The 284350-nt window shown below is 39.2% G+C and overlaps 21 protein-coding genes, 2 long non-coding RNA genes, 2 other non-coding genes and 2 pseudogenes across 48 annotated transcripts in view; 19 read left to right on the top strand and 8 right to left on the bottom strand.

The window, feature by feature from the left end:
• LOC110045284 (3',5'-cyclic-AMP phosphodiesterase 4C-like) overlaps positions 1-4523 on the top strand; it is a 49885-nt gene extending 45362 nt beyond the window's left edge. For all 9 annotated transcript variants that reach the window (XM_020750915.2, XM_020750923.2, XM_089286460.1 and 6 more), the window contains 5 exons: positions 308-430; positions 754-858; positions 1412-1492; positions 2074-2314; positions 2851-4523. In XM_020750915.2, coding sequence (XP_020606574.2) covers positions 308-430; positions 754-858; positions 1412-1492; positions 2074-2314; positions 2851-3068 — 768 coding nt within the window. In that variant the 3' untranslated portion in view covers positions 3069-4523. The remainder of the gene's footprint in view (positions 1-307; positions 431-753; positions 859-1411; positions 1493-2073; positions 2315-2850) is intronic.
• Positions 4524-5750: 1227 nt separating this feature from the next.
• On the top strand, positions 5751-6725 carry LOC149113805 (adenosine receptor A2b-like). The gene has a single exon (XM_089287394.1). It carries the CDS (start codon positions 5751-5753, stop codon positions 6723-6725), a length of 975 nt encoding a protein of 324 aa, XP_089143520.1.
• A 2003-nt stretch (positions 6726-8728) lies between these two features.
• On the bottom strand, positions 8729-11814 carry LOC149113806 (uncharacterized). The gene is made up of 2 exons (XR_016206351.1): positions 11286-11814; positions 8729-8924 (listed from the first exon to the last, which is right to left on the bottom strand). It is a non-coding gene; the product is annotated as an uncharacterized LOC149113806 (long non-coding RNA).
• Positions 11815-13700: 1886 nt separating this feature from the next.
• On the top strand, positions 13701-15101 carry LOC149113807 (melanocyte-stimulating hormone receptor-like). The gene has a single exon (XM_089286462.1). The coding sequence runs from the start codon at positions 13846-13848 to the stop codon at positions 14743-14745; it is 900 nt and encodes a 299-aa protein (XP_089142588.1). The 5' UTR covers positions 13701-13845; the 3' UTR covers positions 14746-15101.
• Positions 15102-18546: 3445 nt separating this feature from the next.
• LOC110045393 (ATPase ASNA1 homolog) lies at positions 18547-33439 on the bottom strand. The gene is made up of 9 exons (XM_089286461.1): positions 33281-33439; positions 32802-32949; positions 31809-31866; positions 30531-30621; positions 29158-29308; positions 28273-28380; positions 27158-27302; positions 20894-20952; positions 18547-18742 (listed from the first exon to the last, which is right to left on the bottom strand). Exons 1-9 carry the CDS (start codon positions 33406-33408, stop codon positions 18623-18625), a joined length of 1008 nt encoding a protein of 335 aa, XP_089142587.1. The 5' UTR covers positions 33409-33439; the 3' UTR covers positions 18547-18622.
• On the top strand, positions 23088-24527 carry LOC149113808 (melanocyte-stimulating hormone receptor-like). Its single transcript, XM_089286463.1, has one exon. It carries the CDS (start codon positions 23349-23351, stop codon positions 24246-24248), a length of 900 nt encoding a protein of 299 aa, XP_089142589.1. The 5' UTR covers positions 23088-23348; the 3' UTR covers positions 24249-24527.
• A 50-nt stretch (positions 33440-33489) lies between the features above and the next one.
• Positions 33490-46685, top strand: LOC110045381 (asparagine synthetase domain-containing protein 1-like). Its single transcript, XM_020750988.2, has 12 exons — positions 33490-33635; positions 33891-34103; positions 34937-35071; positions 35868-36008; positions 37261-38270; positions 39635-39860; positions 40131-40165; positions 40648-40828; positions 41278-41345; positions 41796-41879; positions 42486-42576; positions 46467-46685. Exons 1-12 carry the CDS (start codon positions 33576-33578, stop codon positions 46647-46649), a joined length of 2427 nt encoding a protein of 808 aa, XP_020606647.2. The 5' UTR covers positions 33490-33575; the 3' UTR covers positions 46650-46685.
• Positions 46686-54663: 7978 nt separating this feature from the next.
• On the top strand, positions 54664-69003 carry LOC110045254 (putative histone-lysine N-methyltransferase PRDM6). 3 transcript variants are annotated; one of them, XM_089286464.1, is made up of 7 exons: positions 54664-54757; positions 62317-62492; positions 63601-63809; positions 64657-64906; positions 65400-65467; positions 65911-66051; positions 66384-69003. In XM_089286464.1, exons 1-7 carry the CDS (start codon positions 54696-54698, stop codon positions 66669-66671), a joined length of 1194 nt encoding a protein of 397 aa, XP_089142590.1. In that variant the 5' UTR covers positions 54664-54695; the 3' UTR covers positions 66672-69003. The 3 variants fall into 3 exon arrangements, with proteins under 3 accessions (XP_089142590.1, XP_020606513.1, XP_089142591.1); XM_020750854.2 differs by lacking the exon at positions 54664-54757 and adding an exon at positions 57548-57877; XM_089286465.1 differs by lacking the exon at positions 54664-54757 and adding an exon at positions 58633-58799.
• A 3667-nt stretch (positions 69004-72670) lies between these two features.
• LOC110045370 (uncharacterized) lies at positions 72671-82792 on the top strand. Its single transcript, XM_020750977.2, has 9 exons — positions 72671-73021; positions 73138-73265; positions 73385-73433; positions 73620-73769; positions 73901-73974; positions 75392-75464; positions 77400-77483; positions 78526-78612; positions 79497-82792. Exons 1-9 carry the CDS (start codon positions 72812-72814, stop codon positions 80529-80531), a joined length of 1890 nt encoding a protein of 629 aa, XP_020606636.2. The 5' UTR covers positions 72671-72811; the 3' UTR covers positions 80532-82792.
• A 4370-nt stretch (positions 82793-87162) lies between these two features.
• On the bottom strand, positions 87163-99473 carry LOC110045402 (uncharacterized). 8 transcript variants are annotated; one of them, XM_089286472.1, is made up of 10 exons: positions 98626-99473; positions 97999-98030; positions 95337-95427; positions 94958-95053; positions 94570-94739; positions 93452-93821; positions 91691-91763; positions 90883-90971; positions 90143-90216; positions 87163-88136 (listed from the first exon to the last, which is right to left on the bottom strand). In XM_089286472.1, the coding sequence occupies exons 1-4, from the start codon at positions 98655-98657 to the stop codon at positions 95032-95034; spliced, it is 177 nt and encodes a 58-aa protein (XP_089142598.1). In that variant the 5' UTR covers positions 98658-99473; the 3' UTR covers positions 87163-88136; positions 90143-90216; positions 90883-90971; positions 91691-91763; positions 93452-93821; positions 94570-94739; positions 94958-95031. The 8 variants fall into 8 exon arrangements, 7 of the variants coding, with proteins under 7 accessions (XP_089142598.1, XP_089142596.1, XP_089142599.1 ...); XM_089286470.1 differs by having other exon boundaries at positions 98626-99441; XM_089286473.1 differs by lacking the exon at positions 94570-94739 and having other exon boundaries at positions 93452-93736.
• A 6262-nt stretch (positions 99474-105735) lies between these two features.
• LOC149113809 (uncharacterized) lies at positions 105736-106773 on the bottom strand (annotated as a pseudogene).
• Positions 106774-109504: 2731 nt separating this feature from the next.
• Positions 109505-110934, top strand: LOC110045233 (alpha-1A adrenergic receptor-like). Its single transcript, XM_020750832.2, has one exon. The coding sequence runs from the start codon at positions 109505-109507 to the stop codon at positions 110669-110671; it is 1167 nt and encodes a 388-aa protein (XP_020606491.2). The 3' UTR covers positions 110672-110934.
• Positions 110935-112414: 1480 nt separating this feature from the next.
• On the bottom strand, positions 112415-128393 carry LOC110045221 (transmembrane prolyl 4-hydroxylase-like). Of its 3 annotated transcripts, none has more exons than XM_089286477.1 (13): positions 126748-128383; positions 125953-126009; positions 124967-125088; positions 123346-123436; positions 120158-120239; positions 119128-119342; positions 118466-118527; positions 117678-117712; positions 116463-116646; positions 115945-116002; positions 114836-114987; positions 114044-114137; positions 112415-113304 (listed from the first exon to the last, which is right to left on the bottom strand). In XM_089286477.1, the coding sequence occupies exons 1-13, from the start codon at positions 126898-126900 to the stop codon at positions 112918-112920; spliced, it is 1692 nt and encodes a 563-aa protein (XP_089142603.1). In that variant the 5' UTR covers positions 126901-128383; the 3' UTR covers positions 112415-112917. The 3 variants fall into 3 exon arrangements, with proteins under 3 accessions (XP_089142603.1, XP_089142604.1, XP_089142605.1); XM_089286479.1 differs by lacking the exon at positions 112415-113304 and adding an exon at positions 113311-113758 and having other exon boundaries at positions 126748-128393; XM_089286478.1 differs by lacking the exon at positions 125953-126009 and having other exon boundaries at positions 126748-128382.
• A 1931-nt stretch (positions 128394-130324) lies between these two features.
• On the top strand, positions 130325-141785 carry LOC110045265 (transmembrane prolyl 4-hydroxylase-like). The gene is made up of 10 exons (XM_089286483.1): positions 130325-130773; positions 132704-132785; positions 133928-134115; positions 134497-134558; positions 134991-135025; positions 136019-136187; positions 137668-137725; positions 137838-137956; positions 138431-138521; positions 140748-141785. Exons 1-10 carry the CDS (start codon positions 130525-130527, stop codon positions 141084-141086), a joined length of 1392 nt encoding a protein of 463 aa, XP_089142609.1. The 5' UTR covers positions 130325-130524; the 3' UTR covers positions 141087-141785.
• Positions 141658-156117, bottom strand: LOC110045359 (prolyl 3-hydroxylase OGFOD1-like). 2 transcript variants are annotated; one of them, XM_089286480.1, is made up of 15 exons: positions 155850-156117; positions 155671-155690; positions 154106-154254; positions 153908-153954; positions 153016-153119; positions 152526-152618; positions 151696-151722; positions 150294-150385; positions 149351-149479; positions 148438-148551; positions 147136-147215; positions 146182-146362; positions 145887-146043; positions 144973-145031; positions 141658-143102 (listed from the first exon to the last, which is right to left on the bottom strand). In XM_089286480.1, exons 1-15 carry the CDS (start codon positions 156092-156094, stop codon positions 142941-142943), a joined length of 1659 nt encoding a protein of 552 aa, XP_089142606.1. In that variant the 5' UTR covers positions 156095-156117; the 3' UTR covers positions 141658-142940. The 2 variants fall into 2 exon arrangements, with proteins under 2 accessions (XP_089142606.1, XP_089142607.1); XM_089286481.1 differs by having other exon boundaries at positions 151696-151718; positions 152522-152618; positions 155850-155992.
• LOC149113810 (uncharacterized) lies at positions 151650-153430 on the top strand. Its single transcript, XR_016206353.1, has 2 exons — positions 151650-152014; positions 153252-153430. It is a non-coding gene; the product is annotated as an uncharacterized LOC149113810 (long non-coding RNA).
• On the top strand, positions 155980-159555 carry LOC110045203 (U6 snRNA-associated Sm-like protein LSm4). Its single transcript, XM_089286485.1, has 6 exons — positions 155980-156118; positions 156209-156250; positions 157168-157266; positions 157611-157688; positions 157819-157882; positions 158463-159555. The coding sequence occupies exons 1-6, from the start codon at positions 156113-156115 to the stop codon at positions 158618-158620; spliced, it is 447 nt and encodes a 148-aa protein (XP_089142611.1). The 5' UTR covers positions 155980-156112; the 3' UTR covers positions 158621-159555.
• Positions 159556-165033: 5478 nt separating this feature from the next.
• On the top strand, positions 165034-175426 carry LOC149113811 (uncharacterized). Of its 2 annotated transcripts, XM_089286475.1 has the most exons (7): positions 165034-166324; positions 166847-166930; positions 167359-167423; positions 167798-167851; positions 168837-168897; positions 169782-173829; positions 174427-175426. In XM_089286475.1, the coding sequence occupies exons 6-7, from the start codon at positions 169797-169799 to the stop codon at positions 174459-174461; spliced, it is 4068 nt and encodes a 1355-aa protein (XP_089142601.1). In that variant the 5' UTR covers positions 165034-166324; positions 166847-166930; positions 167359-167423; positions 167798-167851; positions 168837-168897; positions 169782-169796; the 3' UTR covers positions 174462-175426. The 2 variants fall into 2 exon arrangements, with proteins under 2 accessions (XP_089142601.1, XP_089142600.1); XM_089286474.1 differs by having other exon boundaries at positions 165034-166930.
• Positions 175427-177809: 2383 nt separating this feature from the next.
• Trnal-uaa (transfer RNA leucine (anticodon UAA)) lies at positions 177810-177893 on the top strand. Its single transcript has one exon. It is a non-coding gene; the product is annotated as a tRNA-Leu (tRNA).
• A 5670-nt stretch (positions 177894-183563) lies between these two features.
• Positions 183564-206997, top strand: LOC149113812 (U6 snRNA-associated Sm-like protein LSm4). Of its 3 annotated transcripts, none has more exons than XM_089286487.1 (8): positions 183564-183781; positions 188516-188600; positions 194473-194535; positions 203342-203399; positions 204856-204954; positions 205498-205575; positions 205707-205770; positions 206612-206997. In XM_089286487.1, exons 5-8 carry the CDS (start codon positions 204916-204918, stop codon positions 206767-206769), a joined length of 339 nt encoding a protein of 112 aa, XP_089142613.1. In that variant the 5' UTR covers positions 183564-183781; positions 188516-188600; positions 194473-194535; positions 203342-203399; positions 204856-204915; the 3' UTR covers positions 206770-206997. The 3 variants fall into 3 exon arrangements, with proteins under 3 accessions (XP_089142613.1, XP_089142615.1, XP_089142614.1); XM_089286489.1 differs by lacking the exon at positions 183564-183781 and adding an exon at positions 185752-185774; XM_089286488.1 differs by lacking the exon at positions 183564-183781 and adding an exon at positions 186019-186174.
• On the top strand, positions 199112-203312 carry LOC149113813 (uncharacterized; annotated as a pseudogene).
• A 1877-nt stretch (positions 206998-208874) lies between the features above and the next one.
• On the bottom strand, positions 208875-209750 carry LOC149113814 (uncharacterized). Its single transcript, XM_089287395.1, has 2 exons — positions 209349-209750; positions 208875-209207 (listed from the first exon to the last, which is right to left on the bottom strand). The coding sequence occupies exons 1-2, from the start codon at positions 209748-209750 to the stop codon at positions 208875-208877; spliced, it is 735 nt and encodes a 244-aa protein (XP_089143521.1).
• Positions 209751-218252: 8502 nt separating this feature from the next.
• Positions 218253-223022, top strand: LOC149113815 (uncharacterized). The gene has a single exon (XM_089287396.1). It carries the CDS (start codon positions 218253-218255, stop codon positions 223020-223022), a length of 4770 nt encoding a protein of 1589 aa, XP_089143522.1.
• A 3730-nt stretch (positions 223023-226752) lies between these two features.
• Trnal-uaa (transfer RNA leucine (anticodon UAA)) lies at positions 226753-226836 on the top strand. Its single transcript has one exon. It is a non-coding gene; the product is annotated as a tRNA-Leu (tRNA).
• Positions 226837-241167: 14331 nt separating this feature from the next.
• Positions 241168-262684, top strand: LOC149113816 (U6 snRNA-associated Sm-like protein LSm4). Its single transcript, XM_089286486.1, has 8 exons — positions 241168-241353; positions 243287-243375; positions 249946-250008; positions 253827-253884; positions 259974-260072; positions 260616-260693; positions 260825-260888; positions 261624-262684. The coding sequence occupies exons 5-8, from the start codon at positions 260034-260036 to the stop codon at positions 261779-261781; spliced, it is 339 nt and encodes a 112-aa protein (XP_089142612.1). The 5' UTR covers positions 241168-241353; positions 243287-243375; positions 249946-250008; positions 253827-253884; positions 259974-260033; the 3' UTR covers positions 261782-262684.
• Positions 262685-268229: 5545 nt separating this feature from the next.
• LOC149113817 (uncharacterized) lies at positions 268230-280619 on the top strand. Its single transcript, XM_089286476.1, has 7 exons — positions 268230-269502; positions 270024-270107; positions 270536-270600; positions 273000-273053; positions 274030-274090; positions 274975-279022; positions 279620-280619. Exons 6-7 carry the CDS (start codon positions 274990-274992, stop codon positions 279652-279654), a joined length of 4068 nt encoding a protein of 1355 aa, XP_089142602.1. The 5' UTR covers positions 268230-269502; positions 270024-270107; positions 270536-270600; positions 273000-273053; positions 274030-274090; positions 274975-274989; the 3' UTR covers positions 279655-280619.
• LOC149113818 (uncharacterized) lies at positions 271213-272664 on the bottom strand. Its single transcript, XM_089286484.1, has one exon. It carries the CDS (start codon positions 272510-272512, stop codon positions 271325-271327), a length of 1188 nt encoding a protein of 395 aa, XP_089142610.1. The 5' UTR covers positions 272513-272664; the 3' UTR covers positions 271213-271324.
• Positions 280620-284350: the final 3731 nt, after the last annotated feature.

Here is a 284350-nt window from a genome sequence, read left to right on the forward strand (position 1 = left end):
GGCAAGACACTTGATTCTCACAGTGCCTCTCTCCACCCAGGTGTATAAATGGGTACCGGCGAATTTAAAGCTGGGAAGGGGGAGGGGGGAGGGATAACCCCATGATGGACTAACTAACCATCCGGGGGAGTGAAAATTCTCCTAGTCGCTTTTTGGTACGTCAATCGGGATTAAGCGCCGACCTTGCAGACTGGCAAAATCTCCTAGTTGATGGTTTTCTCAATTCTCTTTACCTGTCTCCCTGGCATCGTATGGACATCGTAAGGAGAAACATAATATCCATCTCTGGTTTCAATGATTTTTTCAGGTACTCGCAACTGATAACGCAAAGCATATGAGTCTTCTGGCGTCTCTCAAGACCATGGTTGAAAGTAAGAAAGTAGCCGGCAGCGGAGTACTGTGTTTAGACAATGGTACCGATAGAATGCAGGTTGGTAATGCTTTTTGTAACTGGATTAGAATGGTTTAGAATCGTTTTGGGGGCACTCGCCTCTCACCAATGTGGCCCGGTTTCGATTTCTTCCCGGTGCCGTATGTGGGTTGAGTTTGTTGTTGGTTCTCGCCTTGCTCCGAGGGTTTTTCTATGGGTTCTCCGGTTTTCTTCCCTCCACAAAAATCAACACTCCAAATTCCAGTTTGACCAGGACAAAGAACCCGCATGAAAAACCAGCTGAGGCTTATGTGGCTTCCTCTCTAGATATTGTGATTGTTTTTATTTGATTTATTTATTTACTATATTCATTTGCCCATTAGGTTCTTAAGTGTCTGGTGCACTGCGCTGATCTTAGTAATCCCGCCAAGCCTCTCCCGATGTACAGAAAGTGGGTGGACAGGTTAATGGAGGAATTCTTTAGACAGGTCAGTACTGCTGCATTGAGTCCACTTCTGAGTCTACAAAACTAAACAGTCCTCCACTTTTAACTCGGAAAATACCAGAACTGTTTTTCAAGTTGCAGTTGTTGGGGTGAAAATGTCACTCTTTCACTTCTTCGCTTTCTGTTTTCCCCCGATCTGATCGTGGAGGCATTTTCTTCATCACTAGCAGCGAGTTAGTACAGGTCTGGTCACTAAATCAACCAACATGATCTGTTATTAGCGTTAAAGGGTGGCTAGAGAGGTTTTGCTCGTAGAAATCAGGAGGAAACGCTTTATTCCTCTGCCACCTACCTTTCTCTCACTCCTCCTCTCAAAAAAATTCCCTTATAATTTCGCTTCCATCTTGACATTATCTCCTTCCGTCTTTCATCCATTGCCTTTCTCGCCTTCTACCCTCCGACATTCTATCGCTATACGTCAGTTCCGATACTGAGCTATTAGCTTAAAGTGAGGCAAGCACGTAACCGATCTGTTTCTATGAACATTAACTTTAACTACGATTTAACTCATGAACTGTCTTCTGTGAAACAATCAGGGTGACAGAGAGCGTGACATCGAGGGCATGGAAATCAGTCCCATGATGGACAGACATAATGCCTCTATAGAGAAGTCACAGGTATGAACCACTATTTGAATTCAGTTAAGATGATTTCTTTTCTGAAGATTTCTTGGGATCCAAAACTATAACCACCCTCGATCATCTACTGCTATTCGGAAAAACAGACCGCGCTTCCTTCCTCGAATTCACTAGGGAGTTTAAAGTAACCACAACGGCCACGCCGAGGACAACGTCGATTAAAAAATGAATTTGCATTTTGCCTACGAATCACGCGATACTCGAAAGTCGTTTACTTTGTTTATCACTGTCAACTGAAACTATCACGAAAGTAAATCTGGGACAGAGCGACAAATTTGAAATAAGAATTTAAAAAATTAGCCGTCGTGGTTCACGTTCTCCAGACAACGTACAACTTGGTCATTTCATGTTGTTGTTTTGCAGAGGACGGCAAAGAAATGTACCAAGAATTATAACGCACGTGCACAGCCATTGTATTGCTCATTAAGCCTTTACTTAGTGACGCTATCGTTGCCGATGTCCAATAAAGCGCTAGTCAGTGAATTCGTGTCGACAAAACAAAATTCTCTTTACAGTGAACCCTTTGAACAGTTTGGTTCTTCCTTTCCCTCCCCTCCCAGGTGGTGTTCATCGACTTCGTTATTCAGCCGCTCTGGGAGACCTGGGGCGACTTGGTTCATCCAGACGCCACGGAGATCCTGGAGCGGATCGAGGACAATAGGTATTGGTACAACGCGCAGGTCCCGAAACACGAACAGGAGAGAAAGCCTGGGGAACACAGCTCCTCAGGCAGAGAAAAGCGAGTCAGCTGGCAGGGTACAAGGAAAGAAGCTATTGATCAGTCGGAACCTGAAACGTCAGGTGAGGGTGTGATCAATGTTGTGTTTCTCCTAACAGGATCAGTGTTAAATCAGGCCAAAGATGAGGAGAATATCAAAGTCGATCCAACTTTATTACTGTTTCTTTGTTATCGATTCACTACATGGTATGTTTTAAGCTACATATATACATGTTCAGGAAGAGTGCGTTCTCTTTCAAGATGAGTTTTCTTTCTTTTTGTAATACAAAAAGTTTAAGAGAAAACAACAGATCTGTTAAATGGTATGGGTAAAAACTGTGAAATGTCAAGCTCAATTAAGGCTTGAATGCAATAATTCAATAAAAAAAATCGAAGCAAAAACGTTAATGATGGCGGGCGCGCGAAAACATTATTGATCCGGCCTCAGCAAGGGGGGAAGGCAGGGAACCCGCGTCGGCAAACGCGGGAAAACGTGCGTTTGGTTATGTTCGTCACCTAATTGGCCGAGAACAAATATATCTCTGCTCTGATCGGCTAGGGCACGCATCTCGTGTTTTAATGAGCCAATCAGCAATAACTTTTGTTCTTTCACGTACAGATGATGACTGTGAGCGGAGATTGCAAAGACTGAGAGAAGTGGCCGCTATTAAGTCGGGCGATCTTGCCAAGTACGCGAGCAGTAGTCGCAGCTGCGAAGCGGACGACGAGTTTGATGACGACGAGGAAAAAGGCGGAGAGGAAGAAACGGACCCTACAGCTCAAGAAGACAATGAAGATGATGAAAACGAAGACACGGAAGATGCTAATAAGGATTAGAATCATCTAATGCAAGAAAAACAAGTGCTAGCGGGAATTTCATCTGAAGCGATTGAATTTCTTACAGATTTTCGGTGTGGAATTTGTTCCAAGAAGTTTGAAGTCCTCCAGTTGCTTATCAGAAGACCTAGAGAAATGAAAAGCAATGGCAAGTGGGACTGTAGACTCCAAGCTTTTGCCAGGCGATTCCGAGTTGCATAGTAATGGCCTTAAATAGACGCGCTCTTGTTATTCACGTGGTGAACACTGTTTGGACGTTCTTCGGTGTCGTCTGATCTCTGTGTAAAAGGAAACAGTCATTTGCTGCGAGCGAGGTTTACCAAGAGCTTTAACAAGAATTTTCGCTGTGGTACATTCGAACGCAATTGTAGAAGAACGTTTTTAATTTTTGTCTTTAAGTAAAATTGCGTCTTGATTTCTGTTTTCGGCTTCGCTGCACGGCCGGGTTGGACTTGCGATACAAGACTTCAATCGACTGGGAAGGATTAAGTTATTTGCTTATAGAAGGAGAGTTTGGTGGCTGGCATGTTGGTTGCTGTAAAAAATGTCATCTGTGAAAATGAATCAAAGCGATTTGCCTTTCGTCTTAGAAAGGGTATTTTTTTCCACTGATGTCTTCTTTTCAATCCTCATTTTACACAAATGAATGCGAAGGAGAGAAGTCATGCAATCCATAGTGCTATCAACAGAGGACTTCAACTCGGAACCTCGATTCTGCTTTGATAAATAGTTGTAATGTGTATTTCAGTTTGCGGTGTCTTTGGTAAACCACTGTAATTTTATTTCTGCCCGTCTCTGAAGTGAACATCTTGGAACTCATCGTACTGTGAAATACTGGCATAAGCCTGTGAAAGGATTTGGTAAAAAAAAAAAAACCAAGAGCCAACAACCACAAGAGATGTGCAAGTTCTTTTCTCCAGATAATTTCCTTGCTCTTGAAGAAGTTGAAGCCCTTGTGTATAAACGCGAGTTCTAAACAGCGAGATCATGTTCAACTCAAGTGCAGCCCAGACTCCTGTCCTCGAAAGCCTGGAAACGCTCGGTTTGAATTTTAACTTAATATTGTATTTATTTTACTTGTACAGAAACAAATGTTAATATCGGTTTTGTATTTAATCGTATCACGGACCTTGAACAGGACTGTAAGCCCCAGGGAACTGAATCGCGGGGAAAATACCGATCTAAAATTGTATTATAGTGCTGTACAAATTGTGAATAGGTATTCTGTGCGCCGAATTGCAAGCCTGAAAAGAAACCCAATAGATTATTATTATTATTACTATTATTATTATTATTATTATTATTATTATTATTATTATTATTGTTATTGTGTACAAGTGTACAATGTCTTTCGAACGTCGATTACATTAATTATGGTGGAGATTTATTGGAGAAATTAAATAGAATTATGCAATGCAAGTCTCAGTTCATAATAAAAGATACATTAATACTGTGTTTTTGTGTGGTTAGACGTTTAATGATTTTGAGTTACGTAATCGATTGTCACGCAACGCTTTGTGTCACGCAACGCTTTGCCCCGCTTAAGAGGCTTGCGTGACTACCAAAATAAAAGCTGTGATTCAACAAGGTCGAAAGCGTACCAGTAGATCATTGGAAACCCAATAATGACAGGAGTCCGGTAATGGACTCAAACCATGCCTCGACATCGCATAGAAAATCATGAACTTGGCATAGCGATTTAGAGGTCGTTAAGTTGGAAAATTTAATGGTCATTGAGAAAATTTAGAGTGAAAAATAGAAAAGAGTGCCTTTGCAATTTTCTCATCCTTTCAGGAGGAGAAAAACCAGGACGCCCTTTCCGATCAGCCGATTTGGCGTGAAATTCAAACGTTCTTTTGCCGCCGTCAAGAACCCGTCAATTTGTTCTCAAGCTCATTTGTGTGCATTGGGCTCCACAGTCGTTTCTTGTTTTTCTTAGCAGAAAGATCGTTCGGGAGACTGGGAACGAGCAAGAAAGTGCGACCGAGAACTGGTAGTGAGTGAGTGGCGCTAGCTGTCCTCCCGATGATACCCTGCGCCCCTCCTCATAAGTTAATTACAGTATTATAGTTCGTAGTATCGTGCGGGCGACTGGGGACGAGGCAGGTGTGCACACTACACGTGTAAAGACACCTGTCTCCGCTATGTTTTAATTTAATCTGGAATTTGTTTCGACAATATCGACTTACTAACCATCAATGTATCCTAAGCTTGTGGTAACTGGTATCGGCTGTTTGCAATGCAGCGAAGGGAATTCCCTAACTATTGGGCAAAGATCTTTTACTGTTTTCTATAGATCTTTCGCATCAGGTCTGCAATGACTGGAGAAGGCTGTTTAAGAGCTTTTTTAACGCCGGACTTTTTATAGCAAACTGACGTCTTCGTTTTATTTCGATCAGTCATTAAGAAAATTAAACGTTACTCCTGTCATCTTCCTTTTGACAGAAAACTTCTTTCAATTTTCATTCCGGCCGAAAAAGTGAAGTATGTCATGTCATAAATATATTCAAAAAAGACATCTGCCTTCTTTTGAAGAACGTAAACAGATTAGTAGCTGCCGGAGTAATCATATTGGGCAGGTGATCCAGTTGGTCGCGAGCAAACAAACTAACTAGTACCTCAGGTTCGTGTCAAACACACACTAATTTGCTACAGCACCTTACTGAAGTTTCACTCGATATCATGAAGAAATCACCTTGCGAATTGTTGCTGCAGTACTACCCCAAAATCTCCGAAGTTGACGACCTTCGTTCGACGTTCATCGCTAATTGTGTCCTCAACGTATTCTTAAGCTCCACTGCTATCTTGTTTAACACTGTAACACTACTTGCAATACGGAAAGCCTCGTCGCTGCCAAAGACCTTGCGAACATTGCTTGTGAGTCTTGCGGTTTCCGATATTTGTGTTGGACTATTGGGTCAGACTTTATACACCTCACTTCTGGTCAAGTCGCTGCAACTAAAGATTATCAACTGCGGCATCTACATGGCTTTTGACGCATTGATGGGTGTATTTTCTATAACTTCGTTCGTAGGCGTTGTGGCTGTCGGCGTAGACAGGTTCTTGGCAATTCACCTTCATCTGAGATATCACGAACTTGTGACTTACAAGCGTGTTGTTGCTGTGGTGATCTCAATCTGGCTGCTTAGTGCAACGCTGCCTTTCATAGTGATGCTGGGGCTCAATGTTTTCTCTGTGGTTATTTCCATTTTTGGGGTTCTTTGTTTCGTCCTTACATTAGCAATTTACACCAAAATATATTCAGCCGTACGGCGACACAAGACGCAGATCCAGACCCTGCGGGTAGGTCAAGTTGCACAAATCGGCGAAACTGCAAATTTCGCTGGCGTCGTTAAATCTGTCGTAGGTACATTTTACGTATATCTGGTTCTTTTGGTTTGTTATGTGCCTTATCTCATCTCCTTGGCCATTATCGAATTCAAGGGCCCGAACATCGGTTTGAAGGGATTTTTTCTCTACTCATTTACCCTGGCATTCCTCAATTCATCTCTGAACCCTGTTATTTACTGCTGGAGATTGAGACACATCCGACAAGCCATCATGGACGTACTGCGTGACATGTCTGGCCATGAAAATCGTCCACACCCATTCACTATTCCCAGATCTTCGCGGGAAAATGATGATTGTATCCATTAGCCAATCAAATTAAATCAATCAATCGGTTTGTTGGTTGGTTGGTTGGTTGGTTCGGTCGATCGTTCGGTCGATCGTTCGGTCGATCGTTCGGTCGATCGTTCGGTCGATCGTTCGGTCTGTCTGTTTGTCTATCGTCTATTTATCCCTTTATTAGTGTCAAAATGTGGAATGACTTTGCCCTAACAAAAATTAAAAGTAACTGATGTAATTTGTTAGAGCGCTACCGACTTCCCTCAAAGGGAATATCCGGACACGAGATTTAACTCATTTTAGGGTCAGCTATGCTATGCCACGATTTTGATCTACCGCATGTAGTATTTGCGGGACTAGGAACAACATATAGACTGAATGAACACAAACGCAAAAGAACGAAGTAAAACTGAGTTAAAACACTGACTATGCTCATAAATACGTACGGGAAAGAACAAGGACACATATAGCAAAGAAAAAAAAAAAAATGGCTGTTCTTGTTCCTAATAGGCTTCGTTAGGTTTGCGAGGTATTGTGGTTAAGTTTACAGCCGCCATCTTTTTTTTTCTGTAAAGGATTACAGGCGTCTAATTGTAGAAGATTGTAAATTTGTTCACCCAATAGGCGCACGGAAAACCAATCAATTTCTTTGCTTTAAACTAACACGGCCGTCCAATTAACTTAAAAGACTCAGCAATGTTTCTTTTGTTAGTTTGGTTCCGCCAAAATATAAATGAGGTTTGGCTCATAAAATGTTCCGCGTCTGAAGAAGTCACATATCTAAGAACATGAATCCCATTCGCAAAGCAATGCTTTGGAAAAGAGTTGACTAGAATCTAGCTCTAATTGCATTGCTTAGTTTGAAAAATTCAAACTGCGATTGGATATACGCGTTAGCAGACTGCGAGTAGTTCGTCTTTCGCTTAGTCCATCGTGCGTGACGCGAAAGGAAACCGCGAGAAAAAAAAATGGCCGCGCGATTCTTGCCCCCAGTTTTTCCTCGTGCTTTCGTTCGACGGACTAAGCGAAAGAGGGACTAGTCTAAGTCTACGTGTTACAGTCGCTATTTACATTTTGTGATCATCACACTGTGGTTTCGCAATGCCGGGAAAAGTCAGTTCCTTTCGTGAAGACTCCATAGAAAATATTAAATTTACTATGGATAGAAATTTGAAGCCGTAAACAACGCAAGGTCTCTGCCACACCTCCCACGAAATAAAAAAAGGCGCTCTCTATAAAAGTTCGGACAACCAATTCATCAGTTTTGAAAAACTTTAATTAATTCTAAACAAGCAAAGGACAAGGTACGAATATCTAAAATCGATTAATTTGAAAAACTGAGCCTGGTACCTAAAGCCTGGTTTTCACTAGCGACGCAAGCACAAGCGCACAAGCACAAGCGCAAGCAATAGGGATGACCCGAGTAAAAACGAAATTCGACGCAAACACAAGCACAAGCAAAATCATCCGAACCTTCCAAACTGTTTAGGCGCGAGGTAATCTGGATCCAGTGTTTTCATTGGCCAAACATAACCACGTGTGGTAAATATCCTTGTGCTTGTGTTATGCCTGAGCGGTATTTCGTTTTCACTTGTTGCAGCGCAAACACAAGCATAAGCGCGAGCATAAGCGAGGGCATAAGAAAAAGGAAATAATTTGATCCTTGTGCTTGCGCTTGTACTTATGCCTTCGTCAAGGCCGTTTTCACACTGAAATAAGAATGGTGCTTGCGCTTGTGCTTGCGTCGCTAGTGAAAAGAGCATCTAAAAGTTAGTAAGTTTAGCTAATTTCAGGGTTTTTGGTCCAAACACAAACATGTAATACACCTTTAAAACGCTGTGATTTAGGAGAGCTTTGTATGGTTTGGTACCCAGTCCCTTTCTCGTTTAAAACATGGCTAATTGCGTTCCAACGTATTATAGTGACATCTTGAAGAGACAGTCTATATGATATATGCCATGCAAGAGATTGCGGACCTATATCTTTGCAAGTGATGTTGTCAGCGGGGAGTTCCAAAACACTGCAGCCGAATATACACTTGTTTCCCCTAAATATTTTATTACGATTGTATTTTTTTACATTGTATACCGGGTATTTCCGTTATACATTTTATTGCGAGTAAGGAGTCATAAGATATTTGGAAAACTGTTCAATTTTCGGTTGGCCCCGCACCTCGTGTGCTAAAAGTGGTAAGCAGATAACGTGAAAGTCTTCGTACAAATCTTGAATCTGAAAACAATAAAATATCAATAAGAATAAAGGAAACAAGATTCCCATTCAAAAGGTGTCTAAAACAAAACAGAAAAGGTTAGATATACAGCTGTCATCAACTATGAAAAAATGCCCACAAAATGATTTCAAATTTAAGATTGCATGTCTCCAACACGGAAGTTCTCTTGGTGCGTCACGCAATACTCCCCAACGAACACCGTTCGCTGAGCACGAGTGCGTGACCAGCCAAATTCTAATCCCAAAGCTTGCAACTCAAAGGAGCTACGTCACGGTTTGCGCATCTTGAATAGGTTAGCCTAAATTTCTCAAGTTCGTCGTTTGTAATCCATGTCAATCTTCTCCATCCTTAGCCATCTTTGTTCGTTTTTGACTTATTATCTCTTTGGTGTTTTTTCACCTCAGTAATCTACTATTTTCAGGTTTCCTTCAATTTGAGGTAATTTTGTGCGTGGCAAAAATACTCAAAATACCGTGACTGAGCTCCGTTAAGGTCATTCGTCGACACAGAAGTTACAGTACTTTTCATTCAAACTTTGCTCATTGCTTGTTGAGCTTACGGGAACTTAAACTTTGAAATAAAAAGAGAAAAGAAATATAGAAAGAGAGGGGGAATGTTACATTTACTCCAAAATGCATTACAATTTAAGCAATAGCGCACTCTTTTCCGTGTTTACATAGCCTCATGTAAACACGAGGGGGGTTTGGAGAATTCGAGACAGTTCTGCAAACCCGAGACACAGTCAAGGGTTTGCGTAACTTTCCAGAATTCTCCCAACCCCCCAAGGGTTTAGATGAGGCTTTGTAAACACGGAAAAAGTGTTCTATTGCGTTTAGAAAATGTGCGAATCTAAAACGTCACAACCGTGTTTACATACTCCCATCTAAACGTACCTATCGACCAATGAGAGCGTGCGTAGTATCTCAGCTATTTTGTAAATCAGACTTCGTTTCGTGGGAACAGAAAACATAAGGGGAATTAGAAAGCGAAATACAACGATAGATATACTGCATCGACTTCAACGAACAATTCAAGGTATGTTTTTATGATGAAAGCACCCATTTTGGATATAAATCGACATTGACTCGGTTTGCTACCGGCATGCAGCGCTCTTAAGGCCACAAATTTATAAGTTTACCTTCCGGTTATATCAATTGTTCTGCTGAAATCATTGCATATTCATTTCATGGAAAGGTGATTGCTAAACCCAAAGTAAGAGAAATCCTGACAGGTCACCTTACTCGTTCATCAGAAAAACCACAGTTTTTCTGTCTGGCAAATAAGCTGTATAAGGAAAAGCGCGCCATTTTTTTCTACGCGTGGATAGAGCACAATGCAACACTTAGGAATTTCTGGTTCGCAAACACTCCAAACGACACTTCATTTGTTTCGAAAGTCCGGAAAAGCGCCGGAGCTTATTCAGATTGCCCAGGTATGAAACGAAAAGTTGCATTTCTACCCTTCATTTCCCGAAACAGCGGCTGGTAATCGAATCCACTGAATGTGACGCTACAAGCCTCGTAATAATTGTTGAAACACTTCAATTTTCACACATTTTGTCCCTCCCCACCCCAGAGCAATGTTGAAAAAACACTTTGAAATGACACATGAATGCATTTCGCCATTTTCCAACATTAAAAGGGGGGAAGGGGTTTTGACACGTCCTTACTAGCTGGTATGATCGAAATTCGAAACATTTGCATGTATTTCATTTCAGTCTATCTTTTCGCACGTCTTCCGACGCCCGCGCTACTTGCGGCTCGCGGCTTCCCATATCACGCTTGCGCTATTGCGTTGCGTTCTTTGCGTTCTTCCCCACGTTTTTTTTTTTTTTTTTTAGCAAAGGAGAGATTGCTCGCAGTCTACTTGTAGACCACTGTTGTACCCCAGCCCCCGTCTTGCAAGCATTAGGGAACTTAAGCACGCACGTTTTTGAGACGCGGACGGTAACCGGAAGTGAGCTTTTTTCACTTTAAACTTGTCCTCACACAACCATATTCACATTGCTAAGTATCTTTTATTCATTAGAGATGAGTAGTATAAAAATCTGGGGGACAATACGGTCTAAGCATGCGAAATCTTCTCTTCCGGTTGCCGTCCGCGTCTCAAAAACGCGCGTGCTTAAGCTCCCTATTAAATTTCCGAGAGACGCAGAGAAGTTAAGTGGCTTGTCCAAGAATATAACGCAAAAAAAAAAAAAACCACCGCTTCCGACTAGACTAGGCTTAAAACCAGGCGCACTAACTACGAGGCAACTGCACCATCGTGCAAACCAGTGCTAACCACCTGGGAAATCCCTTATCGATTCTGCCAATAGAAAAATATATATGAAGTTAGTGATGATGTTTAAGTCTCTTTACCTGCTCAAGATATTTGCTTTGTAGTTTGTGTCTAGATTCACATAAGCCACACTTCGCATCTAAAAAAGACAGAAAACAAAACACCGTGTTCTCAGTAAGTTACATTACAACTATCTTTCCAGGCCGGAATATTTGTCGGACAGGTTACCATGACCCTGTCACGCAAAACAAAGTTTAGTAAGTAAGTAGGTGAGTCAGTAAGTAAGTAAGCTCTCTACCTATAGAGGATAGCACGAACTCCGTTAATCCGGTCACCAACGTGCCGCGAAAATCTGGCCGTATTAACGGGGTGGCGGTATTGAAGGGGTTCTTTAAATAAGAAAATGACTGACTGAGCTTTTTTTCGGGCTAGAATAAAGTGGCCGTAATAACAAGGTGACCGTAAGGCGGGATTCAACTGTGGTGAAAAACACTAACGAACTTGTGGCCCTATATATCATCTGATTAAAAATAAAGGATGAATAGTACAGAGGATTAAGAACTATGCATAATAATACAATCGAACCTCTATTAAGCGGCCACTCTCGGGGACGAGACAACTGGCCGCTTAATAGAGGTGGCATTCACCCGAAAACAACGTTGGGCGTGGTCCAGTTTTCAGTTTATCAAATATAAGTAGAAACAAATGCAAGTGGAGAAAAAGTAGAACAAAGATGGTTATAATACGGTTCATAAAGTTAGCAAAAGTCAAAGAAACAATTAAGTTTCCACATTGTCATTTTTTTATCTTCACCTGGCTCAAAACGTCCAACTTCAAATCTTCCTGGCCGTTTAATAGAGGTATAAAACAAAACAAAATCACCCTTGGGACGGCAAGAAGCTGGCCGCGGCCGCTTAATAGAGGTGGCCGTTGCATAGAGGTTTTTATTACAGTGTATAGCTGACAATTTTTCCTCCCAGAGTTTGGCTGCTTAATAGGGGGCCGCTTAATAGAGGTTCGACTGTATAAACGAGATAAAAATACATTCAGAACTTCCAAAATTCAAAATTTGAAAATAATACTACACGGAATATGGGAGGTTGTTTACCATTAACTTACTCAAAAATTCCGGAAATTTCGGTAGAGGGTAGAGCTAAATAGTGAAAACCACTAACAATATTGTGGCCCAGTATAAAAATAGTACCGAGGATTGAAAAAATGGAAGACAATTAAAAGCGAAGTGCAGTGGTGCTACAATTCTGGTGAACGCACAGACGAACAACTTGTTGCTTGAATTTCATTTTCATAGACAGCTTAAACCATCGCTTTTCTTACCATGCGACTCTTGAATGCGGTTTTTCAAATTGCAAACCAGCTGATGTTTCAAGTTTCAACCAGGTCAATTCCTTGCACTCGAAAACTTTGCCGAAAACCACGTTGCTGCCATGTACTCGTTAACAACAAAAGACCTATAAGCATTTCTTGTAGGTTTAAATTAAACCCTTGAGTTAAAAGAAAAGACAAATTAAATAGGAAACTACCAAAAACTCTCTTCCGTTGCAAAGGCCTCACTATATTTTACTGTCGAACAATCGCATTTGTTTATTTGGAATTGAACGCTGACGTTACATATTTAGCTTAAGCAAGTTCGGAGGCAAATAGGCGCACTGAACAGATCTAGACAATTCGAAGGTAAAATATAAATCCATGTTTTACCAGGAGTTGCCCTCGGGGTCGCGGTCGTCATTGCTTAAGTTCATTATTCAAAACTTCATAAAGCGCTTGTTTATTAACTATTCCCTGGAAGTATATTAAATAGACAGGATGTCAAAAAACATAAAAAAAAATGTAAATCAATAGTTAAGGTAGAAAAACTTACAAGTCAGATGATCTTAACATTCAAAACAAAGCCATTTATTACCCTTGTTCATTTGAGTTAATGTAGCGGCAATGCCGTTAAATAGATCAAAACAAAACCCTCCCTTGATGATTTGCAACACCTAATAAAAACATTGCGAATCTTGCATTATATGAATGCAATTAAATTTAGAGATGTTATTCATCTGAGACATAACAATTCGTCTTTCTTAAATAAACACGCCTCTTTACATTTGGCACAGCACAATAGACGAAGTTGAATGCATCTTGGAAATACGTTTCCATTGTGATCATTTTTACAAAATGTGTACCTCATTTAATACAAGTATTTCTGTTTGAGAAAAAAAATGTTTACGTTTGGAACTAAAATCGATTAGACTGCACCCTAAAACAGCTGCTTTCTTTCTGTAAATGTGTTTTAATTTCCACCACACCGGTTTGTTTTCAATCCTTAACCGCAGTATCTATTTTGAGTAAATTTACAGCTGTTTTCTTTTCCTTTCACCCTTTTGAGCTTTCCTGCCTGACCCGGAGGTGTGTGTGTGTATTTTTTTCCCCGGAAAATGAATATTTATTAGGGAAACTTCACGCTAAACGTCAGCAAAGATTAATTAAGATAGAAACCGATATATACGTCAATGCATCAGTTTTAGCGCGCCGTCTCAACCCAGCTCAAGAAGTCAAGGGCAATTAATTCGTCGTTTTAGATGAAAAAAAGAAAAAACACCGCCGAGCTGGGTTCATAGTTTTAAAAGTTAAACTATGATCAACTTCGAAAACGACAACAACGCCTCAGGAAACGAAGACTACGATTCTTCTGAACCTATTGTCATCATAAACTGTCTTCTAAACGCCGCCCTGATGCCCGTAGTCATTCTGGGCAACGCTTTGGTCCTGGTCGCCATTATAAGAACGCCTTCCATTCGTTCCACATCCATGCTGCTGCTTTGCAGCCTAGCCGTGTCGGACCTCCTTGTAGGTATAATGGTGCAACCGTTTTATATCGCGCACCAGCTGACGAGAGGACAGCTTCTTTATCTCCTGGAGGGAAGCATTGGCCATTCTGTATGTGGAGTTTCGTTTATGACAATCACAGCAATAACTGTGGACCGCTTCATAGCGCTTCATTACCACTTACGCTATGCAACACTGGTCACCAAGTCCCGCGTCAAACACACTTTAGTATCAATATGGTTTTTCAACTTCGCTTTATTGGGTTTCTACTTTTGGAACAGGCGGGTTTATCGTACTCTGTTAGGAGTCATAATTGTAATTTGCTTCATAGTTTCCACATTTTGCTACATCAGAATTTATCAAATTCTCCGTCATCATCTGGCAGAGATCGAGTCTCAGCAACGCGCGGTGCAAAGTCTCAATGCTAGAAACCATCATACGCACACTGAACGCTTCGAAAAAAGCGTAATGAGTACTTTTATATTCTACATCGCTTTATTAATATGTTATATTCCAATGTATATTTTTTTGACCCTTAGTGGACCTCTGTCCATGAACTGGCACCAAGAATGGAGTTTCTCTGCCACTTTAGTGTTCAGCAACTCCGCAATTAATCCATTTTTGTATCGCTGGCGTATTCGCGAACTTCGAGTGGCCGTTGATAAGACAGCGAGGCTGGTGCTATGTAAAAACCCCGAGGACGGCTAAAGATTTTCCTTCTGAAGGAAGATAAATATGCGCATTGAGAAGAAATATTTTCGCTTTCGGGTGATAGTTTGAAGTTATGACTATGGCTTGGTTGAAAACTGAGAATCATGTAAATATACGAAAGAAAAATACGACATTCGTGGAGCCTCAAACGACTAGAAGTAATAGTAGTTAAAAAGACTCATTTCCAAAGGTACTCGTTTAGGAAATAACAGGTGCTTTTAATATTTTTTTGTATGCTGTTATGTTTTCCTGGTAGTCTGTGTAAATTTCTCGGAGAAAAGCAAGATTAAAAAAAGCAACCAAGATTTTAAAAAAAATCTCTTCTGATATAGTGTTTCAATTGCAGTGAAGTTGTTGATTATTGGAAGGTAACACTATGGAAATTCTATAAATATCAGTAGTGATAATGCAAAGGGTTCAGATTATTTTCCGCTAAAAAAGGAAAATTAGTACTTGACTTAAGAATAGAAACTGCCACCTCAAATACCGCAAAGTTTCGAAGGTGTAAATAGGATTCGACCCCGCCTCAAGGTAAAGGGAGGCCTTGGGATTTTCGGTTTTGCGGATTTGGCCAATTTTTTGTTCGGTTTTGGTGTCTTGTGCGGTTTGCGGGTTTTCTCCAATTTAGTCTTTGGTTTTCGGTTTTTGTCAACAATGATGGCGGTTTTTCGGATTTTTCTGCCCAATGCATTTTACGGTTTTTCCGGTTTTGATAAGGAAGTTACACCCCGCAGTCCTGCTAAAACTGTAATTCCAAGGTTAGAGGATTGCATGATAAGCCTACTAGTCTCTTTAGCAGCCGTTATTTGGGTCGTAACAGCTGTCAAGCGGACTATGAAAAGCTAAAGATAACATCAAGCAAAAAGGCTTTTTCTCAAATATCACACGGCTTGGATAATATCTTGAGGACTTTGACCTTAGACTATGGACCATCGAGTTTCTATTGCTCAATTGCTAGTTGTCTCCCCTTTTCGTCGCGGGAATAACATTGCCCTTACTCGCTCCGTTCAAAAAGGAGAGACTGTTAGGTTGTAAAGTGGGGCTGCCATGGTGCCTACACATGTGAAAATTCTGACAATAGCAATCAAAAAGTAACTTCAGAATGTGGTGTTTCTTTTAAACAAAAATCGCCTAGAATCATTTTATCGTGCAATTCTTCCTAGTTTCACATTGCTATAGGTCTGTGGAGCCGATTTACACAAAAAAGAGCTTTTTAGACTACGATGTGTTCTGCACTAACGAGGAAATACGCAGAAAGAACTTCGGAAAGTAAAACAAGTTTAGACGTGTAAAATTAAATAACAAAGAGACATTCTGAAGACTACCAAAGCTTGTTAGTGAGGGCTTTTATTTCGGTTATCGGTTTTGAACGAAATTTCCCGCTGTTTGGCGGTTTTCGACGATTTTTTGCGCGGTTTTTCGGTTTCTAATAGAGGGTGGTAAAGGGGGGGGGGGGTATAGATCACGTTTCACGGAAATAAAGCAGCCCTTTCACAATTCACGAAAAATACGACATTGGCATTTCACGCTTCACGGAAAATAAAAGAGAACATTTTGGAAAATCACGGTTCACGGCGACTATGGAAACCACGATTCACGAGGAAAAAATTAGCCATTTCACATTTCACGGGAAAAAAAAAGGGCCGATCACGAGTCACAAAAATACCCTTTACCACCCTCCTAATAGGCCCCCACGCCCCCCTCAAGGTAGAGACCTCAACGCAACTTGTTACGAGAAACAGCGGAACTAACAGATGCAACGAGCTACCCCAAAATAATCCAATGTGCGTTTTAAATCATCCCTATTCCAAAGGCAACATCCTATGTTTTTTTTTGTTTTAATGTAATGAAAGGAAATCGAGCAATTTTATTTTTTGTGGACAAAAACTTTGTACCAGAATAACTTTAAGTATCTTGCAGTTCTTTTTGCATTTTATAAAAGCTTAAGATATAAATAGCTGCCTAAAATAACACCAAAAACAATTTCCCATGAGAACTTGAGAAAATACATGTTAAAGTTCAGAGAAATTGTGCAAACACAGGTAAAATTTCGTCATTAATTTCATTTCACAAGTACTTTCAAGTGTTTCATTTGAACTTCAAAATTTGTTTTCGACTTTTCTTGTTGTTAGAAATAAGGGTTTTTTTTGAGAAGATATTTAAAACATTCGCACAGAAGTTTGTAATACGAATATTCCCGGTACAAAGTTTTTGTCCACTTGTAACTCGAACTTCTGCTGGCTCCTTGTTAACCTGAACTGCTTTCTGTAATTCAAAACCAAATATTTATGAGAGTAACTTCATACGGAAGGTTCGATACACATAAAAGCACGTTTTAGCTACTTGGAACTCGCTACGCGCGCCAGAAGTCGACCTAGGGAAATTTAAAACACGTGCCACATGGTAACTAAGCTCGATCGTGCTGCGCACTCACTAGGGCTAGTCTAAAAAAAAAACCCGAGTTATCACAATTTTTTATTAAGAAATAGAAAGCATATTCTGTGTTTCTATCAAGTTGTAGAAACACGAGTGGAAGTTTGGGAAAACGAGAAATCAGATCAGATTGCAGTAAATGTATTTGCATTAGTATAACATTATAGAATTCCACTAAAACTAGTTAGAAACAAGGGAGAGATTACGAAAATGTTTTCCACTTCCTTTACAAAATTGAGGAGCAAAGAGACGACCGTCACTCGTTTGTTGTGATTCTGTTTACACACTCGTTCAGTTCGCAAACGCATCGCGATAGTTAGAAGTGTGTTCGCGATTCTTGCCCCCAGTTTTTCCTCGTGCTTTCGTTCGACGGACTAAGCGAAAGAGGGACTAGTCTAAGTCTACGTGTTACAGTCGCTATTTACATTTTGTGATCATCACACTGTGGTTTCGCAATGCCGGGAAAACTCAGAGTTCCTTTCGTGAAGACTCCATAGAAAATATTAAATTTACTATGGATAGAAATTTGAAGCCGTAAACAACGCAAGGTCTCTGCCACACCTCCCACGAAATAAAAAAAGGCGCTCTCTGTAAAAGTTCGGACAACCAATTCATCAGTTTTGAAAAACTTTTATTTCTGTCGTAAGAATTAGCCATGTTCTAAACAAGCAAAGGACAAGGTACGAATATTTAAAACCGATTAATTTGAAAAACTGAGGCTGGTACCTGAAGCCTGGTTTTCACTAGCGACGCAAGCACAAGCGCACAAGCACAAGCGCACAAGCACAAGCGCACAAGCACAAGCGCACAAGCACAAGCGCAAGCGATAGGGATGACCCGAGTGAAAACGAAATTCGACGCAAACACAAGTACAAGCAAAATCATCCGAACATTCCAAACTGTTTAGGCGCGAGGTAATCTGGATCCAGTGTTTTCATTGGCCAAACATAAGAGCATAAGCGAGGGCATAAGAAAAAGGAAATAATTTGATCCTTGTGCTTGCGCTTGTACTTATGCCTTCGTCAAGGCCGTTTTCACACTGAAATAAGAATAATGGTGCTTGCGCTTGTGCTTGCGTCGCTAGTGAAAGAGCATCTAAAAGTTAGTAAGTTTAGCTAATTTCAGGGTTTTTGGTTCAAACACAAACATGTAATACACCTTTAAAACGCTGTGATTTAGGAGAGCTTTGTATGGTTTGGTACCCAGTCCCTTTCTCGTTTAAAACATGGTTAATTGCGTTCCAACGTATTATAGTGACATCTTAAAGAGACAGTCTATATGATATATGCCATGCAAGAGATTGCGGACCTATATTTTTGCAAGTGATGTTGTCAGCGGGGAGTTCCAAAACACTGCAGCTGAATATACACTTGTTTCCCCTAAATATTTTATTACGATTGTATTTTTTTACATTGTATACCGGGTATTTCCGTTATACATTTTATTGCGAGTAAGGAGTCATAAGATATTTGGAAAACTGTTCAATTTTCGGTTGGCCCCGCACCTCGTGTGCTAAAAGTGGTAAGCAGATAACGTGAAAGTCTTCGTACAAATCTTGAATCTGAAAACAATAAAATATCAATAAGAATAAAGGAAACAAGATTCCCATTCAAAAGGTGTCTAAAACAAAACAGAAAAGGTTAGATATACTGCTGTCATCAACTATGAAAAAATGCCCACAAAATGATTTCAAATTTAAGATTGCATGTCTCCAACACGGAAGTTCTCTTGGTGCGTCACGCAATAGTCCCCAACGAACACCGTTCGTTGAGCACGAGTGCGTGACCAGCCAAATTCTAATCCCAAAGCTTGCAACTCAAAGGAGCTACGTCACGGTTTGCGCATCTTGAATAGGTTAGCCTAAATTTCTCAAGTTCGTCGTTTGTAATCCATGTCAATCTTCTCCATCCTTTGCCATCTTTGTTCGTTTTTGACTTATTATCTCTTTGGTGTTTTTTCATCTCAGTAATCTACTATTTTCAAGTTTCCTTCAATTTGAGGTAATTTTGTGCGTGGCAAAAATACTCAAAATACCGTGACTGAGCTCCGTTAAGGTCATTCGTCGACACAGAAGTTACAGTAGTTTTCATTCAAACTTTGCTCATTGCTTGTTGAGCTTATGGGAACTTAAACTTTGAAATAAAAAGAGAAAAGAAATATAAAAAGAAAGGGGGAATGTTACATTTACTCCAAAATGCATTACAATTTAAGCAATAGCGCACTCTTTTCCCTGTTTACACAGCCTCATGTAAACACCAGGGAGATTTGGAGAATTCGAGACAGTTCTGCAAACCCGAGACACAGTCAAGGGTTTGCGTAACTTTCATAATTCTCCCAACCCCCCAAGGGTTTAGATGAGGCTTTGTAAACACGGAAAAAGTGTTCTATTGCGTTTAGAAAATGTGCGAATCTAAAACGTCACAACCGTGTTTACATACTCCCATCTAAACATACCTATCGACCAATGAGAGCGTGCGTAGTATCTCAGCTATTTTGTAAATCAGACTTCGTTTCGTGGGAACAGAAAACATAAGGGGAATTAGAAAGCGAAATACAACGATAGATATACTGCATCGACTTCAACGAACAATTGTATGTATGTTTTTATGATGAAAGCACCCATTTTAGATCTAAATCGACATTGACTCGGTTTGCCACCGGCATGCAGCGCTCTTAAGGCCACAAATTTATATTTCACGAACACTGGCTAAGTTTACCTTCCGGTTATATCAATTGTTCTGCTGAAATCATTGCATATTCATTTCATGGAAAGGTGATTGCTAAACCCAAAGTAAGAGAAATCCTGACAGGTCACCTTACTCGTTCATCAGAAAAACCACAGTTTTTCTGTCTGGCGAATAAGCTGTATAAGGAAAAGCGCGCCATTTTTTTCTACGCGTGGAGAGAGCACAATGCAACACTTAGGAATTTCTGGTTCGCAAACACTCCAAACGACACTTCATTTGTTTCGAAAGTCCGGAAAAGCGCCGGAGCTTATTCAGATTGCCCAGGTATGAAACGAAAAGTAGCATTTCTACCCCTCATTTCCCGAAACAGCGGCTGGTAATCGAATCCACTGAATGTGACGCTACAAGCCTCGTAATAATTGTTGAAACACTTCAATTTTCACACATTTTGTCCCTCCCCACCCCAGAGCAATGTTGAAAAAACACTTCGAAATGACACATGAATGCATTTCGCCATTTTCCAACATTAAAAGGGGGAAAGGGGTTTTGACACGTCCTTACTAGCTGCTATGATCGAAATTCGAAACATTTGCATGTATTTCATTTCAGTCTATCTTTTCGCACGTCTTCCGACGCCCGCGCTACTTGCGGCTCGCGGCTTCCCATATCACGCTTGCGCTATTGCGTTGCGTTCTTTGCGTTCTTCCCCACGTTTTTTTTTTTTTTGTGCAAAGGAGAGACTGCTCGCAGTCTACTTGTAGACCACTGTTGTACCCCACCCCCCGTCTTGCAAGCATTAAATTTCCGAGAGACGCAGAGAAGTTAAGTGGCTTGTCCAAGAATATAACGCAAAAAAAAAAAAAAAAACACCGCTTCCGACTAGACTAGGCTTAAAACCAGGCGCACTAACTACGAGGCAACTGCACCATCGTGCAAACCAGTGCTAACCACCTGGGAAATCCCTTATCGATTCTGCCAATAGAAAAATATATATGAAGTTAGTGATGATGTTGAAGTCTCTTTACCTGCTCAAGATATTTGCTTTGTAGTTTGTGTCTAGATTCACATAAGCCACACTTCGCATCTAAAAAAGACAGAAAACAAAACACCGTGTTCTCAGTAAGTTACATTACAACTATCTTTCCAGGCCGGAATATTTGTCGGACAGGTTACCATGACCCTGTCACGCAAAACAAAGTTTAGTAAGTAAGTAGGTGAGTCAGTAAGTAAGTAAGCTCTCTACCTATAGAGGATAGCACGAACTCCGTTAATCCGGTCACCAACGTGCCGCGAAAATTATTGGGCATTATTTAATGCTTATTATAAGAACGCATTCCCAGTAATTGTAACATCTTTGTGAGCCCGGGCTCATAAGAACGCGCATTTAACTACAGTCAATACATTGTGCTGGACACATATAAACGTTTTAAGTTTGATTCAGACAGAAAGCTAAATCCTTGGTTAAAAATTTGAACCAAATTTCTTGACGTGGTTACCGACTGCCAAGTAGAAAAGACCACCGTGTATCTGCTATTTTTCTTATTTATTCAATTTTCAGCAATAGAAATTAGATCAGTCTTTTCTCACGCAAAGCTTATGATTAGTTGACTACAATGAGTGGAAAAAAAATTGGGGTGCCCGTGCTCGTTGGTGAGCTAGAGCCATTTTTCAACTGACAGAGCTCAATATCAAGGCAAATCCGTCATGTTTTCAATATGCGCGTGCACGAGCGCGCGCTAATGACGCCATAAATTATGCGCAGTAAGGATGCGCAATGCAAATGTGAGGAATGACCTTAATAGGGGGCCGCTTAATTGAGGTTCCACTGTATAAACGAGAAAAAAATACATTCAGAACTTCCAAAATTCAAAATTTGAAAATAATACTACACGGAATATGGGAGGTTGTTTACCATTAACTTACACAAAAATTCCGGAAATTTCGGTAGAGGGTAGAGCTAAATAGTGAAAACCACTAACAATATTGTGGCCCAGTATAAAAATAGTACCGAGGATTGAAAAAATGGAAGACAACTAAAAGCGAAGTGGTGGTACAATTCTGATGAACGCACAGACGAACAACTTGTTGCTTGAATTTCATTTTCATAGACAGCTTAAACCATCGCTTTTCTTACCATGCGACTCTTGAATGCGGTTTTTCAAATTGCAAACCAGCTGATGTTTCAAGTTTCAACTGGGTCAAGTCTTTGCACTCGAAAACTTTGCCGAAAACCGCGTTGCTGCCATGTACTCGTTAACAACAAAAGACCTATAAGCATTTCTTGTAGGTTTAAATTAAACCCTTGAGTTAAAAGAAAAGACAAATTAAATAGGAAACTACCAAAAACTCTCTTCCGTTGCAAAGGCCTCACTATATTTTACTGTCGAACAATCGCATTTGTTTATTTGGAATTGAACGCTGACGTTACATATTTAGCTTAAGCAAGTTCGGAGGCAAATAGGCGCACTGAACAGATCTAGACAATTCGAAGGTAAAATATAAATCCATGTTTTACCAGGAGTTGCCCTCGGGGTCGCGGTCGTCATTGCTTAAGTTCGTTATTCAAAACTTCATAAAGCGCTTGTTTATTAACTATTCCCTGGAAGTATATTAAATAGACAGGATGTCAAAAAACATAAAAAAAATATAAATCAATAGTTAAGGTAGAAAAACTTACAAGTCAGATGACCTTAACATTCAAAACAAAGCCATTTATTACCCTTGTTCATTTGAGTTAATGTAGCGGCAATGCCGTTAAATAGATCAAAACAGAACCCTCCCTTGATGATTTGCAACACCTAATAAAAACATTGCGAATCTTACATTACATGAATGCAACTAAATTTAGAGATGTTATTCATCTGAGACATAACAATTCGTCTTTCTTACATAAACACGCCTCTTTACATTTGGCACAGCACAATAGACGAAGTTGAATGCATCTTGGAAATACGTTTCCATTGTGATCATTTTTACAAAATGTGTACCTCATTTAATACAAGCATTTCTGTTTGAGAAAAAAAAATGTTTACGTTTGGAGCTAAAATCGATTAGACTGCACCCTAAAACAGCTGCTCTCTTTCTGTAAATGTGTTTTAATTTCCACCACACCGGTTTGTTTTCAATCCTTAACCGCAGTATCTATTTTGAGTAAATTTACAGCTGTTTTCTTTCCTTTCACCCTTTTGAGCTTTCCTGCCTGACCTGCAGGTTTGTATGTGTGTGTGTGTGTGTGTGTGTGTGTGTGTGTGTGTGTGTGTGTTTGTGTTTTTTCCCGGAAAATGAATATTTAATAGCGAAACTTCACGCTAAACGTCAGCAAAGATTAATTAAGATAGAAACCGATATATACGTCAATGCATCAGTTTTAGCGCGCCGTCTCAACCCAGCTCAAGAAGTCAAGGGCAATTAATTCGTCGTTTTAGATGAAAAAAAGAAAAAACACCGCCGAGCTGGGTTCATAGTTTTAAAAGTTAAACTATGATCAACTTCGAAAACGACAACAACGCCTCAGGAAACGAAGACTACGATTCTTCTGAACCTATTGTCATCATAAACTGTCTTCTAAACGCCACCCTGATGCCCGTAGTCATTCTGGGCAACGCTTTGGTCCTGGTCGCCATTATAAGAACGCCTTCCATTCGTTCCACATCCATGCTGCTGCTTTGCAGCCTAGCCGTGTCGGACCTCCTTGTAGGTATAATGGTGCAACCGTTTTATATCGCGCACCAGCTGACGAGAGGACAGCTTCTTTATCTCCTGGAGGGAAGCACTGGCCATTCTGTATGTGGAGTTTCGTTTATGACAATCACAGCAATAACTGTGGACCGCTTCATCGCGCTTCATTACCATCTACGCTATGCAACACTGGTCACCAAGTCCCGCGTCAAACACACTTTAGTATCAATATGGTTTTTCAACTTCGCTTTATTGGGTTTCTACTTTTGGAACAGGCGGGTTTATCAAACTCTGTTGGGAGTCATATTTGTAATTTGCTTCATAGTTTCCACATTTTGCTACATCAGAATTTATCAAATTCTCCGTCATCATCTGGCAGAGATCGAGTCTCAGCAACGCGCGGTGCAAAGTCTCAATGCTAGAAACCATCATACGCACACTGAACGCTTCGAAAAAAGCGTAATGAGTACTTTTGTATTCTACATCGCTTTATTAATATGTTATATTCCAATGTATATTTTTTTGACCCTTAGTGGACCTCTGTCCATGAACTGGCACCAAGAATGGAGTTTCTCTGCCACTTTAGTGTTCAGCAACTCCGCAATTAATCCATTTTTGTACCGCTGGCGTATTCGCGAACTTCGAGTGGCCGTTGATAAGACAGCGAGGCTGGTGCTATGTAAAAACCCCGAGGACGGCTAAAGATTTTCCTTCTGAAGGAAGATAAATATGCGCATTGAGAAATATTTTCGCTTTCGGGTGATAGTTTGAAGTTATGACTATGGCTTGGTTGAAAACTGAGAATCATGTAAATATACGAAAGAAAAATACGACATTCGTGGAGCCTCAAACGACTAGAAGTAATAGTAGTTAAAAAGACTCATTTCCAAAGGTACTCGTTTAGGAAATAACAGGTGCTTTTAATATTTTTTTGTACGCTGTTATGTTTTCCTGGTAGTCTGTGTAAATATCTCGGAGAAAAGCAAGATTAAAAAAAGCAACCAAGATTTTAAAAAAATCTCTATATAGTGTTTCAATTGCAGTGAAGCTGTTGATTATTGGAAGGTAACACTATGGAAATTCTATAAATATCAGTAGTGATAATGCAAAGGGTTCAAATTATTTCCGCTAAAAAAGGAAAATTAGTACTTGACTTAAGAATAGAAACTGCTACCTCAAATACCGCAAGTTTCGAAGGTGTAAATAGGATTCGACCCCGCCTCAAGGTAAAGGGAGGCCTTGGGATTTTCGGTTTTGCGGATTTGGCCAATTTTTTGTTCGGTTTTCGTGTCGTGTGCGGGTTTTCTCCAATTTAGTCTTTGGTTTTCGGTTTTTGTCAACAATGATGGCGGTTTTTCGGATTTTTCTGCCCAATGCATTTTACGGTTTTTCTGGTTTTGATAAGGAAGTTACACCCCGCAGTCCCGCTAAAACTGTAATTCCAAGGTTAGAGGATTGCATGACAAGCCTACTAGTCTCTTTAGCAGCCGTTATTTGGGTCGTAACAGCTGTCAAGCGGACTATGAAAAGCTAAAGATAACATCAAGCAAAATGGCTTTTTCTCAAATATCACACGGCTTGGATAATATCTTGAGGACTTTGACCTTAGACTGTGGACCATCGAGTTTCTATTGCTCAATTGCGAGTTGTCTCCCCTTTTCGTCGCGGGAATAACATTGCCCTTACTCGCTCCGTTCAAAAAGGAGAGACTGGTTGGTTGTAAAATAAAGTAGTTAGGTTGTAAAATGGGGCTGCCATTGTGCCTACACAAGTGAAAATTCTGACAATAGCAATCAAAAAGTAACTTCCGAATGTGTTGTTTCTTTTAAACAAAAATCGTCTAAAATCATTTTATCGTGCAATTCTTTCTAGTTTCACATTGCTATAGGTATGTGGAGCCGATTTACACAAAAAAGAGCTTTTTAGACTACGATGTGTTCTGCACTAACGAGGAAATACGCAGAAAGAACTTCGGAAAGTAAAACAAGTTTAGACGTGTAAAATTAAATAACAAAGAGACATTCTGAAGACTACCAAAGCTTGTTAGTGAGGGCTTTTATTTCGGTTCTCGGTTTTGGACGAAATTTCTCGCGGTTTGGCGGTTTTCGACGATTTTTTGCGCGGTTTTTCGGTTTCTAATAGAGGGTGGTAAAGGGGGGGTATAGATCACGTTTCACGGAAAATAAAGCAGCCCTTTCACAATTCACGAAAAATACAACATTGGCATTTCACGCTCCACGGAAAATAAAAGAGAACATTTTGGAAAATCACGGTTCACGGCGACTATGGAAATCACGATTCACGAGGAAAAAATTAGCCATTTCACATTTCACGGGAAAAAAAAGGGCCGATCGCGAGTCACGAAAATACCCTTTACCACCTTCCTAATAGGCCCCCACGCCCCCCTCAAGGTAGAGACCTCAACGCAACTTGTTACGAGAAACAGCGGAAATAACAGATGCAACGAGCTACCCCAAAATAATCCAATGTGCGTTTTAAATCATCCCTATTCCAAAGGCAACATCCTATGTTTTTTTTTTGTTTTAATGTAATGAAAGGAAATCGAGCAATTTTATTTTTTGTGGACAAAAACTTTGTACCAGAATAACTTTAAGTATCTTGCAGTTCTTTTTGCATTTTATAAAAGCTTAAGATATAAATAGCTGCCTAAAATAACACCAAAAACAATTTCCCATGAGAACTTGAGAAAATACATGTTAAAGTTCAGAGAAATTGTGCAAACACAGGTAAAATTTCGTCATTAATTTCATTTCACAAGTACTTTCAAGTGTTTCATTTGAACTTCAAAATTTGTTTTCGACTTTTCTTGTTGTTAGAAATAAGGGTTTTTTTTGAGAAGATATTTAAAACAGTCGCACAGTTTGTAATACGAATATTCCCGGTACAAAGTTTTTGTCCACTTGTAACTCGAACTTCTGCTGGCTCCTTGTTAACCTGAACTGCTTTCTGTAATTCAAAACCAAATATTTATGAGAGTAACTTCATACGGAAGGTTCGATACACATAAAAGCACGTTTTAGCTACTTGGAACTCGCTACGCGCGCCAGAAGTCGACCTAGGGAAATTTAAAACACGTGCCACATGGTAACTAAGCTCGATCGTGCTGCGCACTCACTAGGGCTAGTCTAAAAAAAAAAACCCGAGTTATCACAATTTTTTATTAAGAAATAGAAAGCATATTCCGTGTTTCTATCAAGTTGTAGAAACACGAGTGGAAGTTTGGGAAAACGAGAAATCAGATCAGATTGCAGTAAATGTATTTGCATTAGTATAACATTATAGAATTCCACTAAAACTAGTTAGAAACAAGGGAGAGATTACGAAAATGTTTTCCACTTCCTTTACAAAATTGAGGAGCAAAGAGACGACCGTCACTCGTTTGTTGTGATTCTATTTTCACACATCGCGATAGTTAGAAGTGTGTTACTATAGAGTTATCGAAACACAGCTTTTACACGCAGCTCTTCAGTTAGTCAATTCTAAGACAAGTGATTCACTTCCAAATTCTCCAAGTTTATACTGAAGAAAAGAACGATACAGCAACTATTGAGAAGAATCTATATGTTAAGCGTAGCACAACTCGTACTCACCTTTTTTCTTGCTGGGGTAAACCAGTTGATTCACAATTATGTTATGCGTATCGATTTCGGCCTTTGCAAGTTCTTGTACTAATCTCTCTGTCTCGAAAAGCGACAAAAACTCCGCTATGCACACACATACAAACGTTGTGTGATCCTGAAAACAAGCAAACACAAAACAAAGTTATCTATTTTAAATAGCTCGGTGAAAACTAATGCTGTTCAATAGAGGAGATGAACAAAAAAAACGGAAGAACGACCAAACGACGAAAGAACGAACAAAACGAATGGACGAGCGTACGAACGAACGAAAAAACGAAAAAACGCACAAACGAACGAACGAAACGAAATAACTAAGCAAACAAATGAACAGACGAATGAACGAAACGAAAGAACGGACAAATGAACGAAACAACGAATGTAAGAACCAACAAATAATGAACGAGCAATTAAGTGAGACAAACAAGTTTGACCATGTGTATAAAACGTAGTCAGCGTATTGAATATCACAACAGCGTAAAATTAGTGTGGGTAATCGAATGAATGCGAGTGCATATCCACCGTAGGAAAAAAGATGGCGGCTGTACATTTTACCACAATACCTTGCGAACCTAACACAGCCTATAAGGCACGAAGGAAGCCAAATTTTTACAATACTTGTTCCTATGCTGAGGACATTGTGTAGCCTAGGTATGAAGATTTTATAACTTTTCTGCACGTTTTTATGAGCGTTGTTAAGGTTTTCTTGCGCTAAGAACTATGGGTAAATGAACCAGTCGCCATCTTTTTTCCTACGGAGGATTAGGGATTTACACTACGAGTAGTGATATTTGAAAATTCTCTCAAAATTACACGAGCTTCTTAAAGAAGGAAATGTTACCAATCTTTTCACGAAAAAGTGTCATTACGGGTTGGTTATTAAGTGGAATCTGAAAACATGATCCAATTAGCAAAGCATGACAAAAAATTTGCTCTCTTTCCTTCATCCCTGCCTCCAGCCTGAAATTTATTTTTTATCATTCTCCACAATCTGAGACAGGTCAGTTTCTAAATCCTAAATGTGTGTTATCTTGTTATAGCGCAGAAATAATTTTGTATCGCGAGAGATTATTTTCTGTGATACATACCGGATTCTTAAACTGTTCACTGACTTGCCGAATAACAGGCATTGTGTCTTCTAACTTCTTAGTCATGTTATCTGCATTCATATCATGTATACCAAGCATCGCTCCAAACTAAACAAAAAACAAACAGACAAAAAAACCTTCAATTAGGCCCAGTCCACACTACGTCGGAGAAATTTGAAAACGCAGCTTTATTTCTACGGTTAGGCCCACCGTCCACACTAATCCGGCACGAAAACGGAGCTTTTCGAGAACGCTCTTCAAACTGGAGGAATTTGAAAACGCCGGCTTTGCATTTTAGTGTGGACGGACAACATTTTGAAAACGGAGCTTTTCGAAAACGATGACGTCACGATAATCACGTGATTTCCCTGACCGAGGTTCCCTCAAACACAAATCCAAAATGGCGGGTGATTGATGCGTTTTTCAAATTCCTCCGGCGTAATGTGGACGAAAACAATTTGAAGCGTTTTCATAGTGAAACCTCCGTTTTTGAATTCCTTCGGCGTTGAGTGGACGGGACTTAAAGGTGTAAATATAGCTCAGTCTAAAAAAAATGATTTGTTAGAATTAACAAATATCGTAAAACACTTACTCATATTTTCAACTTTAAGTTGAAATAATGTATCAAAGTTTGACTATGTTCCAAACACCGAGAAGAGAGTTGAAAATACGACGCGTAATGGAGTATATTTCACGAATTTCGAGGTGTTTGGAAATGTTTTCAGACACGATCTGGAGTGTTCGATAGATCTTCTCAATCGAAACTTAAACTAAGGTGAAAACAAAGATCAGGAGATAAAATACGAAAAATCTATGCTAGTTAATATCAAATATCCAAACACCGTCGAGAAAAGATGAATTATAAAACACGGCTGCATTACATACCTGTGCAACAAAAGGTCCTATACTGTTTTTCAGAGTCAGAATTTTCCCCAGAGATTTCTCAATGATCGACGGAAAGGCAAGCAGTCTGAGAGTGTGCCCAGTCGGTGCTGTATCAAATACTACAACACTAAAATCCATTGTGTTAACCAACCTACAAAGGGATGTAATCGCAAAACTAACAGTTAGAGGTGCACAAAACTCCTAATAATCCTTTCACTGCCACATTCAACCATCAGTTGTTGTGGCCCACTTATGTTTGTCTGACTGGATTCACTGGAGCCATTAAATTAACTAATGAGATTGCTCTATTTCTGGTCCAATATTCTCTAAATATTTGACCACATACTGTCCCGAATGATCGCACAAGATCACTCTTGAAGATTTTCTGGTAGTTTTATGGCTTACGTTTCTGAAAGAACTACTCTCGCGTAAAAGATTCCTTTTCTTTTTCCTTCCAACCCTCTTCTCCCTTCTGTTTTGTTCAACATCACACGTGAGTATATGTCTAGTCAGCTCCCAATCAGAAATGCGCATTTAAAGTTTGCCATGTTCTACCAGTCCGTGATCATGGTATTTTTTCCAAACATTTTAAGTCATGTAACAAATCTGTTATTAACCAAGCTTGCTCGGGACCGTATACTGGAAGAATATCGGCCATTGGTCTTTTTTGTACAGCCTCAGGCCTTCTTTCTCCAAGTACGACCATTGAACGATGAGCAGTTCTTTCATGTGGAGCTGTTTATTATGCTGTACAAGGTGGTTCTAACTTTTAACTCTGTGGATGAAACCCTAGTGTGTGACCATTCAAATGAAAGCTATTGAGCAGTACTTTCATGTGGGACTGTTTATTATGCTGTACAAGGTGGTTCTAACTTTTAAGTCTGTGGATGAAACCCTAGTGTGTGACCATTCAAATGAAAGCTATTGAGCAGCACTTTCATGTGGTACTGTTTATTATGCTGTACAAGGTGGTTCTAACTTGTACGTCTCTGTATGAAACCATAGTGTACGTGCGTGACCATTCAAATGAGGGTTACTGGACAGTACATGTACTTTCTTGTGGTACTGTTAATTATGCTGTATCAGTGTGGGACCATTCAAATGTCATTACTTTTAAGTCTGTTTTAACCTAAAAAATAGGATTACAAATTTTGTAAGAATTGGTCTGTACATGGTATTTCATGAAAGCCTCAGAGTTTCCTCCACAGCTTTCTTGATTGAACGTGGGCAGGTTTTCTTGAATTGTGTGATGTTGCTCTTCAGTTCTACACAACTAAGAAGGACAACAATTCAACTCGAAAATGCACTGTACATTAAGTTGTCTATTCTGCACTCCAGTGTGTGATCACTTGTACTGCAAAGATTCTGCATACCTCATGACCTCAGCAAAACTCATGGCCTCATCAATACCAGGAAATGCTCCTAAAAGTTCCTTTACCATATTTTTACCCATAGACATTACATCTACAAGGAAAAAAGTGAAAAAAATTATGAAAAGCATCAAACACAGTGACAATGATTCCATATTTTAAACTCTCAAATACTAATATCAACAAGTGGAATATTATAGTACATGTAAGTTAAACTGTATACTGAGCATGGATCCCTGAAAAGGGCTTCACTAACATCAATATCAAAATACAGAAAATAAATAAATAACAGAGATAACTAGAAAAACTATGTACAATAACAAGTACTGATGTTAATGAACAACTGTGTACAAATTAATTCATTAATTAAACGTTTCTTAAAAACTTTTAATTAGTGTCTGTTATTTGCTTCAAATCCTCATTAAGGTTGTTCCATATTTTTACACCACAATAAAATAAAAGGTGCACTGGGTGGCAGCAATTCTACTAGATGGAATATTGAAGATGCCTCTATGTCTTGTCCATCTGTTGTGGATGGTAGATGTCACATAAACTGTATGCAATTTCGACCAACACAAATTGAATAGTTTTGTCAAGGGTAATATAGAGCAAAGAATATAAAAATCTGGAGTTTATCTAACTATTGAATTCCATAATCTAGTAGGACTCAACAGCTCTACATGATAAAAACATAGATTAATATGAAAAATTTCATTGTCAAATGAAGGGCAGAACTGGTATGAGTAGTGCATATTTTTTTTCAGTGTTACCTGAGTGAGCGAGAATATGAGCACGCATGAAAATCAATGTACACAAGGAGAACATAAGGAAACAATGTGTGAATCTGAGTATAAACATACTTTCCTGGATTGCCATTTCAAAATGTTTATTGTAAAATAATGTCTTAATTCTACTGAACTTAACAGTTAAATTGTGATGTGACAAGACCTGCTTATTTGCACCAAGGTAGCACTTTCTTTAAATGATATTTTTTAATTCTATCGTACTGTGGTTTATTTTTCTACAGAATTCTACATTGCCCTGGTCTCAGTAATTTCTTCCTTTTTTCTTCTCCTAAAGCAAAAAAGCCACGATTGCGTTAGTCACAATTAGCAAAAATAAAACATGGTTTTCTTGCTCTTATTGATTTCTTGGCCAATCACTTTTCATTGTGGATCAAATTTGATTGAACGATAGAAAAGAAAAAATCTCTGGCCCAGGAAAATTTTACTAAAATTTATTTACAAAAATAATGATTCTTTTACTCAAAGAGTAATTTACCTGGCTCATCAAAAACATCTTCAGGAAGGTGGGAAAATCCAACATTAGGATCTATTTCCTATAAATAAAGAGCATTAGCAGTTGTACTGAGTCTTGTTGAGAGAATGTATTGTATATTAACTAGTAAAAATCTACTAGCACTGTAAGGCAAATCCAGATGTAGATAGTGAAAAGTCTAGCAGTGTGTGGTTGTTAACAAAAATGGCACCAAATTCTTTGCAATTTTGAAGTGTCTGTGAAGAGGATTTTGATAAAGTTTTCATCGACTAGTAGATTTATACTTAAACAATTAGATCATTTTCTCATGATTTCTATGCATGAAAACTTGGGCTGAGCCCTTGTCACCTATCATTTGATAGAAATTGAGAGCGAATAATCTAATCCCTAATTAGATTTTTAAGTCCATGATACCACTTCATACATTCATTTTGTGTCAACACTCTGCCATGGTGGCAAGGATTATGTGGCTTGATTACCCTTAGAGCTATGCAGACTGGGACTGCTCCTGGTTGGTTCAACCTTCCCTGATTGGCTGAAGGTTGAGTTAAGACAAAGAATGCCCCCTTCATCCAACTCCTGCAGGTAGTGGGCTGGGCACAGGGCTAATCATCCCATACTGTAAACAATAGCTGTCTGTAGAAACCTTAGGTTCTATTTCCCAGTTGGGGAATTAGGGATACTAATAATTGCCACATAATTACAGTGTATAAATGAGTTAAGTTAACATTCTTTTTAACTGAATAATACGAGATTTGTTATGGAAAATTTTCTTTTGAGACGAGCAAACTTTGAAATGTGTGTTGGAAAATTTCATGGATTGTGATGAAGACATTACTTGCTTAACTAGAAAGATATTGGATAAAAACAAAAATAATCTAAAAACCCAGAAATTTTGTCTGCGTTTCTTGTCTCACAGCATAATAGCATCTTTCTCAAAAAAGCTGTTATTTTTTCTTCAGATTTACCAAAAAAAGAGCCATTATTTACGCTTACCATTGCAAAAAGATTGTCACAACCGTTCACTTTTGTTGGAACATTACTAAATTTTTGAACAAAAGCATCCGATATGTTGTGGGCAGGATCTGTTGAAATTATCAATACCCTTTCTCTTGTTTTCGCAAGTTGGAGGGCAATACTGCAACTAAACATAAAATAATGCAATTCAGCTTTCATAAGTAAGATACACGTATGTACATGTACGACTCTTTCAGCAAATAAACTTAAGCTTAATATAGGTAGGTTATTCGTAAATGATTCTTGATCAATAAAGAATCTTAGATGAGTACATAGTTGAAAGCGACAAATACATAGGATTCCTTTATCCTTAAACTGAAGAAAATGAAAATCGTCTTTCAAAAAAACCTTCCTCGATTTCAAAATTGCCGATCAAAAAAAAAAATTGTCGACTGCCAGTCAAGCTAAAGCTTATACGTTATTTTGATGTCCATCGTTTTTATATCCTGATTGCCTACCTGCATGTTGTCTTTCCAACACCACCTTTTCCTCCGACAAAAATCCAGCGCAATGTTTCCTGATCAATGACATTTTGAATTGTAGGTTCTAGGGGTTCAAACTCCTCTTTGGCATCGGCGGCCGCCATCTTGAATGTTTCAAAATGATTGCGCGGTAGGAAGGACTAGGAGCTAGTATTTTGTCCGCTGAACAGAAAACTCGGGGCGCAAATATGATTTTCAAAATGGCGGACTAAGCGTGAGCGTAAAACGGAAAGGCGAGAAACTTATTTTGAGGCATAGACTTATTTATGCCATGTGTGGTATTTGTTGCTTCCTTTTCGTGGACAGTGGGAATTCAAGTACTCATTATCAGGTTTGAATTTTGCTTATAATTTCGGTAAATTTAAGCTTAAGTTAAGTAATTAAAAAGCTCCTTAATATAGCGGAATTGAACCCATGATCGCTGGCGAGATCTCTCAGATACCAGTTGGGTGGTCTTACCGCTGAGCTATAGAGACACAAGGCGAACCAGGCTGTTTACTAGCCCTATTGCCATTATTTGATAATTGTATCAAAATAACCTATTGGGAACTGAACTCACATAACATTTTTATCAAATTAATCACAGACTATATCCGATTCTGTACTTCCTCATCTTCAAAGACGAGGTCCAGATCACATTGGGAAAAAGGATTTCTCCATAACAAATGATCACAGAAAGTTTTGCTTGAGTCTTGTTGGTACTGTACTTCATTTAAGAGGCAGCAAGACTCCCCAGCCTTTAGAAGATGAGTGTGGGAATATTCTGTTGTGGAATGGAGAAATATTTGGTGGTATAGAGGTACGTATGTTTGTTTGTGGAAGACAGAAATAAATTAGTTTTCAAGTAGGAAAATTCCATGTGAGTCAACAAAACTTCAAATTCATCAGCTTATTTCTTAGATGATGACTACAAATTGACCACAGATTGTCAAAATTCTGTTTACCAGGGGTTTCATTAATTAAGGGCTGGGCACCGGGCAAACTAACCGGCTGTGAAGATGATTTTGCCCGCCTGGTTTGACCATCTAGAGGAAAATTTTTCTCATAAATAATTTCAGTTCAAAGAGTTTTGCCCATCCATGAAACCCAGTTGCCCTCCTGTTGAAAAGTTAATGAATCCCCTGCTTTGTTCATACTACATGTATCATTACATCCACAGCTTGTGCTAGTTCTATTTTTCTATCAAGTTATAGAGATAGAGCTTTCCGCTCACTCTGTCTTACACGGTGTTTTATAAGTTATTATAATATAGATAGGACCATGTGTATGCTCTGATTGGTCAAAAACCCATGTTTTATCATAGTATAAAACATAGAAAAAGCGTGTTTTATTGTTTTTGCCACATAACCTCTATATCATAAAGCAAATGAAGAAGCCTAAGCCATGTATTACACTGTAATAAAACACCCCAGACATTTGAGAACACTCAAGAATGTAGAAAACACTCGCAGGCGACTCGTGTTTTCTACATTTCCCTCATGTTCTCAAATGCTAGTAGTGTTTTATCACAGTGTAATAAACGACCTAGGCTACTTTATTTGTTAAATGTTATAATGCATCCTTTCCAAAAGTCAAATGGAAAACCAACAAAAAGGTTGTAATTATTCTGTTGATGTAAATGTCACTCTGCAGGTGAAGGAGAATGAAAATGATTCTTTGATTTTGCTGAATAATTTGTCGAATCCTCTCTCAGAAGTGACACCTTCTCAACACATCATTTCAACAATGGCTAAGGTTCAAGGTCCTTGGGCATTTGTGTTTTGGCAGGTACTGGTAAAACAAACTCTATTACTTGACTATTGAAACTGTAGACAGTTGAATGAACATGTAGGGTACAGTTAGTGGCAATTAGAACTTGACAGTAAAGGTTTGTTCGAGAAATGGTGATTATTTTGCAGCTTTAACTGTGACGTTGTGTAAAATTGCTGTACAAATGTACAGTTCTTAATGATTATGTACAGTGGTCTTAAGGCTGCAAAACAACGGTAGAACAATGTGTTAACTTTTTTGTAAACATTTGCACACAGTGAGTACAATCGGTGACCCTCTATATACTTCATGGGGAATTTTGAAGTATACATGAGTACAGATGGTGCAGTGGGAGACCACACACCTCCCATGAATGTAGCCTGGGTTTGATCCCAGCCTAGTGACATGTGTTCAGAGTTGAGTTTGCTGTTTGTTCTTTTCCCTGCTCTGACGTTTTTTTTGCTGGGTACTCTTGTTTTTCTCGCTCCACAAAAAAAAAAAAAACCTTTTCAAGCCTCCATTTTCGACCTGAAAAGAGGGCCCACATGAAAACCAGCCAAGGCTGATGTGGTTTTGTCTCCTCTCATGCAATTTAATTTTGATTGTTCTTTTATTTGCAAATAAGAAAGAAATTATATTCATATATTAATGGTCTTTAAGCTACATGTAGGCAGCATAACAAAAAAATGGTAAAAAATGGTTCTTGAGTATTAATGGTACTGTACCTATAGCTTATGATCAAACAATATTAATTTTAGGTCTGTCCAATCTTGATAAGGTTTTACCTCGTTTGTTATACAAATGCTTTTGATAGGTGAGTGAACAGAAACTGTGGTTTGGCAGAGATTATTTTGGACGTCGAAGCTTGTTGTGGCATGTTCCCACAAATCCAGGTGACGTTCTTGCTGTAACTTCTGTGACTGAGAGAAACTCTCCTGCCACTGATACAAATCTGGTGAGCAAGTTGTAATATTGTTAAGTACTAAATTGTAGTAACGTTCTACTTGTACCTTTTAAATTTTAAGAAATGATATACTCGTTTTTCTGCAATACGTCCTTCTGAGCATGCGCAGACTATTCGTTTCGTATTCTCAGCCAAACAGACTTTGGGCGTTGAATGGATTTTATTACCTAGCTCCACTTTGTAAGTAGGGCCTAGTACCCAGGGAGGCGTGGTGGCCTCATGGTTAGTGCGCTCATCTCCAGCTCGAGCGGTCCGGGTTTGAGCCCTGGCCGGGGACATTGTGTTGTGTTCTTGAGCAACACATTTTACTCTCACAGTGCCTCTCTCCACCCAGATGTATATATGGGTACCAGCGAATTTAATGCTGGAGGTAACCATCTGTAGCATCCCATCCAGGCACGTGTAGAAATACTCCTAGTCGCTTCACGCTGCAGAAACTGGGATAAGCTCCGGCCTGATGGGCCACTTGGCTCGTATGCAGACTTTACCTTATACATACCACTTTGTAAAGTACAAAATAAATGAGCAAAGCAAAGCAAAACACAATTATACTAAATTGGAAAATGTTTTCGCTGTAAGAAAGTACATTAACGTAACATTTAAAATAATTCTTCTGACCGCTTTCATAGATACCAATCGCGGTTCAAAATCTGGATTTCTAGAAAGCAAAACGGTGGATAATAATTAGATATAATTAATCTATTTTGAAAAGTTGTACTTTTGCATCCGTTATTCGTATTTTGAGATACGACAGTATGGCAAGACTCAGGAAGATATACGACGAACTGATACTACACTCTAAATTGTCCATTGAGTTTGTCTTCCTTGCGTGCGCTCCAACTGTCCCGCTTCGTAAATTTGATTGGCTAAACCAATGAAAAGAGCGCTAGTGCCAGTCCCATTGACCAGTGCATAGGGAGCAATATATTTCAAGCAACGCTATGTTTTTCCTTCCAGAATAGAAGAATAGGAGATTTTTTATGTAGCTGGGCGTTACGTTTTTTCTATTTAGCCATACCATCTATAGACTCTGTTCTTCCAATTTGAAGATATCCTCCATGTTGCAAAAAAAATAATGACTGAATACAACGGAGTTTGCTGTTGAATTCAATACGTTTTAATTAACTTCGATCTGTTTTTCCGTCTACCTGGTACAGTCTTCTAGTTTGTCGTTTACGGTCGAACAACTCACGTCAGTAAAGTCGTTGAAAGAATGAATTGTCTTTTTTATGTTTTGTTGTAGCATTTTGAAGAAGTTCCAGCCGATGGCTTGTACTGCGTTGAGTTTGGGACTCATACAACTGATCAAGTTTGTGATCAACCTTTCAGGATCAATAAATTCGAGTGGAAGATCTCCAACGAAGAGTTGGAAAACTCCACGTTGTTTCTGCCCTGCCCTGTGATGCCATTTAACAAACAAATGCCTACAGAACGAGATGTTCAAGTTATTGAAGAGAACAGGCGGCTTCTTGGCCTGCTAGCGAATGCATGCGATGAAAATGCCATAAAATTGGAAGAAAAGTCCTCCAAAGAAGGCAAAAAGTCGATCGGAAGTGAAAACACCGTGGGACCAGGTAGTGAAAAGCGTACTGTGGAAAATGGTATGTCAAATCTTGATACTGTTGAAAATGAAAATGTAATTGAGGCAAGTATTTCAGGACGCGACGGCGCAAATCTTAATTGTGATCCAAATCTCACCAAGCATGGAACAAGTCTTGAAGATTACATCTGTGGTTTGAATGTAAACGCAAAATGTTCTTCACCGAATCCAACGCCAGGAGTCCACACTAACGATAATTTTGAAGCAAGTCTTTCGAAAAGTCCGTCTTGTGACTCAAATAAATGTACTTCTCCGATGCGTAGGGTCGATTCGGTGCTCTATCAAGATTCTTGTCTGAAAACATCATGCAACGAATTAACAATGACTGCCGAACCTCATGAAGATACAAATATCTCCTCAACTGGGACGATCGCAGAAGGGTGCTCTCAATGCGATTTGCTTAGAAGTATGTGGAACTCATCTTATGAAGAATCAAGAGACAAGTTTATTGCAGTTCTTGGTAATGCAGTTCGGAAAAGAGTTTGGAATCTGCCAAGAACTAACAGCGATTCAGTTACTTCTAATTTTTCCTCGGGAATTACTTCCGAAGCGAATAGTTTTATATCTTCAGGAGTACAGCATAAGGATGCTCGAGTTGGTATTTTATTCTCAGGTGGCATTGATTCTATGATGATAGCGGCTTTGGCGGACAAGTAAGTTAATTGTGTGTACTTTGTTGCAGTTAAATTTTTCTAAGTTTTGTTATGAATGAACGAACGGACGAACAGGAACTTAGAAACGTACGTATGTACGAACAAACAAACGAGGGAACAAACGAAGGAACGAAGCTAAGAAAGGAACAAACGAAGGAACAAACGAAGGAACGAACGAACGTGCGAACGAAAGAACGTACGATTAACAAACGAAGGAACGTACGTACGAAAGAATGAACGAATAAACAAACGAAGGAACGAACAAACGTACGAACGAACAAACGAGAGAAAGGAGGAACGTATTTGCGAACAAAGGAAACCTGAACGTGCGAAGGAACGAAGGAACGAAAGAACGAACATACAAGTGAAGAAGTAAAACATAAAGGGATAGGGTGTCTGGAAAACTCGAATAGCGAATAACGAATAGTCGCGAATAGCGAATAGCGAATGGTACGAATAGTGCGAATAGTGGCGAACAGTCTGACGAACAGTTTGACGAACAAACGAACTAACAAACGGACGGACGAACGAACGAACAAACGAACGAACGAGCGAACGAACAAAGGAACAAACGAACAAACGAACAAACGAACAGACGAACAGACGAACAGACGAACAGACAAACAGACGAACAGACGAACAAATGAATTTAAGGTGGCTCAAAACAGTTTCCAGCCGTTAGATTTTGATGGGTCGTTTACAACCACTCTTTATCACTTGATGCAACAATCATAGTATCAAAAAACTGCCCAATCCTTGGTAAACAGGTTGTTATCATTTTCGTGATGCAATAGGTTACCATAGCAACAGTATGACCTGCAAGAAACACCCTTAATTACAGCTTTAGGGGCTTATAATTTAAAAACGGCACGGTGAAATTTTTTTATATTATCAAAGTTTAATAAACATAAGATGCAACTTTTGGCAAAGTTTTAAAAAATTCTGTACATAGGGTTCAGAGCCACCTTAAAGTTTTGAAATGTACAGAATTTTTTAAAACTTTGCCAAAAGTTGCGTCTTATGTTTATTAAAATTTGATAATATAAAAAAATTTCACCGTGCCGTTTTTAAATTATAAGCCCCTAAAGCTGTAATTAAGGGTGTTTTTAGCAGGTCATACTGTTGCTATGGTAACCTATTGCGTCACGAAAATGATAACAACGTGTTCACCAATGATTGGGCAGTTTTCTGATAACATGATTGTAGCATCAAGTGTGAAAGAGTGGTTGTAACGACCCTTCAAAATCTAAGTGCTAGAAACTGTTTTGAGCCATCTTAAGGGCGAACGAACGAAAAAGTGTGATCGACTGTAGGACTCTAACTTAGCTGGGCTTATGATGTTGTTGTAACCATGCACATTTTAGATTTGTACCTACGGAAGAAGCCATAGATCTCATAAATGTCGCATTTGAGCAAAAAACCCCATCTAGCCATCGTCAAAGCAAGAATACAAAGAAAGGAAAGACGAGAAAGAATGTAACACCAACAAAACCCGCAAGAAACTTCCGTGTTCCGGACAGAATAACAGGAATATCAGGCTTGGAGGAATTACAGTGCATTAACCCGTTACGACAATGGAATTTTATTGAGGTAATGGTCTAGGAGTGTTTTCACATGACGTCACGGCAGCCATATTAGTGTCCCAAAACAATGAATCGGCGGCCATGTTGTTGTACCAAACCAATCCTGTGGGAGTTGAACTCTTTTCTTATCTAAACACTTTCATTTGCCAGTAACTTTGCATGGCTGCTGGCCCCGTGAGTGAAAACGCGCTATAGGTTAATTAGTTTCTTTTGTTACTCAAAATACATTTACCTACAGTACAGCTCTTTTTATATCCTCCGTGTTCCTTACTTTAAGGTTGATGTGACCCTGGAAGAGCTTCAGGAAATGAGGTATGAATTGTATCGATGGCTAGTCTCGGCTCCAGTTAAGTTACTGGGAAAGTCCTAAGCTGTGAAGATCAGCTATAGACCCTATTCATAAATGGCTGCCAGTTAAAAATTCTTTTGTACGTATTAAAATTAGCCCAGTTAACCTCGTGTTTGAGTTGACAATTCAAAAGAATTTTTAATCTCAAACGAGGTTAGTTGGGCTAATTTAAATGCATACAAAAGAATTTTAAATTGGCAGCCATTTATGAAAAGGGTCTATTGAATCGCTCAATCGTTACCTACCCTACAGACGGCTTCAGAACTCGACGAGTGAGTACCTTCTTAGAACTCTCTTTGATTTTAATCTTTTCAATCAAGAATGAGTATGAACCGGTCCCGGTTGTAAGGTGAAAAACACTTCTACACCACCATATACAGAAGGAATAATCTACTTGCTGCTTGCTACTTGGTCCTTAAGTGCTTCTCTTTTCCATTGGTCCCAGGTCTCGCCATATCAGTCACTTGGTGTCCCCCCTGAACACCGTTTTAGATGACAGTATTGGCTGTGCTTTATGGTTTGCTGCCCGGGGGATAGGACGTCTACGCTCCTTCTCCGTTAGCAGTAGTCTGAGCAAAAATAGCGAAGGAGATACTGAAGAGAAGAAATACACGAGTAAAGCGAAGGTAAAATACTGGAGTTCTTTGTCGCTTGAAAATGAAAATGTGGAGTGGGACTTGGGAACGTAAGCTTTTCACTCACCCAATGCCCTCATGTAAACTTTCGCCTAATGACGTCAAACGCCTTTGAATTAGTTGACGTCACGTCATTTGAACTATCACCCAATGACGTCACAAGCAAAAGTCGCACATTGACGTCACGTGACATTAAAGCCATAATGACGTCACGTGAAACAATCATGATCGCTTGATAACGTCCCTAAAGAACTCAAGCACCAGAAACTCATACGATATTGTCACGTGAAATAATGCACAGAGGGGAGTCTCGGTGGAGAGAAAATACTCGCCTCAGTCTCGTTTCCTTTGTACCTTCTCAGAGTTGTCTCATAATGACACAAGGACTTTTCACTCTCCTTCAAGCTGGTTAACTCTATGATTCCCTTTTCCTCTAACAGGTTTTACTGGTTGGCATGGGAGCGGACGAGCAGTTAGGAGGATATGCCAGGCACCGAACTTGCTTCGAGTAATTGAGTTTTTTTTGCTGTGTTTTTAGTTTTTGCCGTTCCCAAATTCACAATTAGCCAATCAGAAGCCGTGTCTACTGTCCTGATATCTTGCGATATCAAGTCACTGACCTCATATGGCTAGGATGTCATGGTCACTTGGCCAAATTTGGGTACAGTGAATACCTAATCGTACCCTTGGTCTCACCATGAGTATTTTGGTGAATACGAACTATGGCTCGACCAAACTCGCCTGATATGCCGCAGAAGCGTACCTTTAAAGTACGATTAGGTATAAAAATCAGCTATTTTGTACATCGCGGTGTGTGTGTGTGTGTGTGTGTGTGTGTGTGTGTGTGTGTGTGTGACTTAGCCCTTCTGTGGACATTACCTCTTCCTTCAGATATGCGAGATGACAAGGGAAAAGAAAATTTCCAGCTTATAATACTTGATTATCGATATTTTTTCAGTAATGAAGGTTGGTCAGGTTTAATGGACGAGATAGACATGGAAGTGAAGCGAATATCTAAACGGAATCTTGGCCGAGATGACAGGTATGCTCTCTTTTTGTTCATTCATGTGTACTGCAAGTTGAGCATAGTCAAGGTTGAGCAAAATATCGTGATTTGTCATTGGCGAGCAGATAATTCATCTGCGAGACACTGACAAATCATCTTATCATTCGATGCATTTTTTCTTCCTTTCCATTGGTCGAGAGTCCACCACGTGACCTGCCTAATAATTGCCTACAGATAATGGTCTACTCGTTTGTAATACCGTCTAAATGTGTCTTGTGCAAATAATATTCTACTCATGTGTAATTTTAACCATGATCTCTGGTGAAAAATGGCAGATTGCTCCCCTGAGCTGTCCTGAAGAAAGTGATTTTAATAAGAAAACAAACTTGGTGATCTAATGATAAAATAATTATTGTATTCGGTTATCGCGAAGTAACGTGATTTGTCAGTGTCTGCTCGCCATTTACAAATCATGATTTTTGCTTAAACTTTTCCAATAATTGTTGATTCTTCACCTCGACCAAAGTTACAGTACGACATATGCAAGAGAAGCCTTTTTAAATGAACCTCGGTATAGCGAAATCCCCGTTATAACGAACAACTCTGGTTCGTCATTTGATTGGCTATTTGATTGGTTTCCAGGTGTATATCAGATCACGGCCGAGAGGCGCGGTTTCCTTTCCTTGATGAAGAGGTTGTCTCGTTTTTAAACTCTCTCCCAGTATGGCTGAAGGTGAGTGACCTAATAAAATATAAAATCTAATATAAATATAATATGCCCCTTGATGGTTAATGTGCCGTTGCTCGACATCTTGCCATGTATTCAAATAGAGGAGACCCCCTTTCTCTCAGTCCCCCACCCCTCGTCTTTCCCTGTCGCAACTCGGTAAGAGACGAAATCCTTGAAATCCGTCGCTCTTGCTGACGGAAAATCGCGATAGGTGAACCAGTTTTCAAAATACACAAAATACACTGCCATCGAATGAGACAATTATCGTTGCTAGGTTTTCTAGAAGCCGACCTTCGAGTAGCGGCGCGCGCACACTACTTCACGTCATGCAATACGTCTATTACGTCATGTGCAAACTTGCCAGAGAATATAAAACAAGTGACCATGGCTAACGCTACTCGCAGAGCTTCTCTTCTGGTACAACTGATGATTTTTCACGTGAAGCTTAACATACTACAAAAAGCTGGTAAATGGATTCGAACCCATACCCAACGAAAAACTGAAGTCCAAAAACTGCTAAAGAAATCTTTCGTCAAAGATGATGACTTCTTTGACATCGGCACCGATGCAGTTGAAGAACAAACCACTGATTTTGACCGATACGATAAGAGTAAAGAGGATAATAGTTCTTACCTCTCAAAAGGACCTGTTGGGAAATCATTTTGTGGAAAGAAAAACAAACTGAAATTTAAGAGGAACGCGGTAACGCCAAGCGAAAGACATGCATGGAGTGAACACAGCGAAGGGAAAGGCAAAAAACGACACTCCCGCACCCTAAGGCTGTCTGGATCTCGATCAACGAAAGCTTCAAATATAAAAAGCGATTTCGATAAACCATATCACAAAAATGCAGATGTTCGAAAGCCAAACGACCTCGATCTTTCCCGTCATAGTGCCGTTTAAAATGATTGACAAAACGAAAAAAAAAAATCCTTGAGACATGGTGAGTGGCAGGTTCAAGTTCTGGAACGGAACAAGGTAGAAGAGTGACTGATCTTGAAAGTCCTACATTCTAATACATGTACAACAGACGGCGTGGAGTGATCTTGAATTCACGGCAAGGTGGCGAAGGCAGCTTTATGTATGCTATTAAATTAAAGCTACTTCTTGCTGTAGCTGGCAAACTTTACAGTCATTTCAAAGCTAACAATTCACATAATGGAGTTGAAAGCAAATGAAACAGGCAGCCAAGAAGGAAAAAAAAAACATTGAAGATATAGAGAAGAAACCGGAAAATGGACCAGAGAGGGCATCTTAGTTCGGAAGGAATTAATATTTAGCAGATGTTACATGGTCTAGGGGAAAGGCCAGGACAGAAATATATATTTTTCGGTCTTGAATGTCAAGGCACAAATCAGAAATCATACGACGGTTAAATCAAAGGTTTTAAAATACAGCTGGCTCTTATAATGATATGTTGTTTACAAGAACGAGTTCCGATTGCCAAAAAGCACATTTGTAACTCTTTGGCCAAAGAACACCCCAGCGTAAACCAAACGCGAAGGTACACAGTTGCGTCCTCCTACAGTATCTGATTCAATGAAATGTTCAACGAAGTTCTACTTAGTGTGCCACCTTGTTTAGTGCCATTAAATGTAATGATTTCACCCCAGTCGTAGCAAAATCAAGCTGATCATGGTCGAGTATTGCCTGAATTCAAACCGAAAAGGACTTAGTGCGAGTCTGTAAATTATGGGATTAGCAACTATTGATCCACATAGTCATAAAGTGCACACCAAACTTTACAAAATCGCCAAGTTTGGTGTAAATAGACCCAATAGTAAGCAAGATACAGCCATTTGAAAACGTCAAGTCGGGATGACCAAACATTTCTTTGTTAATTTTGACGTTTTTAAATGGCTGTATCTCAGTGAAAACTAGCCTGATTAACACCAAACTTGGGGATTTCGTGAATCTCGGTGTGCTCTTTCTGACTATGTGGATCAACAGCTGCTTATCCCATAATTTACAGACTCGTACCTTATCCTTTTCGGCCTCAAATCAGGCAATAGGTTAATGGTTTCAGTGTCCCAGCGGCAGCCCCCCACCCCACCCCACCCCCCCCCCCCCTCGCACCCAAAGATTCACAGAGTACACCGAGGCCTCTTTCCAGTTAGGTGTATAAACAGATAGCGGCGAATTAACTTCGTCACGGTTTGCGCATCTTGAAAAGTTTAGCCTAAGTGTTTCAAATTCGTCGTGTGTAATCCGTGTCAATCTTCTCCATCCTTAAGCATACTCGTTTCTTTATGGTTTATTATTATCTCTCTGATGTTTTTCTATCTTAGTGAACTATTATTTTCAGGTTTCCCTACGTGGCCAAAATAACTCAAAATGCCGTGACTGAGCTCCTTTAAAGGCTAGGGTTGACCCTGCATTGGAATAGTCACCTCATGCCCCCAAACCGGAGATAAATCTGGCCTGATGTCTCACTTGACTCGAACACAAATTTACCTTTCATATTTGTCAAAGCGTTGTTGCTATGGATTTATATCAAGACCTCGAGAAGTTCAAGAACATATCAAACAGCAAGGGTTACGACATCTTAGAAAACTTGCACTGGTTACTCCTTCCCCCATGTCAGCTTTGCAAAATGCCGTCTTATTGCAACAAGATACAAGGGAACTTGAGTTTAAAACACTGTGACTGTACGGAGAGGAAGTGAAGGCAATTTGTACTTATATCGACGGAGGCCTCAGGTCGTAGCATATCCAACAATACTGGTCTGAATTTGAATAAATTAACGTTAAGTCAGCGTTCGACAGGCCGGCGCTTGTCTCCAGTTTTCAGTGGCATGAAGCGACTAGGAGTATTTTTACTCCCCCCTGGATGGGTTGCTAGTTCCCACCCAACACTACATTTAACATTACTCATGTGAGAGTATGGTGTTTTAACCACAAACACAACGCAGTGACCCCGGACACGACTTGAGCTCTGAGCCCTGAATCTGTAGTGCACTAACCACTTGGCAACCGCGCCTTCCCCCAATAGCGTTTCACAAATGATAGAAGCCAATAGGCCATTCCCGAGTTGCCTTTTGCCTCTGTTTCAAAACGAGTCTTTTCGCGAAACCAATTATACGAAAATTTGTACCGCCTTCAGGTTCATTTTCACGCAAATCTAACTCATTTTCCTACGAAAGGTTTTGCGCGACTCGTTTTGAAACAGAGGCACAAGGTAACTCGGAAATGGCCTTTTGTGACGTTGAGATGACCAAGACTTGGGTAAAGATGTGGCTAAATTATTAGGCTTAGATTCCTTAGAAATGTCAGACTCACTGTGATGTGGAATGCCTTTGAGCAAAACAATTGTCATTTGTACTCTTACATGTTTGTACCATAGTTCAAAAGGACATTCCAATTCACATTTTATTTATTTTATCCTGATTACATTTCTTTATTTAAATTATTATATGGCTGTGTCTCACAAGGACTGGGAACTACCGAATTCACGAATTTGATTGGCTGAAATCGATATTGAAAGCGATTAAGTTTTATCTAGACCGGTAATGTTTTGCGGTGAAAAAAGTTGACTTTTTTCTTCTAACAATATTTTTGTATTGAAGTGCCAAAAAGCCTGATGAGAAAAAAAGTATAGAGGACGAGCAAACTTTGGCAGAATTAAGCCCAGCTCATCGCCGTGCGCAAGCAAAATGCCAGTTAACTACAAACCAGTCACATTAAACGAATTAAACTCTACTTGTTTGTCATATAACCATGTTGTTAACCGATCTCAGTCGGTCTGTAAGGGAGAATCATGACCTCGGTCGTTTGTACAGACCTCACTGCGTTCGGTCTGTACTCACGACCTCGGTCAAGATTCTCCCATAACAAACCTCTTGCTCGGTTAATAAGAGCTAAATATTGACCAATACAAACACCTTGAATTTACAGACAGACCCAGGACTTCCGCGAGGGATTGGGGAGAAACAGTTGCTGCGCCAAGCGGCGCGGTTGCTTGGCTTAACGTCATCAGCGCAGCTACCCAAACGAGCAATCCAGTTTGGATCTCGCATTGCCAAACTGGAGAGTACTGGAGAGAAAGGCTCTGAGACTTGTTCAAGGCTTGAATTCTAAATGGTCTGTCCAATAAACGTATTTATTAGTACTGCATTTCAGTGCTTGTATGACTTATAATTATTTTTAGAGCCTTTATCTGGCTAATCTACCTGACAACATCGTGACAACCAGTCGTCAAATCCAAGACAGAAATTTGCCCAACGATAAAGAGATATTAGAACCCGTGTCATGCGTGTGATCTCGAAATAGTTTCTGGCTTCCCTTTGCCCCTCATGAAGCGTAGGGCTTGTACCATAGCTTGTACCATAGCTTGCAATCAGTTTGGCCTCATCCTATGTCTTTCTGATGCTCTTCAACATCGTTTTACCAAGCTGCCATGTTAAATTACACTGCCCCTGCAGTTGAGAGGCGCTTGACAACCAAGCATCCTATGGCAGCCGCAGTCAGTCGCAAACCGATATTTAAGATCATTGTTTTCTTCTGGGGATTTGTGTCCCATGGGTGAAGTTTTCCATTCATTGGTTGGTCATGTTGAGACACGCAAACATTGAGAATGACGACCAGATGACCTGTTCATATGTCGTTTGCGTTTGTGTTATCTTTAATCTCGAACTGCGAGTTTCGCTGCTTCCTACGTCACAACCCACGGCGATCTACAAAGCTTTTTCGAAAACTTAGAGCAGCTGAACGAATCAAAGATGAGACAGAAAGTGCTTCAAACAAAGAAGAACTTAATCAATTTGTGGATGGAAACGGTTAATCAACGAAGTTAGGCACTCCAGCAGGGCCGTAGGTAGCATGAGCCAAGACGAGGCAATTGCCTCGTCTTGATTTTGGCCTTTTGTTTTTTTTGTTTTTTTTTCAAAGGAATGTTCAATTGAGAAAAAATTGGATTGGTTACGATAAAACCAGCTAATATAAGGATGAATTAAGGGGAAAAACATTTTAATGAGGTTAATTCGTTTCATGTGAACTGTGATTAGCGGTTTTTCAAATGACTTAAGGTTACAGAGGGGCCATTAAGGAGACGTATGGTGACATAACCGTGACGGATCCGTGACATCAAAGGTCACCTTTATTTCCCGTGTCTTACGTGCGATGCTAAGAGCCGGTGTGGGAGCTTTCTTATATAACTGTCGTAAAGGAACAAAAGGTCGTTTGCTGGCAATCAATTTATTGCAAACACTATAGCGTACATTCATAAACCAACGGAGATTGCCAGCAGCTTTGTGTTAAAGAGATGGGATGCTTCTAGCCACAGACGGATTGCGTTAGCTTTCAGTAAAGAATAAACGACGGGCAAAAAATCTTTCACTTTTCTAACTGTTAAGGGAGAAGTTTACTACTCTTAATCGTGAAAGTTAGTGACTTCTTAGTCCTACAAGAATAAGAGATGGCAATATTATGACATGGCTGTCTCAAAGTTGAAGAAGAGTGTATCGAAACAGATAATTGATAAGTGAGCGTGATTCTGAATATTATCTAAGAACTAACTTCAAAAAAGTGTTACTTAAGACCTCTCCTAATTATCAACAGTATGAAATCCATAAACGCTGGCTACTCTCTTGGATTCACTTTATTGTTATAATACGTCTTACAACATTTGAATGCTTTAAAATGCAGATGGTCATTGACTTGGTTCCAGTATCGCTCAGCAATAAAAAAGTGAACTTCTACACTTACCCAAGATTGACTTTTGTGAAGAATAATGCCACGGGAAATGCTTAAAAGAGCATTTCTGAGCCTCTAGATTTCAAAATTTTCTGGGGGGGAAAGGGGGGCATGCCCCCAGGCCCCCCAAGCGGCTCGCGCCATCGGCGCTAGAAACTTGCCTCGTCTTGTTCTGAAGTCTGGCTATGGCCCTGTCCAGGGTGGTTTTTAGAGGGCATTTTAATTCTGAATCGATCCAATGAGCATTATAACTGGTCTCGTCCCGTGGACTATCCTTAGTTGTAAAATGTATTTAACAAATAGATTCCATGTTGCCGTGCGTCTGTTCAGTAATAGATTACAGATGACGTCAAAATGTGATAACAAAAAAAGTGGCACGCGAGGCGATAGCCGAGCGTGTCGCTGATGTTCTTACTACATTTTGACGTCCTCTGTGATCTATTACCGAACAGACGCACGGCAACATGGAATCTATTTGTTTTATAGAATAAAGAAACAAAAAAAGAATACTAATGACTTCATCTATGGATCTATCGTCCAGTAGATTATAAGTAAGAACCAATCAAAATGCGAGAATAATTTGACTTAATGTAATTATATAATTACTGTACTGGTAGCTAGTTCATGAAGTAGTTCTTTTTATCCTAAAGTGGGGTGTCCACACAGTAAACATTGTATCTAAACTAGTTTTCCTCCCTCTTCTCCTTTATATCTTTTTTCTCATCTGTTTGAAACCACAAAACTGTAAATTATTATTTGATTTTTGTCATAAATACTATTTATCATACTTTATGCGCAATTTAAATTGTTAATTATCTCTTAACTTATTTCTGTGAGTTGAATAAAATTGTCTTGACGCGACTGTTTCACCAAGAAAACTGGTGGTGAGAATAAAGAACTCCATCAATTAAGAGATGTCTTGATGTATTGTCAAATTCTCAAAAGCAACCGTAAAAGAAAGACATGACGCTCAGCTGAGAGAATCTATATTTTGAACTCGACTCTGAAAGAATTTTCGTGAACACTACTTTATCGTTTTGCAGACTTTTTTTTGTAGAAACCAAGCCCCGTGCACACTACGCCGGAGGAATTTGAAAACGGAGGCTTTACTGTGACAACGCATCAAATGTTTTCCGTCCACACTACGCCGGAGGAATTTAAACACCGGTCATTTTGGATTTGCCTCTGAGGAAAACTCGGTCAAGGAAATCCCGTGATTGTCCTGATGCGATCGTTTTCGAAAAGCTTCGTTTTCAAAATCTTTTCCGTCCACACGACAACAAAACGACGGCGTTTTCAAATTCCTCTGGTTTGAAAACTGTTTTCGAAAACCTCCGTTTTTGTGACGGATTAGTGTGGACGGTAGGCCTAACCGTAGAAATAAAGCTGCGTTTTCAAATTTCTCCGGTTTGAAGAGCGTTTTCGTGCCGGATTAGTGTGGACGGTAGGCCTAACCTTAGAAATGAAGCTGCGTTTTCAAATTCCTCCGTCGTAATGTGGACGCTGGTTCGGAACTATTTTTGTTGTCGATATCATATCAGATCATGCTGTTTTCGTAATTTATTTTTCTGCCCTTAGTGGTAGATATCCAAATATTCTCATCATTAATATTGATAACAGTATAAGTTAAACTACCTGCTTAACAAATTAAACAGACCTGTCAAAAAGTGCGGAGTTTTTTGACAGTTTGACTCAATTATGCACAAAGCAGGATTTTTAAAGCAAATTCGAGACGAAGCAATTACAACAGACTTTTCCAAGTAAGCGACAATGTTTTAATTTACTGTATTTATGTAAAGACAGTGTCTAATTATAAGATTTGCTTGTTGATTGTTAGGGCGATACCAAAACAACGCAAAAATTTCGATTTTTTTCCCGATTTGAACAAGTTTAATAACGCTCTTACTTTTAAATTCTTAGACGCTCGTTGATTTAGGCCCAAAGAAGGCAGACTCTGGGAAAATTTCTCTAAGAATTAGATCTTTTGTATACAACTTTTGATTCGCATGAAAATAGTCCAAATAGCGTTTAAATCTTATAGAGATAAAGTAAGCTATTCAATAAGCAATTTCAATGTACTGTTTTTCAGTACCGAATGATATAACGTTATTTTATCGAATTTTACCAATACAAATTGTGTTGTAGAAAATTATATCTTCATAAACTTGTTGGTAAAAAGTAGCCCCAGCCATGAATTATTAATTGACAGCCCGCTGAAAATGTTGGAAATAAACCCTCAGAAATTCAACAACGGTGAAGAAAAATTGAGTAAATTAGAGTCGTAAAACGATATCGTCTATATGGTAGGAAAGTACTGTACGGCATGGCTCCGTCGTAACGTTTTTTAGTGGACTTCGATGATAGATGTCTAACTGTTTCGGCATTTGTTGAACTAAATGCTAAAAACTGCAGTTAGAGCGGGTTAATAATTCTTTTACCAGGTGACAAAGGAGTGATTTTTTTCAATTATTATAACAACTCCCAAAATAAAACCCAAAAATGAAAACAAGGTGCTTTACCTAATACCTAACTTATGATATAGTAACGTTACGGGTGTGAAGGAAGCTGAAATGATATAGGGTAATATTCTTGAGGTAATCCTTATTTCCTCGGTTAACTTACATGTTAGGTTAAATTTGGGGAGAAAACAATATCGGAGAAGTGTTTTGTTGAGCATTTTGTATTAAAGTAAACCGAACTACTTATACTTTTTGCATCTCGACCAATACAGTTGCGAAAAGCGACTGTGAAAGTGATAACTTTGCAAACTGGATAAGATAGATATTTTTTCGTTTTTTAAAGGATTAGTTAAATTGATGGGATATTTCGGACAACTTTTGTAGACTTTAGGTTTCTTTTTTACTCTGTTATCTAACAATTCAAAATTTTCCTCAATATTTACCAATAATACAAAAGAAAAGTTTAAAACTCTAGCCTCAATTTAGAATTTCAATGTCTTGTTTGTTTATTAGTTGTGGTAATCTTATTTTTAATGAAAGGAACGGGGCTTTTTCCTTTTTTTCTCAAGTGTATGGCTAATTTTGTTTACTTCATGTCTAATGTTGTTTAACTAACGCTGACAGATCTGTAGATATGGGATAACGAGCAAGCTTTTATAGGGTGTGGTTAGAATTGGTGAGAGTGTTTGATTTGTTATGAATATTTTGGCAGGTAATTTGCAAATGGTTCTTCAAAACTCATTGCTATTGACGAAGTGTATCTTGGCCTGGATTTTACTGAATCGCAGACGTTTGAATCCATTGTCTCAAGGGAGAAGAAAGAACCTTGTCCTTTCTTTCTTTGGTGTTACACTTCGTCTTGCGAGGACTAGTCTTAATGTTTTATCCCTTTGTGCAAAGCCCTTATTCCTTTGTTCAAAGCCCTTTGTCAGTTATGGCTTAATTTGCTTGTTTCTTTAAACAAATGCCTATTGCTAATTGTCCGGATAAGAAACTCGTTGTGGTAGTCTTACCGAATCTTTCTCCCTGTGAAAAATTTAGAATTAAAGTTCTCAACATGGCTTCCCAAACTGTAATCCCTCCTTTCAACAGCTGAACAATCTGTTTTTCTGTCTTACTTATATTCTTTGCAGTTTTCTATCCTTGTAGAACAATGTCCCGCCAAGGCTACCTGGATGGAATTCTTGAACAAAACAACGCTTCTCGAACCTCTATCTTCACTGCATTTAATGTTTAGAGCTTGTTTTATTGCTGCTATCCAAAGTTATTGTGCTGCAACTTACGAGCAGCAGAACAAATTTGGTGACAAAAGTAGTGTTCTGAGAAAGGTTATTGCAACGGCTAACACTAAAGCAGTGCGTCTTCGATCATGATGTGCATGGCAACAGGTAAAAAAATGTTCAGGCCTTGAGGCTATGGTTGTGAAAAGTAGGAACGTAGGGTCTTGGGTCGCAGTAGGACTGGCAAACAGGTTACACAAACGTTTGCCTAAGCATTAAGTTCTCTAGAAGACTAAGGTTCAGTTTCCAAGGAGTATATTGGAAACGCTGACCTTGCTCTTAGCCCAATTACGTACCAAAAATCACCAGCATTTACAGTAAAAACTCGCCTGTAAGAACTTAAGGGTTTCAGAACCTGCTGGTAGAAATTTGCCATTTTAATACCCAAAAATATGAGAACTTGTTTAGCCAAGTAAGGTCAAGCAAGTTCTTATATATACATGAGTTGTAGTTAAATTATGAGAAACATTTCAACCTAGGAGTGTGACTTTGAAATTGTAATTTTACATTTCAAGAATATACATAATGCAGTTTTGAATAAATACTGTATATTCAAGGACCAAAAGGTTTGAAACCCAAGTTTATTTATTTTTCTGGTAATCAACTCATATATTTCCTTCATAGAAATTAAGAACCTAATTAAGAACCTATTTAGCCTAAACTGCCGATAATTTCCACAAATTAAAAGAACCTATTTTGCCAGACTTTCAAAATGTAGGTTCTTACTCGCGGGTTCCTGCTGTATTGAATTCGCTATTTGCTGTGAAACATTAAACGATGTTTTCTCTGCCAAGGCTTAATAATTACACTTGCAGTCTTTATTGAAGTTTCTCTATATGTGTCACGCCTTCTTTTTAGATATTTCATTTCGCAGTTGCTATCCATTTCACTTATTAACCTTTGTGTTAATTTCAACCTACTTTCCTGCCGCTGGTAGGCGATTTCGCAATTTGCCATCATTAATATTGAGAAGAATGCGAGTTAAACTACCTGCCGAACGATTTAAACACTGATGTCAAAAAGTGCAGACCTTATGTCATTTCGACTTAACATAATTCAATTGCGTACAAGGGATTATTTTGGAGGAAAATAAAGACGAGTTTACGACACAAGCAACTTCATAAGTAGCAAAATTTAACACTAATTTTCGAGTGCAGAAATTATACCTATGGTCTAAGACTTATGTTGTTTGGATTGTTACGCAGAAATGGTCAGAAATATGACACGTAAAATTTCTTGCAAGTCTCCCTAAATCGACACATTTCGAAGATTCGAATCTATTTTAGTGTAGTTGAGGATATTCAAAGTTCCGAAGGAAAACAGTTTAATTTAGCGTCATGTTTATTTGTGTCAATAAACAAGACTGACTTGGTTGGAGTAACAAATTCTGCCAATTTTAAAAATTACATTTTTGAAAACCTTCTTACTAAATTGCACTTCACGGGGAAGCATTATGTCTTACGAGACTTGCTGTCAATTGGAAATGTACTTTAAGCACATTCCGAAAGTATTGAAATTGAGACCAGGTAAGTTAAAATTGAGAATGACAAATATATTATGTCTCGAGGCAAGAGTAGTAATTTTATAGCAAATTTTGCGGTTAGAATTGCCTCCGGGTTTAGAGAGTAATTGGAGAAGAACTTGCTAAAGTTAGTAACCTAAACGAAACACTTTAAAGGCAGCAACAACAGGCAAGAAAATCTTAATTCAAATTTGAGTTGGCAAACTTCTCAAGAGCAGACATATGGCAAATTAGATTACGAATCTCTAATATAATAATTTAAAGACAAGGAGATATGTTATCTTTCGAAGAAATACTTTATGGTCCAGCTTCTTCTATAGTCTTTTCATGGTATTTTTTACTATCGGGATTCAGACATTGTGCAGCAATTCCAAATTTTGTGAAGTATATATATTCTTTGTGAAGTATATACATTCTTCACTTTCAATTCCAAATTTTCTTAACACAATGAACCCATTTTCCAAGATGCTTGACAGCAAACAAAATACGTTCAAGAATTTGTGGTTCTTCGCTAAGCATTCCCTCTACACGTTAGTAATAATATTATCACACCTTTCTATTAGCAAAGTTTATCTTGATCAGACAAAATTTGGAGTTTTCTGGCAGAAAATTTTAATAAAATTTGATTATAACTTCTACAAACAAACAACCAATTTGCTTATGATGTGCCGAACAACAAACATTTTTATTTACCCTAAGGGAATTTTCACTGTGTTTTGCCAGAGTTTAGTCTTTATGTTGTGGATTATTTTGTAGCTTATTGCAATAATTAAGAAAACTACCATTTCTTTAACTGTCACCTGCTTAGGCGAAAAAATGCTTCGCAAAAGTGCATACCAAATAGTACGATATATATCAAAATATTTTTACCATAGAGCAAATTACAGAACTGAAGATAAAAAAAAAATTAAAACGAGACGGTCGTTCTTTATAAGTTTTGACACGAAATTATATAAAACCTGAAAGAATTATTAAACGTTTTGTACGGTTTTCACCGTATTCACCTGACCGTGCTAACATTGTGCAGTATTTCGTTGCCCTTGGCGGTCAATATCCAAATTTCTTATCATGAATATTGATAACTGTATAAGTTAAACTACCTGCTTAACAAGTCAAACAATTCTGCCATAAAAGTAGATTTCATGACAGTTCGACTTGAGATAATTCAATTATGCAAAAGAGAGAGTTTCAGAAGCCAAATCAAGAAGGATCACACGTAAAAAATACTCACAAGTAAGGAAATTAAGGTGTTCTTAAATGTCGTGTTTATATAAGTGGTGAAAATCCCTCGATGATGTCTATCTTTGAGGTAGTATTGTTATAAATACTGGGGAAAAATTATCAAAAAGCCGCAAATCTCCTTGTAAGACGATTAAAGTTTACTACCAGGATGTTGTGTGGGTTTTTTTAACGAAATTTTGGTCTCCGAAATGTTTTTAGGCACATGGACTTTGGCTAAGAAGCCTGACCTCCGAGTGTACGAGTTTAAGTTTGGTTCCAGGCAAAAGATTATAAATTTTTGTTTGGGACAACAATGTCGCATGAATTTTAATTCTGTTTTTATTAGTGTATTGTAATAGAATTAATGGATGAATGGATGCGTCACCTTCGAAGCGAAATATGTGAATTATTACGGAAGAAACTCGTGTTTGAAATAGTTTTCTGAAGAATAAAAATTGCTTTACAAAACTGTGGTAAAAAGTAGCCCCGAGCTCTGAATAATTTATTAATAGCCCGCTGAATGTATTGTAAACAAAGCCCTAGAAATCTACAACGATGTGGAATTGGACTTAATTAGAACTATGAAAAGGTGTTAACTAAGTTAACTACTACACACGAAGGTTTGTGTGATAAAACGGCGCCATTTTTGATACATTTTTGTTGGTATCAACGATGGATCAGATTGAAATTTAAGTTGTGCGCTCAAGATGGCTATGGTTTGCAGTTGAAAGATTTTCGTAACTATTACAAGAAAAACTAACATTATCGAAAATATCGAAAACAAGGTGTTTTTATAATGATTTATTACCTGTAGGAGAGAATTTAAAGCATTCTGCAATATCACTGTCTGTAGTGGATGAAAAAATAGCCTGGAGGCTTATAAACGGCTTCAACACTTTCTTGGTGTCAACTTGGAATAAAAGAATTTGGGCACCACGTGAAAAAGCGAAAAAGCAATACATTTCTATGATGTGACGATTTTTCTGTCTTATGTGAAGCTGACTTTAGAAAACCTCATGAGTAATTGATTCACCCTTGACCAAGTTCTCATTTGTCCTTACAATGTCATAACAATTTCAAGACAAAAAGTGATGAGAATAAAGAACACCATCAAGTAAAGTGTCCTCATGAACCCGGGAATTCTCCAAACAAATGTGAAGACGGATTTCGCTCAAAGTTCAAGCAATACGTGCAAAAATTATTCACTAAAACTCTGCTCATAGCATGGTAACTTTTTTAATGCCATTTGAAACATCTCACTGTAATTCATTTCTCTAAGTGAACCCGAGATAACATTCTCAAGCATTCTCGAGAAAGTTAAAGTCAAACCTCGTAAGAATGCTTAAAGCGTGTGTTATTGTGCTTTGAGCTGAAGTGAAACGTTCGTTTTTATTAAAATATGGATCGGATAACTTCAAATTCAATTTTCTCTCGCGGAATAGCAAATTTTTTTCAAATAAATTCTATTTCTTAAGAATTTAAGATAGCTCTGAACGTTTACCCATTACCCCGGGGGGTCATAGCAAAAATTGAAGAGTGAACTTTTAAAAAACGACTACTTGCAGGAATATCGTTCTTTACATGCTAATCATGACTGGGGTAACCGAGCTCGTTTTTTCAGCACCTGAAGGAAAAATTAACAGTGTCTTTATAGCATGTTGTTCTGGTAATATGATAATCGGTTATGTTATAAACACGATCGTTACTTGGTAACTTGATCACTAATGACTGGATATTTCTATGATGCCTTTTTAGCATCGGGTGATATAGGTTAGCGGTATAAAATATGTTATTTTATCTAGAGTTGTCTTTAAAATGTGCAAAATTTCCTAAATATCGACAAAAACCACAAAAATATTCGTTTGCGTTTAGTTAGGGGTGTTTTATAATTTGGGTGTCTAAAACATGTTACCTGCATGATATTGAAATATATTTTTCTTAAGATATTGAATTTATTTCAAAAGCGAATAGTTCATAGCATTATTATTGTTAAGAAACACCTCTACTTAGAAACCGTTCCAGATTTTAGTTTAGGTTCTCCAACATGTCTTGTGGAAAGGCAATATATTTTAACCGGCCGGTAATTTGTCCAAAATGCCAATCACAAACCTTTAGAAGGAATAAAAGCATTATCTGTCGATCATGTTGTATACATATTTTTTTATTGTTATTTGGAAGGGATGGGCATTGAAGTTCGTTAAATAAACAAAACGAGCAGTTGTTCCTTGACATCATATTTTTAGACAATTTCCTAAACGCTTTTATGTTGAATACGTAGTTTAGGATCCCATACGTGACTTGCATATGGTATCGTTTGCAACTACAAATGGATATGTTTGGCAAAATGTTTTGCACCAAAATCAATTGTCTACTGTACAAAGTTGTGCAAAAATAGTTTTAAAGGAATACTTTCATGGCTGTTCTGCATAGAAACGACCAGAGAAACCAGATTGCAGGAAAAACTGCTTTTTTCGGTTTAATGGAAACGTAACTATGTTTTATCATCTTAAATTACCAGTTAATGAGTTTTGTTTTATTGTCAACACCTTAAGCAGCTTGGAAGTGAAATTATTCTGTAAGGCAATGAGCTCACTGTTCGAAGATATAAAAAGTAGCAAATTATAATTCTTCTGTTTGCACGATGTGAAACAAACATCTAATGATTGTCAAACTTGACTTTTCTCTTATTAGGAAAAAAAACATGCCCTAAATTCGACTTTCGATAGTGTTCCTGTTATATTGCGCAATTCCCTTAGCTCGAAGAAATATTGTCTCCTAAAAACGATAGCATTTTTTAATCAATTAATTCCAATTATATGTATAGCGCAAGTAAGCATTTGAAAATTCTATGAACACTATAAAAAGTTATCTTTGCAAACCTATACCCATATCCTCATGATGTTGTTGTATGGTATTATAATTTTCCTGTCCTTGCAGGTCGGTATCCTTGTATTTTCATCATGAATATTGATAAGTTAAACAGTATAAGTTAAACTACCTGCTTAACAACTTATACATTCCCGTCAAAAAGTGTAGATTTCATGACAGTTCAGCCCGATATAATTCAGTTATGCAGAAAGCGGCGTTTTGGAGGCTTCATCAAGACGAAGGAACCGCTAAAGAAACTCAGAAGTAAGCAGCATTATAATTTGAGGTGGTCTTGTTTTTGTAAGTTGTGTGAATTCGTAGATTGCATCTGACGATATTTATCATGTTGATAGTCAAAAGAAAAAAAACATCGCAAAACCACAAATTGAAGATATGATATTACTTTTAGCACAAGTGCGAATTATGACGCAAATTAGAAATTTTCAACTATTTGAGAGTATGTATTTCTTTTTTGGCTAAGATGGCGCTATTTTCTCTAATTACAAGAGTTTGTTGAATTAAACTTGCTCGTTCGTAGCATTTACTTCGCTTTCATCTATGCCATTTTGTCGAAAAAAATGAGCTTCGTGAAGTCAAGGTCAGTTTTCAAGTGTGAAGAGATAAACATTTTACGGCAAAAGGATCCGTAACAATTGGATATTTTAAAGTAGCACCTTGCGTTTAAATGATTTATCAGTTGTTAATGGCTCGCTGTATGCACTGTACGTAGGCAAAACCCTAAACATTGCCAACGGTAAAATGTGTGTATATGGAGTTCTCGTGGGATTTTACAAAACAAAAGAAGGTCATGTATAGCAATGTGGTTTTTCCAAACCATGCAGGTAGATAAATGGCTTGTAGACTGCTTAGTTATGTGATACGGAGGTTATTCCACTGACCCGCTGTAGAAGCCGAGACTTGCACTTTTTCTCAGCTTATCGTCTATTTTGCCAGGTGACAAGTGATTGATTAGTATTAATTATTACAACAAAGCCCAAAATAAACCCACACCGAAAACAAGGTGCTTTATTTAATAATGGCATCACATCGTTAGCGGTTAGATTTTGGCCTGGATGCAAGATATGGTTCATAATCGTCGTCTGGGTTAGACTGTCGGTAACATTGATGCTTGTAATGAAAGCTTTGTCCAACATTTAGAGAGTGACGGTGAGAAAGTTTTATTGTGGTGAGTCACAGTTTGTATTACTTTTATTATTCTCCTCGCCTTGTCCTAATTTGCAACGGAAAACTAATAAGCGAATTATCTCTTGTAGGCTATAATACTTTTACTATATACGACGGATTATGTGAATTAAGTATTATGGCAGTTGGTTTGCGTTAAACAAAAACTTGATTTTAAGGGATAAAAGATTTTCAGATATTGGCAGATTTACAGCCAATGCTTTGTTTTCAGGTAAAGTTTTCATCGTTCGAATTGCAGTCACCTTTTTAGGGAAGATTTTCAAGTATGATGTTGATACGTCGATCTATTCATTTTTATCAGTCAACTATCGTCAAAACACTCTTTTAAAGTCAATTTGTAGCATTAAAAAAAAAACTAATAAGGAGAGTTGATTTTTGAAAGGGCAAGGATGGACGAGTTTGCATGCATACCTGAAGCCAATATTCTTTAAAATGTCTTGCAGACTAGAGTTCGAGTAAATATCAGTTGTTTACACTTTGATTCTAAAATATCGCAACTAGATAAACTTATCCACTCTTTTAGTATTTTGTCGTCCCTCATTTGTTGTTATCACAACAGCAGTTGACACAAAGTGAAATTACTATTATTCTATCTAGTTTTGAATACTGGTATATTCCTTAAATTTGGCTAATTTTACAGCTACATGGATGTTACTCTTTCCTCAAACGTTAGCCTGGAAATGTTTGTGCTCAGTTTAAAAGAATGCTCAAAGGGGTTTAGTTTTTCCCTCAAAGATTTTTTAGTCAAGAACCTAGTTTCTCGATGTCGTCAATATGCCAGTGAGGTAGTGAAGCTTTGCTTTTATATACCTTGGTCATTCTATAACGACAACTTCCTTTAACAGGCGAATATTTTAATTTCTTGTAGAAATTCGCATGTTCTGTATTTATTTCTAACTGCGACGTACTACGTTATGACAATATTTTACAACGCGTATTACTCAGATGAATTGTTACTTTCACGTCCCTTTTCCCTGTTTGTCCACAGTACCTGCACGTCAAGGACTTATTTCTAGTATTTTTAGAATCCATATTGCACTGTCATGCTGTTTCTCGATTTATTTTCCTTCCCTTGGCGGTCCGTACAAGTGATATTCCCATCATTAATATTGATAACAACCCAAGTTAAACTACCTGCTTAAGAAATTAAACATATCTGTCAAAAAGTGTAGATTCTTATGACAGTTCGACTTAAAATTATTCAATTATGCACAAACGTTTGGACGAGGAAGTGTCACAGAGGCAAATTCATGGGGAAACCCTCACGAAAACAAAAATGTTATGATTGCGGAATTTGTAAGTTTGTTGATAGTGCTGTTACCTTTATTTCGAGGTGAGAAACAAGTCGCTGACAGTTGACAATTTATACAACTAATCTTTAGAATATTGACAGCCCTCAACTGAGGTTTTCCCCGCTTGCATCCAAAAATTTAAGAAGTTTCTGCTCCGAGATTTTCGATGTCACAGACACATGAAAAAGAAAACGACAAAAAGTTCTTCGTTTTAGTTTAAACCCTTATGAGACAAAGAACTTCATAGGTTATGCGGGGTGTAAAACGAACAAATTATTTAACTGAGTAGTTATCGCTTCTTTTCAGAGACGAAATTTTGCAGAACGTAAAGCACAGGTTAAACCAATGTTGTCTTCCAAGCAGCATAGCAACAAGTATGAACGATTTTTTCTGTAAGGAATAGCTATGTTTAGTAGAACAATATTTCTCAGCAGCCGTGTGGTAAAAATTATACCTCTTCTTGTATTATTGAATTGATGACCCGCTGAATGTATGGGATACAAACCCGCTAGAAATCAACAACGGGGTTGCAAACTGAGTTAATTAGATTCATGATTGTGGCATTAAGAATTGTGTCAAGTTCATAATACTCGGTCAGTAGATATTCAGAAAGTTTATTTCAGATTATGCGTAGATAAAGAAGGCTATTCGTGAAGTTATTGTGGAGTCATAAATTACAGACATTGGAAATGAAAAATTTACAATTTTTAAATTGAGGTTTATAGTTGGCCTTGAATATGAAAATCGAGTGATTTTTCCTAATTATCGTAACAAACTCTCCAAATAATAAAACCGTAACTAAATCGTAGAGTTTTAATTTTGTGATTTGTTTATGCGGCTGGTGGAAAGAAATTGAATTAATTGCATGATCTTCCAAAGCAGCCTTGGGACAAAAACAGTTTTCCAGACGTTTAGAAAAGTTCAAAAAACGGTTCGTGTTAGAATCCGATTCGGATGTGGTATCATCCTCCATTAATTCTTGTTTTCAATTTTTCTTTATACCTCAATACTAAACAATTGTGCCTTGCAATGGTATTTATCTTGAATTAAGCTCTGAAATACAAAAACGGCAAAAGATAACCCAGTTGAACCAGTTTATCAGGGAACAAATATTTTGAGATTTTTTTTACTCGTTTGGGGCGTTTTCTGTGTTCTCCATTGTGGAATTTGAAGTATTAGAATTGTGCGTCTTAACCACGCAGACATTCCTGTGGACAAATATTTTATTCTTTGATTATTAGACACTTTCATGCAATTGTAATGAAAAGAAATAACTGGAACGGGGTGCAAATTTAAGGAAGCTCAGTTGCGGCATTCTAGTTATTAAATTTTGGCTACGAAAATTATCTTTAAATAAATTGAAGAAATCATTAAAATAGAAGTTTACTAGGATAGAAAAACACCAAAGAGATAATAATAAATCATAAAGGAACAAGGATGGTTAAGGATGGAGAGGACTGACACGGGTTACAAACGACGAACTTGAATCGAAAAATGTAGGCTGAACTTTTCAAGATGCGGCAAACCGTGACATAGCTCCTTTAATCGATACATTTTTTTTTTGATAAACTGGCGTATTTTTTTGAAAGAACATAACTTTCCAATGAAAGAAAGAATTACCTCCTTTCACTTATTAACTTTGTGAACTTAAGCAATGTTGTAGTTTTCATAAATTTTACTGATATTACAAAGGTTAGTTCTGCGGTAGTTTTGCATTCTCAAGGTCAAATTTATTGTTGGAAATATCGTGCAAACATTTTTATTTGTCGAATCTGTTCACGACTACGAGTGGCATTTAAATGACCTACATACACTACTTGAACTTCACACCGAGAGCGATTATCTATATATAATTTGTATATAATTGAACCTTTCAGGGTTGTTCAATTTTTAACTCGTGAATTACGATAGTAAGTTACGAGTTGTTGAGAGTGGTAAGATTTAAGGGTGGCGAAAGTAATTTTGAGCATGAAACATAAAAAATATAGCGTTTGATTTGTGTTAGATGTCCTTTGTTGTGATAAAGTATCTTTCAAGTAAAATGAATCGATGTACTATGTCTAATTTTCTGAACATGATCATGTTGTAAAAGAATGGCTTTCCTAGGGCAGATTTACGAGGTTTTCCTGTTCGTTATAAAGAGGTTGCCATTGGTGTGCGCTCGACTGTAGCAATTTTAAATTGTTAAATCAACTCCCTTTATTTCAGGGAGGGGATGAGCAAAGCTCCGCCTTTACCCGAGCTCAAAATGACAGGGCCTGGGTCGAAGAGGCCACCGTTCTCCTGGGAGGAGATTTGTATGTATTTGTATGGACACGTGCCGTTGGAGCCTACAGTCCTTGACAATCAGCGTAAACTCATCAAGCACGAGGAACCTGGCCCAGGTACGTACTCATCGGTAGGTAAATAAATCTGAATGACAGATCATGAGCGAATAGGCATCAAAGCGAAGGCGACCTGAGCTCAAGACATAGAAAACAAGAGCAAGTATTCTAGTGGTTAATGAAAGTACAATTGAGCCCCATTTATATGGGCTTGGGTAACCGAGACAACCCTCCCCCCGAGTCAACTTTATCGAGCGTTTATCTGTGAAAATGTAGTCCCTGTAGGCCGAGTCAAAGTTGACCCTGCATGATTATTGATAACCCTTATTGAATAATCAAATATGCAAGTATCCCTCTTTCTTTTAGTTTCCATCGGTCATTCGATCAAAATGGATTTCGCCGAGTTATTTTTCTCTTCTTTGATTCTTTGATTTCTGCTTTAAACCCTTAACCTACGCATTTCGTGACATTCACCACGCCGAGAGTTGGGCGAGCCAAAGTGTTCATATGAAGAAAAGTTGCCCCGCCTGCCAGTGTTACCCTACCTGCCGAGGTCAGACAGGATGGGTTTGCGAGCCTCGTGTAAACGGTTGGTTGAATTTTGCAAAGAAATAAGTGAAAAGTTACCTCGGCCAGGGTAACTCGAGGGAAGGGTCTTCTCGGGTACCCGAGACCATATAAATGGAGCCTTAAACTAGGGACTGGAATTAGTTGACACGTATCGTGGTCTGTTGAAAACCCGCGTGACGAACTGATTCTCACTGACAGAACACGATCTCGATTGTCCTCAATGGGGAGATATATATCTTATTATACATTTTACTGTGCAATATCGCTGAATATTTTTTAAGGATGTTGCAGTGTTTTATTGAACCCGTCTGACAGTAAGTGAGTACTTGCACTTTAAAATGCCTTGTAACATATTTATTATTTAACCTTTTGCTTTTTTGAAAACTAAGGTCGTATCTCAGTTGTGTTTCGCGTTGAGATCGCTCAGGGGAACAAAGAGTATTACAATCAACCAGCCTGTAAAACAGGTTTCCAGGAGTACAAAAATTGCCGCGTATTATTAGTACTCTAGTAGCTTGCAAAAGGTCTTGCTTTTTAGCGTCCGAGCTAAATCATCCATCTTCGAATTTTATTATTTTTGTTGTGTTTATCTGAAAAGAACGCAAGAAAAAGCGGTGTTCACTGCCAAGCCCGTCCTTGGTGTTCCCGGATGAGGTGAAACTCTGTAGGTCGAGTGTCCCTGGGGCAGAATATGGAGTGTGTGCGGCTCAGCCCATTCCCCCTGGAACGTGGATCGGTCCGTATGAAGGCCAGGTTATCAGGCGAGATGAATTGCGAGATGGCGCACATAATGACTACATGTGGGAGGTAAGAAAATATTCTTCGACTGATGTTCATAGTTAAGGGAGATAGGTCATAATGAAAAATCTTGGCCTAGTTTTTCAACTCACCGAGTTACAATGAGAATGAACACACTGTGAATCTTTGGGTGGGGGGTTGCCGCTGGGACACTGGAACCCTTACTCTATACTAGACTATGATCAGCTTGATTTTGCATCTCTATTCTAAACTAGCTAGACTCCAGAAATCCCTACTCTACCCTAGACTAGCTATTTTCCATACAGCACCTTTCTCACTATGGTAGTCCAACATATGCTAAATAAACCAATATCTTAGAAGACTTACAAAGTCACCTCTATTATAGAACACCGGATAAAAAATTCTGTTCTAGACTAAATTATTTAAATACTTTAGCCACTTTTCCGATAAGTTATACCCTACCCTAGACCAAAACTGAATGATTTATATACCCTATCTCAGACTAAACTGCCTGACAACCATATACCCTGCATAGCAGCACATACTTATTTACAGGGTTCGTACGGGTCCTGGAAAACCTGGAAAGTCCTGGAATTTTATTGTGGCAAGTCCTGGAAATAGGCTACTGGTCCTGGAAAGTTCTAAATCTGTTAAACTCAAGTAACAAAATGAAATGTATGGCAGACAGTAAAGAGAACTGACAGTGGAATTGTTGGGAGTGAAAGGTTTATGTTGAATTGTAGGGTCATGGAAAAAATCAATCTGAGTCCTGGAAAAGTTCTGGAATTTTGTTCCTGAAAAAGGGTACGAACCCTGTATAAAGCTTATATATATGTCAGTACTAGGATTCAACGCTTATAGTATATGTTCCTTTTTTTTCTCTCTGTCATGTTAGATTTACAAAGACGGGAAGTTTAGTCATTTTATTGATGGAAGTGAAGAATACATGTCCAGCTGGATGCGTTTTATACAATGTGCTCGCTACAAAGAGGAGCAGAACATGACGGTGTTTCAGTATTGTGGGAACATTTATTACCGGGCCTTCAGGCACATCCCCGCAGGCAGGGAACTCCTGGTGTGGTACGACGAAAAATACTCCGAATTTATTGATGTCCCGGCTCTGATGAAAGCGAGGGTCGTCAAAGGTTTGAAATTTCATTTATCTATATTAGTTCATTTTTTGTAACAGGCCCTAGTTAATAGAGGAAAATGGTTAAGAATCCCGTTAAACATCAAAGAAGCAAACAAAAAGGCTAAGAGTTATGTTGGAAGGTCCTTGACCCTACACATCTTTTGTTTTATGCTCATTGACTATGCATGAGTTACATAATTACAATGTTTCTATCGGTTAGTTGTATGAGCACACATAACCACCTTTTGTATTTTGTCAGGTTTTGTGTAGGGTCAACACCCAAAATAGCCAACAAAAACATACAATAAAGACCGTTGCCAGGTTTTTTCAACCAATTTCCTCTGTTAACTATGGACTGGCTATTTGACTAGTTCCTTCCTTCCTGCCTGCCTGCCTGCCTGCTAAAAACCATGAAAGCATATTTAAAATTTCTCTTGTCCAGTCCCTCGTTAAATAATCTCCGGTATTTTAAATACGTTTTATCTTCTTGTATTTTGCGTTTCCAGAACACACGGTTCAGTGGAAGCCTCCAGGAGTAGATGAAGAAATTCTTTTCGAAGATTCAAGAGATCAGGTAGGACAGATTCTTCGGTGTAAGCATAACAGACTTACATGAAACCAGTAGCGATGGAATTTTTGTTCGTTGTTCCACTTTCCCTTCTTCGCTAGATGCTATTAACTCAACTTCAGATCTCAACCAAAGGAAAGTTCCTTTTAAGCTTTTTAATACGTTAAGCAGAAATCTTTCCGATTCACAAACGGCAAGTGGAATTAATTTCATTGTTCCTCTTTTTAGCTCGTTTAGGCGTTGACATGCACATCAATTACGTCACTTCTCAGAGGAAGCTAAATTTAAGCAAAATTTTACTTCCGGTTGCCGTTTTTGACCCTCTAAATTACGTCAAGTGATGGAAATTTTTAAGTCTTTTTAACCAGTAGAATTGAACGATAAGGTTATTCACTTCATCTCTTATTATTTATTCCAAAATTTACATTAATTGTTTGTTTGTTCTGAAGGACTTTGATGATCCGGAGAGGCCCCTGGACCCTTTTGGACTGGGTCTGAAGGATCACGGAGAACCCCATATTTGGAGATGTGGTCAGTGCTCGCAGACGTTTTCTCAAAGGGTGCTTCTCCAGATGCATGTATGCCCACAGGTAAGGCCTAAGGTGTCCATGTCTGTCAGAAGGACTGCTTAGAATCTGACGTGTGAATGGAGGGAAGCAGTAGAAGAAAATACCATACGATGCCACCTTATGTCGCGTCGAGCTAAGTCTTTGAAAAATGGTGTTCTCCGAAGTAACTTGTACTGGACGTATTTTACAATTGACCTTCTCCAAAAGTATTGCCTATCAGACGTGGATTGGATTTGACTAAGTTTGTAAACACCGTCACATTATTCTAGACACCGTATCTTCGCGATAATTTAACATCCTTTTTTCCTTGCTCATCAACTATTTAAAAAAGGGAATTCTTTCCTCTTTTCCAGTCCCCCGATCGACCATACCAGTGCGGGCACTGTCCTTCGTCGTTCCCAGGCCCAGCCGAGCTGAGAGAACATGTCGTGATCCACATCAACGAGAAACCATTTAAATGCGGCTTCTGCGGGCGTTCATTCGCTGGCGCAACAACACTGAACAATCACATTCGAACGCATACGGGAGAAAAGCCATTTAAATGCGACAAGTGTCATAAAACGTTTTCGCAATCTACGCAGCTGAGCCGTCATCAGAAGTCACCGGAAGAATGCCAAAGAGATGTTATAGAAAGAAAATAAACAAAAAATACCCATCATCAACGGCTAGTTGGCTTTTAAACCAACTGGGTGTACCATAAAGAAGATATGTTTTCGATGTTCCAAAAACAAACATGAAGTTAGCTTAGAGATTAGGGAGTTATGCAGCACCATTATATGTTGTACATTTTCGTTAATACTGCCATTAGATTTTCTAGTTTAATTTATTATTTATTAGATGTATAGTATATTTTGCCTAGTTTCAAATGGAAAAGCTCATTTAAAGGGTAGACAATTTGACCTTTGAGGGAGGCTGTCGTTAAAAAAAAAAGCCTGAAAAAAATTCAGGCTTGAACGGTATTCTTCTTCTTAAGTTGTGTCTATAACTGCGATGATCATTGATGTCTTCATATCTTTCTCCGCAGTTCAAATATATGATCTTTCATACATTCACTTGAATCTTCACCATCTACGGGTATATTTCGAACTCACAAAGTGACCAGCTCCCAGTTGGCTTGATAGCTCAGTTGGTAGAGCACAGCACCGGTATCGGAGAGGTCATGGGTTCGAATCCCGTTCAAGTCTGAATTTTTTTGTGTGTATAAAAAAGCGATGATCATGATCAATCATGTCTTTATATCTTTCTCCGAAGCTCATATGTTCAGTTGCAGTCTAAAAGACTTGAAAATAGTTCAATATGATTTTTGATGAACTGGCGGGCGGAAGAAAATTTAGTGGTAAGCAGTTAAGACAATAGAGTGTTTATGTCTCGGAACTATCGGTCTGATGGCTGCCCCTTGGAAATTTGACGTTCTAAAATTAGCGTATTTGCCTCGAAGTTTTGTTTCTCCGGGGAAAAAGTTGTTTTAAGAACATCAAATTTCCGCGAAGCAACTATCACCCGATAGTTCCTCGCCACAAACACTCTATTGTTTGAATAGTTGATTAAAAGCCCACGAAAGAAGCCTGTATTTTTCCGCGTAGTTGAATCATTAGACTCAATCTTGGAACCTAGAGCATCATGAAACTAAGTGTACTGCAAAAAAAGATACTTTTCGTGGGCTTCTAGGAGCAGCGTCGCGATTTGCGTGAGGCAGTGTCGTCGAGTGGTCAGGGTGCCCAACTTAAAATCTAGTGGTCCCGGGTTCATGTCCCGCTCTGAATGACTTAGCTAGAGTTCTTTCTCAGTAGACCCAAGATCAACTCCTCGGTCTGCCTGCAAAAGAACTGATTTTAATTGGGAGGTCATTTTTTTTTTGTTTCGGAAAGATTCAATAATGAATTTAAGAAAAAACTTTATAACTTGAGCACGGTCGTTCATACTGTTTACAACACGTATTGCAAAGCAAGTTTGGGCTGTCAATAAAAACTACATTTCATGCGCATATAGGTACCGTTAAATTTGCTACCCAATTAGAGGAGTCCCCCTGTAACCCAGTGGTTACATTTCCGAGCTTCTGTTCGGAAGGGCATGGCGTTCAACCCCGCCATGGGACTCCGCGTTTCTTTTTTTTTTTTTGATATTCCTGTTGGACTCCATTGATGTTTCTTCCTACAATCTTTTTTTTTCCCTTTTGAACCAAGTTAGGTGTGAAAAGAGCTTTAAAGGAAGGACATCAAACCTGGATGACCCTAAATTTTACCCATATTGCCATTTCTTTTTTCCGTATAAGCCGTTCGTTATTATCTTGTATCAAATAGGCAAAGAACTGCAAAAGTACTGATCTTCATAAACACGTCATTTTTTTTACTATTTCGCAAAGATTTAATAATAAATTTAAGAGAAACTTTCTTACTTAGGCAAGGTCGTTCATAATTTTCACTGCACGTATTGCAAAGCTAGTTTAAGCTGTCAATAGAAACTACATTTCATGTGCATATAGGTACCGTTAAATTTGCTACTCAATTCAAGGAGTCCCCCTGTAGCCCAGTGGTTACATTTCCGAGCTTCGGTTTGGAAGGGCATGGCGTTCAACCCCACAAGGGAACTCCGCGTTTTTTTTTTAGTTTTCATATTTCTGTTGGACTCCATTGATGTTTATTCCTACAATCTTCTTTTTTCTCCCTTTTGAACCAAGTTTAAATGTGAAAAGAGCTTTAAAGGAAGGACATCAAACGTGGATGACCCTAAATTTTACCCATCCTGCTATTTCTTTTTTTCATATAAGCCGCTCTTTATTAGCTTGTATAAAATAGGCAAAGACCTGCAAAAGTACTGATCTTGATGAAGAGTTCATTTTTTTTTACTATTTCGCAAAGATTTAATAATAAATTTAAAAGAAACTTTCTGTCTTAAGCAAGGGCGTTCATAATTTTCACAGCACGTAATGTAAAGCTAGTTTAAGCTGTCAATAAAAACTACATTTCATGTGCATATAGGTACCGTCAAATTTGTCATCCAATTCAAGGAGTCCCCCTGTAGCCCAGTGGTTACATTTCCGAGCTTCGGTTCGGAAGGGCATGGCGTTCAACCCCGTCGGGGGACTCCGCGTTTTTTTTATTTTTCATATTTCTGTTAGACTGAATTGATGTTTTTTGCTACAATTTTCTCTTTTTTTCTCTTTTGAACCAAGTTAGGTGTGGAAAGAGCTTTAAAGGAAGGACATCAAACCTGGATGACCGTAAATTTTACCCATCTTGTCATTTCTTTCTTTCATATAAGCCGCTCTTAATTAGCTTGTATATAATAGGCAAAGACCTTCAAAAGTACTGATCTGGATGAAGAGTTCAATTTTTTTTTACTATTTCGCAAAGATTTAATAATAAATTTAAAAGAAACTTTGTAACTTAAGCAAGGGCGTTCATAATTTTCACAGCACGTATTGCAAAGCTAGTTTAAGCTGTCAATGAAAACTACATTTCATGTGCATATAGGTATCGTTAAATTTGCTACCCAATTCAAGGAGTCCTCCTGTAGCCCACTGGTTACATTTCCGAGCTTCGGTTCGGAAGGGCATGGCGCTCAAACTCGCCGGGGGACTCCGCGTTTTTTTGGGATATTTCTGTTGGACTCCATGAATGTTTTTTCCTGCAATCTTCTTTTTTTTTCCTTTTGAACCAAGTTAGGTGTGAAAAGAGCTTTAAAGGAAGGACATCAAACCTGGATGACCCTAAATTTTACCCATCTTGCCATTTCTTTTTTATATACAAGCCGCTCTTTATTAGCTTGTATAAAATTGGCAAAGACCTGCAAAAGTACTGATCTTCATGGAGAGGTCATTATTTTTACTATTTCGCAAAGATTTAATAATAAATTTAAAAGAAACTTTGTAACTTAAGCAAGGGCGTTCGTAATTTCTACACCACGTATTACAAAGCTAGTTTAAGCTGTCAATAAAAACTTCATTTCATGTGCATATAGGTACCGTTAAATTTGCTGCCTAATTCAAGGAGTCTCCCTGTAGGCCAGTGGTTACATTATCGAGCTTCTATTCGGAAGGGCATGGCGTTCAACCCCGCCGGGGCACTCGGCTTTTTTTAATTTTTTTTTTTCATATTTCCTTTGGACTCCATTGATGTTTTTTTGTTTCATCTTCTTTTTATTTTTTCTTTTTGAACCAAGTTAGGTGTGAAAAGAGCTTTAAAGGAAGGACATCAAACCTGTATGACCGTTAATTTTACCCATCTTACCATGTCTTTTTTCACATAAGCCGCTCTTTATTAGCTTGTATAAAATGGGCAAAGACTTGCAAAAGTACTGATCTTCATTGGGGGTTCATTTTTGTATTTTGGAAAGATTTAATAATGAATTGTAAGAAAACTTTCTAATTTAAGCAAGGTCGTTCATAATTTTCACAGCACGTTTTGCAAAGCAAGTTTTTGTAATGTCAATAAAACCTTCATTCCATTTGCATATAGGTATTGTTAAATTTGCTACCCATTTCAAAGAGCTCCCCTGTAGCCCAGTGGTTGCATTTTCGAGCTTTGACTTTATTCTTTTCATATTTCTGTTGGACTTCTGATGCCTGTTTCTCGAAATCCCCGGAAACCTTTCGGGCCCGGAAAGGCATTTTTAATTGCTGTGTATCTAAAAGCAGAGAAGTGTATACGACTGAAACTTCTTGTATGAAGAGAACCTTTGTTCATATGAAGATTACGTGAATAAAACAGCTCTGTAATCATAAGGTTTGAGATTTTCCTACGGCTTTCCGGATGGGAAAATTTTAGGGACCTTCGAGAAACGGGCTCCTGTTTATCGTTTTCCCGAAAATATTAATTGCGCCTCCCCCTCCCCCCCCCTGCCCCCCCCCCCCCAATAATAACAATAGTTAAAAAAAAAATGAAAATAATCTAAATTTCACTCTATTTCCAGGTGAAACGATTTGTGAAAAGCTGTTTGAAAATGGTTGGAATTGTTCAGGAAAGCTGTATCGAGAAATCTGAACTGCAGAAATAATTTAGCTTGCGCGCCATTGGTCCAAACTCGTCACTTGACTGAAAACTGGAGAATGTCCGAGTGATATTCCCGAATTTTCAACACTGCAGGTGTTGTGATAAATATCCGTGGGATAATAAGCGCAATAGCCTCTGTTTGGCGGGAAAATATGCTCTGAATATTTGTCCTTGGATATTATCTGTTCCTCAAAGCTCACAGCTTTCCTCGAGTTTCCTAGCATATTTTCGCGCTAAATGGAAGCTATGCTTTCTTTATCCACATACAAGCCCTCATTCTACAAATCAAGCAGTAGACAGCGTATGTCGTTAATGCTGACCTATGTATTATGATGCATAAGTTAATTGCGACCATATTTTGATTTTTTTTTTGTTATGAACGGTTCTTTTTGATATCATTAAAAAAAATGATTTTGTGTCATAATAAAATATGCAGCACCGATTAACTTCAGTTAGTTCCTTTGAACTGGTGTCCAATGTCTCTTGGCTGGCAATGACTGGGCACTCGTATAGTCCCTCTCTTCACGAAGGCTGAAGATGGGAAAACCTTTTACGGTGGCCGATTTAATAAAGTAATGATTGCAGACATAACGGCTCCTGTTAGCTCCTGTTACTGACTGGTACGTTGATGTACTTTAATTTTTCATTTTTTTGTGTGCACATTCATTTTTTTCTTTTTTCATTCTCTGTATGTGTGTGTGTGTCTCTCTGTGTGTGTGAATGAAATCGTGTCCTGTTTTCTTTTTCCATATATTCTGTAACTTTATTGCAATATTTTTTCCGCTTAGCCCAGCCACTTAGCTCGATTAGCCTTAGCTATTTCTAAGTGGCTGTGCTCCGTTTTTCATTGTTATTTTTTCGCATTGCATGTATTTATTTTTATTGTAAAATTTTTCTGGGCACGAAATAAAGATTGTTGTTGTTGTTGTTGTTGTTACAGACAAATACATTACAGGAAATGACAAATTTAAAGCCATGAGATACCATCCGTTATAGAGAGTGGTTTTCAAGTGAGTGTCGTGAAACCAAAACCAAACCAATTTATTGTCAGCCAATCTCAAGCCGTAGCAAAACCAAGACCAAAACGGCAAAGTAATTGCCTTATTATTTTCGACGCTCAATTGAAAACTGCTCTTTTCTATTCCTGTTAATAGGTATTTTTAATCAGCTTACCTTGCCTTAGGGTCTTGGAAAGAATGAGTAATGGAGGTTCGCATTTTCAAAGATCTGCAAGAACAGATGTATAGGGGAAAACTAGAAAATTGTACAAGTATTTTCTTGTCCGAAATTAAGAAATTTCCCATGTTAGTCATGTTCCCGGCATAAATGCACGAAATTTTCCGGGGATCCTTGGATCACATGCAAAAACGCGTTGAAAAACTTAAAGATAAGGAAAGAACATTCCTGAAAATATTAAAAAAAAAAACGCAAAACAGAACAAAACAAAGTCTTTTTCCCACAAGTATTAGCTAGTATTTGTTTTGCGGGTCATGGTCTGATGGTCACGTTATAAACAGATCGCTTACCGGCAACAATGAGAGACAATTGATTGACAGCAGTCAATAGACAAGAACACGCAAGGGGTTGTGAGGTCAACCAATCAGAAGCGAGAATTCGTGTTCATTCCCGTCAGGCCGCGGGTCAAGTTTACAACTCGAAAGTAACACAATCTGTACACACAGGCCTCGTACAAGAAGATGCGTGGTCGGAGCGACGTTAACTGTCGGGTTATTACAAAGTTTCTGGCTGAAAAACCTAGCTGACATTCTTCCTTTATCGATATTACACCTATGGTGGTTCTCATGGATATTACAGCTCAAGGGAAAGACGGCGCTGGTCGTACTTGCAATGGCCCCGAGTGTGGGGAGGAAGAGTCGAGAAGAATTGATCCCAGCTTGTTAGAAAGCATCCCTTCGTCGATTCCCACTTCTTGTATATACCGCTATCAGGATTTTATAGCCACTCTACTTGCCGACGGCTTTTATGGAAATATTTATAAGGTTTAGTCAAGCTATAATGAACCTGCTTAATTTTTCAAGTGTTTTTAATCGCTTTCACAATCGTGACGAGAATTGGACCGTGTTAATTTCTGTTGTGTTGTTTTGTTTTGTTATAGGTTCAACATCGCGAAACGAAGGAAGTTATGGTTTTGAAAATGAATAAACCTGATGTGGAGAGAGACACTTGTACAATGCTGGACGAAATTAAAATGATGAGCCATCTTTCGCACGAAAATGTGATAAGGTGTATTTCAAGTTCAATTTAGTTGGTCATTCCCTCGAGCACTTCGCCTATACATGGCGTTGTAAACATGGAATTTGATTTTGTACACGCTTCTGAAAAATGTATATTCTTCCTTACAGATTTCTTGGAATTTGTGTAGATGAAAGCAGAGTGCATCTTCTCTGCGAGGTATTTATTTTCATTTTTCTTTGCCATTTCACCACCCTTGATTAACCAACTAAACTTTATTTCCTTCCCTGCGAGTTTCAGACCACACGGAACAAGCGTCTCATTTGATAGTGATACTCTTGTACTTGAATGGTGCGTACGGTTTTCCTTTGGGAAGATAACACTTAACTTGATGTTTCCTTCCAGTTCGTCAATGGAGGAAACCTTGAAAGCCTTTTACTGGAACATTCAGTTTATCTGGACTGGACAACACGATTGTATCTCGCACGAGATATTGCAGAAGGGATGCGATACCTTCACCAAAATGGTGTTATTCACCGAGATCTAACATCAAAGGTGAGTAAAAATTAAAACTGTGTTATTTTCACTCGTCGATTTTTGACTATGTTTCGCAATTCGACACCAGCAAACTCCATTATCCTCATGATATATATTTTTTTCACGCTATTTTTTTTATTTTCTTGCAGAATTGTTTGATAAAAGAAAGAAATGGATGGCGTTATGCTCTCGTCGCAGATTTAGGCTTAGCAACGGAAATAAAGTAAGCAAGCTTTATGCAAGGACGTTTCCGCTAACCAAGTTCGCAATCTGCAGATAAACAATCGACTTCGGCTTTCGTAATACTAACCTTAGTAATATCCTGGAGGAAATACCTTAATATGCCTTAAGCTAAATTTTGCTATCAGTTCCCTAGCGGAACCTTTACCCCCAGAGGTCAATAAATAATTGAAAATTTACATTGAACTATTCAAGATCTTTAGTAGTGGAATTCAGAATTGTCGACGATCGCACAGCAAGAGGAAAAACCGTCATTATTTATGCAAGCGAGAACTACCAGAAATCAAAAGAAAATTATAACATTCAAAACATGAATTTTATTTTGGGGGTGTATCAAGTGTAGTTGTTTAATTTTGGAAAGCGCTTTCCGTTTCAGTTGTAAATAGGTCCATTAAGTTGACGTGTATACTAAGATATTGCCCATCGGAGCCCTCTATCCTATTTAGTGTATTTATTTTTGGATTTTCGAGACAACCTAGATAAGTTTTGATTCAGTGGTCACCACATAAAAATAAAAATTTTCCATGCGAACTCAACTTGTAAACTTGTTCTCTAATTGAAGATATACATTTTTTTTTTTAAAAAAATAAGAATTGTTCAAAGTCCTTCAATTTCTTCAAACTTGGTCAGGACATAAGTATACAAATTGTATATTGAGATCCAGATATTGAGCCTTGCATGATACTTTTTATTAAGATCTTTCCACTTTTAGAAGTGCATTATCACCCTTCTGATTATGGCAAAAGTGTTTTTAGCATTGAATATATTGAAATTAGTGACTTGCATCCATTTTATGAAAAAAAGCTCTCATGTTGCATGGATGGTATCTAGTCCCAAAGGGAAATATCTTGTTGCAAATTTCTTCTGAACTTTGAGATAGCTTTAACTTTATAAGTGTTTTATACTCAGCCTTGTCGATGTGCGCCAATTGGCATTGTAAATTGAAATGATAGTTTTTCAAAAATTGGGATTATTTTTAATTACAACTCAAACATGTCATACCAACAATAGAACTTATTCTTGTACACTTTGTTTAAAGTTAACATCGCAGGAAGGCCTGACGCCTAACTATAAAGATGGCTTAATTAAAATGAGTTGTTAAAAGGTTTTTGTAATAGCATAGTACTAAAGTGTACAGCATATAAAACACTTTTGAAAGCTAGCCAAGAAAAAAAAATAATGGAACAATGAAATGTCGCACCAAAATTAAAGTTAAAATTATCCAATACTTAACAGGACCAAGTATAATAATTTAAGTTTGTTTTTAACAGGTGTCTGTGTATTAGAATTCCCCAGGATAGCTGTGATCTTAACTGCAATAATACAGTCATGCAAACAGTTATTTTAGGCTGTATGTTCTAAATTAATTTAGCAAAACCTATTTTTTTGCCCTATTACAGGGAGCAGTCAATTGTGGGATCTCCATATAACATGGCGCCGGAACTTCTGCGAGGAGAGAATTACGATGAAAAGGTAAACAGGTGATATGATAATTATCACCTAAATCTTAGCCAATTAGCTTTCAGAGGTGCTAACTGTGAGTGTGTATTCACACACTGCCAGTTGAAAAGTAGTGTTTTCAATTTTGTGATGAAGCTGATCCTGATTGAGATAACTATTATTACACAGTGTGAATTATTCTGAAAAAAAAAAAATGAAATAATTTTCTTGTAGTGGATATATGTGACAATTTACGCATGGGAACACTTTCAGATTGGTCTTTATGTTTGAACTGTTGTATAAATTTGGAAGAATAACTTCAATGCACTATCATGTAAAATATTTGCAACTTAAAATTGACCAAAACTTATCCACTTACATATAGTCTTTTCTCTGGTAACTTGAAGTACTATTTAAGCAATAGACCACAAGTTGTTATGGTTTATACGCTGATAAATCACATGGGATGTTGGAAGAACACGAGAAGAATTCGTAAATCATAAGCCGCAGGCGAGTGATTTATGAATTCTTCGAGTAACTATTTACCATCAAAATCCAGGAACACTTACTGACCAATTTCCTTTTAATAGTATTAATAAATAAATACTTTTTATGGTGTGTGGTGGTGCACAAGTAAAGCTTATATTCCCACCAGAAAACTTGACGTATGTTTTGCTGAAGATTGACATAGTGAGTTATCTGCTGGTGAGGGCTTTATTTTTGTGGTAGAAATATACAGCTTCTTTTTGTGTACAGCTTCTACAGCCATGATACGATGGTGAGTTTGGTTTCATAATAGTGAAGCTGGTAAATGCTCGCAAAAAATTGTTGAACTTTCAAGAAATAAACACAACCTTTAGGTGCTGAACACAGTTATATTTAGTTTTAGAGAGAAATTTGATTGGGCAGATATTGATCATGTGTTAGGTAACCACTTCTGAACTGTGAACAGGTGTCATTCAATCAACAAAACAGTACTATAATTTGTAATTTTCGTCAAGCTTCATCTAAACTTTAGTTGGCAAACAGCTTGACTGGGCTTTTGTCCTTGGGGCAAGTGAGGAGAGAAAGTTACTTGCCCAAGAGGAAAATGTACTTGTCCCAGATGAGTGGACGGGAGTTTTTTCAAGCCCTGGCAATAGGCTGGCTGCATTTGTACTCTCCCCTGGCCCCAGCTACTGTGTATTCTGTGGTTAGCAGGCATCATAAGACAATTTACATGATGATCAATAAATTGACATTTACAAATCTATGAAGATTTTAAAGCAATTGTGTAACACTGTTTAAGAAAATTAATGGGCAAACATGTTTGGTGTTTCTGTCGAGCTTTAGGATAAGTCCACTAAGGCTCTATCATGAATGCCACTTGCTGATTGGCTAGCCTACTCATTATCTACTCTGTTGTAGATAGTGAGTAGCCCAGCTTTGTGCGCTTGTTAACAAACTGGCGGCCACTTCTTTGCTTTTTTGAAGTGTCAGTCAAGAGGATTTAGATAAAGTTTTGAACGACTCATAGATTTATACTAAAACAATTAGATTATGAGCTCTATGCCTGATAGTTGACTCCCGAGGCTGTGCCATCATCAATTGTCACTTGATCGAAATCTTGAGCTCATAACCTAATTGTTTAATAGAAACACAAGTGAAAGTTTGGGAAAACGAGAAATGCTGTGGGAACATGAGCCGACATTTTCAAATTCATCTGGTTTGAAGAGTGTTTTTGAAAATCTCCGATTTCATGATGGATTTAGTGTGGACAGAAGGGCTAACTAGAGAACTAAAGCCCCGTTTTAAAATTCCTCCAGTGTAGTGTGAACGGGCCCTTAGTCAATGGTCTGGGTTATGAAGGCACTGTCAGACCACACCCCTGAAGAGAGCAACACCTTTTACTGGTTGTTATTTCTCTCCTATGCTCTTTAGTCTTTCTGTCTCTGACATTGTCTTTTATTTTTTTGTTTTCTTTTACAGGCTGATGTATTTTCTTATGGAATAATTTTATGTGAAATCATTGGCCGGGTTCCAGCTGACCCAGATGAGTTGCCTCGGACAAATGTATGTTGTATATTATTGTAGGGTGGTGTGAAATAACATCAGTGATTGTAGCTTACAGGAGCGGATACAGGATTTTAGAGAAGGGGTTGTGGGGGCAACCTCCCCAAGAAAATTTTTATAATCGAGGTCCTCAGAAATGGGATTTTGGCCCGGGCATTCTGAGGCCAAGTCAGATTGTTGTAATGTCTCAGTTTTTTTTTTAAATTTAGGGGCTTTGACCAAACCTCCCTAATCCCCTACCCCTAGCTCCACACCAGGCTTGTGAAATAACATGGCTATTGGAGATGGTTTGGAGTAATGTTTAGTTCAACAGACTTCACATCAAGTGGTGCAGGTTCAACCCCTGGCTTGGGTCATTGTTTTGTGTTCTTGTGGGAGACCTCATACTGTGAAAAAACGGAGTGAAGCCATAATCTGTTGAGCCTCATAGTGTTGTAGACAACTTTTGTCATCGTCGTTGTTGCTTTAAAAGACACACCTCAGTTATAGTCACTGGACCTTTTTATCAATGTCACGCAATATCAATAATTGTGATCATATTTTTCAAATGAACAAAAACCGCCTGTGTAGTTCGATTTACCATGATTCAGAATTTAGTAAATCTACAAAGTTTTATAAGAAGCTGTCATTAACTCATAAAAAATTGGTTACCAAACTTACAAGGATATGTATGCCAGTGGGCAAGTGTTGCCCGTCAACATACATTTTTTTGTAAAAATTGGTAAGTTTACTGTTAGGGCCCCCATATTTTTATGAGTTTGCAACAGATTCTAATGAACATACATGTAATTTACTAAATTTAGCACAATAAATCAAGCGGTGTGGTTTATTTTTTGTTTGAATGAAAAAAATCAGAAAAACTTGACATTGGTATAAAGGTCCATTGTACATACTGGTGATATATAGAGGCCAACAAAAGTCTCTTCACACATCTGGCCAACTAGCTAGGTAGTGCATGGCCTTGAATGTTTTTAAGTGTTTTTTTTAAACTCAAGCCCCTCTTTGAACCATTATTTTGGCTTTTTTTTCTTTTAATTTGTAGTCATTTGGCCTAGATGTGGAAAAGTTTCAACACATGACAGGCGACTGTCCTCATGACTTCCTTCAGACTGCACTGTGTTGTTGCCAGGTAACAGTGAGTCAGCGAGCATTTACCTAATATGGTAGTCATTCCCAGACCCCCTTGAGATATTTTTTTCCGTCTTTCAGTCTTTCCAAACACAATGCCTCTTGTATTATTTTATTTTTGCTTTTATATATTTTATATATAATTGGTTTACATGTATTTTCTTTAATTAAAGGCACTTCCAGTCAAACTTACACAACTTCCGAAATTATCCTCCTCTACCTAAAATAACAGGCTGTTAAATATCACGTGCCAAAATTTGTTTGATTTGTGTACTACCAAGCGGGAGACACTGCCGAATTGACTACCACCAGTATGATACTGGGGCGATTAATCAAAGTGGAAAATGTCCTCGTTCTTTCTTACGAAAATTGTGTTCAATTTCGCTCAACATAAGTCGTGAGCAACAGAGTTTTCTTTCTCTCCACATAATTCAACTCAGCATGTGTCAACGCATGCGCGAGCCTTCACCATTGGTTACCACGGGCGCTTTCCATTCAACCTTAAATTCCGAAATTTTCGAAACGGGTACCAATGGTAAGGGAATATCCTGGGAAAGTTTCCAGAAAATCCGGAAATTGTCGAATTTCTGCAAAGTGAATCATTCAGCCGACAGTTCTGGAACTTCCGTGGAGATAGTCAAACGGAACGGTAATTCGCGGTAAGAAGTTTCCGGTAGACCTCGCAAGGTTGTCCTCTTTCCCAAGAATTCCGGAAAATGCTGTGTCATTCGTCACTGGAAATTTCCGAAACTGCAAACCGGAATTTTTGGTCGAATGGAAAGCGCCCATGATGTAACAGTGGTAGAGTGAGTCATATTCATGGATTTAGCCTAGATCATGGCTAGTTTATACTAAAAAGTAGTGAATTGTATATTTTTTGGTCAGGTGGAGCCGTCGTCCCGGCCGACATTTGTCGAGACTGCCAAACACTTGGAATTCGTTCTCGTAGGAACTAAACCTTTCCGACCCCTCTTAAGTGAAGCAATGGACTCCCGCCCTCCTCAAACACCAGCGTCAACGGAACAAAACATATATCAGCCGGATAATAAACTTGAATTAGACCCCGAGAAGGGCAGGAGAGGAGGGGAGGTTGAGGAGGACATTACAACCTCGCCCGAACTTGTTCCTCCGGCTATTATCGTAAGTACCGAGACATCACCGAGTATGGTTCGATCGGCCGAGAAGCGACGGCAGTCTTGGATAGCTGGTCGATATAAACTGTTTAACACAGCGACCGACGACTTGCTGAAGAATACTCCGAGTAAATTGAAAAGTTTTTTCCATCGCGTTCTTCGAGTACAGACCCACTTCGATCCGTCCAGACAAAAGAAAGTTAAGGACGGTGCCAAACAAAGATCAGCCTCGCAGTTGAGGAGTTACAGTATGTTAAACCCTCAGGAAAATGGAGATGTGGTGACTTTTGTTGAGAAGGAAGGCTCGTGCCGAAGTCCTCCTCATTCACGCGGATTTCTTCGTAGGAAAAGTTCGGAGAAGGTTGTTCCGTCGGAATCGGGGTCGCAAGAGGATTCCGTTGATGGGAAGAGCTCTCCTCGAAGTCTTGGCTCGGAATGCGCTCTCTCTTTAACTTCGACCTCAACCCTCGACCGAGCCACATCTCCGAATTCACTCGAGATAACTCGGTCATCCCCGAGCACGCGAAATCCCAGGGAGTCCGACACACCGGTATCTAAAGTGTTAGATAATTCGAACAGACCGCGATGCAAGTCCACACCTGTCTGTTATGACTTGAGTGCGGGGCCGTTATCGAGGCGTACCGCGTCGCACAGGGAGTGTCCAATCTACAATGCTGATCATTCAACCTCCGAAGTACACGCTGATGAAACGGGAAGGTTCAAGAATAGGAAATCGCCATTTTGGTTTTTAAAAAGAAAAGGTAGTAAGTACAAAGGTCCCGAATAAGAAATATTGATAGGAAAATTGAAAGTCTCTATACCTCACTTTCTTTTTTTATCGGGTTGTCCGGCTGCCAACTTGAAAATCGTGGCCGGTTAAGCATTGCCAGGGAAGATCTTCCAACCCTTCCTTGCAGTTTTTGACCGACAAAGGTTGTGTGTTCTTCTCGGAATGCAGTCTTCACCTCGTAAAAGATGAGAGCTGGACAATCAAACAAGATAAAGAAAAATCAACTCTTAACTGAGTTAACCATCACAGTTATTTCTAAACTGTTCTAAAGAAACACTAGCTGGAGGAGTGACGCTGTTTTCCAACTTGCCTGCTTATTTTTCAGACGAACGGAAATCGGTCTCGCCTCTCAGATTGTGTGTTCGAGTCCATGAAAGAAAACCTAGTGTGTGACCATGCAATTGAAAGCTATTGAGCAGTACTTTCATGTGGTACTGTACATTTTGCTTGTCAAGCTGGTTCTACCTGTTTCGTGTTTGAATAGAACCGCACAGCACCAAACACGTGTCACTCCTTGCGCCATGTGATGAAAAAGAAGCCTGACACAATTTATAATGTATTTTTATTTCATTAGTATTTTTACTACTTTACACTTGCTGTACCAGTTTTACTCCAAGGGTTGATTTGCAGTGCTCTTGCAATATAGTTAGCGTTGCGTTTCAGTGATTTCTAAGCGGTGCTTTAATTACGAAAGGAAAGATGAAGTACGCGTTATTTGGCAAGCAGCTCAAAACGGTCAGCGGATGCTAAAGACGTTCTTTTCCACCCTGTTTACAATCGCTTTATTTTTGGTCCGTAGCGAAGTATTTCAAATGATTCATTTAGAAACCTTATTTTTCCCAGCGCAGTACTCACTTATATAACTTCACGGTGGTACTTTGAGTTTGAAAAGCCATTGAAAAATGAATAATATATTAATTGATTAAACATTTTGATTAGCCGCTGACAGAGAATTACAAATATACATTAAATAAAATGAATTCATTCAGCTGATTGAAAACCGCCCAAAAGCGGGCCTTGCAGTCAGAATTAAACTGAATTGTTTGAATAATCTCGTGGCATGACAACAAACGTAGTGCAGTACAAACTATACATTAGCTAGTGCTGGTAACTTTAATGTTGTAAGAAGTACTGTCGTTCACAGCCACGTTGATGGTTTTTCAAAGTTTGGACATTCTTTTGTCATCGCTACTGCTAAAAAGAGGCATGAAATAACTAGAATTAAAAAATTTGAGTTACATAAGATGGCAAAGTGAAATTCAGAATTGTTACAGAGATATCGTAACGTACGCAGATAAAATTTACTGCATACTAGTTGTGCAAGTTCGATTGATCTTTAGGTACTGTTTCTTTTTGAGCATCGCGTTAAGAGAGTATTTGTTTTCTGCGATTGCTTTGGACATTTGTGTGTGATCAGATAGTAGCAAAAAAAGAAAAAAAAAACTTCAACACGTTGATCATACATAAAGTATCACATCTCTTTTTTTCCACTGCATGATGTAATAGGTCGTTCTAGGGGTAGGTTTTATCCCTGCCTTGAAATAGCTTTGTTCGAGGAACTAATATTAGTATTTGTACCATGCCATAGAAAATACAGCCAATCAGGAAAGTCGTTGTATATTCGATGGTATTACACCAACCCTTCCCATCATGCGCCGCGCGAATGTCGCAATTGTGTTGACCACTGTGTTTTCTATGCCATGGTATAAGATAGTTATCCAACGCTCTCTCGTGGTATACCGTGGAATATCCCACTTGTCACTTGTATTTCCTCGGTACACAGGTGACACGTGGGATATTTGTTGTGTTAGCTTACATGAAGTATTGTTCAAGTTAGTTATATGCGAGATGCATGTTGGTTATAAAAGATGGCGTCTTGAAGTAAACACGTTGTTCACTGAAGACTACCGTAAGCCCAAATAACTCGTTATATGCTATGGTATACCACTCGAAATCGTTGTATAACTGGTATATCACTCACATTGTGCGACGCAAACTCGCTGAAAGATACCATTAATGTCCATTTACTTCAGCGAATAGAGGTGAAAATATATAAGATGTACAAATATTTGTGTTGAACGTCAAGTTCACTAAAGAAATGGAATATTTCTAATTTGTAAACAGTTGAAATATGACGAGAGATTGATGAATTTATTTACATGAATGAGAGTTTGTCTATATTTAGGACACTTCAGTTTAATAAAGATTAACTTAACACTTTGTAACGAAGAAAGATCAATTAAATTATTTGTAAGTCACTCAGTCTTCTTTTGTTTGTGTAGTTTATGTAGTAACCACATTTTCAAACACTGAGAAGAGAGTTGGAAATAAGACGCGTATAGCGGGGTATTTTTGACGAAGTTCGTGTTGCTTGAAAATGTGGTCAAACACGGCCTTGAGTGTTTGATATATCTTGTCAATCGAAACTAAAACTAAAGAGAAAACGGGAAATAAAATCGTGAAATTTCTATGCGAATAAACCCTTTGAGCCCCGATAGTGCCATATGGCACAAAATGTTGTAACCAAGTAAAGGAAGCAAAGCATTGTACTACCAAAACATGAATTTTGCGTGAACCAGATGTGATGCGAAAAAGGTAATATCAATGCCTTAATTAAACTATGGTGCAAGGAAAGTAGAATATACAAGAGTACACAAATTCTGTATCTTTGATCTCGAGTAAATCGCAAGAACATTTCAAATTATACTCTTTGCATCATAATAGTAAACTGCGTCAAAACATTGCAGCGTTTATATGATAAACGTGCTTTAGGCTTTGAAGTGCCTCTAAGCCCTAATTCTTTTCTGAGGCATGAATTTTTTGCTCACCTTTAGGTTGCGCCTTTTTTTTTCGGTGCAAGAATTTCTGGATAGTAAAAAGTACTTGGTCGATTTTTTCCCCATGGTTCCCTTGCACAATTATTTCAACAGTTTTTGTTGCGCAGGACTCTTTTTTTTGGAAATTGCCCAACCCCCCTCCCCCATCCCTCAAAAAAATAATGGTCCGTCCCTTATAAGCTTTGATTCGTAGGTCATCAGGTCTTTACATCGGGATGTTTAAAAAACCGGCAAAAATCGACCAATAATATAATCAGGAAAGGTTTCTTTTACGAAATATGACGGCCGCCTGAATCAGTCTTCACAAACGTACTTAATTCCAGGTATTACTGTCTTAACAAAGCCTAAAAATGCAAAGATTTGGAGTGAAATTGATATCTTTAAAGTGATGCAATAGTTTTACATAAGAATTAAAATCCAAGTCGTGAAAATATGTGGCGAAATTTTGTCAGCGATTGGTTCTAGTTTGTAATCAATATTCATGACTATTTGTGGAATTTGCGCCAAACCAAACACTTGGTCATGGTGTGAAGACGTGGATTTATGTGCTCCTGGTGATGTCGGATCTGGCCGTGTTATTCCTTCGAAGAAGATAAGGCAGGACGAGAAAGAAGTATTAAAATGTTAATGGTGAGTATGTTTCAATCTTTTTGCTCTTCACCAAACGGAACAGCTTCTAACTTACCTTAAGTTCTACCTTTCGCAATTTTCTCGGCCGAGCTGTACACAGCTTCGTTCATAATCCAGATAGTCGCAGTTTTACAATCACTGAGATGAAACGTTTCAGGAAAGAGTTAAAAAGTAATGTTTGCACAAGTTTGTAAGATACTTGCGTTGAATTTGTTTGGTATTCCTGTTCTTCTCGTTGCGTGTTGCTCCCTCCCGGAAAGTTGAAAACCGTTTCTACTTGCAGCCGGTTCATGCGAGCATTGGTCGCTTGTTGTCCTGGTAGTAGTAGTGTATCTTAGAAATACATTTGTCCCGAAAAAAAGCTAATGTTTCCCTTTGTGTCTTCTTTTTTTAAGGAGAGGAAATGACCTAACGGCGAAGATTGAAATTCACGGGGAGTTAATGGCTCTTCAACATTGGAGATGACAACAAGATAAGAATTTTAATTAATTTAATAACTTTCGATCAAAATGGTGGCAATATATTTGAAGCTTAAGTTGTAAGGATTACAGTATTTGTTTCGAACGACGGATATATATTTTTCAATACCTAAGCCGTAATTAATCTGAGGTCTCGATTCTGGTAGCCACCATTTTGGTCGACATGACTTCAGAAAAATATTTTTAAGTGGTTAAAAAACGTTACGTTTTTAAGGTGGCACTATATTCAGCAACACCATCGACATTTTTTTGATCAAAAGGCGTACATTTTATTTCGAAATCGACGAAGTAGTGTAACATTGGGTGGGTTTCTTTTAGGCAAAAGGAGATTTAATTGGACTGTACAACAACGAAATTCACTCTACAACAAATACATTGTCTTACTGGAATTAAAATTATCGTGCAACAGTTTACTCTCTTCAGATCGAGTAAAACCTCGAAGTTATATTCGGTGTTACATGCCTGTAACTGTGAAACGGAAAAATATATATATATTGGAACAAACGAACTGAATTATTCTGTGACAAATTTATATTGTCTTGCTACTGTTAAAATTATCTTGAAACATTGAATTCTCATCAAATTAGGCCTCAAACATAATGTAATAATATAAAAGCAGAAAATTAATCACATGATCATTTCATCCATGTTCAACAATCTGAACCACGCTTAAAAACAAACATCTAGACTCTAGCCAAAAACGTCGATTGCAAATTAGAAAAAAAATTCTAAACAAATACGAAGATTCCGAATGACTGTCATCCGAAGTATTCAGAAGATCGCCGAAGAATTGGGGAGATAACTCGAAGATTTCCGAAGATTTACGAAGATTGCCCAAGGCGACGAAAGTTGTGGGAATACTGTTAAGGAATTCGGAAGACTAAAAGGAAATTTCGTAGAGATTACAAGCACTCAGAATCATGCGATTACTGAGATAGGTATGTTGTTGATATCTTCAGGTTACTGGACACGCTCATTACTGCACAAGTCTCAATTTTTGAAAATGCCGCCTTAATGACAGATCAACGTTTGTTTAACCTCTAGATATTCGTAAAAGTTTAAGCTTCTAAGATCAATATCTGGTTTGTAAAAGGTGTTGTAAACAGAAAACGACAGGGAAGTATAGCGAGAGTGGTAATCAAAATCATAGACTAGGAGATATTGTCTTGATGTGCTACCAAATTCTCAGAACTACAATTAAGATCAAGTAAGGCAATTGTTAAGGAGAGTTGATATTTTCAGTTTTAAAGTACGAAGAAGATCTGAGAGAACAACTGAAAATATAAAACCTGTTTCTGCAAATGCTTTAGCATTTGCAAATCAAATTCGATTCTGCCATCTTTTGTTTTTCAACAATTGTCTAGGAATGACTTCCAAAAATAGAACCTTTCGCATGCAACTACAACGCAATAAACATTTAAAATAAGCTATTGCACTGATTACTTTCCAAGATTTAAAAGGCCGGCAACAATTATGTTACAATCATAACCAAAACTAGAAAGACCAGCAACAAATTTGTTGGCAAGGATATGCATATGAATAGGTATTAAAAACGTGCCTTGACATACAAATTCTCGTGGCGCCTTTGCAAAGCATGTTTGTTTTCCTTTGTTATTTCTAACGTTTAAATTTCTGAATGTCCAAAAGAAGAACATAAACATTCTTCTTCGATATGCTTTGTTCAAGACAGAGTAAAGTATTTTGGAAAACTTTTCAACAAGACATTTAAATTTTCACGTGGATTATTCCGACGTTGATTTGACTTTACAAGTTCATAAGATAATTTATACTGAACCAGCCGAAGAAATTTTGTGATATTTTAGCAATAAAAATCTTTGTACAACCAGATATTGATTGTTTTGTGGTGTTTACACTTTGGTTGTTGCACGGGAAAAGAGAACGGAGCGAACGGTCGCATCGAAAGAGAAAATTAACACTTTGAAACTTGAATGAGTTGGTTATAAACCATTGAAATTGGGCAGTTTTGCGGGGGGACAATGATTGGATTTTGATTGATGAGTATTCTTGCTCCTGTGCAACTTATCCGAAGTGTACCATCTATATTATCGTCTGACAGAAAAAGATCTGAAATGGCAAGCTACAAACAGCCAAACTCGATTGGAGGTAAAATTAAACTCGGTTTGTTGAAACGCTCTTTCACGGTCGCTTTGCGAGATTTAGAAATCCATTTTGGAATTAAATTTTATTGTCGCCTGTTTGATCCATTTGCCATTTGCCATTTCATCTTTTCCATGTCTCGAGGAACTCTTGCATCATCTCGCACAAAACCCATCGCGAAGTTCGTTGCAAAGTGAAATTGTTAAGAGTGTTTGGCAAAAAAATACTTTGAGAGGAGAAAAAGCTAACTTTAAATATCAAAACTGCTTTTTCGGTGCGAGGTGATGCAGTATTTTTGACGGGATTTTCTGTCAACTGTTGCCTTTGAAAATTTTTTGCGATCAAAACTTCTTAAGGGTAACCTCATTAAATTTTTCTCCAAAAAGTTGTAAAGGGAAACGATGTGCAAATTTTTAAAAATTTCCCGCCAAAAGTCTTAGTTTTTAAACGCGAACTTTCTCCTTCACACGTTTAATTTAATTGATTTTCAATTAATTAATTAATTATTTATTAATGATTGCAAAACAATAAAATGAAAAGAAATGAAAACAGCCAGTGGTGGTGTTTATTGTGTACACATATTTTTTATTAGCATTGTTAAAAATATGAAGACAATAAAAATACTATAGCAGATAGAAGTCAATTACACACGCGTCTTCAATATAACTTTTATTGGCTTTTAAATAATTCAATTAAAATTTATTACAAACAATTTGAATAAGTAAACAAAATAAAAAAAAACTGCGCTTTTAAAAGGGCCTGGAAACTAGTCAAAATGTAGGCTATCTCTTTTACTATTTTTTGACTATGTAGGGTTGCCAAAAAGAAAAAAAATTCTGCGCTTTTGAACAGAGACTAGCCAGAAATCAAGCAAATACTGTGACGTTTGATGGGAAAAATCCTACCTGGTGCAAGATTTTTTCCGCCAAAAGACTCTGTATATGTTTGACTCAAAACCAGACTCCATTTAAAATTGCAGACTTTTTTTTCCAGGGACAATTTTTACACTTTTCGATTTCTCGCTTGGCCCTTTTAAAAGCGCATCCTTTTCATAAATTCAATGCGTCCTCGAAAACTACAAAGATTTTGGAAAACTTGTGAAATAGATACTAGACAATTCGACAGTAATTTCAACGAGTTTAATAGCGAGACTTCCAGGCTGAAAATTCGGGTTGCAAAAACAAATCCATGTAATGCTAATATTCTACCTTAATTTTAAAGCTACAAACTTGAAATACAATTCACGGTTTCCTCGAAAACTAGCAAGATACGAGACAATTTGGCAGATACTAGACAATTTGATAGTAATCCTATTGCCTTCTATTGACTCTTGAGTTTTATGTTGTGAAATCACTAATACGAGCTCCGCCCTAACAATCTTTCGCAAGAAACTCAATCGAGATAAGCTTTGTCTTGTAAATCTACCTTACTTTTAAAACCAGATCCACTAAAGAAACAGCTAAACCAAGTTCTTTGCTTTCCTTGGCGTCCGTCTTTCGCCATGTTAATGTCACTGCGTGTACACTTGAGATGGCAGTCTGACAGAAAGATAAACAAAACGTCCAATTAACAATGGGTATACTGAAAACCAACGAACAAAATATACCTACAGTGTATCATCGACCAAAGTTTACAAATCAGTTAATTCTCTCATCGGAAAGGCGCTTGTCGTTTAGTTGTATCATCATCATAGAAATACACGGAGTTTACATGGAGTTTAAGCATGACGTTTACGGCAGACGGCAAAGGTTACCTCTGATTCTGTGCTCTTTACTTCTAATCCGTAAATAAAGCACACAAAAATAGAATAACGTCTCCTACTATTCACCGCAAATACAAATAATTTCACTATACTGTATAAACAGCTGAAGACAGACGGCAAAAGTTTCATTTTTGCCGCTTGCAGTTTGACGTAAATGTCATGCTTAACCTCTCCAATAAAAGAACAACTTAAAACGTGGACAAGGAGCAACACGAAATAAATAGCACCTGCTAAAATATAGCGCTCTAAACTTAACCTTCATTTGCAACGATTGCAGGCGATTAAAGCTCACCGGCAAAATAGCACACTAAATATTTCACAGAAAAAATGTGCGCGACTAAACGGGAAATATTTGCATTTTCTACTCAAGGATGAATCCAAGTGCGTGGTTACTTAGTCGCTTTCTTTAAATAACTTGTGAGTTTTTTGGAAGTAAAAAGCCCTCGGGTAGTTTCGCATTTTTACAGAATTAAATTAAAGGTGATGTAATTTGTCTGAAGCTTATGACCAAATACAAACAAAAATTGAAATATTTACACAAGCGAATAGCAAGCCAGTTGCTTTAAAATTCAAACTGTTGTTCAAATGCAATTGAATACTTATGCAAACAAGCAAACATCGTTCTCTAAGAGCTAGGTGCGTGCAAGACAATTAGCGAATTATAATAGATTTTACAGTAATGTACGGGTAATTATGGTTTTCACCTTAAGCTTTGATCTGACAACCCGACAGCTACAGCTAGTTTTGACATGACTACGACTTTCACTTTTACAGCCATTTCAAGAATATTTGCCCGTGGTATCTAGAAATCCCAGAGGGAAATTCAAACGGTGAAAATCCGAAAAATGTCATGGCAAAAAAAATGACTCCATGATTTAAACGCAGTTATGAAGCATTTCTCTCCAACTATTAAAGTAGTAATATTTGATGAAACTGATGTTTGTAATTTATACTTTCAGGACAGGTGCAGTACTAGCATGTGGCACTCAGTTATTATGCTCTACAAGGTGGCTCTAGCTTTAAATCTATGGATAAGATTCCTATATCTGTCCACTCAAATTGAATCTATGCAGTATTGTCATGTACTTTTTACAGTATCATGTACATTTTTTACTTTGGCACTCTTGAAAAGATAACGTCCATGATCTTTTTCAACGAGAACATCACGTCTAAATTTCCAGACTGTCTGGTGTTCTTTGCTGTGAATTTCTTTCAGGGTTTGTTCTGAGAATTTGGTATTATATTCAGACAATATCTTCCAGTTCCTCACCTTTCTTGTCATTGCTTAGTCCTTATTCAGAGTTCTTTTTCAAGAAACAAATTCTCCTTACTGGTTTTGAGTTATCGAGACAATTCCTTTTTTAGATTACTCTCTAAATTAATCCTCTACTGTTTCTTCATGATTATCAGGAGAAAATTTTAGCTGATCAATCATAAGGCTTAATGGCTAAGGAAACATTGATACATGAAAAAGCAATAGGTCGGAAAGCAACAGGTCGCTGAACCAATATTAGGCCTCTCTTCTCAAAATTTGAATACTCATCAACAACAGTTCCTCGGACATTGTATTCCTAATGATTGATTGTATAACCTACCCCTGAAGGGTTAGGGTATATGCTTAGCCATATAACACGGGTTTCTTGATTATCAGAATAGTGAAACAATAATTATCATCCCTATTCATTTTAAGTCTTTGCCTGTTTTGTGTACAATTATTCCTGGTACATGCACCATCAAGTGATTAAAAACTCTTCCTATTAAAAGCAGAAAATCGTGACTCACCTACTAAGGGATCCAATGTCTCAATTTTCTTCTTTTTCTTCTTGAGTCTCGGCAAAGCTTTTATTGTTTCTTCTCTGTTTCGTATTTAGTAAGAAAAAGGAAATGTTTTAACCTTATGTTCCCTTATTTATGCAATTTCAAAAACTACACAACTAAATATAAACCATCATATTTTTTCCATTTCAGCCCTACAGGGGCAAATTTCGATAATAAAGGTAAGTTAAGTCTGCATTAGGCCAAGTGATCCAAACCACCATAGCTTATCCAGGTCTCTGTTGCATTAAGCAATAAGGCGTATTCCTATTTTGCCTGGATGGGATGCTAGTCTGTCACAGAGTTAGAACTCTGTACTAAATTCACCCAATACCCATTTGTACACTTAGATGGAGGGAGGTAGTGTGAGAGTAAAGTGTCTTGCCCAAGAGCATAATGCAGAGACCCTAACCATTGGCACAAACCCAGAGTGCTTGATGTGCAGTGATTGGACCTCTGTCTCCCTTCCCACAAAACAATACTCCTCAACAACAGTACCCCAAGCAGGCATTGTAGTCTTTAGGCATTTTTGTACACCCTACCCCGAAGGGCTAAGGTATAAGGCCACATAACAATGGTTTACTGAAATAGCTGAAAGGCAGTGGAACAATAACGTCTCTATTTGTTTCGATTTTCTGTCTGCATTAAGCAAAATTATTCCTAATACTTATATGGTACCAATCGTATTAAATAAAATTGTGACTGACCTACTATGGGATCCATTGTCTCAATTTAATTCTTTCTCCTTTTGAGTCTCGGCACATAGCTCGTCTCCTTGTGTCTCCGTTTTGTACATCTAGTAAGAAATTGTAAATGTTTTAACTTTTATGGAATTCCTTGATCTCAGTTAACTTATACAAACTACGCAATAAAAAATAAGTCATTAGATTTTATGAGTTTCAACCCTACTAGGGGAAGTTTTGATGATGAAGGTGAGGTTAGTCTTCATCAGGGCAAGTTATCCAAACTACCACACCTTATCACATCCAGTTTCTGTAGTACTCAATGATAAGGGGTCACTGTCTTTCTACCCCCCCCCCCCACCCACCCCCCTAAATGGAATGACAGTGTGTTGCAGCTAGGGTTAGCCCCAGTATAAAATTCACCCAGTACCCATTTGTATTTTTGGGGGAGGGAGGCACTGTGAGAGTAATATGTCATGTCCAAGAACACAATGCAACAAGCTGAACAATTATTCCTTAGCAAGGGTAAAAGAGAGTCAGGGCTCGAAAAAAACTTGAATTCCAGCTTGCCCTTGTGACAAGTAGCTCTCAAATTTTGCTTGCTCTGGGCAAGACTCAGTTTGCTATTTTAATGATTTAGTTGGCAGATGGCTTGACTAATCCCTTGCCCATTGCACAAGTGAGAATGAAAAGTTACTTGCCCAGGAAGAGATCAATTCAAGTGAACCTGGTTGTCCTGGACGACTGGATGGCACTTTTTCGAGCCCTGTTTTAAGAGTACCTGATAGTTACCTCTCCAAGCATGCAAACACAAAGGAACACAAAGACTCACCTGATAAGGAATCTATTGCCTCAAAATGAATCTTTCTCGTGTAAGTCTCAGCACACAGCTTTCTGGTTTGTGTCTAGTAACAAATGGGAACTGTTTTACCCCTTCTGAAGCCTTGATCTCTTAGGTTTTACAAACTACATGTATGTGTACACAATATAGTAATCAGTCATTAGACTTAATCCTACTAGGGTGTGTTTGGACTATGAAGGTAAAGTTAAGTCTGCACATCAGGTCAAGTGATCTAACCCACTACAGCGTACATGTAACCCAGTTTCTGTCACATTAATTGATATAGAGTACACCACGGATGGGATGCAAGTGTGTCTATTTTACAGAGCTGACAATTAAAAGGAAACGAGTTTCAACCCTAAAGGGGCAAGGCTTGACATCACAATGATAGGATAGGATGGGATGCAAGTTTGTTGCAGGGTTAGCACCCAGTATCAAATTTGTCCAGTACCCATTTGTACATCTGCATGTAGGTGGAGAGAAGTAGTGTGAGAGTAAAGTGCCTTGCTCAAGAACACAATGCAGAGACCCTAACCATTGGCTCAAAGTCAAACCCAGACTTCTTGATCTGCGGTCCAGTGTGCTTAATATTAGATTACTATGTCCCTCCTCCCACATAAGAATACTCATCAAAAACAGCAGCCAACTGCGGCCCAGGCATTGCAGTTTTAAGGAATTTTTGCACACCCTAGCCCTGAAAGGCTAAGAGTAGTATTGCCATTATAAAAAACAGTTTCAGTAGAAATAGCTGAACAGTGAATAGTAACATCTCCGTTTAAACTTTTCCACCTGTATTGTGTACACAAAACCAAACACAAAGACATTGAGACTCACTCAGTTAACCCACTGACACCCGGAGCTTTTTGGCAAAAACACATCTTCGGACATTATGGACATTTAACATGGATATCAGCTAAATGAGCTCCAATCTACCCAAAAAGGCATTTGCAACTTGACAGCAGTTTCCTAAATTCTTTTCACTAACATTGCATTTTATGACATTTTTGTTTAGGCATGTGCAGAAATCAAAATTTCAAGATTTTGAGTTTTTGGATGAGAAAGTGACCTGCATCCTTAGGCTTTTCAGGGTTTTTTCAGGGTCTTTCCTTATTCTCCTTTTGCTATATTTTTGCTGCAGTGGTTGACCTTCTACTGGGCTCGCTTCCAGTTCAAGAATTCCCGAGAAAGCATTATTGAGACAGAAAATTCTTACCACGGAGTAGCTAAGTGTAGTTGAGGGAAATTTTGCTTCAAGTTTTTCACTCAAATTCCTAAGCATTTTTGTGCATATTTTAGGCTCAATTGACTCAATCACTGTGATTGGGTATCATTGGAAAGATCCTTTCCTCCTGCCAAACCTGAGTATAAGTGATGTCTATTTTGGTCAAAGGTGATAATGCCAGGAGTGGAACAAAGGCCAACACTTGCCACAGCCACTTACAGTCAGCACAGGTGTCAGTGGGTTAATATCAAATCCAATTTTTCAACATCTTTCTTTTCTCATTGTGTCTCAGCACATACTATCTCTGTTGTTCCTCTGTTTTGTATCAGAAAGTTAAAAAATGTCTTAAATTCTGGTTATCAGTGGCTACAGTAAGCGTAATAAGCAATTTCTTGAAAATCAGTCATAGCATTAGTTCCTTAATGTGTTTCACAAAGTTTCAGTTGGTTTTACATGGCAAACATATGGCATTATAACTAACCACTCTGATTCTTTAAAAACTTACATGTATTACGAGACAGTGTACTTACTAGTGGAAAAGAGTTCTTCTTAGCCAAGAGCCTTTCTAACTCTTTTTTCCTGCCTTTCTGTTGTAGGGTCAGCAGGTCTGTGTTTGACCTTTTTGGTGCTGTATTTCTTAAGATGCTGGAGTATCCATTTTTCCTCTTGCAGTTCAATGGTCTCCTTGTCTGTCAACCGGCTTCTGATCTTGTCCTTGTCTCCTCTCCCCTTCTGATAAATGATTTCCACCTCTGCAGTTGTTCTTCTGGCATTCTGTGTGAACTCCTTGGAAATCTCTTTTTCTACCATGTATGCTGCAAATACCGTAAGATATTTATTTTTATTTTCATAATAACATTTATCCATCTGTAGTAGCAGACATTCTGGTAGGCATCCATTCTGAAACAGTCAGAAAATAAGTCTTATGAAAATTCGTAACTTGAACTACCACTCAACTACGCCATAAGAGTCAGTGACTATAGTCAATGTTCAGCCAAGAAACAACAATAACAGTGTGACTACTTGAACCGGGCTATTTGGAAAAGAGTTAACCAATCAGAACTGAATGTTACTTGAGAACAAAGGATAGCGATCTTTTTCTAAAAAAAAAACAACCATAGTGAGGAATACGAGCAATAGTAACCCAACAAAAACCATGAAAAGCCAGCAAAGTGCAAAGTGTTGTGAACAATTTGTTGATTGGTTAGTTTCGATTCTAAATTTTGTATGCTTTTCACCAGTTTTGGTTTAATTGTCGCAAAATGAGTTTCCAAGATAAATTTTTCAAGCAAGATTTATAATAATGATAATTCACCATCAAGGACAGAATCTCTAAGAGTGTATGTAATGCAGAAGATTCAATAGCCCTTATGTTTTCACGACAAACAGACGCTTATTACTTGATGACACATGAAAGCTACCAGTCCATTGTTTTCAGTTTACATTTTGATTGCTTAGCTTTCTTCTAGGTGGCCCCAGCCGGTTCGAGTAGTCAAACTGTAACTGAACTTAATGGAATAAGAACACTTTTTGTTAGCAAACACATACATGCAGTCTGTGGGTAATGTGTTGGTAAGTGGTACTTTGTTGCCTAAGTAAGTTAGATGTCTATGAAGATGAAAAGTGATAAAAATTAAGTCAGAGTTACCTGACTCAACTTGGTAAAAAACTGAAGCAGGACATTCATTGTCAGGTTAGAATCATGCCTCCATTGAAGAAGGTCAACGAAGCACATCACTCTACTATCACCATGAGAGATCATTCCTGTTATATGTGTTTTTATTAAGAAGTGCGATGGTCCAGTCTGTAAATATTAAACTGCAGACCAATTTCAGTAACTGATAAACATTTAAGAAGCCATAAATTAATCTTTAATTATGTTGTGTACATTATTGGCGGCTTTCACCCTAGTAAGCTCATGCAAAATTCGCCTGTGTGGATCAATGTTAATTAGTTGGAAAACTGAATTAATATCGTTTTCAATCGTTTTTGTTCCCTCCTTAGACATATTGATGACATGTAAATGTTTGTCTTACCCTAGCTGTTCCATTCTGTCAATTATGACAGCAAGAAATTTCTGCAGTTCTTGTTCTGCCTTGAGCTGACTCCTTTAGTGATGATCCTGCTCAGCGCTGCCAAAAATATTTATTTAGTAAATTACTTGAATGATTACTAGACCAATCAATTAATTATTAAAATGTGATTTAAGTCAATAGACAAGAAAAAAAATGAACACAAAAGTTTTAGCATGTGTTCTGTTCTATTCCTCAGTGTCTCTTGTTTTTAACAGTCTCTATATGGACTTCAGCAGAGTGTATACACTGCACTTCGTAAACTTGTTTTCCTTAGAAAGACCAGAAGGGACAAACTGTTAGTTACACCAACCAAAACTGTTATCACAGACTACACGCCAACCTTGCTAACTTTGAGTGAATTTTGCCATACTCTTGGGGATGGAGAGGATCAGGCTCCTTTGTTGAACAGCGTCTGGAACTCAAGCCTAAGTCTAATAAAACATCAGTAGTACACAGGGTTGGACACTTGATAATTTTGATGGCACTCACAAAATGCACTCACCCGAATCAGTTTTCACTCACCCAAAAGTTCATCCCCCCCCCTCGTATTCCCACATATCGCGGACAGCTTTTGGGGCTTTTTCATTCTTTTTCTCTTCAACAACTTTAGAGACTCCAGAAATGTATTTCCACATTTTGGCTGCGATCAGTTTACTCCATTTTTAAACTTACCGGGAGAACACGTGCTGATCAGAGTGTTGGGAAAGTACGGGAAAACAATTTGCTCACAACGTCATCAAGCACGTGGCAGACCGAGGATTATTTCTTCAATGAAAAATTTGACTAGTTTTAAACCCCAAGAAAACACATTGGAGGTTCTTTATATTTCAAATAGTTTTTTATTGATGAATCTTCGTGAGATCCCTTGCTGTTTGTGAGTAAACGTGTCTGTTCTCCTTGGGCCCTATGTTTACCTGATCACTGATGGCTTGATAGTGACCAGCAGTATCACTTTGTTTAAGTGCATACGTTAAGTAATTATCACTAGGAGGAAGCCTTTCAGCACCAATTTATTAGACAGTTCAGAATATAAAACTTTATAAAATAGAAATGGTAAGTTTATGTTTAGAGATTTTCTCGGCAAAATGGAATGTAAAGAACAGTGTTCATTTTGCAATTAATTTTAATTAGTTTCTTGGCGACGAAAATCGTACTCACCAAACGGGTGAGTGATCAATGATTTGTGTTCGCCTGACACTAAAGACACTCACCTGGGCGAGCGGGCAAGTGCTTATGTCCAACCCTGAGTACACTAAATTCTTACATGGTATTGAATTATTGTTACCACGACCACGACCACGACCACAACCACGACCACAACCACGACCACTATCATTACCATTACCATTATCATTATCACTAGTTATGACCATTACTATTACAATTCTAACAGGGGCAAAAATGATACTCTATAGTATTTAATGATTGGCAACCTCAAAAACCATATCCTATCTTGCAGCACATGCACTGTATACAAATAGCCAATAATTAAATGGAAGTACCCTCTCAGGCCATTAGGGCCCTTTATCATAATGTGCAGTTCCAGAAAATATCCATACCCAAAGGAATGGAATTTCCTGGGGGGGGGGGGGGGGAGTTGTACTGTAAGACTAGACATTTAAAGAAATATATCAAGCTTAATTGGAATTTCTGGAGGGGATAAGGGGTGTTGAAAAAATCCCTTCTGTGGCAGAGGTATGGATATTTCCTGAAACTACACAATATGCACCTTGTTCTGAAGCAAGCTATTATTTTGTGGTTAGCTTTTTATAAGGTAGAACTGGTTACAGTTTACAAGGTTGCTTTAATAGCTACTGTTATCATGTCCTGTCTCGAAAATCTAAGCTCCTTTCAATTTGAGTGTTTCATTCTGTGGGAACGGAGTACATGTATGAGGTGACTCTTAAAGTAACTACATTACATGAATACATTCATTCTACATTGATACAGAGATGGATCTAGGGGAGGGCCCTTATTTTGGGTCAAAAAAGAAGAAATCACTGAAGAGAAGGAACAGAAGAAGACAGGGTAAGCAAAACACCCCCCCCCCCCCCCCACCCACACCCACACCCACACACACACACACACGCGCGCGCACCCACACACCTCCCTTTGCTCAAAGTCTGGATCGCTCACTGTGATAATTTAAATGTGAGTGACTAGGAAAATTTTGTGTTGTACTATACAATTATTACTCACTCACAGTCTTATAATCAAAACCCTGAATGCGCATACATGTGTCATTCACCAATCAGAATTCAGAAATTATATAATTGGTAATAATTAACTGCACAATGAGTGATAAATGTTGTTGTGGCTACAATAATTATTGTAGCTACAACAAAATATATCACCCACTGTGCAGTCACTAATGGTGTCCAATTGCAGGTATCCAGTTATAACTAAATTTTGTAACAGGATATACTTGTAACTGGATGCCAATGCCTTCTGCTTTTATTCCTGCCTTTTTTGTTTAATGTTTCCTAGTGTTAAAATTGCATGGAAAAGACTACTGAGGTTTTTGCTCAAAAGAAATTCTTTAAAGATTTGAAATTTGTTATTGATGAGATTATTAGTAACCAGCCTTGTTCTGCATGGAAATTGGCCATTGTAGAGAAGTGGCTGTTATAGGGAAGTAGGGCTGTAATATGACACCTGTTTTTTCAGGGTTGCATCAATTTTATTAATTTTGAAATATGCTTATAGTAGCATGTAAATACGCATCACAATGAGAATATAATGAATCATTCAATAAATAGAAACCAAGTTATATGACTTTTTCAATTATTATTAAAAAATGGAGATTTTGAATACACCAATCATCAGTCATTGATTAATTCTCCATTGTGAAGAGGTGGTCATTGTAAAGAGGTTGAAATGAGAATAAATGTATATTCATGACTGTCCGCCAGGCTGTTAAAAAGTTGCCATTACAAACAGAAAGGTAGCTCCACTATTAGGATTTTCCACTGTATTCAGAAGACAAAAATGTAAAGACTTACATGTTTGATGTTTGAGGATTGCTTCTAACCACCTAAAATGAAGAAAAAAATTTAAGTACCGGTAAATGAAATTGAAATGGTCAAACTACATGTTTCTATTAGTCATTCATGTCTTAAAATCATTCGTACTAGTTCTTATTTGACAGACGTGCAAATATCAGTTCTAACCCCAAACCCGTTACAAGAGAGATCTATATTGGATGGTGAGAAACTGAAGGCAAGGTTGTGAAAAAAAAAAGAGAGAAAGAGAACCATTGTGAAAAAAAAAATTCAGATGAATTGATGAGCCTGTCCTTGGAATGATAATACATGTAAGTACAGATGGACCTAGCTACACGTAATTCGAACTCGCTTATTTCGAATTTCCTGTTATTTTGAGCTCAAAACCATTTCACTTGCATTTTCCCTTCAGTCATTTACTATCAGCTATTTTGAACTCCTACTATTTTGAACAATTTTTTGTTTCCCCTGCAAGTTCGAAATAGTGGTGTTCAACTATAGATATGCATACGTAATTGTTTCTTTAAAGATAGGAGATCTACCATGTACAAAATTTAAAAATGTACTGACAATAATAAGGTGAGCTGAGCACCTCATACTACAGAGTTTGAAGTCACAAGCACACACCTTTTTTTAGTCTTCTGAGGTACGCTCTCCATATCGTTGTCATTCACAGTGACTGTGCATGTTTCGGCAATACAGCCATCTTGACCGAACAAGCCTGGTCATTATAATTTTTATATGTAGGAATTATTGTAGGGGATAAAGAACAAATCTTCTCAGGGTACACAGTGCGGGACTTCCGAGCGGCAACGCCATCTCGCCTGCAGGAGTAGCCAATCACAGAGCAAGATTTGGTTAATCTTGCCTGCTCGGGGAACTACTGTAGCCAATAAAAATATTATTAAATAAATTAATGTAGGGCTAAAACTGGGCCTGCATATTCAGCGATTAGTAATAATTTGATTAGAAAGACAACATCAACAATTCACATAAGAAAAAAAAAAAAAAATCAACAATTCACATGGACTTTCATTAAGGGCCAGGCACCAGGGAAATTGAATGGATATGAGGATGATTTTCCCTGCCTGGTTTGACCCTCTAAAGAAAAATTGGTGTTACAAAGAAGTTCAGTTCGTACATCAAAAAGTTTGGACAAGCTGTGGAAACCAGTTGCCTTCTTGCTGAAAACCTTACTGAAAGCCCTACAATTTAGCTCCCAACTGCGTTTAAAATATCCAAAGCTATTTGCTTTTGGACAATTTTGTTATGGAGACCAACCTAGCGATTTAGTAGACGATGTACTGACTGCGGTGTTGACGCCATAATGAAGTGTTTAATAGTGCTCAAATGCACCTTCTAAAAAAGCTTCCTTCCACTAGCATTTTCTTCTGCAAGTTATTTTTCAATTTGAAGGAACAAATATTACTCATGATAATATAACACCAACCACAGAAGAGCAGATAAAAACAGGAAACGCAAAAAGGTCTTACCTTTCAAGAAACAATAGCCCGCCATATTTTCGAAGAAATCGTGCTTCTGGACATGTGACCAGAGATTGTGCCTTCAGTGTATGATGGGATACTCAACCGGATGTGGCATCAGACCTCAGATGAAAAATCCGGGGGACGAGTTTCCGGTCTCAAATTTTTCTATCTACTTTTCCGTCCAAATCGACGTGAAAAATAGGACGGAAAGCTCATCTAAGACGAAAACCATTTGGTGGGGAGGGGGAATCAAGACGAGTCATTTTCGCTTGCGAGCTAGAATGACTGCAAAGGTTTCTGGGTATAAATGAGGTCGAAGAAAAAGGGCGCGGAGAAGAGAGGAACGAAAAGAAACAAAGAGTGAACAGAAAAAGAAACGAACCCATACATTGTTGATCACAACCCCACCCCGCCTCGACACCCTACTTATTTGAGACCAAAATAGCTAAAACCAATACCCTATTTCTACCCTGCGAACAGTTGGTTTCTCCTACGGCCAAAACTGCTAACTGAACCATACCCTTTGGGAACGCACATACCTATATAGCCCATATAAGGAAGTACCCCCGGGTCGCAACGTAGCCTAATAATTTCCTTTTACAATTTAATTCAAACGCGATTTTAAGAAGGCCGTTAGCTAGATATACGAGCCAATACCTCGTTTCTGTAGCATGAAGCTACTAGGAGCATTTCTACTCCCCCCGGGATGAGATGGTATTCCGTTGCAGAGTTACTCCCAGCTTTAAATTCGCCGGTACTCACCACCTACATGCCTGGGTGGAGAGAGGCACAGTAAGAATAAAGTGCCTTGCCCAAGAACACAACGCAGTGTCCCCGGTCAGCTGGGCTCGAACCCGGACAGCTCGATCCGGAGGCGAGCGCACAAACCGTGAAGCCACCGCGCCTCCACTTCACCACCAGGACATGCGCATAGCGGACGGTTTTTCCTGTAAGTTCGCGTAAGAGATGGCAGCAGGAGACAAAGGCAAACCATCCATTCTTTTCATTTTGTTTTATTACCCTAAGCCTCGGGGCCAAGTAGAATTTAAATGTATCCAAATTGGTCTATTCGTTTTCTGATCTTCGCCAAATTACGTATTCTGTTTGAAAAGAAACGGCAGAAAAATTGGAGGTTAGAAGCACCTCAAGGGGGTCTCATACCTTAAAAATATTTTTTTTCTATAAAACAACTCTGTGGGACAGTTTTGATAGCACGTTAGAGGATCTGACTTCAAAAATGAGCTTCTCTAGGTCACATGCCACAATAGGCAATGCATAACTGGCCCTAAATATCAAAGAGTGGTGCTCGGCCATTCTCACGATAGAATACCAGAATACACGCAGTCATTCAAATGTTAACCACGTATAAGCGGCGTATAAGGCGGTAGAGGAAACGATGTTGAGGACTATGATGCAAAATTCTCATAAGTACACCGTCTTTAAAGCTTCCCTGTAAAGTAAAATGTACTAAATTGAATCTATTTTGAAAGTACTTTTAGACTGCAAACAGTTTGCAAATAGTCAGAGATGTTGAATCTTCATGTTTCGAAAAAAATGGGGGTTTTTTGGAGAACCAATTATATCTGACGGTAATAGTTTACATGTATGGGCAGAACAAAACAATCGAAAAGGGGTTTGCTCAACAGCTTTGCGAATCTCGAAAATATTCCTAGGTGTGGGAACGAAATCATAGGGCATTTTTACAAAGTTTTAATGAATCTGACCCATTGTTGAAAAGAACCTTCCATGTCGTGTGTTTAATTAAAAACTGCATGAATACTTACATAGCATTTGATTTAATGTTGGTTATTAGTCTTTTACCATAATAGTTTTTCTTGTTTGAGTGACACAGAGGCTAGCATAAAATCATATCAGACCATCACAAAGCTAGTCTGTTTGCATTGAGGGAATATTAAAAATATCTCGGAACAAAAATTGTTTAATTTTTCTAAAGCTAAAGGGCTAAGTTAAACTTTGCTGGGGGGAGGGGGGGATTTTTCAAATTTTCAATTCTCTTTGGGGTTTTGTCTTCTGTAGTTATACTAGTTCAGTACCACTATAAAGTGAAAGCGCACTATGAAATCAAACGTATAACTGAAAACTTCTTAAAAACTTAACAGAACAAACACCTAAAGGGATTATCTGGTTTATTGCAGTAAGTATTTTGAGCTTCAGCTTGTGGAACGAAATAATTTTCACGTTTCGTTCATTTTTTCATGGCGTTTTCTTTGCAGTTAGCGCCCGTCGGAATATATTTCAAAATGGCGAACATTTTCTTAGCACATCTCGCTGTGCCAGACCGTGGTGTTGGTTTAGTGGATCAACCTCTCTTTAAAAACACTATCTTAAAGTGGAACATTACAATTCTAGATCAGAATGTTTCAAATGCTGGCTTTATTTTTGCGAAGCGTTTCCTTTCATACTGCAACAGCAATTGGAGTCGACCGCTTGCTCACAGTTGTATTTTAGATACGAAGCGGTAGTGATGCCGTTTCTTGTTACCGCGGTTACATCCGGTTGTCATGTGGTTTATCTGCAGGTGCGCCGCTGTGGATTTAAGAAATATTTCACCACACCTTGTCTCTTATAGATGTCTCAGTATAACTAACTCCTCGAAAAGTATTTTCTGTACTATAACTCTTCGTTATATAACTGGACTGTTAAAAGTCTGTCTTGTTCATCATTATAATTTCACGTCTCCTGTTTTTCCTTTTGTAATAAAAAAGTCACTATTTTTGTTTCCTACTGCCCCTACCTAGAAAGCAATTCGCTGAAACTAAATCTTGTGCGGTCCATCCTAGTGGCCCGCATTGCAAAATTTGGGCTAATCATATTCTCCTTTCATCTTGGACCAGTTTATAATTTGCCATATATTGAAGGGTGGTTTTAATATCTAAACCTGTGCATGAAGACCTAGCGAGTGATCACTCAAATGAAAGCCATTGATTGGTGTCCGTTTTATAATATTTTGCAGCATTAAACATTTCTTTTTAAATTCGAATTGATTCCGATCCAAGGGTAAATAAACTTGATATTTTAATAGAAAAAAGTTATAATTTTAAATAATAAGAATGAAACTGATTTCAGTGTGAGTAGTTAATACTAAGTTAATTATCCTGCCCAAGCGGGAAGAAAATCCAGTCATGAAAATAGATTCAAAAGATTGATCACTCCTCTTTGTGTTGGCATACTCTTGAAACTTCTTTTCTTTAAGAAAATAAAAAAAAATTAAGGGTGACTAAATCAACAAAAGATTCTCCAGCCTAGACGCTTTGCCTAGATTTGCATTTATATTGCAGTTGATTCATAAAGTTAACCTGAGGATGACTTCATATTTATACGAATCACAGCTTGGTTTTTGATATTATTAAAAGTCATGTTCAACGGAGAATGCGTGCGTAAGATTGAAGCCCAGGTGTACTTACCCAATAATCAATATGTAAAGAGTATTGTTTTGTAAAAGTTTAACCATTGAACTGACATTTACATCACGGAGGCACTACATAAATGGGTTAATCAATTTCTGTACAAATCACAATTTCGTGGAAACCAACTTCCTTGCATGCAAAAATACTAGCGCTTTGACTCAGAGAGAGTAGCTGTCGCGAGGAGAAAAAGAAAAAAAATTTGACCTGAATGGAACTGATAAACATTTCTCAAGCTTTCGACAATTCTGGACGCAACGGTTCTGGCAAAGACTTCACTGACCTCAGACAATCTCATCAAAGCCGGATTGATTACGTAATTGCAGCGTCTGTAGTAGTGAGTGTTTTACTCTGTTTTACGGCGCTGTTTGGAAATTGTTCGATTCTAATAACACTATGGAGGACACCTTCTTTGCATTCAGTGGCAAACATTTTGTTAGCGAGTCTTGCTCTGTCAGACCTCGCCGTTGGCGTAATTGTTCAGCCCCTCTACATAACACTTCTCTTGAAGAAAGAAGATCTGGGCTCCAGGTTTGAACTAGTTTTTACAATTTTGACTTCTTTTCTGTGTCTGGCGTCTTTCCTCACCACAGCTGCGATTGGAGTTGACCGCTTGCTCGCCCTTCAGTTACACTTGAGATATGACACTGCCGTTACGCCATTCCGCGTTGCCGGACTGGTAATTTTTATCTGGGTGTTCTGTGCTTTATATGCAAGCACAGGGGTGTGGCTTCGAAATATATTTTTTAAAGGTTTGCCCTTGATGGCTTTTTCCCTTCTGCTTGTAAACTTTGCAACCTATTTGAAAATATATCTCATTGTTCGACGCCATCAGTTACAGATTGCAAATTTAGAGCTATGGCACCAAGACCACCGTGGAAATGTGTTCTGGAGATTGAGGAAATCTGCGGTAAACACGTTTCTCGTTTTTATTGTACTTGTCTTCTGTTACATGCCTCGCTCTTTGGTAGCAGTATTGAAAGAGGATGCTTTTTCGTCTGCTGCAGAGGTTAACATCATAAGTGTTTCGATAGTTTTTCTCAATTCTTCTTTAAACCCGTTGTTATATTGTTGGCGAATTCGTGAGCTACGCACAGCGATGAAACACATGTTTTGTTGTTGATCTTAATTTAACACTAGTTTAAGACTGAAACGAAATAAAGTTTATTCCATTTTGCAATATACTTACTAAATTTAAGCAAGAGCCGATATTTCAAACAATTGGCAGACTCTGGGAAAGTCCATAGGCTATAAACAATATGCTACATGTGTCTGTTCACTTTCTTTGTATGCCCAAAGGTCTAGACAAATTACTTGTCTGTACTATACTGTTTGATTAGATAACTAAACTGCCATGCAATTAATTTTGTCTTGTTTGTTATTTGAATTTTTTTAATTAAAAAGTTATGAATGGTGCTTCGAGATGTTCTTTTGTAGTTTGTACGCAGTTATCATTATTTCGCTCGGGATAATAAACGTTTTCCTTCTTATGCTGCATGAGGTGGTTCTGACTTTCAATCACGCGGACGAAGCCCAAGTGTGTAACTATTCCAATAACAATAAAAAAAAACGTATTGGGTAGAACGAAATGGTGTCTGTTTCACAATATTTGAAATATTCTTCTTATTATTATGCCTACATTAGTTCTTGTCAATTAAAGAGGCAAAGACTGGTTGACATAGTCCAAAGATTAGCAATTGTTTCCTAATTAAAAAAGTGAACTTTGTCTGAATGGCAAAGTGGAACGCATTTCCTTAGAAGACGTTGATATGAAGGTGAAACTATAGAAGAAAAGGTAATGCGAATGAAAGAATAGCCATTCAAGGGAATTGCTCAATAAAAATGGCTCAAAAGATTGAATAAAGGAATGATAAAATAAAAGAAAAGAAAAGAGAATATTAGAACACTCAAGCGGACTACATTCGTGAAAAACTGTGTCAATAGCTGTCATTTTTTCCTTGCTTCTTTCACACCTAAGCGCATGACTTAAAAATCTGCATTTATCCCGTGAGCCAAACCCCAAAATTTTGGCTGTCGGTATCATCAAGGGTGGATAAAGTTCATGCTATTTTTGAAAACGCCCAAGTTTACTGAATTTGCAAATGCACGATAGCAATGGATCTGAGGTAGCTTCCCCCTCCCCCACCCCGTGCAATAAAATTCGATTGGAGGTAGTCCCCCCTCTAATCATAAATAAAAGCATGTTGCAAACTATCTAAGTCTTATATTGAATTCTACTCTGGACATTGATGGCACACCTGCTGTAGTTTAAAGTATTTTGCATTACATGATCACGTGCAATCATGATAACGTTGGCAAATCAGAAAATAAGGCTTTGTTTGACATATCTGATATATTTCTTCAACGTTATTTGAACACATCCAGTCAAAAATTGGTGAGCGGTAACCAACATTAGGTTGGTGACATGTACATACGCTATTTCACAAATAAAGAAGCCTAAGCCGTGTATTACACTGTGATAAAACACAACGGGCATTTGAGAACACGAGGGAAATGTAGAAAACACGAGCCGCGGGCGAGTGTTTTCCACATTTCTCGAGTGTTCTCAAATGTGCGGAGTGTTTTATTATAGTGTAATACACGGCTTAGGCTTTTTCATTTGCTTTATGATATAGAGGTACTGTGGTGAAAAGCAATAAAACACGCTTTTTCCACGTACACGCGCGTGCAAGGTCCTATCCATATTATAAATACTTTTACTACACTGAAGATCACACAACTGGTCAGCATTGCCTTATTTCCCTCTAATTTACCCTGTCCTGGTTTGTCATGTCTGCAACTTGTAGATAAATATTAAACTACTTTCACGATTTATACAGCGGCCCCTCTATATCAACTATTTCGTCCGCTTGAAGATTTTTGAGTGAAAGCTAAACTGGTTCTTGCCTGGCTACGGTCCTGGAGAAAGCTTCACTGGTGGAAGGCTGAATTCGAGGTCGATAGTGTGTTATTTCTTTCATTTCTATTGGTGGCGGACTGTTTTCGGGCTGTCTATATTGTAAAATCTCAAGAATAGCGCGGCGCAACTTTTTTGACACGCCAAAATAAAATGATAGGATTACAAAGAGATCCTAAAAGGCTAAATGTCACGACCCAACTCCAGATAACGCTTCAAATATGCGTTTCTAAAATGTCCTCTGAATGCCCTACAATCAAAACTGCAACTATGGTCGAAATATAAGTTATTACTAACGTGGCCAGAATAAGCGAAAGTGTTGGTCGCTTTGCTTTCTTTCCTCAATTTTTTAGCTTCTTCTTCGGGAAGCTGTTCAGTTTGCAGTCGCTTTTTCTGACGTCGCGATTCTGAGAAAATATAGCAATAGGTGTAGCTAATTACAACAATACCACCCAAGGCGAGTATTGTCAGTATGAAATATGTCACCTCAGTCATGTAGAGGAAGTAAAGATCTGTTCCACTGTCAATAACAGCCAAGGTAAGTTCGTGAGCAGTTACAAGCAGTCCGGTGGCCCAGACAAAAAGAAAGCCCGTTTTAATCCGCTTTTTCGTGACAGTTGTCGTGTACCGTAAGGGATGCTTGACAGAAATATAGCGATCAATGCTTATTAAGACAAGGTTGCCCAAAGAGAGCAACACACCTCCTATCAGGGCAACAGCGCTGGCCTTTTCTAGGCTACACCATGGTCCGCTGCTAAAGATACGCGGCGGCAGTGCTACCGCGATTTCTAGGGATTTCTATGCCTTGATTAACCAGCCCATTTAATAAGTCTGTCCCAGTCAGCCCCACCACAAGCACGTTTAATTTTGATTGCAGTCGGTGCCTTGTTGCCATGGCTACGATAGCCAGCGCGTCTAACGGGAGAGTCGGAAGGACAGCTAAAAAATTGGATTAGAAGAATTTACCTGAATGGAAGGTGTAGGCGAAGAATCGTTCTTCATTTTGCCTTGTATTGTTTTATGTGTACAGCTTATTATTTTTTTTGTACTTACGGTTAGCAGGACAGTAATGGGCCTGTAGTTGTTTGCGTTGCAGCGATCACCTTTCTTGAATAACGCTGTCATTTTTTCAAATTTCCAAAGAGAAGAAGGTGCCAGTTTCAAGAGAATGCTTGAATAGACTCATTAATCTAGTTAGACTGCTACTGATCACCATTTTTTTTTTTACTGAGAAGGAGTTCTTGTATTATAGTTTAGACAATCTGGATTTTCAACGTCGATTGCTTTAAAAGATCCAGAGATATTAACGAGATGATGGAATTGTATCATTATTGTAATTTTGCTGGCAAATAATGAACCACTTAACGGTCATGCACAAAATGAGATTCAATTTGTGTCCACGTTTTCTTAACGAGACAAATTAAATGATGATAAAAAAAAAAAAAAAAACTAGTGATAAATCTGAACCTTTGCGCCGTAAAAGATAAAGCAGATGTCACCATTTAAAGGCTTACTTGTAGTAGCTGGGTTTTATGAGAGTAAATCTATAAAAACTAGATTTAACATGCAAGAGGATTCACACACCGGGGAGCAAGTAGGCATGATGGAATGAAAGTTCACTTGTTTATTCTTGAAAAAAGACGACAATTGCACTTTCAAGACGCAGGATGTATACTGTTTTAGGTTAATGGAAACAACTGGAATGACAAATAAATAGTGAAAGGGTACGCGGAGAAATAAACATAGGACCCTCAAAACAGGAAACGAAAATCAGTCGGAGTTATCAGGGCTTCCAGTTATCGAACGTGTGCTTCAGTTTGCAGAAAAGTTATTATTATATAGGTAGCGAATTTTTTTTTTTAAAAATTGTTATTCCTTCTTCTAGAATTAATCTAGTCAACCTTTATAAAATACAGATGGCTAAAGTTACGTCGAAGCTTGTCTTAAATTTTATTTTATAATTTGTTTTTCTTTTTTTCAATAAAGGGTCTGGATAGAATTTAGCTGATAACCGAAACGTGTTAAAGTTTTAGCTGTCAGCCGAGACATAACGCGGTTTGCAGTCTGCAAAGATTATACTTGTTGCTGCATTGAAGTGGACTGAAATTTTAACTGATAACTGCGGAAACTCCAGAAAATCCTTACTGATAACAGAGATTCCAGCATTGTTACCCAGACTTTCCAAAGAGTGTATTTTGGTAAGATTGCGAAATTTCACCCGAGACAGGTGCTTCATGTCAGAAAGGGTTAAGCCGTGCACCATAAAAGAAAGAAAATATAAAATAATGGTTTTCTAACGATATTGATTTTCTTCCATTCATCCCTCATAATTCTAAAATCACGTTCAGGGCATTAGCGCAATACTTGACCTTAGCGACAAAACGTTTGCGACAAAAAATGAAATAAAACATAATAACGTATTAAAACTGAGTTGCTCTTATTTTGTTTCTTTTTTGCCCGACTTCGACGAGAAATATGATCTGTGAACTGCTCTGAGGCCGGGCAAACGAACCGGTAATTGAAATAACGATTAACATCTAAACTGATCATATGTGCTGATCCTTTGACCGCTTTGCATCCCAAATAAAATTGATTACTTAAGTTGTGCCTTAAATAGTATAATAGCAGTCGTGCTAAATTTCAAAAACGTAACAATGGAAATAGCAATGTGGAAAAATACAAGTTCTAACTTTTGAAAAAAATCTCCTCGTTTGAATTTAGCAGCTCAAATCAGGGAAATATGTTTAGAACATTTGGATATCAAATCAGTAAACCCACTCGTCAACCCAAATAGACAATTTTTTGGAAGCCGCCAAACGAAATAATTTTTAAGCAACCCTAATTAATCGTTAACAATTATTATAATGAAACAATACGTAAAACAACATCTAACGGACCCACCTCCGGGTAATGTCTTCCGGTCAATAAATGTACAGCACGGTAAGCAGGAGATAAGTGAAAATGATTTAGCTTAAAATTTGATCAGACTGCAGCTGCATTGTTAACAAAAAAGAGGCTTTTAGTTCTAAATTTATTCATTTACAAAGAAAAACGTTCTGTAAAGTGGTAACTATGGTAACGCCAATTAGGACATTTAATTTAGAAAAGAGCGATCAACTATGAATAGCTTGCGTTTGCATTTAACATAAACCGACATATTGGAGAGAAAGGATCAAGATCGTCTCTTACTATTGTATTGACCAGGGTCTTTTCTTCTTACGTGTCTATGGACCGAGACTCATTCTTTTGTATTTATGAGAATTTCAAAGTCGATGATTAATTGATGCAGTTTGCTTTGACTTTTAGGCCCAACTAAATGCTAACTTTATTTATTTCATTTCGATACTGTGTCAACATTTTCATCAAAATGGATAATTTTCCACTCCAAACACAATTCCGTGATATTCTGTGATAAAACGTGAAAACAGCTGTGAGTCTGTAACAATTGGCCCGCACAAAATGGTTCTTTGCGACTAAAATCAGTGGAAGATAACTTTCGGAACCATTGAGAAAACGTAAGAATTTTCTCTATTCAATAGGTTTGCTGTATATTTTGACGATTAAAGGCATAAATCTTTAGTTACTTTCATCTCCAAACTTGGTAGCACGTAGCTTCTCGCTGTATGTACAACTCCGTGTGAACATTCACTGTTTACGTAAGTTAATTCAAAGGAAAAATGAGGAATGATTCTTTGCCTTCACCATCCACGAATTCTTCTAATCCAGAGAACGAAGAATGTCCTTACTTAAATGGCTTAGTTTGGAAACAGGAATACCTGACTGATGTCACATATCCATATCTTGTTGCTGTGACTGTTACAAATTTATTGGCTGTCCTTCCGACCACCCTGTTAAACGCGCTGGTTATCGTAGCCGTTGCAACAAGGCGCCGACTGCAATCAAAATCAAACGTGCTTGTGGCGGGGCTGGCGGCTGCAGACTTACTGACTGGGCTGGTTGTTCAAGACATAGTAATCACGGTAGAACTGACGCGTATCTTTAGCGGCGGACCATTCTGTAGCCTGGAAAAGGCAAGCGCTGTCGCGCTGATGGGAGTTTTCTTTCTTTCTTTAGGAAGCCTTGCGTTAATAAGCATTGATCGCTATATTTCTATCAAGCATTCCTTGAGGTACACGACCATTGTCACCAAACAGTGGATTAAAACTGGTCTTCTTTTGGCCTGGGCCACTGGACTGCTTGTAACTATTCATGAACTTACTTTGGCTGTTATTGACAGTGGAACAGATCGTTACTTCCTCTACTCGAAGGTGATCACCTCCATACTGTCAATGCTCGCCTTGGTTGCCATTGGTGTTATTAGCTACACCTATTGCTATATTTTCTCAGAATCGCGACGTCAGAAAAAACGACTGCAAACTGAACAGCTGAACGCAGAGGAAGCTAAAAGATTGAAGAAAGAAAGGAAAGCGGCCAACACTTTAACACTTCTTCTGGCCACGTTAGTAATAACTTATATTCCGACCATAGTTGTAGTTTTGATTATATCGTATTCGGACGACATTTTAGAGCCGCATATTGTAAGTGTTATAATGACTTGGGTCGTGACATTTGGCCTTCTAGGATCTCTTTGTAACCCTATCATTTTCTTTTGGCGAGTCAAAAAACTACGCCATGCTATTCTTGAGATTTTACATTACAGACAGCCCGAAAACAGTCCGCCACCAATAGAAATGAAAGAAATAAAACACCATCGACCTCGAATTCAGCCTTCCACCAGCGAAGCTTTCTCCAGGACCGTAACAAGACAAGAACCTGATCAGCTTTCATTCAGAAAGCTTCAAGCGGTCGAAATAGTCTGTGATGTAGAGGAAACCGCAGTATAAGTCGTGAACGTGGTGTAATATTCATAAGTTGTAGCCAAGATATTGGAGGTAGCTTGTTGAAAATAATACGTGCACTTTTTCACTAAGGGCACTTTTTCACTAAGGGCTACGGTTGGTAACGAAGCTAAATCAAAGTGGCTATGAGCTACTACTCAACTTGGAAAATGGATCGTCTGTAAACAGTGACAATTTTGATGCCGCTGACTCGAGGTTTTAATCCGTAGGTTAAGTAAAAGTTGAAGCCCACTGGCATTGTTAAGAAACAGTGCACTGAAAACGCAGCAGTAAGAGAGTATACGAGGAGATGTAATCTTTGACTTCTAAAATTTTGTATTAAAACATGATAACGACTAAAGGGTCACTTAACAATGATTTCAAATTAACTCGGTTTGCTTTCGAGGTGCGTCAGATATTTAAAGCCGTTCCGCGTGAATAGAAATTGTTCCCGAACGCGTCAGATATAATAAATATCTTACTAACCTCGTCTTCTCGGTCCGTACTGTAGGTTACGGACGCTCATTTTTCCACGCTTGGACCATAAATCGATGGGGAAAAAAACTCGGTATGTAACTTACAGCCCTCGAAGTCGGTTAAATAAGAGGTATTTATGTATCTTATTGGCCGCGGTTATCAGCCAAATCTACGTCTGTATTTTAGTTAGAATATAACACGAAGAAGTAGTTGCTAGGCCGGAAACTGCAGAATATAAATTACGACACACATACCTGCAAGAAGGCGCTAGGGGCATAGCCAGGAATTTTCAAAAGGGGGGGTGGGGAGTGTCACACTGTCAAAGTGAGGGTACTCACCAGATTGTTATGTCGACCTCCACACCTGTTGTAGGCTGCTTGCTTAAAATAGGCTTACCAAAGGGGGGGGGGGTCACAGGCACCCTAGCAGCCCCTCCCCTCCCCCTCGTAGCTATGCCCTTGGGCGCATAGGTCTCAAGAATGTGGGGGAAAGGCTAGGTTCTAATTTTTTGTTTTCCACGTTTTGGAAGGTAACAAGTTGACCTTAAACATTTTTTCTCGGATGAATAAGTTTAATTTAACTGAAGAAGATTGCAAAATATGCCTGGCCACTGGGGAAAAATTTAGTGGTCCAATGGAAACCGCAAAAGAATGTTTGACCGCTCGAGTCTTTGGGCTGATGCTGGGTTGTCTTTGGAAGTTAAGTGTCCTGAAAAACTGTCGCACGAAATTCGTTTGCGGGCTGATATTTGTAGAATATTAGAATATTAACTAGATTGTAGAACCTGAAATTTTCGAGAGTAACTTTCAGCCTATGGGTCATTGAGCGAGAGAAACACTTTTAAGTGTTCTCAATAAATTGAATTTTTTATTGAGAGTGCAATGGCTAGAAGTCAGTGAATTAATGAAAAAGTAATAAAGTTTTGTTGTTGTTGTCGTCCACATATGTATCGGCAACGTTTTCACGTTTCTCTGATGTTTCGGAGGAAGATTTAGAAACATTACCAGATAATTCAATTTCCAAGAAGACTGAAGGAAGGATATTGGCCATTATGCGACTTAATTAATTGTTCAATGAACGGGCGAGCGCGTGTAGAAGCTTCAAACGGCAAGCTTCAAACGAAAATTTCTTCTCAATGTATTTTTTGTTAAAGAGTTAAGTTGCTGTTTTAAAATACGGCCTCATTTACTACCGGCTCATAGAAATCTAGAGCAATTGTTAACTAGGTATTGTGACCCTTCAGTTAATAAAAATTCGAATAAGACACCATAGTAGCTTTTACAACTTGTTATTAAACTGGATTCGGAGAATAAATTTTTTTTACAAATAAAATTTAGATCTAAAACTTCCCATTTATAAATCCTATAATATTTTTTCCTTACTTTGCAATCTATAGCTTATTGTTATACCATAGTTCATTGTCTTAAATATAAAAATTATTCAAGGAAAGACTAATTTTTATTTAGGCCAGCTAGTTGCTTTTAAAATTAAAAATGAAAACAAAAGATGTTATAATTACATAACGCATTATTGTGAATTGCTCACGGCTATTAGACGAGCTACGTCTCAGTTTAAGCATCTTGAAAAGTTTAGCCTAAATTTTTCAAGATCATCGTTTGTAATCCGTGTTTATCTTCTCCACCCTGAGCCATCCTTGTTTCTTTTATGTGCCAAAATATTGTGTTTTTCTATCTTAGTTAACTATTTTCAAGGTTTCATCGATTTACAGCTAATTATATTTGTCCTTGGCCAAAATTACTGAAAATGCCGTGACGTTAATTTATAACAGGTTGTTCGCTGCTATTTTGGGTATCATTGCCTCCATCGTTTTCTTTCTCGTGTGTTTCTTCCTCCCACGGATATCTCTTCATCCTCTCCAGGAAATCTTCTTCCATTAACCTAGCCTGCTCCCAAACTTTAAAATCTGCTTCACGATCGACACCTGCGTTTATCCAGTTATTTGCTGCCCATTTGGTTCCCTCGATGACGTCACATCCGCCATGATAGCTCATGACGTCAAGGGGCCCCAGCCAGCCTGTTGTGTTGCTGACAAGGTGATTGTACCACATCAAGGCAGAACCACGCTTTGGTTTGTAATACAAGTTTGCATCATAGCAGTGATCGCTTAGGTCACACTTGTTGACATCATCTTGAACCAGGGACTAAAGGCAATGAGCAAAAGGTATAAGTAAATAATGTTAAATCAAAATATTTCCAGTTCTGAACTGTAGATCTATTTCTGGCTATTCAACCCAAAACAAAGAAAGTTAGTAGAGAATTAAGTCTGTTTCATAAGCGAATTTAATCATCTATTTGTGAATATCACGATTCTTCCCCATGCCTTGTTAAAGGAATGAAACGAAAGAAACGAAGGATGAACTAAGGAATGAAACGAAGGAGCAAACGGATATTTACAAGTAGATGAATGCATGAATGAATGTGTTAAAGTAGAAAGGAATGAATAAATGAACGAATGAATGCCTGAATGAATGAAAGAATGAATGGAATTAATTAATTAATGATTAATGAATTAAGGAAGGAAGGAAGGAAGGAGGGAAGGTACAACAATATGACGAGCCACTGAGGACTTACAGTCGATAATGAGACTGTTGGTTTCTGTAGAACAAGAACAACTCCAGCATAAGTTTGTTCTGAATATTCTTTGAGGTTTTTCAGTTACAGATTTCAAGGTTTTACACCGCTACACTACCAAACTAATTATAATTTAAAACAATGAATTTATGCTGTTTTACTAACAAAACCTGTTGGGCTTTATACAAACCAATATAACTATAAATGGAACCTTCGTAATCACAATACCTCTCGGCAAAGGGTCGTGTTCGTGTTTGTGTTTAAGTTAACTATTACATTAAGAATTTGCTCTAAAAAATAATAACTTACGTAATTTTGCGGTATTGTTTCATTGTCTGCAATAGGAAAAGCAGTCTCCCCTCCGAGTTTCGGCTCGTTGAGGTAATAAAAGAACGTCAGGTATCTAAAAAGAAAAGCAAAATGTAATTTGGAAGAATAAGACAAAACCAACATATTTGATTGGTGCTTGGTCTAACCTTTGACAATGTCATTTTTGTATTCATTTATTTATTTATTTATTTATTTTATTTATTAAGTTCGCATCGTTTCGTACCCTTTCAATATCTATAGCTGATATTTTGGTAGCTCTGGATGAAACAAAGATGCGTGTATTTACATTTACACGTAGTGTTCAATCATAGTGTTCAATCAATCATACCATCAACTGGTATCCCGGGGTTACTTCCTAGGGGGAGGCTCCGCCGGAAAGGAGTACCGTTTTCAGGCTTCAGGTGCATATATCTAAAAGGGTGGGATTTCATAAGTTGAGGTATATGAAAGGTAGGGAAATCTGTCAATTAGTTATTTTAAAGGGCCTTTAATAAAAATATTTCGAGAAGATCATTTCATTTATTAGCTACTATTTATCCACAATACAGGCCAGTTATGAAGTATTTGAAAAGGGTCCCTTTTTTCAATTAAAGGTGTACGAAAGGGATACATTTTCTGTCAAAATGGCATACAAGAGGGTAAGAGGTTGGATCTACAGTACCTACCCCGCCGCCCCCTCCGCGGGTACTACCAGTTGCTCCGCCGACTGTCAACGAAAAATTAAAGATTCTTATAATTAAGCCTAGACCTTATATTTCGTTAGTAGGTCACCTGCATGGGACACATTTTATATCCTCTATATCCTCATCATCTACGTCTTCAGCGAGATTTTGAGCTTGATGACAACAAGGTATATTCTTCGCCTCTTCGTCTTCGGAATCATAATGGCAATGGTAATGCTGCTTCTCGCGATACCTGATAACCTAAAATTTGAATTATCAACAATTAGACAGCGAACTCGCGGTTTCTACCCGACGATAGTTAGCGAGAAAGCCATAACGGTTGATCAGAGCTGTCGTCTGACTGTTTTTCGCATAACCCCCTCGATCGATCTATCAAACGAAAACAATAATTTTAAACCCAGAAACTTCACAAAAATCGAGCGAAGTTAAACCCATGTCAAAGAAAAGTCTGTATACGAGCCAAGTGGCCTATTAGGCCGGAGCCTGTCTCGGTTTCAGTAGCATGAGGCTGGTAGGAGTATTTCTACTGCCCCCCTGGACTACCCCGGGTTACCCCGCAATGCCGTCTATCGAACGTCAGATGGCGCTTGTTTAGCCAATTAGATTTCGTGTTTACCTGATAGTCGGCCAGTGGATTATGCTAAGAGCCATCACCTGATGCTCATGCGTTAAAATTCCACGGGCTAACATTATTTTTGACTGAATATAGAAAGCGTCGACTGCCCATTTCGTGGAAAATGAATGCTGTTATATAGTAATATTTTAATTAATCAACCGTCTTGTTATGTTTTCAATATCTGTTGCATGCTAAGAGTGCAAGTACAGCTTGAATTCTTGAGGCGAGGGGGGGGGGGGGGGGGGGAGAAATAAATCATACGGAGAGACTCCCATATAAAAAGGACGGGGGTGCTCGTCGGAAATTTTGAAAAGAACCCCTAAGAGGTACAAAGATCCTGTTTTGCGGGCGTGGCTTGAAATCTTTTCACCCCTAAGAGGAACCAATTCTAAAACAACACATTATCTCCTGTCAATTTTTTTCGCTTCAATATCCTGAAAGGTATCGCAAAAGCTTCCGCTGTGAACTTTTTGAGGCTGGGCACCCTGATAGGCACCCAATCCGAGTTTTTACCCCCTAAAAGGCACGACGAGAGCACCCCCGTCATTTTTATATGGGAGTCCATTCCCGGGAAATCATACCTGCATATTTTCACTGCTCCAGATCATATCTTTAGGTAGTTTTGTCACCAAATGTATTCTGCAGGGAGAGAATATCCCGTTAGACATGACACTAACAATAACAAATCAGATACAAAGGCATAAGACACTCAGTGTCGGTTTACATGAAGGAGAAATAAAATGAAGCGCATAACATGATGCCGTTGATTACTATTTACATTTTCAGCTGAATAAGGTTCAAGCAACAACCAAAACGTCCGAAAATAGTTTTTTTTAGCCATAGACAACATAATTTTTAACTATGCCTGACTACAAACTAAGTACTTTTAACTTTAAACCCAGTCCAGACCCTGTTATCAGACTGATATAGTTGCATAGCAATTCCCGTCCCCCACCCCGGTCAGTCTTCGTTACGCCAAACTACGTGATGTAGAAAGAGCTAGACTGGGCCAAGTTAATAATTTCTTGAAATTATTCTCTAAACATACGAAATACATAGGAATTGCGCTGTGCTTTAGAAATAGAGTTAAATCACTAACCTTTCACTAAGGTTCTCAAAAAGTGGCTTGAAATCGATGTGTTCGTAAGGATCAAGGAATGCCGTACTGCTGTCTCGCGTTCGCTTATTTGGCTTCGTTTTGTGAACTTTCTCCAAATAGTGCACTATGTCCTTCATTTTGCTTTCCGACACCAATTTTATGAATTCGTTGTATGTTATTACACCTGCGAGAAAAAGAGAACAAATATCATAGCTCCGCCATTTTGGATGTAATATATCAAACACGAAAGACCGTGTTTGATCACATTTCCAGACACCGAAAAGAGAGTTGAAAATAAAACGAGTAGCGGAGTATTTTTAACGAACTTCGAGGTGTTTGAAAATGTGGTCAAACACTGTCTTTCGTGAAAGTGAAGAATGATCATCGCAGTAAATTTTCCAATTTAAGCAATTGGAAAGAAGAAGCCTGAAAAAATCAGGGCTTCAACGGGATTCGAACCCGTGACCTCCGCGATACCAAGGAATGGTGCGAGCATCGCACTGGTATCGCGGAGGTCACGGGTTCGAATCCCGTTGAAGCCCTGATTTTTTTCAGGCTTCTTCTTTCCAATTGCTTAAATTGGAAAATTTACTGCGATGATCATTCTTCACTTTCATCTACAACCGCAGTTCATATATGAATTATGTCATGTAAACTTCACTGTCTTTCGTGTTTGATATATCGTCTCAATTGATACTAGTGAAATAGTAAAAATCTATGCTAATTAAGATCATATATCCAAACACCGTCACGGTCATGATTTCTTTTGCTTAAACTTGACGAATTATTAACGAGTTGAGAACTTAAGGCGCAGTGGCGTCATGTTTGGTGCGTTTGTTTCCGTATCGAGCGGTGCGAGTTCGAGCTCTGGCCGGGGACATTGTGTTGTATTCTTGGAGAAGACACTTCACTTTCACAGTGCCTCTCTCCATCCATGTGTGTAAATGGATACCGGCGAATTCAATGCTGGGGTATAACCCTGCATTGGACCAACATTCCATCCAGGGGAGTAGAAATACTCCTAGTCGCTTCATGCTACAGAAACGTAACCTAGATTAGCTCCGCCCGGATGGGCCACTTGGCTCATACGCAGACTTAACCTTTTTTTTTACGTTGAGAAGGTAAGATTTCATATGATTGCCAGTGTCAATTTGTTACAGAACAAAACACTATCATCTTATTATTCCTTATATCTATTTATTTTATAGATCTTACCGTCTCCGTTACGATCCATGTTTAGATCACTCATCCTGTGATAGTTTACAAAAAGATGTCAATTTTAAAATGCTCGTTTGCTCAAAAAAAAAAAAAAAGAAGGCGACGACATATAACATGTGACTGGATAAAGCACACGATTCCTTATTTACTCAAGAATAGGGTGCGGGGGGGGGGGGGTGGGGTCGGGAAATCTCCCCCTCCCCCCATAAGACAATCCCGCACAGCAAAAACTGCTGATAGTGCAAGGGGAGCCATGCGAAAAAAAAAGTCGAGCAAGTGCTTTGTACTGACCAGGTGTTCGAATTTTAAAACGTTCTGGCAAAAGCTATTGCCCACCCAAAAGAATCATGCACAAAGGTGAGGAAAAATTTCATGGCCCCTCAAGAAAGTAATGGTCCAACCCTTATAGTATATGCGGAAGATTTTCCTAGGTTCATTAAGTGTCTCACTTTTCACTTACCACATCACACATCACACATCACACATCACACTTGGTAATTCACACACTGGCAGTTACAGTGACAAATCTTTGTCGCATTTAAAGAGCTTTCTATCTTCACTTAATTATTTTTAACCAGCAGGAGGTTCACATGATAAGAAGTATTTTCGTTATAACATTTTATCAATAATACATGTTCGTGAAAAGTGGAAATATTAAAAAAGGAAAAACAACGAAAACGCAGGAAATGCTTCAACAAAAGCAAACAAAGAAAAGTGAACAAAAAAGCGAAAACGTAGGCAAAACATCGTGCACTGGTGGGTGGGTACCCTGTGTCGTTGCTTACATCTTCTTAGCATCAGCTTCGTCTATCAGGACTCGTCCAAGCTCCATGAGACCCCTGGCAACCTTTAATGGAATAAAAACGTCATTTAAATTCAGTTGTGTTCAGTTTATCAATTTTCTCAGCTAGTTTTGTAGTTATCTTAGTTTTGTACATACTGTTCTGATTCAGTCTACGAATTTCTCAGTATGTGTTGCCTAGTACATGGATAACGCGTTCTGTTCCGGTCTTACATGTAAGTGACCCTTTCCTTTGCAATAGACCTTTTTCGCTTGGACGGTTTGTTGTCCCATTACCGACCACGTGATATTCTCTAGAGAATAGTTCTTTTATCCATCTAAACATTGCTTATTCATATGCACACGACTATTTGAAAATTTGAAAGGAGGAATTCTCAAGAGAATTATCACGTGGTCTGAAATGGGGCAACAAACCGCCCAGTCGAAAAAGGTCTATTTGTATCTGCATGTAGTGCCTTCTGCCCTTGATTAGTTGCTTAACATTTATCTGACAACAATCACCACCATAGGCATGCAATACGTGCAAAGGTCAGGGACCCAATGTGCGCATCCGATTACCTTATGACAACAATCGAAATTTCCTTTGAAGGAGATTTATGGAGAAGTCCCGATCAAACCAGTAAATAAAATCATGTTCATAGTTACCTCTGCGAAATCCAGGTGTCCGTCGAGGTTTGTATCGAGTTGCTGAAACGTGTCTGCGGGATCCTCTGGAATAAAACGCTCCGCCGTTCTGTTTGCGCTGCTCTCTTCGCCGACAGGTATTTCTTCTCCGAGTGTTAACGATCGTTCAAGGCCTTGGGTCTGTGCCATGAAAATTATATCATCGCATTCCTGTTCAGTGAGAAAATCTTCGATTTCTGAGGATAAATAAATAAAAAAGAACAAGACATCATGATCGATAATTTCAAATTACCAGATCGTGTGACCATTATTTCTATACCGTTTGGTTTCTGTGTATGCTCTGATTGGCTTGAGCAAGTTTTATCACGTTAAAAGCACGGAAACCCAAACTTTATTCCTTTGCACATGTATGATGGTTGTAGTCTGTATCAGAAATCACATTACAAAGTGGCCAAAGGTAATTGTTGATAGATTTAGTCTACGAATAATAATACTGATATCAAGAGCCACGTCAACTTTCCTTAAATGTGGATCATTTCTCCCACAAACTAACTTTCCAAGAAGTTAACTTGCTCAAATTGAAGACAACTCCCTTACAAGTCTTTTGAACGAGAAAAACACAAATTAAACATCCCACTACTTTTTATGCATTAAGCTTCACAACCAAGACTTTTAATACGTGTTTCGATCTATGTAATGACAACTGCTAGGGAGTCTGATGCCAGTTAAGGTCACTTCACTGTGGGCCAGTTAACTTGAGGTTGAAGCGACCGACTTCAAAAAATCAGAAGCCGCAAGACATAATCACATTAATGCATGGCAACCTAACTTTATTGCCCGTATATCATTTTGAAAAAGTCCTACAACTAATTTCAATTTGGTTTCCTTTAGAAAATTCTCTTAATATCTCCATCGCGTTTTTTTAGGTGCGTTTTGTGTATAAGTGAAGGTACTTAGTCGTAATCATAGCACCGGCTAATTGGACCGAAACGGCAGCAAAACCCAGCGATCGTGCCTTTTTTGCGCCACAGCAGGAATATCATCAACATACCAAAGAGGGCCGGCCTTAAACTCAGTGTCCTCATTTTGTGCACTTTTCCTGGGACCAGCTTGAGTTCACGAACGTAACCAACCTGGTAGAAACAAGAAAAGAAAATTAAAGCAGCACTCTCTAAAAGGTGGATAAGAATGTAAATGCAAGAAACTTTATGTTTCGAAACCAGTTATATAAGTTGGATGACAATTATAGGTGAAGGATTACTAATCAACCTGATGCCCTGTAGAATGGAATAGGCGAGTGCGATATGTCTTTATTCTACCCTGACCCTTAATGAATGCAAGCAGGAGAACATTTCGAATTAAAGGGACTTTGTCACGGTAACGGCCATGTACGAATTTGAGAATTTGATTGACACTTGAAGATCCACACTGAGAAGTTTTATCGCTAGAAATGGATCGTACGACTCGCCTGGAATCATTTGCGATCGCAAGTCTTTGAAAACCTCATTCCCCGCCTTTGACCCTTTACATCGAACGAGCCACTCTTGATTTTTCTAGGATCTTCACGCAACAATGCAAAAAAAAAAAAAAAAAAAAAAATACTGTGAAAACCATCTAGAAATATCAAATGACTCTTTAAAGACTGTTGATCTATAGTTTGATGCAGCCTTAATAAGATTTAAATTATATTCCCACGATTATATTAAGCAGGTCTCAAGACATTTTTGTTATTAACTACTTGGAAAATAAATGCGAACCTAAGACGTTTCATCCGCTGTGATCGTTTTATCAATTTTCATTTCTTGTAAGTCTCATATGCATTTATTCTATAGGGAGACATTAGCTGCCGAACACAAACACACATATAACAGGTGTACAGAGTTGACAGAGCTGTCAATTTACATCCAATAATATGCAGTTAACTACTCATTTGCCTTTTTCTTGGCTTAGAGCTTGATTCTAGCTGGTTGCCCTTAATTAATAGCCTATGTTGCCATTTGGAAAAACACTTAAGGGATTCGTCCCTTGGAAAACTAGCCGATTTTTTTCAGTTTTAAACTTCAATCATAATGCTTCGCGTAAATTTAATGCCGAATCATCTCTTCAAAATTTACTTTTTCAGTTATATGAAGTATACATATTTCCTTTTAAATCGTTCGATTTTTTTTTTTATATATATGCCGTTCTTAAAAGTCGTTTGAATCCAATCTGTTCTTATAATAATTATTTTCACCGCCGCTCGTAAATACACCGTATTTTTTCGTTGTGTTTGTTTGAAGTATTCGGCAGTTATACAACTATGAAGCTAACATGACACTTTACATGTGATTGGTAGACACCTATAAGTTCTTGTACGTATTAGCTGGCAATTCGACAACGACGGATTTTTGTAAAATGCTTTACACACTGATTTAGCCTATCTACGGTTCTTTTAAAGTTATGTAGACTAATTTTAGGCTGCGCTATTTAACAGTTAGATCATGAGCTCGAGATTTCTATGAGGTGATGGTTGATGAGGCCGAAAGCCGAATCAACTATCATCTCGTAGAAATCGAGAGCGAATAATCTAATTGTTTTAGTAGAATTCTAACTGAAATTTCCTTAAAATATCGATTCCAATTATATCTGGTCTTTAAACTTTACGCTTTAGAGAGTTCGCGCGGACTGAATTGTCCATTTGACATTTGCAGTTGTTTACGCGCGCTTATCAATTTTTTTTCAAAAATTTCGATCTTTTGTTAATTCAAGAAACCGCAAATGTCCTCCTTTTAGTCTTCTTAGGAATTTGATTATCCATTTGTTTGTAAATGGTCTTTCAAAACTTCAGAGAAACGAGGAAATCTTGCAATTTTGTCGACCACACAAAGCCACTGCACACTAATGGCTGATAGTATGTAATGGCTCAGCCAATCAGATCACAACATTTGCATAAGTATACTAGTAGAAGTCTACTAAAAAACGTTAGTGCTCTGTCATTCTAGGGGAATTGAGTCATCTCCAATTTAACAAAGCTTTGCTGTAATTTCTCGAAAACTTTAACTGCTGTTGCCTTTCCGAAAATCATCAAAGCTGGCCTTTGTTCGGGACTGAAAACGACATTTTATCAACCGAAAACAACAGTTCGAGATGACAATTTCCTTAAGAAAATCGGAGAGAATTTAAGGCCTTCCGAACAGAGAATTTACCGAGACAATCAGTTGCGTGCCCGGTTTTCCTAGTCAGCGTATACGCCGGAAAGTTGTGAGAAAACTTGAAAACTTTCCCCTGATTTCCAAACTTTTCTACTTTTTACAAACCACGCATAGTCTTCACAAGCTAATGAACCTAAAAATTTATTCAATGGTTTAATGTTTCACTAACTATTGTTATTCTATAAGGCATACGCTTTTTGTCGACATACAAGAACTTTATTTTTAATGCAAGGGATATTTTAATGATCGGCGAAAATTAATGAGTCAAACAGCAATTTACACAGCTGGAGCGAGAAAGAAACAAATAAACTCTATTTGAATTCAAAATTTTATGCAGTTAAGACAGTGGCTGCTATTTTCAGAAAATATGCAAACGAATTTCAAAAAAAATATTAAGTTACAAGGGCAATAGGAAGAAAAATCGACATAGCTTTTCTTTCCATGTTTCAGATGTTCTTCGGCAGAATGTCAGCTTTTTAACGCAAATGGTCACTTAACACACAAAAGATGACAAGCAAATAGATATTACGAATTATCTGCCATATCATTTTGCATTCTATGATATCGTGTAAATTGTCCTAAAGACGTAAAGGAATAGTTAATGACCTCAGTACATTTAAATCTTTTAATATATTACTAAATTAACAATAAACTAATGTTGTGTATTCTTTCTTGTTTTTGGGATTCAAAATATCAGGCAATTCTCGAAAACGCCACCCTGCATCGACGATTCTTAAACTGCTGCTCATCTTAAAAATTCACTTTTTTAGCGGCGCAACTTCCCTCCATTTACTTAACCGTTGTTCACTCTCGTTCTTTGCAATAGGGATTCGGAACTGCGCTAAATTTTGCCTTAAATAAGTCCATTTTGTAAGGACAATGTTTCACTCGAAAAGTTAATATTGCAGGAACGCAAACCAACAGAGATATTTTTGGGGCTTTATGTATATTGCTCAAAGACAATAGCATTAAGACTATAACATACGTCTTGTTAACATGGAGAAAATGATATGTATGATCATTGAAAGTTCGTCAGTGTTCAACTTACCTGTATAGGATCTATTCGTGGCAGTCTGAAAGGACGTTCATTGTTTTCTTCGACGACAGCTTCCTTTACCACGTTTTCACTTCCTCTGTTCCTGATTAACCAAGAAGCTAAAGCTATTGACAGAAGCAGTACAGCAAACGAAACACGAACCCAAATTGGCGACGGTTGTTTAAGAAATAGCTTGAACATTTTTGTAAAGTTGCAAGCTACGAGCGTGGAGATTATCAGACCGGGTGATAAAAGACTTATCAACCTAGATGTTTTATCCCTTGTTTTGTTGTTAAACCGTTTTCTCTTCACGCGAGCAAATGTGTTATCGATTAAAATTCATGTGAAATTAAACGCAGTTGTCACAAAAATGGGTCAACGCTCAATGAAAATGCAAATTACGTATTGATCAGTGTTTAATTTTAGTAACAGGTGTCTACAGATGTCACTTCAATCATGGAGTTTCTGAATCGCTGCCTAAAACTTCATATAAACTGTGAACTTATTTTCGGCGTCGAATCACAACTTTAAGTAGACGAAAACAGTTGAATTTAGAAGAGCCACTCTGTAGCCGCCGAATACTCCGAAGATGTTCGAAGATTTCCGACAAATTCCGAAGGTTACGAAGAATTTCCGGACTTACCTAGGAGATTGACACAATCGGAGAAAAGGATTAAAAATCTTTCATAATAGTGAAACACTTTTGAAAGATCTTCAGCTCAGGATAAATTTTGAATGTCTCTGTAAACTAATGAGTATTCTTACTTACTTGCCAAGATTATGGCGAGTGTTTTCAAACACGTAAATGCCGAAAATTAATAATGATGCATAAATGAAAAAAAAAAAAAAAAAGAAAAGAAAAGAAAAAAACCGTCATCGCCCACCTATTTATATGAACTAACTTTATTGACATAAATATTCAGACAATACGATATTCTTGAATCTTAGATGTTCAGTTTTATTCTAAACTCCTTTATTCTCAGGCTTGAAATAAACATTTTCCTCACTGCAATTGCAAAGTTCTCAATGTTAGTTCAGGCGAAAATTTAGTAGTACACCATAAAGGTCTTGTTGAAATAAAAAGAAAACAATTCCAGTATTTTGCTGATTCATAGAAATACGAGTGAAGCAAGCTTTTAGAGTTTTTAAAAGTAACTACGACGGCGACGCCGAGGACAAAAATTTAAAAAAATCGAATTTATATTTTAGACATGAATCTCGCGATACTCTAAGGTTATTTAGTTTGCTACTCTTTGTGAAAAATATCTCGGAACTGAATATGGAACACACCGTAAAATTCGATATACAAATTTTAAAAATTATCCGTCGTGGGTTCGCGTTCTCCAGACAACGCAGAATTTGGTCATTTCACGTTGTTGTTTTGCAGAGGACGGCAAAGAATTATACCAAGAATTATAACGGTCGTGCACAGCCACTGTATTGCTCATTAAAACTTTTGTTTAGCGACGTTCCCGTTGCCGTCATTGTTTTCTTAAACTCCCAAATGCCGTGAAACACAATTTAATTTATAGGCGAGTGTTTCCACAGCCAGCTTTTTCTCGGTAATTTTGTTTCATAAGTCTTAAAATGGCAGAAATAAGCGAATTTATCACTAGACTAGGTGAGGTCTTACCTTTGGTTCGTAATTTTCTCGGATTTTTCTTGGCTAGCATAATCACGAGCCAGATGCAATACGTTTCTCGTAAAATCACATCCATCTTTATTGCATGGAAAATCATCATTTGACTTCACACTCTGAAAAATATAGCAAACGTCGAGCTCATTACTTCAGCCTACTAGTTATTTCTACAATCTACGAAAAGGGTTGAATTGTTACCGCTAATAATTAAATAAATAATAATTAGTTTACACTGACAGTTGTTTCCTGCAGTAGATTAAGGAAGAGAAAATTACCAAAATGCGGTAAGCGACGTTGTGTTTGCGAAATTGCCGTCGCTTTTCTTGTGGGCAGATAAAACTTTTGAAGGCCGCCCTTTTTTAGTAGTTGCTCCCAGGCGACATTTCTTTCAAAGGAGTGGTAAAGTATTCTCACATTCGAAATCATTTTGTTAGACGTTTTATAAATTTCAGTCATTATTAAAATTTTGCTTAACTTAAAACAATAAAATTACGTTTTAAGCAGATAACTATATATGTAATAGTTGGCGATTGTAAACAAATCGTTTTGGCGGTTTCGCCGAAACTTTCACAGTTTAAAACAATAAAACCGTACTTGTAAAATACTGCAGAGCCGAATTTTGGGCTTTATGATAACTGCTTCACTGACAGCTAAGATATCTTCTATCAAGGTTACGTAGCAAACCAGGAATCTATTTTCTTGCGACCGCTCTCGCAGCTGAGATGGGAAGCGAATGGCGCTTACTGTCCCGTGCTCGATCGAGTACAGCCAATCACATTGCGTAAAAACACCATTAACTGGTTTCATATATACTACTTTTAACACAGTATATCAGGGCAGTTATCAAGACTATAATTATACATGTTTCATTTTCACTACAAAAACAAATTGAAGACTTACTTCTAAATATATATTCGAGCTTAAAAGCATTCACAATCCCGAAATTATTCCACTAGCTAAAATAAGAGCAAAAATGCTACCTTGGTGTGTCTAGTTGTATTGAGACTCTTTGAAGACAGGTCCACTTCTGTAATTTTCTATGGGTTGGATAATAAATAAAAAAAAAAAAATATGATAAATTACAATATTTACAGAGGAAGCCACGTCAGCCTTAGCTGGTTTTCATGTGCTTCCTTTATCCTCGTCGAATTGGAATTTGGAGTGGTGGTTTTTGGTAAGAAGAGAGCGCTCTCACCAGTGTGCCATCTCTTCTCTCCACCCCTGCTTTCACAGGCACTCTATGATAAAAATTTTGCATCGTGCCACAAAAAGAAAGAGGCAACAATAACAACAACACCAAACTGATGACTTTTAACCTCCACTCTATTCCTGGGGACAAAATGAAGACGCACATCTCACTGACAATTTTGCCAGTCCTGATCGTATTCCCTTGGTCGAGCGCGAGTCGAATTCCAAAGTCAAAGCTAATAAGCCGTTCAGCAACGAAAAAAGCTGGATATTATATTGCGGTACAATGTCACAGGTGAATGCTGTAATTTGACTCTTGCTATCGGTTTGACGAAATACATCATTGGTCTTGTTAAAATGTACGGTGATGTACTTCACACAAAAAACGTCAAATAATTACAACATAATGTAAAGACAATCATATGGAAAACTTTAATGAATTGTTCCGTTTGTATTTTGCTTTTCTTGTTCGCTTCTAAAAGGATTTTCAGTTGTTCAATGGTTGTTAGGGTACTATTAAGAAAACTGCTGAATTATAAGTTTTTCCCTAGATCTAGTATATCGCAGCGATTTAACAGTTTCCTTACCTTTGTATTCGTTAATCTTCTGTTCCTTTCAAAAACGCCTGAGGACGAACTTGAAATATAACTGTATAGCCCTGCATACGGGATTTTGACAGTGGATGATCCATATTTCACATCAGCAAGAAGCAATACCACAGCCAAAAGAATTCTCGCCATTCTGCGGTTCACTAAAAGACGCTATTTCGGTTTTAATTACTACAACTGAGATACCGGGTAAAGTTGAAGAGTTTTTTTGCGGAAATCAAAGGATTTAAATGAGTTATCGGATACCATTCATCCGATCTCGTTGAGCGATAACATTAAAATTTTGTCCCTTCTTTTATTACTATTTGTTTCCTTGACATTTCAATGGCACATTTTATCAATTTATTCCATAAATGTCATTTTAAAACACTCAAACTTACTCGCATATCACAAGAAAGATCGCTTTTTTATTGATGGCCATTCGCGAAACATCAATGTAAGCTCGCAATTTAAAGGTAATCATTATATTTCAGAGTCTGTGTCTAGGAAGAAATTTCTCAGACTTCTTAGGCACTTCGCATATACGGTTCGCTTTCAATCTATCATATTTTTCGGAAATTCTAAAATTAGTTTTTGTTAATCCTGATCGATACTAAACGTTTTTTAACGACGATTTTATTAAATAGAAGCCTCTCGCACCTTTTGATGAAAATCTGCAGGAAAAAACCTTCGATAAAGAAAAAAAAATCATTTTTTTTTCTCAATTCTGTTGAATCTCATGATCTAAATTTGATCATGCAAATATCGTTCAAATAGATTTGTGTGTGCATGCTCAGTTTTAAACTGCAGGACAAAATTGTCTCGTAAACGAATACTTTAATTCTAACCGCGGTCGCAATCAGAATAATTCAATTAAACTGAAAAAGACTAACAATCTTCCTCAGTGTATATGTGTAAACACTGTCTTTCTGCGATGCCATTATAGTACCATGGTGATGATAAAAATACTTGAAGTGTTTTGTTTTCAAGGATTTCAAACATATTTAGTACATACACGTAAGTCCTTTTCACGTCTGAACTTTAAATTCACAGGTTCTTTTCCTACTGCATAAGAATTAACAAAATGGTCGCACCCTTTTCAAATTCTATTTCAAAAACAGGATACAATGTTTGATATTAACGCTTTGTAAGAGTGGCATGCAAAATAATGGACAAAAGAAGCGTTAATATTATCTCAGTTCGACAATCTTGTTCTGTTGAGCTGTGATAATGCATTGTCTTAATTCAAACAGCCATTAGGCACGAAATATATAGGACACGATTCTCTTTTCTACGTTAGCAAAGTTTAAGAATTTCAAATACTCTGAATAAAACCAACAAACCCTCAGAGCATTCGTCTTGTACATTCAAAAACAGAAAACTGATAGCGAGTTTTGATTTTGACCGAAGAAAATTCTACACTTTGTAAAAGAACAAAAAAACACTCGATGAACAGACTTAAACTTGATTTAAGTGAATAAAAAACAACGGAAGGCAACAGATGTATTCACATCAAAATTGAGGAATCCTTGTTTTCCTTTTCAGAAAAGAACTCCATGAACTAATAATAGGGACCTTAAGCAAAGACGATGGCGACGCCAGAGCCGACGTGCAGTAAAAAATAGTTTTATATTCTACCTTCGAATTTCGCAGCTGTATAGATTTGTTCGGTGCACCTATCTGTCTCAGAACTTACTCAGTCTAAATGTGTAATGTTAGCGTTGCATTCCAAATTAAAATGCAAAAAATTAACCGCCGCCGTTTGCAGAGGACGGCTAAGAAATGTACAAAGTTTTATAACGCACGTGCACAGCCATTCTTCTGCTCATGAAACCTTTTGTTTGATGACGTTCTCGTTGCCGTTGCTGTCGTGGTTTGCTTAAGGTCATTCCACTGAAATAGAACCTGCACTGAGATTTTTGTGAAACTTTGCATATTGATTTTTTATATTATAGGAACTTAATTTTGAAATAAAACTGAGGGGTCCCCGTGTTCGTTTAGGAGCAACAGCACCTTGTTTATACCCATATAAATACTTATAATAGCACCACGATTGTAGGCACGATTGCTTTCTAAATTCACGTTTCCGACGATTGCTCTTTGTTCTACACTGAGAATTGGTCCATATTTATTTTACACAGAGAAATTTATTACTCAATTCAAAACAAGAGAAAAAAAATGACAGGTCACCATACTTGTTTACGAGAAAATGACGATTTACCTCTATGGCGAGGTCCAGCTGTAAAGAAAAAGCCGCCATTTTTTAATGCGCGCGCTTATCACGCGTGAAATTATGCGCAGTAGGGATGCGCAATGCAATACTGGGGAATGACCTTAAGGTCCCTAACAACGTGAAATGACTAAGTTCTGCCTATTTTGGAGAACACGAACGGCGGCGAATAATATTTGGCATTTTCATTTGGAATTGAACGCTGGCGTTACATATTTAGCTTGAGCAAGTTCTAAGACCAATAGGCGCACTGAACAGATCTAGACAGTTGCGAAATTTGAAGGTAAAATATAAATTCCCTTTTTACTTGGCGTTGTGCTCGGGGTCGCCGTCGTCATTGCTTAAGCATCCTAAATGTTCCTGTACACTGGGCATTCTAATTTGCTATCTATCCTTCTATTTCGAACAAACAGGCAGTCTCTTCCATCCATTTTCACCCATTTCCACTCATTTCCACTATTGTGTTTGTACTTTACTGGATCTTTAGCGAAATAGCCTCAGGGATATTTCTAGGCCCAGAAACGCCACGAAAAAAAGGGCCTGGAAAAGAAGAACTACGCCGTCGCTGTGGCAACTACATCCTTTGGAAGAAACGCCGTAAATAACTACGTGACAAAACGCCGCTGTCTTCCTTCCCTTTGTTGACTTTTGTTTTTGAGTAGACAAAACATGTTGGTCTTTCATGAAGTATTTCCCTACGGCCCGGCATTAAAAGCCGGCTGTTTCCACGGTCGGAAGACTGGGAACCAAACACCCGGGCAGCTGTTCTTTTTTCTCTTTTTGTTCCTACAGCTGATAGTGAAAAGAAGGGGAAACAAATCCTCATTAAAATTGGTAAATGGCACGAAAATTCGCTAATTTCAAAATTAGTTTTCTAATTTCTTTTCGCTATCCTCGTAAATTTAAACATAGCATTGAAAATCGCGGCTAAAAGAATCGCAATCGGAGGAAAAAAAAACACCACTACAAAACATTATCTCGACAATTTTTCTCAATGCAATTTTTAATACTTCTAAGCTATCACAAATTACCATATACGTCAATTAGTTTGTCCTAGGACTGAACATATCCGCACTCTTCACACAAGCAACCTTTCAACCTAATCAGACAAACGAAGATTTAATGAGCTCATAAGCGAAATTTTTATGCCTCGCCATAACTTGACAGCTAGATTGCATTAGAAGTGGCAACATAATAACATGGCACTTGAAAATTTGTCCCAAGACAAACTTATACTTTAGAAATCTATTGTTACAAATTTTCCTGCTTCAAAACAGCAGTTTTTTTTGTTAACAAAAGCTTAAAGCTTTGGCCTTGAGCGTCTCGATTCCGGTTTTTCACACTGCCACACAGATCCGTCAAATATAGTTTTGAACTGATCGACACAATACGATATTTTTGACAATGGAGCCGAGTTCAATTGCTGATTCGGCTAGTCAAACAATGCCAGTATCTCAGAGACGAGTAAAATTGCCCAAATACAATACGAACAAGTCTTTTATTTGTTCAGATTTGGCAGATATTGGGATTAGCTGTAGGCGGAAACCATGAATATTCGTTCCGCTCTTAATGAGTTGCCCTTCGTTCGAGTAGACCTTAACTTCGTCAACATGAAGCGATCAAAAAGCACACATGGAATTCAAGTTTTGAGATTTTTGGTAGTATTTCTTCTGTTGATAACATTGCTATCAGCGGATGAACAAGTCAGCTATCCTGAAGCATGCTCACCACAAAATAATGACTGTTATTTTGAACGCTATGGAAACTTGAAGCTCCCGCGGATAGAACCAATACAGGCAAGTAAAATCCGATAATTTCTTTTTTTATTTTTTCTACAACCTTTGATTCAAACCTTTTACCACCAGTAGCGAGCCTTTAATTGTTATCAAGCAATTGTAAATACAACATTTGTTTTTATGCGTCCTTACAAAGTAAAAGTGAATCTAGATGTACAACTTCTTAAACAACAACTAAGCGATTCACATTTTAAAAGCGAATTTACATTTAATGACACGAATAATTGGGATATAAAGATTTCCCGCAGTGAACAAAAAGCCCTGATTCAAAATAACACAGCAGCCCTGCCCTTCAAGTTTATAAACGGTACAGTTTGAATAATACGTACTATGCCCAAAGCCTTGTTTGTCACGGTTTTCGCGAGGATTTAGATTTGGCCCGGCGCAAAACAGTAAAATTAAAACCCATTCGGAACGGTTAATGGTTCGCAGTCAGGCATAAAAAAAAAAAATATGAGCCCGCCTTTTCCTGTTCAGTGACTTAGTAGCGTCTAGTTTATTCTACTAACCTGAATTTTTTAGTTGGCTGTCGACGAAATCGCCGTTACTCGATCGAAGCGCAGCATATTTACTGGCACATGGACCAGCTGAAAAAAAATCATTCCGGATACGGGAATACTTCTTCAAGCTCTTTTTAGCGTACAGTCTTTTCTTCTTATGGGAAAATAATATCGAGGCTGAAATTCTGCGAAACTTAAAGAATATTTTAAGAATAAACCTGAGGTTGAGATTTTGAAAAGGATACAATATTTTGTGTTGAAAATTTGTAGGTTCAATACAGTTATATATTTTTAGCTAAACCGTATATAATTTTTGCTTTCTATAAACGGCAAAACTAGCCACCCCCCTCCCCGACAAAAAAGAACATAACAGCACCAGCCGTTTGTCCGATGCTAATTATATTTCTGCGAGAAGGTATTTATGTCATATTAGGCTTTATCACATGCAGTCTGGCTGCAAAATTACTTCAACGCTATCAATATCAAAAAAAGGGTTCGAAATGTCATACGCTATATAATCTAAGAACATTATTTTTAATTACAATCGACAGGAAAGTAGGGATATTTAGCCTGGGCCGGAAAGACAAAATTGTTATATATAAAAAAGTAGTGTATTATAAAATGGCCTTAACTTTGTTGTCGACCAATACTAACTGAATGACAAGTGCTTAAGACGAAGGCACTCAAAACCAACGTGTACGACAATATACTTCACAAAACGCGTTCAATATGATAATTGTGATATAACGCGATCAAGAGAAGATCATACCCTTACTTTGACCTTCTCATGACGCGATTTAATGACTTGCTAAATTTGCGTAGAGGTTTTCTCTTTTCGCGAGAAAAAGGAATAAGGAAAGTTCCACGCGCGGCAGAGGAAGGTGGAAGGAAAAATCTGCGCAACAAGTCAAAACAAAAATGTTAAAATAAAAATAGCATTTTACAATAGTAAAAATAGTGAAAATATTACTTACTCTATCTCCCTAAGAAAAGAGTCAGGAACAGTGAGGGAGTAGGGGCCGACCAATCTTTTTTACAGGAAATTTCGTATAGATTTGCGTCTGACCAAATAGTCCATCAGGTCTGCCCTCATCTCTGGTTTCTGTAACATGAAGGGACTAGGAGTATTTCTACTCCCCCTGGATGAGATGCTAGTCCATCGCAGGGTTACCCCCAGCATGTAAGTCGCAGTTTCGCATTTATACACCTGGGTGGAGAGAGGCACTGTGAGTTTTAAGTGTCTTGCCTAAGAACACAACACAGTGACCCCGGTCAGGGCTTAACCCGACTGCTCGATGGGGAGTCGAGCGTGCTAACCACAAGGACACTACGTTTAATCTATACATGAAAATCATCAGTTACGCTTCTCCGTATGGAGAGTGGGGCCAGGTACACATGTACATCTGTCATTATTTGTTTATCGTTCATAGGTGGGACACATTAGAACGTTGAATTTAACAGGGGAAGCTGAACATAAGATGGTTACAGTAGCTATAAATCCTCCTATATTCGGTAGGTAAAATAGAACTTGTTTATTACACGTAACACGAGAATTTTATTCCATAAAGCTCATTTGTAGAAATCTATACGCTTTATTTTCACATGTGAAAAAAGCCTATACAGTCAATCAGAATGGCGTACAGCTGTCTCACATGTGGAAGAATAACCAATCAACGATAGCGTAAGGGCCTTTGCGAGCCAATCACAATCGTGTATCGTTTACATTCTAATACATAGCTGCATCAAAATCCAATACAGTGTATTGCCAACAGATCTTTTTTATCAATTTTTGCCAACTGTCCAAATTTAAAACAAATTGGATGGTTTTTGCTCGAACTTTTAGTTTAGCTTTGAACAAACTGTCCAATTTGAGAAAAATCTGGATACTTTCCAACAACCAATCAAATGTCAAGATAAATAAAAGAACCAAGTATTGGCCAATCAGGTTGCAACTATTATTACTGCCATCAAACGTCAGCAAGCAACTGTAGCTCGCTAAGGTTTATTATGTTTTGATAATGGCGGAATTTCCCGACTCTTCTTTCCACCTTTTTGACGTCTCAAACTTTCAAATGGAGTCTTCAGCTAGGTTTCCAGAGATAGATGCTACTGATTTACTCGAGATGAGGGAGAATAATCAGAACAAGAACACTCAAAGAAGCACAAAAACCAGATGTCACAGACTCTTAAAGGACGATTAAAGTGTTTGATCTCTGGCAATGAAAGAGATCTTGTCCGGGCTTATGACCTCTATGCTTCTAAAAGACCAGATGACTTGAAGACTCCGGATAGCCCTTTTCATTTAGCAATAAATCACACTACAAAAGCCTTAAATGAAAAACCTTGCTTCAAGTCAGTCACTGAAATCACATGATTATCGTGGCGCCATCGTTTTCGAAAAGCTCTTTTTTCAAAATGCTTTCCGTCCACACTAAAACGCAAAGCATGCGTTTTCAAAGTCCTCCGCTTTGAAGAGCGTTTTCGTGACGGATTATTGTGGACAGTAGGCCTAACGAACTGTAGCGGAAAAGCTGCGTTTTCAAATTCCTCCGGCGTAGTATGTAGGCTGCCTTACTCTGGCTCAAATGCTACACTCACGGTGAAAGATTCAGCTATATATCAACAGATAAAACTGATAAGTTTTTTTCCAATAGAAATACCCAATTTTCTTTCGGAAGAGGAGTGTGACCACATTATAAATTTAGCAAAGAAGGAAGGCCTGCAGATGTCACAGACTCTTAAAGGAGGATTAAAGCATGACACTTGGGCACTAGGAAAAAATACAAAGAAGCACTTTGACCTGTGGGACCGGAACAAAGATGGACAAATCGACATGGACGAGGTACACTGGGGACCATTTTACAGTTCTGTGAAATATAACCTAGCCTCTGCATGGAATCGAGGTTTGGGTTGACCTTGTGATGATAGAGATTGGAAACTAGTTAGTATGATAACGAAATAATTTACATTTGAAAAGTAACAATGTTTATAGTATAACAAAGTCAACTCTAGTCTCTGTTCTGTTTAAAGGCTTGACCACCACGCACGGAACTGTTAAATGGGTATTGTCGTTATCCAACTGTTGGGCTCTGTCTTGAAAGTTCTCAAGTGAAACAAAGATTATTACGGAAAATGATATTCAAGTTTAATTGCTATGGGTCTGGTACAAACATTACAAACGTACTTATTCAAAGGCGCCCTTCTCTTTTTTCTTTTCCAAAAGATGGTTCACGGGCTAGAAAATAATTTGGACTTCTCTCCGGATAACACGACCCTGCTGCAAATGTAAGTAAAGTGACAAGGGGCTTTGCTAAGCTTTGATATGCATCCAGTTAAAAATTGAAAAGAACAGAGTTTGTTTGTTAGGTGTTCACCACTGTCAGTTCGTCAAGCTTAAAGTGTTTCCTGTTTTAAAATAATTTTTACAGGGGACTGCATAACTTCGAGAGAAACGATTAATTTAGTGGTTGTTGATACTTTTTTCTCGAAACTTTTTGGTGTCTTTTTTCCTCTTTAAGGTCGCCTGTCTTGCATGGCGATTGATGTCTCTTTTGTTGAGCATCTTTATGGCAGCTTTGTTTCTTACTATTTATTTTACTTATTGTATTGTATTTTATCGACTTATGTATTGCTTTGAGCCATTAAATTGTAACAAATTAATTAATTAATAAGCGAGTAAATGATTGTCAACTTTTCATTCTTTTCGTTCGTTGGCAGGTATTCAGCTCTAGAACTAGACAAAGATAAAGACGGTGAGAATTTTCAAATCTCAATTTTCTGCCAGGCTTGGTTTTTACAAATTTAATCAATCATAAAGCAAGCAATAGCTCGTAACTGTCTCCTGGATACAGTTTCTCTTTGATCGTTTAATTTGGTCGCGTACACCACAATCTCAATGAATTGTTGACATCTGAAAAGCCAGCACGTTCAAGTCTCTCTGCAGCAATTTAGCATTAATTTTTCTTACCTCAGTTTAATCGTAAATTACTATCGAAAAACTCAGGGAAAAGAAAAAGACTAAGAGACATAATTCAGTTTTGACTGGCGTTAATTTCCTCAAAATCTTGAAGTTGTTGTAATGTCATGAAATATCAGCTATGTTTATATATTCACCAGCTGCCAGATAAAAAAACACAACTTACCCTACTTGATTCCCAATTGTTATGATGCAGGAACGTTTCCCCCAAAGCTCATGCTCTCATTGGCTACTTCGAGATCACCTGGCATTTACTAAAAAAAACTGTTTCCTTCCAAAATTCTCTGAGCGGTCAACATTGCAAAATCTCTGGCGTCAGAGGGTCACAGCAAATATTGTCGACGATTGCCGTTGCATTCAAATTCTTTTTACGTACTCGTTGTGCCACATAGAACGGTTTTCACTTGGTTGTCGAAATGTAATTGATTTTGCACGTACTACACTACACGATTGCGTTAAAAAACCTCGCGCCACGTTGTCATCCAATCAGAAGTAAAACCAAAACCAATCGTGACTCGCTCTCTCATGTTTTCCCGCGCCTTACGTCAGCTCTATGTATTTACCTTGTGATTGGTTTGTTAGATTTCCCCTGGTACTACCTCGGGGAGATATTGAGATTCTGTCAAAATATACATACTGGTTTCCCAGGGACTAGTTATTATGCTGTGATTGGTGCTTGGCGTGTGTAATTATCGACCTGACTGTGTGGGAAAAATACTGGGGTTGTCCAGGCAACACTTACTGACACTTAACTTTTTTTCAATTTTAGAGAAAATAAGCTTCGAAGAATTCAAACAAAGGGACACTCAGAAAATGGCTAAGTTTATTGCTGGGGTGAAGGAAACACAACCTCAAACAAAGAGTCGACACAGCCATCAAGCGTGGATTCAGAATTACTCCGGGCAATCAGACAAAGTCATGGCTTCCTTGCAAGAAAAGTAAGGGAGCATTCTTTTCCCAGAGGCCTCGCTCCTTTTGTCCTATAGCAAGGCTCGCGACCTCTAGCCGGACTGGAGTTTCCGAGTTTGGGCAGAGTAATTGTTCGTATTGTCCACACTACTCTGGAGATATTTTAAAACGGCGTCTTTACTCTGTAAACGCATCAAATGTTATCCGTCCACACTTGAAAACGCAGCAATCACTGGTCATCTTGGATTTGTGTTTGTGGAAAACTCGGTCAGGGAAATCACGTGATTATCGTGACGCCATCGTCAGTTTCGATAAGCTTCGTTTTCAAAATGTTTTCCGTCCACACGAAAACGCAAAGCCGGCGTTTTCAAATTCGTGCGGTTTGAAGAGCGTTTTCGAAAAGCTCCGTTTTCGTGACGGATTTTTCCGGCGTCAGAGTGTGGACGGTGCCTGAGTGCCTGATTTATTTCCCTCCTTTAGTTATTTGCCTGCTATATACTGCGCGAAAATGGGAGCCTTGACAAGTAAGAAGTTCTGGCAGATACCAAGTCTCGCACTGCCCCGCGTTGACTATATCATTCGTAGCATAACTGACTATGAGGCTTTTCAATTGAGTGTCGTAAAACCAACACCAAAGTAATTACTCCATCCAATCACAAAGGACACAGCCTATCCGATGAACTAATCAGCAGCTGACGCGAAGCGTAAGCAAATGTGCGCAAACGAGTCGCGATTGGTTTTGGTTTTACTTCTGATTGGATGAAAAAGTGGGTTAAGCTTTTTAGGCCAATCGTGTACACTATATAGTGTAGCCTTCAAGCAGGCTCTTCGCGTGGTAAAAATGAAGGAGAGGAAAGGGGAAGAAGCTTTTTCATTTCCTAATTTCTTTCTCCACTAAGAGCCTGCTCGCAGACTATCTATAGTGAAAAGCGCTCTGCTAGGTGAACGCGCAATCTGAGTGACTACACCGGTGGGGGTGGGGGGGTGGGGGGGCATCGGGGGTGACTAACGGTCTATAGAGGGCAGTGGGAGCTGATCAATCTTCTAAAATAGCTTTAACTTCAAATTCGAGTTTTGGAAAATTTTCCAAATAGAAATGCATTTTGTTTGATAGAACGGTCAGTGGGTTAGGCTAAAATGAATAGATGGCTTACTCTCGGTTTCCAAGGCCCGCGTAATTTGAGACACAATTCTCAATTAAGGGAACTTCGTCACGGTTTGCGTATCTTGAAAAGGTTAGCCTAAATTTTTCAAGTTCGTTGTTTGTAATCCGTGTTAATCTTCTCCATCCTTAATTATCCTTGTTCCTTCATGGTTTATTATTATCTCTTTGGTGTTTTTCTATGAGTATCTAGGTTTCTATGAGTATTTTCAGTTTTCCTTTCGTTTAAAGTCTAAATAACTCAAAATGCCCTGGTTGAGCTCTTTTAACATTCTCGGCGTAAATACTCACAAATGTACTTGCAGTCGCATTCATATTTATGATCATTTATTTGTTACTTTCTGTAGAGTACAGCGACTTACAAACCTTCCTTTGGAACTTATTACATCTAGCGAGTACTTACAAGTAAGTGGTTCTTTCTTTAAATGATCAGATATTTTCTTGGGTTGTGAAATTTTTTGTGATGTCAAAAAAAATTTATGTAAAAATCACGACACTTGTTTCTGGTTGTTAACAGGTCGTATCGTACGGCCCTATGGGTCACTATAACTGTCATTTGGATTCAGACTTTATCAGAGCGGACAAGCCATGCTGTCACTACGTGGGAAGCGAGTTGAGCCACTGTAGAGTGTGCAGGTAAATACGGCTGTTAATCATGGGAAAATTTGTTGTCGCATGGAGCGAACCACGAAACAGCAATTAAGAAAGGCAGCACAGAAAGCATGTTCCAGGAGTGGGCAGCTATGCCGTGTGAAATGAAACGACGATGGGTTAAAAAAAAAAATCGCGCCACTTTTTCATCCAATCAGAAATGAGACCAAAATCAATCGTTACTCGCTTCCCGTGCTTCGAATCAGCTACATGTATTTGCTTCGAGCTTTAATTGGTTCACTGAATAGTCTGTGCCCTTTGTGACTGGCCAGAATAATTACTTTCGTTTTGGTCTTACGACACTCAAATTGAAAACCGTTCCGAGGCATTTTCCCCTTGTTCGTGTTTCTTTTTTATACCCTTATCTGGTTGAACCCCTTGACAACATTGCAATAATTGTAAGGAGAAATTTGCTGTCGATTTTCCAAGAGTTGTACGGTTTAATTTGGTTTTTGGCAGGTACGCGACAGTGCTGTATTTCTTGGACAATGTAGAAGAGGGAGGGGAGACTGCCTTTCCCATTGCAGACAACAGCACATTCGATAACGAGGTGAGCCATTAATGTTAAAGTTTTCAAAGCAGTGTTAACTGTCGACAAACTTGCGTGAAACATATATCTTTTCCTACCACTTACAGCTGTAGTCGAACAAAAGGCCAAACGAACAAACGAACAAATGACCGAGAGACAGACCGAACGCCGGAACGGCGAACGACCGATTCAACGAAGGCACGGCCGGCAAATTAATAAAAGTTTACGCATTTAATACTTGCGTGAAACATATCTGTTGATTAATCTCTTCCTACCACAACCTCGTTCCCAAGGTCTCTCATCTTACCGCCCCCTGGAGCGAGCGAAGAGAGACCCTGGTTGGGTCTGGTCACGTGTCTCCCAGAATCTGGGAGATGACAATTAAATTATTGAAGGGATGGGCGGCCTAGTAGGAATTTTGTCTATACTTAGCCTATGGGAGTTCGGGAAGTGTTGTCACCAAAGTAAACCAAGAACGATATGATGTTCTGCGGCAGTGTCTATCGGGCGGTAATATACTGCGAACGCCGAGGAAAACTTATCCATCATCTGATAGCGGAAATCCAAGTCGCTGATGGTTGTATGGTTCAGTGAAGGACGTTACATATTGTAAAAATCTCCTCACGAAGGCGAATGGAGAATTGCACAACGCAGCCGAGGCTGTGTATGGAAGGTGTTTGACTCATCTTTACCTCAGAATGAAGTGTAGGTCTTACTACCGGCGATTAAATAATTTTAGAGAATTCAGGGCCTTTTAAATGATCACTGAAAGCCACAGTCACTTCGAAAGGAGCGAAAGGGTGAAAAGATTTATTGAAGTTTCACCGCCCCGTCGGCGCCCCGAACTTTGCCGAGCGCGAAGAATATAAATACAACGAACTCGTCGCGGTATGCATTTCGCCGTCGTTGCTGATAAAATGGATTTATCTTCGAACGAAACGAGGCTAGAAAAAGAAAAATATAATTTTTATTGTGTCGTTAATAAATTAGTGTACGTGACGCCAACGGTTCGAGAGAATTGTGCACATTTTCATTTAATTCTCGATCTCTCGACCTTTCTTTGCTTCAAGCGTGTTTCTAAGGGGCATTTTTTGTGCCCTGTTATTAGAAGAAATGGAAATTATAAGTAGAGCGGAGTCGTTTGATTATGTTACAGCATATTTTTAGAGGTCGTAGGTCTGCATGGTTTCCGCTGTTAACTGCACGTCGCTTCTGAGAGTTTGACACCTCTGTAATTTGCCATGCCGTGCTTATACTTTGTTTAGGTTCGTTTCTATTGCAAGATATGTTTTAAAGCTCTCCAGGGACAAAGATTAAAATATTCCGTGAACATATTGCTTACTTGCATTCTATATTGTGACGCCGCAGGTGACGCCGGGCCCGGCTATTTGATTAGAACTGTTTGCAAGCACAGTGCGTTGCACAAATATCATATTTATCTTTGGTCCAGCTTTTCTTCAGAGACTGCCGTAGCTTTACTTTGAGAAAGCTATACGTTTTCCAAGAGACGTTCTTATGTTTTTTGCATCAATTTGATCGAGTGCATTCAAAGGAGAAACAACGATTACTACGGGATGAAATTGCGCTGCTCGACGTCCACAGTTGAAATATGACTGACTTTCCATAAATCCAGTGGGTAAGACGGCAACACTGAAAATCACGACCACTAAATTGCCTCGAGACAGACTTGCTTAACCTTTAGGTAAACGTTGGAAAAGATATTATTCGAAATTTCAGCCTGAAAGCTAAGTATCGATAAACGCCGCGGGTAATGTGGTGCCGGTCGCAGCGCGCGACAAAGCTCAACGCGACAAACTGCTTATTACAGAGGACCCCTCCCTGATGTTCTCAATTGTCAAAGTGGCACGTGACCAGACCCAACCAGAGTCTCTCTTCGCTCGCTCCAGGGGGCGGTAAGATGAGAGACCCTGGGAACGAGGTTGTTCCTACCACTTAGTCAAACGAAAGTGGAACAAACGAACAAGAATCGAACAAACGAACGAACGAACGAACAATCGAACGAACGAACGAACCAAAGAGGAAAAGTGGAACAAACAGAAACTGAACGAGCGAACGAACGAACCAACGAACTTAATTAGTTGAACCACTAAACAACGGCCAAACGAACGAAAGAACGACTGAGCGACAGACCGACCGAACGGCGAACGACTGATTTAAAGAACGCATAGCCCGCAAATTAATAAAATTTTGCGCATTTAATTCTTGCTTGCCTTGTTCACATTTCAGGAGTGGATCCGCGATGCTGAAAACGTGTGCAACTTAGCCAAGAATTGCTACAAAGCAAACGTAGTGGTTAAACCAGAGAGAGGGAAAGCGGTACTTTGGTACAACCACCTCGTGGACAATAAAACTGGATGGTTAGGAGAACTTGATCAGTACACATTCCACGGAGGGTGTGATGTGAAACGAGGAACCAAATGGATCGCAAATAGCTGGATAAGCGTTGGAGAAGACAGAGAGAGAGACCTTCTTAATTGGATTGAGCTTAGTGAATATGAAGAGGAGAAAGAAAACGATACTTCTACTAGTGATTCAAACATAGATTCTCCCCACCAAGAACTGTGATCACATAGCTATTTGCAATACATATGCCTCATTGTACCTTTCTGCCGGTACGCTTCGACGGCATATCAGGAGAGTTTAGTCGAGCCATGGTTCGTATTTTGGCGAAACGCAGTCGAGCCAAAATATCCATCGCGAGACCAAACGAGCCTGATTTGCCGTCGAAGCGTGCCAAAAAGGTACGATTAGGTATTTACCGTGCTCAAATTCAGCCAAGTAATCATGACATCATAGCCAAATCAGGTCAGTGACTTGATATCGCAGTATATCGGGACAGTGTAGACACGGCTTCTGATTGGCTACTTGCGAATGTGGTTACGACAAAACTGAAAACGACATTAATGCATGAAAGTTGTCACAACAACTGCTCTCGGATGACAATCTTTTTCAAGGGTACCTGTGTGATGTACCCCACAAATAAAATGCTCTGGTTTGGAAGTTTTAAGTTGTCAAATCTTTAGAAATAGAACGCACTTTTTTTTTTCGTAAGGCTTGCAAAAACTGTGGAATAATGATGTCAGTCGCTATTCTTTTGAAAAAAAGGAGGGCTCTTTCAGAGGAAAACCACTCTTCATTTGCCTCCGATCGTTTGGTTTATTCCCGTAGTACGATATAATTAACACTGTTGACAGAACAAACTAGTATGTTTAGATTTTGCTCACATGAATAAAATAAAATTATAATGATGATTTAAAACTTAAACTGGTACAATTTTTTCTTGAACGAAACAGTTTCGCATTTCCTCAAGTGTTTACTGTAAGGCTTGACTCCGGTTTTCGTAGCACGAACCAACTAGAGTAATTAATCCTTCTTTTTGGATGGGAGGGTGTAGGAGGCACGGTGGCCTCATGGTTAATAAGCTCGACTCCGGATCGAGCGGTCCGGGTTCGAGCCCTGGCCGGGGACATTCTGTTGTGTTCTTGGGCAAGACACTTTACTATCACAGTGCCTCTCTCTCCACGCAGATGTATAAATGGGAACCGGCGAACGTAATGCTGGGGGTAACCCTGCGATGGACTTGCATCCCATCCAAGGTGGGAGTAGAAATACTCCTAATCGCTTCATGCTACAGAAACCGGGATAAGCTCCGGCCTGATGGGCCACTTGGCTCGTATGCAAACTTTACCTTTGGATAGGATGTAAGTCAATCGAAGTTTACTTTCTGGCACTTTTTGCAAACTGGGCCCAAAACGTTCAGCCATACCCACTTTAAACATAAATTTAAGACGCCTGGAAAATAGCTGTGTTCGACGTTCAATGGGCCAACCATCGAATAGTCATCCAAGCCCTCAAGAGCGTTCGCCCTTATTTTTGTTGGAGATTTAATGGGGCTACGTCACGGTTTGCGCATCTTGAAAAGTTTAGCCTAAATTTTTCAAGTTCGTCGATTGTAATCCGTGTTAATCTTCTCCATCCTTAGCCATCCTTGTTCCTTTATGGTTTATTATGATCTCTTTGGTGTTTTTCCATCTTAGTGAACTACTATTTTCAGGTTTTCTGCAATTCGAGGTTTCAAGGTTTTCAATATTGTGTAACTTCTCGAGCTTTGTGTGCTTTCTTTAAAGAAGATTTTCACGAAGACTTCCACGTTTCCTCGCCTTCTTGCAATTAACAGTACAGCATCCCCAATGAGATCTACAGACAAGTTGGTACCTTCTCAAAATTCCTTTTAGCGTAAGCTCGGAGAAGTTGACGTTATTTAAAACAAACTAACGACTAAGTAAAAGTCACAAAGACTTACACCTGTCTTCGCTTTTAGTAGTTTCATCGTGTTCTTACAATTATCAGTATCCCTAACGAACTCTACCAACAAGTTTGTACCTTTTTCAAATTCCTTTTTGCCCAAACTTGGAGAAGTCATTCAAAGTAGACAAAGGAAAAGTCAAAGAAGTTATTGTCTCTCTCGGCAGTTCCCACATCAGTCAGCACAGAATTGTTAATGTGTTTCACAAATCTCAAGGTCTCCTTGTCTCTGTAAACCAACGCCAACGAGTTTTCTTGAGGATGGACGGTTAAAAGCTAAGAAAAACAGCACAAAAAGGTAAAGCTACGTTGTTTTCACATTCCAGATAGGACAAATGGTATTCTAGATTGACTGTGAACAGAAAACATGTGTTCGCTTCGGTTTTGTTTGCTAAGCAGTTAATATTTTCTCAAAATGTGCTTGAAGTGATAAAAAAAAATCAATTACTGCACCTTAAACCAATGAGGAACAAACTCATTACCAATTGTGAATTGGTTTACGGGCGCTTTCCCACCCTAATAGCACGTCTCACGTGTATTTTAAGGTTGGCAAGAGTTTTTCCCGCCCTTTTTTTCCCGTCCTTTTTTCCCCGCCCTTTTTTTCCCGCCCTTGGCACTAGTTGCACGTCTTCTTGCGCTGGTTAACGGTTGCATGTTCTTTTTCTCAAACTTTGATCAGCTGAAGGGGTTATCAAATTTTTGCTGGTTATAAAAGACCAGGATGTTATTACTAACAACGGTACTATATCTACGACAGTCATTAGAAAACCGCCTCATTTATCAATCAAAATCTCTCACTAGTTGGCTTGAAATTTCAATTAACCTGTTCAGTACTAGCAAAAAAACAGTATCGAACTCCTCAAAAATTAACAGATATGTTTATCAGAAAGAAATCAACTGGGCCGGGTTGTTCGAAAGGCGGATAACGCTAACCCTGGCTGGATTAAAGGTTAACCAAAGTGTTTAATACCTCTAGTAAAAAAAATTTACTGCTTATGTTTCGTGTAGTTTAATTTGAGATTACACAAACACTGCACAAACTCAAAACTGAAGGCCAAACAATATAAACAGAAACCCTCACCGAAAAGGTAGGCAAAGTTCACACCAGCGACATAACGACATAATGGCCTAAAGACATAAATTAGTTCATGTCGCAATGTGGACATCAACATAAAAGCATAAGGAAAATATCAGTTGCTCTCCTTATGTCGTGATGTTCATACTGTTATGTTGCTATTATGTCGTTATGTCAGGATGTTTTTACTGCAAAAATAACGACAAAACGTCCTTCTTATGTCGCTGAGTTTATGTCGTTATGTCGCTAGTATAAATTAGGGTAATAAGGGATACCGTCTTCTTGTACTAAATTCCCCAAACTAACCAGCATTTATTGCAATAAGTGAGGAAGATAAGGTCTCAAACTTGCGACATTGAAAGTTCAATTTTGTTTCAATCCATCATTGATAATCTTGACGGTCTCTTTATTGGAGTTCCATCTATGAGACAGATATCTTGCGATAGTTTCTAAACAGAGTCACAATGCACTAGTGTAGAGGAAACGCGTATGTAGAATTTTAAAAACAGTAAACATGATATCCGATCGATCAATAATAGAAATACAATTTGTATGCCAAAGATAAAGGTTCGATTAAAGGTTAGAAGACTCTGCATGCTCTTTGCGAAAGAAAACAATTCTGTTGAAAAGTCTCTTCAAAATAAATAAATAAACAAATAAACAAATACATAAATAAATAAATAAATAAATAAAAACACGTATTTAATGTTCTTCACCTGAGCCGAACCTAATGACAGTTTGAGTCGACTCAAATAATTAAAAGAACGCCTGTTTGAGTCAAAAGTTGAACTTACTTCAGTCGAACCGAACTGCCACACCAAACAAATAACAGAAGCGGTCTTATTGGTCGGTGATTTTTCAAGGTGAAGTCAAAATGGCGCCTTTAGACCTTTGATCATGCGTTTGGTTCGACTCGTGTGAAGATCGGCGTTTGACCCAAACGTCGGTCTTCAGGCGTTATCCACAGCCGGCCAGGCGCGAAGAACGCCTCAGCCGCTCCAAATAAAATCAGGCGAGACCCGGGCCTTACAACAAGCTCGATATTTCCCTATAAATAAATTACATATTTACCTCTTCATCCTCCTCGCTTGTTAAATACGTGGTGTAACCACCATAATCAGTCTTCCAACCTGGAGGGTAACGATGAAAACAAATATTTATAACTGATCTAAAACTGATGATAAATAACTAAAGTACAGCCTGCTTATTTCCACGGGTGCATAGAGTTTACTTAACCAGGGCGTATTTCGTGTTTCTGTACTTGTAACTAAACCATTAGGACTGAAGTATCCGCTATCTCCCCATTAGGGTCCCTAATATGGCAATAGAGAAAACATAACTTTTGCCTAAAAACGTTTTTATAACAAGTCTTTATAAAAAGTTGAGGGTTGTCCACAAATCCGGAACAAGTTGTGAAGACATGATTGATCATCACAGTTATTTACACAGCTTAAGCAGTGGTGAAATTAAAGCCTGAAAAAATAAATCAGGCTTGAACGGGATGCGAAGCCATTCCGGAGAGTGTTCGAAGTTGGGAAGGCGCGTTCGCCTAATAACAAACCTTTCCGAAATTTCCCGAAGGTAGGATTTGCTCAAATCTCTATATTGCTACTGAATCGCGTTCAAATTATTGTGGCAACAAGGGCAAAGGCTAATGACGAGCACTTTCATGTGGCACGGCTTGTTTTCGTTGTCGAGGAAAATGAAACCCGTGAATTTTTGAACTTTGCCACCCTTGTGAGTGAACAGTTAAAAGCAACGTTTTATTTTCTCCACTTTTCTTTGACATAGAACGTTTTCACATGACGTCACGGCAGCCGTATTGGCGTTCCAAGAAAATGAAACGGCGGCCATGTTGGTGAACCAAACCAATCCTGTGGGAGTTCAACTCATTTCTTATGTAAATTCTTTTGTTCCAATAAATTTGCATGGCTGCTGGCCACGTGAGTAAAAACGCTGCATATTTCCGATTTTGTGCTCCTTACCACTTCCGCCGACGTATAACAAAGCGTCCAAAGCAAACTCCGCACCTTCTGGATCAGTGTCGTGAACTAACGTATAGCAACCGTGAGCCCAGCGTCTTATGCTACCATGGCAACAGGGGCCTCGCTCTGATGCGTCGTTTGTCTTTTGATTGGTATCCTTCAGATGCAAACAGAAGACAGCAATAATCCAATGAAACTAAGTAGCGCAATTCTTAGTTCTTTGAGGTTAGCACAAAAATTTTCAATGATTTCAGAAGAAAACGGACGTTGCCAATACATGCTTCACAGTTATTACCTTACTTCCTTGATCGTCATCATCTTCACTACTGTCGTCATCATCATCGCTGAGAGGTACATCAGCCATTTCCAATCCTGTCATTGTTCTGAGCAATTTGAACATTGGCTGCGACTGCAGTAACTTGGTCAGCTGTTGAACGATAGCCGGCGCTGCCTCCATGGCAACGTACTCAAAATGCCTGTTTAGAAATCAGTCCTTAAAATCATTAACTGTTCGCTCACAAGGGTGGCAAAGTTCAAAATTAGAATAAAATTCAGTTTTCATTGTCCTCGAATTCGGAAACAAGCCGTACTTCATGAAAGTACCCGTCCATAGCCTTCATTTAAGTTATCACACACTAGCTATAGGGCTTCATCCAGAGACGCAAACGTGAGCACCACCTTGTACAGCATAATAAACAGTACCACAGGAAAGTACTGCTCAATAGCTTTCATTTGAATGGTCACACACTAGGTTTTCATCCACAGACTTAAAAGTTAGAACCACCTTGTACATGTACAGCGTAATAAACACTCTGCATGAAAGTACCGCTCAATAACGTTCAATTGAATGGTCACACACTAAGGTTTCATCCACAGACTTAAAAGTTAGAACCACCTTGTACAGCATAATAAACACTACTACAAGAAAGTACCGCTCAATAGCTTTCATTTGCATGGTCACACACTAGGTTTTCATCCACAGACTTAAAGGTTAGAACCATCTTGTACAGCACTATAAACACTACCAACTGAAAGCACTGCTCAATAGTTTTGATTTGAATGGTCACACACAAGAGTTTTATATGTAAAGTTAAAGTCACCAGCACAATAAACCACAATATAAACTGTACTACATGAACGTGCACACAACAGAGTCTTTATCCACAACAGGAAAATGCCACAGAACCAAATAAAATCACTTTTCTCACACAATTCGATGCTGTTTCCGAAAGAGGGTGAGCAATTCTACCTTTTATTAGCTGGCCCTTGCCAATTCCATTCTACTTGGTCGTTACGCAACGCCTCCAGGACCTCTTGGTATTTATTCTCCTGTAACGAGACACCGTAAAGATCAAGATTCGATCGATTCAAATCCAATAAAAAGTACACGTAGGGTACATACATGCGTGATGTGATTGAATGAAGAATGTAAGGTGACTCAAACTGCCTAAGGAACTTTGTCTTGATCACCCCCACCCATCCCACTCGCCTTCTTTAGCAAGAAAAGTCACATCAAGGAGCTTCAAACTGTCCCCTATTCTTCTCCCGCGCCCCTTTAAAGCCTTTCTAGGTCTCCTAGATCTTCTAAATCCTAACTGTTCTGCCAGTATAAGGAATAACATCTTGCATTTGGGCCCCGTCCACACTACGCTGAAGGAATTTGAAAACGGAGGTTTCACTATGAAAACACATCAAACGTTTACCGTCCACACTACGCCGGAGAAATTTAAAAACGCATCAATCACCGGTCATTTTGTATTTGTGTTTGTGGAAAACTCGGTCAGGGAAATCACGTGATTATCGCGACTTCATCGTTTACGAAAAGCTCCGTTTTCAAAATGTTTTCCGTCCACACGAAAAAGAAAAGGCGGCGTTTTCAAATTCCTCCGGTTTGAAGAGCGTTTTCGAAACGCTCCGTTTTCGTGACGGATTAGTGTGGACGGTAGACTTAACCGTAGACATAAAGCTGCATTTTCAAATTTCTCCAGCGTAATGCAGCCGCTGCGTAAAATAATTAAGACGAAATCCGATAGAAAATCAAGCAATTTCAGGTTTTAGTGGACAAAAATCTTTTACCAGAATAATTTTAAGTATTTTACTGTCATTTTTACATTTTCTTAACGCTAAATACATATATAATTGCCTGAAATAACACCGAAAACAATTTCCCATGGGAACGAGAGAAAATAAATTTCAAAGTTCAGAGAACTTGTGCAAACACAGGTAAAATTTCATCATCAGTTTTATTTCACCAGTACTTTCAAGTGTTTCATATGAAGTTCAACATTCGTTTTCGACGTTTGGTGTTGCTAGAAACGATTTTTTTTGAGAAGATATTTAAAACAGTCGTACAGAAGTTTGCAATACGATGTAAATAATCTTGGTACTAGGTTTTTGTCCACTTGTTACTCGAACTTCTGGTGGATTCCGTCTTAAACTCCTCGCCCTCGTTTTCTACGAGCGATAGTCAACCCGGCTGCACCTCTTCAACAATCTGCTCGTAAAAACCTCGGGCTAGTCGTCTAACTGTTAAAAAGCGACAACTATTTACCAGAAGAAACTCTTGTAACTGTATTTCAGATTCGTCTTTAAATCGCGTTCTTATGTCTTTGACCACTCCTGTATCCAGGTACATTGGATTGACCCAATCAACGAGCACGTCATCCTGAGTACCAAAAAAAAAAGCAGACACCAGAAAGAAATGAGACCTGATATGACAAATACATGTATTCGCCCTAAAAAAAAAAGGTATGGAACGGCCGTTGTAACACAAGAGCAGTCCAGGCCGGATATTTTTCGTCATAAAATGTAGAAGAAAGATACCACGATTTACATCAAAGACAAAAACGTATTTTTTTCTCTCTCTCTCTCTTGGTCGAATCGGAACCATTTCCCTTACAGTTTTTGGGAAGTACGAGTGGAGGCGCGGTCGTCCCCGGAACGAGCGGTCCGGGTTCGAGCCCTGGCCGAGGACATTGTGTTGTGTTCTTGGGCAAGACACTTGACTCTCACAGTCCCTCTCTCCACCCAGGAGTATAAATGAGTACCGGCGAATTGTTGGGGAAACCTAACAAATCAGTTGCGGGGGAGTGACCTGCGATGGACTAGCATCCCGTCCAGGGAGAGTAGAAATACTCCTAGCCGCTTCATGCTACAGAAACCGGGATAAACTCCGGCAGCTATGAGCCAGTCGGCTCCGAGGCTTAATTTTATTTTTTTATTTTATTTTTGGGAAGCCCAAGATCAGGATTTCCGTATTAGTGTGCACGCTTCTCTGACCTGTAAAAGCATAAATTGTAACCAAGACAAATTGGTTGGCCGGCACTCATTTTTTCCGGTAAGTTTAAATACAACTACATATCATTCCACGCGCGCTCGTGGAATAATTGTTAACTGTGTACTCAGATAAGTCTACAGCACGACCGTACAACTTATTGCAAAGAGGGCTGTTATAGCTTAATTACCTCCAAGGCACAAGGTTTAAATGATTTAGGGCGTGGCTCTTGATAGGGAACAGGCCTCTCGATGTTATCACCATGGAGCCATCCACTGATTGACAGCCGTGTTTTATTAAGCGATAACACTTCAGCGACCTAAACTGGGTTAAATAAAACTGGTAAGAAACTGGTTAAACGGGTATTCATCTAAGCAAACCTGAACAAACTTGATTAGTTTGCACCACTGGACAGCCCACTGGACCATAACTGACGGCTCGCTGATACCACATCATGGAACGATGCCACTTCTCATGTGGAGCAATCTAATGTTTGGTCGGAGCGAACTTCCTTTGTAGCGATCACACACTATGTAGTAACGTGACCGTAATTCTAACTAAGGTAGGAAACACAACTTTCTTGAGACTGATTTTTGTTTACTTGCGATGACTTGTGATGGGTGTGACTGAGGCCACCCATGTACAAATGGATCGCAAATCATTCGAGTTTTTGCCAGTTTGAAACAATTTTAAAATCCGTTTATTTCGAACTCATTTTGTGCTATAAGCCAGCCAGCAATATAAAATCGACATTTTTGTTGGTGTTGTTGTTGTTTAAACTTATGTGCACTCTGTCGCAGGGCATAGAGGAGTCATTAACATCAAAAAGCAGCGATCAATGCAGTTTACAAATGTTTATAAGTAATTTTCATAGTCAGGCCCAATTTCGCTCGGGTGTCCGCTTACGAGAGCTTAAAAGCAAATGGAAAAACTTAATCGTAAGCCCTCAAAGTGTCCGCGGCTGCATACGGGAATGAGTAAATACAGAGTCTGTATGGGAGTTCAAACACGGTTTTGTGAAGGCGGTCGTAACTAGAGCTGTCCGCTTTCGGAGAGTGTCCGTTAAGAGAGCTTCCCCTGTATATACACAGTATTGACTTGAAAGAATACACACCAACTTTCAATTTACAGACCTGATGGAATGAAACAGGAGTCACTTCAAAGAACACTAAGGAATTCCGCTGAGGAACCAGTGAAGTTGTTATCTGATCTGGTTGGCCATGTTCTGTTCATTGTATGGGAACAGGCATGCCAATATTAATGGAACTCACAATAGAAAACAGTAACTCAGAACAGAAATCTAATACAAAACACTTGGAGAAGTCAATAAGTTTATAGATACTTGCGTAACAACGTTTGTACTTGTCTGTTCGGCCCAATACTGATTAGCGTAATTCCGAAAGAAATAATGGACCCCACATCGTTACAAAAATGTGACCCTTTTGAAAGTAGCGATAACATTTCACGGTTGTTAGCAATTTCAAAACGTAGTCTGTGACTCTTCAAAACCCACGATTTTCCCATTCATGTGAATTCAAGAGAAATAGCAGGCCCAGCAAGCTGAAACAAAATAATGATAACTTGATACAGCTAGTACTTGCTTAAAATGACCCTTATTGAAGGTGATAGAAACTATTACTCAGTTTGGTAATCATAAAAAAAAATTCAGTCAGATTTATCCCTTTGTTCCTCTATCATTCTGTTCTAATCGAGATAGATCAGCTAACATGTGATACTCGTTTAAGATACCCAGAACTACTAAGACATGTGGTTAGCTGTAACCGGTTTGAACTGCAAATTCAGACAAAAGTTTTAAAAGAAGAAAGCTGTGACCCTCTGTGAAAGGTATCGGTTACTTTTGGAACTTTAAGGCAACACAGTTCTCCTCCCTCCTCTTCCTGCAACAGGTCTCATGTAGGTATGTTTTACGCTTTCTTCTCAGACTCATTAATAATTCATCAAGTTAAAACAAAGAAAAGATTCACAACCATGAAGGAGGTTTGGATACCCTGTCTTAATTAGCATAGATTTTGATGATTTTACTTCTCTGTTTACTTCTTGGTTTTTGTTTTGATTGAGAAGATATATCAAACACTCAAGACAGTGTTTCGACGGCTACCCAAACACCCCAAATTTCGTTAAAAATACTCTGCGGTGCGTCATATAAATTTTCAACTCTCTTCTCGGTGTTTGGATATCCCTATGAAACACTGTCCCTTCTGTTTGACATATTGCATGAAATCTCTTGAACACAGCCTTCTGTATCCCACCAATCAGTAAATCTATCACATATAGGGTTCAAAGAAAAAGCGACTATGATGTAACAGCCCAAAAAGCATTCTCACTTAAGCCCCCAAACATTCCTCTAGTAAAGTTTTTCAGTCTACAGCTTAAATTTCCTATTTGAAAGGAGAATCCAATAGCCACTGACTGCAAAATTCACTAGCCCGGCCATTGGACATAACCTTCTTTGCATGCTGCATAATTCATTATTATTATTATCATTGTTAAATAAATATCATTGTATGTACTCACCATCTGTACAAAAGAGATCAAGGCTTCCTGAAAGTAAACATATGTAAAAAAGAAAATTGTAAATCTTATTGAGGTTTATGGTCAAAAGGTCTACCATGAGCCTCCAGGGAGTACATGTATAAGTTTTGTTGCACAGGTTTGATCATTTTGTGCCATGATTTCTATGATCTTTAGTAGTGTATACTACATTGTATGTATATTGAAAATGTGACCAATTTGTTTTCTTTCAAAGATTGTGGCGAGTCCTTTTGAGCAAAGTCTTTGAAGATCCTTTAAGATCTGCAAGGATCTTGGTCAAGATCTTTGAAGATTAGATCCAGTAAGTTTCAAATATTCTTAAGACTCTTGACCAAGATTTATGACAATCTTGATTAAGATCCTTAATGCTGCTGTGCCAACTGCTATCCTAAACTTTCCTGGGAAGATTTTCAGCAGGATTGTCAACTTAATAGCTACTCAAAAAAATTGTCACTCAAGTATTTTGAGCAAGAACACTAGAATTTAATCTCTTTAATTTTCTGTCACGTTCAACCTCTAAGTTTTGATTGCCATTTCGATAAAAAATTTCCATTTGATGTAGAATTGAAAAATCCATATGGTACATGTAGTCTCTGATTGGTAATTACGGGTTTGTATTAATTAAAATGAATTTTTACCAAAAAGGAACAACCATGTGATAAGTCATGAGTAATGATTGGCTTTAGGTCCAATCACTTTTAAACAGTAAGAAGAAAAATGCATGTTAGAAAATTTACATATTAGAAATCATCATGACCAAAATGTACACTGTCTCTTGTATTTTACTGAAACATTCTACACAAAATACCTACCACCATCCTTTTCTTCCCAGTCAGGTGGAACGAGATAATATATGTATGCAATGCGTCTTCCTTCCAGTTCATCGTCATGACACAAAAGGACATCTTTAATTATCACAAACAGAAATGTTCATTTACTAACTACAAACTGAAGTTCTTTGTCAGGACAATCATTTATTAATAATTTCCCACTACATGTATTCTATCATCACAAAACTAAAAATAGTGGCATTTTGTCTCTGCTATACATTGTATAGCAGGGACAAAATACCACTAGCTATCAAAGTATCTTCTACTGTGCACTAGATGAGTCCAGTCTAATATAGGCTAACCTGAGCATGTTTTCCACAGTAGTTCCCATAGGAAAGAATATTAGCTCATCACAGGTAACCCCTGGGAGAATTTTGCTCTGATTGGCCTCAGTGTTTTGGAAAGAGTGGAGTCAACTATTGTGCAATGACATCAACGTCAAAACCTTGATTTGACACCATCTTTTAATTACCTGTGTGCTCATATTTAGCACAGGACACGTCCACTTGATCAGTCAGATCAACAAAACCGGTCATCTCATGAAGCCATACTCTGAAGTCATTGTATAAAACATTCCTGAAAGAATTTTAAAATGTTAATACAGTAGAATGAAACTTGTTTCAGATAAAACTATTAAATGTCAAAAGGACCTAAACTGGTGCATTTCCTTCCAGGTGTCTTAAATAAATATTATTTACTCCATTGCAGACCAGTGGTGGAAACATAGGTGCTTAAAAAGGGGTTCAAGTAAAGATAGGCCCCTCTGATGGCTCAGAAAGAGGATTCACAAGGAAAGAGAGTCCTTTTGATTTCTATTCTCTAACAAAAGGGATATAGGACACGCTACCTTTTAAGATATTGAGACAAAGAAATATGACAAGAGATAATGTTTTGTTTTACAATTGGCACCTCTTAGGGGTGAAAAAAGTTCAAGCCATGTCCACAAAGCAGGATCTTGGTATCTCTTAGCCTAGGGGTTCTTGTCAAAATTTCAGATGAGCACCCCTTTCCTTTTTATATAGGAGTGCCCCCAGGGATATAAGAGAGTTCTCTATCCTTGGTTGGACACTTGGGGAGGAAGGAAGCACTGCTAGATTGATCACTGAAGGTCTAATTACCTGAAGGTCTAATATACAGGTATACAGTCACATACTCTTTTAAAAAATATCACAAGTCATGCATACACACACTCGTCAAAACTTTCCACCTGACCTTTCCTCCAGCCACTTCCTTATCTTTTTCGATACAAGACACCTAACTAAGGGGAGCTATGTTTGTATTTACTGGTAGCCAGTCAATTTATCTGTCACATACATTGTATACACGTAAGTTGCATAATAAGTTATTATAAAAGCTCTTAATACCTCATAGAAGCAATACTTGACTTGGTTGATTTCTTTAGGTCATCACTCTATAATTTGAAAATCAATGACAGAAAACCATGTTGAACATAATTTTTTAAGCATAATTTGTGAAATCAGGGTTTAAAAAAAATCACTAATATATCTGAGCAATTTAAGAAATGCATACTTGAAGGGTTTCCATGTGACATTTAATATTACCTGATGGAATTTGTACAAGTCATTTGACTTCTCATAAAACTTGAACTGAAGGAGATCTTTCTCTAAACTCTTTAAAAACTCCTCGTCTGAGATAAAGTTAGGAAGAAAACAGCACTTGAATGGTTCTGTGTGCAGGATGCATCCATTCTCTGAACAAGACAACATTGAAAAGGAAATGCTTACTTATTAATTAAAAGAATGTCTGGCTGTCTGATCTAAAATAAGCTAAGGTATCATAGTTTGGGTCAGGTATGAAATAGCATTTAAAATGTCATGTATGTTATGCATCAGTCAATTCCAGCAGTGCATATCCCCCCCGGGCTAACCCCCGGGCATTAGCATTTTTTTTTTAAAATGGGCAAATTCCCTGGGGTGGGGACACATAAGCTGTCTAAATGCCCGGGGTGGGGACGGAAAAAGAGGACAAATGGCCAGGCCCCGGGATCGTCGCCTTCCAACACCTCTGCAGTCTTATTTATTAATCAGTGAATAAAACGTTCAACTGTTCAGTCTTTTAATGCAACGGTAAGACTTCATGGACAACGGTAGGTGTTAGTTGATTTTGATTATATTTATTTCTTTATATTGTGTTTTTTTATTAACAGTTTTCAAGATCTGTCTTGAAGATCGCATCATTTGAATTCGCAAACCACTTTCATGAATTTAAAAAATGCTAGACTAGTTTTGAATGCGAAATGCGAAATAGTCGTGTTCATGTCAGTGATTGTTTTGTGATAAACAAAATATAGTTCACCTTGTCGCTTATATTTATATGCTTACAAGTAATTAAGAAATATCTAAAATTGAGAAAACATACCTTTAAAAACATCTACAAGTTTCTCTAGTCCATGACGGATAAGCCATTGTTCGACAAACGCCTCGTCTTTTCCGATGAACTCATCCATGGCACTTTCAAAAACATGTGTGTCAAATGCCCAAGGGTCGCCCTGGGGTACGCAAATGCCCAGCCCCCGGGCCGCAATAAAATTGTGAATACCCCACCCCCGGGACTGACAACGTGAGCAAATGCCCTGCGGTTGCCCGGGGGGGGGGGGGGGGAATGGGCACTGCTGGAATTGACTGATGCATTAGACTACATGTACGTGTGCAATAAACTGAAGTAAGTTTCAAGTGTGCCACACATACCTTACAAACTTTTTCTCTGGACATCTAGATCTATAAAATTACTTAAAATGGGGCTATAATTTGAGATACAGTGCTCATACTAATATTCTAACTACATGTAGTATAACACGATTCCTTCCTGAATGGCACATGAATTTCAACTACAAGTGAAGCCTAGAACAGAGGGGAGTAGAGAGGGTATATTTCTTGTTCCAATTGGTTTTGTTTCTCTTTTTGTTGTGCACTGCCATAACTTGATAATATGGGCATTTTACTTTGAGTAAAGCCTGGGACAACAAGAGGGAAGTTGTAAGATTTGTAGAAACTCAGTTTTGCAGAATAACTGAACCTTACGTTAGCTGTTCCACATTCATTTATAAATTAGAGCACGGGTTGACATAGGAATAACAAAGTTATAAACATCTGCACCCTTTACATACCATTAAAACCCTCTTGATTCCTGCAGGAAGAAAAACAAAGGTATACTGATATTATAATTCTGCTGTTATGTAAGACTTACATGTAAGACTTAGCTTAATTATTATTATTTTTTTTTAAATCTGCTTTAAGCTTAAATTTGTTTAAATCTCTTCATTTCTACTACGTACTATGTACGAACCTAAAAGCTTTGGCAAATTTCGCTTTAAATTCTTCTTCTAAGAAATACCGATTTAACAGATCAATATTGGAATCATTCTTTTGCTGTTTGAAACTTTTAGATGATGAGCCCAACGACCCATCTTTTCTTTTCTTTGATGACATTATGAACGAGCGCAGAGAACTGCAGTTTGTGACAGGCGTTCCAAGAAAATCATCAAGCTCGGTTACCAAGTATGACTGTGTAACCTCGCTTTCGACGTACATTTTGCGACAAAATTCAACATGGTGGTAAGTCTGGGTTAGAATTTCTGATAGTTATGTTATGACCTATTTTCTGACTGTGTTTCCACTCAAACTCTTTGCTTTAATTTATTTTAGCTACCTCTTTCGCTTTTACGGACGGCGCAAAACCATCCCATGGTAAGTGCTTGTCACAATTTTCATGCGGAATAATTTTGTCTACATGGCGAGGATACGTTTTAAAACAGTTCTTTATGTAAGCGACCGTTAAACCCTGTCTTTCTTAAGCTCGAAATATTAATTCTCCTTACTAGTCACATAAACTCCCTTTAATGCCGGTTCTGAGAATTTGACTCGCCACCAAATGTACTCAAAACTAGCAGTTAATGAACGAATAAGACTTACAACAAGCTAAGTACATGTGGCTTTTTGCTTGCGTTATGAAGAACGACTCGTTGACAAGTGTTATTGGGAATTCGAGGATTAAAATCTGTTCTGCAAATTTTTGATATAATTATGAAGAGCATTTCTGAGTGATTGTGCTGCAAAACTTGAATTGTAGAACAAGATATGGACTATAAATGATCCTAAACTTTGGATCAGTACATAAACTTGTACCATAAAATGGAGTGACATTCATTTTAATTTGTGACTCTGTTTCTCTTGGACATACATTTCAATGACATTATGTCAGGCACAGAGGGCATGGTGGCCTCATGGTCAGTGTACTTGATTCTGAGCGGTCCAGGTTTGAGCCCTTTCCGGGGTCATAGTGTTGTGTTCTTGTGAAAGGAACTTAACTCTCACAGTGCCTCTCTTCACCCAGGTGTATAAATGCGTACAGGTGAATTTAATGCTGGGGTAGCCCTGGGAAGATCTAGCATCCCATGCAGGGGGGAATAGAAATACTCCTAGTCACTTCATGCCACAGAAACCAGGATAAGCTTTGGCCTAATGGACCACGTGACTCATATGCAAACTTTACTATGTCTGAGGCACCTCGACTAATCCAAAAAAATAAATAAATTACAGACTTTATTTTCTGATATATGAATGTACAATTTTGACAATGGCAGAACTTTTCTTATTTTTCACAGCTGGTAGAGCTGAAGAATGGAGAGACATACAATGGACATCTTGTAAGCTGTGACAACTGGATGAACATAAATCTAAGAGAAGTCATTTGTACTTCCAGAGTAAGTTTCTTCCACAGCAGCTACAGTTGCTGCCCTTGTCTGTATTTAAATTATGTGTATCCTTGCAAATATTCGCTGAAATGTCATTGCATACATTAAGTGCAATTTTGCAGGGGTTTGATTAAGGGCCAGGCACAGGGCAAATTGACCAGCTGTGAGGATGACTTTGCTGACCTGGTTTGACCATCTAGCGGAAAGTTTTTCTTATAAAGAAGTTCAATTCCAAACATGTTGCCCGCCTGTGAAAACCAGTTGCCCCCTCGCTGAAAATGTTTTATAAAACTCTTTTTGTCATGCTTTGATGGCCTTTTGTTAAGTAGATGACCTCTGTTTTCTCCTTTCAGGATGGAGACAGGTTTTGGAAGATCCCTGAATGTTATGTCAGGGGTAGCAACATAAAATATCTTAGGATTCCAGATGAGGTATGAATAGATTAATGAATAGAATCATCATCCTTTGCTATTGGGTATCGCTAATGTTGAAAGGTTTTGGCCTTGACTCATAACCAAAATCTACTCCGTGAAGCTAACATCTTTGGCATCTTGCATGTAGGTTATTGACATGGTGAAAGACGAAATGGTAAAACAAGGAAGAAGCAGAGGCACAGGAAGACCAGGTATGACAAATTACCGGACACCTGCATTTTAAACCCTTACTTTGCCTCCAAAGAAGGTCACAGGGCAAATATAACATGAAACTACACGTTCTGCTAAATACTTTCATTTTAGTGGTCACACTTTAGCCAAGGATTTCATCCACAGACTTAAATGACACAATTAAACCACCTTGTACAGCATAATAAACAGTACCACATGAAAGCACTGCTCAAAGCTTTCATATGAATGGTCACACACTAGGGTTTCATCCACAGACTTAAACGTTAGAACAACCTTGTTCAGCACAAACAGTTCCACATGAAAGTTCTGCTCAATAGCTTTCACTTGAATGGTCACACACTAGGGTTTTATCCACAGACTTAAACGTTAGAACAACCTTGTTCAGCACAAACAGTGCCACGTGAATGTACTGCTCAATAGCTTTCATTTGAATGGTTACCCTATGGTTTTGTATATTATGAGTCTACAAAAAAGCTACAGAAGGCATTCCTGTGAAGATAGCATGGGTAAAAAAATCCCATATGTTCTGATTCCATACAAGTGCTAGTTTTCATAGGTTTAAATTTGTTTCATCATTAGGGCGTGGTGGTCGTGGCGGAGGTGGAGGCCGAGGAGGTCATAGTGGAGGAGGCGGTGGTGGAGGGGGCAGAGGAGGCTCATTCGGTGGACGAGGGGGTGGAAGAGGGGGTGGAGGAGGGGGTCAGAAGAGAAACAGAGATGATAGTGCTGGAAAGTAACTTAACACATCAGTGATGTAAATAGCTTTGTTATATACATGTGTAACCTCAAGGTCAAAATACAGAAACTGTGTAAGCCTTGTCGTCTGTTGACTCAAGCCACACGGCACAGGAGCCTTGCAGAGTCTGATTACTCTGCTAAAAACGTCTGGGTAACAAGCTCAACAGTGCTGTTAGAGGTGACAGTTGAACTGACCAAGCACTGAACTGTCAATAAAACATACAAGTTCAAAGTCCTGTAAGACTGCTATACATGTGTGTTCCTGACAGTTTCCTTTTATTCTGTGAGTGAAGTTATTTTTATTTGCTAAATAGACATTAACATGAAGGTTCGCATAAGTTCGACGTACAGATAATGTTAGATAGCACCTTTCCTTCATTATAATTGCAAAACTCTTATAAACAAATTTGGATATAAGAATATATGTGTAAGATTCTCGAATGAATATACTTTTTGCTATGTCGTTTGTGTCGCATTTAGAAAGTTTATAGAGTAGTGCGAGGCTGTTAAAAGTCCCAACTAAGGTTCGACTCCTTATATAACTGGATGACCGGCTTGGGTAAAAAGTGACCGGGGTCCCCTTTCTCGAAAGTCCCGGTAACTTTACTTATCCGAAGCCATGTTTTCAACAAATTGACGGCAGTTTTTTGTGTGTCTGTCCTGTTATTGATCATGAATTTCGTCATAACATTGTTAAAGTACTGTAGCTGTGAATCCATGAGGGAATAGCTCAGTGGATTCGCAGACTACTTTGACAATGTTATGACGAAATTCATTGTCAATAACAGGACAGATGCATTAAAAGCTGACATCAATTTGTTTTTTACGAGAACAAATTGTCAAATTGTCCACTCTCGCTCGTTGATGCATCGCATAAATGATAAATTCATGTGTCTGTCCGCTTAATGACAATAAAAATTAGCCAATGAACGCACCAGAATTTCTGTAGTTATCGTAAAATAAGCCACTGACTCCCGTGCCGCCTGTAACCGGCCATGACGAGCGTTGGCCTTTGTTCCACTTCTGTCATTATCACCTTTGACCAAAATTGGCATCACTTATACTCCTTTGTGAAATATTTTTTAACTCGAGAGGATGATGAGATGAGGGAGGGGAGGGTGGAGGGGGTTGATGAAGGCATGGCCCCTCATCTGATGGTTATTATAAGCTTCTCCCAGTTGCCATTTACAACCTGGTCTAAATGTTTCTGTTTCTGTCTTATAACTTAGCTAAAGACCGTAGCCATCGATTTTCATTTTGAGGAAAAACAAAATCTATTTATGAGCTGTGCATTAAATCAAACCAGCAAAAAGATTGGACAGGAAGCCGACTCCTCAGACCCAGTCCACAGTACACCGGAGAAATTTGAAAACGCAGCTTTATTTCTACGGTTAGTCCTACCGTCCACACTAATCCGTCACGAAAACGGAGCTTTTCGAAAACACTCTTCAAACCGGAGGAAAATGAAAACGACGCCTTCTCATCAGTTCGTGTGGACGGAAAACCATTTGAAAACGGAGCATTTTGGAAAACGACAGCGTCACGATAATCACGTGATTTTCCTGACAGAGTAAATCCAAAATGGCGGGTGATTGTTGCGTTTTTAAACTCCTCCGGCGTAGTGTGGACGGAAAACATTTGCTGCGTTCTCAGAGTGAAACCTCCGTTATCAAATTCCTCCGGTGTATAGTATGGACGGGGCCTTAGCATAGGCTTGCCAAAAGACCGTAAGACTTTGAGGACATTCTCCATCGTCTCTGAAAGTTTCCTTACATTGGTCAGCTAGAAAGGTCCGTGTTACTGAGGCAACAAGGGATCATATTCATGACTGGTTTTTAGGATGGGCCTATAACCTTGGAAAAACAAAAAGAAGAAAGAAAACTCTACAATTTAACTGGATGTATTAAAGGAGCTGTGACACGGTTTGCGCATTTTGAAAAGTTTAGCCTAAATTTTCAAATTCCTTTTTTGTAATCCGTGTCAATCTCCTCCATCCTTAGCCATCCTTGTTTCCTTATGGTTTATTATTGTCTCTTCAGTTTTTTTTCTATCTTTGTAAATTATTATTCCCAGGTTTTCTTAAATTTAAAGTTAATTTTGCATGAGGCCAAAATAACTGACACAAAATGTATTTTCCGCTGGTATGTAAGCAATTCTTTCCAGGAGTTTCAGTGGCACCTTTTGATTGGCTGTTGCATACCATATATTCACTAGCACGAGGTGCTTCTTTCTCTCTCGCGCGCTCCAGTTGCCGACGTGTTTGCCCTTCGTTTTACTCGCTGTAACGTCCGACTCGGAATCTAACGTTGAGAGAAGGAAAGAGAAAGAAACACCAGAGAATCCTAAACCTCAAAGTTGAGAGCTGATGGACGAAGTATTTTCCTTATTCAAGGGATATCTTAACACACAACTCGAAGCCCAGGGAGAGCTGATAGAAGATCAGTCTGAAATAGAGAGGTCCGTTTCAGAATTTAAATTCAAGGGTAATAGAAAGCAGTTTGAGGTGAATGCCAAACTAGAAAACCTTCTTTCCCGAATAAAGACCAGTGCTGATGACCCCGCTCAAGTACATAGTTTGTCTCAGGAAGCACAACAAATCATTCAAAAGAGGCTGAAGATAATAAAGATTGCTGATCGCAGCAAAGACCGCTGGCTAGTGGTTCAAGAATATAAGTCGGATGACATCGTCTCAAACTCCGAAGACGAAAATCGCCTCAGGAAGGCGAAGAATGCTGCGGACAAAAAGAGGAAGGATTCCGACAAGTCTAAGCCGGGTACTTCTACGCGAATTAAGTCTGACGGTGATAATCAGCTTTTTCGCGGTAATATTTTTCCTTTCTCTGTTTTATTTTGTTATTTCTCATGAGGTTGGAATGCCTGAGGATCCAGCCATCAAACAGTGTTGGTTGTTTTGTATTGCATGTAAGAGGAAAGTAATTTAAGTTAGTTTGAGCAGAGCGAATTAGAACGTAAATATCGTGACTGAGCTTCTTTAACCCTTAAAACTGACAGAAAAAGAACCTAATGTCTCGATTGGAACAAGAGGGCAGAGGGGCTACAACAGTCCCGCAGAATTAGGGGCTCAAAGTTATTTTCAAAGAGAAACAGTCAGGGCAGAAGATAGAAGATCCCACCCGTCGCTTGCGGGGGTAATTGCTGGCGAGCCTTAGCGAGACAGCAGCCTATTCTTGCCAATAGCGGGAAAAATTCAAAATTTTTGTCGGATGTAAGATTGCAAGCATGCGCAGTCGATTGTTTTTTATTATCCAGGGTATCGAAGATCATTGTCTATCAGGTGGACTGGGTACTAGCGAGGGTTCAAGTGGCGGCCATATTGCTACAAGTTGCACCTTGCACTGTGTCATTGTCGTTTTTTCTTTTTTGAATAATATTTGGGCAGCTTTCCGTCGCGAGTTGGTTGTTTAGTTTTCAAGGGAAGATATTTTTCATTTCTAAGTTGCTCTGTCGCGCAGTTTATTGTTACTTTCCTCCCTTTCTTCGGAATTTAACTCAGGGTTACTATGGAAAACCTGGAAAGTCATGGAATTTTTATATAATTTCATTTTCAGGAATGGAAAGTCCTGACATTGAAGTTTGGGTCATGGAAAGTCGTGGAAAAGCAATAAACTTACTGAGAATGAACAGGCTAAAAAATATCAAAAGTTTGAAAAACAGCAGACAAGTCAGGAAACCAGATAATTCCAGTAAAACAATTAACACTAGCATGCATTTAGTGCGTCATAATGTGGGAAAATACCTTAAATAATAGACTGTTTTGAGAACAACTGCTTAACATAAGTCAGGGAAAACTCGGAAAGATCATGGAAAAGGTCAAGGAAAGTTCTCCACCATACACATTTTGGATTTATAACATTTTTTCACGTCAACAAGAATTTTCTAATCGTTGCTGTATTTGATAATGTCTTTGGAAATATTCTTTCTTGATGAATGAGTTAGAGGTAAAGTTTATACTATTTTCTCTCCTACTCCTGGAACCTCGTAAGCACATGCAAATTTGAATTCTGATCTTATACACAAACACAATTCACAGGATGTGTGTTCACTCAGTTTTAATCAACCTATACTACATCGAAACTAATTTTCTTTCATACACAAGTACGGAGATAAGATATAAGCCCCATTTACATGCGCTAAAACAGCACGGCACGGCACATAATTGGCAACATGTTGCCCATTTTCGGGCACGGCACTCCAAATTCTCCTCGTGTGAACGTAACGGTTCCAAATGAAATGTGGCACCAGTGCCTAAAATTGTTGGGGTGCAGAGTCTACCTCTGGGAGGCACGGGTAATCGATGCGCCGTGCAGAGATTTACGTTCGTTTAAATGATCACCCGTGAGGTTCCAGGTCTTTTTGTCATAAATCTATCCCTGGCGCATGCTTAACTCTCACAAAAAAAGGCAGGAGAAGAGATGCAAACACGTTCCTGTTCGGCAAAAAAACACCAGTAAAAAGGGTGGAATGAGCTGGCCCAACAAGGCCACACGCTTAGCATTAGCAGCTCGGCGTATTATGTATGGTCTCTCGCCTCGTTATTTTATTTTCTATCTCGTTCAAAATAAATTGAAATGTTTCTCTAGTAGTCCGGAAATTTTCAACAAGTACCAATCTCATAACGCACAGGACGGGCCTGTTTTTTTTTTTCTTTTTTTTTTTTTTGAATTCAAAGTCCAGAGGAATAAATTAAAACTGTAAGCAATATAAATCTCAGCTCAAGTCCAATTCTGTAGACTACTTTTCAATTATGTTAGGTTCTTGAAAAAAGTAAATAAATAACTGTAGCGTCGGCGGTACTTAAAACGGTTGCGAGATTATGGATATCTTGAAGTTGATAATTAACACTTAATGACTGGTCCCGAGGGGAACAGTGAATTTTGTTCCCCGAGAATCTCCGTGTTCCCCTCAACTTCGTCTCGGGAAACATTGAGATTCTCGGAAAGTTCACTGATAGCTGAGAAATCGCCGAAGATTTAACTGAGAACCGACAGTTCCAGCAACCCTATTCAGCCCCCTCTCATTGTAATCGGTCAAAACAGAACATAGGAAAGTCATACGAACACGTGATGACGTAAACTCATTCGGGGAAATCCCTTTGTTCTTGTTTATCACCTAATCACCAAAAACGAAACGTGACTTCCTCATTAAATTAAAACAGGGGAATCCCTCCGTTCTTGTTTATTAGCTAATCACCAAAAACGAAACGTAAGTTGCTCAGTTAACCAATATCAGGGGAATCCCTTATTTAAGAAGGTATTTATCACCTATATCACATGATAACCTATTTATCACTTATATCACATGATAACTCACAGGTTTAATTGTCATCGCCATGAATATTGCTAACAGCGCTCACGGTGAAAAGAGGATAACTGTGAAACCCCATCGCCAATTCCAAAATAATAAGGAAAGCTAAATGACTGGCCAACTCTTGTGACATTGCAAACAACTTCTGAGAATAACGTGACACATCTGAGTCAGCTTGGAAATATTTCAGTTTTCAGAAGAAGAAGAAGAAGAAGAAGAAGAAGTATACAGATTGTTATAATATTAAGGAGCCGTTCAGCAAACAACTACAGCAACCTAGTAATCAAAGAAACAAAGGCTGTGCACGTAATAACAACTTAGAACTTAGTAAAATTCTTAACTATACTTTATAAAAGAACAAAGGGAAATTCAAGCCAAATTCAGGGTTGTTTGTAGAAAGTGAATCACGAGGGCCTTTTTCTTTCAATTTCTATTTAGAATTAAATGCTTTCTTTGCATTGTCAGCTGGAGCTAGTTGTTAAAACTGATAGACGCACTGAATAGTCTTAGATATTGAGAGATTCTTAACAACAAAGTAAAATGTAAATACATTTATTATATGGCTACCTCCGTGAGCGGGCAAGATGAATCAAATCCTGCGCTGTGATTGGCTACCCGAGCGGGCAAGATGGAGCCATCTTGTCCGCTCGGGACTACCCGCCGAGTCCCGCAAGAAAAATTTTCCCGAGAGCCATATAATAAATCCTTTATTAACCAAGCTTGTTCGGTCAAGATGGCTTGATATTGGCCTCGGTCTTTTTTTTTTTTTTTTTTTTTCCAGTTTATGGACCTCGACTCCGTTTCGGTTCATAAACACGCAAAAAGAGAACTTGGCCAATATCCAGCCATCTTGACCTCACACTTGGTCAATAACCCATACTTCTTACCCTGCACTCTCCTTGGCGTCTCAGTTGCTTAAGCTCCGGATTGTGCAGTAAGTGCGGCCTTGCATGTGTGTTTGGTTCTCCCGTCGTTATCAGATAAAAAAAAGTTGTCTGATGATCTAGGTGGTTGGGTGTGGTCACAGGGCGTAACTCGCGCCTTTAGGATTGGTTGCAAAGGCTGAGTGAGGAGTGGTAGAGGGGGGGGGGGGGAGGAAAGTAGCAAGGCTAATTCACAGAGCTGGTCACCTGTCAATAGCTCAGGTAAAAAATCAAACTCAGCCAGCCATTAATCCCCGTAGAAAATATTTTAACGGGTTAGGGTAGGTCACCCATAATCTTAAGCCCAGGATCTTCCAAGGCCAGCGTCAAACATAGTGATCTTGGGAGAAGATTAGATCACCCTCTCCGAAGAACCTCCCCCTGGAAAACAGATTTTTAATGGAATGATTTGTTTGAAGGAAAGGTGCCGTTAATACTGAGTGGAACTCCCGTGTCGTTTCAGTCATCTCATTGCACAATTCCTTACCCGTCAGCAACACAGACGAAAGAAAGTTATTAAAATCTTACACATTGAGTCATGCATGTATGTACAGTATATACAGTGAACTCTCGCCTTGCGGACACCTCGCTATTGCTGACAAAATCCAGATCCCCGGCAAAAGCTATAGAGGCTTGACTGGAAATGACTCCCGTAAATTACGGCCTCTCGCCATTACGGAATTACGGACACTTTCGTCAGGTACCAAAATGACAATTTTATTGTTTTGACTCTCGATGAAGCGAACATCACCTACTTCTCATATAACATAATTATATAAAATTACAGTCTGCGGTTCATCAATTGTCAAAAACCACTTCAAAAGACTTCTGGAATGTTTATCTTCATATCAATTCTTTTTTTATCGGCTGCACTATAGTCCTTGCTTCACAGACATTGTCTATGTTATTTTCTGCATGTTAAGGGCACTTTTTATCTCACATCCCGCTTTTAGGGACTCTCGCTATTACGGATACTAAACAAAGTCCCCGAGCGCGTCCGCTATAGCGAGAGTTGACTGTATCAAGGAAACAAACATGTACCTAAACTGCGTAATTGTAACTTAAATTGCGAATCAGAAAACTGAAATGCGAGGGGAAAATGAAACCTGCCTATCGTGTGGCAGTGAGAGATGCTATTAAAAGCCAAAAGAAGACTGTGCCAAAAGCCACAAAATAAGTGATGGGACTGGATACTGACTAAAGAGAATCACAAATGCCAGAATAGCTACTGTGGTCTTCAAATGTTAACTAGCTTCTCGCTCTACTTTTTTAATTAATTCGATACATGTTCAGCAGATATAAAAAAAGACTCCACAGCCCGTCGAACCGAAAGCGTATCCCATGGTTCGAAAGTCTGATAATTTGTACGTCAATGTTATTTTGAGGGAGACGCTGTTTTAGCTGCTAGAGGCTAGAAATTTGAATTTCATTCTGATTTAGATTTCTCATCGAACGGTAAGTAATTGGTTTTTACCTCACATGTGCATCTACATTAAATTTGGTCGATAAAAATCGTAACATATCACATTAACTTTTTGAACTAAAGAATCAACGATAACTATTGTATATTTAAGATAAACTATATCATTACTTGAACACAGCAGTTAGTGATATTTATAAATCGCAATTGGCCACTGAGAAACATAAACTCGTCAAATTAACTGGCTGATAGTCAATAAGATGTTAGGCTTGGTAAACCTTGCCATACATTACATAAAATTGCTCAAAAATACAACATTTCGGAGTGGAATGGAAAAATAATAACCTCTTTCAGAAAATTAATTCTGATGAGTGGGCGCTGAACGGAACATTTTTTTTTTTTGAATCTCTGAAGTAAAAAAATAAAAATAAGGATTTTGGACTTCTTTCTAATCAGAAAGTTCTCCGTTTTACAGTTCAGTATCTTGGTGTTAATTAAATGCACTGGAAAGAAAACGAAAACAATACTTTGGTGATTCTTCTGTCACTTGATTGCAGACAGAGTCCCTGTTGTGATGTGACGTGGTGTTACAGGCCTTGAAAGGTGTTCTTTCGCAGTGGAAAAGGGAATTAAAAGTAGAGGTGAGTACTCATTTGATTTGTATCATCAGGTTCGTGGCAGTTCTGACAGTATTCATTTTGTTTTCGGTAGATATCCTCTTCTACTCTCCTTTTATTTCTACATACATACACACTTTATTGAACCTCGCAAGTGGTGCTTTTCAGGAAAAATAAACTTAAAAAAGACTGAAACTGTTACAATGATTGTTAACCATACATTAGAAGGGATAACACGATTACGCATGTTGAGATTGCCTACAAAATACTTGTGTACACTGATTGTGTTGTAATCTTGCAAAACTGAGAACATAAAGCTTTTTGTTTGTTTTACGTAGCTAGCCACAGTGGAGGAAAAAAGTCAAAGATTGATTGCCTCTAAGATATTTGATGTTGTTACTGTGCATTGAAAAGACTTAAATGACACTGATAATTTATTGTCCTTGTCAAAGGAACATCGATTTTGCTGATCCAGACTGAATTGGATTTCATTCTGATTTTGACTCATCTAGTAACGGTAAGAACAGTAAACTTAACCTAGTAGTTATAAGATATCGTCTATTCGATGTATGCCCTCCTCTTTACTGTACACAATTTTTTTTCCATATATATTTATTAATGAAGAGATGATTGATCATCGCAGTTATACACACAACTTAAGCAGTTGTGAAATTAAAGCCTGAAACAAGAAAAACAGAACCCATGACCTCTGCGATGCCTGTGCAGTGCTCCTGACCTATCAAGCCAGCTGGGTGCTGGTCACTCCGCTGTGAGTTCGTAATATGCCCGTAGATGATGAAGAATGTACATGTCTTTCTCCGCAGTTCAAATATAAGATCTTTAATATATTCATTTGTATATTTATTAATATTAAACACACATTGTTCTTAGGGGAAGCGCCGCGTTGATTGTCTGATTCGAACATCTCAAGCAACAATTAAAATAGTAAGTTGAAGCTATGCTCAGAGGATTATAAATAATACGTTTAAATTTATATTGTAGGAATTTGGATGTTGAAATCCTTGTAATTTCAGTTGCAGAAAATCATGCCTTAGAAGATAATCCTTATTGACTTTCAGTTTCGTGCACGCTGATCTTCCTCTGTGGGTTTCTTTTTTTGTGTTCATATTGTTTGTGACTATCAGTTTTGCACGACTGTCACTCTCTGATTGGCAGCTACATGCGTTTATATTCATGTTTGACCTGCAGTTTTGTGCTTCTTCTTCTCTAACCTCCAGTTTTCTGCGTTTATTGGACGCTTTGCGTCTAAATTTATCTCTGAGAAAAAAAAAATCAGTTTTGCGGGTTCCTGTACATCTGTGACTTTCAGTTTTGTGAACTTATCTTTGGCAAATCAGTCCAATTACGTTTGTTTATATTTGTCTGTAAATTTGAAGGAATGTATGTTTTCTATGTTTGTCCGTGACTTTGAAGTTCTTGAGGAGTTAACCTTTGTCTGTAGGAGAGGGCAGGGTAGTCGAGTGGTTTAGTGCGCTGGGTTGGAAATCTTGAGGTGCTGGTTCAAAATAATCCTCCACCCTACCACTTTCTGGTTTTGTTCTCGGTAGTTCCGAGTTCAACTTCTCAACCACGTTGTATCACTAGCCAACTGGTCAGCCTCCCACAAGTTGGTATTCTAAAACGTTTGCGTTCCATTTGTAATGTTTGTTTATTCATTTACTGTGTCCTCAATTAGCACAATAGTGCTAAATACATTTGGCACTTAAATAAAGTTATTTATTGATTTATTTATTTATTTATTTATTTAATTACTTTCTTTATTTATTTCTGTATGTTTCGGTCATGTATCTCTGTCATCCCTGTTGTACTTTTATATCAGCATGGAGTTAGAGGCAAAAACATGGATTTATTAAATTGGAATAAAAGTCTTGAATCAGACCTGGTGTTTAATTTTTCTCTTATCCTATAGGATAGCAAAGTAAAGAAAGACTGTCGCTTTTGTGTTCTTTAAACCAAGAGAAAGGGGAGTGGTGAGTTTACTAAGTTATTTAGATTTTAATATTGTTATTAGTTGTTTTTCAAACAAAGATTACCTTAATGATATAAAAGTAAGGAAATAGTTATTAGAGACGCTAATCATATTTCCACGCCAACAATTTCCAGCGGTAATATTATGTCAATCCTATTTTACTTTGCTCTAAAACTTTGTCTTGCTGAAGGCAGAGGAAATCTGAAAAGAGATTCTTTACTGTTTAATGATACACATGCCTGGATGATAGACGTATTGTTGAGATGTCATTCCATTTTTAATCTTTTTCACTTATTTAAATTGCCAAATAAGTGTAATGTGCGTTAGAAGTTCCAGTCGAAATGATAAACTCGTGTTCTAATAAGAGCAATGTAAAATCAATAATAATTTGGATTTCCGGATAAATTTCTCTTCTCAGAAATTACTATTAAACGTTAAACGGAGTTTAAACCGAAACTTGATCTAAACTATGTAACCAAATTTGTGCGATGAATTAATTCGAGCTTACATCCTGCTGTGTACTAACGGAGGCAAGAATTTTTTAAGTATATAAGTGCTTCCAGATTTTGAAAAGCAAATAACAGAATAGATATTCATAAAAAATCTCTCGTTTTCAAAAATCCTTTATTTTAATCTCAGCAGATCAAGCAAGCAATCATTGCAAACATATATAGACATTCGTGAGCTCACTGTCTTTCCATGTAAAATAAATGTATAACTCTCCTCGCTGCAATCTTCTAATTGCGCTACGATTTCCTGAATCAGACTGCAATAGTATACTAATAAATGTTTATATTAAAATCATAACAACAGCAGTTAGCAAATGGATAAACCGACATGGTTGCAAATTTTTGTCCACTTTTACTCTCTCTTTTGTTCTAACAGAAGTTCTTCAGTGACATGTACACCGTAGACGAAGTTGTACAAGTCATCTCGATCGGCCTCATTGTTACAGGCTACCTTCTCAACACTAATCGATTCCTAAAAGCAATCGAATTATGCAAGGAATGCTTGTTCATTCTGAAAGAAAGAGCAGGTATAAAAGACGAGAAACTCACCAAATCATTCTACGTAAAGATATATTTTACAATGTGGAAAGCATGTAGTCTTATCAGCGATACCACAAACGCCATAAAATACGCAGAAAGCGTAGTTAAGCTGAGCTTAGAACTAGCAGCAGTGCATTTCCGTGAAAGTAAATACGCACAAGCAAAAAATCTCTCTGAAAAAGCTCTCCTTATCAGTAAAGAAATTGAACACAGAAGTGGAGAAGCTTCCTCTTACACAAACCTCGGAGTGGTGTATCGATCAGTTGGCGAATATGAGAAGGCTAGAGAACTTTACGAGAAAGCACTTGTGATCCAGAAAGAAATTGGAGACAGAAGTGGAGAAGCTTCCTCTTACACAAACCTTGGAGTGGTGTATCGATCAGTTGGCGAATATGAGAAGGCTAGAGAACTTTACGAGAAAGCACTTGTGATCCAGAAAGAAATTGGAGACAGAAGTGGAGAAGCTTCCTCTTACACAAACCTTGGAGTGGTGTATGGATCAGTTGGCGAATATGAGGCTAGAGAACTTTTCGAGAAAGCACTTGTGATCCAGAAAGAAATTGGAGACAGAAGTGGAGAAGCTTCCTCTTACGGAAACCTTGGAGTGGTGTATCAATCAGTTGCCGAATATGAGAAGGCTAGAGAACATTTCGAGAAAGCACTTGTGATCAAGAAAGAAATTGGAGACAGAAGTGGAGAAGCTTCTTCTTACACAAACCTTGGAGTGGTGTATCAATCAGTTGGCGAATATGAGAAGGCTAGAGAACTTTACGAGAAAGCACTTGTGATCCAGAAAGAAATTGGAGACAGAAGTGGAGAAGCTTCCTCTTACGGAAACCTTGGAACGATATATATATCAGTTGGCGAATATGAGAAAGCTAGAGAACATTTCGAGAAAGCACTTGTGATCAAGAAAGAAATTGGAGACAGAAGTGGAGAAGCTTCCTCTTACGGAAACCTTGGAAATATATATATATCAGTTGGCAAATATGAGAAGGCTAGAGAACTTCACGAGAAAGCACTTGTGATCAAGAAAGAAATTGGAGACAGAAGTGGAGAAGCTTCCTCTTACACAAACCTTGGAGTGGTGTATCGATCAGTTGGCGAATATGAGAAGGCTAGAGAACTTTACGAGAAAGCACTTGTGATCAAGAAAGAAATTGGAGACAGAAGTGGAGAAGCTTCCTCTTACACAAACCTTGGAGTGGTGTATGGATCAGTTGGCGAATATGAGAAGGCTAGAGAACATTTCGAGGAATCACTTACGATCCAGAAAGAAATTGGAGACAGAAGTGGAGAAGCTTCCTCTTACACAAACCTTGGAGTGGTGTATGGATCAGTTGGCGAATATGAGAAGGCTAGAGAACATTTCGAGGAATCACTTACGATCCAGAAAGAAATTGGAGACAGAAGTGGAGAAGCTGACTCTTACACAAACCTTGGAGTGGTGTATCAATCAGTTGGCGAATATGAGAAGGCTAGAGAACTTCACGAGAAAGCACTTGTGATCCAGAAAGAAACTGGAGACAGAAGTGGAGAAGCTTCCTCTTACACAAACCTTGGAGTGGTGTATCGATCAGTTGGCGAATATGAGAAGGCTAGAGAACTTTACGAGAAAGCACTTGTGATCAAGAAAGAAATTGGAGACAGAAGTGGAGAAGCTTCCTCTTACGGAAACCTTGGAACGATATATATATCAGTTGGCGAATATGAGAAGGCTAGAGAACATTTCGAGAAAGCACTTGTGATCAAGAAAGAAATTGGAGACAGAAGTGGAGAAGCTTCTTCTTACAGAAACCTTGGAGTGGTGTATCGATCAGTTGGCGAATATGAGAAGGCTAGAGAACTTCACGAGAAAGCACTTGTGATCCAGAAAAAAATTGGAGACAGAAGTGGAGAAGCTTCCTCTTACACGAGCCTTGGAGTGTTGTATGATTCAGTTGGCGAACATGGCAAGGCCTTAGAGTACTTTGAAAAATCGTTGGCTATGGGCAGAAATATTGGCGACAGGAGTACTGTAGCTTACTCTTTTCTGGACCTGGGAGCTAACTTTTCCTCTCTTGGAAAGTACCACAAGGCTAACGAATATAACCAGAAAGCACTTGTCATCTTTGCAGACATTGAACACAGAAGAGGAGTGGCCAGCGTTTGCGTCAACCAAGGAGCTGTGGAGCAAGCTGTAGGTAACTTAATAAAAGCAAAAGAATATTTTGAAAAGGCGCTGGCTATAAGCCAAAAAATTGGAAACAGGGAACTAGAAGCACGTAGTTATCTGAACCTCGGAGGTTTTCTTTTCGCGAAGTCTGACTATGATGGTGCGGAAGAATATATCAAGAAGGCACTTGCATTAAGTGAGAAGACTGGAGATGTTAAGACACTGTTGCGGTCTCTCATTAAAATGGCAAAGCTTAGAGAGAGACAAGGAAAGATTCAGGAAGCAATCTCGTATTTTCGTTCTGGTATTGAAAAATGCGAGGAAATGCGCAACTCCCTCCGCGACAACGATCAACTTAAGATTTCTATCGCGGATCAAAATATCTTTTGCTACAGAAATCTCAGTAACTTACTCTGCGAAACCGGGAATCCTACTGAAGCTCTGTATGTTTCAGATCTTTCGAAGGCCAGAGCTTTGGCAGATTTAATGTCAGCTCAGTACTCTTTGGACAATCAAATGCCAGCTGACTCTGGAGCATGGTCTGATCTTGAAGGCATGGTGGGAAAAGTGTTTAACCGCACTTGCCTGTACGTCTCATATTATTCTGACAAAATACATTTGTGGATTCTTAAAGCAAGCGAAACCACACATTTCCAGGTGATAAAAGGAAATGACCTGTTAGTTCGGGAAGGATCAAGGCAGCATTTGGAACAATTTTTTGATTTCAGAAGTTTTGGCATTTTACCAGAGGAGATTTGCGAAGACCAATGCTTACACGGTTTTCTACCAGAATCGAAAACATGGAATGACGACAGCCATGAAGGTTGGCGAATTGGAGAGGAACGTAGAGCTGACCAAGGACCTAAAATGAACCTTCCTATCTGTTACAAACTAATCATCGCTCCTGTGGCGCGCTTCCTTGAGGGCCCTGAAATCATCATTGTTCCTGATCGCGCTTTATACCAAATTCCATTTGCCGCCTTAACTGATGAAAGCGGAAAGTACCTATCTGAGACTTTCAGGATCCGTATTGCTCCTTCTCTAACAACTCTCAAGCTCATTAATGAAAGTCCAGCGGACTACCACTGTCAGACGGGTGCTTTGATAGTGGGAAATCCTGATGTTGGTGAGGTGCATTTCAAAGGAAAACTCACAAACATTTCTCGACTGCAATGTGCAGAAAACGAAGCGAGGATGGTAGCAAAAAAGTTAGGAGTTGAGCCTTTGTTGGGACGGCAAGCAACAAAGCAGGCAGTACTACAAGCGATGAATTCAGTGGCTTTGATTCATATCGGCGCACACGGTGATGTTGAAAGAGGAGCAATTGCCCTTGCACCATCTTTTCGTGTTCCTAACGGAATACCTCAAGAAGGACTCTACTTATTGACAATGTCTGACATTTCAAAGATTCGACTGCGAGCTAAACTGGTAGTCCTTAGCTGTTGCCACAGTGCTCGTGGGCAAACAAAGGCCGAGGGAGCTGTTGGAATTGCCCGAGCATTCTTAGGATCTGGCGCACGCTCAGTGCTGGTATCACTGTGGGCGCTGGATGACAAAGCAACAGAGCAGTTAATGACGCATTTCTACGATCACCTTGTCGCTGGGGAAAGTGCTGGTGAATCTCTACACGAGGCCATGAAGTGGATGAGAAGTAAGGGCTATGATGTGAACCGGTGGGCACCTTTTATATTGATTGGAGATGACGTGACATTGGATTTTGGAGAGAAAGGTAAGATTCAATGAAAACATGCATAAGTGCTTTCTAATTTTTAATAAACGGCTTTTGGCATTTACTTACAGTTTTCCTGAGATGTCATCGATCAAGCTGTATGTATTTTCGAAAGTGTGTTTAGGTTTCTACATCTATTTTTTTTAAGTGTTTGTCGTTTGATCTTGTTCGGCTCACGTATTGTTTGTTTTTTATGACTGATAACTAGCTCTGTCGAGCATGAGAGTGTAAACCATGAAATTACCTACAGTGTAATACAACGCAATCAACAGGCCACAGCCATTTATCATGTTATAACGAATTCGGAGGGAAATTTTAGAGAACGAGAAATCTAGGAAAGTAAGAGGAACAAGCGAGTGCCTCACATATTTCGTGAGTGTTTTAACATACCGTAATGTTTTATGACGATATAATTCAAGGCTTCAGATTATTTTCTTCGGCCAGATAGTAAAACACGGTTGTCTTGTTTTGAGCATAAAATATAATACTGAGTTAATCAGAGCGCGCGCAGCCCCGATTGTTTTTTTTTTTTAATTTAAGGAAATAAATTTAGATGATTACTATTTTTTGTTGTTGTTTCTTTATTTACTCTGTCAGGTGTTGGCAAGAATGACCAGGACGGCAGCGAGTGATCGCATGAGAAGAAAAATATGCCATGACCTCAACGGACAGTTTTACTCCTAGTACCAACCTGTATATAAATTAAATTGACATTTAACTATTGATATTTTTCTTTCTAAAAGGACGCATCGGGAGAGATATGCGCAACAAAATTTTTGCGTTTTATTTCATATATATTCACCTTTTTTAGGATAAACCGTTGCTTCTCTAGCAAGTAAAGTAAGCAATAGTTTAGGAATGTAAGATGATGATTTCAATCGTTTGGATCTTCGCTGCGAGGAAAAATAAGCAGTGTAACTAAGGCTTAACTGATACACCTAGTGTTTTACCAGCGAAATTCGTTGTTCAATTTGTAAATAATGTACCTGATGAAAAAAACATTGAGCGTAACACTTTGTAGCAATTGTTAAGAGAAGTTGAAGAAAGCAGGATTTTAAAGTACAGTAAATTAACGTCAGAAATAACATGCATTTCCTTATTTGACGTTATTATATTTCTGAACATCTTAGTTTTGTTAGTATTTTCATAAATCAGACCTTGTTTACAAGACAAAAGAGCATTACGATTTGAAATTTCGCCAATCCGTGTCGAATCGATTGATTAGCGTAGAAAATGAAAAGAGTATAAAAATTAGTCTGAATTTTTGTCGAACACAAAGGCCAATGGAAGTCTAAATTTAAGGATCTAAGTTCCTGTTTACCAGTAAGGTCTGCAGTTAGCTTTGTAAATAGTGACACAAAGACGCTGACCTGTTGGTTAAATGTTTGTAAGGTAAATAAGAGTTTAAAATAGAGTGACATCAGAAATTGTTCGCATGACATTTATCACATTTATCGTGACCATTGTACTGTAGCCAAACAAGAAGAACTTTTTTTTATCCTTTAAGCATGTCCCCCTTAGGTAAAGTTGAGGGACCTCTTGTTTGTTTTTAAATTTGCAATCTGGAGGAATAAATTAAAACTGCAAGCAACATAAATCTCAGCTGGACTCCGTTTCTGCAGGCTTCTTCTCAGCTACATTAGCCCCAGGGGTGGGGGGGGGGGGGGAAACTCCCATATAAAAAGGACGGGGTTGATCGTCGGAAATTTTGAAAATAGCCCCTAAAAGATACCAAGATCCAGCTTTGTGGGCGTGGCGTAAAACTATTTTCACCCCCAAGAGATACTAATTCTAAAACAACACATCATCTCCTGTCATATTTTTTTCGGCTCAATATAGCCGTTATAAAGGTATTGCAAAAGTTCCCACTGTGGACCTTTTGAGGCTGAACACCCCGAGAGGTACCAAAACCACTTTTTCAACCCCTTAAAGGTATGATTAGCACCCCCGCCCTTTTTATAAGGGAGTTGCTCTCTCCCCTACAAGGAATGTTAGGTGGCTGGAAAAAAAGTGGGGCATTGACAGTACCTGTAGCACTTAGCTAATTGAAAACTTGAAGCTAACAAAAGTAAATTGTTAACTGCTCTAGCTGCGTTGCGAAGCTGAAGTTTCGTGCGTTAACCCTTTCTTTAAGGGAGCAAGATCATTATGCCGGGCAGAAGGGCCAACTCTCAAGACATCAATTTTCTGAAAACGCTATAGGGCGGCTCATTTAATTTTTTTTTTTTTCAAATTCAAGTTGATATATAGAGGATATTACACGGTGGCGAGAAGATATGAATTTTATGTTCGAGTGGCAAGAACAATATCTCACGAGTGAGCGAAGCTCACTCGTGAGATATTGTTCTTGCCACGAGAACATAAAATTCATATCTTCGAGCCAACGTGTAATGTTCTTTTTATTATATGGAGAAACCAATTCAACAAAAGCAAAAGGCGGGAATCGTGAGGTCATTGAACGATACGACACTCACAAAGGTGACATACGGAAAATACGCCACTCGGGTCCCGGATGAAGTGGCGTATGGAATCTACGAGGGGTTTAGTTCCCAGTAAAACACTCTTCTCCATATAATAAAGGTAGCTACTTACACTGAGTGTTAACAGTCTTCCAATTTGAATTTCCTTTCCCTTCAGTTAAATGATTTTATTTTTGTTTCATTTTACTAGGAGCTGTAGGGTGGAGGGAAGTAAAGCTGCATATTTCTTTTCATTACATAGAAACCAGTGTTTTACTGGAAAATACAGCACTCGTAAAAGTTATGCAAAACCACATCCGGGATCCGAGTGGCGTATTTTCCATATCCTCACCAGTGAGAATATTGATGAAGTCATTTCCCGCGTTTTTATGGTTGTTTGCGCAAACAGTCAGTTTGTCTTTATCATGACAGGAAAATTACACGGTGGCTTGAAGATATGAATTTGATTTTCTCGTGTTTAAAACAATATTTTACTCACTTACTGTGCTGGCATCATAAAATATTGTTTTTACCACTCGAAAATAAGATTTATATTCTGGTTCTGCCGTGTAATATCCTCTATCTTGCATACCTGGATACGGCGAGCATACGCTACTATTTAATTTCGCGCGCTAGCGTTGAAGCACAGAAAAGGCCAGAAAACTGCATTTAAGTTCCCCTGCAATGTAGCTGGCTACCCGAGCGCGCAATTGTAAGAGGAAACCAACAAAGCCATATTCTTTATGCCGTGAATTAAATCTCCGTTTTGGTTTATTTTGTTCGGCCAGGCACGGTGGATAGCTGGTATTAGCCGGGGATTTCCGGACCGGAACGGATTTCCGTAGATACGGCCGAATATCCACCCTCCCTTTCGTAACTTTAAGATTATTTATAACCGGCCTTTGAGGGTACCCAAACATGTTTCTCTTGAAGTAAACAACATGAGATGACGTCAGATCAAGTGTTATATATGTCATATTTTTTAAACAGACGCCATTTTGATCTCTTGGACCGGCCATCGTAGAGTTGGATTTCTTCGTCAGAAGACGATAAAAGGCAAATTAAAGTTAATAACGTAATGGCTGAGAGTCATAAAAATGAAAGAATGATCACACAAAAGTACGAAAGCCACGACAACATAAAGTTCCGATTAAAATGTCATGTCATACCAAATTTATTTGACCACTTCGCACCCCCGACCGCCCCGCCCATCTGAATAGAGTGAAATTAATTAGAAGTAATATAGGTGAAAGCAACATAATTGCTAATTGGAGCTAATGAGGCCAAACAGCTTAATTTTACAAATTAATCAGACATTAGGTATGATTGATTTTAAGGAATGGTTAATAGATTCAATTCCATCACGGAGTAGATTAGTGGCTTAATGGATTAATTTGGTGCGCATGTCTTTATTGTAGGACTGAGAAATTACTCCGGCCATTTTGATCGATTGTTCTTCATAGCTACAATCTGCCTGAATTTGGATAATACCAAACAATGAACTACCTTATTTGTATTAACACCAGGATGGCCGAGTGGTTAAGGCGTTGGACTTAAGTTCCAATGGACGTATTGTCCGCGTGGGTTCGAACCCCACTCCTGGTATTGCTTTTTTTTTCGTTCCGATTTTTTCCCTTTTTTTGGCATATTTCAAGTCAAACAGCCGAAGTTGGAAAAATTATCTCTGATCTCCCTTATTCCTTTCTTGGTAGCTAACTGAATGATCTGTGATCGCTTACACACGTGACTGATCTCTAACCCAACTTACGTGACCGTCCAAACCGGCATGTGACCTTCACACACGTGACCTTCACAACCTGTTTTCTTTGAAATGTTGGTCAAAGAAAAGATATGCAATCTAAGGCAGCTAACCGAGGCTAATTATATGAGCTGTAGCTTCCAGAAAACGTATGAAAACATTCAAAAATTTTCGCCGGAATGTTTTTCTGCCCTATTTAATTGTTCTTTCACAGAAAGGTTAGAAAATCAAGGACATTGATGACACTATGACACGGATACGTGTTATGGACGTAATCTTGTTCGAATTCGAGAAGAAGTCCTGGGGGCGGGTGCTGTGTAAATCTTTGGGTGAGGGGAGGGGGGGGGGGGGGTGCCGCTAGGATGATGAAAACTCTTACCCTATACTAGACCATGATCAACTTGATTTTGCAATTCTATTCTAAATCAAAAACGTCTGATTTCTATATCCATCTTAGACTAAACCGCCTGAAAATTCCTTAGGGAAGAATTGAAGTGTCCACATTAGACCTACCTAGCATATCGCTATGATTCGATCTAGTTCAAGGAGGGCAGTTAGTAAAGAGGGGGGAGGGGACATTTATTAGGGACGGGAGACTTACCAAAAACGGGCTGATGGCAAAACACACATCGTATTGCCCCTGTAGCGCGTGTCTTGTGTGAGTGTGTAAGCTACCCATCGATTAGAAACTTAAAATTTGGATTATTACAAGAGAAAAATGGTCACAAATGGCCAAAAACTCGATGTTTATCTGTTCTCCGCCATCTCAGTGAAAATAAATGTGATCGATTCTGAAGCGGACAGCGAGTAAAGTCATACGAATAGGTAATGGCGTAAGCTCATTTGGGGGAATCCTTCCATTCTTGTTTATAACTAAATCATCGAAAACGAAATTTAAATTGCTTATTAACTCAATAAGTGGAAACCAGGATCAATTCTCTTTGGGGGGAACCCCTTCTGTAGACGGTATTTATAACCTTTATCACGTGATCACTCATATGATTAATTCTCACCTCCTTTAATATTAGCTAATATTGCGATCAGTACTCACAGTGAAATGAAGAAAACTCTGAATCTCCATCACTCTGATTCCAAACAGCAAGAAAAGATAAATGGTAGACCAGCTCTTGTGGCACTACAAACAACTTCTGAGGCAACTTTACACATTTGAGTTGACGGTTTTTTTTAAATAATAATTAATATACTTGAAAAAACTACACGATTCTGATTGGCTGCAAGCAGTTCAAGTGCAACACCAATGCAATAAGTTTAACACCAGTGCAAAATACACATCGTAATTCTGCATTATGATTGGCTGAAAGACAACAGGAAATTTTCTAAGCCAATGATATCACGTAAAATGATGACGAAAATTTTGTGCGAAAATTTGAAAACAGTTTTCTCGAATAAAAAAAAAATGCATGACTTCAAGAAATATCTTTCGGCACTTCCTCCACGCGAATTGTTTCATGTTTATATTATTAATAAGTAGTCATACGGTTTTCCCCGTTCAGTTTGCGATTAATTTGCACTTGTGAGTTTCTCAAAAAGTTGGAATTGCATTTGCCGAAGCGGCTCGTGCAATTTCAGCTTTTTGAAAAACTCACTCGTGCAAATTAATTCCAAATTGAAGTCGAAACCGTATGATCACCTATACGAAGATTTCACTTTTAAGAGGAAGAAGGAATCATGTTATTCTAGCCTTAGAGAGCTTCAGAAAACGACTGTAGCGATGCGGTTACTGAATGAAAGGAACTAGGAGAGTTTGGGTGCTTTGATTTGCTCGGAATAATATTAATGATAATATAAAACTTGATACGATTCTTAGCTGTTCGTTATAACAACAACGCATATCTTCTCAATCGAGACTAAAACCTAAGATAAAACGAAAAAATAAAACGTCAAAATTTATGCTAATTAAGATCAGCAGGATAAAGATTTTCTTTGCTTAAACTCCAAAACAATTACTAAGCGGTAGTTACCTTGAAAACAAAAGCCCTTGATGGCGAGGGCCGCGCGGAGACACGAAGTTTGTCTTCGAGTGTTGAAGAATATTTCACGAACCACGAGTGAGCGCAGCGAACGAGTGAAATATTTTTCAACTCGAGAAGAGTAATTTTCCAAATGGCCATGTAATGTTCTTTTTATTTTATAAACACCAATGAATTCCCAAACCATTTCAGTTTCGCTGAGAAAGGCACCAGTTATTATGTAACCACAGCAACGGTGATCTTTTTCGCGTGTGAAGATATCAACAGTTTTCGGTTGAAAGCTCACCTGCTATTTCATTGGTGCTTATATAATATTTATTATATAGGCGTGAGTGTTTTTCGGAAAATAGGCCACTTGTAAAATTCATACGAAACTACATCCGGGGCCCTAATGGCATATTTCGATATTTTCAGAATATTGATGACGTCATTTCCCGCTTTTCCCCGGTTTCTTGTGCAAACAGTCACTTTGTCTACTGAAAAAGAACATTACAGTTTGAAGATATGAATTTTACTTTCTTGAAAGCAACATTTTACTTACTCGTTGCGCTTGTGTGAAAAATATTTTACCACTAGAACTGATAATATTCATATCTTCGCGCCACTTTGTAGCGTCCTTAGTCTCATACAGCTAACTTCGTTTGACAAAATCCGCGCCATTTTCGGCCAAAATTCCTTGACCTTGCACAGTCACTGAGTGACTGGCGAAATCTATCAACGATCTGTTCTTCATATTTGGAGAGAATCGGAAGTAAGGTAAGTTTCTGGGTCTTTCTGCAAGTTTTTGTAGTTCGCCGACGGATGTTGCTCGAAACTTAAATGGGTGAACGGAAATGAAAAAAGATAGGTTGTAAAATGTTTAATGGTGATCCAAGCTCGTCAAAGACTTAGAATAGAGTAGTTAAAAGAGTAGATATCGTATGTTGCCCGGTGGTGTCTTCGCTTTTATTTTTTATTTTTTCCAAAAAAACAAAAGAAAATGAATACTCCCTATTCAAAACCCCTTCTTTTCGTTTTGCGCCTGACATCTTTCAACAGGATCTTTTTCATCTCCCTTTATGTTTAAGCTCCTTCCCCATTGACCCTTTTCTACCCATTTCTCTACCCATCCCCCCATTTTTCTTCCCTTCTCCCGCACTCCTTGTTTTCTTCCGCTCTAATTATTCCACTAACTCAACCCTTTACTATTTCCTTTTTTTCGCCACTGCTCCAGCTCTTTTTCATTCTAGTGCCTCTCCTGCCTTCCTCGTATCGTATCCCTCATACCACTTCCTCCCTAGCACTCTGTGTGTTTCATTTCCTCCCCTAATTATTGCTATTTCCATGATTAGTCCTAGCTCCCTTGAAAACTTGAACATCTCTGCAACGAAAAGAGATATTTGAAAATAACAAACAGCATTTTTCCTTTCGTACAGACTACCTGTTTATGTTTTTAAATGGTTTAGATAGTAAAGATGCGTATTTGATCATAATAACACTTAAGAAGGAATCCACCAGAAAGTTCGAGTAACAAGTGAAAGAAAACTTTGTACAGGGATTATTTACATTGTATTGCAAACTTCTGTGCGACTGTTTTACATATCTTCTCACAAGAAATCATTTTGTAATAACCGTGCAAAATAATTTGGAAGCTCATATGAAACACTTGAAATTACTCGAGAAATGAAATTGATGTTTGCACGATTTTTCTGAACTTTGAAATTTATTCTCTCGAGTTTCTATGGGAAATTGTTTTAGGTGTTATTTCAGGCGACTATATCTTAGCAAATGCAAAAAGGACTGTAACATATACTTAAGATTATTCTGGTACGAGGTTTTTGTTCTCCAAAAACTGAAATTGGTCGACTTCATATCGGATTTCCTGCTAAATTCTTCAGAGCGGAAAAACGTACTTCGTAGCTTTCTATGCGTACTTGCGGGGCCACTTGCGGGCTTAAATAATCGACTCAGGCGTATAATTTTGCGCATGCGTATAGCATGCCACAGTTATTAAAGCTAATATTCCTATTAGCATATTAGGGTATAGCGTGCCTTGGTTTTTTTTAACATGTTTTTAAACTGAATTATTTTTAGACACATTTTTCTTATGTTTTTACTGTAGTCTTAATCTTACATTGTAAAGCACTATAGAATATTTTATGATTTTAGCGCTATATAAATCTATTATTAGCTCTTATTAACCGAGCTGGAGGTCTGTATGGGAGAATCTTGACCGAGGTCGTGAGTACAGACCGAACGCAGTGAGGTCTGTATACACGACCGAGGTCAAGATTCTCCCATACAGACCGACTTAGCTCAGTTAATAAGATGTTTATTATATGCCAAAGAAGAAAACTTTAATTCGTTTAATGTAACTGGTTTGCTGACATTTTGCTTGCGAACGGCGATGAGCTTAACTTAAAGCTGCCGAAATTTGCTCGTCCTCTTTACTTTTTTTTGTCATCAGGCTTTTTTTTTACTTGCATAAATGATTGAGAAGTAAATAAAAGAAAATGGTGAACATTTTTGTATTTTAGTTTGCTACTTTTTCAACGCAAAATGAAACCGGTCTAGATGCCGGTCTAGATGGGAAAATCTAGACCGCGGTCAATATCGATTTCAGCCAATCAAATTCGTGAATTCGGTAGTTCCAAGTCCTTGTGAGACACAGCCATATAATAATTAACAATTAGAGAGCGAATAATCTAATTGTTTTAGTAGAATTCTAACTTAAATTAACGCAAATAATGGTTTCCAAATATTTTTCGACGCATTATTGAACTTTACGCCGCAACAAAATCGCACGTATTGAATTGTCCTTGGTAAATTTGCAGTTGTTTACGCGTGCGCACCGGTTTTTCAATAATTTCAAGTTTTTAAAGTCAAGAATCCGTTTATGTCCTTCTTTTTGTTTTCTCAGGAATATAATTATTCATTTACATCTAAACTTTCTTCCAAAACTTCGGAAAAACGATAAAAACGTCGCATTTCGTGGACGACCGACAGCTACTGCATTCTAATGGCTGATAGTATACGCGTAGCTCAGCCAATCAGATTGCAGCATTTGCATTAGTATACTAGTGGAATTCTACTAATTGTTATTATTAATGCGAGCTACGAGTGTGGAAAGAACGGCGGACCGTAATAATTAAGGTGCGCGAGGATGTCGGTGGGTTGATTTATTTATACTTGGGCAAGAATGATTTTTTTTTTTGACATTTCACTGTTAAGAAACACGGTCTTCCCTTACCGGCTGGGAGGCTCTCTTGCTTATACATTCAGTGGTATGATTATATGGATACAATATGTAAAGAGGGTTTGTGGAAGAAATGTGTCTTCGCAAACCTTCTTTAGGTTAAATAATAGGTATGAAAAAAATTGATTCCCTACGAAAACAATATCCAGCTTGCATTAGTGACGACGTGAAAATGCTCCTGCTTGCCGGAAAAATTGGGAAACCTTGTAGAGTTTGTCATTGAGTTCGTCTCTTTTCGTTTTCTGCTATTTTGAATCGTGCCAAGGCCCCGCCGGCTAAGAAAGACAGGCTGCCCGAAAGGAGCCCTGGGACTCAATTTAATTTTTCGTTCCTTCTTGTAATTTGCATGAGGTTCAGTGCTCGCTTCTTCTTTCAAACTTTGCCTAATGCCGTGTCTACATTAAAAGAAGTGTCTCCCAAACGTGTTTCAGACACTGGTGGTACTTCATTCAAGTGCCAGAAACGGCAAGCGACCTCAAGATGGAAGTGTCGTCTTTGACCATCCTCGGTATGTTCACGGTATTTTAAGCCTATGTGTTTGCTACTTTCGAGTACTCTAACGGTTGCAGAGATGTTACATGCCTTGAGAAATTTATTTAGCCAGAAATAAATCGATATCTCGGAATTATAGCTCGGTAAATCGAATGTCAAGCTGGAGTGTTACTGTTTGATGACGACCAGTTTTTCTTCACTAGCTTATCCCGGAACTAAGGTTCCATGAAAACCATATTAGTTCTTAAAGGTGAAATTCCTCGCCTTGGATTTCATAAGATCATTACTGGTGGTAAATACATGTAAGTTCACGTTGAGTGGAAAATTTAGAAGCTAAGCTTATCTAGATAACAGTTTGTTTTTATGGTTCTTTCTTTTTAGCATAGTGCACCTGAATCAGTGTGAAACCCCAGGGTAGGGGGCCGGTCATACCCAGGGGGATTTGACATTTTAGCCTATTTTCACATCAAATTCTTTACCCAGGGGAAAAACACTGAAGTCAAATACCCCTTGCCTTCTCCTTTGACAAATTCTTTGTATCCACTCACTGCCACAGCCTTTGTTTTCTGTCTAGTTATACCCACGCTTTGTGAAGAGACACTTCTCCGAAAAGCAAGTGCCTTTTAAAGCTGCTTAGTCCAACATGGATTAATATTCTACAATCAATGGGCAATGAACACGCGTGCGCACAAAGCAGCTTTGAAAATGGCGTAGCAATCCCAAGGAACTCTGGGTAATGCTTTCAAGATGGCCTGATTAGGTTCCAAACTCTTGCATGATCTTGCCAAACTTTCCCACTCTTTAACTATTCCCCACCCACGGGAAACGAAATACAGGTAAATCCCCTGGGGATGCCTGACCCCCCTACCCTGGGGCTTAACATTGATTGGTGCATAACGGCATAAGTCAATTACAACGTGCAGTATGCAATGGCAACATATCTGCATTTTGACAGTCAGGTGTCTCTTTAGGTAACAGAAAATGATGGGAAATGTCTTGTACATGTAAATCCAAGTGATGGAGAACCCTCACTTTTTTCTCTAGATGGTCAAACCAGTCAGGCAAAATCATCCACGCTGCTATGGGGCGCCGTTTGTAAATTTATTATTTAGACTGAATTTATGCCATTTCCCCCTTATTTATAAATAATTGGAAATGCCACAAAATTTGTTTGTAAATAAGACACATGAACTTGTCCGTTGATATGTAAATGTAATTATTTTAGGTACGTCCTGATTTATAAATAATCTTTTACCATAGAGTTATTATATATAAGTGACAAACTAAACAGCTTCAATTATTTATAAATCAGGTCATCTCAAAAATAGTTATTTATATATCATAAAGTTTGTAAATCCCATTATTTATAAATAAATTACTTGGCGGGAGTGTAAATTCATTATTTAGAAATAATAAATTTCACCTCGCCGTGTATAAATTTATTATTTATAAATAATGAACTTCACTGAGTGTGTAAATCCATTATTTAGAAATAATGAATTTCACCTCGCCTTGTGTAAAATTATTATTTCTAAATAATGAACTTCATTGAGTGTGTAAATTCGTTATTTAGAAATAATGAAGTTGCATCTCGCCGGCTGTAAATTTATTATTTAGAAATAATGAATTTAACCGTGTGTGTAAATTCATTATTTAGAAATAATGAAGTTTCATCTCGCCGAGTGCAAATTTATTACTTAGAAATAATGAACATCACTGAGTATGTAAATTCATTATTTAGAAATAATGAAAGTATGAATGGCTGACCCAGCGTCTCTTGCCCGATCAATTTCGGAGGCTGTTTCTTGCGCTATAAGTGAGACGGTTAATGCTACCCTTGCTCAGGTAGGTATGCAGCCTGAAATTCAGCAGTGGTGGATCTGGGGGAGGGGCCCAGGGGCCTGTTCCCCCCCACCCCACGCCTCAAATATCTATTATATAGTTCTTATTCACTCAATTTGGCAGCTCACACTGCAACAGGAACAACTACTCAAAGGCCGAGGTAACAGGTAAATTTTAAGAAAAGAAACTGCTACATGAAGAAAATAAAAATCGCTTGGTGTGTTAAGTGAAAGGTCTGATTTCTATTGAAATAGACCTTTTTCGCTTGGGCAGTTTGTTGTCCCATTACAGACCACGCGATATTCTCTAGAGAATTGCTCTTTTATTCATCTAAAAATTATTTATTCACATACGAATTGTTGAGTGAATAAGAACTACACAATAGATATTTGAAGCGTGATTCTCGCTTAAACGCGATTAACCAAAATAGGGGGGGGGGGGGAGCCTCCACTAGATCCACCACTGCTGAATGTCAGGCTGCATACCTACCTGAGCAAGGGCAGCATTAACTGTCTCACTTATAGCGCAAGAAACAGCCTCTGAAATTGATCGGACAAGAGACGCTGGGTCAGTCAGCCATTCATACTTTCATTATTTCTAAATAATGAATTTACATACTCAGTGATGTTCATTATCTCTAAGTAATAAATTTACACTTGGCGAGATGAAACATCATTATTTCTAAATAATGAATTTCTAAATAATGAATTTACACACACGGTTAAATTCATTATTTCTAAATAATAAATTTACAGTCGGCGAGATGAAACTTCATTATTTCTAAATAATGAATTTACACACTCAATGAAGTTCATTATTTAGAAATAATAAATTTACAGTCGGCAAGGTGAAATTCATTATTTCTAAATAATGAATTTACACACTCAATGAAGTTCATTATTTAGAAATAATAAATTTACACTCGGCGAGGTGAAATTCATTATTTCTAAATAATGAATTTACACACTCAGTGAAGTTCATTATTTATAAATAATAAATTTACACTCGGCAAGGTGAAATTTATTATTTCTAAATAATGAATTTACACTCCTGGCAAAGTAATTTATTTATAAATAATGGGATTTACGAACTTTATGATAATTATGTAAATAACTATTTTAGAGATGACCTGATTTATAAATAAGTGAGGTTGTTTAGTTTCTTATTTATATATAATAACTCTATGGTAATTTAAGATTATTTATAAATCAGGACGTACCTAATTATTTACTAATTATAATTATTTACATATCAATGGACAAGTTCTTGTGTCTTATTTATATACAAATTTTGTGGCATTTCCAATTATTTATAAATAAGGGGAAAATGGCATAAATTCGGTCTAAATAATAAATTTACAAACGGCGCCCCATACGCTGCCGGTCAATTTGCGCAGAGTCCAGCCTTTAGTGAAACTCCTGCAGCTGCATGTTTCCAACATGGTGGAGCACTTGTTACCAGGTTCTCATTCCAGATCCCTTTCATATCAAGTTGTTAAAGTGTCCTTTCTGCTACTCGCCCATGCTCAGGCAATGCAACAGACCCCCACCCCATAGAACAAAGCAAAGGCTAAAATGTACTAATCCCCCACCCCATTGGGCAAAGCAAAGGCTAAAATGTACTAATCCCCAACCCCACTGGGCAAAGCAAAGGCTAAAATGTACTAATCCCCAACCCCATAGGGCAAAGCAAAGGCTAAAATGTACTAATCCCCCACCCCATTGGGCAAAGCAAAGGCTAAAATGTACTTCTCCCCAACCCCACTGGGTAAAGCAAAGGCAAAAATGTACTAATCCCCCACCCCATAGTGCAAAGCAAAGGCTAAAATGTACTTATCCCCCACCCCATAGGGCAAAGCAAAGGCTAAAATGTACTAATCCTCCACATCTCTGCAAAGGCAAAGTGAGAAATGAATTAAACCTCCACCCCTTTGGGCAAGGTAGCGATTTAAAGCCTCACAAAGCCCCAGCCATGCCCTATGTTTCCCCAGGGTTGGGGGGTGGGAGTTTCCAGTGACAGTGTATGGGTGCATAAAGCGATCTTCGTTTAATATGCAGTTATGGATGGACCAGTATATGTAGATTATTGATGCGGAGAGGGAGGGAGGGGGCAGGGGGTGGTGTTACATGACATTTGTACTTAGCTCTTATTAACCGAGCTGGAGGTCTGTATCCATGGGAGAATCTTGACCGAGGTCGTTAGTACAGACCGAAGGCAGTGAGGTCTGTACACACAACCGAGGTCAAGATTCTCCCATACAGACCGACTTAGCTCGGTTAATAAGATGTTTATTATATGGCAAAGAAGAAAACTTTAATTCTTTTAATGTAGCTGGTTTGCTGACATTTTGCTTGGGAACGGCGATGAGCTTAAGTTAAACCTGCCGAAATTTGCTCATCCTCTTTCCTTTTTTTTTTTTTTTTTTGTCATCAGGCTTTTTGGCACTTCCATAAATGATTGAGAACAAAATAAAAGAAAATGGTGAACGTTTTTGTATTTTAGAATCAGTTTGCTACTTTGTCAACGCAAAATGAAACCAGTCTAGATGCCGGTCTAGATGAGAAAATCTAGACCGCGGTCAATATCGATTTCAGCCAATCAAATTCGTGAATCGGTAGTTCCCAGTCCTTGTGAGACACAGCCATATAATAAACAATATTATTGTTCCTCCTTCCAGTCCTTCGGGAAATTTTTTTATACCTGTTTTTTCCTGTTTTGAAATTTCTCTCCCCTCCTCTTCTAACAATAATATGGACAATCCCTTACTGGTTACATTTGATCTGTTTACAAGTAATAATATATTTTCTTGAGTGATTGTTTGAACATAATTTTGTGGGCATGAGGTTACTATTGTAATTGAAAAAGTAGACAGTAAATCACTTATCAAAATGTCTGTATTACTTATCAGGCAAAACATGAAGCACATGGATGTGATGTTATTGAAGCACTGAAAGAATAATGGTTGACATCAGATACAGCTGCAAGTATTAAAGGTAATTTTGTGCAGTTAAATGCAATTTAACGGAGTTAACAACAAAGAACGCTTGCGTTCCCCTGGTAGTCAGCGGTGTCAACACATTTGTGCATATGTTGGAATTTCACGTGCTCATGTATCATAGCGTGGTGTACGTACAGGAGGCAATTTCCAGCGTTTTTTGTGGTGTGGCAGCTCATTGCCCTGGCAGTTCCCCTAGGAAAATCAACATTACAGGTTCTTTGTGTGTTTGCATAGCTTCTTTAGCTTGTTTTTCTTCTTGTCTTAATGAATCAGTTTTCAGGGTAGTCAACTTTAGAACAACAGTGCCACCGCCATGTTTGATTCTTCGGCGACTTCCTCCGTGGGTTCTTCAGTGGCAAGTTCTGTGGTTTCTTTGGCTCCGATAACCATGTCTCCGTCCTTTGTACTGACCACTCAGGATCTTTCTCAAGCTTTCTTTCTTGCACTGGGTAACTCGCTGCAGGGCCTGGCTCTCTGCAGGTAACATCATTGTACCTTTGTTCGTTTCCATCTACTGTATGTTAGGTAATTCATCTCTTTCACATCCATGGTTGTTTGGCTCCCATGGTGCCTCGAGCGGGGCGCTACCCGCCACCAGCCAGTTCTTCTCTCCAGCGTTTTCCACACCCACGTTGGCTCACTCAGTCACTTCTTTGCTGCACAAGCCTTTTGTCGTCAACCCGGGATATTCACCCATCCCAGAGAAGCTGGTTACAAAAATAAAGGCTGGGCAATTCATTGATCTACAGACCTGCTACCCGAAAATGTCAAGGCCTAGGATTCCGAGCCCCAAATGTACCTGGATGGGAAACTGCTTGTGTCTTTCAAGAAGAGGGTACGAGAGATTACAGATCTTGTAACCTGGGTGGAAGCCTTTAGCTACAGTGTATATGTGGATCTTTTGTTGCACCCACCCATCTAGATGGTGACATGACCCAGTACAAGCTCCTGATTTTGCAGACCGCTTGCCAGTTCTCCGGCAAGGCATGGCTCCAGTATGACACAGCCTTTCCGAAAGACGCAGCTGCGTCAAGTCTGGCTGACTGGTCCCGTATGTACAGTGATCTGTACAACTTTCATACCCACTTACCTCAACAACAACAGTACCAGCTACCTACCCCTTCATCCTTGCCTTTTAGATCGGTTCCCCCTTCGTCTATTTTCAGCAGATCCTGGCATAATGGCACCTATGCCTGGCCCTATGGTCGATGTAGTTACTGTCACCGCTGTGAGAAGTGTGGAGGAGAGCATGCCAGTGTTAACTGCCCCTTACTGGCCTTAACGTTGCATGCTCAGCCCTCATGATCCTCTACCCCTCCAGGGAGCAAATGCCAGTGGCGTTGAGACTGTGACCAGGATGCACACCTCTTCAGTGAACAATAGTGTACAGTTATGTCATTCATTTTAAACTTCACATAATTTATTTCCTGTTCCTGTTAAGGTGGTTGTGTCTTCTGCACAAGCTGCACCAACAAGCAGCCGGCCCCAGGGAGTCCCCCTTTCCAGTACGTGCTTGGTTGCCAGTACCTGCAAGATTTGGTCCTTCCTTCTAGGGCTACCCCCATTGATGCTCAAAAACTTTGATGTGAACTTCGTTTTCACGCCGATCAAGTGAAAGTGGATTATGCGATTACAGGTCTTTGGAGTGGTTTTTGTCATGGTTTTGACCCCTTGGTGGACTGGACCTTGGCATGAAATGGCAGGGTATTTACTTCATTGATATGGCTCTTCTGCAGTCCATAATATGCTATCAGCATCTCTTCAGCCATCAGGGATCGATCAGTACCTACTTTCAGAGCTTCAGAAAGGTCATGTAGCATGCCCCTTCCTTATCTCACCAATTCCAAACCTCCACATTAGTTGCTTTGGGGTGATCCCTAAGAAGCGCCAACCTGGAAAGTGATGGCTTATTTTAGATCTATCTGGTCCATTGGGTCATAGCATCAATGATGGCATTTTAAAAGAACCTTTTTCCCTACAGTACATGATGGTGGATGACGTTATTAGTGGGATCATGTCCCTCAGCTGAGGTACACTTCTGGCCAAATTTGATGTTGAAAGTGCTTATCAAAACATTCCAGTCCATCCACAGAACCGCTGTTTGCTTGGCATGAAATGGCAGGGTATTTACTTCATCGATGTGGCTCTTCCCTTTGGGCTACATTCAGCACCCTTCATTTTTTTGTCTGTTGCAGATTTGCTAGAGTGGATTCTCAGACACAATTATATCTTGAATTTCCCCTTGCACTATCTTGATGACTTCTATACATTGGGTCCTCCCAACTCTCCTGCCTGCCAGAACAACCTTGATACATGCCTCCGGCTCTTTAAGGACTGGCGTATTCCTCTTCACCCGGATAAACCGGAGGGACCCTCTACCTGCTTAACTGTGCTTGGTATTGAGTTGGATTCCTGCACCCTCCAGGCTCATCTTCCACGTGACAAGTTTTAGTGCATTGCTGCCCTACTAGAATCTTGGTCTGCCAAACGGCATTGTACAAGGAAGGAGTTGGAATCTCTCATTGACACCCTCCATCACGTGTGCAAAGTTATTCCTCAGGGACATACTTTTATATGGCGTATGATTAATTTACTGTTGGCATTCCGGTGAGACAACCATCCCATTGGGCTTAACCAAGACTTCCACTTACTGTAGACCTTTCTTGGTGATGTGAACTTTTCATCTCTTGGGACAGACTTAGTTTTCTGCTCTCCCCCACATGGGCACCTTTACCTGATTTCTCAGTGTCTTCTGGTGCAGCTGGAGCTCTTGACTACGCTGCAATTTCTGACCATGAATGGTTTGAATGGTCCATCGCTCAACAACCTTTGTCAATAGCCTACGAGGAACTTTTCCCTGAAGTTGTGGCAGCTACGCTATGGCCACAGATGGGCCACAAAACGGGTGGAGTTCTGTTCGGATAATATGGCGGTAGTCAGCGTTCTACAATCAGGCACCTCAAAGGATCCAAACATGATGGTACTTCTTCGCTACTTATCCCTCGCAGCAGCCCGTAATACTTTTGCCTTTACTACATCTTATACACCTGGGTGGGACAATTCTATTGCTGATGCCTTATCTCGTTTTGACTTCCAGCATTTCCATCATCTAACTCCACATGCCGCTCACATGGCTACACCAATACCGCTGTCACTGCTGGCCCAGCTTCTCATGAACTGACTGGAACGTGCCAATTCTACTTGGCTAATGGCCTTTCCTCTTCAACTCGTCAAGTTTGTGGCTTAGCTCAATGCCAGTTCCTAGAATTCTGCAGTTAGGATATTCCATCTGATCTTGGTCACTCTCTCCCACCTGCCAGTGAACAAACTTTGATGCACTTCTGTGCCCACTCAGCAGATCGCCTTCATCGTTCTTCCATTAAGGTTTAATTATTGGCAGTTTGCTCCTTACACATTGACTATGGCTATCCAGACCCACTCTCCAAACGTCTTTTAATGTGGCTAAATATGATTTAGGCAAAGTTAGACTCAAACCAATGCAGTCAGCAATTTCCCATTTTACAGTACACGACTTGCGGGGCGACCCTTTGGAGATTTGCAGGGCTGTTGTGTCACATTGCATTGCATGTACTGTGCTGCCAGCTTATCGTTGCGGATCATTTGCTTTGTATTTTGGCGAATCTTTGCGGATTCTCGCCCCCTCCCTTCCCTCCCTCTTGGTTGCTGGTCTCTAGGTAAGTATGGGTCAGGTAAGTTGTTTCCACTGATTCATTCAGTGTGACGGTGCCAGTTAGAGGCTGCTTTTGGGGGTGGCTCCCGCTTCCAGGGCTGCCATGGATACCACCCCTTCTGCGTACAGCTTCTGCTCCCCGCTAACCTTTCAGGCAACAGTTCCCAAGCTCATCTATTTGTGATGAGTTTAAAGAGGGATTAAATGACTTCAGGTTTCAAAACTCCCTCAACACCAGCCTGTGACTGCTGTCCTTATGTGTGTTTTACACCTGTCCAGTCCTTGGATTTATCTAACCTGGACAATGTCATGCTGTGGGTGACCTGTTGCCTTGGCTTCTTCAGGTTCCTTCGAGCCGGGCAATTCACAAAGAATAGTTCTTTTGACCCCTCTGTAGACTTGACTCCAGCCGATCTTCAAGTCAATTTCTCGAAGCTTTAGAGTGTTCATTAAGTGTGCTAAGACTGATCCTTTTCAGCATGTCTGTTTCATTTTCCTTGGCTGTGGCTCTGCACCTCTCTGTCCTGTCTCTGTGTTGACAAGCTACCGTCCTCTTCATGGACTAGGTATTGGGCCTCTTTTGAGGGCTCTTCTATCTTTGTTTCTGCAATCCACCTTACAGGCAGCTGGCATTCCTGAGAAGTTCTCAGGTCACAGCTTTAGAATCAGCACTGCAACTCTGCCCGCCCAGAGAGGCGTTCTTGACTACCTCATTAAGTCCATGGGACGCTGGTGGAGTGAAACTTATATTTTGTGCATGCGCAAACCCGTGGGCACCATCCTTTCTATACAGTGTAGCTGATAGAATGTCCTACCAGGTATGATACTTACCTTAACTAATTGCGTTCAGTAGCTGGGTGCCTCCGGACTTGGGTGTTGTTTCGTGGGGCTCTGGCTTTGCCTCCACCATGAGCCCCATTCTCTCTGAGCTGGCTGTTGCTTTTCTTGGAGGTCCTTCGGCATGCCATGGGGGCTCATGGTCGGGTTGCCAGGATTTGCCAGCCATGGAAGCAGTCTTCATCTAGCAGCTGGCTGCCAATAGTAGAAGCTCCTGGATGTCTCAGGTCCCCAACCTCCATTTTAGCGATGCAGTTGTTAAATGCAGTTAAATGCAATTTAGTGGAGTTAACAACAAAGAGCGCTTGTGTTCCCTTGGTAGTCAGTGATGTCAATACATATGCACATGCATCGGAATTCCATGTGCTCGTGGATCGTAGTGTGGCATACATACAGGAGGCATGTCTGACGCTTTTTGTTGTGTGGCAGCTCATCCTGCAGGCAGTTCCCCTCCCTCCCCTTTCCCTCCCTCTTTCTACTGTTTCAACAGTGTGACGGGTGCCTGTTTCTCTTACTGTGTGAGGGCTCATGGCTGGGTTGCCAGGATTTGCCAGCCATGGGAGCGGTCTTCATATAGGAGCTGGCTGCCAATAGTGGAAGCTCCTGGATATCTCAGGCACCCAACCTCCATTTTAGCGATCCAGTTGTTAATGGAGTATATATAAGGAACTACCTAAATCAAGGGGTTAATTACCTGGAGAAAGCAACTTTGCAGTATTCATAGACTATTCACAGTCCCCTATTTTTCCGTGAGATCGTAGATGTTGATCGTTGAGTTTGATGGGCTGCCATCTTGGTCTCTTGATGTGAGTGAAACTGGGGAGAGTTCAAAATGCCCGTGGGTAGGGGTGATGGGGTTAATAATGTGGGGGTGAACTGGTGGAATAAATGGGGATTTTTTCAGCCCGCCGTGCCCTCCACCACCCCTACCCACAGGCATTTTGTACTCTCCCCAGTTTCGCTTGCATCAAGAGACCAAGGTGGCGGCCTGTCGAATTCAACAATCGACATCTACGATCTCACAGAAAGTTGGGGGACTAGGAACAGTCTACAGTATTCATGTTGCAGCATTTTTATACATTGTTTCTATGGTTATTTTTTGGATTATTTTCTTAAGTCCTAGAAATCTTAAATACAGTTCTTAGTGGCAAAATATGAACTGTAGAAAGTTGCTCTTTAATTAATACATGTATGCATTGCTGGAACAGTTTCTGTTGAAAAAATTTTTTTTTTTAAATTATTGTTGAAATCAATTTTCAATGTTGCATGTAATAACCTCCACTCAAATGTAAACAACAACTGATAAGTCTCTCACTGAAACAGTTTCATTTATTATCAGGCAAACAAGAAGCAAACAACAACACAGTAAGATCAATGGAGGACTCAGATACAGTTAGATCAGGTCAGTTTGTATTTCTGGTATCTGTAATGTTGTTTGCAAGGGCCTACACTTGTACATATTAAGTTATCTTATTAGTTCTAATTCCATCGGTTAAATTTACAACGCTTATATGTAAGTATACTTACTAGCAGTAAGAAATTGTGAGAAACTCAACTTGTATAAAAATATTTAATAGATAACAACAACAAGAAAAAATGGAAAATCTTTTTTGATATAATCCCAAAAAATATGGCTGTCAAAACTTTTTTTCCTACAACCTCCACGTTAGAGTCACCTTATCAACAATAACAAGTTCGGATGCCTTTTTAAAAGAACTATTAGGAATCTGGGCAGAAGTTAACTTTGAACATGATTTCAATAACATTGAAAGATCGCTTTCTGGATCAACAACTTTGGCATACACTGTAACTCCCTAATAAAGATAGCCAACAAGACAGTTTTTTTTTTTAAAAATTGGTTCACTAAGGGAATAGCTCGGGTGACACATGTTTTAGGACCAGACAACAACTTTCTCGTTAAATGATTTCCACTGTAAGTATGAAGTAGACCCTCGCCCTCTCAGCTTCTACGGATTAATATCGGCTGTAAAGTGACTAAGTCTCTTCAGACTGATTCTAATTTTCAAGATTTACAGAACACCGACCATGAATATGAGCCACTTACAACAAGAATTTTACAAGTCAAAAAACCAACTGCATGTACATTAATATATAAAAAAACTGATTAGTAACAAGAGTTTAACCCCAGAGTCAAGTTAAAAGAAGTGGCTAGAGGATTGTGACCTACCAATGAATGAGAACATAAATTGGACTGCTGCCTACATGTATCTTCTAGGTAAAAAAAATGCACAAAGAGCACTAAGCTGGTAGAGTTTCAGCTGAAATTCTTACATAGACGTGTACCAACCAATAACTTCTTATTTAGAATAGGTCTACAGGGCGATGAAGTGCAGTTTTTGTCACACCTCCTCTGAGTCAATAATTCATCTTTTTTGGTCACACCACCAAACATCTCACTTTTGAAATAAACTTACTGAATGCATGTATGGCTGAAAAACTTAAACTTACTTCTTAGAGATTAGGCTTTGACAAATATTATTGCTTTGGGTCTGAGGCCAGATATCTCTCAATTTGTGCTTCTTATCAATTACCGGTACTGCTTTCTCTTAACAAGATATCACATATGGCTTGCTAAAACAAAAGATGATCATTCAAATCTTGTGCACTTCATATGCACACTAAAATCACAGTATGAAATAGAAACAAAATGTGGAGACACAAAGAAATGGAAAGCTCTCACAGGATATATGAGGATTTAAATGCAGTTAAATGCAATTTAACGGAGTTAACAACAAAGAGCGCCAGTGTTGTCTGGAGTCAGCGGCGTCTCATACATGGGCATGCGCCAGATCCCATGTGCTCTTTGACTGAAGTGTGTTTAGCGTTACAGGCGCTAGCGTGTTATTTGCGTGGCAGTTCATGGGACCTCATCTTCAAGGCTTCCTCCCGGAGTAGCGTGTGCATTATTTGTTCTTCGTTCGTCGTTTTTCGAATCTTGCCGTTGTTTCTTTCGTTTGGTATGGCACATCGTCGTGCAACAAACAACAGTGTGGCCGCCATGTTGGATTCAAGTCAGCCTTCTTCTTCAGCCGATTCTCCCTCTTCGGTCGTACGTCCTCCCATTTCTTCGACTCCGGTGTCCACTCCGCCCTCCTTCGTCCTCTCTCAACAGGACCTCGGTCAAGCGTTTTCACAAGCCTTGGGGGATACGTTACTTCGCATTTTGGCGGCTTTGCAAAGTCACTCATCGAGTTCTTCGACAGCGGAAACGCGGCGTCGGGCACGACGTCATCCGGTTCTGTTGTCATCAACCAACCATTGCCTTCTTCTGCAGGCCAGTCCTCAGGTAATTTGGTCGTTCCTCCCTTTATTTCAACATACTGCACGTTAGGCAATTCTTCTTTATCTTCGCCATCGTTGTTTGGTTCTCGTGGTGCTGCGAATGGATTGCCATCTTCCAACCAGTCTTTCACGCCATTGGTCTCCTTTGGTTCTAATTCCTCCATCGCCTCTACCTCAACATCCCTGAATAGGCCGTTTGTTGTTGGCCCCGGTTATTCCCCTATCCCGGAGAAGCTGGTGACAAAAATTAGGTCTGGCCAATTTGTGGATCTTGCTGACTTGCTAGCAGAGAACTTGAAAGCCCAGGAGACAGAGCCCCAAACGTACCTTGATGGCAAACTTCTCGTGAGTTCTTCCAAGAAAAGGGTGCAAGAGATCACTGATATCGTGACATGGGTTGAAGCATTCACTGTGTACTCGTGGATCTTCTGCTGTGCTCATTCTTCCAGATGGCAGGACATGACACAATACAAGCTGCTAATTCTCAAGACGTCACGCCAGTTCCCTGGGAAGGCTTGGCTCCATTACGATGTTGCATTCCGCAAGGACGCAGCTGCTGCAGGTTTGGTGGACTGGTCTCACATGAACCATGATTTGTACAACTTCCATACTCTTTCGTCACCTCTTCCCCAGTCAAGCCAGCAGCCAACCACTTCGTCTTCAGCTTCAATTTCGATAGCCGGTTCATCCACCTTTTGCCGATCTTGGAATGATGGCACCTGTCGCTGGACCTTTGGTCAATGCCGGTACCTCCATCGCTGTGAGAAATGTGAAGGTGATCATCCACGTGTCAACTGTCCATTTCGGGCCTCAACCTCTTCCTACCGGCGCTCCCAGTCAACTCCCCCATCCCAAAGCAAACGTCTGCGGCGTTGAAGTGGGATCCAAACCATATGTAAATAGCGTACATTCATCTTGTTCAGTTTCCTTTTCAAATTTTTTGATTCCTGTTCCTGTTAATGTTGTTGTTCCTGCACCACAAGATGCTTTTGGTAATGACATGCCCTCCGAAGTGGCACACCATGCTTTGCCCTCTTGTTCTTTGTCCATTTTGGGCGCCCCGCAGCAAGACCTGGTCCCCCCATCCAGAGTAACCCCCACAGACGCTGAGGAACTTCGGCATGAACTGTGTTCTTACCCCGACCAAACGCAAGTGGAGTACGTGATTTCAGGTCTCACAAATGGTTTTCAGCTGGGTTTTGACCCTTGGGCGGTATCTTTAAAATCGGAGAATAAAAATATGCCTTCAGCATCCCTTCAGCCTTCAGTCATCGACCAGTATCTCCTCACGGAACTCGACAAAGGCCGTGTAGCTGGCCCCTTTGCTATAGCCCCTATCCCAAACCTCCATGTAAGTCGCTTTGGAATTATCCCGAAGAAGTACCAGCCTGGAAAATGGCGGCTTATCTTGGATCTGTCTAGTCCTTTAGGCCATAGTGTCAATGATGGCATTCCAAAAGAACCCTTTTCAGTGCAGTACATGAAGGTTGATGATATCATCGATGGGATCATGCTTCACGGCAGAGGAACGCTGTTGGCAAAGTTCGATGTGGAAAGTGCTTACCGTAATGTCCCTGTCCATTCTGATGATCGTTACCTACTTGGTATGAGGTGGCGTGGGAAATATTTTATTGATATGGCGCTTCCATTTGGACTACGCTCTGCTCCTTTCATCTTCTCGTCCATTGCAGATATGCTCGAGTGGATCCTCAAACACAATTATAATGTGAATTTTCTTTTACACTACCTGGATGACTTCCATACATTGGGCCCTCCTAACTCACCTGTTTGCCAGAACAATATTGATACTTGTGTTAAGCTATTTAAAAAGTGGGGTATTCCTCTTCACCCGAACAAATTGAAGGGGCCATCCACTTGTTTAACTGTGCTCGGTATTGAGCTCGATTCTCTCTCACTTCAGGCCCGTCTGCCGCAGGATAAGTTTGATCGTATTGCTGCACTTCTGGAAGCCTGGTCCCTCAAACAACATTGCACACGGAAGGAGCTGGAATCTCTCATTGGCAATCTCCAACACGCATGTAAAGTAGTTCCTCAGGGGCGTACCTTCTTGAGACGCATGATCAATTTATTGTCAGCCTTTCGACGTGATAGCCACCCAATTAGGATCAACCAAGACTTTCGCTTAGACCTCCGTTGGTGGCGAGAATTTTTCCATTCTTGGGGTGGTCTCAGTCTCCTGCTTTCCCCACAGTGGGCGACCTTGCCTGAATTTTACGTTTCCTCAGACGCGGCTGGTGCTCGGGGTTATGGTGCAATTTGTGATCATGAATGGTTTGTGGGTGAATGGTCAGCTGTTCAGCATCCCTTGGCAATTGCCTACAAAGAGTTGTTTCCGGTGGTTATTGCAGCTTCCCTATGGGGCCACCGATGGGCTTCTAAACGAGTTGAGTTCTGCTCCGACAACATGGCAGTCTTTAGTGTTTTGCGTTCGGGCACCACGAAGGATCCGAACATGATGGTTCTTCTCCGTCACTTGTCACTTGTGGCAGCCCGACATTCCTTTGCCTTTACTGCCTCTCATACGCCGGGTAAAGACAACTCGATTGCTGATGCCTTATCTCGTTTTGATTTTCAGCGTTTCCATCATCTTGCTCCTCATGCAGCTCCTGGGGCGACTCCAATTCCGTTAACGCTGCTGGCTCAGCTGCCCGTAATTTGACAAATAAATGCCAGTTCTATTTGACCAATGGCCTCGCACCTTCTACTCGCCAAGTTTATGCTTCGGCTCAACGTCAGTTCTTAGATTTTTGTAGTCAGGATACTCCCTTCAAGCCAAGTCAGCCTCTTTTACCAGCCAGTGAACAAACTCTGATGCGCTTCTGTACCCATTTAGCAGATCGTCTTCACCATTCTTCCATTAAAGTATATTTGTCTGCAGTCCGTTCTTTACACATTGACTATGGCTTCCCAGACCCAATTGTCAACCGTCTTCAACTTCAGCGTCTCTTACGAGGGATCAAACGTCATCAGGGCCCAAATCTCCCTCAGCGTCAACCAGTGACAGCCGACCTTGTGTCTGTTTTGCACAAGTCTTTAGATTTTATCAACCCTGACAGTGTCATGCTATGGGCAGCCTGCTGTCTTGGCTTCTTTGGGTTTCTTAGAGCTGGTGAATTTACAACAAATGGTACCTTTGATCCATCTGTTCATTTGACCGCGGCAGATCTTCAAGTAGATTCCTCCACCAATCCCCAAAGCTTTCGAGTGTTAATCAAGTGTGCAAAGACTGATCCTTTCAGGCAGGGTTGTTTCATCTATCTTGGCCGTGGTTCCCTTCCTCTCTGTCCTGTGACTGCATTAACAAACTACCTTCATCTTCGTTGGGCCAGGCACCGGACCTCTCTTTATTCACCAAGATGGCTCTCCTCTTTCTAGATCTCGGCTTTCCTCGTTTCTTCAAACCACTCTACAGGCAGCAGGTATTCCTGGAAAGTTCTCGGGTCATAGTTTTAGAATTGGAGCCACTACAACTGCTGCCCAGAGAGGTGTTCCTGATCATCTCATTAAGACAATGGGTCGCTGGTCGAGTGATGCTTACTTGTTATATGTGCGCACACCTGTGGAAACCATCCTTTCAGTAGCTGAACGACTTGCCTAACAGGTATGGTTTTTGTCACTAATTTGCCTGTTACTGGGTGCCTACGGATTTGGGCATTTTTCTCGGGGCTCTGGCCTCCCCATCCATGAGCCCCTCTCTTCTCCGAGCTGGCTAGCGCGCTGCTCGGAGGTCCTCCGGCTTGGCGTGGGGGCTCATGGCTGGCTTGCCAGGATTTGCCAGTCATGGGAGCAGTCTCCATCTAGGAGCTGGCTGCCAATAGTGGAAGCTCCTGGATATCACAGGCACCCAGCCTCCATTTTGCGATGCAGTTGTTAAATGCAGTTAAATGCAATTTAACGGGGTTAACAACAAAGAGCGCCAGTGTTGTCTGGAGTCAGCGGCGTTTCATACATGGGCATGCGCCAGATCCCATGTGCTCTTTGACTGAAGTGTGTTTAGCGTTACAGGCGCTAGCGTGTTATTTGCGTGGCAGTTCATGGGACCTCATCTTCAAGGCTTCCTCCCTCCCCCCCATTTCCCTCCCTCTTTTCCACTGTTCACACAGTGTGACGGGTGCCTGCTCTCCCTTCTGCGTGGGGGCTCATGGCTGGCTTGCCAGGATTTGCCAGCCATGGGAGCAGTCTCCATCTAGGAGCTGGCTGCCAATAGTGGAAGCTCCTGGATATCACAGGCACCCAGCCTCCATTTTGCGATGCAGTTGTTAATTAATATTTTAGATTATATTTTTGATACCTGTCTGTATTTATCTCCTACCCATTAGGCTATTTCTAACCTCCTGTCAGGTGCATAACTCATTTTACGTTTAATGTACCACATACCTTTGGTCTATTTTTGATGCTTTTATAGAACAACCTCAAGCTGTTAAAAATGATAATTATCTATTTTTCTTCTTTTTTTCTTTACCCCTTGTTGTCACTGTATTTGTCAGTACTGTAGTGTACTGTAAGTCATGTACTAGATATTGTAATTGAAGGGGTGAGTGCAAAACCATGCTAAGTGACGATTTGGGTGAAAAAAAAAAGTTTTTGCGAAAGGGCTTGAATTTTTGCATGTGGTCTTCAATGTAATAGAAAAACGCAGCCCTGTATTTTTGTCGCTGGTTTTTGCTTCGTTTTCGAGTTATAACGTATGCAAAAATACTTGGCTTTTCCTAGCCATGTCTTTAGGAGTTTATTTGTTGAACAGCAAACAGGCAGACTGTTTATAGTGTATGAAGTCAAAATCAAATCTCACAGCATATATAGAGCGGAAATCTGGGAACAGATTGTTTACGTCGGGTATTGTGACGTGAGCACAACACGTGAATCGATCGAGAGTCAAACGAAATTCATCGAACAAAAAAGAGATGTGCCACATTAGAGCTCTGTCAACTAATATCTTAAGCATTGTTTTAAAGTACCTTATGTGCCTGCCTGGTGGTTGAGAGACATCATAAAGTCTCGATAAACCCGTAAGTCATCAGCACGTTTTAAAGAATCAAAATGTGTTCTGAAACTTCGAAGGCAGCTGATATACCGTAATCGTGTTATCGGCGTTCGAAGTCAGATCGAGCCAGGCAGCAAAGTCCAAGAGCAGTTCTTGCCCCAAAAAAATACCCTCTGGTGAGTCGTGGCCCATTTGCCAAGCATTGCTAGCGTCAAAGTTTGGAAAGCGAGAACTGGTTTTAGAGTGATAAAATTTGTCTTGTATCGACCGCCGTGTTTTCCCGCGCACGAGGTGTAAAGACCCTTCCCGGCATGCATTGCGATCACGTTCTGCGGACGTTTCTCGAACTGGTAACTAGATTGTTTAAACATAAGAATAGCCAACAAGTAGCGATCGATTGTAACATAGATCTGTGATCCAGGTTGCGTTGATTTTATTTCAAATCGGCATGATTTGTAGTGTTTTGAGCTTCTGGGATCAGCGGACATGCAGATGTATGGAGACCCGTATGTTGCGGAGAAGGGTTAATCTGTTAATCTGTCAGCCCTATTTATAGCGCGTTTTCACGTGAAATCAACATCATTGAGCTTATAAGTTGCGTGAAATTACCATTTTGCTGTTTTCTAAGTGAAACTAGCATCCTTGCCGTCAAGCATTAACGTGAAATCAACATTTTAACCTATTTAGACCTGAAATTAACATCATTGAGCTTATGCGCTGCGTGAAATTGACATTTTGCTGGTTTCTAAGTGAAACCAACATCCTTGCCATCACGCGTTAACGTGAAATCAACATTTTAACCTATTTAGACCTGAAATCAACATCATTGAGCGTATGCACTACGTGACATTTACATTTTGCTGGTTTCTAAGTGAAACCAACATCCTTGCCGTCACGCGTTAACGTGAAATCAACATTTTAACCTATTTAGACCTGAAATCAACATCATTGAGCTTATGCGCTGCCTGAAATTGACATTTTGTTGGTTTCTAAGTGAAATCAACCTCCTTGCCGTCACGCGTTAACGTCAAATCAATATTTTAACCTATTTAGACCTGAAATCAACATTGAGCTTATGCGTTGCGTGAAATTGACATTTTGCTCGTTTCTAAGAGAAATCAACCTCCTTGCTGTCACGCGTTAACGTGAAATCAACATTTAAACCTTTTTTGACCTAAAGTCAACATTTTTGAGCTTATACGTTGCGTGAAATTCACATTTTGCTGCTTTCTAAGTGAAATCAAAGTCCTTGCGGACGCGGCTTGCCGATCCTTTGTTATGATAAACCGAGGTGAGACTTCGACTTATAACAAAGGCTTGGCTTGGCTATTATAACAAAGGATCGGCTGTGTTTATCATAACAAAGGCCCGGCTTCGTTTATTTGAAGACCTCGGCGGGGAAAAGGGCGCTAGGTATTTAAATCAAAAGTGAACTTTGTCGAAAACGCTCCAAATTTCGCATGCAGTTTTGTTTAGGTATGTTTAACAATGTCCCGTATTTTTTCCGCTAAGCTTCGCTTCGTTTTCGAGATATTGCATATGCAGAAAAACCACTCGGTTTTCCTAGCGGTGTCTTTATAAACGAAGCAAAAACCAGCGACAAAAATACAGGACCACGTTTTTCTATTACATTGAAGACCACATGCAAGAATTCAAGCCCTTTCGCGAAAATTTTTTTTTTCACCCAAATCGTCACTTAGCATGGTTTTGCACTCACCCCTTCAATTTAAATAGTGTAAATAATTAGAGCAATATAATGTAAATAGAGCTAGTGTTGTAATTAGTGTAACTAGTGTACTGTTCATAATTGTATTGTAAGCATTGTATTCCCTTGTGTTATTGCAAATAAAAAAAAAAAGAAAAAAAAAAAACACTCATACTAACATGTATCTCTTATCAGGACAAGCAAGAAACAATGAAAAAAATATCAGTGGAGGAAAATACCTCAAACATGGCAGGTCAGTCAATGTTTTTCTTTATATGTCATGGACAAGTGTATCACTATTATTTTAGTCACCTTGAGGAACAGGTACACAGTGTACATGGGTGTACATGTCCCATAATAGGATTAAATTCAGCCTTGAGAATTATCCAGCAAGTTGCAGTTTTTGACAGGATTGTTGCTAAGTTCAATGATAGCTGTTGTTGTCAAGATTATTTGGGAGCATCCATGCTCTTTTTTTTTTTTTTTTTTTTTTTGATTGCACAAAAAGAGTTCTTTGGGTTCTTTCCCCCCCCCCCTCCCCCCAAGGATTTGGCAGCTAAAAGTGGTGCTTCTTCTCCTTGTAACAACAAGTAATTAAAGCTGTTGATCTTTCAATTGTCAAAAAAGTTCTAGTTTCTTTATAAGTATTGACCTTCATAAACTAAAGATAGCCTGCATAGCGAGTGTTCCTAAGCCAGACCATGGAAAAATTGATGAAGCAGGGGCTGGTGGGGTGAGTGAGGGAATGCTAATACCCACAAACCCCATGATTCTGAAAAACGCCCACTGAATTCAGTCAGTTTACAATAGGCATTTTTGTTTTGTTTTTTATTATATCGAGCATGCGTTTTAAACAGGTTTTAAAACAGGTTTTTATGTATGTGACCATTAAACCCTGTCTTTCTTAAGCTCGAAATATGTAATTCTCCTTACTAGTCACATAAACTCCCTTTAAAGCCAGTTCTGAGAATTTTACTCCCCACCAAATGTACTCAAAACTAGCAGTTAGTGAACAAATAAGACTTGCTACAGGTACATGTGGCTTTTTGCTTGCATTATGAAGAACGACTTGTTGACAAGTGTTATTAGGAATTCGAGGATTAAAATCTGTTCTGCTAATGTCTGATATAATTATGAAGAGCATTTCTGAGTGATTGTGTTGCAAAACTTGAATTGTAGAACAAGATATGGACTATAAATGATCCTAAACTTTGGATCAGTACATGAACTTGTACAATACAATGGAGTGACATTCATTTTATGTCGGTGTTTCTCTTGGGCATACATTTCAATGACATTATGTCAGGCATCAGAAGGCGTGGTGGCCTCATGGGCAGTGTGCTCGACCCTGAGCGGTGTGGGTTTGAGCCCTGGCTGGGGTCATAGTGTTGAGCACTTGTGAAAGACACTTCACTTTCACAGTGCCTCTCTTCACCCAGGTGTATAAATGCGTACAGTTGAATTTAATGCTAGGATAGCCGTGAGATAGATCAGCATCTCATCCGAGGGGGGCAAGTAGAAATACTCCTAGTCACTTCATGCTACAGAAACCGGGATCTTTGGCCTACTGGGAACTTGGCTCATATGCAAACTTTACTATGTCTGAGGCACCTATACTAAACCAAAAGAATAAATAAATTACAGACTTTATTTTGTGATGTATGAATGTACAATATTGACACTGGCAAAACTTTTCTTATTTTTCACAGCTGGTAGAGCTAAAGAATGGAGAGACATACAATGGACATCTTGTAAGCTGTGACAACTGGATGAACATAAATCTAAGAGAAGTCATTTGTACTTCCAGAGTAAGTTTCTTCAGCAGCAGCTACAGTTGCTGCCCTTGTCTGTATTATTTTTAATTATATGTATCCCTGCAAATATTTGCTGAAATGTCATTGCATACATTAAGTGCAATTTTGCAGGGGTTTCATTAAGGGCCAGGCACAGGGCAAATTGACCAGATGTGAGGATGATTTTACCTACCTGGTTTGACCATCTAGCAGAAAGTTTTTCTTCAGCAGCAGCTACAGTTGCTGCCCTTGTCTGTATTTAAATTAGGCGTATCCTTGCAAATATTTGCTGAAATGTCATTACATACATAAAGTGCAATTTTCCAGGGGTTACATTAAGGGCCAGGCACAGGGCAAACTGACCAGATGTGAGGATGATTTTGCATACCTGGTTTGACCATCTAGAGGAAAGTTTTTCTAATAAAGAAGTTCAATTCGAAACATATTGCCCACCTGTGAAAACCAGTTGCCCTCTTACTGAAAATGTTTTATGAAACCTCTTTTGTCATGCTTTGATCACCTTTTGTTAAGGAGATGACCTCTGTTTTCTCCTTTCAGGATGGAGACAGGTTTTGGAAGATACCTGAATGTTACATCAGGGGTAGCAACATAAAATATCTTAGGATTCCAAATGAGGTGTGAATAGATTATTGAATAGAATCATCATCCTTTGCTTTTAAGTATCGCTAATGTTGACAGGTTTTGGCCTTGACATCATAACCAAAATCTGCTCAGCGAAGCTAACATCTTTGGCATCTTGCATGTAGGTTATTGACATGGTGAAAGACGAAATTGTAAAACAAGGAAGAAGCAGAGGCACAGGAAGACCAGGTATGACAAATTACCGGACACCCGCATTTTAAACTCCTACTGTTCCTCCAAAGAAGGTCAAAGGGCAAATATAACATGAAACTACATGTTCTGCTAAATAGTGGTCACACATTTTCTAATGGTTTCATCCACAGACTTAAATGATACAAATAGAATGGTCACATGCTAGGGTTTCATGCACAGACCTAACAGTTAGAGCCACCTTGTACAGCATAATAAACAGTACCACATGAAAGTACTGCTCAATAGCTTTCATTTGAATGGTCACACACTAGGGTTTCCTCCACAGACCTAAAAGGTAGAACCACCTTTTACAGCTCAATAAACAGTACTACATGAAATTGTTACTCAATGGCTTTCATTTGAATGGTCACACACTAGGGTTTCATCCACAGACCTAAAAGGTAGAACCACCTTTTACAGCTCAATAAACAGTACTACATGAAATTGCTACTCAATGGCTTTCATTTGAATGGTCACACACTAGGGTTTCATCCACAGACCTAAAAGGTAGAACCACCTTTTACAGCTCAATAAACAGTACTACATGAAATTGCTACTCAATGGCTTTCTTTTTAATGGTCACACACTAGGGTTTCATCCACTGACTTTTAAGTTAAAAAGCATTAGAACCATCTTGTACAATGTAAAAACAGTGCCACGTGAATGTACTGCTCAGTAGCTTTCATTTGAATGGTTAGCCTGTGGTTTTGTCCATTCTGAGTCTACAAAAAAGCTATAGAAGGCAGTCCTGCGAAGATAGCATGGTTAAGAAAATCCCATATGTACTGATTCCATAAAAGTGCTAGTTTTCACTGGTTTAAATTTGTTTCATCATTAGGGCGTGGTGGTCGTGGCGGAGGTGGAGGCCGAGGAGGTCATAGTGGAGGAGGCGGTGGTGGAGGGGGCAGAGGAGGCTCATTCGGTGGACGAGGGGGTGGAAGAAGGGGTGGAGGAGGGGGCCAGAAGAGAAACAGAGATGATAGTGCTGGAAAGTAACTTAACACATCAGTGATGTTAATAGCTTTGTTATATACATGTATAACCTCAAGGTCAAAAAACAGAAACTGTGTAAGCCTTGTCGTCTGTTGACTGAAGCCACACGGCACAGGAGCCTTGCGGAGTCTAGTTACTCTGCTAAAAAGGTCTGGCTAACAAGCTCAACAGTGCTGTTTGAGGCGACAGTTGAACTGACCAAAGAACTGTCAATAAAACATACAAGCTCAAGTCTTGTAAGACAGTTTCTTTTTTTTTTCTGTGAATGAAGTGATTTTTATTTGCTAAAGACATTAACATGAGGGTTCACATGAGTCCGACTTAAAGATAATGTAAGCTAGCACCTTTCTTTCATTATAATTTCAAAACTCTTATAAACAAATTTGGATTTAAGAATATATATATAAGATTCTCGAATGAATATACTTTTTGCCATGTCGTTTGTTTCGCATTCAGAAAGTTTACAGAGTAGTGCGAGGCTGTTAAAAGCCGCAACTTAGGTATGACTCCTTATAAAACTGGATGACTGGGTTGGATAAAAAGTGACCAGGGGCCCCTTTCTCGAAAGTCCTGGTAACTTTACTTATCCGAAGCCATGTTTTTAACAAATTGACTTCAGTTTTTCGTGCGTCTGTCCTGTTATTGATCATGTATTTCGTCATAACATTGTCAAAGTAGCCGTGGATCCACGAGGGAATAGCCAAGTGTATTCGCAGACTACTTTGACGATGTTATGACGAAATTCATTGTCAATAACAGGACAGACACATTAAAAGCTGACATCAATTTGTTTTTTACGAGAACAAATTGTCAAATTGTCCACTCTCGCTCGTTGACGCGTCGCATAAATTATAAATTCATGTGTCTGTCCGCTTAATGACAACAAAAATTAGCCAATGAACGCACCAAAATTTCTGTAGTTATCGTAAAATAACCCACTGACTCCCGTGCCGCCTGTAACCGGCCATGACGAGCGTTGGCCTTTGTTTCACTTCTGACGTTATCACCTTTGACCAAAATTGGCATCACTTATACTCCTTTGTGAAATATTTTTTAACTCGAGAGGATGATGAGATGAGGGAGGGGAGGGTGGAGGGGGTTGATGAAGGCATGGCCCCTCATCTGATGGTTATTATAAGCTTCTCCCAGTTGCCATTTACAACCTGGTCCAAATGTTTCTGTTTCTGTCTTACAATTTAGCTAAAGATGGTAGGCATCGATTTTCATTTTGAGGAAAAACAAAATCTATTTATGAGCTGTGCGTTAAATCAAACCAGCAAAGAGATTGGACAGGAAGCCGACTCCTCAGACCCAGTCCACACTACACCGGAGAAATTTGAAAACGCATATTTATTTCTACGGTTAGTCCTACCGTCCACGCTAATCCGTCACGAAAACGGAGCTTTTCGAAAACACTCTTCAAACCGGAGGAATTTGAAAACGACGCCTTCTCATCAGTTCATGTGGACGGAAAACAATTCGAAAACGAAGCATTTTGAAAAACGATAGCGTAACGATAATCATGTGATTTTCCTGACCGAGTAAATCCAAAATGGCGGGTGATTGTTGCGTTTTTAAACTCCTCTGGCGTAGTGTGGACGGAAAACATTTGCTGCGTTCTCAGAGTGAAACCTCCGTTACCAAATTTCTCCGGTGTATGGTATGGACGGGGCCTTAGCATAGGCTAGCCAAAAGACCGTAAGACTTTGAGGACATTCTCCATCGTCTCTGAAAGTTTCCTTACATTGGTCAGCTAGAAAGGTTCGTGTTACTGAGGCAAGGGATCATATTCATGACTGGTTTTTAGGATGGGCCTATAACCTTGGAAAAACAAAAAGAAGAAAGAAAACTCTGCAATTTAACTGGATGCATTAAAGGAGCTATGTCACGGTTTGCGCATTTTGAAAAGTTTAGACTAAATTTTCAAATTCCTTTTTTGTAATCCGTGTCAATCTTCTCCATCCTTAGCCATCCTTGTTTCGTTCTGGTTTATTATTATCTCTTCAGTCTTTTACTATCTTTGTAAATTATTATTCTCAGGTTTTCTTCAATTTAAAGTTAATTTTGCATGTGGCCAAAATTCACGCACTCACTCATGCCCTTTATGCCTAAGTGGCATGTAGGGCAGCAATATGTTCCCTCCACATCTGTCGGTCCCTTGCCATAAACTTGATGCCTTCCCAGGTCTTCCCCATCTCCTTGATTTCCTTCTCAACCGTCCGCCGCCATGTGATCTTAGGGCGGCCCCTCTTGCGTTCTCCTTCTGGCGTCCAGTGCAAAGCAGTTTTCGCAATTGAGGCTTCTTGGCGAGCGACGTGGCCAATCCACATCCAACGTCTCCTCATCAGGATGGTAGCCATTGGTTCAGTTCCACACCGTTCAAAGAGATCATTATTTGAGATGACATTGGGCCAAAAGATGCGTAGGATACGCCGAAGGCTCTTGGTGTGAAATGTAGAGAGTTTTGATAAATCCTTCTACCTTAAGAGCCAACATTCTGAACCATACAGGAGAGTTGTGAGGACGCAGCTGTGATAGCGATTCAGCTTGGAACGAATACTGTAAGTGGAGGAGCGCCATACCTTATTCATCATGTTGAGCGAGTTTCTGGCCTTGTTGAGACGGCTCTGAATGTCTAGGTCAGTTCCTCCATCTCTACTGATGATGCTGCCAAGATAGGTAAATCTGTCTGTGTAAGGAAGTTCTTCATTATCAATCTGGACTGGTCGTGTGTTGGTAGTATTCAGTGCCATAATTTCGGTCTTTTTGCTGCTGATGTTAAGGCCAACTTGCTTTGCAAAGGTGTAAAGGCGTTGCGTCTTCTCTTGAATGTGCTTGTGGGTGTGTGATAGTAAGGCAAGATCATCAGCATAATCCAGGTCTTCCAAGTAGGAAAAAGGTGTCCATCTAATGCCCCTGATCTGATCCTCAGTGGTACGCCGCATGATCCAGTCCACAACAAGGTTGAAAAGTAATGTGGACATGACACACCCCTGCCTGACACCAGTGTGGACTTAAGATGTGGAAATAAGATGTCACCATCGCCAACACAGCAGGTAAAGTTGTCATAGAAACCAAACTGGCTCAAAATACCGTGATTGGGCTCCTTTAACCCTTAAAACTGACAGAAACCTAATGTCTGGATTGGGACAAGAGGGCAGAGGGTTGAGAAAGTCCCGCAGAATTAGGGGCTCACAGTTATTTTCAACGAGAAACAGTCAGGGCAGAAGATAGAAGATCCCACCCGTCGCTTGCAAGGGTAATTGCTGTCGAGCCTTAGCGAGACAGCAGCCTATTCTTGCCAATAGCGGGAAAAATTCAAAATTTTCGTCGGATGTAAGATCGCAAGCATGCGCAGCCGATTGTTTTCTTATTATCCGGCGTATCGAAGATCATTGTCAATCAGGTGAACTGGGTACTAGCGAGGGTTCAAGTGGCGGCCATATTGCTCCTATAGAAAACCTGGAAAGTCATGCAATTTTTATATAATTTCATTTTTAGGAATGGAAAGTCCTGACATTGAAGTTTGGGTCATGGAAAGTCGTGGAAAAGCAATAAACTTGCTGAGAATGAACAGGCCAAAAAATATCAAAAGTTTGAAAAATAGCAGACAAGTCCGGAAACCAGTTAATTCCAGTAAAACAATTAACACTAGAATGCATTTAGTGCGTCATAATGTGGGAAAATACCTTGAATAATAGACTGTTTTGACAATACTTTGAGAACAAGTGCTTAACATAGGTCACGGAAAACTCGGAAAGAGCATGGGAAAGGTCAAGGAAAGTTCTCCACCATACACATTTTGGATTTATAACATTTTTTCACGTCAACAAGAATTTTCTTATCGTTACTGTATTTGATAACGTCTTTGAACATTAAATATTCTCTCGAGATGAATGAGTCAGAGGTAAAGTTGTACTATTTTCTCTCCTACTCCTGGGACCTCGTAACCACATGCAAGTTTGAATTCTGATCTTATACACAAACACAATTCACAGGATGTGTGTGCACTCAGTGTTCATCAAACCTATACTACATCGAAACTAATTTTCTTTCATACACAAGTACGGAGATAAGATAGAAGCCCCATTTACACGCGCTAAAACATCAGCACAGCACGGCACATAATTGGCAACATGCTGCCCATTTTCGGGCACGGCACTCCAAATTCTCCTCGTGTAAACGTAATGGTTCCAAATGAAATGTGGCACCAGTGCCTAAAATTGTTGGGGTGCAGAGTCTACCTCTTGGAGGCACGGGTAATCGATACACCATGCAGAGATTTACGTTCGTTTAAATGCTCTCCCGTGATGTTCCAGGCCTTTTTGCCATAAATCCATCCCTGGCGCATGCTTAACTCTCACAAAAAAGGCAGGAGAAGAGATGCAAACACGTTCCCGTTCGGCAAAAAAACCCCGGGAAAAAGGGTGCAATGAGCTGGCCCAACAAGGCCACACGCTTAGCATTAGCAGCTCGGCGTATTCTTGGTTTTCACCAGTCATGTGATCAAAACTAAAAATCGTAACCATTCAATAAATAAATTCAAGAATCTAGGATATGACAGATGATTGCTATATAAACAACCTCGCCAAGAATCAGGTTTCTGCTGTTGTTCATTCGCCCGTTATTCGCAGAAGCGTGTCATCCAAATTTATAGAGCTTTGTATGGAGACGCCATGTTTGTGCCCTTCGGAGGGGCACAAACATGGCGACCGTAAAATAACAAAAACATCCGTCCTTGAGTTTTGCTATTGAAACGAACATTTTTACTCTAGTGCTCCGACACATTGAAATAAATGCTTCTTCTAGTGCAAGCACCGTTTATTTAACAAAAACTAAAGCGATAACTCGTCTTTTGACCTACGCGACAGTCTTTTCTGGCCGCCATTTTCATGTCACGCAACGCAAAAGCTTGGAGTGCTCTGTTACAAAAAGAAGAACTCTGTCGAGCTAAAACATTGCCAAACGTCACGTTCCTACAGGGCCTTTTATCTGATGAAACTAAAACCTCAGAAGGAAGGATAATTTCTAATTTTGGAATATGACTACGTCACATGAAAACCAAGAATAATGTATGGTCTCTCGCCTCGTTATTTTACCTTCGATCTCGTTCAAAATAAATTGAAATGTTTCTCTAGTAATTCGGAAATTTTCAACAAGTACCACTCTCGTAACGCAATGGGCGGGCCTGGTTTTTTTTTTTTAAAATTCAAAGTCTAGAAGGATAACTTAAAACTGCAAGCAATACAAATCTTAGCTGGAGTCCAATTCTGTAGAATACCTTTCAATTATGTTAAGTTCTTGAAAAAACTAAATAAATAACTGTAGCGTCGGCGGTACTTAAAACAGTCGTGAGATTATGGATATCTTGAAGTTGATAATTAACACTTAATGACTGGTCCCGAGGGGAACAGTGAATTTTGTTTCCCGAGAATCTCCGTGTTTCCCTCGACTTCGTCTCGGAAAACATTGAGATTCTCGGAAAGTTTACTGATAGCTGAGAAATCGCCGAAAATTTAACTGAGAACCGACAGTTCCAGCAACCCTATTCAGCCCCCTCTCATTGTAATCGGTCAAAACAGAACATAGGAAAGTCATACGAACACGTGATGACGTAAACTCATTCGGGGAAATCCCTTCGTTCTTGTTTACTACCTAACTACCAAAAACGAAACGTGACTTCCTCATTAAATTAAAACAGGGGAATCCCTCCGTTCTTGTTTATTAGCCAATCACCAAAAACGAAACGTAACTTGTTCAGTAAACCAATTTAGGGGAATCCCTTATGTAGAAGTTATTTATAACCTATATCTTATGATAACTCACAGGCTTTCTTGTCACGCCATGAATATTGCTATAAGGGCTCACGGTAAATTAAGCAATAGACCACAAGTTTTGATGGTTTATAGGCTGATAAACCACGCGCGATGTTGGAAGAGCACGAGAAGAATTCGTAAATCACGAGCCGCTGGTGAGTGATTTACGAATTCCTCGAGTGTTCTTCCAACGTCACAAGCGGTTTATCATGCCTCTAAACCATAGAAACTTGTGGTATATTGCTTTTATATAATAATTCAGAAGACACTCGAAATTTCCATGAGTTTACTGGCACAATAAACCATAGGTGATTGACCAATTAAGGCGCGCGCATTATTTAATTATTAGATGAAAGAGGATAACTGAGAAACCCCATTGCCAATTCCAAAATAATAAGGAAAGCTAAATGACTGACCAGCTCTTATGACACTATCAACAACTTCTGAGAATAACGTGACACATCTGAGTCAGCTTGCAAATATTTCAGTTTTTACAAGAAGAAGTATACGGATTGTTATAATATTAAGGAGCCGTTCAGCAAACAACTACAGCAACCCAGTAATCAAAGAAACAAAGGCTGTGCACGTAATAACAACATAGAACTTGGTAAAATTCTTAACTATAGTTTATAAAAAACAAAGGTAAATTCAAACCAAATTCAGGGTTGTTTGTAGAAAGTGAATCACGAGGGCTTCTTTCTTTCAATTTCTATTTAGAGTTAAACGATTTCTTTGCATTTTCAGCTGGAGCTAGTTGTTTAAACTGATAGACGCACTGAATAGTCTTAGATATTGCGAGATTCTTAACAACAAAGTAAAATGTAAATTCATTTTTTACTCCGCGCTCTCCTTGGCGTCGCAGTTGCTTAAGCTCCGGATTGCGTAGTAAGTGCAGCCTTGCATGTGTGTTTGGGTATGAGATAAAAAAAAAAGTTGTCTGACTGTTTTGGGTGGTTGGGTGTGGTCACAGGGCGTAACTCGCGCCTTTAGGATTGGTTGGGAAGGCTGAGTGGGGGGTGGTGGAGGGTGGGGGGAGAGTAGCAAGGCTAATTCACAGAGTTAATCACTTGTCAGTAACTCAGGAAAAAAATCAAACTCAGTCAGCCATTAACCCCCGCAGAAAATCTTTTAGCGGGTTAGGGTAGGTCACCCATAATCTTAAGCCCAAGATCTTCCAAGGCCAGCGTCAAACACAGTGATCTTGGGAGAAGATTAGGTCACCCTCTCCGAAGAACCTCCCCCTAGAAAACAGATTTTTAATGGAATGATTTGCTTGAAGGAAAGGTGCCGTTAACACTGAGTGGAACTCCCGTGTCCTGTCAGTCATCTTATCGCGCATTTCCTTGGCCGTCAACAACACAGACGAAAGGTTAAAATCTTACACATTGAGTCATGCATGTATGTATAGTATATATACAGTGAACTCTCGACTTGCGGACACCCCGCTATGCTAACAAAATCCAGATCCCCGGCAAAAGCTATAGAGGTTTGACTGGAAATTACTCCCGCTGTTTACGGACTCTCGCCAGTACGGAATTACGGACACTTTCGTCAGGTACCAAAATGAGAATTTTATTGTTTTGACTCTCGATAAAGTGGACACCGGGTACTTCTCATATAACGTAATTATGTAAAATCACAGTCTGGTGTTAATCACTTGTCACAATACACTTCAAAAGACTTCTGGAATGTTTATTTTCATATGAATTCTTTTTTTCTCTCTCTCTGCACAATAGTCCTTGCTTCACAGACGACATTGTCTATGTTATTTATTGGCATGTTAGGGGCACTTGTTATCTTACATCCCGCTATTACGGACTCTCGCTATTACGGATACTAAATGAGGTCGCTGAGCGTATCCGCTATGGCGAGAGTTGACTGTATCAAGGAAACAAACATGTACCTAAACTTCGTAATTGTAACGTAAATTGCGAATGAAAACTGAAACGCAAGGGAAAAATGAAACCTCCCTATCGTGTGGCAGTGACAGATGCTATTAAAAGCCAAAATAAGACTGTGCCAAAAGCCACAAAATAAGTGATGAGACTGGATACTGGCTAAAGAGAATTACAAATGCCAGTATAGCTACTGTGGTCTTCAAATGTGAAATAGCTTCTCGCTCTACTTCTTTAATTAATTCGATACATGTTCCGCACATATAAAAAAAGACTCCACAGCCCGTCGAAACTGAAAGCGTGTCCCATGGTTCGAAAGTCTGATAATTTGTACGTCAATGTTATTTTGAAGGAGACGCTATTTTAGCTGCTAGAGGCTAGAAATTTGAATTTCATTCTGATTTAGCTTTCTCATCGAACGGTAAGTAATTGTTTTTACCTCACATGTGCATCTACATTTAATTTGGTCGATAAAAATCGTAACACATCACAATAACTTTTTGAACTAAAGAATCAACGATAACTTTTGTATATTTAAGATAAACTATATCATTACTTGAACACAGCAATTACTGACATTTATAAATTGCAATTGGCCACTGAGAAATATAAACTCGTCACATTAACTGGCTGATAGTCAATGAGATGTTAGGCTTGGTAAACCTTGCCATACATTACATAAAATTGCTCAAAAATGTAACATTATGTAGCGGAATAGAAAAATAATAACCTCTTTCAGAAAATTAATTCTGATGAGTGGGCGCTGAACGGAACATTTTTCTTTGAATCTCTGAAGTAACAAAATAAAAATAAGCATTTTGGACTTCTTTCTAATCAGAAAGTTATCCGTTATATAGTTCAGTATCGTGGTGTTAATTAACGCACTGGAAAGAAAACGTAAACAATACATTGGTGATTCTTCTGTCACTTGATTGCAGACAGAGCCCCTGTTGTGATGTGACGTGGTGTTACAGGCCTTGAAAGGTTTTCTTTCGCAGTGGAAAAGGGAATTGTAAGTAGAGGTGAGTATTCATTTGATTTGTATCATCAGGTTCGTGGCAGCTCTGAGAGTATTCATTTTGTTTTCGGTAGATATCCTCATCTACTCTCCTTTTATTTCTACATACATACACACTTTATTGAACCTCGCAAGTGGTGATTTTAAGGAAAAGTAAATTTAGAAAAGACTGAAACTGTTACAATGATTGTTAACAATACATTAGAAGGGATAACACGATTACGCCTACAAAATACTTGTGTACACTGATTGTGTTGTAATCTTGCAAAACTGAGAACATAACGCTTTTGTTTGTTTTACGCAGCTAGCCACAGTGGAGGAAAAAAGTCAAGGATGGATTGCCTCTAAGATGTTTGATGTTGTAACTGTGCATTGAAAAGATTTAAATGACACTGATAATTTATTGTCCTTTTCAAACGAACATCGATTTTGCTGATCCAGACTGAATTGGATTTCATTCTGATTTTGACTCATCTAGTAACGGTAAGAACAGTGAACTTAACCTAGTAGTTATAAGATATTGTCTATTCGATGTATGCCCTCCTCTTTACTGTGCACAATTTTTTTTCCATATATATTTATTAATGAAGACATGATTGATCATCGCAGTTATACACCCAACTTAAGCAGTTGTGAAATTAAAGCCTGAAACAAAAACAAAAAAACATTTCAGGCCTGTGCGGGATTCGAACCCATGACCTCTACGATACCGGTGCAGTGCTCTACGTACCGACTGAGCTATCAAGCCAGCTGGGAGCTGGTCACTCCGCTGTGAGTTCATAATATGCCCGTAATGATGAAGAATGTAGATGTCTTTCTCCGCCGTTCAAATATAAGATCTTTCATATATTCATTTGTATATTTATTAATATTAAACACACATTGTTCTTAGGGGAAACGCCGCGTTGATGACGTGGATGAAATTGGATTTCTTTCTGAACATCTCAAGCAACGATTAAAATAGTAAGTTGAAGCTATGCTTTAATGATTATAAATACAAATTTTAAATTTATGTTGTAGGAATGTGGATGTAAAAATAATTGTAAGTTCGATTGCAGAAAATCGCGCCTTAGAAGATAATCCTTGTTGATTTTCAGTTTCGTGCAAGCTGAAATTCGTCTGTGGGTTTCTTTTTTGTGTGTTCATTTTGTTTGTGACTATCAGTTTTGCACGACTGTCAGCCTCTGATTAGCAGCTACATGCCTTTATATTCATGTTTGACCTGCAATTTTGTGCTTCTTTCTCTGTAACCTCCAGTTTTCTGTGTTTATTGGACGCTTTGCGTCTAAATTTATCTCTGAGGAAAAAAAATTCAGTTTTGCGTGTTCCTGTACATCTGTGACTTTCAGTTTTGTGGGCTTATCTTCGGCAAATCAGTCCAATTACGTTTGTTTATATTTGTCTGTAAATTTGAAGGAATGTATGTTTTCTATGTTTGTCCGTGACTTTGAATTTCTGAGGGGTTAACCTTTGTCTGTAGGAGAGGGCAGAGTGGTCGAGTGGTTTAGTGCGCTGGGTTGGAAATCTTGGGGTGCTGGTTCAAAATAATCCTCCACCCTACCACTTTCTGGTTTTGTTCTCGGTAGTTCGGAGTTTATATATATTTATTTATATTTATTTATTCAATTATTTTCTTATTTATTTCTGTATGTTTCGGTCATGTATCTCTGTCATCTCTGTTGTACTTTTATGTCAGCATGGAGTTAAAGGCAAAAACATGGACTTATTAAATTGGAATAAAAGTCTTCAATCAGACCTGGTGTTAGTTTAATTTTTCTCTTATCTTATAGGCTAGCAAAGTCAAGAAAGACTGTCGCTTTTGTGTTCTTTAAACCAAGAGAAAGGAGAGTGGTGAGTTTACTGAGTTATTAATAGTTTACATGTAGTATTGTTATAAGTTGTTTTTCAAACAAAGATTACCTTAATGATATAGTACTAAGGAAATAGTTATTAGAGACGCAAATCATATTTCCACGCCAACAATTTCCAACTGCAATATTATGGCAGTCCTATCTTACTTTGCTCTAAAACTTTGCCTTTCTGAAGGCAGAGGAAATCTGAAAATAGATTCTTTACTGTTTAATAATACACGTGCCTGAATAATAGATGTATTGTTGACATGTCATTCAATTTTTAACTTTTTTCCCTTATTTAAATTGCCAAATAATTGTAATGTGCGTTAGAAGTTCCAGTCGAAATAATAAACTCGTGTTCTAATCAGAGCAATGTTAAATCAAAAATAATTTGGATTTCCGGATAAATTTCTCTTTTCAGAAACTACTACTAAACGTTAAACGGAGTTTAAAGCGAAACTTGGTTTAAAATATGTAACCAAATTTGTGCGATAAATTTATTCCAGCTTATATCCTGCTGTGTACTAACGAAGAGGCAAGAATTTTTTAAGTATGTAACTGCTTCCTGATTTTGAAAACAAATAACAGAATAGATATTCATAAAAAATCTCTCGTTTCCAAAAATCCTTTATTTTAATCTCAGCAGATCAAGCAAGCAACCACTGCAAAAATATATAGACAGTCGTGAGCTCACTGTCTTTCCATGTAAAATAAATGAATAACTCTCCTCGCTGCAATCTTCTTATTGCGCTACGATTTCCTGAGCCAGACTGCAATAGTATACTACTAAATGTTTATATTAAAATCATACCAACAGCAGTTAACAAATGGATAAACCGACATGGTTCCAAATTTTTGTCCACTTTTACTCTCTGTTTTGTTCTAATAGAAGTTCTTCAGTGACATGTACAACGTAGACGAAGTTATACAAGTCATCTCGATCGGCCTCATTGTTACAGGCTACCTTCTCAACACTAATCGATTCCTAAAAGCAATCGAATTATGCAAGGAATGCTTGTTCATTCTGAAAGAAAGAGCAGGTATAAAAGACGAGAAACTCACCAAATCATTCTACGTAAAGATATATTTTACAATGTGGAAAGCATGTAGTCTTATTAGTGATACCACAAACGCCATAAAATACGCAGAAAGCCTAGTTAAGCTGAGCTTAGAACTAGCAGAAGTGTATTTCCGTGAAAGTAAATACGCACAAGCAAAAAATCTCTCTGAAAAAGCTCTCCTTATCAGTAAAGAAATTGAAGACAGAAGTGGAGAAGCTTCCTCTTACATAAACCTTGGAGCGATATATATATCAGTTGGCGAATATGAGAAGGCTATAGAACTTCACGAGAAAGCACTTGTGATCCAGAAAGAAATTGGAGACAGAAGAGGAGAAGCTTCCTGTTACACAAACCTTGGAGTGGTGTATGGATCAATTGGCGAATATGAGAAGGCTAGAGAACTTTACGAGAAAGCACTTGTGATCCAGAAAGAAATTGGAGACAGAAGAGGAGAAGCTTCCTCTTCCGGAAACCTTGGAGCGGTGTATCGATCAGTTGGCGAATATGAGAAGGCTAGAGAACTTCACGAGAAAACACTTGTGATCCAGAAAGAAATTGGAGACAGAAGTGGAGAAGCTTCCTCTTATGGAAACCTTGGAGCGATATATATATCAGTTGGCGAATATCAGAAGGCTAGAGAACTTTACAAAACAGCAATTGTGATCCAGAAAGAAATTGGAGACAGAAGTGGAGAAGCTTCCTCTTACACAAACCTTGGAGAGGTGTATCGATCAGTTGGCGAATATGAGAAGGCTAGAGAACTTCACGAGAAAGCACTGGTGATCCAGAAGGAAATTGGAGACAGAAGAGGAGAAGCTTCGTCTTCCACAAACCTTGGAGTGATATATATATCAGTTGGCGAATATGAGAAGGCTAGAGAACTTCACGAGAAAGCACTTGTGATCCAGAAAGAAATTGGAGACAGAAGTGGAGAATCTTTGTCTTACACAAACCTTGGAGTGATATATATATCAGTTGGCAAATATGAGAAGGCTAGAGAACTTCACGAGAAAGCACTTGTGATCCAGAAAGAAATTGGAGACAGAAGAGAAGAAGCTTCCTCTTACACAAACCTTGGAGCGGTGTATCGATCAGTTGGCGAATATGAGAAGGCTAGAGAACTTTACGAGAAAGCACTTGTGATCAAGAAAGAAATTGGAGACAGAAGTGGAGAAGCTTTCTCTTATGGAAACCTTGGAGCGATATATATATCAGTTGGCGAATATGAGAAGGCTAGAGAACTTCACGAGAAAGCACTTGTGATCGAGAAAGAAATTGGAGACAGAAGTGGAGAAGCTTTCTCTTACGCAACCCTTGGAGAGGTGTATGAATCAGTTGGCGAATATGAGAAGGCTAGAGAACTTCACGAGAAAGCACTTGTGATCCAGAAAGAAATTGGAGACAGAAGAGAAGAAGCTTCCTCTTACACAAACCTTGGAGCGGTGTATCGATCAATTGGCGAATATGAGAAGGCTAGAGAACTTTACGAGAAAGCACTTGTGATCAAGAAAGAAATTGGAGACAGAAGAGGAGAAGCTTCCTCTTATGGAAACCTTGGAGCGATATATATATCAGTTGGCGAATATCAGAAGGCTAGAGAACTTTACAAAACAGCAATTGTGATCCAGAAAGAAATTGGAGACAGAAGTGGAGAAGCTTCCTCTTACACAAACCTTGGAGAGGTGTATCGATCAGTTGGCGAATATGAGAAGGCTAGAGAACTTCACGAGAAAGCACTGGTGATCCAGAAGGAAATTGGAGACAGAAGAGGGGAAGCTTCGTCTTCCACAAACCTTGGAGTGATATATATATCAGCTGGCGAATATAAGAAGGCTAGAGAACTTCACGAGAAAGCACTTGTGATCCAGAAAGAAATTGGAGACAGAAGAGAAGAAGCTTCCTCTTACACAAACCTTGGAGCGGTGTATCAATCAATTGGCGAATATGAGAAGGCTAGAGAACTTTACGAGAAAGCACTTGTGATCCAGATAGAAATTGGACACAGAAGAGGAGAAGCTTCCTCTTACGGAAACCTTGGAGCGATAGATCAATCAGTTAGCGAATATCAGAAGGCTAGAGAACTTTACGAGAAAGCACTTGCGATCAAGAAAGAAATTGGAGACAGAAGAGGAGAAGCTTCCTGTTACACAAACCTTGGAGTGGTGTATCAATCAGTTGACGAATATGAGAAGGCTAGAGAACTTCACGAGAAAGCACTTGTGATCCAGAAAGAAATTGGAGACAGAAGTGGAGAAGCTTCCTCTTACGCAACCCTTGGAAAGGTGTATGAATCAGTTGGCGAATATGAGAAGGCTAGAGAACTTCACGAGAAAGCACTTGTGATCCAGAAAGAAATTGGAGACAGAAGTGGAGAAGCTTCCTCTTACGGAGACCTTGGAGGGGTGTATCGATCAGTTGGCGAATATGAGAAGGCTAGAGCACTTCAGGAGAAAGCACTTGCGATCCAGAAAGAAATTGGAGACAGAAGTGGAGAAGCTTCCTCTTACACGAACCTTGGAAGGATTTATCGATCAGTTGGCAAATATGAGAAGGCTAGAGAACTTCACGAGAAAGCACTTGTGATCCAGAAAGAAATTGGAGACAGAAGTGGAGAAGCTTCCTCTTACGGAAACCTTGGAGAGGTGTATGGATCAATTGGCGAATATGAGAAGGCTTCAGAGTGCTGGGAAAAATCGTTGGCTATGGGCAGAAATATTGGCAACCGTAGCACTGTAGCTTCCTCTCTTCTGGACCTGGGAGATAACTTTTACTCTCTTGGAAAGTACCACAAGGCTAACGAATATAACCAGAAAGCACTTGTCATCTTTGCAGACATTGAAGACAGACGAGGAGTGGCCAGGGTTTCCGTCAACCAAGGAGCTGTGGAGCAAGCCGTAGGTAACTTAATAAAAGCAAAAGAATATTTTGAAAAGGCGCTGGCTATGAGCCAAAAAATTGGAGACAGGGAACTAGAAGCACATAGTTATCTAAAGCTTGGAGATTTTGTTTTCGCGAAGTCTGACAATGATAGAACGGAAGAATATATCAAGAAGGCACTTGCATTAAGTGAGAAGACTGGAGATGTTCAGACACTGTTGGGGTCTCTCATTAAAATGGCAAAGCTTAGAGAGAGACAAGGAAAGATTCAGGAAGCAATCTCGTATTTACGTTCTGGTATTGAAAAATGCGAGGAAATGCGCAACTCCCTCCGCGACAACGATCAACTTAAGATTTCTATCTCGGATCACAATATTTTTTGCTACAGAAATCTCAGTAACTTACTCTGCGAAACCGGGAATCCTACTGAAGCTCTGTATGTTTCAGAGCTTTCGAAGGCCAGAGCTTTGGCAGATTTAATGTCAGCTCAGTACTCTTTGGACAATCAAATGCCAGCTGACTCTGGAGCATGGTCTGATCTTGAAGGCATGGTGGGAAAAGTGTTTAACCGCACTTGTCTGTACGTCTCATATTATTCTGACAAAATACATTTGTGGATTCTTAAAGCAAGGGGAACCACACATTTGCAGGTGATAAAAGGAAATGACCTGTTAGTTCGGGAAGGATCAAGTCAGCATTTGGAAAAATTTTTTGATTTCAGAAGTTTTGGCATTTTACCAGAGGAGATTTGCGAAGACCAATGCTTACACGGTTTTCTACCAGAATCGAAAACATGGAATGACGACAGCCATGAAGGTTGGCGAATTGGAGAGGAACGTAGAGCTGACCAAGGACCTAAAATGAACCTTCCTATCTGTTACAAACTAATCATCGCTCCTGTGGCGCGCTTCCTTGAGGGCCCTGAAATCATCATTGTTCCTGATCGCGCTTTATACCAAATTCCATTTGCCGCCTTAACTGATGAAAGCGGAAAGTACCTATCTGAGACTTTCAGGATCCGTATTGCTCCTTCTCTAACAACTCTCAAGCTCATTAATGAAAGTCCAGCGGACTACCACTGTCAGACGGGTGCTTTGATAGTGGGAAATCCTGATGTTGGTGAGGTGCATTTCAAAGGAAAACTCACAAACATTTCTCGACTGCAATGTGCAGAAAACGAAGCGAGGATGGTAGCAAAAAAGCTAGGAGTTGAGCCTTTGTTAGGACGGCAAGCAACAAAGCAGGCGGTACTTGAAGCGATGAATTCAGTGGCTTTGATTCATATCGGCGCACACGGTGATGCTGAAAGAGGAGCAATTGCCCTTGCACCATCTTTTCGTGTTCCTAACGGAATACCTCAAGAAGGACTCTACTTATTGACAATGTCTGACATTTCAAAGATTCGACTGCGAGCTAAACTGGTAGTCCTTAGCTGTTGCCACAGTGCTCGTGGGCAGACAAAGGCCGAGGGAGCTGTCGGAATTGCCCGAGCATTCTTAGGATCTGGCGCACGCTCAGTACTGGTATCACTGTGGGCCCTGGATGACAAAGCAACAGAGCAGTTAATGACTCATTTCTACGATCACCTTGTCGCTGGGGAAAGTGCTGGTAAATCTCTACACGAGGCCATGAAGTGGATGAGAAGTAAGGGCTATGACGTGAACCAGTGGGCACCTTTTATACTGATTGGAGATGACGTGACATTTGATTTTGGAGAGAAAGGTAAGATTCAATGAAAACATGCCCAAGTGCTTTCTTGTTTCTAGTAATAAAGGGCTTTTGGCATTTACTTACAGTTTTTCTGAGATGTCATCGATCGAGCTGTATACATATTTTCGACAGTGTATTAGGTTCTATCTCTATTTATTTCTTTAAGTGTTTGTCGTTTGATCTTGAGCGGCTCACGTATTATTTGTTTTTCATGACTGATAACTAGCTCTGTCGATCATGAGAGTGTAAACCATGAAATTACCTACAGTGTAATACAACGCAATCAACAGGCCACAGCCATTTATCATATTATAACGAATTTGAAGGGAAATTTTAGAAAACGAGAAATCTTGGAAAGTAAGAGCAACAAGCGAGTGCCTCACATATTTCGTGAGTGTTTCAACATATCGTAATGTTTTATGACGATATAATTCAAGGCTTCAGATTATTTACTCGGGCCAGACGGTAAAACACGGTTGTCTTGCTTTTAGCATAAAATATAATACTGAGTTGATCAGAGCGCGCGCAGCCCCGAATTTTTTTTTTTTTTGTTGATTTAAGGAAATAATTTTAGATGGTTACTATTTTTTGTTGTTGTTTCTTTATTTACTCTATCAGGTGTTGGCAAGAATGACCAGGACGGCAGCGAGTGATCGCATGAGAAGTAAAATATGCCATGACATCGAGGGACAGTTTTACTGCTAGTGCTAACCTGTGTATAAATTAAATTGACGTTTTAACTTTTGATATTTTTCTGTCTAAAAGAATGCATCGGGAGAGATATGCGCAATAAAACTTTTGAGTTTTATTTCATATATATATTCACCGTTTTCAGGATAAACCGTTGCTTCTCTAGCAAGTAAAGTATACAATAGTTTTTGTAGAATAGTTGGTTACAAGTTATTTTACCGCAGTGTACGTACAGGTGCGTGTTGGACTCAAATAACTGCTTAAACCTCAAGAATTGAACAAGCTTAGTACGAAAGGTAACTTTTAGTATAGGAATGAAAGATGATGATATCAATCGTTTGGATGTTCGCTGCGAGGAAAAATAAGCAGTGTAACTAAGGCTTAACTGATACATCTAGTGTTTTACCAGCGAAATTCGTTGTTCAATTTGTAAATAATGTACCTGATGAAAAAAACATTGAGCGTTACACTTTGTAGCAATTGTTAAGGTAACTTGAAGAAATCAGGATTTTAAAGTACAGTAAATTAGCGTCAGAAATAACATGCATTTCCTTATTTGACGTTATTATATTTCTGAATATCTTAGTTTTGTTAGTATTTTCATAAATCAGACCTTGTTTACAAGACAAAAGAGCTTTACGATTTGAAATTTCGCCAATCCGTTGCGAGTCGATTGATTAGCGTAGAAAATGAAAAGAGTGTATAAAGTAGACCGAATTTTTGTCGAACACAAAGGCCAATGGAAGTCTAAATTTAAGGATTTAATTTCCTGTTTACCAGTAAGGTCTACAGTTAGCTTTGTAAATAGTGAAACAAAAACGCTGACCTGTTGGTTAAAGTTTTGTCAGGTAAATAAGAGTTTAAAATAGAGTGACATCAGAAATTGTTCGCATGACATTTATCACATTTATCGTGAACATTGTACTGTAGCCAAACAAGAAGAACTTTTTTTCATCCTTTAAGCATGTCCTCCTTAGGTAAAGTTGACGGGTCTCTTGTTTATTTTTAAATTTTTAACCTAGAGGAATAAATTAAAACTGCAAGCAACATAAATCTCAGCTGGACTCCGTTTCTGCAGGCTACTTCTCAACTATATTAGCCCCTAAAAGATACCAAGATCAGCTTTGTGAGCGTGGCGTAAAACAATTTTCACCCCTAAGAGATACTAATTCTAAAACAACACATCGTCTCCCGTTATATATATTTTTTTGGCTTAATATAGCCTTTATAAAGGTACTGCAAAAGTTCCGCTGTGGACCTTTTGATGCTGAGCACCAAAACCACTTTTTTAACCCGTATATGGTATGATGAGCACCCCCTGTTCTTTTTATAAGGGAGTTGGTCTTTCACCTCCCCCCATCCCCCCCCCCCCCCTCCCCCCAAACCAGGCATGTTAGGCGACTGGAAAAACAAATGCGTCGTCGACAGTACCTGAAGCACTTAGCTAATTGAAAACTTGAAGCTAATAAAAGTAAATAATTAATAACTGCTTTAGCTGCGTCGCGAAGATGAAGTTTCGAGCGTTAACCCTTTCTTTACGGGAGCAAGATCATTATGTCGGGCAGAAGGGCTAACTCTCAACACATCAGTTTTCTGAAAACGCTATAGGGCAACTCATTTACTTTTTTTTTTCAAATTCAAGTTGATATACGTAGCTACTTACACTGAGTGTTAACGGTCTTCCAATTTGAATTTCCTTTCCGTTCAGTTAAATGATTTTATTTTTGTTTCATTTTACTAGGAGCTGTAGGGTGGAGGGAAGTAAAGCTGCATATTTCTTTTCATTACATAGAAATCAGTGTTTTACTGGAAAATACAGCACTCGTAAAAGTTATGCAAAACCACATCCGGGATCCGAGTGGCAGATTTTCCATACCCTCACCAGTAAGAATATTGATGACGTCATTTCCCGCGTTTTCACGGTTGTTTGCGCGAACAGTCATTTGTCTTTATAATAAAAAGAAAACTACACGGTGGCTTGCAGATATGAATTTAATTTTCTCGTGTTTAAAATAATATTTCGCTCACTTGCTACGCTAGCTCATAAAATATTGTTTTTACCACTCGAAAATAAGATTTATATCTTGACGCCGCCGTGTAATATCCTCTATCTTGCATTCCTGGATACGGCGAGGAAACGCTACTATTTCACTTCGCGCGCTAGCGTTGAAGCACGGAAAAGGCCAGGAAACTGCATTTAAGATCCCCTGCAATGTAGCTGGCTACCCGAGCGCGCAATTGTAAGAGGAAACCAATAAAGCCATGTTCTTTATGACGTGAATTTAATCTCCGTTTTAGTTTATTTTTTTCGGCCAGGCAGGGTGGATAGCTGGTATTAGCCGGGGATTTCCGGACCGGCACGGATTTCCGTAGATACGGCCGAATATCCACTCTTTCTTTCGTAACTTTAAGATTATTTATAACCGAACTTTGAGGGTACCCAAAAATGTTTCTCTTGAAGTAAACAACATGAGATGAGGTCAGATCAAGCGTTTATTATGTCATGTTTGTTAAACAGATGCCATTTTGATCTCTTGGACCCGCCATCTTGGATTTGGATTTCTTCGCCAGAAAACGATAAAAACTAAATCAAAGTTAATAACATGATGGCTGAGAGTCATAAAAATGAAAGAATAATCACACAAAAGTACGAAAGCCATGGCAACGTAAAGTTCCGAGTAAAATGTCATGTCATACCAAAGTTATCTGACCACCTCCCCCGCCCCTCCCCCCGCCCCTCCCCCCGCCCCCGCCCGTCTGAATAGAGTGAAATTAATTAGAAGTAATATAGGTGAAAACAACATAATTGCCAATTAGAGCTAATGAGGCCAAACAGCTTAATTTTAAAAATTAATCAGACATTAGGTGTGATTGATTTTAAGGAATGATTAATAGATTCAATTCCATCAGGGAGTAGATTAGTAGCTTCATGGACTAATTTGGTGCGCATGTCTTTATTGTAGGACTGAGAAATTACTCCGGCCATTTTGATCGATTGTTCTCCATAGCTACAACCTGCCTGAATTTGGATAATACCAAACAATGAACTACCTTATTTGTATTAACACCAGGATGGCCGAGTGGTTAAGGCGTTGGACTTAAGTTCCAATGGACGTATTGTCCGCGTGGGTTCGAACCCCACTCCTGGTATTGCTTTTTCTTTTTTTTTCGTTCCGGTTTTTTCCCCTTTTTTTGGCATATTTCAAGTCAAACATCCAAAGTTGGAAAAATTATCTCTGATCGCCCTTCTTCCTTTCTTGGTAGCTAACTGAATGATCTGTGATCGCTTACACACGTGACTGATCTCTAACCCAACGTACGTCACCGACCAAACCGGCACGTGACCTTCACACACGTGACCTTCACAACCTATTTTCTTTGAAATGTTGGTCAAAGAAAAGATATGCAATCTAAGGCAGCTAAACGAGGCTAATTATATATGCTGTAGCTTCCAGAAAACGTATGAAAACATTCAAAATTTTTCTCCGGAATGTTTTTCTGCCCTATTGAATCGTTCTTTCACAGAAAGATTGTAAAATCAAGGACATTGATGACACTATGACACGGATACGAGTTATGGACGTAATCTTGTTCGAATTCGAGAAGAATTCCTGGGGGCGGGTGCCGTGTAAATCTCTGGGTGGGGGTGGACTAGATCACGATCAACTTGATTTTGCAATTCTATTCTAAACCAAAAACGTCTGATTTTTATACTCATCTTAGACTAAACTGCCTGATAATTCCTTAGGGAAGAATTGAAGTGTCCACATTAGACCTACCTAGCATATCGCAATGATTCGATCTAGCTCAAGGATGGCAGTTAGTAAAGAGGGGGGAGGGGACATTTATTAGGGACGGGAGGCTTAGCAAAAACGGGCTGATGGCAAAAACACACATCGTATTGCCCCTGTAGCACGTGTCTTGTGTGAGTGCGTAAGTTACCCATCGATTACAAACTTAAAATTTGGATTATTACAAGGGAAAAAATGGTCACAAATGGCCAGAAACTCGATGTTTATCTGTTCTCCACCATCTTAAAATAAATGTGATCAATTCTGAAGCAGACAGCGAGTAAAGTCATACAAATAGGTAATGACGTAAGCTCATTTGGGGGAATCCTTCTATTCTTGTTTATAACTAAATCATCGAAAACGAAATTTAAATTGCTTATTAACTCAATACGGGGAAACGAGGCTGTATTCTCTTAGGGGAAACCCCTTCTGTAGACGGTATTTATAACCTTTATCACGTGATCGCTCATATGATTAATTCTCACCTCCTTTACTGATTGGCTAATACTGTGATCAGTACTCACAGTTAAATGAAAAAAGATGTGAATCTCCATCACCCTGATTCCAAATAGCACGGAAAGATAAATGGCAGACCAGCTCTTGTGGCACTAGAAACAACTTCTGAGTTAACATTTGAGTTAACTTTTTTTTAATAATAATAAATATACGTGAAAAAATTACTCGATTCTGATTGGCTGCAGGCAGTGCAGTTCAAGTGTAACACCAATGCAAAAAGTGTAACACCAGTGCAAATTACAAATCGTATTTCTGGATTATGATTGGCTGAAAGACAACAGGAAATTTTCTAAGCCAATGATATCACGTAAAATGATGACGACAATGTCGCACGGAAAACTTGAAAACAGTTTTCTTGAATAAAAAAAAAATGCATGGCTTCAAGAAAGATCTTTCGGCACTTCCTCCACACGAATTTTTTCATTTTCATATTATTAATAAGCAATAATACGGTTTTCCTCGTTCAATTTGGGATTAATTTGCACTTGTGAGTTTTTCAAAAAGTTGGAATTACATTTGCCGAAGCGGCTCGTGCAGATTAATTTCAAATTGAACTCAAAAGCGTATGATCACCTATACGAAGATTTCACTTTTAAGAGGAAGAAGGAATCATGTTATTCTAGCCCTAGAGAGCTTCAGAAAACGACTATAGCAATGCGGTTACTGAATGAAAGGAACTGGGAGAGTTCGGGTGCTTTGATTTGCTCGGAATAATATTAATGATAATATAAAACTTGATACGATTCTTAGCTGTACGCTATAAAACAACAAAGGTATATCTTCTTAATCGAAACCAAAACTTAGGAGAAAACGGAAAAATAAAACGTCAAAATTTATGCTAATTAAGATCAGCGGGATAAAGTTTTTCTTTGTTTAAACTCCACTATTACCAAGCTGTAGTTGCCTTGAAAAAAAAGCCCGTGATGGTAAGATAATTAGTGCCTGATAATCTCTTTAAATAGAAGATTTTACATGGATGGCCGCGAGGAGATACGAACTTTCCCTTCGAGTGTTGAAGAATATTTCACGAACCACGAGTGAGCGCAGCGAACGAGTGAAATATTTTTCGACTCGAGAAGAGAAATTTCGTATCTCCAAGTGGCCATGTAATGTTCTTTTTATTATATAAACATCAACGCATTCCCAAGCCATTTCAGTTTCGCTGCGAAACGCACCAGTTGTTATGTAACCATAGCAACGGTGATCTTTTTCACTTGTGAAGAAATCATCAGTTCTCGGTCGAAAGCTCACCTGCTATTCCATTGTTGTTTATATAATATTTATTATATAGACATGAGTGTTTTTCGGAAAATAGGCCATTTGTAAAATTCACACGAAACTACATCCGGGGCGCCAATGGCATATTTCGATATTTTCAGGATATTGATGACGTCATTTCCCGCTTTCCCCCGGTTTTTTGTGCAAACAGTCACTTTGTCTACTGAAAAAGAACATTACAGTTTGAAGATGTGAATTTTATTTTCTCGAAAACAATATTTTACTTACTCGTTGCGCTTGTGTGTAAAATATTTTACCACTCGAACTGACAATATTCATATCTTCGCGCCACCGTGTAACATCCTTTGTCTCATACAGCTAACTTCGTTTGACAAAATCCGCGCCATTTTCGGCCAAAATTCCTTGACCTTGCACAGTCACTGAGTGACTGGCGAAATCTATCAACGATCTGTTCTCCACATTGGGAGAGAATCGGAAGTAAGGCAAGGTTCTGGGTCTTTCTGCGAGTTCTTGTAGTTTGCCGACGGATATTGCCCGAAATTTAAAGGGCTGAACGGAAACGAGAATTAATAAAAAGATAGGTTGTAAAATGTTCAGTGGTGATGCAAGTTCGTCAAAGACTTAGAATAGAGTTGTTAAAAGAGTAGATATCATACGTTGCCCGGTTGTGTCTTTACTTTTATTTTTTATTTTTTTCCAAAAAAAAGAGAAAATGAATACTCCCTATTGCAAAACCCATTCTTTTTGTTTTGCGCCTAACATCTTTTAACAAGATAATTTTCATTACTCCCTTTCGTTTGGCCCCATGTTTAAGCTCCGTCCCCATTGACCCTTTTCTATCCATTTCCCTACCCATCCCCCAATTTTCTTCCCATCTCCCGCACTCCTTGTTTTCTTCCCCTGTAATTATTCCCCTGTAATTATTCCCCTGTAATTATTCCCCTGTAATTATTCCCCTAACTCAACCTCTTACTATTTCCTTTTTTTCGCTACTACTCCATCTGTTTTTCATTTAAGTGCCTCTCCTGTCCTCCTTCCATCATATCCGTCATACCACTTCCTCCCCAGCACTCTGTGTGTTTCGTTTCTTCCCTAATTATTGTTATTTCTATGATCAGTCCTAGCTCCTTTAAAAACTTGAATATCTCTGGAACGAATAGGATATTTGAAAACAGCAAACAGCATTTTTCCTTTCGTAGAGACTACCTGTTTTTAAATGGTTTAGATAGGAAAGATGCGTATTTCATCAATAAAGTAACACTTTAAGAAGGAATTCACCAGAAAGTTTGAGTAACAAGTGGAACAAAACTTTGTACTGAGATTATTTACATTGTATTGCAAACTTCTGTACGACTGCCTTAAATATCTTCTCACAAGAAATCAAGCCTAACAACATCAAAATAATGTCGAAAACATCTTTGGAAGTTCATATGAAACACTTAAAATTACTCCTGAAATGATACTGATGTTTGCACAATTTTTCTGAACTTTGAAATTTATTCTCTTGAGTTTCTACGGGAAATTGTTTTTGCTGCTATTTCAGGCGACTGTATCTTAGGAAATGCAAAAAGGACTGTAACATATACTTAAGATTATTCTGGTACGAGGTTTTTGTCCTCCAAAAACTGAAATTGGTCGATTTCCCATCGGATTTCCTGTAAAATTCTTCAGAGCGGAAAAACGTACTTCGCAGCTTTCTATGCGTACTTGCGGGGCCACTTGCGGGCTTAGGTAATCGGCTCAGGTAATAATGCGTATAGCTTTGCGCATGCGTATAGCATGCCATAGTTATTACAGCTAATATTCCTATTAGCATGTTAGCGTATCGTGTGCCCTAGTTTTTTTAATATGTTTTTAAAATTGTTTTATTTTCAGACACATTTTTGTTATATTTTTACTGTAATCTTAATCTTACATTGTAAAGCGCTTTAGAATATTTTATAATTTTAGCGCTATATAAATCTATCATTATCATTATCATTATCATTATCATTATCATTATCATCATCATTATCATCATTATTATTAATGCGGGCTACAATGGTGGAAAGAACGGCGGACCGTAATAGTGAAGGTACGCGAGGATGTCGCTGGGTTGATTTATCTATATTTGATGAAGCATGAATTTTTTTTTTGGCACTTCGCTGTCAAGAAAACAAGTCTCCCCTTGCCTGCTGAGAGGCTCTCTTGCTTATATATTCAGTGGTATGCTTATATGGATACAATATGTAAAGAGGGTTTGTGGAAAACAGACCTTCTTTAGGTTAATTAATATGTATTAAAAAGTTGTTTCCCCACGAAAACAATATCCAGCTTTCCATTAGTGACGTGAAAATGCTGCTGCTTGCCCGAAAAATTGGGAAAGCGTAAAGAGTCCCTTTTCGTTTTCCGCGCTGTGATTTGGGTATCCCTGAGTTTTGGGTACCCCCATACCCAAATCCCTAGTGTTCTGGGTATCCCCACTGGGGATACCCAAAACACTGAAAGCTTAAAACTGGCGCAAGTGAAATCATCCACAAGTCTGCTCAAAAACCCAATTATCTTCTTACTAAGCTTTGTCTCAATAAATTAAAGCGTTATTTTACTTGATATAAAGACAATACGTCGCTGAAAATAGTCACAATTTAGAACAGACTGTCTGATCCGAGTCAGCAGTATAACGACATACAAAACCGAAATCGCGCGCCAAAGTGCCTTGTATGAACATGCGCTTGGTACCTTTCGATAACCCTTGAAATGCCGTTATTTTAAACCCGAAGGGCACATTCTAAACGTCGTATAGTTCGGCAATTAAATTTAATCAATATGCGAACGAACACATTGAGATACGGCCGTCACGCAATATGCACACTAGTCTCAAGCTGTGAGTGACCTCTGTGTATGCTGCCTGTCTGCAATAAATTTTGTCTTAGATTTGTTTATTTATCGCTCTTTCCTTGACCATCCCTCCCATTAGATTTTGCCGGCGAACAGTTCTCTATGCCATTTAACGAGGTTTTTTTCCTTTGTTTTGGGAAGAAATGAAAAATATATAAATAAAGTGGACAAGGCTTAAATCTTTGGACAGGGGAAACAAGTAAAAGTAGGATACCCAAATCCCTAGTGATTTGGGTATCCCCTTCTGAAGTGTTGGCTTGCAATCATTTCTTTAATTCAGGGTAGCCAAATCGACCGAAGATAGAAAGGCAACGCAAACTTGCAAAGTCGAAAGGCAATCAAGAGAGAAAAGGACTAGAAATGCTAAATTGTAAGGGATACCCAAATCCCTAGTGATATGGGTATCCCCTTCGGGAGTGTTTGTTTGTCCTCGTTTCTTTAATTCAGGGTAGCCAAATGAACCGAAGAGTAAAAGGAAAAGAAAACTTACAAAGACGAAATTCATTTAAGGGAGAAAAAGACTAGAAATGCTAAATTGTAAGGGATACCCAAATCCCTAGTGATATGGGTATCCCTTCCCAGGGTGTTTGTTTGTTATCGTTTCTTTAATTTAGGTAGCCAAATCCACCGAAGATTAAAAAGGCAAAGCAAACTTTCAAAGACAAAAGGCGTTGAAGGGGGCAAAAGAAAAAAGAAATGCGAAAAATTAAGGGATACCCAAATCCCTAGTGATATGGGTATCTCCCTCTGGAGTGTTTCTTTGTCCTTGTTTTTTAATTCAGGGTAGCCAAATCGACTGAAGATTAAAAAGAAGCAACTTACAAAGACAAAAGTCATTCCAATGAGGAAAGGACTAGAAATGCTGAAATATAAGGGATACCCAAATCCCTAGTGATATGGGTATCTCCCTCTGGAGTGTTTCTTTGTCCTTGTTTTTTAATTCAGGGTAGCCAAATCGACCGAAGATTTAAAAAAAAGCAACTTACAAAGACAAAAGTCATTCCAATGAGGAAAGGACTAGAAATGCTGAAATATAAGGGATACCCAAATCCCTAGTGATATGGGTATCCCCTCCCAGAGTGTTTATTTGTTATTGTTTCTTTAATTCAGGGTAGCCATATGAACCGAAGACGAAGAGGAAAACAAAACTTACAAAGACGAAATTCATTCAAGGGAGGAAAGAACTATAAATGCCTAAATGTAGGGGATACCCAAATCTCTAGTGATATGGGTATCCCCGTCAAATATGACTACGTGTTATCCTTTCTTTAGTTCGAATTGAGGGTAGCCAAATCGACCGAATATACCATTCACCTTTCAACTCGGAAAGGACTGAGATGGGCTCCTGTTGAAATAAAAGTAACAAAAAGAAATGCATGCCTTCAAGTAGACCGAGAATGTCCCCGGAGATCTTTAGTAAAATTGTTGATTTTTGACTGAAGAAAAATTTACGAGATACAAAATATTTAGTCCAAACATTAACGGGATATGAATTACTTAGCCTCTACCCCAACCTCCCTCCTCTCCCACCCCCTCTATGAGGCCCCTATTCCCTTGAGCTTTCTCCACGTGTCTAAATCATGTGAGTCGGGATTTGCGTGGATTTTCGCGGGAAATACGGAAAATGTTGGAATATGTCAAAAGCCAGAAATATCCGGCAGGGTCTTCCAAAAACGAAAAGCTAATTTTGCGAAAATTTTGCAAAAACTTCGAATACGATGACCAAACAGATTGCTTGTGTTCTATATTGATAAAAGAAGAGATGGTACAACATTGAAGCGATTGGTGATAAAAGAAAACGAGAAATCGAGGGTTTTTGAGGAATGCCACTCCGCTGATTTTTCAGGCCATGCAGGCAGAGACAATCGGCATATATTCAATTCAAGCCATTAGACTGGCAAGTTTAAAAAGCCACCTCGTGATAAAGCTGTCTGCAAAATAGGATTGTTTCAAGAATCAAGAAATAGTTCTAGGCAAAAGGTTTTGCTTCAGAGTTGCTCGGTAATTCAAGACAAGCGGTTGACCCAGATTAACCTGCCTATGTAACGTCTGCTTGTCACGCCATTTCTTTTCATGTGGGTTAACGAAGAGGAGGAGAGTTTAGCAATTGCCTGTATAAAATTCGTGTCCTTAAAATATGTAAATATGTCAATGAGTAAATCAATAAGAAACTAAAATAAATCACACATAAATATTGTAGGTTAAATGTGCAAAGTAGGCTAACAGTTATAAGCGTTACAGCCCCTCCCAATACCACCGCCCTCCCCCAAAAATGTTTTGAAGAGTGTAAGTACATTAATTAAATGAATACAAAATACAGGCATACAAAAGTTATAAAATGTTTGAAACGTGTTTTTTTGAAATATTTGCTTAGATAAAACCCAGTCCAACTCGATGATAACAGTTGTGGCGTTTATATTTGCATGGTAAAGAATCCAGTTGATCGTGAATGCTGAATACATAAACGAGCCAGTAAAACATTAATATTACTCTATTTATCCTGAATCACGCGCGATATGTCATCGGTTCACGTTACACTTCGCGGTAGCTGTACGCAAAGCTTTGTAATAAAGAAGTTGAAAAAAAAAAATTGACAGTTAGAACGTCTATTTTTCTGGTCTCGAGCATATGCAATAATGTAATATACATCCGATGGAAAAAAACTACACAATTTTAAACTGCATCCACTCAAAACGTTCCTCGAGTCTTTATTCTCATTAGTTAGTCGTTAGTTCGTCGAGTCGTTATTGCATTTTTTGTGCGCTTCTAGCTATACCTTTTTTTTCCCTTCCAAACAATCTTTTCTACAATTTTTCAAGTTAAAAGGAATAATTTTTACACCAAATGATATAATAGGAAAATGGTCACCATAATCATTTAAGAGAAAACCTGTGCTTATTTTGTTGTCCAGCTAAGGAAATCTCTTGATTTTGTGTATGTTCACGCGCTCGTCTTCGCGCGGTAGTGACGAGAAAATCGTGCGCAGTAGGGGTACGCAATATAAGGAATCCCCTTAACGAACTCTTCGCGGCGTTTTGTTGTCATGTGTATGCGAAAGTGGCTATTGTTTATGGTAAATTGTTTTTACCATCCTTGTTTTTTGGAACAGATGACCCAGAGTGTGTGTGGAAATTGTGAATCTCCATTCAGCAAGGTAAGTAAACCTAAAATGCAATGAAAATGAGGAAAGTCAGTCCTTACTCGCCTTTATCTCCAATAGAAGCCGACCATCTCGACTTGGCCTCGAGAAGGACGACATACATTATAACGATGAAGAAACGATATTTTGTGCTTCTCTTAAATCAAATCTGTATGTATGTTAGCGATGTTAGCCACAAGGGAAACGCGTAATCTGATTGGCTTATGACAGCGGCTGTCTAACAATCGACAGAAACATGAAAAGGAAAATGGGGTTTGAATATCGACTTTGATTAGACAGATGCCATGGAATATGGTGTGACTGACGAATCATGAAACTTTTGCATTCCTTTCGGATAAGCCAGTCAAAGCTGAGGAGCCTAATAATACGTAACGTTCTAAAATGCAATGAGATCATTGATCGTTGCCGGTAGGGAAAAAAATTACTCCTTACACAAAATAATAGGAAATTTCTCATTTCGCACACTTTACGCGTTCTGGTCAGTTTAGATTTATTTTAAAGATAACAATATTGTTTTTTCATTGTATTACTTCAGCAGCCAAAACACTCAAATTGAAGAAAAGGTGGGTCCTAACTCACGTAATACGGTGGAAAAAAATCAGACGGTGCTGAAGGAATCTGTCAGTCCGTTGGTAAAGAACGAAGAAGAAAAAGAAAAAGAAGAAGAAGGAATGAAGTTGAGACGCAGATCCAAGATTAAGGTCAGTGTTCTTTTCTTTCCACCTGTCAGTTTTTTGTACTTCGTCTTTTCAGTAGTTTAATCTACTGTCAATTTTTGTTATATTGGTTTTAACAGACGGAGAAAATACAAGTCGTCGGAATGGTTAATGGCACAACAACTAAAACCGAAGTAGCAAAAACTAGGATAAGCTAGTATCACGGTGAACTGTGCAGTAGCACTAGCAGTAGCAGTAGCAGTAGCACAAGCGATCTATCTATTTATCCATCCATCCACCCTTCCGTCCATCCGTCTGTCTGTCTGGCTGGCTGGCTGGCTGGTTGTCTGTCTAACCCGGTAAACGGTATTTCGACGTGCAAGGGCCTTACTATATATACTTTTCTTAACTTTTTCTTCGAAAACAGTGAATCGGAAGATGAAGCAGCAGCGCAGAAGGAAGTCAAGAAAATGATCGACGAGGTAGAAAAACAGGGCGTACTTAAAACGATCATCAAGAAAGCTTGTGAAATAAGCGAAGAAGCGCTCGCAGACCTTGGTCGAGACTGTAAAAGAGGCTATTTGGCTCTCTGTGAGCTTACCACAGAAAAAGAAGGCGACAATCAAGACGTTGCAAGCTTTCGACAAAGCTTAAACGCACGATTGCAAGCCTCAGAAACCTTGTCAAGTGCCTTGGAAGAACAATTAGCTCGTCGCTTCCCGAAGCACTTGAGATGGGACAGAAAGACAGTTGCTGGCCCAACGGTAAAAATGATCGCCCACCGTATGACATACGTAACCGATGAAATACTGAGTCGGTTTAAAAAGTGATTTTTTTTCTCCTTCTTGTGAACTCAATTTTGACTATGGGTTTGCCGAGACTCCAATCTGGTAGTACGTACCCAACCGTCTCTATACTGCAGAGGACACAAAGATTCCATAATATCATTAGTAAAAACGGCTGAAAAAATTACAGCATTCAGGCAATATTATGAGGTAAAACTAGAAATTTCCTATCCTCACCCATAACATGTCACTGGAAATATGGGTATGATCGGTCGACTAAGGATACCTTAATGATAATAATAATAGTAATAATAATAATAATAATAATAATAATAATAATAATTATACATTTATATAGCGCTAATACTATGAAATATTCAAAAGCTCTTTACATATAAGAAGAAGCTCACAAACTAAAACAAAGATCTATAAAAAGGATAAAATGTGCTAGAAATACAACAATATAAAACGGCTCATGCAACAAAAATTATAAACAGTCATAGGCGATTTTAAAAAGATATGTTTTCAATCGTTTTTAAATATGTCCAAAGACGAGCTTGATCGTATGGCTAAGGGCATACGACCATTTCATTTTTCATCAGGGCATAAGACATGTCATCTTGGAAGATGGGACAGATTACACCACTATTCAAAAAGGACGATGAACTAAATAAAGCAAATTACAGGCCGGTTACTGTACTTCCTGCGCTAAATAATATATTTGAAAGACTCCTGGCAGCGTAACTTGGTGATTTCTATAGCTTGATTCTATCGGACTATATCAGCTCTTATAGGAAATTTCACAGCTGTGAAACTTCCCTGCTATGCATGACGGAGGAATGGAGAAGGATGAGAGATCAAGGGGACACTGTGGCAGTTGTATCTATGGACTTGTCAAAGGCGTTTGATGTAATCCAACACTCTCTTCTTCTTGCGAAGCTCAAAGCCTACGGATTGGACCAGGCAAGTTGTGCCCTGATTAAGGACTACCTTTCTTCAAGGAATCAGAGGGTCAAGATAGGGGATACTTTTTCAGAGTGGCTACATGCAAGACGAGGCGTGCCTCAGGGAAGCGTCCTCGGTCCCATGTTTTTCAATATTTTCATAAATGACATTTTCTTGTTTTGCGGGGATGTTAAGTTAAATGCTTATGCAGACGATCACCAAATATATTCATCGGACAGTGATCCTGTTGCGCTAGATGGGCGCATGCGTAACGCAGTCGAGACAGCAAACCGGTGGTACCGGCAAAATGGAATGTTGGCCAATGAAAGCAAACATCAGGCTTTGATCCTGGGAAAATCGGAACACACCTTCTCGTTTCCTACAAAGGACTCAATTGACATTTTGGGAATGAACATTGATAACAATTTAAATTTTCACAATTACATATCTCTTATTTGCAAAAAAGTCAACAACCAGTTTAATGTAATGCTTAGGTTCAGAGACCTTATTTCCAAAGACATTTTAGTGAAACTGTATAAGGCCTACATACTCCCTCATTTTGACTACTGCTCAACAGTTTGGCACTTTTGCAGTGCAAACAACAGGGACAAAATAGAAGCTCTTAACAAAAGGATTCTGAGATTCATTCTAAGCGATTTTGAATCGCCTTATAATGTGCTGCTAGACAGGGTAAAATGTCTCCAACTTCATGATCAACGCATCTGTAAATTCCTTACTACCTTGTACAAAAGTCTATTTTTCACTAGCTATCCGGCCTATATGAGAAACATGTTCTCGTTCCGTTCTACTTCATACAACATGCGTGGAAACTATATACTGGAAATGCCCAAACCTAAAACTACAACTTTTGGTCTCCACTCCTTTACTTATCTGGCAACAAAAAAATGGAATTCTCTACCCAATTTCATAAGGTTATGTAACTTCTCAGACTTCAAAAAGCACATCAGTAAAACCAATTCATAAAACATGTAAATGACAATTTTATAATTAGTTAACATAAGTCAATTGTAAATATGTAAATAGCAATTTCTATTTTAATTTTTCGTTGTCAAATATTTTGTTGTTCGGAAATATTAGCTGGTCAAGCTACTCTGAAATTCGAGCTTAAATAAAGTTTATGTATGTATGTATGTATGTATGTATGTATGTATGTATGTATGTATGTATGTATGTATGTATGTATGTATGTATGTATGTATGTATGTATGTATGTATGTATGTATGTATGTATGTATGTATGTATGTATGTATTTCTCGTACTTTCCCTAACATTATAAAGCCTAGTTTCAACATTGCCTACTAGATTATATTTTCTTTGTTTTGTTATTATAGTCAACCTAACAACTGGTTATTTCCCTTTACATCTATTATAATCTCATAGGCCGCGTCTAGAAAACAAGATAATTATATTATATAGATGGAGTGTGTAATAAACTGCTGATTTGTAAAGAGTTCTCGTTTGGAACGTTCTCGGTACAGAGCCATGTATTGGACGGGGATACCAGTATCACTAAAGATTTATATATACCAAATATTCAGCTCTCCCTTACATTTTAACATTTCCAATCTTTTCTCGTTGAATGGTGATGTCGTTGTAAATTTCCTTTGCCTCTTTATCTTCGGTCGATTTGGCTACCCTGAATTCAAAAAACGATAACAAACAAACATATTGTAAGGGAATACCCAAATCGCTAGGGATTTGGGTATCCCTTACTTTTTAGCATTTCTAGTCCTTTCCTTACTGGAATGACCTTTGTCTTTGTAAGTTTACTAACTTGCCTTTTAATGTTCGGTTCATTTGGCTATACCATGGATTGAAGAAACGATAACAAACAAACACTCTGGAAGGGAATGCACATATCACTAGGGATTTGGGTATCCCTTACAGTTTAGCATTTCGATCTAATCCTTTCCTCGTTGGAATGACTTTGGTCTTTGTCAGTTTTCTTTTCCTTTTAATCTTCGCTGTATTTGCCTACCCTGAATTAAAAGGAAAAAAAAAAGAACAAACAAACACTCGAGAAGGGGATACCCATATCACTAGGGATTTGGGTATCCCTTACATTTCAGCATTTCGATCTAGTCCTCGTTCCTCATTGGAACTTTCGTCTTTGTAATTTTGCTTTGCTTTTTTTTTTTATCTTCGGTCGCATTGGCTACCCTGAATTAAAGAAACAATAACAAATAAACATATTGGAAGGGGATTACGCATATCACTAGGGATTTGGGTATCCCTTACGTTTTGGCATTTCTAGTCCTTTCCTCATTGGAATGACTTTCGTCTTTGCAAGTTTGCTTTGCTTTTTTATCTTCGGTCGATTTGGTTACCCTGAATTAAAGAAACAATATCAAATAAACATATTGGAAGGGGATACCCATATCACTAGGGATTTGGGTATCCCTTACGTTTTAGCATTTCTTAAGTCCTTTTCTCATTGGAATGACTTTCGTATTCGCAAGTTTACTTTGCTTTTTTATCTTCTGTTGATTTGGCTACCCTGAATTAAAGAAACGATAAGAAATAAACCTATTGCAAGGGGATACCCATATCACTAGGGATTTGGGTATCCCTTAATTTTTCGCATTTCTTGTCCTTTCTCCCCTTCAAGGCCTAATTCGTCTTTGAAAATTTGCTTTGCCTTTTTAATCTTCAGTCGATTTGGCTGCCTGAAGTAAAGAAACGATAACAAACAAACACCCTAGAAAGGGATACCCATATCACTAGGGATATGGGTATCCCTTACAGTTCAGCATTTTGATCAGCTAGTCCTTTCCTCATTAGAATTAATTTTGTCTTTGTAAGTTTGCTTTGCCTTTTACATTTGGCTACCCTAAATTAAAGACACAATAAGAAGCAGGCACATTGCAAAGGGAAGTAATAGGAAAGAGCGATAAATAAACAAGTCTGAGACAAAGTTTATTTCAGACAGGCAACATACACAGAGGTCAGTCACAGCTTGAGACCCGCATGTTGCGTGACGGCCGTATCTCAGTGTGCCCGCTCGCATATTGATTTTATTCAATGGCCGAACTATCCGAGGTTTAGAATGCGCCTTTCTTGTTTAAAATGACGTGCATTTCAAGGATTATCGATAGGCACTAAGCGCATATTCATACAAGGAGCTTTGGCGCGTGAATACGGTTTTGTATGTCGTTATAAATGCGGACTAGGATCGGACAGTCTGTTATAAATTGCGACTATTTTCAGCGACGTTATGTGTTTATATCAAGATTTAGAAAGCTTTTATTTATTGAGACAAAGCTTCGTAAGAATATAAATGGTTTTTGAGCAGAATTATGCATGATTTCACTTGCCCCAGTCTGTGGTATTTAACACTTTCAGTGTTTTGGGTACCCAAAACACTAGGGATTTGGGTACCGGGGTACCCAAAACACGGGGATACCCAAATCACTGTGACACCGCTGTTGTGAATCGTGCCAAGGCCCCGCCGGCTAGGAAAGACAGGCTGCCCGGTGAGAGCCCTGGAACTCAATTTAAATTTTCATTTCGTCTTTTAATTTGCACGAGGTAAAGTACTCGCTTCTTCTTTTAAACTTTAATTTGCCCAATGCCGTGTATACATTACAAGAAGTGTCTCCCAAACGTGTTCCAGACACTGGTGGAGCTTCATTCAAGTGCCAGAAACTGCAAGCGACCTCAAGATGGAAGTGTCATGGTACTTTAAGCTTATGTTATATTGCTACTTTCGAATACTCTAACGGTTGAAGAGATGTTACATGGCTTGAGACATTTATTTAGCCAAAAATAAATCGATATCTCGGAGTTATAGCTTGGTAAATCGAATTTTAGACCAGAATGTTTGATGGCGACCAGTTTTTCTTCACTAGTCCCGGAACTAATGCTCCATGAAAACCATAATTATAAAGGCGAAATTATTCGTCTTTGATATCATAAGGTCATTACTGGTTGTAAATACATGTAAGTTCACGTTGAGTGGAAAATTTATAAGCTGAGCTTATCTACATACAAGTTTGATTTTATAGTTCTTTCTTTTTTTTAATAGCACAATACACCAGTCAGTGTTAAGCCCCAGGGTAGGGGATGGGGCATACCCAGGGGGATTTGACATTTTAGCCTTTTTTTCACGTCAAATTCTTTACCCAGAGGAAAAACACTGATGACAAATACCCCGTCCTTTCCCCCTTCCCTTCTCTTTGACAAATTCTTTGTATTCAGTCGCTGCCACAGCCTTCTTTTCTGTCTAGTTATATCCCACGCTTTGTGAAGAGGCATTTCTCCCAATAACAAGTGCCTTTTAAAGCTGTTTAGTCCAACACGGATTAATATTGAACAATGAACAGGCGATGAACACACGTGCGCATAAAGCACCTTCGAAAATGGTGCAGCAATCCAAAGGAAATCTGGGTAATGCTTTCAAGATGGTGGGAGCAGGTTCCAAACTCTTGCATGATCTTGTCAAACTTCCCACCCTTGAGATCTTGTGTTACGTCAAATCTTTAAGTATTCCTGACCCACAGGAAAGAAAATACAGTCAAATCCCCTAGGGATGCCGGACCCCCCCTATCCTGGGGCTTAACATTGATTGGTGCATAACGACATAAGTCAATTGTATGCAATGGAGACATATCTGCATTTTGACAGTCAGGTGTTGCTTTAGGTAACAGAAAATGATGGGAAATTTCTTGTACATGTAAATCCAAGTAATGGAGAATCCTCACTGGAGACCCTTACTCCCTCCCCTGCGCCCTGAGGAAACATGAGACATTAGCCTCAGGACAAAACCAAAGAAGGATTATGTCCTACATACAGGGGACGTATTTTCAGGTCTTACTCCCACCAAAATGAGGATAATGCCCCACATACAAGAAACCAAACAACTTCTTGTCTAAACTCACAGTATTTCTTTTAGAAGTGTGATTGACATTTTATGTTTTAGTGCTTCAACTTTTCCAGCACAAAATGCACAGCTGTAGGGGTTTCATTAACATTTTCAGCAGAAGGGCAACTGGTTTTTGCAGGTGGCAAACATTTTTGGAACTTAACTACTTCATAAGAAAAACTTTCTTCACGGTAGACTTTTTTCTCTAGATGGTCAAACCAGGCAGGCAAAATCATGCATGCCGCCAGTCAATTTGTATGGGGTTCAGCCTTTAATGAAACTCCTGCAGCTGCATGTTTCCAACGTAGTGGAGCACTTGTTACCTGGCTCTCATTCCAGATCCTTTTCATACCAGGTTGTTAAAGTGTCCTTCCTGCTGCTCCTCCCTGCTAAGTCAAGGCAACAGACCAAAATGTACTAATCCCCACCCCATAGGGCAAAGCAAAGGCTAAAATGTACTAATCCCCCACCCCATCACCATTGTACACAATATTATTGTTCCTCCTTCCAGTCCTTCGGGAAAGTATTTCAACTTTATACCTGTTTTCTCCTGTTTTGAAGTTTCTCTCCCGTCCTCTCCCAATAATAATATGGACAACCCCTTACTGGTTACATTTGATCTGTTTACAAGTAATAATATATTTTCTTGAGTGATTCTTGGAACATAATTTTGTGGGCATGAGGTTACTATTGTAATTGAAAAAGTAGACAGTAAATAACTTATCAAAGTGTCTGTATTACTTATTAGGCAAAACATGAAGCACGTGGATGTGATGTTATTGAAGTATTGAAAGAATAATGGTTGACTTCAGATACAGAGCTCTGCAAGTATTAAAGGTAATTTCCTACAGTAAATGCAATTTAATGGAGTTAACAACAAAGAGTGCTTGCGTTCCCCTGGTATTCAGCAGTGTCGACACATATGTGCATATGTTGGAATTTCATGTGCTTGTAAATCATAGCCTGGCGTACGTACAGGAGGCATTTTCTGGCGTTTTTTGTAGTGTGGCAGCTCATCACCCAGGCAGTTACCCTAGGAAAATCAACATTACAGGTTCTTTGTGTGTTTGCATAGTTTCTTTAGCTTGTTTTTCTTCTTGCCTTAATGAATCAGCTTTCGGGGTGGTCAACTAACAACAGTGCCACTGCCATGTTGGATTCTTCGGCAACTTCCTCCATGGGTTCTTCAGTGGCAGGTTCTGTGGTTTCTTCGGCTCCAGTAATCATGTCTCCATCTCTTGTACTGACCGCTAGGGATCTTTCTCAAGCTTTCTCTCGAGCCCTCGGTGACTAGCTGCCTCAAATTCTAGCGGCCGTGAAAAACCAAACAAGTCAGGTCTCGGCGTCAAATGTCAATGCATCAGGAAGCGTGCTGTTGAGCGCATGTTCGCCTTCCTTTCCTGTTAATTCTTCACCAGGAATTGCTGCCAGGCTCTCCGCACGTAACATCGTTGTACCTTCGTTTGTTTCCACCTACTGTACGTTAGGTAATTTGTCCCTTTCACATCCATCATTGTTTGGCTCCCAAGGTGCCTCTAGCAGAAAGCTTCCCACCACCAGCCAGTTCTTCTCTCCAGAATTTTCCACACCCACCTTGGATCACTAAGTCACTTCTTTGCTGCACAAGCCTTTGGTTGTCGGCCCAGGATTTTCACCCATCCCACAGAAGCTGGTTATAAAAATAAAGGCTGGGCAATTTGTCGATCTACAGTCCTGCTACCCGAAAACGTCAAGGCCCAGGATTCCGAGCCCCAAATGTACCTCGATGGGAAACTGCTCATGTCGTTCAAGAAGAGGGTGTACGCAAGAGATTACAGATGTTGTAACCTGGGTGGAAGCCTTTATGGTGTATATGTGGATCTTTTGTTGCATTCAGCCATCTAGATGGCAAGGCAGTACAAGCTCTTGATTTTGCAGACTGCTCTCCAGTTCTCCGGCAAGGCATGGCTCCACTATGACACAGCCTTTCGGAAAGATGCAGCTGTGTGAGGTCTGGTCGACTGGTCCGGTATGAACAATTATCTGTACAACTTTCATACCTGCTTATCCCAACAACAACAGTACCAGCTACAGTACCTACCATTTCATCCTTGCCTTCTAGATCGGCTCCCTCTTCGTCTATTTTCTGCAGATCCTGGAATAATGGCACTGTGCCTGGCCCTATGGTCAATGTATATGTAGGTACCATCACTGCTGTGAGAAGTGTGAAGGAGAGCATGCCAGTGTTAACTGCCCCTTTTGGGCCTCAATGTCGCATGCTCAGCCCTCATGGTCCTCTACCCCTCCACCGAGCAAATGCCTGCAGCGTTGAGACCGTCACCAGGACATCCACCTCTTCAGTGAACAATAGTGTACAGTGTGAAGGTGAATTAATCAACATGACATGAGCATGGAACAAAAAAAAAATTCGGGGGACCTGTCAGGGACTCAGAATTTTCCTTTGTCCCATGCTCGTGGCATGTTGATTAATTCACCTTCACATTTCATTACGGAGCTTTAAATTCACCATCTTTATTAACTTATCACTACTCACGATGACTTCGATAGTGTTGATCCTAGCAGTATGTAGGACACCTGTTATATATGAACTCAGTTAAATGACCTTGCTCTCCATGAGTTCTTGTAGCTCAGTGGATACAGCACCCGCCCAGTGTTTGGGAGGTCATAGGTTCGTTTCCTGTCGGGGACTTAATTCACCTTCACATTTCATTACCGAGCTTAGAATTCACCATCTTTATTAACTTATCAATAGTGTACAGTTACGTCATTCATTTTCAACTTCACATAGTTTGTTTCCCCATCCTGTTAATGTTGTTGTGTCTTCTGCACAAGCTGCGCCAACAAGCAGCCAGCCCCAGGGAGTCCCTCTTTCCAGTACGTACTTAGTTGCTAGTACCTTTCAGCAAGATTTGGTCCTTCCTTCTAGGGTTACCACCATTGATGCTCAAAAACTTTGGAGTGAACTTTGTTTTCACGCCGATCAAGTGAAAGTGGATTATGTGATTACAGGTCTTATGAGTGGTTTTCGTCGTGGTTTTGACCCCTCGGTGGTGTCCTTAAAGTCTGCAGTCAATAATATGCCATCAGCATCCCTTCAGCCATTAGTGATCGATCAGTACCTACTTTGAGAACTTGAGAAAGGTCGTGTAGGAGGCCCCTTCCTTATCTCGCCAAATCCAAACCTCCACGTTAGTCGCTTTGGAGTGATCCCTAAGAAACACCAACCTGGAAAGTGGCAGCTTATTTTAGATGTATGTAGTCCATTGGGTCATAGCGTCAACAATGGCATTTTAAAAGAGCCTTTTTCTGTACAGTGTATGATGGTAGATGACGTTATTAGTGGGATCATGCCCCTCAACCGAGGTACACTTCTGGCCAAATTTGATGTGGAAAGTTCTTATCAGAACATTCCAGTCCATCCAGAGGACCGCTATTTGCTTGGCATGAAATGGCAGGGTATTTACTTCATCGATATGGCTCTTCCCTTTGGGCTATGTTCAGCACCCTTCAGTTTTTCGTCTGTTGTAGATTTGCTAGAGTGGATCCTCAGACACAATTATAGCTTGAATTTCCCCTTGCACTATCTTGACGACTTCTATACATTGGGTCCTCCCAACTCTCCTGCCTGCCAGAACAACCTTGATACATGCCTCTGGCTCTTTAAGGACTGGCGTATTCCTCTTCACCCGGATAAACCGGAGGGACCCTCTACCTGCTCAACTTTGCTCGGTATTGAGTTGGATTCCCGCACCCTCCAGGCTTGTCTTCCACGTGACAAGTTTGAGTGCATCGCTGCCCCACTAGAATCTTAGTCTGCCAAATGGCATTGTACGAGGAAGGAGTTGGAATCTCTCATTGGCACCCTCCATCACGCGTGCAAAGTTATTCCTCAGGGACATACTTTTATATGGCTTATGATTAATTTACTGTCAGCATTCCAGTGAGACAACCATCCCATCAGGCTTAACCAAGAGTTCCACTTAGACCTTTCTAAGTGGTGTGAACTTTTCATCTCTTGGGATGGACTTAGTTTTCTACTCTCCCCCACATGGGCACCTTTACCGTTTTTCTCAGTGTCATCTGACACAGCTGGAGCTCTTGGCTACGGTGCAATTTCTGGCCATGAATGGTTTGTTGGAAAATGGTCCATCGCTCAACAACCTTTGTCAATGGCCTATAAGGAACTTTTCCCTGAAGTTGTGGCAGCTACGCTATGGGGCCACAGATGGGCCACAAAATGGGTGGTGTTCTGTTCGGATAATATGGCGGTAGTCAGTGTTCTACATTCAGGCACCTCAAAGGGTCCAAACATGATGGTACTTCTTTGCTACTTATCCCTCACAGCAGCCCGTAACACTTTTACCTGTACCACACCTTATACACCTGGACAGGACAATTCTATTGCTGATGCCTTATCTCGTTTTGACTTCCAGCGTTTCCATCATCTAACTCCACATGCAGCTCATATGCCTACACCAATACCACCGTCGCTGCTGGCCCAGCTTCTCATGAACTGACTGGAATGTTCCAATTCTACTTGGCTAATGGCCTTGCCCCTTCAACTCATCAAGTTTGTGGCTTAGCTCAATGCCAGTTCCTAGAATTCTGTATTCAGGATATTCCCTGTGATCTTGGTCACCCTCTCCCACCTGCCAGTGAAAAAACTTTGATGCACTTGTGTGCCCACTTAGCAGATCGCCTTCATCATTCTTCCATTAAGGTTTATCTATCAGCAGTTCGCTCCTTACACATTGACTATGGCTATCCAGACCCGCTCTCCAATTGTCTTCAACTTCAGCGTCCTTTCAGGTCATTCCTCACATTAGCATTGCGCATCCTTACTGCGTCATTAGCACGCTCTTGTGCACGCGCATATTGAAAACATGACGGATTTGCCTTGATATTGAGCTCTGTCACTTGAAAAATGGCTCTAGCTCACCAACGAGCATGGCAATTTCCAGTTGTTGTAATCAACTAATCATAAGCTTTGCGTGAGAAAAGACTGATCTAATTTCTATTGCTGAAAATTGAATAAATAAGAAAAATAGCAAATAAACTGTGGTCTTTTCTATTTTGCAGTTGGTAACCACGTCAAGAAATTTGGTTCAAATTTTTAATCAAGGATTTAGCTTTCTGTCTGAATCGAACTTAAACATTTATTTGTGGTCCGACACAATGTATTGACTGTAATTTAATGCGTGTTCTTATGAGTCTGGGCTTACAAAGATGTTACAATTACTGGGAATGCGTTCTTATAATAAGCATTAAATAATGCAAAAATGGGGCATTTTCAATGCCTCACTGCTCCTTAATGAGCATGGGCACCCCCCTTTTTTATTTCAAAATTGAAGTTATCATATGACAAATATTCAGTGGACAAAGTTTGAACAAAAATCTATTGTCACTTTTATTTCAGAGGAATTACCTTAAGAGGGATTAAATGACAGCAGGTTTCAAAACTCCCTCAATGCCAGCCTGTGACCGCAGACCTTATGTATGTTTTACACCTGTCCAGTCCTTGGATTTATCTAACCCGGACAATGTCATGCTGTAGGGAACCTGTTGCCTTGGCCTCTTCTGGTTCCTTTGAGCCGGGGAATTCACAAAGAATAGTTCTTTTGACCCCTCTGTAGACTTGACTCCAGCCGATCTTCAATTTCTCAAAGCTTTAGAGTGTTCTTTAAGTGTGCTAAGACTGATCCTTTTCAGCATGTCTGTTTCATTTTCCTTGGCCGTGGCTCTGCACCTCTCTGTCCTGTCTCTGTGTCGACAAGCTGCCTTCCTCTCCATGGACCAGGTATTGGGCCTCTTTTGAGGGCCCTTCTACCTTCATTTCTGTAATCCACCTTACTGGCAGCTGGCATTCCTGAGAAGTTCTCAGGTCACAGCTTTTAGAATCAGCACTGCAACTCCGCATGCCCAGAGAGGCGTTCTTGACCACCTCGTTAACTCCATGGGACGCTGGTTGAGTGAAACTTATATTTTGTACGTGCGCACACCCGTGGGCATCCTCTCTATACAGTGTAGCTGGTAGAATATCCTAACAGGTATGATACTTACCTTAACTAATTGCGTTCAGTAGCTGGGTGCCTCCAGACTTGGGCATTGTTTCATGGGGCTCTGGCTTTGCCTCCACCACGAGTCCCATTCTCTCTGAGCTGGCCGTTGCTTTTCTCGGAGGTCCTTCGGCATGGCATGGGGGCTCATGGCCGGGTTGCCAGGATTTGCCAGCCATGGGAGCAGTCTTCATCTAGGAGCTGGCTGCCAATAGTGGAAGCTCCTCGATGTCTCAGGTACCCAACCTCCATTTTAGCGATGCAGTTGTTAAATGGAGTTAAATGCAATTTAGCGGAGTTAACAACAAAGAGCGTTTGTGTTCCCCTGGTAGTCAGTGGTGTCGATACATATGCACATGTGTTGGAATTCCATGTGCTCGTGGATCGTAGTGTGGCATACATACAGGAGGCATGTCTGGCACTTTTTGTTGTGTGGCAGCTCATCACTCAGGCAGTTCCCCTCCCTCCCCTTTCCCTCCCTCTTTCTACTGTTTCAACAGTGTGACGGGTGCCTGTTTCTCTTACTGTGTGGGGGCTCATGGCTGGGTTACCAGGATTTGCCAGCCATGGGAGTGGTCTTCATCTAGGAGCTGGCTGCCAATAGTGGAAGCTCCTGGATATCTCAGGCACCCAACCTCCATTTTAGCGATGCAGTTCTTAATGGAGTATATATAAGGAACTACCTAAATCAAGGGGTTAATTACCTGGAGAAAGCAACTTTGCAGTATTCATAGACTATTCACAGTCCCCTATTTTTCTGTGAGATCATAGATGTTGATCGTTGAGTTTGATGGGCTGCCATCTTGGTCTCTTGATGTGAGTGAAACTGGGGAGAGTTCAAAATGCCCGTGGGTAGGGGTGATGGGGTTAATAATGTGGGGGTGAACTGGTGGAAAAAGTGGGGATTTTTTTAGCCCGCCGTGCCCTCCACCACCCCTACCCACAGGCATTTTGTACTCTCCCCAGTTTCGCTTGCATCAAGAGACCAAGATGGTGGCCTGTCGAACTCAACAATCGACATCTATGATCTCACAGAAAGTTGGGGGACTAGGAACAGTCTACAGTATTCATGTTGCAGCATTTTTATACATTGTTTCTATGGTTATTTTTTGGATTATTTTCTTAAGTCCTAGAAATCTTAAATACAGTTCTTAGTGGCAAAATATGAACTGTAGAAAGTTGCTCTTTAATTAATACATGTATGCATTGCTGGAACAGTTTCTGTTGAAAAAAATTATTTTTTTAAAAAATATTGTTGAAATCAATTTTCAATGTTGCATGTAATAACCTCCACTCAAATGTAAACAACAACTGATAAGTCTCTCACTGAAACAGTTTCATTTATTATCAGGCAAACAAGAAGCAAACAACAACACAGTAAGATCAATGGAGGACTCAGATACAGTTAGATCAGGTCAGTTTGTATTTCTGGTATCTGTAATGTTGTTTGCAAGGGCCTACACTTGTACATATTAAGTTATCTTATTAGTTCTAATTCCATCGGTTAAATTTACAACGCTTATATGTAAGTATACTTACTAGCAGTAAGAAATTGTGAGAAACTCAACTTGTATAAAAATATTTAATAGATAACAACAACAAGAAAAAATGGAAAATCTTTTTTGATATAATCCCAAAAAATATGGCTGTCAAAACTTTTTTTCCTACAACCTCCACGTTAGAGTCACCTTATCAACAATAACAAGTTCGGATGCCTTTTTAAAAGAACTATTAGGAATCTGGGCAGAAGTTAACTTTGAACATGATTTCAATAACATTGAAAGATCGTTTTCTGGATCAACAACTTTGGCATACACTGTAACTCCCTAATAAAGATAGCCAACAAGACAGTTTTTTTTTTTAAAAATTGGTTCACTAAGGGAATAGCTCGGGTGACACATGTTTTAGGACCAGACAACAACTTTCTCGTTAAATGATTTCCACTGTAAGTATGAAGTAGACCCTCGCCCTCTCAGCTTCTACGGATTAATATCGGCTGTAAAGTGACTAAGTCTCTTCAGACTGATTCTAATTTTCAAGATTTACAGAACACCGACCATGAATATGAGCCACTTACAACAAGAATTTTACAAGTCAAAAAACCAACTGCATGTACATTAATATATAAAAAAACTGATTAGTAACAAGAGTTTAACCCCAGAGTCAAGTTAAAAGAAGTGGCTAGAGGATTGTGACCTACCAATGAATGAGAACATAAATTGGACTGCTGCCTACATGTATCTTCTAGCTAAAAAAAATGCACAAAGAGCACTAAGCTGGTAGAGTTTCAGCTGAAATTCTTACATAGACGTGTACCAACCAATAACTTCTTATTTAGAATAGGTCTACAGGGCGATGAAGTGCAGTTTTTGTCACACCTCCTCTGAGTCAATAATTCATCTTTTTTGGTCACACCACCAAACATCTCACTTTTGAAATAAACTTACTGAATGCATGTATGGCTGAAAAACTTAAACTTACTTCTTAGAGATTAGGCTTTGACAAATATTATTGCTTTGGGTCTGAGGCCAGATATCTCTCAATTTGTGCTTCTTATCAATTACCGGTACTGCTTTCTCTTAACAAGATATCACATATGGCTTGCTAAAACAAAAGATGATCATTCAAATCTTGCGCACTTCATATGCACACTAAAATCACAGTATGAAATAGAAACAAAATGTGGAGACACAAAGAAATGGAAAGCTCTCACAGGATATATGAGGATTTAATTAATATTTTAGATTATATTTTTGATACCTGTCTGTATTTATCTCCTACCCATTAGGCTATTTCTAATCTCCTGTCAGGTGCATAACTCATTTTACGTTTAATGTACCACATACCTTTGGTCTATTTTTGATGCTTTTATAGAACAACCTCAAGCTGTTAAAAATGATAATTATCTATTTTTCTTCTTTTTTTCTTTACCCCTTGTTGTCACTGTATTTGTCAGTACTGTAGTGTACTGTAAGTCATGTACTAGATATTGTAATTGAAGGGGTGAGTGCAAAACCATGCTAAGTGACGATTTGAGTGAAAAAAAAAATTTTCACGAAAGGGCTTGAATTTTTGCATGTGGTCTTCAATGTAATAGAAAAACGCAGCCCTGTATTTTTGTCGCTGGTTTTTGCTTCGTTTTCGAGTTATAACGTATGCAAAAATACTTGGCTTTTCCTAGCCATGTCTTTAGGAATTTATTTGTTGAACAGCAAACAGGCAGACTGTTTATAGTGTATGAAGTCAAAATCAAATCTCACAGCATATATAGAGCGGAAATCTGGGAACAGATTGTTTACGTCGGGTATTGTGACGTGAGCACAACACGTGAATCGATCGAGAGTCAAACGAAATTCATCGAACAAAAAAGAGATGTGCTACATTAGAGCTCTGTCAACTAATATCTTAAGCATTGTTTTAAAGTACCTTGTGTGCCTGCCTGGTGGTTGAGAGACATCATAAAGTCTCGATAAACCCGTAAGTCATCAGCACGTTTTAAAGAATCAAAATGTGTTCTGAAACTTCGAAGGCAGCTGATATACCGTAATCGTGTTATCGGCGTTCGAAGTCAGATCGAGCCAGGCAGCAAAGTCCAAGAGCAGTTCTTGCCCCAAAAAAATACCCTCTGGTGAGTCGTGGCCCATTTGCCAAGCATTGCTAGCGTCAAAGTTTGGAAAGCGAGAACTGGTTTTAGAGTGATAAAATTTGTCTTGTATCGACCGCCATGTTTTCCCGCGCACGAGGTGTAAAGACCCTTCCCGGCATGCATTGCGATCACGTTCTGCGGACGTTTCTCGAACTGGTAACTAGATTGTTTAAACATAAGAATGGCCAACAAGTAGCGATCGATTGTAACATAGATCTGTGATCCAGGTTGCGTTGATTTTATTTCAAATCGGCATGATTTGTAGTGTTTTGAGCTTCTGGGATCAGCGGACATGCAGATGTATGGAGACCCGTACGTTGCGGAGAAGGGTTAATCTGTTAATCTGTCAGCCCTATTTATAGTGCGTTTTAACGTGAAATCAACATCATTGAGCTTATAAGTTGCGTGAAATTACCATTTTGCTGTTTTCTAAGTGAAACTAGCATCCTTGCCGTCAAGCATTAACGTGAAATCAACATTTTAACCTATTCAGACCTGAAATTAACATCATTGAGCTTATGCGCTGCGTGAAATTGACATTTTGCTGGTTTCTAAGTGAAACCAACATCCTTGCCATCACGCGTTAACGTGAAATCAACATTTTAACCTATTTAGACCTGAAATCAACATCATTGAGCGTATGCACTGCGTGACATTTACATTTTGCTGGTTTCTAAGTGAAACCAACATCCTTGCCGTCACGCGTTAACGTCAAATCAATATTTTAACCTATTTAGACCTGAAATCAACATCATTGAGCTTATGCGTTGCGTGAAATTGACATTTTGCTCGTTTCTAAGAGAAATCAACCTCCTTGCTGTCACGCGTTAACGTGAAATCAACATTTAAACCTTTTTTGACCTAAAATCAACATTTTTGAGCTTATACGTTGCGTGAAATTCACATTTTGCTGCTTTCTAAGTGAAATCAAAGTCCTTGCGGACGCGGCTTGCCGATCCTTTGTTATGATAAACCGAGGCGAGACTTCGACTTATAACAAAGGCTTGGCTTGGCTATTATAACAAAGGATCGGCTGTGTTTATCATAACAAAGGCCTGGCTTCGTTTATTTGAAGACCTCGGCGGGAAAAGGGCGCTAGGTATTTAAATCAAAAGTGAACTTTGTCGAAAACGCTCCAAATTTCGCATGCAGTTTTGTTTAGGTATGTTTAACAATGTCCCGTATTTTTTCCGCTAAGCTTCGCTTCGTTTTCGAGATATTGCATATGCAGAAAAACCACTCGGTTTTCCTAGCGGTGTCTTTATAAACGAAGCAAAAACCAGCGACAAAAATACAGGACCACGTTTTTCTATTACATTGAAGACCACATGCAAGAATTCAAGCCCTTTCGCGAAAATTTTTTTTTTCACCCAAATCGTCACTTAGCATGGTTTTGCACTCACCCCTTCAATTTAAATAGTGTAAATAATTAGAGCAATATAATGTAAATAGAGCTAGTGTTGTAATTAGTGTAACTAGTGTACTGTTCATAATTGTATTGTAAGCATTGTATTCCCTTGTGTTATTGCAAATAAAAAAAAAAAAGAAAAAAAAAAACACTCATACTAACATGTATCTCTTATCAGGACAAACAAGAAACAATGAAAAAAATATCAGTGGAGGAAAATACCTCAAACACGGCAGGTCAGTCAATGTTTTTCTTTATATGTCATGGACAAGTGTATCACTATTATTTTAGTCACCTTGAGGAACAGGTACACAGTGTACATGGGTGTACATGTCCCATAATAGGATTAAATTCAGCCTTGAGAATTATCCAGCAAGTTGCAGTTTTTGACAGGATTGTTGCTAAGTTCAATGATAGCTGTTGTTGTCAAGATTATTTGGGAGCATCCATGCTCTGTTTTTTTTTTTTTTTTTTTTTTTTTTTTTTTTTTTTTTTGATTGCACAAAAAGAGTTCTTTGGGTTCTTTCCCCCCCTCCCCCCCCCCCCCCCCCAAGGATTTGGCAGCTAAAAGTGGTGCTTCTTGTCCTTGTAACAACAAGTAATTAAAGCTGTTGATCTTTCAATTGTCAAAAAAGTTCTAGTTTCTTTATAAGTATTGACCTTCATAAACTAAAGATAGCCTGCATAGCAAGTGTTCCTAAGCCATACCATGGAAAAATTGATGAAGCAGGGGGTGGTGGGGTGAGTGAGGGAATGCTAATACCCACAAACCCCATGATTCTGAAAAACGCCCACTGAATTCAGTCAGTTTACAATAGGCGTTTTTGTTTTGTTTTTTATTATAACGAGCATGCGTTTTAAACAGGTTTTAAAACAGGTTTTTATGTATGCGACCATTAAACCCTGTCTTTCTTAAGCTCGAAATATGTAATTCTCCTTACTAGTCACATAAACTCCCTTTAAAGCCAGTTCTGAGAATTTTTCTCCCCACCAAATGTACTCAAAACTAGCAATAAGTGAACAAATAAGACTTGCTACAGGTACATGTGGCTTTTTGCTTGCGTTATGAAGAACGACTTGTTGACAAGTGTTATTAGGAATTCGAGGATTAAAATCTGTTCTGCTAATGTCTGATATAATTATGAAGAGCATTTCTGAGTGATTGTGTTGCAAAACTTGAATTGTAGAACAAGATATGGACTATAAATGATCCTAAACTTTGGATCAGTACATGAACTTGTACAATACAATGGAGTGACATTGATTTTATGTCTGTGTTTCTCTTGGGCATACATTTCAATGACATTATTGTAGTGTTTCTGTTGTGACGTGTCAGTCACATGATCACTGGTCTATTATGGGATGCGATTAACCGAAGCATGTGGTCGGAGAAATGGGAGCAGAAATAAATCTTGTTGTTGTTATTGTCTAAGCTCTTTTGGTCTACTTGCGCCCGAACCACCACATTTGGCGACGAGGAAAACCGGATAACAAGTGGATAACGAGTTTAAACAGTGGAAAACTCGCACAGATGGCCGTATCCTTGAGCGGACTGCCAGGTTTACAAACATTCAACGCTGTGGGCGAGCCAGCTACACTCGCACAACGATGGCTAACTTGGAAAGACGAATTCGAATTGTACGTGACTGCCTCGGGAATCAGCGACCCAACACAGAAGAAGGCGCTTCTACTTCACCTCGCCGGGCCCCAAGTCAGAGACGTTTTTAATAACTCAATTCCTGCCGACAAACGAGGCGAAGCGAAGGATTACAAGAAAGCTATGGACAGCCTATCCGAACATTTCAAACCGAGAAAAAACGCGCCGATGGCAAGACAGGCGTTTCTCGCAGCTCAACCAACCGCTGGAGAAACCATTAACAATTTCATCACACGCCTGCAGAAATTAGCCGAACATTGTGAATACGAAGGTGAAAGGGACAACCAGGTGAGAGATCGTGCGATTTCTTTCATTCAAGACAAAAACCTCAAGGCCAAGTTGTATCGCGAAGAAACATTAACATTGAGCAAACTATTGGAAATCGTTAGTCAATACCATGACAAAGAAGCCCTCGTTCTTATCCGTGATGGCCGAGTGAATAACATATCTCCAGACGCCAAACAAGGGGGAAAATGTTGGCGGTGCGATAAAGCGGGACACTTCGCGAAGGAATGTCTTCGTTCGCGTGACCACAAATGCGGGAAATGTGGCAACGTGGGTCATTTCGAAGTGTGCTGTCACTCCAAACAGAGTAAAGGGCGAGATTCTAGTCGCAGTTCGAGTCGTGGTCGTGGAAACGAATACCGTGGAAACTCTGGAAGAAAGCAAAGCCGTGGACGAAGAGGAGGAAGTTCACAGGGCCAACGTGATGTACGCCAAGTAACCGAAGACGTGACTACTGGAAACTCCGCAAGGAAGGATGATTTCTACGTGTTCTACACTGGGGACACAGATGACGGGAACACTCTGAAGCTGGAGATTGCAGATAAGACTATTAACGTTATTATAGACTCTGGTGCTAGTTGTAATTTAATGTCCGAAGAAGTATTTAACCTTGTAACGGGGGGTAATGTTAAATTGTTGGAGTGCAACAAAAGAGTTTTTGCTTATGCATCTGAAGAGCCACTCCAAATCAAAGGAAAATGTAATCTTGATGTACGTGTGCCACAAACCCAAAAGTCCCTGAATGTTGAGTTTTATGTTATGCTTGGCAAAGCTGCGACGCTATTAGGCCGCGATGCATCTGAGTTGCTTGGTGTTTTAAGGGTTGGTATCCCTGTTAACAGCTGTGATGTTGAATCTGATGGTGCTAGTAACAATCCAAAACAAGCAGATAGAAAGGCCTCCCTAAGGGCAAAGTTTCCCAAAGTTTTCCAGGGCCTGGGGAAGCTCAAAGGGTACCAGCTCAAGTTACACATTGATGAAAAAGTACAACCAGTTGCTCAACCCCCACGCAGAATTCCTTTTAGTAGACGAGAAAAAGTCACGGAGAAATTGGAAGAGTTACTGAAGCTTGATGTTATCGAAAAAGTAGAGGGACCTACCAGCTGGGTCAACCCCTTAGTAGTGGTCGAGAAGCCTAACGGTGACATTAGAATCTGTCTAGACATGAGACAAGCGAACCAAGCCATTGTGCGGGAGAAACACCCAGTCCCCACCGTAGAGGAAACACTCCAACAAGTCTCGAATGCCAAAGTTTTCTCTAAATTAGATTTAAATATGGCTTTTCACCAAATCGAGTTACACCCAGACTCAAGGGACATTACAACCTTTGCTGCGCCTAATGGCCTTTACAGATACAAGCGCCTGCTTTTTGGTGTAAACATGGCCACGGAAAAATTCCAGCAAATTGTTTGGCAGATCATCCAAGACTGCCCAGGGGCATACAACCTGCACGATGACCTACGAGTTGTTGGCACAAATGATGAAGAGCATGACGAAAACTTAGAGAGGGTCATGCGCAAGCTTGAAGAAAGTGGGCTTACGCTTAACTATGATAAATGTGAAATTGGTGTTGGCAGCATGATCTACATGGGTGATGTACTCTCTGGGGAAGGGCTGAAAGTGTCTAGTCAACGTGTGAAAGCTATTGTTGAGGCACCAGCACCCCAAAACCCATCAGAAGTAAGAAGTTTTCTTGGCTCCGTGCAGTTCTGTTCAAAGTTCATCCCCAACTTTGCATCAATATCGAGTCCATTGTGGGACCTCACCGTAAAAGACATCAAGTGGAAGTGGGGAGTAAAGGAAGCAAAGTCATTCCAAGAGATAAAAGACCGGCTGACTCGTGCACCAGTGATGGCATATTTCAGACAGGGCGCAGAAACTCGTCTGACAACCGATGCATCACCAGTGGGAGTTGGGGCGATTCTGGAACAGAAGCAAAAAGATGGAAGCTACAGGCCAATATATTATGCCAGCAGAAAGCTGAGTAAGATTGAAATGAGGTACTCCCAATTTGAAAGAGAAGCTCTGGCTGTAAGGTGGGCTTGTGAAAAGTTCTACTTGTACCTCTATGGCATTAGCTTTGAAGTCTGCACTGATCACAAGCCTCTTCTCATCGTACTCGGAGCAAAGTCAAAGCCCCCATCAGCACGAATAGAAAGATGGCTTCTCTACTTACAGCAGTTTCAATACAAGTTGACACATATACGGGGCAAGGACAATGCTGCAGACGTCCTGAGCCGCCTACCGGTGGGTACTACCCATGATCACGAAACTCAAGCTACAGAAGAGTTTGCGTACAGCGTAGTAAGTGAGGCTGTACCAGCTGCGTTGGTGCCAAAGGAAGTTGAAATCGCTTCTGAAAAAGACCCAACGCTAAAGATGTTACGGCAGGCTGTAATGACAGATGATTGGAGCCAGTTACAAGGCACAATTTACAAAGCAGTTAAAGATGAACTGTGGGTGATAGGACAGGTGGTGATGAGAGGAAGCCGTATCCTCATTCCAGAGAGCCTTCAAAAGCGCACCATAATGTTGGCTCACGAAGGACACCAAGGTATGGTCCGAACTAAAGCCAGGTTGCGAGAGAAAGTATGGTGGCCACGAATGGACAAGCAAGTAGAGCAAGCAATACGAACATGTCACCCCTGCCAGCTTGTCGGACCCTGATCCAAACCAGAGCCGGTGAGGTCAACCAGACTACCAGACTCCCCGTGGCAAGAAATCTCAGTTGACCTTCTCGAGATTACAAGTGGAGATCACCTCCTGGTAGTTGTAGACTACTATTCTCGCTGGATCGAAGCTGTCCTTCTCAAGAAAACAGATGCACAAAATGTAATCAAGTCCATGGAGGCTATTTTTAGAACACATGGTCTACCAGAGACTGTCCGTAGTGATAATGGACCTCCATTTGCATCCAAGGAATTCGAGGGATTCCTAGAGTATCTAGCAATTGAACACAAAAAGGGCGTGCCCTATTGGCCCCAAAGCAATGGAGAGGTGGAGCGTTGCAATGAGACCTTACTGAAAATCGTGAGAATCGCGCGCCTAGAGGGTAAAGATTGGCGAAAAGCACTCGCAGACTTTCTATTCCAGTACAGAGTTACCCCTCATACTGTTACTGGGATATCACCAGCAGAACTACTGATGGGGAGGAAGCTACGTGACAAACTTCCAAAAGTCCAAATCCCCAAGGATCGAGCAACTGAAGCACAGTGGCAGCTGCTCTTAAAAGAGAGGGATGCTCATGCTAAACTTAGACAGAAGGAGTATGCAGACAGAACACGCGCTGCCAAATTCAGCGACATTGAAGAGGGTGATCAAGTCCTACTGAAACAGGTTCGAGAGAACAAACTCTCACCCAATTATGAACCTGAGCCATACAAGGTCGTTCACAAAGATGGAAATGCCGTCATACTGGAAGATACCAATGGGAACAATAAAATGCGAAACATAGCCCACATGAAGAAATTTGTTGCACCTGAAACCACTGAAAAGGAAGACCAGGTACAGCCAGCACAACTACCCCAAGAGCCAGACCAGGTGGAACAAACGCATCCAATGACAATTGCAAGCCAGCCAGCAGAGGTGCAAGAGACTCCACCCAACCCTTTGCCGGGCGATTCAGTTGTTTTGCGACCTGCGCGCTCTAGACAACCACCCGCCTATTTAAAAGACTACGTATGCAATTAGTTTTAGAATGTACAAGAGACATAAAGAGAGAGACTGTTTGTTTTAAGGACTATTAATTAGATTTGTAATACTGTTCATTTAGTTTTTCTCTAGTGCTGACATTTGTAATAACTTAGGGGGAGATGTAGTGTTTCTGTTGTGACGTGTCAGTCACATGATCACTGGTCTATTATGGGATGCGATTAACCGAAGCATGTGGTCGGAGAAATGGGAGCAGAAATAAATCTTGTTGTTGTTATTGTATAAGCTCTTTTGGTCTACTTGCGCCCGAACCACCACAATTATGTCAGGCATCAGAAGGCGTGGTGGCCTCATGGGCAGTGTGCTTGACCCTGAGCGGTGTGGGTTTGAGCCCTGGCTGGGGTCATAGTGTTGAGCACTTGTGAAAGACGCTTCACTTTCACAGTGCCTCTCTTCACCCAGGTGTATAAATGTGTACAGTTGAATTTAATGCTAGGATAGCCGTGGGATAGATCAGCATCTCATCCGAGGGGGGCAAGTAGAAATACTCCTAGTCACTTCATGCTACAGAAACCAGGATCTTTGGCCTACTGGGAACTTGGCTCATATGCAAACTTTACTATGTCTGAGGCACCTATACTAAACCAAAAGAATAAATAAATTACAGACTTTATTTTGCGATGTATGAATGTACAATATTGACACTGGCAAAACTTTTCTTATTTTTCACAGCTGGTAGAGCTAAAGAATGGAGAGACATACAATGGACATCTTGTAAGCTGTGACAACTGGATGAACATAAATCTAAGAGAAGTCATTTGTACTTCCAGAGTAAGTTTCTTCAGCAGCAGCTACAGTTGCTGCCCTTGTCTGTATTATTTTTAATTATATGTATCCCTGCAAATATTTGCTGAAATGTCATTGCATACATTAAGTGCAATTTTGCAGGGGTTTCATTAAGGGCCAGGCACAGGGCAAATTGACCAGATGTGAGGATGATTTTACCTACCTGGTTTGACCATCTAGCAGAAAGTTTTTCTTCAGCAGCAGCTACAGTTGCTGCCCTTGTCTGTATTTAAATTAGGCGTATCCTTGCAAATATTTGCTGAAATGTCATTACATACATAAAGTGCAATTTTCCAGGGGTTACATTAAGGGCCAGGCACAGGGCAAACTGACCAGATGTGAGGATGATTTTGCATACCTGGTTTGACCATCTAGAGGAAAGTTTTTCTAATAAAGAAGTTCAATTCGAAACATATTGCCCACCTGTGAAAACCAGTCGCCCTCTTGCTGAAAATGTTTTATGAAACCTCTTTTGTCATGCTTTGATCACCTTTTGTTAAGGAGATGACCTCTGTTTTCTCCTTTCAGGATGGAGACAGGTTTTGGAAGATACCTGAATGTTACATCAGGGGTAGCAACATAAAATATCTTAGGATTCCAAATGAGGTGTGAATAGATTATTGAATAGAATCATCATCCTTTGCTTTTAAGTATCGCTAATGTTGACAGGTTTTGGCCTTGACATCATAACCAAAATCTGCTCAGCGAAGCTAACATCTTTGGCATCTTGCATGTAGGTTATTGACATGGTGAAAGACGAAATTGTAAAACAAGGAAGAAGCAGAGGCACAGGAAGACCAGGTATGACAAATTACCGGACACCTGCATTTTAAACTCCTACTGTTCCTCCAAAGAAGGTCAAAGGGCAAATATAACATGAAACTACATGTTCTGCTAAATAATGGTCACACATTTTCTAAGGGTTTCATCCGCAGACTTAAATGATACAAATAGAATGGTCACATGCTAGGGTTTCATGCACAGACCTAACAGTTAGAGCCACCTTGTACAGCATAATAAACAGTACCACATGAAAGTACTGCTAAATAGCTTTCATTTGAATGGTCACACACTAGGGTTTCCTCCACAGACCTAAAAGGTAGAACCACCTTTTACAGCTCAATAAACAGTACTACATGAAATTGCTACTCAATGGCTTTCATTTGAATGGTCACACACTAGGGTTTCATCCACAGACCTAAAAGGTAGAACCACCTTTTACAGCTCAATAAACAGTACGACATGAAATTGCTACTCAATGGCTTTCTTTTTAATGGTCACACGCTAGGGTTTCATCCACTGACTTTTAAGTTAAAAAGCATTAGAACCATCTTGTACAATGTAAAAACAGTGCCACGTGAATGTACTGCTCAGTAGCTTTCATTTGAATGGTTAGCCTGTGGTTTTGTCCATTCTGAGTCTACAAAAAAGCTATAGAAGGCAGTCCTGCGAAGATAGCATGGTTAAGAAAATCCCATATGTACTGATTCCATAAAAGTGCTAGTTTTCACTGGTTTAAATTTGTTTCATCATTAGGGCGTGGTGGTCGTGGCGGAGGTGGAGGCCGAGGAGGTCACAGTGGAGGAGGCGGTGGTGGAGGAGGCAGAGGAGGCTCATTCGGTGGACGAGGGGGTGGAAGAAGGGGTGGAGGAGGGGGTCGGAAGAGAAACAGAGATGATAGTGCTGGAAAGTAACTTAACACATCAGTGATGTTAATAGCTTTGTTATATACATGTATAACCTCAAGGTCAAAAAACAGAAACTGTGTAAGCCTTGTCGTCTGTTGACTGAAGCCACACGGCACAGGAGCCTTGCAGAGTCTGGTTACTCTGCTAAAAAGGTCTGGCTAACAAGCTCAACAGTGCTGTTTGAGGCGACAGTTGAACTGACCAAAGAACTGTCAATAAAACATACAAGCTCAAGTCTTGTAAGACAGTTTCTTTTTTTTTCTGTGAATGAAGTGATTTTTATTTGCTAAAGACACATTAACATTAGGGTTCACATGAGTCCGACTTAAAGATAATGTAAGCTAGCACCTTTCTTTCATTATAATTTCAAAACTCTTATAAACAAATTTGGATTTAAGAATATATATATAAGATTCTCGAATGAATATATTTTTTGCCATGTCGTTTGTGTCGCATTCAGAAAGTTTACAGAGTAGTGCGAGGCTGTTAAAAGCCGCTACTTAGGTATGACTCCTTATACAACTGGATGACTGGGTTGGATAAAAAGTGACCAGGGGCCCCTTTCTCGAAAGTCCTGGTAACTTTACTTATCTGAAGCCATGTTTTTAACAAATTGACGGAAGTTTTTCGTGCGTCTGTCCTGTTATTGATCATGTATTTCGTCATAACATTGTCAAAGTAGCCGTGGATCCACGAGGGAATAGCCAAGTGTATTCGCAGACTACTTTGACGATGTTATGACGAAATTCATTGTCAATAACAGGACAGACACATTAAAAGCTGACATCAATTTGTTTTTTACGAGAACAAATTGTCAAATTGTCCACTCTCGGTCGTTGATGCATCGCATAAATTATAAATTCATGTGTTTGTCCGCTTTATGACAATAAAAATTAGCCAATGAACGCACCAGAATTTCTGTAGTTATCGTAAAATAACCCACTGACTCCCGTGCCGCCTGTAACCGGCCATGACGAGCGTTGGCCTTTGTTTCACTTCTGACGTTATCACCTTTGCCAAAATTGGCATCACTTATACTCCTTAGTGAAATATTTTTTAACTCGAGAGGATGATGAGATGAGGGAGGGGAGGGTGGAGGGGGTTGATGAAGGCATGGCCCCTCATCTGATGGTTATTATAAGCTTCTCCCAGTTGCCATTTACAACCTGGTCCAAATGTTTCTGTTTCTGTCTTACAATTTAGCGAAAGATGGTAGGCATCGATTTTCATTTTGAGGAAAAACAAAATCTATTTATGAGCTGTGCATTAAATCAAACCAGCAAAAAGATTGGACAGGAAGCCGACTCCTCAGGCCCAGTCCACACTACACCGGAGAAATTTGAAAACGCAGCTTTATTTCTACGGTTAGTCCTACCGTCCACACTAATCCGTCACGAAGACGGAGCTTTTCGAAAACGTTCTTCAAACCGGAGGAATTTGAAAACGACGCCTTCTCGTCAGTTCGTGTGGACGGAAAACAATTTGAAAACGAAGCATTTTGAAAAACGACAGCGTCACGATAATCACGTGATTTTCCTGACAGAGTAAATCCAAAATGGCGGGTGATTGTTGCGTTTTTAAACTCCTCCGGCGTAGTGTGGACGGAAAACATTTGCTGCGTTCTCAGAGTGAAACCTCCGTTATCAAATTCCTCCGGTGTATAGTATGGACAGGGCCTTAGCATAGGCTTGCCAAAAGACCGTAAGACTTTGAGGACATTCTCCATCGTCTCTGAAAGTTTACTTACATTGGTCAGGTTCGTGTTACTGAGGCAACAAGGGATCATATTCATGACTGGTTTTTAGGATGGGCCTATAACCTTGGAAAAAGAAAAAGAAGAAAGAAAACTCTGCAATTTAACTGGATGTATTAAAGGAGCTATGTCACGGTTTGCGCATTTTGAAAAGTTTAGCCTAAGTTTTTCAAGTTCGTCTGTTGTATAATCCGTGTCAATCTCCTCCATCCTTAGCCATCCTTGTTTCCTTATGGTTTATTATTGTCTCTTCAGTCTTTTTCTATCTTCGTAAATTATTATTCTTAGGTTTTCTTAAATTTAAACTTAATTTTGCGCGAGGCCAAAATAACTGACACAAAATGTATTTTCCGCTGGTTTGTAAGCAATTCTTTCCAGGAGTTTCTGTGGCACCTTTTGATTGGCCACTGCCTACCATATATTCACTAGCACGAGGTGCTTCTTTCTCTCTCGCGCGCTCCAGTTGCCGACATGTTTGCCCTTCGTTTTACTCGCTGTAATGTCCGACTCGGAATCTAACGTTGAGAGAAGGAAAGAGAAAGAAACACCAGAGAATCCTCAACTTCAAAGTTCAGAGCCGGTGGACGAAGTTTTTTCCTTATTCAAGGGATATCTTAACACATAACTCGAAGCCCAGGGAAAGCTGATAGAAGATCAGTCGAAAATAGAGAGGTCCGCTTCAGAATTTAAATTCAAGGGTAATAGAAAGCAGTTTGAGGTGAACGCCAAACTAGAAAGCCTCCTTTCCCGAATAAAGACCAGTGCTGACGACCCCACTCAAGTACATAGTTTGTCTCAGGAAGCACAACAAATCATTCAAAAGAGGTAGAAGTTAATAAAGATTGCTGACCGCAGCAAAGACCGCTGGCTAGTGGTTCAAGAATATGAGTCGGATGACATTGCCTCAAACTCCGGAGACGAAAATCGCCTCAGGAAGGCGAAGAATGCTGCGGACAAAAAGAGGAAGGATTCCGACAAGTCTAAGCCGGGTACTTCTACGCGCATTAAGTCTGACGGTGATAATCAGCTTTTTCGCGGTAAAATTTTTTCCTTTCTCTGTTTTATTTGGTTATTTCTCATGAGGTTGGAATGCCTGAGCATCCAACCATCAAACAGTGTTGGTTGTTTTGAATGTATTGCATGTAAGAGGAAAGTAATTTACGTTAGTTTGAGCAGAGCGAATTAGAACGTAAATACCGTGACTGAGTTCCTTTAACCCTTAAAACTGACAGAAAAAGAACCTAATGTCTGGATTGGAACAAGAGGACAGAGGGGCTATAACAGTCCCGCAGAATTAGGGACTTAAAGTTATTTTCAACGAGAAACAGTTAGGGCAGAAGATAGAAGATCCCACCCGTCGCTTGCAAGGGTAATTGCTGTCGAGCCTTAGCGAGACAGCAGCCTATTCTTGCCAATAGCGGGAAAAATTCAAAATTTTTGTCGGATGTAAGATTGCAAGCATGCGCAGTCGATTGTTTTTTATTATCCAGGGTATCGAAGATCATTGTCTATCAGGTGGACTGGGTACTAGCGAGGGTTCAAGTGGCGGCCATATTGCTACAAGTTGCACCTTGCACTGTGTCATTGTCGTTTTTTCTTTTTTGAATAATATTTGGGCAGCTTTCCGTCGCGAGTTGGTTGTTTAGTTTTCAAGGGAAGTTATTTTTCATTTCTAAGTTGCTCTGTCGCGCAGTTTATTGTTACTTTCCTCCCTTTCTTCGGAATTCAACTCAGGGTTCCTATGGAAAACCTGGAAAGTCATGGAATTTTTATATAATTTCATTTTCAGGAATGGAAAGTCCTGACATTGAAGTTTGGGTCATGGAAAGTCGTGGAAAAGCAATAAACTTACTGAGAATGAACAGGCTAAAAAATATCAAAAGTTTGAAAAACAGCAGACAAGTCAGGAAACCAGATAATTCCAGTAAAACAATTAACACTAGCATGCATTTAGTGCGTCATAATGTGGGAAAATACCTTGAATAATAGACTGTTTTGACAATACTTTGAGGATAACTGCTTAACATAAGTCAGGGAAAACTCGGAAAGATCATGGAAAAGGTCAAGGAAAGTTCTCCACCATACACATTTTGGATTTATAACATTTTTTCACGTCAACAAGAATTTTCTAATCGTTGCTGTATTTGATAATGTCTTTGGAAATATTCTTTCTTGATGAATGAGTTAGAGGTAAAGTTTATACTATTTTCTCTCCTACTCCTGGAACCTCGTAAGCACATGCAAGTTTCAATTCTGATCTTATACACAAACACAATTCACAGGATGTGTGTTCACTCAGTTTTCATCAACCTATACTACATCGAAACTAATTTTCTTTCATACACAAGTACGGAGATAAGATATAAGCCCCATTTACATGCGCTAAAACAGCACGGCACGGCACATAATTGGCAACATGCTGCCCATTTTCGGGCACGGCACTCCAAATTCTCCTCGTGTGAACGTAAGGGTTCCAAATGAAATGTGGCACCAGTGCCTAAAATTGTTGGGGTGCAGAGTCTACCTCTTGGAGGCACGGGTAATCGATGCGCCGTGCAGAGATTTACGTTCGTTTAAATGCTCACCCGTGATGTTCCAGGTCTTTTTGTCATAAATCTATCCCTGGCGCATGCTTAACTCTCACAAAAAAGGCAGGAGAAGAGATGCAAACACGTTCCTGTTCGGCAAAAAAACACCAGTAAAAAGGGTGGAATGAGCTGGCCCAACAAGGCCACACGCTTAGCATTAGCAGCTCGGCGTATAATGTATGGTCTCTCGCCTCGTTATTTTATTTTCTATCTCGTTCAAAATAAATTGAAATGTTTCTCTAGTAGTCCGGAAATTTTCAACAAGTACCAATCTCATAGCGCACAGGACGGGCCTGTATTTTTTTTCTTTTTTTTCTTCTTTTTTTTTTTTTTGAATTCAAAGTCCAGAGGAATAAACTAAAACTGTGAGCAATATAAATCTCAGCTCGAGTCCAATTCTGTAGACTACTTTTCAATTATGTTAGGTTCTTGAAAAAAGTAAATAAGTAACTGTAGCGTCGGCGGTACTTAAAACGGTCGTGAGATTATGGATATCTTGAAGTTGTTAATTAACACTTAATGACTGGTCCCGAGGGGAACAGTGAATTTTGTTTCCCGAGAATCTCCGTGTTCCCCTCAACTTCGTCTCGGGAAACATTGAAATTCTCGGAAAGTTCACGGCTGATAGCTGAGAAATCGCCGAAAATTTAACTGAGAACCGACAGTTCCAGCAACCCTATTCAGCCCTCTCTCATTGTAATCGGTCAAAACAGAACATAGGAAAGTCATACGAACACGTGATGACGTTAACTCATTCGGGGAAATCCCTTTGTTCTTGTTTATTACCTAATCACCAAAAACGAAACGTGACTTCCTCATTAAATTAAAACAGGGGAATCCCTCCGTTCTTGTTTATTAGCTAATCACCAAAAACGAAACGTAAGTTGCTCAGTTAACCAATTCAGGGGAATCCCTTATTTAAGAAGGTATTTATCACCTATATCACATGATAACCTATTTATCACTTATATCACATGATAACTCACAGGTTTAATTGTCATCGCCATGAATATTGCTAACAGCGCTCACGGTGAAAAGAGGATAACTGTGAAACCCCATCGCCAATTCCAAAATAATAAGGAAAGCTAAATGACTGACCAACTCTTGTGACATTGCAAACAACTTCTGAGAATAACGTGACACATCTGAGTCAGCTTGGAAATATTTCAGTTTTCAGAGGAAGAAGAAGAAGAAGAAGAAGAAGAAGAAGAAGAAGAAGAAGAAGAAGAAGAAGAAGTATACAGATTGTTATAATATTAAGGAGCCGTTCAGCAAACAACTACAGCAACCCAGTAATCAAAGAAACAAAGGCTGTGCACGTAATAACAACATAGTACTTGGTAAAATTCTTAACTATACTTTATAAAAGAACAAAGGGAAATTCAAGCCAAATTCAGGGTTGTTTGAAGAAAGTGAATCACGAGGGTCTCTTTCTTTCAATTTCTATTTAGAGTTAAACGCTTTCTTTGCATTTTCAGCTGGAGCTAGTTGTTAAAACTGATAGACGCACTGAATAGTCTTAGATATTGCGAGATTCTTAACAACAAAGTAAAATGTAAATACATTTATTATATGGCTACCTCCGTGAGCGGGCAAGATGAATCAAATCCTGCGCTGTGACTAGCTACCCGAGCGGGCAAGATGGCTCCATCTTGCCCGCTCGGGACTACCCGCCGAGTCCCGCAAGAAAAATTTTCCCGAAAGCCATATAATAAATCCTTTATTAACCAAGCTTGTTCGGTCAAGATGGCTTGATATTGGCCTCGGTCTTTTTTTTTTTTTTCCAGTTTATGGACCTCGACTCCGTTTCGGTTCATAAATACGCAAAAAGAGAACTTGGCCAATATTCAGCCATCTTGACCTCACACTTGGTCAATAACCCATACTTCTTACCCTGCACTCTCCTTGGCGTCTCAGTTGCTTAAGCTCCGGATTACGTAGTAAGTGCAGCCTTGCACGTGTGTTTGGTTCTCCCGTCGTTATCAGATAAAAAAAACAGTTGTCTGATGATCTAGGTGGTTGGGTGTTGTCACAGGGTGTAACTCGCGCCTTTAGGATTGGTTGGAAAGGCTGAGTGGGGAGTGGTAGGGGGGGGGGGGGGAGGGAAGTAGCAAGGCTAATTCACAGAGCTGGTTACCTGTCAATACCTCAGGTAAAAAATCCAACTCAGCCAACCATTAATCCCCGTAGAAAATATTTTAACCGGTTAGGGTAGGTCACCCATAATCTTAAGCCCAAGATCGTCCAAGGCCAGCGTCAAACATAGTGATCTTGGGAGAAGATTAGATCACCCTCTCCGAAGAACCTCCCCCTGGAAAACAGATTTTTAATGAAATGATTTGTTTGAAGGAAAGGTGCCGTTAATACTGAGTGGAACTCCCGTGTCGTTTCAGTCATCTCATTGCACATTTCCTTACCCGTCAGCAACACAGACGAAAGGAAGTTATTAAAATCTTACACGTTGAGTCATGCATGTATGTACAGTATCTACAGTGAACTCTCGCCTTGCGGACACCTCGCTATTGCTGACAAAATCCAGATCCCCGGCAAAAGTTACAGAGGCTTGACTGGAAATGACTCCCGTAAATTACGGCCTCTCGCCATTACGGAATTACGGACACTTTCGTCAGGTACCAAAATGACAATTTTATTGTTTTGACTCTCGATGAAGCGAACATCACCTACTTCTCATATAACATAGTTATATAAAATTACAGTCTGCGGTTCATCAACTGTCAAAAAACACTTCAAAAGACTTCTGGAATGTTTATCTTTTTATCAATTCTTTTTTTATCGGCTGCACAATAGTCCTTGCTCCACAGACATTGTCTATGTTATTTTCTGCATGTTAAGGGCACTTTTTATCTCACATCCCGCTATTACGGACTCTCGCTATTACGGATACTAAACGAAGTCCCCGAGCGCGTCCGCTACAGCGAGAGTTGACTGTATCAAGGAAACAAACATGTACCTAAACTGCGTAATTGTAACTTAAATTGCGAATCAGAAAACTGAAACGCGAGGGAAAAATGAAACCTGCCTATCGTGTGGCAGTGACAGATGCTATTAAAGACCAAAATAAGACAGTGCCAAAAGCCACAAAATAAGTGATAGGACTGGATACTGGCTAAAGAGAATCACAAATGCCAAAATAGCTACTGTGGTCTTCAAATGTTAATTAGCTTCTCGCTCTACTTTTTTAATTAATTCGATACATGTTCAGCAGATATAAAAAAAGACTCCACAGCCTGTCGAAACCGAAAGCGTATCCCATGGTTCGAAAGTCTGATAATTTGTACGTCAATGTTATTTTGAAGGAGACGCTGTTTTAGCTGCTAGAGGCTAGAAATTTGAATTTCATTCTGATTTAGATTTCTCATCGAACGGTGAGTAATTGGTTTTTACCTCACATGTGCATCTACATTAAATTTGGTCGATAAAAATCGTAACATATCACATTAACTTTTTGAACTAAAGAATCAACGATAACTATTGTATATTTAAGATAAACTATATCATTACTTGAACACAGCAGTTAGTGATATTTATAAATCGCAATTGGCCACTGAGAAATATAAACTCGTCAAATTAACTGGCTGATAGTCAATAAGATGTTAGGCTTGGTAAACCTTGCCATACATTACATAAAATTGCTCAAAAATACAACATTTCGGAGTGGAATAGAAAAATAATAACCTCTTTCAGAAAATTAATTCTGATGAGTGGGCGCTGAACGGAACATTTTTTTTTTTGAATCTCTGAAGTAAAAAAATAAAAATAAGGATTTTGGACTTCTTTCTAATCAGAAAGTTCTCCGTTTTACAGTTCAGTATCTTGGTGTTAATTAAATGCACTGGAAAGAAAACGAAAACAATACTTTGGTGATTCTTCTGTCACTTGATTGCAGACAGAGTCCCTGTTGTGATGTGACGTGGTGTTACAGGCCTTGAAAGGTTTTCTTTCGCAGTGGAAAAGGGAATTAAAAGTAGAGGTGAGTACTCATTTGATTTGTATCATCAGGTTCGTGGCAGTTCTGACAGTATTCATTTTGTTTTCGGTAGATATCCTCTTCTACTCTCCTTTTATTTCTACATACATACACACTTTATTGAACCTCGCAAGTGGTGCTTTTCAGGAAAAATAAACTTAAAAAAGACTGAAACTGTTACAATGATTGTTAACCATACATTAGAAGGGATAACACGATTACGCATGTTGAGATTGCCTACAAAATACTTGTGTACACTGATTGTGTTGTAATCTTGCAAAACTGAGAACATAAAGCTTTTTGTTTGTTTTACGTAGCTAGCCACAGTGGAGGAAAAAAGTCAAAGATTGATTGCCTCTAAGATATTTGATGTTGTTACTGTGCATTGAAAAGACTTAAATGACACTGATAATTTATTGTCCTTGTCAAAGGAACATCGATTTTGCTGATCCAGACTGAATTGGATTTCATTCTGATTTTGACTCATCTAGTAACGGTAAGAACAGTGAACTTAACCTAGTAGTTATAAGATATCGTCTATTCGATGTATGCCCTCCTCTTTACTGTACACAATTTTTTTTCCATATATATTTATTAATGAAGAGATGATTGATCATCGCAGTTATACACACAACTTAAGCAGTTGTGAAATTAAAGCCTGAAACAAGAAAAACAGAACCCATGACCTCTGCGATGCCTGTGCAGTGCTCCTGGCCTATCAAGCCAGCTGGGTGCTGGTCACTCCGCTGTGAGTTCGTAATATGCCCGTAGATGATGAAGAATGTACATGTCTTTCTCCGCAGTTCAAATATAAGATCTTTAATATATTCATTTGTATATTTAACAATTATTCCATGAGCGCGCGTTGGATATGAGATGGTAAATAGCCAACGAGGCCCGTAGGGCCGAGTTGGCTATAACCAATCTCATATCCAACAAGCGCGAATGGAATAATTGTTTTATTAAATTCTCAACCTTCGGTTTTGCTAAATTTTTATTTAAGTTTAAGAAACGACCGGAAAGTGAGGTGACTTCCGGGCGCCAAAACTACATGATCTCATGATCACATGATGAGTGCACCGCCGTGCGAGCAGTTGAATGAAAAATCAAAAGCGAAGCAAATTACCGTTGAACTCAATTTACAGTAATCCAAACTTCACGGTCTGTTTTGTACTGGTAAAAACCTTACTGCAGTGTCCTCAAGTGTTCAAAGTTCAAACTCATCGGGAAGAGTAATAATTGTGGACATTTACACTACAGTTGTAAAAATACTGGGGAAAGCTTCTCTGATCGCCATGCCGTGAAACGGAGGTTGAACTGGTGGAAAAATTATTTTCGACAAGAACTGCTCTCCCGGACTCTTGATGGGGAAATTCGTCTGGCATTGGTCTGCTCTGCTGCTGTATTTCGTTTTCCTTCCCCTGCACTGAAGTGGCACTACCAGAAGACGCATTTCCAATGAAATCACTGAGAGCGAGTGACATCTTCTGTTGTTGTTCCATCGAAGGCCGCTCGTTGTAGGACTCAACTGCCTGGTCAGACTTGTGTCCCGTTATGGACTTGATGTGCCTCGTCTCGCAATTATGGTCGGAAAGCACTGTGACAGATGTAGCTCTCAGGCAGTGGTTTGTGAGATGTGGTTCTATACCTGCTCGCTTTGACATCTCTTTCATCATGTTGTCGAGCGTAGTTGTACCCAGAGGTGCGCTGCAAAACCAGATTTTGTCGGCTGCGGGATTGAACTTCTTGCTCTGACCATCTCTTGGTCTCTGAAACAGAGCATCTGACGTTGGATTGAGATGACCCAAGTAGTTCTTGAGCGTTTCCACTGGACATCTTTCAGATGCCGGGACGGAAAATATCTTCGCATCCGATTCATCCTCAGCATCTGCGAGGCCTCCCTGGTGATTTTTTGTAGCCGGCAAGGAACCAGGCTGACTTCTGTTCAGTTCGTAGTATTCAACCCCTTGTGGAGTTTTTCGTAGAGAAAGCATTGCGGATGTCAACTGTCGCTGGTTTTCACGTCCCCGTCTTCCAAAAAAGAGGCCGAGGTAGAACCAAGCCGTCCTCTGTAACTGGGCAGGATTCAAACTGTCGGCTGGGCCGAGTTCGCCGCTCTCAAATAGTTTCTTCACCTGCTCTTTCGAGATTGCGTTTTTGTGAACGACGCCAGCTATTTTACCCGTTTTCCTTAGGTCTTTCACGAAAGCGTCCAAAACTTTATTTGCCTCAGTGAAAGCGGGGTCAGAGATTATGGAAAACGGTTTGTTGTGTGGCGGCGAGCGAAGAAAACGATCAATGGCGGCTCTTATGGATTTCGTGGATGAACTCTTATAATATGTGCCATCTTTCTTCCTCGCTGACGTGTAAAAGCACTTCAAACAAACGTTCAGCTCTTCTTTTGACATTTCTTGTATTGATTTTGAAAATGTGGTGCCACCAGGACTAGCAAGCCACTCTGTAACATTAAGGTAAATATTGTTGTTGTTGTTACGTAACCTTCATGAATGCGTAAAATCTCGACGGTCGTATTTGAAATTTTGCAACTTTTAATTGAAAATTAACGGGTACGTACCGTTAAATAATCTCATCCCGAACTTTGTGGCTTTTTTTGTTGTTTCTGGGACAGCCTTGTCCATGATTTCTTGTATTTCTTCCGTGGATAGCTCACCAAATCTGCTTTTTTCATCCATTTTTTTTTTCTGTCGACGAAACTTGGCTTCCCGGGGAAAATTTTATGCTGAACGACATTTGCCGCATTCATTTCCGTATAAAGTCAAACGCAGGTATAATGGCTGGTAACCGAGATCTAGTGAACCAATCAGAAAGCTATAATTGCATTATCCGAGGTTGAGAATTTAATAATTATTAATATTAAACACACATTGTTCTTAGGGGAAGCGCCGCGTTGATTGTCTGATTCGAACATCTCAAGCAACAATTAAAATAGTAAGTTGAAGCTATGCTCAGAGGATTATAAATAATACGTTTAAATTTATATTGTAGGAATTTGGATGTTGAAATCCTTGTAATTTCAGTTGCAGAAAATCATGCCTTAGAAGATAATCCTTATTGACTTTCAGTTTCGTGCACGCTGATCTTCCTCTGTGGGTTTCTTTTTTTGTGTTCATTTTGTTTGTGACTATCAGTTTTGCACGACTGTCACTCTCTGATTGGCAGCTACATGCGTTTATATTCATGTTTGACCTGCAGTTTTGTGCTTCTTCTTCTCTAAGCTCCAGTTTTCTGCGTTTATTAGGCGCTTTGCGTCTAAATTTATCTCTGAGAAAAAAAAATCAGTTTCGCGGGTTCCTGTACATCTGTGACTTTCAGTTTTGTGAACTTATCTTTGGCAAATCAGTCCAATTACGTTTGTTTATATTTGTCTGTAAATTTGAAGGAATGTATGTTTTCTATGTTTGTCCGTGACTTTGAAGTTCTTGAGGAGTTAACCTTTGTCTGTAGGAGAGGGCAGGGTAGTCGAGTGGTTTAGTGCGCTGGGTTGGAAATCTTGAGGTGCTGGTTCAAAATAATCCTCCACCTTACCACTTTCTGGTTTTGTTCTCGGTAGTTCCGAGTTCAACTTCTCAACCACGTTGTATCACTAGCCAACTGGTCAGCCTCCCACAAGTTGGTATTCTAAAACGTTTGCGTTCCATTTGTGATGTTTGTTTATTCATTTACTGTGTCCTCAATTAGCACAATAGTGCTAAATACATTTGGCACTTAAATAAAGTTATTTATTGATTTATTTATTTATTTAATTACTTTCTTTATTTATTTCTGTATGTTTCGGTCATGTATCTCTGTCATCCCTGTTGTACTTTTATATCAGCATGGAGTTAGAGGCAAAAACATGGATTTATTAAATTGGAATAAAAGTCTTGAATCAGACCTGGTGTTTAATTTTTCTCTTATCCTATAGGATAGCAAAGTAAAGAAAGACTGTCGCTTTTGTGTTCTTTAAACCAAGAGAAAGGGGAGTGGTGAGTTTACTAAGTTATTTATATTTTAATATTGTTATTAGTTGTTTTTCAAACAAAGATTACCTTAATGATATAATAGTAAGGAAATAGTTATTAGAGACGCTAATCATATTTCCACGCCAACAATTTTGAACGGTAATATTATGGTAGTCCTATTTTACTTTGCTCTAAAACTTTGTCTTGCTGAAGGCAGAGGAAATCTGAAAAGAGATTCTTTACTGTTTAATGATACACATGCCTGGATGATAGACGTATTGTTGAGATGTCATTCCATTTTTAATCTTTTTCACTTATTTAAATTGCCAAATAAGTGTAATGTGCGTTAGAAGTTCCAGTCGAAATGATAAACTCGTGTTCTAATAAGAGCAATGTAAAATCAATAATAATTTGGATTTCCGGATAAATTTCTCTTCTCAGAAATTACTATTAAACGTTAAACGGAGTTTAAACCGAAACTTGATCTAAACTATGTAACCAAATTTGTGCGATGAATTAATTCGAGCTTACATCCTGCTGTGTACTAACGGAGGCAAGAATTTTTTAAGTATATAAGTGCTTCCAGATTTTGAAAAGCAAATAACAGAATAGATATTCATAAAAAATCTCTCGTTTTCAAAAATCCTTTATTTTAATCTCAGCAGATCAAGCAAGCAATCATTGCAAACATATATAGACATTCGTGAGTTCACTGTCTTTCCATGTAAAATAAATGTATAACTCTCCTCGCTGCAATCTTCTAATTGCGCTACGATTTCCTGAATCAGACTGCAATAGTATACTAATAAATGTTTATATTAAAATCATAACAACAGCAGTTAGCAAATGGATAAACCGACATGGTTGCAAATTTTTGTCCACTTTTACTCTCTGTTTTGTTCTAACAGAAGTTCTTCAGTGACATGTACACCGTAGACGAAGTTGTACAAGTCATCTCGATCGGCCTCATTGTTACAGGCTACCTTCTCAACACTAATCGATTCCTAAAAGCAATCGAATTATGCAAGGAATGCTTGTTCATTCTGAAAGAAAGAACAGGTATAAAAGACGAGAAACTCACCAAATCATTCTACGTAAAGATATATTTTACAATGTGGAAAGCATGTAGTCTTATCAGCGATACCACAAACGCCATAAAATACGCAGAAAGCGTAGTTAAGCTGAGCTTAGAACTAGCAGCAGTGCATTTCCGTCAAAGTAAATACGCACAAGCAAAAAATCTCTCTGAAAAAGCTCTCCTTATCAGTAAAGAAATTGAACACAGAAGTGGAGAAGCTTCCTCTTACACAAACCTCGGAGTGGTGTATCGATCAGTTGGCGAATATGAGAAGGCTAGAGAACTTTACGAGAAAGCACTTGTGATCCAGAAAGAAATTGGAGACAGAAGTGGAGAAGCATCCTCTTACACAAACCTTGGAGTGGTGTATCGATCAGTTGGCGAATATGAGAAGGCTAGAGAACTTTACGAGAAAGCACTTGTGATCCAGAAAGAAATTGGAGACAGAAGTGGAGAAGCTTCCTCTTACACAAACCTTGGAGTGGTGTATGGATCAGTTGGCGAATATGAGGCTAGAGAACTTTTCGAGAAAGCACTTGTGATCCAGAAAGAAATTGGAGACAGAAGTGGAGAAGCTTCCTCTTACGGAAACCTTGGAGTGGTGTATCAATCAGTTGCCGAATATGAGAAGGCTAGAGAACATTTCGAGAAAGCACTTGTGATCAAGAAAGAAATTGGAGACAGAAGTGGAGAAGCTTCCTCTTACACAAACCTTGGAGTGGTGTATCAATCAGTTGGCGAATATGAGAAGGCTAGAGAACTTTACGAGAAAGCACTTGTGATCCAGAAAGAAATTGGAGACAGAAGTGGAGAAGCTTCCTCTTACGGAAACCTTGGAACGATATATATATCAGTTGGCGAATATGAGAAAGCTAGAGAACATTTCGAGAAAGCACTTGTGATCAAGAAAGAAATTGGAGACAGAATTGGAGAAGCTTCCTCTTACGGAAACCTTGGAAATATATATATATCAGTTGGCAAATATGAGAAGGCTAGAGAACTTCACGAGAAAGCACTTGTGATCAAGAAAGAAATTGGAGACAGAAGTGGAGAAGCTTCCTCTTACACAAACCTTGGAGTGGTGTATCGATCAGTTGGCGAATATGAGAAGGCTAGAGAACTTTACGAGAAAGCACTTGTGATCCAGAAAGAAATTGGAGACAGAAGTGGAGAAGCTTCCTCTTACACAAACCTTGGAGTGGTGTATGGATCAGTTGGCGAATATGAGAAGGCTAGAGAACATTTCGAGGAATCACTTACGATCCAGAAAGAAATTGGAGACAGAAGTGGAGAAGCTTCCTCTTACACAAACCTTGGAGTGGTGTATGGATCAGTTGGCGAATATGAGAAGGCTAGAGAACATTTCGAGGAATCACTTACGATCCAGAAAGAAATTGGAGACAGAAGTGGAGAAGCTGACTCTTACACAAACCTTGGAGTGGTGTATCAATCAGTTGGCGAATATGAGAAGGCTAGAGAACTTCACGAGAAAGCACTTGTGATCCAGAAAGAAACTGGAGACAGAAGTGGAGAAGCTTCCTCTTACACAAACCTTGGAGTGGTGTATCGATCAGTTGGCGAATATGAGAAGGCTAGAGAACTTTACGAGAAAGCACTTGTGATCAAGAAAGAAATTGGAGACAGAAGTGGAGAAGCTTCCTCTTACGGAAACCTTGGAACGATATATATATCAGTTGGCGAATATGAGAAGGCTAGAGAACATTTCGAGAAAGCACTTGTGATCAAGAAAGAAATTGGAGACAGAAGTGGAGAAGCTTCTTCTTACAGAAACCTTGGAGTGGTGTATCGATCAGTTGGCGAATATGAGAAGGCTAGAGAACTTCACGAGAAAGCACTTGTGATCCAGAAAGAAATTGGAGACAGAAGTGGAGAAGCTTCCTCTTACACGAGCCTTGGAGTGTTGTATGATTCAGTTGGCGAACATGGCAAGGCCTTAGAGTACTTTGAAAAATCGTTGGCTATGGGCAGAAATATTGGCGACAGGAGTACTGTAGCTTACTCTTTTCTGGACCTGGGAGCTAACTTTTCCTCTCTTGGAAAGTACCACAAGGCTAACGAATATAACCAGAAAGCACTTGTCATCTTTGCAGACATTGAACACAGAAGAGGAGTGGCCAGCGTTTGCGTCAACCAAGGAGCTGTGGAGCAAGCTGTAGGTAACTTAATAAAAGCAAAAGAATATTTTGAAAAGGCGCTGGCTATAAGCCAAAAAATTGGAAACAGGGAACTAGAAGCACGTAGTTATCTGAACCTCGGAGGTTTTCTTTTCGCGAAGTCTGACTATGATGGTGCGGAAGAATATATCAAGAAGGCACTTGCATTAAGTGAGAAGACTGGAGATGTTAAGACACTGTTGCGGTCTCTCATTAAAATGGCAAAGCTTAGAGAGAGACAAGGAAAGATTCAGGAAGCAATCTCGTATTTTCGTTCTGGTATTGAAAAATGCGAGGAAATGCGCAACTCCCTCCGCGACAACGATCAACTTAAGATTTCTATCGCGGATCAAAATATCTTTTGCTACAGAAATCTCAGTAACTTACTCTGCGAAACCGGGAATCCTACTGAAGCTCTGTATGTTTCAGATCTTTCGAAGGCCAGAGCTTTGGCAGATTTAATGTCAGCTCAGTACTCTTTGGACAATCAAATGCCAGCTGACTCTGGAGCATGGTCTGATCTTGAAGGCATGGTGGGAAAAGTGTTTAACCGCACTTGCCTGTACGTCTCATATTATTCTGACAAAATACATTTGTGGATTCTTAAAGCAAGCGAAACCACACATTTCCAGGTGATACAAGGAAATGACCTGTTAGTTCGGGAAGGATCAAGGCAGCATTTGGAACAATTTTTTGATTTCAGAAGTTTTGGCATTTTACCAGAGGAGATTTGCGAAGACCAATGCTTACACGGTTTTCTACCAGAATCGAAAACATGGAATGAGGACAGCCATGAAGGTTGGCGAATTGGAGAGGAACGTAGAGCTGACCAAGGACCTAAAATGAACCTTCCTATCTGTTACAAACTAATCATCGCTCCTGTGGCGCGCTTCCTTGAGGGCCCTGAAATCATCATTGTTCCTGATCGCGCTTTATACCAAATTCCATTTGCCGCCTTAACTGATGAAAGCGGAAAGTACCTATCTGAGACTTTCAGGATCCGTATTGCTCCTTCTCTAACAACTCTCAAGCTCATTAATGAAAGTCCAGCGGACTACCACTGTCAGACGGGTGCTTTGATAGTGGGAAATCCTGATGTTGGTGAGGTGCATTTCAAAGGAAAACTCACAAACATTTCTCGACTGCAATGTGCAGAAAACGAAGCGAGGATGGTAGCAAAAAAGTTAGGAGTTGAGCCTTTGTTGGGACGGCAAGCAACAAAGCAGGCAGTACTACAAGCGATGAATTCAGTGGCTTTGATTCATATCGGCGCACACGGTGATGTTGAAAGAGGAGCAATTGCCCTTGCACCATCTTTTCGTGTTCCTAACGGAATACCTCAAGAAGGACTCTACTTATTGACAATGTCTGACATTTCAAAGATTCGACTGCGAGCTAAACTGGTAGTCCTTAGCTGTTGCCACAGTGCTCGTGGGCAAACAAAGGCCGAGGGAGCTGTTGGAATTGCCCGAGCATTCTTAGGATCTGGCGCACGCTCAGTGCTGGTATCACTGTGGGCGCTGGATGACAAAGCAACAGAGCAGTTAATGACGCATTTCTACGATCACCTTGTCGCTGGGGAAAGTGCTGGTGAATCTCTACACGAGGCCATGAAGTGGATGAGAAGTAAGGGCTATGATGTGAACCGGTGGGCACCTTTTATATTGATTGGAGATGACGTGACATTGGATTTTGGAGAGAAAGGTAAGATTCAATGAAAACATGCATAAGTGCTTTCTAATTTTTAATAAACGGCTTTTGGCATTTACTTACAGTTTTCCTGAGATGTCATCGATCAAGCTGTATGTATTTTCGAAAGTGTGTTTAGGTTTCTACATCTATTTTTTTTAAGTGTTTGTCGTTTGATCTTGTTCGGCTCACGTATTGTTTGTTTTTTATGACTGATAACTAGCTCTGTCGAGCATGAGAGTGTAAACCATGAAATTACCTACAGTGTAATACAACGCAATCAACAGGCCACAGCCATTTATCATGTTATAACGAATTCGGAGGGAAATTTTAGAGAACGAGAAATCTAGGAAAGTAAGAGGAACAAGCGAGTGCCTCACATATTTCGTGAGTGTTTTAACATACCGTAATGTTTTATGACGATATAATTCAAGGCTTCAGATTATTTACTTCGGCCAGATAGTAAAACACGGTTGTCTTGTTTTGAGCATAAAATATAATACTGAGTTAATCAGAGCGCGCGCAGCCCCGATTGTTTTTTTTTTTTAATTTAAGGAAATAAATTTAGATGGTGACTCTTTTTTGTTGTTGTTTGTTTATTTACTCTGTCAGGTGTTGGCAAGAATGACCAGGACGGCAGCGAGTGATCGCATGAGAAGAAAAATATGCCATGACCTCAACGGACAGTTTTACTCCTAGTACCAACCTGTATATAAATTAAATTGACATTTAACTATTGATATTTTTCTTTCTAAAAGGACGCATCGGGAGAGATATGCGCAACAAAATTTTTGCGTTTTATTTCATATATATTCACCTTTTTTAGGATAAACCGTTGCTTCTCTAGCAAGTAAAGTAAGCAATAGTTTAGGAATGTAAGATGATGATTTCAATCGTTTGGATCTTCGCTGCGAGGAAAAATAAGCAGTGTAACTAAGGCTTAACTGATACACCTAGTGTTTTACCAGCGAAATTCGTTGTTCAATTTGTAAATAATGTACCTGATGAAAAAAACATTGAGCGTAACACTTTGTAGCAATTGTTAAGATAAGTTGAAGAAAGCAGGATTTTAAAGTACAGTAAATTAACGTCAGAAATAACATGCATTTCCTTATTTGACGTTATTATATTTCTGAACATCTTAGTTTTGTTAGTATTTTCATAAATCAGACCTTGTTTACAAGACAAAAAAGCTTTACGATTTGAAATTTCGCCAATCCGTTGCGAATCGATTGATTAGCGTAGAAAATGAAAAGAGTATATAAAGTAGACCGAATTTTTGTGGAACACAAAGGCCAATGGAAGTCTAAATTTAAGGATTTAAGTTCCTGTTTACCAGTAAGGTCTACAGTTAGCTTTGTAAATAGTGAAACAAAAACGCTGACCTGTTGGTTAAAGTTTTGTCAGGTAAATAAGAGTTTAAAATAGAGTGACATCAGAAATTGTTCGCATGACATTTATCACATTTATCGTGAACATTGTACTGTAGCCAAACAAGAAGAACTTTTTTTCATCCTTTAAGTATGTCCTCCTTAGGTAAAGTTGACGGGTCTCTTGTTTATTTTTAAATTTTCAATCTAGAGGAATAAATTAAAACTGCAAGTAACATAAATCTCAGCTGGACTCCGTTTCTGCAGGCTACCTCTCAGCTATATTAGCCCCAGGGGTGGGGGGGGGGGGTGAACTCCCATATAGAAAGGACGGGGGTGGTCGTCGGAAATTTTGAAAATAGTCCATAAAAGATACCAAGATCCAGCTTTGTGGGCGTGGCGTAAAACAATTTTCACCCCCAAGAGATACTAATTCTAAAACAACACGTCATCTTCTGTCATCTTTTTATCGGCTTAATATAGCCTATAAAATGGCACTGCAAAAGTTCCCACTGTGGACCTTTTGAGGCTGAACACCCCGAGAGGTACCAAAACCACTTTCGAATCCCCTTTAAGGTATGATGAGCACCCCCGCCCTTTTTATGAGAGAGTTGCTCTTTCTCTTCCCCCCTTCCCCCCCCCCCCCTCCCCACCCTCCCCCAAACCAGGCATGTTAGGCGACTGGAAAAAAAAACATGCGTCGTCGACAGTACCTGCAGCACTTAGCTAATTGAAAACTTAAAACTAACAGAAGTATATTAATAACTGCTTTAGTTGCGTTGCGAAGTTGAAGTTTCGAGCGTTAATCCTTTCTTTATGGGAGCAAGATCATTATGCCGAGCAGAAGGGCTAACTCTCAACACATCAATTTTCTGAAAACGCTATTGGGCGACTCATTCACTTTTATTTTCAAATTCAAGTTGATATAGGTTGTAACTTACACTGACTGCTGACGGTCCTCCAATTTTAATTTCCTTTCCCTTCAGTTAAAATTACTTCTTTTATTTCATTTTAGTAGGAGCTGTAGGTTGAGGGGAAGTAAAGCTGCATATTCCTTTTTATTACATAAACACGAGTGTTTTACTGGAAAATACAGCACTCGTAAAAGTTATCCAAAACCACATCCGCGATCTGAGTGGCGTATTCTCCATATACTCACCAGTAAGAATATTGAAGACGTCATTTCCCGCGTTTTCACAGTGTTTGCGCAAACAGTCAGTTTGTCTTTATAGTAAAATGAAAATTACACGGTGGCTTGAAGATGTGAATTTGATTTTCTCGTGTTAAAAACAATATTTTACTCACTTGCTGCGCTCGCTCATAAAATATTTTTTTTACTACTGGAAAGTAAGATTTATATCTTGCGCCGCCGTGTAAGTTCGTCTGTCTTGCATACCTGGATACGGCAAGGACACGCAACCACTTAATTTCGCGGGCTAGCGTTGAAGTACGGAAAAGGCCAGAAAACTGCGTTTAAGTTCCCCTGCAATGTAGCTGGCTACCCAAGCGCGCAATTGTAAGAGGAAACCAACAAAACCATGTTCTTTATGCCGTGAACTCAATCTCCGTTTTAGTTTATTTTGTTCGGCCAGGCAGGGTGGATAGCTGGTATTAGCCGGGGATTTCCGGACCGGACCGGATTTCCGTAGATACGGCCTTATATCCACCCTCCCTTTCGTAACTTTAAGATTATTTCTAACCGAACTTCGAGGATACTCAAAAATGTTTCTCTTGAAGTAAACAACATGAGATGACGTCAGATCAAGTGTTAATTGTGTCATGTTTGTTAAACAGACACCATTTTGATCTCTTAGACCCACCATCTTGGATTTGGATTTCTTCGTCAGAAAACGATTAAAACTAAATCAAAGTTAATAATATAATGGCTGAGAGTCATAAAAATGAAAGAATGATCACACGAAAGTACGAAAGCCACGGCAACGTAAAGTTCCGAGTAATATGACATGTCATACCAAATTTATTTGACCACCTCCCCCCTGACCGCCCCGCCCATCTGAATAGGGTGAAATTAATTAGAAGTAATATAGGTGAAAACAACATAATCGTTAATTAGAGCTAATGAGGCCAAACAGCTTAATTTTAAAAATTAATCAGACATTAGGTATGATTGATTTTAAGGAATGATTAATAGATTCAATTCCATCAGGGAGTAGATTAGTAGCTTCATGGACTAATTTGGTGCGCAAGACTAAACTGCCTGATAATTCCTTAGGGAAGAATTGAAGTGTCCACATTAGACCTACCTAGCATATCGCAATGATTCGATCTAGCTCAAGGAGGGCAGTTAGTAAAGAGGGGGGAGGGGACATTTATTAGGGACGGGAGGCTTAGCAAAAACGGGCTGATGGCAAAAACACACATCGTATTGCCCCTGTAGCACGTGTCTTGTGTGAGTGCGTAAGTTACCCATCGATTACAAACTTAAAATTTGGATTATTACAAGGGAAAAAATGGTCACAAATGGCCAGAAACTCGATGTTTATCTGTTCTCCACCATCTTAAAATAAATGTGATCAATTCTGAAGCAGACAGCGAGTAAAGTCATACGAATAGGTAATGACGTAAGCTCATTTGGGGGAATCCTTCCATTCTTGTTTATAACTAAATCATCGAAAACGAAATTTAAATTGCTTATTAACTCAATACGGGGAAAGGAGGCTGTATTCTCTTCGGGGAAACCCCTTCTGTAGACGGTATTTATAACCTTTATCACGTGATCGCTCATATGATTAATTCTCACCTCCTTTACTGATTGGCTAATACTGCGATCAGTACTCACAGTTAAATGAAAAAAGATGTGAATCTCCATCACCCTGATTCCAAATAGCAAGGAAAGATAAATGGCAGACCAGCTCTTGTGGCACTACAAACAACTTCTGAGTTAACATTTGAGTTAACTTTTTTTTAATAATAATAAATATACGTGAAAAAATTACTCGATTCTGATTGGCTGCAGGCAGTGCAGTTCAAGTGTAACACCAATGCAAAAAGTGTAACACCAGTGCAAATTACAAATCGTATTTCTGGATTATGATTGGCTGAAAGACAACAGGAAATTTTCTAAGCCAATGATATCACGTAAAATGATGACGAAAATGTTGCACGGAAAACTTGAAAACAGTTTTCTTGAATAAAAAAAAATGCATGGCTTCAAGAAAGACCTTTCGGCACTTCCTCCACACGAACTTTTTCATTTTCATATTATTAATAAGCAATAATACGGTTTTCCTCGTTCAATTTGGGATTAATTTGCACTTGTGAGTTTTTCAAAAAGTTGGAATTACATTTGCCGAAGCGGCTCGTGCAATTTCAGCTTTTTGAAAAACTCACTCGTGCAGATTAATTTCAAATTGAACTCAAAAGCGTATGATCACCTATACGAAGATTTCACTTTTAAGAGGAAGAAGGAATCATGTTATTCTAGCCCTAGAGAGCTTCAGAAAACGACTATAGCAATGCGGTTACTGAATGAAAGGAACTGGGAGAGTTCGGGTGCTTTGATTTGCTCGGAATAATATTAATGATAATATAAAACTTGATACGATTCTTAGCTTTACGCTATAAAACCACAAAGGTATATCTTCTTAATCGATACTAAAACTTAGGAGAAAACGGAAAAATAAAACGTCAAAATTTATGCTAATTAAGATCAGCGGGATAAAGTTTTTCTTTGTTTAAACTCCACTATTACCAAGCTGTAGTTGCCTTGGAAAAAAAAGCCCGTGATGGTAAGATAATTAGTGCCTGATAATCTCTTTAAATAGAAGATTTTACATGGATGGCCGCGAGGAGATACGAACTTTCCCTTTGAGTGTTGAAGAATATTTCACGAACCACGAGTGAGCGCAGCGAACGAGTGAAATATTTTTCGACTCGAGAAGAGAAATTTCGTATCTCCAAGTGGCCATGTAATGTTCTTTTTATTATATAAACATCAACGCATTCCCAAGCC

Source organism: Orbicella faveolata, unplaced genomic scaffold, assembly GCF_042242905.1.
Source record: "Orbicella faveolata isolate gen_17 unplaced genomic scaffold, um_ofav_v1 contig_14, whole genome shotgun sequence".
Lineage (NCBI taxonomy): Eukaryota > Metazoa > Cnidaria > Anthozoa > Scleractinia > Merulinidae > Orbicella > Orbicella faveolata.

What these genes read in the sequence shown, in the direction of transcription:
- LOC149113805 (XM_089287394.1), top strand. Translation starts at nt 5,751, where the DNA reads ATGAAGAAATCACCTTGCGAATTGTTGCTGCAGTACTACCCCAAAATC.
- LOC149113807 (XM_089286462.1), top strand. Translation starts at nt 13,846, where the DNA reads ATGATCAACTTCGAAAACGACAACAACGCCTCAGGAAACGAAGACTAC.
- LOC149113808 (XM_089286463.1), top strand. Translation starts at nt 23,349, where the DNA reads ATGATCAACTTCGAAAACGACAACAACGCCTCAGGAAACGAAGACTAC.
- LOC110045393 (XM_089286461.1), bottom strand. Translation starts at nt 33,408, where the DNA reads ATGGCGGCCGCCGATGCCAAAGAGGAGTTTGAACCCCTAGAACCTACA. An exon ending in TAGGACCTTTTGTTGCACAG is followed by an intron (nt 28,381 to 29,157) that starts GTATGTAATGCA and finishes TTTTTTGTTTAG; the next exon opens with TTTGGAGCGATGCTTGGTAT. An exon ending in TTACCCCAGCAAGAAAAAAG is followed by an intron (nt 20,953 to 27,157) that starts GTGAGTACGAGT and finishes TGTCTTTTTTAG; the next exon opens with ATGCGAAGTGTGGCTTATGT.
- LOC110045381 (XM_020750988.2), top strand. Translation starts at nt 33,576, where the DNA reads ATGTGTGGTATTTGTTGCTTCCTTTTCGTGGACAGTGGGAATTCAAGT. An exon ending in CTGCCACTGATACAAATCTG is followed by an intron (nt 36,009 to 37,260) that starts GTGAGCAAGTTG and finishes GTTTTGTTGTAG; the next exon opens with CATTTTGAAGAAGTTCCAGC. An exon ending in ATAGCGGCTTTGGCGGACAA is followed by an intron (nt 38,271 to 39,634) that starts GTAAGTTAATTG and finishes TGCACATTTTAG; the next exon opens with ATTTGTACCTACGGAAGAAG.
- LOC110045254 (XM_089286464.1), top strand. Translation starts at nt 54,696, where the DNA reads ATGCAAAAGAGAGAGTTTCAGAAGCCAAATCAAGAAGGATCACACGTA. An exon ending in GCACGAGGAACCTGGCCCAG is followed by an intron (nt 62,493 to 63,600) that starts GTACGTACTCAT and finishes TTATCTGAAAAG; the next exon opens with AACGCAAGAAAAAGCGGTGT. An exon ending in AGATGCATGTATGCCCACAG is followed by an intron (nt 66,052 to 66,383) that starts GTAAGGCCTAAG and finishes CCTCTTTTCCAG; the next exon opens with TCCCCCGATCGACCATACCA.
- LOC110045370 (XM_020750977.2), top strand. Translation starts at nt 72,812, where the DNA reads ATGGTGGTTCTCATGGATATTACAGCTCAAGGGAAAGACGGCGCTGGT. An exon ending in TTTATGGAAATATTTATAAG is followed by an intron (nt 73,022 to 73,137) that starts GTTTAGTCAAGC and finishes GTTTTGTTATAG; the next exon opens with GTTCAACATCGCGAAACGAA. An exon ending in CTGCACTGTGTTGTTGCCAG is followed by an intron (nt 78,613 to 79,496) that starts GTAACAGTGAGT and finishes TTTTTTGGTCAG; the next exon opens with GTGGAGCCGTCGTCCCGGCC.
- LOC110045402 (XM_089286469.1), bottom strand. Translation starts at nt 94,683, where the DNA reads ATGATCTCTCATGGTGATAGTAGAGTGATGTGCTTCGTTGACCTTCTT. An exon ending in TTTTTACCAAGTTGAGTCAG is followed by an intron (nt 93,822 to 94,569) that starts GTAACTCTGACT and finishes TGACTGTTTCAG; the next exon opens with AATGGATGCCTACCAGAATG.
- LOC110045233 (XM_020750832.2), top strand. Translation starts at nt 109,505, where the DNA reads ATGAGGAATGATTCTTTGCCTTCACCATCCACGAATTCTTCTAATCCA.
- LOC110045221 (XM_089286477.1), bottom strand. Translation starts at nt 126,900, where the DNA reads ATGGCGAGAATTCTTTTGGCTGTGGTATTGCTTCTTGCTGATGTGAAA. An exon ending in GAGAAAATTACGAACCAAAG is followed by an intron (nt 123,437 to 124,966) that starts GTAAGACCTCAC and finishes TTGGTTAATCAG; the next exon opens with GAACAGAGGAAGTGAAAACG. An exon ending in TTTGAGAACCTTAGTGAAAG is followed by an intron (nt 116,003 to 116,462) that starts GTTAGTGATTTA and finishes CTCTCCCTGCAG; the next exon opens with AATACATTTGGTGACAAAAC.
- LOC110045265 (XM_089286483.1), top strand. Translation starts at nt 130,525, where the DNA reads ATGAATATTCGTTCCGCTCTTAATGAGTTGCCCTTCGTTCGAGTAGAC. An exon ending in CGCGGATAGAACCAATACAG is followed by an intron (nt 130,774 to 132,703) that starts GCAAGTAAAATC and finishes TATCGTTCATAG; the next exon opens with GTGGGACACATTAGAACGTT. An exon ending in AGCCACTGTAGAGTGTGCAG is followed by an intron (nt 137,957 to 138,430) that starts GTAAATACGGCT and finishes GGTTTTTGGCAG; the next exon opens with GTACGCGACAGTGCTGTATT.
- LOC110045359 (XM_089286480.1), bottom strand. Translation starts at nt 156,094, where the DNA reads ATGTACGTCGAAAGCGAGGTTACACAGTCATACTTGGTAACCGAGCTT. An exon ending in ACTTGTACAAATTCCATCAG is followed by an intron (nt 153,955 to 154,105) that starts GTAATATTAAAT and finishes TTCAAATTATAG; the next exon opens with AGTGATGACCTAAAGAAATC. An exon ending in ATGACGATCAAGGAAGTAAG is followed by an intron (nt 146,044 to 146,181) that starts GTAATAACTGTG and finishes TTGCATCTGAAG; the next exon opens with GATACCAATCAAAAGACAAA.
- LOC110045203 (XM_089286485.1), top strand. An exon ending in CGGCGCAAAACCATCCCATG is followed by an intron (nt 156,251 to 157,167) that starts GTAAGTGCTTGT and finishes TATTTTTCACAG; the next exon opens with CTGGTAGAGCTGAAGAATGG. An exon ending in CAGAGGCACAGGAAGACCAG is followed by an intron (nt 157,883 to 158,462) that starts GTATGACAAATT and finishes TTTCATCATTAG; the next exon opens with GGCGTGGTGGTCGTGGCGGA.
- LOC149113811 (XM_089286474.1), top strand. Translation starts at nt 169,797, where the DNA reads ATGTACACCGTAGACGAAGTTGTACAAGTCATCTCGATCGGCCTCATT. An exon ending in ATTGGATTTTGGAGAGAAAG is followed by an intron (nt 173,830 to 174,426) that starts GTAAGATTCAAT and finishes TTACTCTGTCAG; the next exon opens with GTGTTGGCAAGAATGACCAG.
- LOC149113812 (XM_089286487.1), top strand. Translation starts at nt 204,916, where the DNA reads ATGAACATAAATCTAAGAGAAGTCATTTGTACTTCCAGA. An exon ending in AAGTCATTTGTACTTCCAGA is followed by an intron (nt 204,955 to 205,497) that starts GTAAGTTTCTTC and finishes TTCTCCTTTCAG; the next exon opens with GATGGAGACAGGTTTTGGAA. An exon ending in CAGAGGCACAGGAAGACCAG is followed by an intron (nt 205,771 to 206,611) that starts GTATGACAAATT and finishes TTTCATCATTAG; the next exon opens with GGCGTGGTGGTCGTGGCGGA.
- LOC149113814 (XM_089287395.1), bottom strand. Translation starts at nt 209,750, where the DNA reads ATGTCCACATTACTTTTCAACCTTGTTGTGGACTGGATCATGCGGCGT. An exon ending in CGCTCAACATGATGAATAAG is followed by an intron (nt 209,208 to 209,348) that starts GTATGGCGCTCC and finishes TTTCACACCAAG; the next exon opens with AGCCTTCGGCGTATCCTACG.
- LOC149113815 (XM_089287396.1), top strand. Translation starts at nt 218,253, where the DNA reads ATGTACAACGTAGACGAAGTTATACAAGTCATCTCGATCGGCCTCATT.
- LOC149113816 (XM_089286486.1), top strand. Translation starts at nt 260,034, where the DNA reads ATGAACATAAATCTAAGAGAAGTCATTTGTACTTCCAGA. An exon ending in AAGTCATTTGTACTTCCAGA is followed by an intron (nt 260,073 to 260,615) that starts GTAAGTTTCTTC and finishes TTCTCCTTTCAG; the next exon opens with GATGGAGACAGGTTTTGGAA. An exon ending in CAGAGGCACAGGAAGACCAG is followed by an intron (nt 260,889 to 261,623) that starts GTATGACAAATT and finishes TTTCATCATTAG; the next exon opens with GGCGTGGTGGTCGTGGCGGA.
- LOC149113818 (XM_089286484.1), bottom strand. Translation starts at nt 272,512, where the DNA reads ATGTCAAAAGAAGAGCTGAACGTTTGTTTGAAGTGCTTTTACACGTCA.
- LOC149113817 (XM_089286476.1), top strand. Translation starts at nt 274,990, where the DNA reads ATGTACACCGTAGACGAAGTTGTACAAGTCATCTCGATCGGCCTCATT. An exon ending in ATTGGATTTTGGAGAGAAAG is followed by an intron (nt 279,023 to 279,619) that starts GTAAGATTCAAT and finishes TTACTCTGTCAG; the next exon opens with GTGTTGGCAAGAATGACCAG.